Source organism: Arvicanthis niloticus, chromosome 3 (genome assembly GCF_011762505.2).
Source record: "Arvicanthis niloticus isolate mArvNil1 chromosome 3, mArvNil1.pat.X, whole genome shotgun sequence".
Taxonomy (NCBI): Eukaryota; Metazoa; Chordata; class Mammalia; order Rodentia; family Muridae; genus Arvicanthis; species Arvicanthis niloticus.
Window position 1 is genome coordinate 49,720,251 of NC_047660.1, and position 241,464 is coordinate 49,961,714.

Sequence of the window (241,464 nt, forward strand, 5' to 3'; positions counted from 1 at the left end):
GTTCCTGTTCTTTTGGGTAGGGATCTGAACCTAGCAATGGAAGGGGGCAGCATCCAACACTCCCCTCCCCACGTCACAGACTCAGTACCCGGCATCGCTGCATTCTTTAGATCTAGTTGTGAAAATTAACTAATGAGTTGAGTAAGTTTCACAGGGTGAAGGGTCAACTGGGGCCCCTATGCCTGTGGCCATCACGGGACATGCTTCTAAGAAGGTAATAACCTCATCCCTAGCTTCATCCTGCCCCTTTCATCTGGAGATCTCAAAGCACGATGTAGGTGAGTCACCAGTGCGGCTGTGTCTCCGCCACAGTCTCCATGTCTTTTTAAATTGTGGAGGGAAACTGATCTAGGGGCTCTTGAGAGGAGTAGAAAGGACTAGGGTGGAGGCAAAGCATCTGAGGAGCTCTGGTTTATACTGCACACGAGAGCAGCAGAGATGCATTTTCAGGGGGTCCTTGGGCAGCAAAGCAAGAAGCATACAAGGAAACCCAAGGACCTTAGATATGAAAACCCTTTCCCCACGTACACCAAGGAGCCTTCTCATAAATTTTTAAAAGCACACCTCTGATTATGATACCAGTCTTTCTCCAATCTCCAACTCTATTCTTTCTCCAATTCCTCATTCCATTAGTTGGTTTTTTTTTTTTTTTGTATAGATTCTATTAAAAATTATAGCGTGGTTAGTTATGAGGGCTGGCCTGGCCTTGGCCTACCTATCCAGCCAGTATTCATGCCTCATTCCAGCCCCTTTATTGGCCTTTCATTTTCAGGAAGATGCTACATTTGTTCCTGCCAGCAGCTCTAAGGAAGCTCTAAGGAAGGCTCTGCCTCTGTTGCTAGTCACTAATCTCTACCTCACATTCCAGCCTCAACTTTAAATACCGCTTCTTCCAAGAGGCCTTGCCTGTTACACTCCTGCCAGAAACCAGGGTCCCTTTACAGCTTCAGAACATGCATGACAGTTTGTTAAAGCTTGATTGTGCCTCTCTGATGATGAACACCCCCACCACAGACTGTTAAGGTCCACTGGAGTAGCACCCCTCTCTGTTTGCCCTGGGTCTGGTGTGGAACAGGTGCCAGCCGAACTCACTGAAGGAAGGTTGTTTGTTGGAGCTGTAAAGATCCATGGTCAAAAACCCAATTTCCACTACCATCCCTTCCTTCCTTCACTGCCATGGCTGGGGAGTGGGGCTTTGGGAGGAATGATTTGGCAGCCCTGGCCCTGGGCCCTGGTCTCCTGCCTGTCCATTCAGCTCCCAGGCTGACTTGCTTGCATTTGTAAGACATCCTCAATTCTAGGTCTAGACCTCAAATCTGGTCCATTCTTTTTTATTGCTTTTCTCTTCTCTCTTCTCCTCCTCTTTCTTTCTCTTCGTTCTGTGTGTGCATGTTCATGTGAGTGTGTTTGCATACACACGTGTTTGCACATGGAGACTGAGATCAGAGGAAACCCTTAATCATTGCTATTTTCAGGCACATTCAACATGTTGTTTAAGGCAGAGTATATGTCTCCCCGCCCTCCTTTCTCTTTCATTTTTTGAGACAGTTTTTTTTTTTTTTTTTTTTTTTTTTTTTTTTTTTTTTTTTTTTTTTTTTTTTTCCTGTGTAGTTGTGGCTGTCCTGGAACTCACTCTACACCAGACTGGCCTTGAACTCAGAGTTCTGCCTGCCTCTGCCTCTTAAGTGCTGGGATTAAAGGTGTGCACTGCCATTGCCTGGCTAAGACAGAGTTTCTTATTGGCCCAGTTGTTGAGGTAGCCTAGACCATTGGCTAATGGGCTTTGGAGATCTGCTTGCCTCTGATGTTCCTTTTCCCACAACTGGGCTTTTTACATGGGTTCTGGATGTCCTAACTCAGTTCCTAATGCTTGCAAGGCAAGCTCTCTATTGACGGAGCCATCTCCTCAGCCCGTCCCTTGCTGTCTTTCAAAGTAATATACAGGTTAGTACTAAGCCCTAGGTGAGTGGTTTTTTGTTTTTTGTTTTTATTGTTTTGTTTTATTTATTTATGTATTTATTTATTTTTATTTTTTTTTATTTGGAAGATGCCAAGAGGAGACTTCATCCCCAGACTATCTGTAGTGGATTACATGACATGAGCACACACCTGGAAGGTAAAAGTTTCAGCTCAGTGGACAGTTATTTTTGATCAAATTGCTCTTGGTAGTCGTTAATTCTACCATATTCTGGTGGAATTTCCCCATCATACTGAGTCATGAACTGGGTGCTTGTGTCAGGATCTTTCAGCCCGAACTGCTGCAGAAATCTTTCCAGATTCCAAGCACCTAGAAATCAGACAGACCACAGAGAAACAGTAAGAGATAACCATTGACATGAGATGCCCTAACAGGGAGAGCTCATCTCTGAGTGGGTGGAGTTATCCTTGATCATCAGGCTAGGCAGTATATCTGGCATGGGGAATCTTCTGGATCCTAGCTTTATGAAGGTCTGGATGCTTGGAGAGCCCCAACACATGACAAAGTTAGGTGGCTGCTTGCTAGAGGATGGTGGGACGTGGCTCAGTGAGTTAAAGACACCTTGGGCTTCTTTCCCCAGCATCTTTTAGTCAATATACATTATTGCCTTCTCACCCATGTGGGAAGCGTCATCAGATGGATGCTGACTCTTCCCATATCCTCTTCTTGAAGGTCTTCAGACTTCTGACATGATAGAGGCTTGGATACTTCCTCTCCTCACACCTGCTTACCTTAGCTGTTGGGGCTGACATTGGTGGGAGCCTATTGCTGTTCTTACAGTACCCCCCCCCCCCCCGCAGGGCCCCAAGCACCTCATGAAACATGAGTTCTCCTTGAGAGAAGGGAGAAGGGTTGCATTTAGATTCTTGATTGGGATCAAATTTGAGAGACATTTCCCCTGTCTAGTGTTGGAGAATCCTAGTCAGTGCCTAGGCCAGAGGGGTCTCTTCTTAGGGAGAAACAACCCAACAAGGTGTACCTTCTGTGATCAGAATGAATGGGTCTTGTGACAGGGAATTAAATGTATATGGTCCTAGGCACTGGAGAAAGTTGAAGGAAGCGGTTGGAGGTACATTCCCATGTCCCTTTCCGAAATCCCAAGCTTTGAGCACCCTGGGTAGAAGGTTGTCAGGAAAATTCAGGAAGAACTGGTAGGTCTGGATTTCAGATAACAAATAATTTGCTGTATACCTTCCCCACCTACTTTATGGAGTATACTTATACTAATTCTTTTCTTTTCCTGTTTATTTGAATAACTGTAATTCACATGTGTCCTGCGGTGTTTTATCCTTTTAGGGGTGGCTAACTCTAGCAATCTTCCTTGGGTGGGAGAACACCCGGGGAAGGCCTTGCCCAGAGCACAGAGAAGCAGTGGTCAATGTGCTATGGTTTGTGGAGACCAGTCATCACTGGGAGCCAGATGGAAGAATGCCAACATGAGGCTGGCAGCCTGGAAGTCTCAGCAGAGCCTTCCCTTAGAGTCATAGGCCACGGCTGCCCCCAGTTATAGCCACAACTGCTTTTATAATGAGGATGAAATGAAGTCTACCCACCCACATTTCTTTTTCAACTTACCTCCCCTCCTCACCACATAAGGCTTATGTTTCAGTGATTTTCTCAAGGATCAGACAATTTTTTTTTAATACCAGCTTCCAAAAGCTATAAGCATGATGTGGAACAGCGAAGGTACACCCCTGTAACACTTCCTAGCAGCCAGCGGTGGTCACAAGGGAGTTGTGTACATTACTTCATGTCACTTCTAATGTAGAGAATTTGTGGGACAGGGTCAGGGGTGGGATGCGGTACCCAGCTGGGGATACAAGGCATCTCTTCAACCTCATCTGACCCAGTAACCGCATGCCTCACCTAGTCTCAAGGGCTGTTGAGTTAGAACTTATGGGACTGTCTTGGGAAGGCTGCTGAGATACTGACCACTTGGCCCATAGATGGGTGCTGACTACACTAGGCAAGTCCATGGTGCAGCTTTGTGTCACTGTCCTTTTGTGGACATCGTGCTTAGCTAGAACCCCTGGGACCCAGGGGTCCAGGCTGGCTGAAAAGAAATGTTGGTAATCCAACCCTTGGAAAGCATATGCATATGTGTCCTCTGTATGTGTGTGCATACATGCCCTTACCCCCACCAGTGTGTGTGTGCACGTGTATATATGTGTGTGTGAATGAGTATGTGCCTGCCTGTGTGTTGTGTACGTGTGTGTGTGTGTGTGTGCACGTGCATGTGTGTCCGAGACAGGATCTTGGGTGAAGTAGTATATGGCAGGTATGAAGAGACAAAGTGACTTTCTCCTTTCCTCACTGAGTATGACAGGAAGGAACTTTGGTATCAATGAAGGAATTGAAACCCATCACGAGATCAGAGCAAGCTGGTGGAAAAAAAAATCCCCTATGTCCCGAGAGAGGCCTGCCTCCCCTTACGCAGGGCTGGCTGGCCACCCCCAACTCCTTTGTGTGAGCTCAAAGTGTCCTGAGGTACTTAGGCTCCTTCTGGCTACATTTCTAAAAACCCCATGGTTTCAGCAACTTGGGCAGCAGCTCCACAAAGCCAGGACCTGGGTTGGCTAGTCTCCTGCTACCTCTTCCTTTGGCTCAGCAGGGACTCCTTACACACCCCCACTTGTTTCCTGCCACAGAGGGCAGGAGGAACTGACCCAGAGCAAGCTCTAGAAGGAAGAGGAGTGAGTCAGGCCCTCAGGGCCATGTGGGGAGAAATGGAGAGCTGTGGCATCTGTGGTCGCTGCTAGGAGGAAAGTCCCTTCCTGTATGGCCCTGCTCTGTCCCTGCACTGCAGGAAGAGGGCGGGACCATGATTCTGGTAGCCATCAGGATGGAAGGAGGTATTTATACTCTGGTTTTTATACCTTGAACTCCCCGGAGGGAGCAACACAGAGGCTGGTGCTCCTGCAGCAGGGCCACACAGATCACATGCAGTCTGGTCTCCACACAACCTAGGGACACTCTTTTCATCCCACAGAAGCAGCTGAGGCAGCTTTGCCAAGAGACCACAGTTTCTGAGAGCTGATGGGGAAGAGGTTGGCCAAAGTGCTGATGTCAATCCAGGTGTGGAAGGACTTGAGGGGCACATGAGGAACACTACCTAAAAGCCTGGAGGAAATTGAACCACACTGTGTGCCCAACCCCACGTTAGGCACCAGGGCTGTGAAAGATGAAGGATCCCCTCTTTAGCATCCAGAAGAGGGACTACCTCTCTTGAGTTTCACTCCCTGCTAGTGTTGTGGCCAGCAGGTTTGGAATGGCCTTGGTGGTGGCTGCTGATGCTCACTTTTTCCATTCTGGGCCCCGAGTTCACGGGTGGGCTTTTGCAATTTGGAAGTGGCCGTTGTATGCATGCATATCATTTGCAGGCCTCAGACGGGGCGAGATGGACAGTTCCTCTCCTAGAATGTGTGCACCCTGAGCTTGAATGGATCTCTGTGCTCGTGCCTTTTATGTGACCCTGACAGGGCTTCCCTGGGCCTCTCGTAGGCACAACTGGTGGTAAGCTTCCTTTCTGACCTCAGTGAGTTTCTTATATTACCCAACTTACACTGGAAGAAAAATCCACTAGTGTTGGTCATGGGGAGCCTTGTCCAGTAACACAGCTTTGTTGCTGGCTCCTGACTGACGCTCACAGACCCTTCAGCGAGCTCACTTCCAGATTTCCAGACAACATAGTTTGGTGCTGCCTAGCCCTGCTCTGGTGAAAGGCAGTTTTCATGAGACTTTCCATTTGGTCCTTGGCGTAGGGATGTGGGGTCGGGAGACAAGTGCCATTCAGATAAGATGGAAAGTTCTTGGCTATTGACTTTGGCCTCCTGTCTGAGGCGGTCTGTGCAGGGACCTAGGCACCTGGCTCTTAGCTGCCTGAGCCTCAAGGCAAGGGACTTACTTGTATCTAAGCAAGGTATCCAGCCTCTTCCCTAGCCTTGGCCTTTTGGGAGAGCAGGGGTTGGTGGCTCTGAAGAAAACAACACAAATTCAAGTCCAACCTAATAACCACCCCATGGAGAGCCCAGCTCAGGTCTGTAATTTGTTTGGCTCACCAGGGCTGGATGAGGTGATAGAAACGCTGATGCCTCTCCACAGAGATTAATGATGTCCTGGCAGTGGTAGGCGGGAGGCCTGAGCCTTTTATTTTTTGTTCCATTAAATGACATCCAGAGACTTTCACTCAGGAGCTGAAAAGCCCTCGTTCCATCACATCCAATTACTTCTGGAGAGTATTTGCTGAGTGGCTGATCCTGCTGGCTTGAGAGGCTTTGGGACAGAGGGGCCACCGGGACCTGGGACTTTGGCCCAAATGGACAGGGTGGGAGACAGGCCCATAGTGATGAGGACCCAGGAGAGGTGGAGAACAAGAGGGGATTTCTAGTTCAGCCTGGGGTCACCGGGGCCTCCTTCCATCTTGTAACTGAGAACAGTGATGGAGAAGCCCTCTCCTGTTCCTGTATTTGGTAGTAGCAGTGGCTGGCTGGAACTTGGGAGTTATATGTGGGGAATGGTCCATGTTTAACCTGGCTGAGGCACACTTCTCCAAGAGACCTACCATCAACCTACAGACATTTCAGGTACTTCCTGGACAGGGTGCCTGACTGTGTGCTGCCTAGGAACTCCCTAGCTGCCTGCCAGGAACCCAGTGGTACCAAGTTCTGCCAGGCGGGTGGGGCTCTGTGGAGGCAAAAGAAAGCTCTCTGCCACAGGAGCCTACAGTGGGATGTGATCAGGGGCTAGGCCCTGGGGGATTCTGGGACCAGGCCAGATGAACCACTGTGGGAGGTCATGGGGGGTTGGGTTGAGCTGTTTTACAGAGGGCCCTGTGTGTGTTTGTGTCTGTCTGTGTGTATGTGCTGGAGGGTGATAGTTGGAGGGTGGGGCTGTTCTTCAGATAGGACCTCCTTTCTTTTTGAGCCGCTTCCCTGTACACTCCCCAACTTTCTCTGAGATTTAGCTTTTGCCCACAGGCCTATGGCGTCCCTCCCAGCCTTGTTCCTGAATCACACCACAGTTTTTGCTTTTGGGCTCTGTTGCTTTCATGCCTGTGGCCCCACAACGTCCCTGCCCCAATCACCCAGTGAGCCCTGCAGGTGTTCAGACCCATAAGCAAAACTTAGAAGCCATTGTATGGCAGGCCCATGCCTGTTCCTCCTCTCTGACCCTGGAATCCAGATATCTGTGTGCTGGGGAACGCTCTACAGTGGTCTAGCTTCAAACCCTCACCATCCCTCCTCCTTGCTATTTTCATCCTGTTTTGCAACAAGTAAACTTTCCCACTGAAGGAGGTGGTGACTGTCACAATGGCCCAATCCTGGACTTGTGGCCTTTGAGTGGTTTCTGGAGCAACTGGTGGCATGTCACCATCTGTCATCTCATAGGACATAGATCACGGAGAACTCACAGATATTCCACAAATCCCAGCAGCCATCGCTACTACCAAATAACAGCCAAATCCTTCCTCCTACTCTCTTCTGTCCCCCCACACAAGAGGAGTATGAGACTGGCTTGTGGCAAGTGACGGCCAATGGCTTAGATGCAGCATAGTGCAGACTATAGCTGTCTAGGAGCTTGAGGCTTAGACAAAGACAAGAAGGAGGTATTGCATAAGACAAGATACAGTGGCTTCTTGCCTGTCCCTACACCAGAACCCTGAAACCTGGTGGTCTGAAGGAGAAGTGTCAAGAGTGTTGGTTCCAGCATCAAGAGCGCTTTGCCAGGAGGTTGGTCTGCTGTTACCTGTGGGTCTCTGTTTTATCATGGTCTTCTGTTTCCTTCAGTCATGCAAGGGATATTAGTCACTGTCCTGCCTCCTGACATGGTGGGGCAAAGGAAAATACCATTGGGTACAGGGCAGCTGGCAGAGAGGGAGCCCTGCTGGCTTGGGGTTGGACAGGGACAATGTGGACATAGAGATTGTCATTTGAGGATGTAAGTAATCATAAAGGTGGCTGTCTCTTCAAGTGATGAAGGATGTTGACATGGTAGGTATGGGAACCTGGGGGTGTGAGAACTTGCAGATCTGTGTGTGAATGGTTTGCAAATGTGTGTTTGTGGGTGTATCACGTATATACACACTTGGTGACTGACAGGCCACAGTAGTCTGGGCACAGTGACAGATACTCAGAGGAAGGACCTCTTCTCTCATGGTCTCATGATTAGAAGCAGGGTGGATGTGAATGGAGCAGTATATATGAACACTGGAGAGACCCAGGCAGATGCCTGAGCACAACAGAACATTAAGAGAGCTGGGACAGTGGTGGGGACACTAACGGGAGCATGTGGGGGCAAGGCTGAGCTGAGGGGGGACAGCCTGGATGACTGTGAGGCACACTTGGGAACAGTCCAGACTGGGGGAAGGGAACAGTTGGCCCCTCTAGATTGTCAGACAGGGATGGGTAAATCAGTTGTTCTCTCTCTCTCTCTCTCTCTCTCTCTCTCTCTCTCTCTGTGTGTGTGTGTGTGTGTGTGCGTGCGCGCGCGCGCGCGCGCGCGTGTGGCGTAGGGTGGGGCTTCTATGGGGTCAGCTGTTTCCTCTAGAATATAGAAGTGGAAATGTCAAGATCAAGGCTGCTGCTAGGAAAAAGGTATAGAAAAACCATGGAGAATCACAGATTAGCTGAGGCTATGTCTCAGACTTCAGGTGCATGTGTGTGCACTTGTGTGTGTTTGTGTGTATGTGTAGCTAGGACAGGAGCAGTCTATTGGGAAGCAGAGAGTAAAAGTCCAGTACATCTTAGGCCAGAATCGCCTGTAGCTCCAAGTCTGGGCAAAACATGGCCTTTGGGATGATGTCTATAAACTATGACTGGCCCTTGTCAGAGGGAATGGCGTCAGGGGTCCTCGGGACACTTTGTACATTTGGATATCTTCTCCAAAGTAATCTGCGTGTTCTACTTCTCAGGCTCCAGCAGGATGACACACACATCCAAGGGAACAGAGACTGGCAGTTCTCTTTTGTCCCGTCAGCACTGGTCGTGGTGTTGAGCACAACTTAGCAGGTAGCATTGTCTCAGGGGGTGCAGAGTACATTAGAGATGTTATAAGAGAGGAAGGGGCTGTGGCACAGGAGTGGCTTCATGGTACCACAGGACTTCCCAACTAGATCAGGGTAGCTTGAATCCCTTTTGGTCCTCCCTGTGGAAACTCCCACTTAGAAATATCCAGGGTTGGCCCCTTCAGGCAAGCCCTGTCACTGCTCATTCGCATGGAGGAAATCAGGAAGGAAGAGTGAAGGAAGTGAATTTAGGAGCGTGTCACTCCAGCAGGGCATCCCACTGTAGAATAACTCATTCCATTTTGATGAGATAGAAGTCAAGGTGCCTGGTTGTGAGGTGGCTTGTCCAAGGTCACACAGTGATTGAGAGTGTGAATGTCAAGATGCGCTTATTCTCTGAGTACGTGTATTTATCCCGAGTCACGGGACAGAGCAGAATCCCGAGGAGGGTTTCACCCTCTTGGCTTTGAACAATGCCACCTGACACTCATTATCAGTCGTGGCAGCTTCAATGGCAATTCAGCCTGTTACATACACACGAGTCCCAAGGAGGATAAGGCCCTGGATAGGAGGTGCAATTGGACACAATTGGTTCTACATTATTATTATTATTTTAAACGGACTGTACCCTGTGTCACACTGGAGACCTTTAGATTACTTCAGTTTCAAAACTGCCTTGCAAACATTTCTTATAATTGTTTAGCTCATTGGCTCAGCCAGTTGTCTCTTTAGATGTCCCTTTGCCTAACTCCTGGAGCTTCACCTTTCCCCTTCAGCCTCTGGAAGCTGTCCTTGCCTGTTCACCCTGGGGGAATCCAGCACTGGTGCTAGCATTACCTGCATCTCTCATGGCTCTAATCCTGTGGACAGAAAACTAGATCACCGCAAGTCCTGGGGCTTGTGTTCATTGGCAGGGACCTGTGCCCTGACTGAGTGATGGTTTGGCCTAGGGCTCTGTGAGTTCCCAAGCACAGTGTACCAAAGCTCGCAACACTCTGAAGTTATGCAAGGGCTGTGGAAGTTTCTGCTTTTGCAATTGCCCTGGGTCAGTCTCTGCTGGCCTCTCACCGCCTCACACCATCACACCTCTGGCGGCCTTCTGCCCCGCTCTCTGAATGATTATTCAGATTGCTTGTCTCTAAGAAGCTGCTTTCATGGGCTGCCTCTCCTACAAACAATCTCTACTGGCTCCTTATTATGGTTTACCCACTAATGCCACGCTTCTGATGGGCCTTTGAGAATGCCGATAAGCTTTCTCTTCTGCTTATTCCCTTTCCTTTCTTTCTCTCTCTCTCTCTCTCTCTCTCTCTCTCCCTTCCTTCCTTTTTCTCCCTTTTCTCCTTTTTCTTTCCTTTCTTTCCTTCCTTTTCCTTCCCCCCTCCTCCCCCCATAGGATTTCTCTGTGCAGCCCTGGCTGTCCTGACATTTGCCCTGTAGACCAGACTAGCCTTGAATTCACAGGAGTCTGCCTGCCTCTGCCTCCTGAGTCCTGGGATTAAAGGTGTGCACTCCCACTACCCAGCTTGCTTTCTATTTTCTTACTTGAAAACAAACAAACAAACAAACAAACTTTGCATCTCTAGTTTCCAGAGCCAAGAGCCCACTCATTCAGGCATTCGGATTGTCTTCTGTAGGGCCTAATCTATACTCCACTCCTCCATGAAGCCCCTATGCCTGTAGGTTAGCTGCCAAACCTCATCTTTCTGGAGAGGAAACTGAGCACTGATCCCCACCCCCCCAAGAGAATTATCACCAGATAGAAAGTGGAAGCAAGATTTTCTAACCCTCAGAAAGACATTTTTGTTCTCTACTTGGATGAAGACGGGGTACTGACCTGGAGAGAAAGAGACCCCAGGAAATTAAGAGATATATCCCCTGTCCACTTGGTTCTATTGTGTTCTTGCAATCAGTACAACACAATTAAGGACTTAATTATAAGCTGGTCTTCACTGTTATTTAATCAGTTCTAAACTAGACTGTCAGCTCCTTGAGGGTAGGGAAAATCCCATGGACTCTGGGACCTGTCTCCTCTTAGCACAAGGCTGAGCACATGGAAGTTCAACCCGGTATGGCCAGAACCTTTGGCAGCAGAGAAAGCTACAGGAGTCTTCCTCTGCGCGGATGCACGCAAGGTGCACGAGTGAGTGTGTAAGGAATGATAGTTCTGGTGAAGATCCAAATTGATTAACAATGGTTCCAGGCCCCATGGTTCTGCAGTTTTCTTGCCTTGCCATCTGTCCTAGGAGGGGAGGCAGCCTTGGTTGAGTGCTTGAGCCAGTCAGTGTGCTTCCTGACTGGGAGGCTATGGTCCTGTATCAGGGACCCTGTCTCAGCAGAGAAAGGTGATGTCTTGAGCATACGCTGCCCCCTTCCTCTCCTGCCTGGTTGCTGTTCTTCCTGGCATTCTCTGATGCTCTCTTTCACTTCTATCCTGTCGTAAGAGAGCCAGCTTCTTAGCATGAGCCCATTTGGAGCATTTCCCTACTCAAGGCACTGGTGTTAGGATCCAGGGGTCTGAACTAGGGTGCCTTAGTCTACCAGCATCTCCTAGAATGGATGGGAACAACGCAGAAGGCTTCAGCTCCTGTTACCTGGCAGCTATTGAGCCTCGGCAACTTGCTGTCATTTTGATGAGATTGGTACCCAGGAAGCTAGGGAAACAGAACTCTTGTTTTGATCTGGTCAAGGTGCATTCTTTTTCCCTTTCTTCACACTTGATGTCCAGATTTAAAAGTGTGTCCTTGGCAGAGCTGTCTAAACAGACTTGTATGTTGGCAAAGTGCTGAAGGCACCTGGGAGGGCTCATGGGTGGAAAGGTGGCATTGTCTTGGCTCCAGGGGCTGAGTCTTTTGTGACGGATACATCCCCACCCCGACCCCCACCTTTGCTTGGCACACATCTAAAGGACACCACTGGCATGCCAAGCCTTTTCTGGGCTTCAGCTCCTTACCTCTGGAGCCTCAGGCACAGGGGATGTGACAATACCTGTGTTGGCTTCCCAGTGGGTGGAAGTTAGTTGGGGTCACTGGGGGAGAGAAAATGGCTGCTCATATTTGTCTTGCCACTCACCTTTGCACAGCCTGGGGCATATGTGTTTATGTACCCTTACACTGACACCTGTGACTTCTGTGGGACCTTCCCTTTCCAAACCTGAGAGGTGACAGAGTGCATAAGGACCGCTGTGTTCCCATTTTTTCGAAGAGAAATCTAAGGCTCACACAGTGAGTTACCTGCAGCCTGTCTGGGAGTCAGTCTCATCTGGCACCCCAGCCCTGCTGGTGTGATGACTGAGGCCAAGCAAGCTAGGTTAGCCATGAGAAGGCTGTGGAAATGTGTTCTCTCCAGTGTCTGAGGAGGAGTGCTCAGAGAAGCTGGGGGAGGGGCGTGGCTGGGGACATCTTTTGCTCCATCACTGAGATGGCAAGGCAGACCAAGCAATTAACCACCAATGAAGACAGACCAGCAGGGTGGCATTCCAGGGTACTCTTGCCCAGATTGGCCTCAATTATAGGGCACAATTACTTGCTGAGGTGTTGTAGGGTAGTTGCCTGTACATGCCATGCAAAGTTTTGGGGGTGCTCCTTGGCTGATGTGTTTACTTCTGGGAGACCACATCTGAAGCCAAAACCTCCTTTAGAACATTCATCCCAATCACTCACAAGAAATACTGCCCTTTGGCCTCAGCCTTGAAGGCTCCTGTGTGGAAGTCAAAGTTCTGATTTTTTCCGGTGAAGACACACAACTTTGGTCCAGCCCCAGAATCTACCCTAGCTTCAGTGTGAAGGTCTGGAAGGCCTCACCTCGGTCTTGACTTTCTCCGTCTGGGATAAAAATGTCTCTGTCTCCCTGAAGGTAGACGAAGAACTGATAGCGGTGTAGACCAGTGGTTGGCGGTGGGGTAGGAGGGTTGTACGCTGTAGGAAAAAAGACAAGAGACATGGGTGGGTTCACCACCATGCTTGCAGCATCTCCTGGCAGCTCTTTAAAACAATCACCTTTGTTTTTCCATCCCTGGTGACTGACCTTCCTAGGGTCATCCAAATGAAGTCACACCCACTGCTCCACTCCCTCCCCCATTAGGATGTATGCTTGCTGGGATCTCACTTTTGGTGTTTTATTTAAGGTGTATGTTTGGGATAAGTAGGGGTGTTATTGTTGGGAGTGGGGCTTCAGTTTGGCATAAAAGGTTGAGGCTCCCAGGCCTTTCTGGGCCAGTAGATGGGTGTTGGTGGTGTTCTGTTTTTGTTTTAATCTATCCAGATGGAGTCTCTGCCTCAAGAGAAAACCCATTTTCCCCTATGAGTGTGTTTGGCAGTGGGTTTTACTATCTTTTCAGCATTTCCTTATGAAGTCAATCCCTAAAGAGGCCAGTTTCTTGGCTGGTTTGGGAGGATCTGGAAGTGGTTACCAGGGTGGGTGGGACTGGGTTCAAAAGGTTTGATCATAGGCACTGTAGAAGCTGGGAATCTCAGGGCACTGAGGAGAAGACTCCCTCCCTTTCACTCTCCCTCTTGGAGGCTGACTGCTTTGGAGGGTAAAGTCATAGGGTGAAGATAGCCATCTTCTTTGCCCCATGCCCATGCAGCAACTGGAGACTTGGGTGTCCTGGCCTAGGTCTTCTAGGCTGGAACTTCTTTCAGTGTTGCTTTGCCCCTTCCCACTGTTCTTTCTCCATTTCCCTTCTCAAGGAGGTTACACAAGCTGGAGCCAAAGTCTTCCTGGGTTGAGGGTGGTGGTGGGCAGGGGATGGAAGGGAATCAATAGTTGCAAGGAGGATGCTAGTGGCTGGGAATGCTGGCTGATCATGACCCTCCTTCTCTTTTCCTCTCTTAACCCGTGAAACAAAAGAGGGAATGACCGTTTGGCACTGTTGGAAGTAATTCTCATAGAGTGCTTCCAGCCACTGGGCCACCAGCATACCGAGAGCCAGGGGATTTCCTGACTGTTCATCTTTCCCATCACAGATCAGATTGTGTGTGTGTGTGTGTGTGTGTGTACACTGAGGGAAAGAAAAAGGGTGTGCCAAGAGTCATGTGCATTTGTGTGGCTTGGGGTCTACAAGGGAACAGGTGACAGCATGCCAATATTCTGAGGTTATTTTGGAGCTTCTGAATTTTGGTAACTTAGGGATTCCTCACAAACACTTATAGGGCTAAGAAAGACTTCTGAGCATGGGTGTAAAAAGATTGTCCCTTCTTATAAATGGGTGTGTGGAAGGCAGATGAATCTGGTGGCTTCTGGCCAGGCTTGAGGGTTTGGGGTATATTCCTCATGGCTAAAGACAGGTGTCCAGAATTCTCAGTGGACAAGACTGAAATTAAGGATTTAATTCCAGGGGAGAAGAGGAATTTACCTCCTCTTGCTAGGGACTTTCCAAAATACCTCCCATTCAAACCCTCCAGAAATAAAGATTTGGGAGTAGGGATTGGGTACCCCACATGTTGGCTAGGAAGGACAACTTCCTTCCACCCAGGTCCATTTTTATGGTGACAAAGCTGAAATTGAAAAGTGAGACTGGGCCTATAGGAAGTGGAATTGGGATGGGCCTGCATGACACCAGCCCATGCTGCTTCCCAGACTGTGTGGGGCCATTTGTTTTCAGTCTTTTGTCTGTGGCCAACTCATCACCTGAGCATCCAGGGCACACCTTGGGGATGGGGACCTCAGAGGGAAGAGGACTGGGGTCTGGGGGGTCTGGGGAATTTGGTCATAAGTGCCCTACCCATGAGTGTACTACCCAAGGGTCTAGTGAGCTAGACCCTTGGCTGGACTCTTGTTTTCTCAGTTACATGATAAGGGGAAGCCCTCCCTCCACCCCTAACCCACACTTCAGCTTCTTTAGAATTAGACCCTGGGGCTGGAGGTATGGTTCAGTTGGTAGAGCACTTGCCTAGCATGCTTGAAGCCCTGGGTTCCATCACCTGATTGGCATAAACCAAGCATGATGGTGCATGCTTGCAACCCCAGAACTTAGAAGACAGAAACAGGAGGATCAGAAGTTCAGGATTATTCTTGAACTATGTCAAATTGGAGGCCAGCTTGGAATACATGAGACACTGAATGCAAAAAATTGCTATGACATCAGAAGCTACAGGGGACCTCTATAGCTGGTATTTGTACACACTGTGAATCAGTGTTATAGTTACTCTTTCTTACATCTGTTATTAATGTCCTGTCTAGAGAAGGGGAGCTGGAGGAACCCACTCACCTGTTATTGTATTGCCACGAATATTCCCACTTTTCATGTCAGCACCCTAAAAGGAGAGACAGGAAAGACCGTGGCTTACTTTCTGGGCAATGATGGTAAAGGCTGACTCTTGCTTCAGCAAGCCCTCTGGGTCCTTAGCCGCTGACCTTTCTTTGGGAGCAGGATGGAAGAGGGGTGTGGCTGCCTCTAGGAGAAGACTTTGGAGGTGGAAAATGGTGCTTCAGGGAGCCAGGGGGAGAGGAGACTGGATGTAGAGTGTCAAGGGGTGGGAGGTGTCCTGGAGGCAAAGAACAGATACCTGATCTCTGAGGGATCCTGCCTCAGGACCACCAGCTGCACCTGAGATTGGGTGCAGGATGTAACTGTGGGTGGGGCGCTTGGCCTGGCTGTCCTTAGCAGCTGGCTAGTTAACTGGGTTTTGTAGGAGGGAGGATTGTGCTCCCTCTGGACCTTTTAAGCCTATGAGGCAAGGAAGCAAAGGGAGGTCGGGGTGGGGGTGGGGAGAGAGTGGACTGCTTTAACTGGACCCAGCCACAGCTTTGGGCAGCCTTTCTAGCCTCAGTTTCTCTCTGCTTCCCTCTGCCCTCCTTCCTTCCACTCTGTGTCTGTGGGATAATGAGTTGCTCCCGGAGGCGGGTAACTAATTATTGTTTTTGCAGGACTGGTGGATGCTTAGATGAAAGAGACTGGAGCCAGGCCCCTGGGTCTGTGCCACAGCTCGGGGCCCCAGGCCATGCCAGGGAGCCCCGCGGGCCCCTAGGTGTGGGGTTTTATAGCCTTAATGATGGTGATTAGTGTGGTTCTTAATTGATTCTGCCAACACCTAACTGTGCCCTGGCCCCCTTTCCACCCAGTCGTTCCTGGGGCAGTCTATGCCTCTCATTCCCTGAAAGTGGAGGCAGGGTGGAGGGGTGGTTGGGGAGGGGAGGGTTGTACCCTGGTTAACTGAGTATCCATTCTAGGACCAAGAAGGGACACTGATGGAGGTGGGGTGGGAAGAGACTTAATGTCTTCTGCTTTAGGCTGTATTTGTCCACTGTTCACTGTGGGTCTCCTTGCCCATGCCCCTTCCTTAGGCTCGACTATAAGGGTCTAGGCCATCTTTAGTTGGGAGAAGGGGCAGCAGGCTAGAAGGACAGAATCCTCCACCATACGTCCCACTTCATCTTCCTTCTTCTCCTCCCTCCCTCTTTCCTTCCTTCTCTCCCTCCCTTATTCCTGCAGATTCTGATGCCCATGGGTAGCCTTGCATTGGTGCCCATGGCAGCCTGCCTGGGTGCTTCTCTCAGTGCAATCTCTTAGTTCCTCCACTTTGGGTTGGCATCAGACCCAGATGTGACCAGAAGCTGAGAGGCTGAGGTTGAGGTGGGAGAGGGTGAAGGTAGGAGGTTTGGAGCCTGGAGGCTTTTCTCTTCAATGCCTGGCCCTTCCAGAAGGGGAGGTCAGAACCCAACAGACGCCTAGAAGCACCCTCCTAAAATAGCTCTCTTGACTACCCATAACAAGGTGGGGAGGAGGCAGGGAAGCCCAGCCTTGCAGCCTGCTCTCTTTTCTCTGGCCTCCCCCTCATTCTGCTTCAAGGCAGCCCAGCTAGTAGTTTGTTTAAACCAAACAATAGCAACCTAGGCCAGGCCCGTTTCTTTTCAATTCCCTATGGGCTTGGGACCCACCCAGAGCAATAAACAGGCTTCGCTCCTCGGAGAGGGCAAAGAGGCAGTGAGGGTGGGGGCTGAGCCTTATGGGCCAGGAAGCTGCTGTTGTGGAATCAGAGCTGAGCCCAAGTGGAAAGTCTGACTTGAAGCCTTGCTCAGACCCTGGGAGTATCTTCTCACTAGCTAGACTTTCTTTGTAAAAACTGGATGCAAACCCTTGGGTTGGGCTTACAGAATCATGCCTTCCACCCTTCTTGCCTTCCTCCCTTGTTGCCTCTCTGTGCCTGTGTTGCTCTGGGTGTTAAGGACATTTAGCCTAAGTTGGTCCTGCAGACAGAAGCCACTCTTGCCGTCAGGAAGGGTAGAACATGATAGTGGAGAACCCATATTCAGTGAGTGGAGAGAGTGACTTACTTGAGTTGGGTGAGCATGGTTAAGCATCCTTAGGCTATAATCTCTCCTCAGGTTAGTCCTGAAGGGGCTGACATTCCTACCTTGGGGTCAATACCAGTAGGGGAAGCTAAACTCCAAACACTTAAGAAAATTGGAGCCCAGAGAGGCTAAACTAACAGTCCCAAGTCATCTGAGTAATGGGTGGGAGAACGCCAGTGTGATCGGGGACTAAGGGACCCTGGGACTCCCAAGGCTGACTAATCAAGGGCTCACTCCTTTTAGCCCATATTACTGCCTTGTGCCTTTTCATGATTTCTCGGCAATCCCATTGCCCCACTGGTAAGCACTGTTTTCCAGTCAGCCATTATTAGACACACAGTCATTGGATGAGGGTGTAGCCCAATAGAATAGGGTGCTTAGCATGTGTGGGGAGTTGGGCTAAATACTAACCTATAACCAAAGGGAACCAAAAGTATCTGGAGGCCTGGGGCTACAATGGAAATGTCTCCCAGCCCAGCCCAGCCCAGCCCAGCCCAGCCCAGCCCAGCCCAGCCCAGCCCAGCCCAGCCCAGCCCAGCTCAGCCCAGCCCAGCTTTCCTAAAATATCATGGTAGAAAATCATATCCATCCTGGAAAGCTGGAATGTTGGAGGATGGTCCAGACTTAGTAGGAGAATATGAGTGGGATGCTGAGAAAGGCCAGCTCTGCCCTAGAGGCTGGGCCAAGAAGGGACCCTGGTGGGGGTGGCACAGACACTACACTTGCAATATTGAAGAAGGACCTGCAAGAGGCCAGGGACCACTGAGAGCCACCAGCATCTTTATCCTCTTTCTGATGGCCCCAACCTGCTGGCTCCACCTGCTGTGGTAGCCCCCAGGTGTTCTTGGTCTTATTTGAGACCCAGCAAACCCAGCCTAGCTTCCTTTCCCTTTTTGTACCTGAAGACAGATTGAATTGTTTTACACGAACTTTTCTAAGTGCTTAGTTAAAAAAAATTATAGAAATTACAAAAATCATAGAAGCGGGTGGATTTCTGGCCCTCAGAAACAAGGGTCAGAAGCCAAGATGGGCTTTTCAGAGTGGCAGGACTAGGGTCCCTTTAGGTGAGTGTATGTCATATACTTGGGGGACATTCGGGAGGTCACCCAAGTGTCAAGAACAGATGGTGCAAGGAAGCAACTTCTTTTTTCAAGAATCAGTATCTTCCTTCCTAGGAAAGGAAATCTATTCTCTGTGGGTATCCAAGGTGTGAGGAGCTGTGGCAAACGTCTCTGTAGGGCAGACCCTATGTGTGCAGGATGTAAGAGCAGTGGTTGCTCTTGTGTGTATACATGTGCACATGCTTATGTAAATGCATACATGTGTATGCCATAGGATGCTGGGTACACACATAGGAATTCCAAGCACTCTACAACTGGGCAACACTTTGGCCCTAGCACAAATGATTCTGATTACAGAGAAGGGAGCACCTGGGTCTCTCTGTATCTGTAGATATGACGTTTCCTTTCACTGGCTCCCCTCTCTGTATCCACTGTTCCCCTGTTGAGCTAGCTTAGAACTTGGAGATATTTAGAGAAAGTTGGGGCTTGGCTGAGAGCCACGGGAACCAAGAAGACTTAAAACATCTTAAAATGCTTCTTCTGGATGATTTGTCTCAGGTTAAAGAGCATGGTGCTGGAAGCATCTGTCTGTCTGTCTATCTCTAGCCTCCAGAGCAGGGACTATCTCCTGCTTCAGCTTCAGATGCCCCCCCCCGCCCCCCCGTGATATCTTGCACACAGTAGGTGGGCAGGGATGTTGCTCCTCTGCCCTTTGCTACCCTAGTCAGGTCTACTTCTCATCCACACCCTCTATTTCCTCTCTTTATGGCGACACATGTGTGCTATCCTCTCTGAAACCTGCCACTTTACCCCACTCAGAAAGTCTACCAGATAAAGGCTCAGGCTCTCGATTTGATTTGGTTCTTGAATGGGTGGGTGTGGAAGGGGGCCTGGCTGTTGCAGTTCCCAGCAGGCTTGCTGTCCTGCTGGCCTCATTCTGCTGCAATTACCTACAGGCAACTAGCCACCCACTCAGGACCCCTTTCAGAGCTCCAGGTCCTCAGGCTACCTGACCTCCAGGGAAAGGGTCACACACATTTCCTCTAGCGCTCAGGAGATGGTTTAATCTCTTCACCCACCTATTCCCATTTACAAGGAGGATTCAATCACTTCTGCCTCACTAGGATTCTCTCTGGCAGAGAGAGAAGGTTTTTGGGTTTTTTTTTTGTTTTGTTTTTTTTTGTTTGTTTGTTTTGTTTTTTCCATTTCAGGGCGAGTGAAGGGCATCAAAAGAGGCCTAAATTTGAAATCGAAGGCACAGAGAGATAAAGAAGTGTAGTAGGAGAAACGGAATACTTGTGTAGAAAGTGAAGAAAGACAAACCCTCCAAACAAATAAACAAAACAAAAACAAACCCACAAAAAACAAAACAAACACACAAACAGATCCAAAACAAACAAACAAACAAAAAAACACCAAAAAAAAAAAAAAAAAACCCAACCAAACAAAAAAACACAACAAAACACCAGAAAAAGGGAAACTAGAAACAGAGTCCAGACTCCCTGACACTGGCACGGAATGAGAAAGCTCCTTGCTGTTTTGCACAGCTGCCTGCAAGCTGCCAAGTGGCAAAGGAGCCAGGAAAAGGCACAACACTGGAAAGTGCTACCCAGCAATCTGTGTATTCTGCAATTAACAAGGGCTAAGTGAGTGGAAGGCATTGACAGCTCCCAGGCTCTGAGATCCCCGGGGGCTGTGGCTGCCAGGCCACCAAATGGCAGCCTGGAGGAGACCCAGCTCTAGAGATGGTGCCTACTCTAAGGGAAAGCCTTCTAGTCAATTAACCCCATGGCCTGCTCTTGCCCTGGGGCTTGGTCACTGGGGCAGGTGGAATGAAGCCCATGGGAAATGGTAGCAGGCAGGCACACAGATCTGAGGCCTCCTGTCAACTGAGTGCTTCTAGACCCCAGGGTGTAAGATGGCCAATTATTTTGCACACCTGTTTCCTTCAACATACGTCAAGATCAAAGACTTGTCAGGTCTTTCCCCCCTGCCCTCATAGGCAGTAGAGACAGGAATGGCGAATACTGTATTTAGAGCAGACCAATGGACGGACAGCAGATCCTGGTACCTTGACACCAATTGACAATAGGACCCCTGGGTTTTGGCTCTGAGCTAGCTAGGTTTTAGATCTAGGTCTTCAGATACTATGGTAGGCTGGGTGGGGTGTAGCTGAAGGGGAATGGTTTACCTCTTCTAGGAAGTAGTAGCCAAGGATAAGGGAACATCACCCAAAGCGTAAGTACTCTTTATCACACTGGGTTAATGTGCAAAATTTCCAAGGCCAAGATCAAGGTTGTCTGTGGCTTGAAAAGATAGGTAGCCCCAGCACTGTGTTCCAGGCCATGGGAGGTGTAAGTGCTGTCTCAGCAAGACCTGCTCACTTGACACTGACTGTGCACAGAGTTGGGCTTGTGGGATGATGGCTGGGAAGATGGGGGAAAAAAAAATGAATGGATTGACGAGATGTTCTGTGTTGGGTACAAGACACAGACCCTGGTATTCTGGAGCCTGTGGTCCAGAGGAGCAGATAGACAAATTAACAAAGAAACGACCGTGGTGGTTGAGGCCTGGGGCAGTGCTCAGATGATAGAAGATACAAATGGTAGGGGAGAGCATGATCCGGGAAAGCTATGGTGAGGAGACTAGTCTTTGGGCACTGAAGGCTTCGTGGTAGTGTTTTGTCAGTGGCCAAAACAAGGGAGGAAAGGACAGCTCACGTTGAGAAATCTGCCTGCTATCTTTCAAATCTGCAGTGTCCCCCACAGGCTGTGTGCTTGAACATATGGTCCCTGGAGGGTGGTGTTCCTTTAGGAGTTTGTGGAGCCTTTGGGACATGGTACCTAGTTAGTGCCCATGGGCCATGCCTTGAAATTTCTATGTGCTTCACTTCTTGTCTGTTTTCTTTGCTTCTTAAGTCACCAAAATCTGAGGATCTGTAGCCTCATTTGGAGGTTCCCTAACCACCATGCCTCCCTACCACGGCGGACTACTCCCTCTGAAACCACCAGCTAAGACAAATCCTTCCCTCATGTTGTTTCTGTGAGAGAGATGGGAAGTTAGTAACAAACTACTTGAACGGTGTGGGAGCATGGAAGGGACAGGGAAGGTGGATTTAGACTGGGCCACTGGTTGGAGCCAGCCACTAGTATACAGGCTTGAAAGAGACTCAAGAGGAGACGGGACACGCAAGGGAGAGGCCAGGCTCTGATGGCAGGAAGTACGTCAGGTTGCAGAAGGTCAAAGGCATCAGCGTGCTGAACCTTGAGTTCACAGGTCCTAGGCAAAGCCTTTCTGTGTTCCAGAGACTCAGCTGCCATCTCAGGAGGGTTATCGGAGCTAGCTGGCTGAGCTGCCTCTCAGGTTAAGAGGGGATCTGGGTTAGGCTGGGTTTTGGTTTCCTGTCTTGCCAAAGGTCAAAAGGGAAGCAGCTGGATTCCATTATCAGTGGCTCTCCCTGCCCCCCAGCATGTGAGCTTGGGACCTGGGACCCCAAACACCTGTCTTCTACATACAGGAAATTTTTTGTTGTTGTTGAAGGCTACAAAGGTACTCAGCATTTATTTTATTTTAACTTTGTGCATATGTGTGTGCGCACACATGTGTGCATGTGTGTATGTGTGCATGCGCGTGCATGTGTGTGCGCGCGTGTGTGTGGTCGCTCGTGTGTGTATGTGAGCGCGTGCACATATGCTTGGTTGGCTATGTGTATGTGTATGCATGGAGGCCACGGGTCAGCCTCACAGGGGCAGACTCCTCATCAGGACTTTTGCATAAGTTAGTTCACTTCAGCTCCCACTTTGCAGGAACATCTCCCTGAAGTGCAATGAGGCTGGGAGAGCGCCCTCTTGGAGGGTAAAGACCTGCCACCCACCCAGCTTATGGAGCTATGTTTTCTGCTCTGGCTTCTGGAAGTCACAAGACGGAGAAAATGGAGACATCCAGTCGACAGGTGACTCAGGCATCCAACATGATGACAGGGCCAGCCAGACTTCTGCCCAATGTCATTACCAATTAGCTACATGACTTTTGAGGAGCCACTCAATTTTTCAAAGGTCTCAGTCTCTGTGCCTCTAAGTAGTGATGGTAATGTACAGCTGGGGCTTCTCACGGAGTTGCTGTGTAGCTGTAATTAGGAAATGAAGCCCCGAAGCCCCACAGTGCGGCCCAAGTGTAAGGGTCATTACCAAGCTTGCTCTCTGCTGAAGCTTCATGAAAGGCTAGTGGAGGGAGGGGGACGCTGTGGCTGCCTGCGCGCTCCTCGATTGTGACAGGCCCAAGAAGTGTCTGGGCCAGGTCAGGCTCACAAGCTAATGGCTGTGCCTAGGGCTCAGAGGTTACCCAACTGTGACTGTGGCCTGTCCCGCTGGGCCCGCGCTTCCCCCAGGCTTATGGAGCAAGCAGCATATGCTGTTTATTAATAGGTCTTGATGAGGGGCATTAGTATCTCTTAATGACACCATCTGAGCCTGGTCTCTCCTCTTCTCTTACTCCTTGATCCTTTGGCCCATGCCCAACCCCCATTCCACAGGGCTGCAGGTCTGGAGGAGGCTCATGCCAGAGGGACAAGGCAGGAGCCATTGTCTGAGGAAGAGAGGGCTTTGTTGTTGGGGGAGGTCCAGCTTCAGGGATTAGAGGGAGGGTCCCAGTAGGCAAAGTGGCAGAAATTTGGCCAGTAATGGCTCAGTGACTGAAGGGAAGTGGAACAGTGACAAGACTTTTAAAAGAGCCAGGAGAAATGGGTATGGCTGTGGGATAGTAGAGGCCACAGAGAGTGGGCTTCCTTTAAGGGAGCTGCTGAGGGTGAGGTGGGTGGGGGTAGGGCTGAGGGGACTAGGTCCGAGAGAGATAAGATGCTCACAATTCCCACGCTCAGCATATACCTATGTCACACATATGCACTCAGTCACAATGTGTTCTCATACTCAATACACTCACTATGTGCTCATATGCACTTACACACACCCATATATCCACATATACTGTATAGACACACAGTGTGCTCATACACATATGCATATGTGCTCACACATACACACATATGTGAACTCCATGTTCACATATGCACTCACTTTTACACACACACACACACATACACACACAAATACTTACCCAGCAGGCCCACTTACAACTTCCTAACATATTTAACATGCATATAACACTCATATGTAGTTACATGTTTGCACTGACTATACATATTCTTACACACACACACACACATAGACACACATACACATATATAGAGAGACAAATAATCACACTTATCCACTGATGCTCACCTCCTACATACTCACAAATATAATATTCAGAAACATGCGTTCTTAACATGCTCATTTCACACATATTAGTGAGGTGCACATATATATATATGCATATATATATACATATATACATGTTTATAGACTTGAACACAGCAAATACAATATGCTCACATGTATACTATGTTCACACATCCACAATATGTTCACACACGATCATGACACACAATCTTTCATACACTTGTCTCTAAATTTACATACATGTAGACACATGGACAGCCACATACCTATGTGCAAACACACTCACACATACACACACGCTCCATACACTAGCATGCTCATACTCAGACCCCTATGCTTCCATTCTTACTAGTACACAGATATGCGACCTTCACTCACATACACTCCTCTCCCAGGTAGCCTGTTATTATTGGTGGTACAGTAAGAGTTTTAGCATCATGGAAGGGGCTGGGCAGGCGTCTAGGCTACAGCATGGATGGTGGGAATAAGGAAAGTGGCAGGAGGTGTGAACAAACAGAGAACTCACTGATACAGAGGTCTGTGGGTAGCCCCAGAGATGGCCTGTTGCTCTGGGGTCTAAGGGCTGGTAAGCCTCAGTTGGGAGGTGCAGTGTGTGTATGTGTGTGTGTGTGTGTGTGTGTGTGTGTGTGTGTGTTGGGGGGGAGTGGTTTGCTGGGAGATGGGCCCATAAGTCTAGTCCTCATTGGCCTTCCTACTTGGATGCTTGCAGGAGGCTGCAGGGATACTGGTTCCTGCAGTAATTAGGAAAGGAGTGCAGTTAATCCCTAAACCAAACAGGGCTTGAGAAATGGCAGCCAGAAGGAGGGAGCTGCAGGACTCACTCTTCAGCCCTGACTCTTATCAGGCCTCATCTCTCACCTGTAGAACCCTGTCTTTCTGGCTGCTGACTGCACCTCATACCTGACACCCCTTCCCTGCCCTGAACTGTGTAGAGAGATGAGCTAAGAGGGCACTCATACCTTGGGAGGAGGTGACTCTACCAGACTTTTGCTTCCTATTTCATAGCAGACCCCTAGAGAGTGATAACCTAGCTGGTTTGATGTCTAGAATGCCAGGCCCCAACTTGGGAGGCTCCTGCAGCCATTGTGACTGCTTCCTGGGAGCTTACATCTGCGGAGCTTCTGACCCCATAGTCTCCCTCTGTCTGCATCCCGCTCATCTTCTGTCCTCCCTCACTTGGCTGAGGCTTTCTCCGTTCCTCATCCCAATCCAGCCATTCCCTTTCAGATGCCAGCCAGAAACTGGGCTACTGTGCCCTCCCCTTTCTCATCTAAGAGCTGAGGGGCCTGCTTGAAGTTGGGTCACATCAGGCTGGGCTAGGGTATAGAGCTGGGTGAGAAGCCTTACAGTCAAGAGCCGTCAACTGTGGCTTCAAGGATTAGGGATGGGGGAACCAGAGTAGTAGAAACCAGACTCTTGGGTTCCGGTCTCTGCTTTGTCTGCCTTCTTTGGCCCATTTGATGAGCCGTGCTCAGCATCTGTTTCCTAATAGACAGCAAATACGCGAGGGTAGAGGACCAGGTGACAAAAGGACCAGAAGCAGGACACACAGGACCAAGTACTGCTCTGTAACTCTGGTGGGAAGAGAAAGTGTATCTGGTCTTTTGAGTCTCTTCCTGTCAATGGAGCCAGGCCTGGGTCATGCTCTGTGAACAGAAAAGGAAGGAAAGAAGGAAGGAAGGAAGAAAGGAAGGAAGGGAGGGAGGGAGGGAGGGAGGAAGGAAGGAAGGAAGGAAGGAAGGAAGGAAGGAAGGAAGGAAAGAAGGTAGGAGAAGAGGAGCTCCAGGATGAAAGATCAAGAGCTTTTTTAAAAAGAAAATGTAGACAAGAGTTGGATGGAGGCTCTGAAAAAGGGATATTCACGAGAAAGTGTGACAGTAAGCAGAGACAGTCTAAGTCCCATTCAAGTCTCAGCTCTACTCATTCCCAAAGACTGACAGTGAGCCATCTCTAGCAGCCTACTTGGAATTGAGAGCTCTTTAGAAAATGCAGCATCTAGGGTTCCACTCTAGGCCTAGTAAATCCCAGAGCTTCTCTGAATAAGAACCCGAGGTGAGAGCTGGTCCCAGTGTCACAGGCTTGTAAACGCCACTGGCTGATGTTAGGAGGATCACAAGTTGAAGATTAGACTGAGTTCAGAGCCAGGCTGAACAACTTAGAGTGACTTGTTTCAAAAGATTTGAAAAGTGGAAAAAGTGGGGTGGGTTGCTATGGGTGTATGTGGCTCAGTGATAGAATGCTTGCCTGGTACAGGCAAGACCTTAGGCTCAATTTCCACTGTGGTCAAAAGCAACAGACAATTCTCCATCCCTCAACAACCTGAGTTAATTCTCATATACATGTGGGCCTGGGTTTTACCTGCCACAGAGTCCTGATTCCACAGTGTCCCTGGATGCAGGGAGAGGGGGCTGATTCTTCAGCAGGCATCTGGGGGCAGCAATGGGGACCCTCTATGTTCTTGTCCTGGATGGGTTCCACTTTCCTGTCTTTCCCGGGCTCTGGCCCCCTGAAAGCCTTTCCTTGATAGGCCCTGGCAGGCATTCAGGTCTTAAGGTGCCTGGCTTTCAAGAAAGGTGGTTTAAACAGGGTGGGAGAACCAGTAGAGGGTCAGTCACCTCACTTAGAAACACTGAGCTTGGGCTGGAGAGGTGGCTCAGTGGTTAAGAGCACTGACTGCTCTTTCAGAGGTCCTGAGTTCAATTCCCAGCAACCACATGGTGGCTCATAACCATCTGTAATGGGACCCAATGCCTTCTTCTGGTGTGTCTGAAGACAGCAACAGTGTACTCATATACATAAAAATTAATAAATAAATAAAAAAAAGAAACACTGAGCTTTTGGGTCTTTAAAGCCTTGAGGGTGAGGTGGTCACCCCATTTGGTAGGTACATGAAGGTATCTGTGGGCTTTTGATCCCCCTGGATAATCCTTCCCCAGATTGTACTCTCTACAACTCTATGTGATGGATGTGGGGTGTTTCTGTCCTCCAAGTGGGTAGGAACCTCAGAGACCAATGTGGGAGGGAAGCCATTGGAAAGTGGGGATCTATAGACTGGAGGAGCTGTAGGTGCAGGGGTTCAGGGAAGTGCTTGGCCTTGAGAACCATAATCCTCTTTGGGCTCTGGTAGCAATAGGAGGACTGTTGCCCCCTTCCTTGCTCAGTTCTCACTCCTTCCAGATGTCCAAGGAGCCATCCCTGACCAGATACCACAGTACCCTCCCATTCCCTGGCTGTGCTGGGACCTGTGTGGTGGGCCTTCAAGTCTCTGCCTGCCTGTGACAAACCAGATGTTTGTTAGACCCAGGGGATTATGAATGGGGCCCACCAGAGCCCAGCCAGGGGCTGGGGCCATGCAGTCTCCCGTCAGGCCCTGGGCTTGCTCTCACTCCATTGTGTCATCTCTTAACAGTGCCCAGCAGGCAAATGCCAACCTCAGGAGCTTGGCAATTACAATGAGAAAAACAACCCAGGCTAAGGTAGCAAACTCCACCCTGACCTCACGGTTGGTCCTGTAGGTCTCTGGAATGGTTGGGGACTGACATGACCTCAGGGAGAGGGGCAGTCCTGTGAGAACCTAGGGGGACACTTCTTAAGGGCCACTCAGTGTCAGTGGTCCCTGGGAAGGTTCATATGAAGAGGTCCCTGGCTGCTTCTTGGCAGGCCGAAGAGTAGGGGGCAGGGCGGCTTGTGGAGTTTGGCAACCAGCCCCTGTGTGGAGCATCTTCAGTCTCAATGTGTTGAAATGAATCTTTGCACAACTTTGAGGAGGGCCTGGCCTTCCCAGGTGATGGTGCCTAGGGGCATAAGGAGATGGGAGGAAAGGGGACCAGGTGACAGCAGAGAACTCCAAAGGGGGTCAAGGGACATCTGCTGGCTCCTTAACCTACCTCCTGCCAATCAAAGTCCATTGTAATTAGTCCAGGGCATGTTCCACCTCTGCAGAACAGCCTGAGAGTTTGGGTACCTAGGCCACATGGAAGTGAAACAAAAACCTCCGCAGTGACTGTCACATTGTCTAAGGCTGCTGTGCACAAAGGCAGAGGGGTCTTTAATGAATGCAAATGACAACCGATTAATCTGCTGGGCTCTTCTCTGTGGGCTGTGGCCATGTTCCATCCAGCTTAGATGACTTGTGCCAGTGGGGTGGGCTTCAGCTTGCTGTACTGGCTTACCATCTCTTCCAGTCCCTTAGAACAGAGGTGCTATGGTCTCTAGAAAGTGGGTCTTCACCAGATTTCCTTATCGGGTGTTCCCTTACAGGGGTATGGGTTCTGGTGCAAAGTTTCTGGGTTCAGTTGCAAAGGGAAGGCCAACTACCCACTCAACGGGACTTACAGAAAGGGGTTAAATTTAGCAGGTGAGCAGGGCACCTCCTAGGTTGGTCAGGCAGCTTGCTTTCAGCCACCTGCTACCTAAGGCCTTGAAAAGGCAGTCAGGCCACTAGACCTTTCTTGTGACAAAAGGCAGCAAGAGGAATTGGGGTTAGGACAGTATCCTCTTTCTGGCTAGGCCCACATGCTCTGTCTTGGCTCCTGGTTCATGACTAGCCAACTCTAAAGTACTGCTAGTGTCTGGTTGGAAATAGCTCACAGGGTAATAGGGACTTGAGGATACAGAGATGTAACTGTGCCCAGAGCTAAGAAGGGGACGTAGAGAGAACCTGGTGGGAATAAGGAAGCTTTCTGGGGGAGGAAGCCATGTAGGACAGCTCGTGGTGCCTGGTACATGAAGATGGACAGGATTGTACACTGGACCGGCAATGCTCTCTTGTGTCAGACTGTAGCTGTCACTTCTCAGCCCTCAACAGGACCCCACTACAAGCAGCCACAGGTCCTTCTGATGCCCTCTACATGCTCCTTGTCTTGGGCTGCAGAGTGACTGGATGTTGTCAAGTTGGAGGGGCATTAAGAGGCAGGCCTGAGACTGAGGTTTATAGCCCTCCCTTCCCCTTGGCTGGACATCTTCCTCAGAGGGAGAAGCGGTACTCCCTTTGGGGGAGAAACCCCCCTCAGTTTCTACTGCCATAAAGAATGGGCCAGAGCTCTCGCTGCGGCTTCTAATGATGGGGTTGGGGTGTAATGAATATTTCTGTTCTCATAAAACAGGCTAATGACGGCCCTCATTTCGTGGACCCCTTTTATCCTCACTGTTCCCAAACTAGAAGGGACTATCTGGGGTGGGGGGTGCTGAGAGGCCCTGAGCCTGATGGCAGCCACAGACCAAAGATAGAGTTGGGGGCTGAGGAGGACTGTTGGTCTGGGAGGTTGCCTGTCCCTCCTCCATCCCTTACCTGGTACAAACAGCCTGAGGAATTTGGGTCGATGGCTGAGAATGTTCAGCCTGAGGAACTGGGCAGGGATTATGAAAGGAGGACAGAACTTACACCCTGATTCCTAAGAACAGAACCCATGGACCCAACAGAGATCCAGAAAGCACATGAGTGCCCAGAGGCGGCACCACACCCCTTCCTCTGGCTGGGTACTGATAGGGGTTCACTGAATCATGCCAGTCTCCGTCCAACACCTGAGAAGAGCTAGACTCCAGGAGGGAGGGGCTGCCCTGCTGAATCACCAGCAACACCTGTGTTTTGCTTGGGAGGTCTCCTTCTCCTAGACCAGCCAAGCCTGACCCTGTTTGGCTTCCTGGAGTTTGGTGAGATCACAGCCTAGGGTGTTATGGCTCCAGGCCAGTGTGACCTGCTCTGCAGGGAGGATTTTTAAAGAGATACTTGCCTCTGTGTTCCCAGGACTAGTTCAATGAGAGAGAGAGAGAGAAAGAGAGAGAGAGAGAGAGAGAGAGAGAGAGAGAGAGAGAGAGAGAGAGAGAGAGAGAGAGGGGAGAGCGAGACGGGTGCGGGGGCGGGAGAGAGAGAAAGACACAGAGAGACACACAGAGAGAGACTCACAGAGAGAAACAGAGAGAGACAGATACACACACACACAGAGACAGAGAGGGAGAGAAAGACAGAGAGACAGAGAGACAGATACACACATACACACACACAGAGAGAAAGACAGAGAAAGACAGATACACACACATACACACACACACACACACACACACAGAGAGAGAGAGAGAGAGAGAGAGAGAGAGAGAGAGAGAGAGAGAGAGAGAGAGAGAGACTGATCTGTGAGTCGATGCCTCCATTAGGTAGTAGAAATTGGTCATTGAACATAAAATCTCCCAGAATGTACCATGAAATGGAAAGCCATCCCACCCACTTACAAGAGATAAATACCTAGGGCTGCACAGGGGATCTGGTAAGCCATAGCCCCTGCAGGAGATAGGATAGACATCATCAAAGCCACCATAGCCTCTGAGGACGGAAAGAAGATTCTGGGACTGCCTAACCGAGCTCTTCTGGTCACAGTCTGGAAAATGTCTACAGGCCACCATGGCAGAGTCCACAGCAAGTAATAAGGGTCATTTCTGACTTGGTCAGCAGTCTCAATGTGACCCTGCAGGCGCTGGCCTAGCCCTGCTTCCAGGTGACCTGCAGACAAATGGAGTCAGCAGAGGGCAGAGGATCCCAGGAACTCAAGTTTCCTGTGCCCTAAGCCAACCTTCCCTTTCTATGCCTTCTTTCTTCTAAAGTGGGACTGACAAAGCACCTGTAGGTCTCACTCGGTCTCTGCAGGGCACAGAGGCCCTCTACCCAAGGATTCCAGTCCCTGTGTGCCAACTCTGCCATATGTTCCCCTTCAGAAAGCTATTGACCGCAATTCGCAGCTGGCTCACAGTCCCAGTGGGCAGTGGAGCTAGGAGTGGGATCGAAGTATCCTGCTTATGTTTGCCTCCTGAGTCACAGCCCAAGGTGCTTCAGCTTCTGTCTTGGACCCTCCCCCTCCTCTGCCATTGGGAGGGTCTTTATTAAGAGAACCAGTTCTGAGAGGAGGCCTGGTTTCTCCTTTCTTTACTGGAATCTCTCTGGCAACCCTGGGAGGAAAGGTGGTTGGGTCAGAGCTTCCTACACCTCTCCTGCATCATGCCAGGCCCAGGGACAGAAAGGGTTTCCAGACAGAGAATGGTCACTTTTTTTTTTTCCCCAATGCTTGTTTAACTTAGGGGCCTCTCTCTGGTGCCATGGGCTGAGAGGGGGCAGGGATATACTGAATCAGCTGCTCTCTACCCTTGTAATTTGACTGGAGACAGAGTCCTGTGGAGCTATGGGTCAGACTTGGTGAGGGAATGGGGTAGGGTTCAGTGGCAGAGGTTTCTCCACACAAGCCTGAGTGAGCACCCTTTGACTTGACCAGGAACAGCTAATGAGTTACTGTTCGGCTTGGTGTGTGGGTTCTCTGGCTTGAGTGTCCTTTCTCTTTCCATTCCATACAGCTTCCTCTAGGAAGCCCTTCCTAAACTCTCTTTACCCTCCTTCACCCTCTGTGTTGGTCTCTACTGACAGACCCGGCTGTCCCTTCTTCTGCCTTTCTTCTATGGAAGACCTGCCAGGGCATCACCCTGTTGTCCATCTTCCACCTCTCGTGGAACACGTGGCCCTGAGGGCCTCCATCGGAGCCATTCATAATCATCACAGCCCTACTTACTAGTGAGGGAGGGTAAGGCCGGAGAGGACAGGGCCTGTCCAGGTCATTAGGTAGGAAACTGAGTGAGGCTAGGCATTTCTGATCACATGGGTGATGCTTTGTCCAGCCTAGTGGTGTCTTTCAAATGTTTGCTTAGACAGATACCAAAAGAAGTGACAAAATGAGCTGCTGGCATGTCCCTGTGATGGAGCCACGGTGCCCTCTGCTCTGGGAAGAGTAGTTACTTTGTAGCGGAAGATGCAGTTTTTTTGTTAAAAAAAAAAAAAAAAAAGTTTAAAGGCTTCACGCAAACACATACATTCTGTAGTCGGTGGGAGACAGTGTGAGCCACTCTGGGGCCAGGGCCAGTTGGTGCAGTCCTGGAAGGCAGCTCTTCAGAGTGGTCTCCTCAGCTCTTCCTGGTCTGTCTCCTCTCTCATTTCCCCCTACTCTGCCACCGTCTACTTCTCTTGGTCTTCCCTTTCTTCCCCTCTCTTCTGCCCCATCCTCTTGTCCTTCTTTTATGGAGCCCAGAGCCCGTCAGTGTCATTGCCCACAGCCTAGAACAGATCCTCGAGGCAACTAGGTTTCCCACTCACCTCCCTCCAGGTTGGCCTTGCCCTTTGTAGGGTTCTACCTACCATGGTGAAAATGTGTTCCTTTGTGCCCTCCTACAGAGCAGCCGTGGCCCCGTGTTCTCATCCAGCGCTATATAGGGAGCTAGTGCTACCCAGGAAGGGACTTAGAGCAACGATGACTTCATTTTACTTCATCTAAATGGAAGGAGTCACTTGGAGCCAGTGGTTACTACATTAGGCATCAGAGCTTGGGGTGTGTGTGTGTGTGTGTGTGTGTGTGTGTGTGTGTGTCCTGGTACCAAGCATTAGACTCCAGAGACATTCTGGGAGGGCCTTCTGCACTGTCCAGGCTATACCCTGCTCCAGTGACTTTGTCCAGCTCTCCCTCCAAACCCAGGACGCATGAGAGGGCACAGAAGTCTAGGTGCTAGCCTTGATAAGGGATGACCTTGCCTGAGTCACTTGATCTGTGTGTTTACATGTGGTTTTCTACCCAGGCCTGTCTCACCAAGCAGCATGAATCTAGGAAATGGACTGAAGTCTACAGAGCCAATGAGAGGGTTGTGACCTGACTCGGCTCCTGGCAGGCATCTGCAGGTTCCCTGGCCTGGGCCGTTTGCTTCACAGTGCTCAGACTTCCTCTCTAACCATAAATGTCTCCCGGAAAGCCTTCCCACAGAGGCCTCAGGGGCTTTCTCAGGGAATGTGTGAGTGTGTGCACACAGTCATTGAGCATGCCATCCCAAAGAGCCATGGCCTAGCACTAAGGGTGTGTGTGTGTGTGTGTGTGTGTGTGTGTGTGTGCGCACACACACATCCTAGTTTGGGTGAATGGTTCTGATATCTGGGGCCCTGGCTTTATGAAATACTTAAGTCCCAATTCAATTTGAACAACGGAGAACAAGCATACAGGAGAGCCTACAGATAGGCATGCACTTTATGTAGAGGTACAGGGAAGGGAGATTATCCTTTGCTATACAAAGCCTCTGCCCATTGGTTCTCCCAGATCCAGAAGAAGGATGGTGGTCCCTGACAGAGAGCTGCGGTCGGGCTGCTTGGGTGTGGGGCATGTTCCCAGTCTGGGGCTGAGGTCTGATGAGCCATTGAGGGGAGGGCCCCACGTTAGGGGAGAAAGGTCCAGAAATCAGTATTAGACGGAGCAGGGCCAAAGTCTGGACAGCAACAGAGGCTTCTCTCTTCCACCCAGAAATGGTGTTTAGCCCTCCGGTTCCCTGTGTCATAGAACCTGCCTGTCAGAGTGTTGCATCAGAGTGAAACTATGCTAGGATGCCTCAGGGGGGAAGGCAGTGAGGGCTTATGAGCCCAATTTTCCAACTTGGAGGTGCTCAGGGTTAAGCCCTTGGCCTCAGCCAGTTCTTCTCTGAACTCCCAACGATACTCCCCTAGATCTTACTTAGATGGAAGTGGTCTCTAGGGCCATGTGGAGAGTTGGGGTGTGAGTCAGAAGTGACCAGGCTTTCATCAGCCCTGAATCAGAGGGGAGGCAGGGGGGAAGGGTGGGAGTGGCGGTAGATAGTCTTGTGGTTCCCTAGGAACAAGAGCATCCTAAGGTCACTAAGGCCTTCTGGAAGGTCCAAGGTTCCTGATGTGCCCAGATATACAGGCCATTCCCACACACCCCAGAACAGGACAGGTCACCAAAAGCTTGAGTGGTTTGGGAGGAGGGTTGCTTGGGGGTAGGGAAAGGAGGGTAGGTCCCTCCGCCTCCTTGAACTTTCTGATTCTATGCATTGGCCTCACGGTATCAATGCTTCTTTGCCCTGTGGATTCAGACCTTCTGACTGAGAGTTGAGATGGTTTCTTGTGACTAGGGGAATAACAGGCTGTGGTCAGGAGACCAAGATGGGTAAGTGCATCTCTCAGAATCCTCTTACAGGGTCTTTATTTGCCCCATGTTTTTTTTTTTTTTTTTTCTTCCTTCTAAGTAGAAAGGCACAGGAAAGGTTTGGGGTTATGTAGGGTATTTATGAGAAAGCTATGGGGTGTGGCTCTTTTTTCAAAGCTAGCAGTCTTGATATCATCTGATACAGCGATGTTGAGGTCTGGCTGGATAGTACCTCCTTCTAGGTCTCTATAACCCCCTCTTTTGCGCTTTCTGTTTTCTACCCAAATTCAAGAAGTTCCCATCTGTGTCACGGTGGCACAAATATTACAGGTACTTGTTTGAACTGGAGAGCTTGTCTGCCACGGGCCTTAACTCTACCTGTCTCCCTGCCCAGAAGTGTCATCACCCAGGGTTACAGACATTCATCTACCATGGTGTGTAGATCAACTTTTCCAGGTGGTTTCTATTTATAGTCTGTCTGAACACTGCCTCCCCTCCCCTCCCCTTGAGTAGCCCCCTCCATCTAGGAAGTTTGCTGTAGGCAGTTGCGCAGGCATAGAGGAGCAGTGAACAACAGGCCTACGATGTTCTAGGGCCATAACTGATGATCTAGGACCACCCCTGTATTTAACAAAGGGACATATTCATGACCCAGGCATCTAAAGACCAGGGACCCATAGCAGAAAGATTCTAGAATCCAGATCTCTTAATCTCCCCCACTTGTTTGTTAATCTTTAATAAGACAATACTTTAAGTGGAATGTTGTCTTCTTCCAAAGCCACTGGGCACAGGGGTTGATGTTCAGTAAATGCTTGCCAATGGACTTGCATCTCTTGGGGGACTCCAGTGTCATCGTGGCTGTTCTCATCCTCGTTTCTGCCACTCTTGAGGTTAGTTGGCTAGAAATGAGGACAGCAGGCAAACCACTCCTCTATCTCTTGGGTCACAAACCCTGTCTTAGCTGCACTTGGTCCTGAGAACCTCTGAGCGAAGGAGTGGGTCTGCGTAGCATAGCCACCCTGACTAACTGTTGGAGGAAAAACCAAGATGCTATTGTGCCAAGAAGAGAGGAGTTACATCAAAAGCATCTCAGAAGGGAAGAAAGCCAATGTGTGTGTGTGTGTGTGTGTGTGTGTCTGCCTTATGTGAGATGCATGGATATGGGGAAGAGAGGGAAAAATGCCTGGGTAATTAACTTAATAGGTTTCTTAAAGAATGCCCTTGTGAGTGATGTTCAACACATTCAAGTGTTGACAAGAAGGCATTGAACTTAACGCCCACGCATCGGGCAGAAGCATGCTCTCGGCTCCGACACACCTTCATCTGAAACGTGTGGTAAACTCGGTGCTGAGTTGTGAAATTAGTCCCAGGGAATCCATGCTGTGGGGGCTCTGAGGCCAAGTTCCCTGTGCCCAGGTGGGTCAAGGTGGCCATCCTGGACTGAGATCCTATGAATAAGATAATAGAGGTGGAGAAACTTGACTCAGAAGCCTAGGGATGTCACTGTACCTGCTTGACTCTGTTCCGGGGTGGTGGTGGTGGTGGTGGTGGTGGTGGTGGTGGTGGTGGCCAGAACTGAAGCCCTGTCCCTGCCTTCCCAGTCCCAGTTGCCTTGAAATGCATGAGTCTGACACACAGGGACATTCTTGAGACCCTAGAACTTCCCTATCTTGAAGAATTATTAGAACAATCCAGGTGGATGTGTGCCTATAGATTTTCCTTTTCTATGAAATATAGAGCAGAGAGAGAGGCCATCAACTATTGGTGGGCTGGCAGAATAGAACTTGCCTTGGAAGAGGGGTGTGTGTGTGTGTGTGTGTGTGTGTGTGTGTGTGTGTGTGTAACAAACACTGGTTGATCTTAGTTGAAGCCATAGGAGGACCATAAGTCATCTGATCCCTCAAAATTGCCAGGCAGCCTACTTCCAAGGCTGTAGGTGAGGATGAGCCTGGGCCTACTTAGCGCCTGTCAGCTACCTTCCTGCTTGTCTGTCATCTGGCCCTTCTGTCATCTGTGATCACTCTTTCTGTGACAGGAGACTCCAACTTATCAGATTAAACTTTTCAGGCTGAGACCTGAGAGCCAAGGGATTCCATCACAATGATAGTGGCCAAATTTGTAAAGTAGGGAAAAGGTGACAAGAACACCCCTTGATAAAGAACTTTCCTTTTTCTCCTCTCTCCCCCTTCCGTTGTCCCTCCTTCTCTCTCTTCCTCTACCCTCCTTTCCCCTTCCGTCTCCTTCTTTCACAAGACAGGGTCTTCTATGGTTAGAATGCTTAAATTATTTGTGTAGGTGAGGATGGCTTTGAACTTCTAACTCTCCTCTACCGCATGCATGTTGGGATTACTGGCATGTCCCTGCCACCACAGCTGGTTTATGTGATGCTGGGAATTGAACCAAGGGCATTTGTGTATGGCATGCACACATTCTATTAACTGAGTCGTCACACCCCAGCCCCCAAGAACTTCTCTTTCTGATATACTTAAGAAAATGGTTTAAAACAAAACAAAACCCACCACTACATATGTCTCCAGTTGGCTGGTTGTTGAGAGGCAGTTCATATCAATGGCACCATTTAAAAACCCAAACTGAGTCCTGTGATTCATGTTTTTTGTGGCACCTGGCAGAAAGATCAGCAACTGCCTTCACCTAAAGTCACGTGCACCTCTGTAAGCTGGGAGAGTGGGGTGAATTGAACTTGTGCCTTATTTACAGAGAGTAGCTTAAGAGGTGAGCCCTGCCTTCTAACTGCAAAGTCTAAATTAGCTCTTTGCTTTGCTCCTAGACATCCACGCTTGATCTGGGGGTCATTCCTGCCTGGAGAAGCCAAATCTCATGCAGGTTATGTCCTTTCTCCAGAAACTGTAGGATTCTGGTCCTCCCACCCCCAACCCCAGACTCCTAATATACTTCTAGAAAAAGGAAATGACTACTCATCTTTCTGGTCACTCTTGGAACATTAGGCCATGGCATCAAAGAAAAGGCTGTGTCTTCGTAGGGGGCACAGTTAATCTCAGTCATCCCCCATGCCTTATCCACCATGGAGACTATGCTTGTGCCTCTCCTCCTGATTGCCTAATCTGGGTTTACCAAAGGCAAATCGTAAGGGGTTAATCAGATTCCCCATTTGCCTTTTGATTCTGATGGGTGCCAGAGAAGTGGGCTGGCATCCCAGTTCAGCTTGGTTCTTACTAAGCAAGCACCTTCTACATCTAGAGTCAAGGCTGGCTGTCGCAGGGTATACAGTCATAGGTCTCCAGGCCCTGGTCTTAAGGAGAGGTTATCATATGGACACTACAGAGCCTCCCAAACCATTCTGAAGTCCAGGGAACGAATGGCTTTCCATGCTCAGGAGCCAGCAGGGAGCTGTGGAAACCCTAGAAACAAGCTGGGTTCCAGAGATGCCACTTCCTTTTAGCCAAGCAGACCCTACCTCACAGTAGCAAGGGTAGAAGGTACCACATGGGTTCCTGCAGGAGTCATGACTGTGATGGGTGTTTTTGTGCACCAGCCACACATGTGTATTCAATAGTGTGCATGTATGTGGAGGTAGAGGGCAACCTTGGGTGTCATTCCATTTTAGTTTCTTTTAGAGTGTGAATGTGCATGCAGTCTGTGTCTCTCTCTGTGTGTTCACATGCGTGTGTAGATGTATGTCCATGTGTGCGCACCTGCATGTGTGGAAGTTGACATTTCTCTTCTACCTTGAGATCTCTTATTTATAGAGACAGAATCTCTCCTTGAACCCAGAGCTCACCAATTCTGGTGAGGATGGCTAGTCAGCTTGCCCCAGGGATCAGGGGATCCCTGCCTCCAGTACTGTAACTGCAAGCAGCCACTAGGCCTGCCTGCTTTTACCTGGGTTCTGGGGATCCAAACTCCAGTCCTCACACTTTACCAGCCGAGCCTTCTCCCCAGTTTCTATTTTGTGTTCTGAGGCAGGGTCTTTCACTAGGACCTGGAGCTTACTGGTTAGAGTAAGCTAGTTGACAAGAGAGCCCCAGGGATCTGCCTGTCACTGGCACCCACCCTCCACTCCCATGCAGGGACTACAGGGATATTCCATGACATTCAGATTGTATGTAAGGGCTGGGGAGTCAAAGGCAGGTCTTCACGCTTGTAAAATAAGCACTTTGCCAATGGACCCACCTCCCCAGTCCTTAAGCTTTTTGGGAAAGTAATGTTTACCCCTCTTAGGTGCCTGCCAGAAGCAGACTTCTTAGGCTTGAGAAAACAATGAAAGCCTATTAGTATCAATATTGGTGTGTTTCATGTGAACAAAGAATGCCGGGAGGGAGGACTTTAGAGCCAGGTAGGTCCTGAGCCTCTGTCTGGCTTTGAAGTTGAAGTTGAAGTTCAGGGAAGATGTAGACTTGCTGGGGTCTCCTAGGACATCGCTCCTCCTGGAGGCCCGGGGAGGGCAGGAACCAAGGCTCTCGGCTACACTGTGCTAGTGGCCACTTGACGGCTTTTGGATTGGGAAGAAGGAAATCTGGACTAGACTTTCCCACCCTGGCGTGGGAAGTGTGAGGGGCTGGAGCAGGGAGGCAGGAAGTGAGCACAGATGGACAGGCCTGGACAGCTGTGAAGGGAACAGAGCACATCTGTCTGGGAGTAAGTTTGGCAGGGCCCCTCCCACAGCCTCTGCTGAGTGTGGGCTGGGTTTGGGTCCCAGATGGGGAAAATGATGGGAGAGAAAAAGGCCAAGAGAGAGGCTGGAAGCTGGTGTGTGTGTGTGTGTGTGTGTGTGTGTGTGTGTGTGTGTGTGTGTGTCTTCAGATGGAAACTAAGAACGTTGCTGAGCAATGAGGAGAGAGAAGAGACAAGAGGCAAAGCAGAAGTTCGTTGAATGAATAAATGGTTTTGTGGCCTAAACTAGCATGAAATTTTCTCTAATTAGCTTCAAATACTGCCAGGAAGCTTATCCCAAACAGACACCTGGGAGAGATCTTTGAGAGATAGAAGCAGGATCAGACTTCTCCTGGGGAATTTACCCTCAGGCTTAGGGGGTAAGTTAGCAAAAAGTGCTATGTTCTCAGGAGCAGGGCAGGGAGGAAAGGCTCATTGTTCTAGAAACTGTACCTAGTGGCTTGTCATCATGGCCATCTGTGTGGCCTCTGTGGGGTAGTTGTCCGTTCTTCTGGTCAAAACTGTCGCCTGTCAGGTTTGAAGCTGGAGAGGCAAGGTGTCACACAGACCTCATCGGTCTTGGTAGCCGATAGATTACCCTGCATCTATCTATCTTCTGCCACCTCCTCTGGTTTGTACTGTGTGAATGAAACGAGATGGGAGCTTGCTCCCAGCCATGCTGGGGCCACTCCTGCTGGGCACTCACGTTTCTTTAAGCCTCAGCATTCTCATCTGTACAATGGGAGGCTGGACCAGTGGACCCTCCTCGGCCCCTCCAAACTCTTCCATCTTGGAATCTGGTAGGGTGGTTGGTGGGAATGAGGCCTTTAAAGGTTGTTACTGTCTCCTGTGTGTTTGGGCTGGGCACTTTGCCTTCACTCAGGCTTGAGAAAAAGGAGGAAGACACAAGAGGAGCTGACATCACTTGCCGAGTGCTCGACTCATCCACTTGTGCAACAGTGACTCCTCTTTCTAGACTGATGGAGCCTAGGCCTGTGTGGGGTCAGCAGGTCAGTATGATTCCTACAGTTTCTCAGACTCTTGCTTCGGGTTCTTGGTTGTCTAGCAAGTGCAACAGAAGCACCAATAGGCAGTCAGGAAGAGCTGAAGCCCCCAGGGCTTGGAGCTAAACAGGACACTCATACCCTGTTCTAATATCACCATAGTCATCACCTTCATCATCACCCATTATTAATATTGTTCAACATTTATTGTTCTTTATGCAGCCCTGTGCAGGGGATGAGTAAATCCACAAGGAGATCCAGTCACACACACCGGCCCCATCCTAGGCATCTCTTGGAAACCAGTGAACTTGACCTCTACCGAGAGGCCAAATCTCACTTCTGACAGCACATGGAGCCAGAGGCTTGAGCTCTTGTGCCTGCTAGATTTGTTCTTCTGGAGAAAATAAGCATCCAGAGTCCATGCTGTTGCTGTTGCTGTTGCTGCACAGGTGTGCCTTCCAGTGCCCCCCTACCTCTGCAGTCTCTCCACCAGGGTACAGCAAACAGTGCTGGCTCAGCACCGATTGGTATTAATTTTTGAAATGATGAATCATGATACATTTGGCAGGGGAAGGGGGCCTGGAATAACCCAGGGGCCTGGGAGCTTCTGGCAACTGAGAAATCTCTACCTCTTTGTTTGGGGCATCTTCCAGGCTAACACTTAGAGCCTGAGAGCTGCAGGTTGCAAGACTAGCGTGGGATTGCTTTGGAGGCAGGGTGGCAAGCTGCAGACAGGAGGTGAACTGCGGGCGCCTCCTTCTGGCCCTGCGGGGCTGGAGCAGGCCTGGGGAGGGTTCCTGCCTGAGCCTTAGCCCCTGGGCTCTGGTATGTGACCCTCCCTGGCCCTGAGTCCCATTTTGGCCAGAGGGAGAGAGTAGAGCCCTGGCTCTGGAGAGCCTTTTGGAGAGAGAGAGAGAGAGAGAGAGAGAGAGAGAGAGAGAGAGAGAGAGAGAAAGAAGCTGTTATGTAATCGGTTTACCTCCTCATCAAAACTGGTGACTAATTCAGACAGTCTCTGCCAGATTGGCTCTGCAGCCTTGTTGTTAGCTTCAGAGGGCTCAGCCAGTCTGTGACAGGTCCTCACACCCTCTGCTGGATATCCTCTCCACTGGTCTCAGCTCCCCAAATGTAAATGCTGTCTGGAAGTTACCTAGATCTAGGTAGTTAGGGAGGCAGGCCTTTCCTCTCTGCATCCAGCCCCACTCCCACTTGTGTGTGTTTTCCTGCATTCTATAAAGGAGGCCACAGAAAGAGAGGTCGCCTATCTGTCTGGAGACCCACTTGCCTACAAGCTCACTTAGGTCTGTCGTCTGTTCTTGAGTGACAGTGACCAAGAAAAGCAGGTGCCCAGGCTGAGAGCTTTGGCTTGCAAAGGTTGAGAGTTTTGGGTTCAGAACTCAGTGTCCAGTCTCACCATGACTTAGGGTGGAACAGGCACCCCAAGACTTCTGACCTTGGACTTCTGGCTGTGTAGGCTACAGGCTTCCTGGACTTATGCTCACCACCTTAGCTCTTTCTTGATCCAAAGCAGGTGTATGGAACACTTGGCCCCTTTCTACTGCAGAAGGCTGTCCTTCAGAAAACAGCGGGCATATATGTGGAGACAGCTCACAGAGAGACATACTGTGTCCCAGGGTACTTCCCACGGTTTGCCCTCTGTACCATTTAATTTACTCCTTTACCAAAGAACCATCTGGGGCTTGGGTTATTCTCATTTTATAGGTGAGGAAGCTGAGCCTGAAAGAGAATGTGGTTTCCCAAAGCTGTTAAGCGACTGAGCTGGGATTTGATCTTACATCTCGGAGCCCGGGAAAGCTGCATCTGGCACGACACACTACTTCTCTGTGGCATTCCCAGGACTGGTTCTGAGGCCCGTGAGACATTCCCCATCCCAGCAACTACACAGCGATTGCCCTGCCAACTCCAGAAGATAATGCAGCCTTGTGCTAGTCCTTCAACTTCCTTCCGTCAGGCGGCTCATAGACATGACCTCATTCGTTCTCTCAGATCCCTTAAGACCTGGGAGTGGTGGAGATTCTGACTTCTGATTCCCAGAGAATCAAAGGCAGAAACAGAGAGGCACAGAGACCCGCCCTCAGTCACACAGCTAGTCAGGACTGAAGTTGGTCTTTCCTGTCCTTTAGGACAGCCACTTAGCTAGATAGATAGGAATCAAAATCACCCTCAAGATCTTGAATATGGGGGGGGGGGATGTTCCTCCTGGTGTCAGGGGTGGGGGGGGGGAATGATTCAGAGGCTGAAACAACTCCAGGAGAGTTGGAGTGGTGTTGGAAAGGTAAATCTGAGATGCACAAAAATTCAAGTATTAATGGAAAGCAAGGGTGGCCTTGGGACCTTAGGCAGGTCACCTGTCTGTCTGTCGGCCCATGCTCCAGCTTCCCTCGCTGGAGCCCTGGGGGTCAGAGTAGCCTGGTGTGATGGACAGAAGCGGGTCTTTGGGTCATCAAATCCTGGTAGGATGATCTCTCAGTTACTCATTTTGTTCCTGCTTTTTCACACAGAGTGGGAATGTTAACTCACAAAGAAGACTGTGTGAACTGTTTCATCCTTAATCACAAAGCCCGCACAGAGGGACACAGCTGCTGTCCCCCCCTCCCCCAGGTCCCATTTCCTCTGCTGGACACTGTGTGTGTGTGTGTGTGTGTGTGTGTGTGTGTGTGTGTGTGTGTGTAAATGACTTTGAAGTGAGTGGGCTACTACTCAAGTTGATGCCTCAGGTCCCATGTCTGGCTTTTCCTCTGTGCCCTTTGTACTGTGTGTGTATATTGTACTCAGTGCCTGATTCTCAGTGTGTGAGCATCCTGGGGCAGCCTCCCAAATGGCAAACTGTCTAGAAAGGCCTAGGTAGAGTATGCCTAAGCCTTGGTGGGCTACACATGGTGCTGCTCACATCTTTTCTGTGTCTGTGCCTTTGCTTATCACCCCTTAAAAACACCAAAGCAATTAGCTCCCAGGCTTTGTGACAGCAGGCTGATGTGTCCTACGGGCTGCAGTTTAACTGGAGAAAAGGTAGGTGGGAAACCGGGAAGAGGAGACTCTGTTTAACCTCTTTGAGACGTAATGGTGCCGACCCCACTCCATGCTTTGCACTAATGTCCAAGTGGAACTTGTACTGAGCACCTTTCGGGCACCATGTGCTGTGTGAGGGCTGGGCTTACTTGGGCATCCTTCCTCCTAACCCGCCTGTACCGCACTGATGGACCGGGACCCCCAATTCGTGCCTTTGGGAGCTGACAGAGCAGGGGAAAGTTTCTGCTGCATTGCCTGGGGTCAGGGGAAAGCTTGAGGCTCTGGGAATTTTTGAGATTTTAAATCTTATATGCTCTCTCGGTCTCTCTGTCTCTCTGTCGCTCTCGCTCTCTCCCGCTCCCTCGCCCTCTCTCGCGCCTCCCTATCCCCTCCACTCTCTTCCTTCCCTCTCTTCCCCACCTTCTGTCAGAAATATAGGAAGAAATGGCTGCCTCTCTAGTCGTCAGGACACCTCAGCATTACTCAGCCTGTGACATCTCATGGCTCCTTCTGCAGGGTTTAGCTGGAACACACCTCCCAGGATGTCACTCACTAGTGTCCAAAAATCATGCTCATTTCTGCACCCCCTCGCCCTTGGGCCTGCTTTCCCCCTCCCCAGGCACTTTATTGTACTATCTCAGTAAATCCTTATAAACCTATGAGGCATATGTTCTCATTCCCATTACAGAGGCTAAAGGGCAGCCAAATACCTTGCCCAGAGTCACTTAACTGGTAAGTTGTCTAAAGTCTGAGTCCAGGCAGTTCAGTTCCAGTGCCCTTCCTCCTAGTTATAAAATTATATTGCCTCTCTTCATTACTTATAATTGCCCCAAACAGTAATTAGACATTTATGGGTCTGTAAGCATCTCATGAGCAGAGACTGCGACTTACGTGTTTCAGCTGCCCTAGAATGTAGTCCATAGAATAATGCACACAGTAGGTGCCTAGTGGATGTTTATGGAGTGAATGTTGAAACTGTAGGGCTGAGGCCATTGAGGAAGGTGACAAGTCTTGAACAAGCACGAGAGGCAGACATATGAATACAGTCCTGGCCTTCTGGATCCCTGCAGGGGAAGGAGGTGCTTGGGGAGTTCACATTATACACTCTTGCAATTGCCAACCTACGAAGGCTGCAGAACTGTGTCTTGACCACTACTTGGCAAACATCCCTGTCAAGATCTAGGATGCATGCACAGAGGTGCTCTAAATCCAGAATAAAGAAGAACTATTCGAATCCTTAGACAACACACACAGAAAGAGCCAGCACTCACCTTTGGAGGATGGACTTGGGCAAAAGCCCCCACTGAAGGTAAGGCCTAGATCATGTGACCTTAAACAAGGCTCTGAACATGGCTGTCATTCTTTGTGTTCATGGCAGCCAAGGAGGTTCCTGTGTGTAAATGCCCATGTGTATTATTCTCTCTCATTTAGAGTAGAGCAGAAAGATGCATATGAGACCTTTATTTTCTGTCTGGCCCTTGCCCATGAAGGGTGGGGCCTATCCCATTCAAAGCTTATAGAGCCTCCTAGCATGGTGAGATGGCCTGTGAGGTGGTCATGCACCCTGGGCTGTAAAAGCAGCTGTCTTATCTTGCAGGTGGGTCTGTTTAGGGAGGTGGTGTGTGTGTGTGTGTGTGTGAACACTTCAGTGTGGTGACTGGCAGTGCCCCCTGAAGTCAACTGGAAAGCACTTTGCTTGCCTGGAAGAGGCCCAAGGCGTGTGTGGTTGCAGGCGTGGCAAGGCAAGGCTATGGGGGAGGAGGGAGGCTGGCGAGTGAGAAGACACCCCCCTGCAACCCGCGTTCATACAAAATGCATTTCCCAACGTATCCCTCTGGCCTGTCGGGGCCCTTCTGCTCACTGCTCTGTTTATACATGATAGACAACTAATTAACAGCAGAACCTCTTGAAAGGTCTTTTCAGAGGTAATGTTCTGACAGATTATGTCAGCAAGGAGCACTGATTTGTCTAAGCATGGATCACATTGTTTCAGACTGAATGAGGTGAATATTAAATTGCTTTAAATGTACTCTTCATAAAGCACTAATTACACACTCCCAAGGGAGAACAGCCAAGGAATACTAAACAGCCGAGAAGTCAACAGAGGGGTCTTTTTATAGTATGTTGCTGGGCTCTGTGTTTTTCTGTCTCCTCTCTCTCTCTCTCTCTCTCTCTCTCTCTCTCTCTCTCTCTCTCCTTTTTTTACAGTAAAATCACAGCACGCTAAAGAATACACATTTATAGCACAATGCTTCTCATCTAATTATATGGCAATCATTAGTTTTATGCTGGATGCATTATATTTTCTTTGATATATTATGCCGGAGGCACAACTCTGTATTTATTGCCGCTACTGGCAGATTTTAGTCCCCTACCCCCTCCCTCAAAACCCCCAACTCTACTCTATCTACCACTCCTTAACAAATTATTTAACCCCTACTGTTAATTTACTTATTGTCTCAAAGGAGGAAAAAAAAAAATCTCCACAATTTAAATTGGCAAAGGAGGGGTGTACGTGGCAGATAACAATACAGCCCTGGTTAACTTAAAGAAAATAAAGAAAGGAAATCTCGTGTGTTCTGGGAGCTATGTGTTTGGTTTATTAACCAGGTGGTGTCCTGAATATACAATTTCTCTCCCCACCCCAGTAAAATTCCTTTGCAACAAATCTTACCAGATCATGTTGAATTCCCACTTGGCTGGGTTTCATTGTCCCTCAGGGGAAAAGATATTTGTGTGTGTGTGTGTGTGTGTGTGTGTGTGTGTGTGTCTGCAGAGCAACACAGAGGTGGAAAGCCATGGTGGTAGGGTTGTGGGGCAGGCCATTCCTTTAGAAACCCCTGTGCACAGATGCTGCCAGCACCCTGCTCCTGGAAGCTTTATTCCCTTGTTCATAGTTAGGGAGAAGCAGAGGCGAGGCTAAGGTGACCTGGGGTCTCAGAAGTCTCGAAGGGAGGAAAAGACCAAGTCCCACCAAGATGGATGGCCTGATGTTGCCTCTTCTTGACCAGACCTCCAGTGGCTAATGGTACTACAACTAAAAGAGACTGTGTGTATAGGAGGTAGATTTACTCAACCATTGAGTTGCTAAACCCCAAAATGCTTGTAAACCCAGAACTTGGGAGGTAGAGGCAGGAAGACCAGGAGTTCAAGGTTCTATTTGGTTCTATGGGGAACATGAAACCAGCCTAGGTCAGGCCTCAAACGACATCAACAAAGAAAACTCTCAGACTATATTTCTCTGGCTGTCCATTTGTGCTGCACCCTGAACCTTGCATCCAGCTAAAAAGGTTTAGAACTGCCTTTGCTCTTTGTTTTACATCTGGATGACCTTGGTGGAATGGCACAGGGCATGTCATTCACTAGCACACGGCCACACAGTTTGTTGCAGCTGGACCCGGAATAATCCACTTCAGAAAGAGTAGTTCCAAGCAACTGGTTTCAACAAGCTTGGCCAAGGGCAAAGGAATGAAGTGGCAGCTATTTTTCTGAGAGCTAGAAGTCATTGACCCCACCTCTCTTGATGCCGATGGACCATCTCTCCAGTATCCCCACCTACAAATGCATTCTTGGCTCTGGGTCTTCCCTTATGGTGCCCAGCTCAATGCTGTATAGCTCTGCTGCCTGGAAGGTGTTCAGGGGCAGTGACAGCTAGAGCTGCCATTCCTGCTTTCAAATCTTGCACGGCCACCTTCGACACAGTAGCTCTTGGGTAAGTAACAGTGTTTCCTTTTTTTTTTTTTTTTTTTGCTTCGTTCCGCCTTGCCTGTACACTGGTGATTGGAGTGCCTGCCTTGCAGGGTTTTGTGAAGAGGAAGATCATACATGTTACTTCCAGTCTGCTGGGCTAACTCAAGTTCACTATTAGTATTAGAAAGCTCAGCTGAGCACTGTCACTGTGAACAATGACTCGAAAGAACTCCATGGGCCTGGTGGTGTGGGCCTGTTAATCCCAGCTCCTTGGGAGGCTGATGCAGGGAGATTGGAAGTTCAGGTCCTGCCTGGGCTACAGAGTGTGTTCAAGTCTGATCCCCATTTCCGACCCCATCTCATAATCTAAAACTTTGTTGCAGCCGTTGTAAATCTAGTGCTCCTATGACAAGATGGTGGGCAGACACAGGAAAATCTCCTGGAAAGCTCAAGGGCCAGCTACGTATAGTACATGACACAATAGCAAACACAAGGGACCATGCTTGAAAACGTAGTTTTGGTGGGGACACAAATTAATACAGCCATTATGAAAATCAGCTTGGAGATTTCCCTGCTCCCCCCCCCCCCCCCGCCAAAAAAAAAATCTAAAAATAAAACTGCTACCTATTTTACTTCTGGGCAGATATCCAAAGAATTCCACATTCTACCTGAGAGATATCTGATCCCCAAGGGAGCTTTATTGCTGTTTTATTTACTATAGCAAGGAACTGGAACCAATGTAGTTGTGTAAGCAGATGAAGCTACAGTGAAATCTGGTACCAACACTAATTGGAATACTATTTAGCTCTAAAGAAAAATGAAATCACAAAACTTGCAAGAAAATAGATTTGGAAAAGATAATATTAAGCAAGGTCATGTCATCTCAGAATGAAAAAAGAAACCCTCACGTCCTCCCTCATATGGGGATCCCAGGCCCCATGTGTGTACGGATGTGTATGTGTGTGAAGAAGGTACGTAGGAATACGCTACAACATATAGAAAGGAGAACGGGAAAGGCTAAATGTTCGGTGACAAGGAAGAAATGCAGGTAAAGGACTCGAGTCGTAAAGGAGGAAATGTAATGAAGTGGTTTTCCAGTTTTAGCTCTGCCATTGATTTTTTCGATTTTTGTTGTTGTTTTTTTTTGTTTTGTTTTTGTTCCTGGTGAAATAAGCGCATGAAAATACAGTTGAGCGAAGGTGTAAGGTCCACTGTGAAGCACCACAGCTTCAGGTTGGCCATTCTAACTGCATAGAAGTTCATGGAGAAGGATAGACTTGGATCTGACTAATTCTGCTGTGTGTGTGTGTGGTTTTTTTGACAGTTCTTTACAATAAAATTTTAATCATCATCATCATCAACAACAACAACAACAACAATAAAGCAAGGAAGGTAAATTTTGACATAAGAGGTTATCCTGTGACCTCACACACTGTGCCATTCCTACACACACACACACACACACACACACACACACACACACACACACACACACACCAACAAAACCAAAATCTGTATCTTTCCAAGGACTACTTGGTTGATTCTACTTTTGGCCCCACGAACTGAGATCAACCTTCCTCCAATGGAGCTGCCTTTAAATATTTCATTAACTCACAAGCATAGCTTTAACCAGGTGACCCCTGACAGAAAGAGACACCTGATCTCTGCTTTCAAAGACCTCAAGCTCAGAGCCCGTCTTTCTCAGAAGGGCTCGTCAGAGCTCTGGCCTGCTGCTCTCTTGCCATGATGTCATAGCTGTCCTACCCTTTTTTCCTGGAGGGAGACCTCAAGGAAATAGAAATAGATCAAGAACGAAGAAAAGCAGCAGCAAATTTGAGCTTTTCTTCCCCAAACTGCCAAGTACTTGACACTCTTGGACACAGGGTGTTGCTTAGCTAGAGGGCCAGAGTCGTCTGTCTGTCTGTCTGTCTGTCTGTCTTTCTCTGTCACTCTCTCACACATCAGCTAAACTGAAGAGGGTGACTTTCTATCTGCCAGTTCTCTGGGAACATATATATATTTTCTGTCTCAAACCTTGTGATGAGCTGTCATTGGGTATGCTAGAAACTAGCTGATGATGATGGGTGAATCTTCTAAAAGCGCTGAGCTAGACAGATCCCAAAACCTGGCACCAGGACGTCTTCCTGTGAATATGACCAGTGTAGGCCCTTGACCTTAAAAGGACGGAACTCTCTGCTGTCCATGTCTTTGTGTTCCTAATGACTTCATTTTTGAAACTGGGTTGTGCATGAAGACCGATGGGACAGCACATGCTGGGGGTTTGGAGTCTCCCTGGCTGAAGTGTGCATTCACCCACTCCTATGACTGATTTCAGTAGGTCCCTGAGGAAGGTGCAGAGTGGAGATCAGGGACACCTTCTAATGTGTATTGGGTTGGGACAAAAAGTGGTCATCTTGGACCCTGCCAGGCAGCATTTGGTACCTCTTCCTTACCCCTAATCTGGATACCAACCAACTCATGGCATGGATGCTGCAATCCTCAGGGTTTGCCCTGGCAGTGGGAAAAGTCAGGTCAATGGGAAGAGAGGCCTGCCTATTTCCACTGAAGGCAGGCCCAACTTCCTTGATGTGTCAAGTTCTACAGTCATGTCATCACAACTTCCAGGGTTCTAGCTGGAGCCTCCCTCTGCATTCCAGTCCCTTCCAGTAGTCCCATCAAGTTCTCAGTTCTTAGGACTTGTTCCTTTCAGTCCAGCTCCACAGGAGCCCAGTTCAGGACTGCTGGGATCACCTGTGTGCAGCCCTCAGTTTCTGCTTTCTCATCTCCCATGGCTGAATCTGCAAAGCCGGCATCTGGAGAAGATGGGTTTCTTTTGGTTACTCTCCAGCTAAAGCCCTTTCTACCATGTTCTCTGTTGGATCTAGGATAGCATACGAACTCTTTGGCACACGGACACATGGAAGGACACACATGTCTATCGCCTTATGTATCACGATACATGCTGGGTGGGTTCCCTCCACAGCCCACTGATTGCCATGTTTTGTTTTTGTTTGTTTGTTTTGATTTTGATTTTTTTTTTTGAGACAGGGTTTCTCTGTGTAGTCCTACCCATCTTGAAACTCATTCTGTAGACCAGGATGGCTTCAAACTCACAAAGATCTGCCTGTCTCTGCCTCTTGCGTGCTGGGATTAAGTGTGTTATCACGACCCAGCTGGATTGGATTACCTCTTTCTTTCTTTCTTTCTTTCTTTCTTTCTTTCTTTCTTTCTTTCTTCCTTCCTTCCTTCCTTCCTTCCCTCCTTCCTTCCTTCCTTTTTTTGTTTTTTGAATTTTACTTTTGTTTATAGAACTAAAAGATATAACTGTGTTTGTCATCTCCCAGCCTAACTAAATTCTGGCATTGAGTGCATCTTGGATACAAATTTTGTAAATCATTCAACCATAATTCTTTACATGTTGGACCCCTAAGGAATAAATACACCTTGGTAGAATCAGGGGTGGTGAGGGTGCTGGCAGATCTGGTGCCAGCTCTCTGACCTACTTGGATGGACCCTGCTTCTCTAAAAAGCTCGTGGCTGCTTCCTCTCTCTCATATTGCATCTCTGGGCAGTTCTATTACAGTGAGGCCTTCTGGTGATGGGAACCTGGTGGCAAGGATGCTCTCTTCAGGGTCTGACACACCTGGTTATATGGGTTCACGTGACTTTGGGCTGTGAAGCCCACACAGTCGATGAGCACTTCGACAAGTCTCTGTAATGAAGTAGAGAGAGGCTGGTGGTCAGGTGACTGTCAAATCGGTCACTAGCTTCGCCTTCAGGAACTTATTTAGCTGTCTGAGTACAGACTTTCTCAGTTACAGAAGGAGCCCAGGAGGCCTGTTCCACAGGGTTACTATATTGGAGAGATTTGATGAGAGTAAATACTCCGTAAGGTTTTCATTCCTCTCTACCCCGGGAGTGTAGGCAGAAGCGGGCTCTTCTGGGACAGGGGCACCTGTGCACATATCTTTAAGGATGTAACTTGATATCTTGATAGATCCCTGTCCCTGGCCTTGATGGCAACCAAGAATGGGACAGGTGTTAGCAAACATGGAGGATGTCTATGCTTCTGGTGTAAAAGAAGCTTGCCTTGCTAATGTGCTACGAGGCATGAAGACGCTTCACCCCTGCCCCAAACCCTGAAGAAAACACTCTCCTTATGTCCTAAAGGTATCATTTCCCTCCTGGATGCAGGCTTCTTTGTTCTGGCTCACAGATGCCCAGGATCGTCTGTTCCACTCATGGCATATCAAAATACAAACTTTGGAAGAAACCAAACTGGGTTGAGATGATTGTCTACAGGCTGATAGTTGTGTCCGTGTCCATGCCTCATACCTCGGTTTCCTCTTGTGAGAAGTGCGGACAACAGTACTATCCTGCTTATCTTGTGGAGGGATGGAGAGAGTGACACATGAGTACGAGGGCCTAGCACATGGGCTTCTGGGTCCTCTGTAAGTCTCACTAAAGGATACCGTGGTCTTAATGGATTCTCTCCCCTCAGGAGTCCTCACACTTAAGAAGAGGATGCTGGGCTGTTTAACACAGTGCAATAGATCGACTGGGGCAAGACTTCAGGGGAAAGCAGTAGGGTGGAGACAGGAGATATTTTGGGGGCAGGAAGTGGCCTTCCTTTAACTTCTGAAATCACACCACTTAGACTAGCAGTTCTCAGCCTCAAAGCTGTGACACGCTGGTGTGGGGACCAGCAGTTGTGAGATGTATCGCAGACAAATACGTTACTAATAATAAAGTGTTGCAGTTTTCGAATAATTTCCCCCTGTTTTTTTCTTTTGTGTAAATTAGAGGGAATTCAAGGTTATCTCTCTCTTGTCATCAGACCCAACCTCATGCCCATATGAAGAGGGAGCACCTGGGAATTGGGCCTGGCTTTACAGGGATGTGTATACTTGGTCACTGCATCAGGAATGCCCTGGATGTCATGGGCTCGAGCCCCACTCAGCCTGGGAGACTGAGACGCTCAGACGTGAAAATCTTCGAGAAACAGAGACACACTAAGTATATGCCACACAGACAAGGAAACAAACACCTGCTGTCTGCATCTGCACAGGTGACACAAGCCACCAGCACCTGCCGCACGATGCCAATCAACAATGCTTAAATATATGCAGGTTGGTGGTGACAGCACAGAGTCTCCAAAAGCTGGGGAAAGTGAATGACAGAGAGGCAATGTGGCGGGCCTCTCAGAGTGCTAAAGAGAGTCTATGGTTTGGGTATGCTGGCAGACTCACAGCTAAAACAAACGCCCCAAAGGTGCTTCCTTAAGGTCTGCATCCTTGCGATGGGTCTGACGTGCATGCCTTCAATCCCAGCACTTGGGAGACAGAAGAAAACAGATCTCTGAGTTTGAGGCCAGCTTGGTCTGCACAGTGAGTTGTAGGACAGCCAGGACTACAACATCCCCTCCCTCAATAAAAGATCCGTGTCCTTGTCTTATGTGTTTGTACCTTCACAGGAAAATGTTTGCACATCTCCATGGAGTCTTAGTCACACACCTGCAAGAGGCTTTCCTAGAACACCTGCTGGGAGCTCCCTAAATGCTCTAAGTAAGGTCTTGGTAGGGGGACAGTGGAATGATCACATTACCTTGGGGGTTCTGGGAGCCTTTGGGTCTCCAGCAGGCCCATTCCCCTGTAGGTTCTGCCCATGGGCTGTGTTTACACCCCATCTACCTGCTCCATTTAGTAGCTTGGTGTCTGCTCTGAGCTACCTACCCCCGGGGAGAAGACTGGCCCTCCTTGCCTCATTAACACCAGTGCTTATACAGACGGATCTTCATCAGAGATCTAATTTCTGGTGACAGCTCTTCGGGCTCAGTGAGGCCCACAGCATGTTGGGAAGGGTTCTTTACCTGGGGTTTCCCTGACCAATCTCGATAAAAGGGGCTGGACAGACAGCCTCCGTCATATCTGAGGCTCCAGGATGCTGAGGTGCCTGTTTGCAGGCCACCCATTTTGGAGCTCATTTTATTTGCTTTGTGTGTTACTTTTCAACCCACCCCCTCAGTTGCCAAGGAAACAGTGATGCATCCCAGGGAGGGGCCTGAGCCGGTCAATAGAGTCTTCTGAGGCCACATTCAGGGAGGTGGGCCTGGGGCAGGTGTTGGTACTAAGAAGAATTGGAGCATTCTGAGATGAGGGGTGTCGGTGGTGGGCTGTTCAGCTGCCTGCAGATCCCAGCCCCACACAGTCTCTAGAGACGTATCCTTCAGCCTGCCACCAGCAGATACAAGGCAAATATAGGGCAGTGGGAACAGTTCGTCCTGCCTTGGTATTTATGAGGCTTTCCCAGGTCTAAAGCCTCTGCAGACTACAGCACAGTCAGGAGCCAGGGAGAACAGGATTTCTTGTCATGGACAGGTTGGGAGGGGGCCTGAGCTAGTACTTAACTCAGGCAGACCCTTCTCTGTGAAAAGCGTTCTCTGTATCTCCGAGAGGAACTTCTTGCCTTCCCACCTGCATCATCACCTTGCCTCATCACCTGCACCTTGCCTCATCACCTGCATAGGTACCAGGATCCTTGGACCTCGCAGCAGTGTTTGTCTCCCTACCCTGGGCCTCTTTGTACACCGTCCTGAATCCCCTTCCTCTAGGGCCACCCTTCGTTTTGTATTCTAACAACTCAGGCTGGGAAAATGGCCTGATCCTCAGGGGTCTTGTTCTGAGACAGGTATCCGGCACATCATTATGTTTGGGTCTTTCTTACAGCTCTGGCTTGTGTAAGGACATTCTGAATTCTGTCCTTAGCCCTAGGCTGTTCCTCCACCTGGTGGGCTGACAAAGAAGCCTCACAGGGTACCTGAAACCTCTTTTCCAAGATCCTCTCCTTCTGTGGTCTTGCCAACAGCTGGAAAAATCACACCTTGACATTGTGTCAATCTTGTCCCCGCTACAGAGCCCCCTCATCCACTCCCTGCTGGCCTGAATGCTGCGGTTTCCCCCCCCCCCCATCACTCAGTCTCAAAACCTATGAGTTATTTTTGATTCATCTGTCTCCTTTACCACCCTTATCTAGTCGCTTATCAAATTCCGTCAGTTCTTCCTTCAAAATGTCTCTAGCATATGTCCCTTCCTTCCTTAAAAATAAATTTTATTGTTTTTCTTTGTATAAAGGAGAAATATGTTCAGTGTGAAATGTTTAGAAAATACAGTACCCGTAACCAAAGAAGATGATAAATAATAAATAAATAAGAAAGGGGGAAAAAAAAAAGAAGAAAATCACCAACAGCTCTTGCTATGATGGCTAACTACGCCTATTGTTTGGCTATATGCCAAGTTTCCTGTCCCTGCTAATGCATCCATACCCTCCAACCTTGTCTTTCCTCCCACTGTTACCCATCCCTACTCCCACCCTCCCCTCAAGGTCTCAAGCTCTCCCACTTATCCCTCCTACTCTCTTCTGCTCTGGCCATCTGACCCTCCTCTGCTCTGGCCAGTCTAAGCTCCTCAAACACGTCTTCAAAACCATTGAAATCAGAGAAGCTGAGAGTCCACAGGAAGCAAGTTCCCTGCCCCGAGGAGACAGCTTGTCAAGCCTATGGCCAGTTCCTTCGAGGGAATTAGAAAGAGGCTTGCTTGCCTTACCTGGGGTGGAAGGTCATGCTATGTTTGAATGTATCCTCCCAAATCCATAAAGACTTTATCCCCACATTGATGTGCTGATGGTATTTGGCTTGGACGAGGCCGTGGCCAGATGATGTTAATGGTGAGAAGATGAAGAGAGACTCAGGTATGTATACTTGCCCTGCTTCCCACCGTGCGCGGCGGCTCACACACTGGCCGGATGCCAGGGCCATGCTCTTAGGCTTCTCTGCCTTCAGAGCTATGGCTGCCCACATCTCTGTTATTGTTCCCCACTTTTTTTCGTATATGTGTATGCATGTTCATGTGGAGGTGAGTGTGTGTGTGTGTGCTAGGCACACATGTGCAGAGAGGTCAGAGGACACCTTGGGTGGTTGTTCCTCAGGAATGTCATCTACTCTTTGAGCTAGGGATTCTCACTGGACCTGGGATTCACTAAATAGGCTAGGCAGATTGGCCACCAAGACCCAAAGATCCTCTTGTCTCTATTTCTCCAGTGCTAGGATTGCACGTGAGCATTAGGCACCTGGACGTTTTTAAACTGTGTATTCTGGGGATTGATCTCCGGTGCTTATGCTTACATAGCATCCACTTGACTGACTGAACCATCTCTTTAGTCCTAAGCCCCTGTTCTTTGTAAATCACCCATTTCTTAGCTACTCTGTTGTAGCAGTAGACACCAAGGGTGCGTGACCTGGTAGGTGGAGAACAAACTTCCTCATGGGAGCAGTGAACAGCTCTAGGAAGTGGCCCTGGTCAAATGTCCTCTGCCATGTGGTTGGCAAAGGCTTCCCGGCACTTATCATCCATACTTGAGCTGGGCTATATGCTGCTTCTCAAAAAACGTGTGTTCTGCCTTCCCCAGGCTCCTGCTGCAGCTCAACTCTTCTCTAGCATCCTCCTTCTCATTACTCTTCTGTACTCACTTCTGATTCAGGGCCAGCCCTCAAATGCCTACAGAGTCCAGTTTCCCTGAATGCATCAGTGGATAGGAAGGATGGGGCTCTGTCGTGAGGACCTGGGCCTACCAGATCTCTCTTTCTCCTATAAAAACAACCTCATAACTCCTCAGTGTTGCTGGCTAGAGATGCTTCTCAGTTATGACTGGGCATAACCCAGACTCAACAAATGGCTGTCGATGCATTTTACCCACCTAACTTGAGATATGCCACATATTAAAACACATCACACCTAAAGAGTTAGTTGTCTCCTCTTGTGCTTGTGGGACTGACTGGAAGTTGAGGCCCTTCCCAAAACTACAGGTTTCATAGTGTGTCTATTGCTAGCCTGGGGGGAGATCAAAATTCCAAGTCTGGGTGGGGGTGATGGCCAGAGCTGTAATCCCTGCATTTGGGAGGATCAGGTAGGAGGATCTCCAGGACTTTAACGCCAGTCTTAGCTATGTGGTGAGTTTCTGGCCAACCTAGGCACATTATAAGATTACATCTCAAAACAAAACAAACCCATCAAACCCATGTATGGTTTCTACTAAATGTACAATTATGTTCACATCCGATTAATGTTGAAAATTACAAGTTGAACCTTTGTTAACTTGAGACTGTTATCCAACCCTTTAAAGGCCTGGTACAGGTAGAATGAAGTGATCCAGCCCTCTATCAACTTAATTCTTCTATAAAGAGTTCTAGCCTTCTGCAACATCTCTTTGTGGATAACTCCACTGCTCAAGAAGAACCATACCCACCTTGGCAGGCCAGGCTGCCTGAGGCAACGGTGAACATTCCTGTCTATTCATCCACTTGACAAGGACACATTGAGTGTCCTTTGCAGATCTCACAGCCCTTGGATTTGGCTTCTGATCCCAGAACTTTCTGGAGTAGGTCACTTATACTCTTCAACCCTCACTTCCTGACCTGTGAAATGGGGATTAAAGCAACTCTCCACCCATTCACTTGTGCTTAAGAGAATCCTGTAAGTGAAAGCGCAAACCCTGTGGCACTCTGGGAAGTGCTGTCAGCCTCCCGTCTTCCTTTGTTCGAGGTGTGCTTGTCTCATGTTTCTGAGAGGTAGTGGCTGGGGCCCCCACACAGTCCTGAGGGTGGACTAGGCTTTTGATCACATATATGTGTTGATAGAATGTGTTCATAGCAGTACGTCTACCTCCTTCGACGGAGGATTTACATAGACTCCAACATGGCCAGGCACAGTGAAATAACAACATAACCACATTGGCAGTGACAAGTAGCCCTGACAGAGCTCCTAGTGCATGCTTGACCCCTGGCTAAGAGCCTTTCGATCGCTGCTTCGTATAATCTTCATAGTAAGTCCTCAAGAAAGGTACCATCGTTACCCTTCCTGTGGAGATGAGAAATTGTGCCATGTGGCTGGTGAGCGGTCCGCCATGGGGAGTGCGGAAGTCCAGGACATGATGAGCCACAAGATTTAAACCACCAGATATCACACTTACAAAGGCACCCAGAAGAGCCTCAGGCAAACTGCGGGCATGTAGTAACACATACACATTGCTGTTTGGTACCAGGCCTAGGGAGGTCTGGCTTTAATTTAAATCAGTCCTTAGAATAACCCTGTGAGGAAAGTATTTGTCCTAGTTTCTTTCTTTCTTTCTTTCTTTCTTTCTTTCTTTCTTTCTTTCTTTCTTTCTGTCTGTCTGTCTGTCTGTCTGTCTGTCTTTCTTTCTTTCTTTCTTTCTCTTCTGTTGCTGTGATCAAATGCCTTGGCAAAGGAAACATAAGGGAGAAAGGACAGCTCAAGGCACAGAGCATCATGATGGAGAAGTCAAGGCAAAAGTTGACCACCTCACATTCGGAATCAGGAAGCACAGAGGGAGTAACGCATGCTTGAGGCTGCTCATCACCTTCTTGCTACTTAGATACAATCCAGCCAGGAAATGGCATCACCCATCGTGGAGAGGTCTTTTTACCTCAGTTAGCTCAGTCAAGATAATCGCCCACAGACAGGTATGCCCAAAGGCCCATTTCCTAAGCATTTTTTACATCATCAGGTTGACAGTTAACACTATCTGAGCACTCTTGTTCATTTTACATGGGAGGAAAGAGCAACCACAGAGACCCAGTGCCTCTGCCAGGCCACACAGCTAGCAATAAGAGGCTGACTTGGGGCCCAGGCCTTACTGTCCATTTAGCTCTATCGGGGGTGGGGCTCCCAAGCCTTTTTCTAGACACATGAAAAGAAAGCTTACCATAACACTGTTGATAGTTCTCTGTAGGCCAGTTAGTGGGAAGGTCTGTTAAGGCCTTTAATGCCTCTTCCACCTGAACCCACCTGGCTCAGGAAAACCTTGCTGTCTTGGGATGCCCAAGGCTGGGCACTCATAGGCCCTCCGGGTAAACTTCAAGACAACAAAGACTTACAGTACCTATCTTGGCCTTCCCTGCCCCCTACCCATTTTCTCCCCCAAAGAAAAATGAAAGAATCTGATAATTACTTCTATCTACCACCCAACTGTACTAATTACCAACCTATTTCTTCACAGTGTGACAGACACCAGCTCTGGAAAACACATAGAGATAAATTAGCACTAATTGGTTTTCCTCTGGCTGTTTGAATTAGTATTTAAAGCTCCAATTACAAAGCAGAATAATTGCTATTAATGTCCTATCGCAGTACAAAAGGCAGTTCTCTCGAGAACCAGCCCAGGTGTATGATTACTCTGATTACAGCGTATTTAACCTGGCTCGTTAAGAGGGAGAGGAGCAGACAATTTCAATATGGCCGACAGGCCACTTCCTGCAGGGCTATGGCTGGAGGGAAGGAAAGGCAAGCAGAGAAGGTGGAGGGGGAGTCAAGGGTGCCAGGGTATAGGAGCTTGGGCCTGCTGCTGCTGCCAGTCAGCCAAGACCCTCTAGCAGAGTCTCTTGAAGCACCATCTGAAGGATGTCATAGGGGGATGTGGTAGTGTGGTCTCCATGTTAGTGCCAGACTTGGTACCAGCCAATAAGTGAGTCTTTGCCTTCACCCACACCGTCTTCTTCTTGACTGGGTCTTTGTTGACTGCATCAGGACCATAGCCTGGGCCTCACTGTATCTCCTTTGCCTGTTTCAAGCCTCCCACACAGTTTCTTACTGTCCCTCTTGTTTCTCTACCAGGGACCTTCTCTTCTCTGACGGGAGATGGGTGCTGAGAGAGATGGAGGGAGGCTGCTCTCTGAATGCGTGCTGGTGGCTCTACAGATGTGTGTCAAGTGTGGTCCTGGCTTTCCAGCTCCTTGGCTAGATTGACAAGCCCTCCAACCTCCACAAGCTTCAGTAGTTTCTTCATTTCTTAAATGAGGTACACAGTCTCCCCAGCCTGGTAGGATCAGATGAGGACAGATGTGTACCTGTGAGTCTGAGCACGCGGTGAATCTGAGCATCAATGAGGTTGGGTTTCTACATTCACTGTAAGACAGCCATGGCTCGGGCTGGACCCATTTCTTCTCTCTTTGGCCTTCTCTTCCTTTTCAATGAACTTCCTTCCTCTTCGTCTTTTCTGAAGCTTCCACTTCCTCCCTTCCTCTGGGCTGTCTCCCAGATCTCTAGTCTCCCCATTCACACCGGGATGCCGAGATCTCAATGAGTTCTCCTTTCCCGAAGCAGCTGCATTGGAGAAGGGAGGGCTATGTTTAACCCAAAGAAATGAGTCACTAATGGTGAACTTTCAGGCAAACCGAGATGATATTTTGTGGGGGAGCGAGGATGTCACAGTGCTCTTCAGAGCCCCCTAGGCAGCTGTCTACTCGCTGACACACACTGGTTTGGCGCGCGGGCCTGTGCCAGGCTGAGTCTGAGCCAGGGAGGGAAGAAAGAGGCCCATGAGGACAAGCGGCAAAATAGGAAACCCTCTGCAGGCATCTAGGCTGCAAAGCCAGCGGAGACTGTTGGTCTGAATGGTGAGGTCCCATGAGGCTTGGTGGTGGCAGGGTCCCGTTCTGGAGCTGCTAGCAGGGAGGAGCATCCCTCATCTGTTTGTTCCTGCTAAGATGTTCAGTTGTGTTTCTGGGCTGGATGTCCCTAAGGCTGTCCTGAGGAGTTTACCCTATCTCAAGTCTGTCATCTTATATCTTCTGGTGGCTTGCTTTGGGCCTCTAGACCTCCTGCCTTGTCCCATGGAAACTGACCACTATGACTTCCCTCTACAGGTCTGCTAGGGGCTCTTGTCCTTCTGAGACGTCTCATCTTTTCTTTGCTTTCCTTCATGATTCCCCACTCCTCTTCGACCCCCATGACTCTTTCTGTCTCTATGTGCCACTTCCCTCCTGCACTCTGGGAGAGACTTCACAAGGCAAGCACCCTGTAGCAGCACCCTGGGGTGGTGGTCAAGTTTCAGTCCAGTTCTGTATTGTTAGCCATGCAATACACTTTGTTTTGTCTCCTCAGCCTCAGTTTCCCACCTGTACCATGAGAGACTGCCTCCAAGGGCTGGCTATGCAGAGGGAATTTTCTAGCTTTGGAAGCTCTCCACGTTTGTCCTCCTCCCACCTGGTCTTGTATACCAAGCAGCCTGAATATCTGGGCAGCATCCGTCAGTGACTCTGGGGCCTTAAGAGCTTTGGTTAAGGGGGTCCTAAGGTTGGTAGTCAGAAGGCCGCTGGGGTCTGTCTATTGGAGAGAAGCTCCTGGGTGGTCTCTGTTGGGTGGGCCCGGCTGTAGCAGCCCAGGCAAGAAGCAGCTTTGCCAACCAATCCCTCCTTTACAACCATGCTGGGAGGGACTTGCAAGGGCCTGTGGGTGGTGTTCACGTATGGGGGGGGGATTTCTTTTTAAGAGACAAGGTGGGTGGAATGGGGGAAGCCAGCTGGCTGTGGGCTCTATTTCTACTGACAAGGCTTTACCCTGTAGGTGTGAGGAATTCCAATTAAATATGCAGCCTATTTGTCTGTGTGTGGGAGAGGGTTTGCTGGAGGGAGGGGGATGGAGGCAGCGTCTCTGCGGCATACCAGCAAACCAGAAATTAGCTCCGTTCATCACAGGCACACGGGGCTTCCCTCAACCCTCCTGTGCACTCGCAGGAGTCGCAAGAAGGAGACAGACAGAGGAAGCTAGAGAGAGGTTGGGGAGGCGGGTTCCCGGCTGGAAGGGCTTCCGGAATTTCTGAGTGGGCAGGAAGGATTGCCTGATTCCTTGGCTCTTAGGGGGGGTTTTCCGGATGCTGGCAGTGAGTTCCACTGGGGCATCTGTCCCCCACTAGGATGGCCAGGGGGGTCTGTGCTCACTCCTGGGAGGGTCTCTGATATACGTGGAGGAGAGTCTGCAGACATGGCAGCCACTTCTAGTCTAGACAACCTACCTCCTCCTACCTTTCTATTCTACAGAAGCATGTGGGGAGCCTCAGTTGGGGCAGTGATGTCTCTGTAAAAAAAGAAAAAACCCTAAGGTGCTGTTTTTGAGGGTCATGGAGAGGCACTTTGGGGTTACACAGGTCCCCAGAAACTGTTGCGAGCCTTTTTCCTGTCCCTCGATCCTCTTATCATAGATGAAATGGAGCAACAATGACCAATCTGTGTTGACTCAGATAGAGCCTGTCTTTTGATAGTAAGATCATGTGGCTCTGAGGAAGTTTGAATGAGGGCCCACATGTGAGACATTTGATGGTCAGTGAGCATAGCCACAGGGATGGTTGGCCAACCTGACCATTGTCTGCTTACTCTTAGCTAGCAAAACACTGGTCTTCTATTCAGACTGCTACCCCACCTCTTTATATCCATCTACCCATTTCTCCATTGGTCAGTCCCCTGTACTTCTCCCAATAAGGTTGCTTCTCTCCCTATTTGCTCCACCACCATCACCTCAAATTCACTCTGCTCGAGGATGAAAACACAACCCCTGGCCAAGTAACTGGGCTGATACAGAAAGGGGGGTGTGGGGGGAAAGGAGATTGTCAGATGGGTATTTTTCTGATCAAGGCACCCAAGATGTTGGTTGAGTCATCCCGTGCTAGCAAGCGCCTCCTCTTCCGAGCAGTCCCAGTGTGAAGCCTGCTGAATATGGAGGGGGTTGGCATGTGGCTTCATGCCTGCCTGAAGGGTGGCACGTGGGCACAACTGGGATAGCTGTAACGGGTACCATCGAAGCAAGCCTGGTAGAGCGATGGGATGAATGTTGGGCAGAATGGGGAATGGCACCATTGAAGTCTGGTCTAGAATAAGAAGGCTTACAGAGGAAGCCATTGTGCAGATTAGTGGGCTGGGCCAGAGGCACCAGTGGGTATCTGGGAAGGAAGTCTGGTTCTAGTCATCCAAGGAGGAATACAAATGACAGCCTCTGCCCTACCGTCTCTGTTTGTTCCCTTCTTTCTATTTCATCCCTGCTGCATTCTTCCTTTACCCCACCATTCTCTCCATACCCCAATCTATAGCATCCCGGACCACATTTATAAGGTAGAAACAGAGGTGTATGACTGCCTGAGAGGAGCCTCCTGGGGCAGAGAAGACAAGACCATCTCTGTAGATGTTCTGCCAGGGTCCTGAGTTCAATGCTCCCCAAAATAAGGAGCCTGGGTCACACAGAGGAGGAGGAGGACCTATAACGAGGCACTGCATCCTCTTTGTCCCTTGCCCCTCACTTGATAGGAAGGTGAAGTGTGGGTAGTGGCTTAGAGGAGAGGGCTAAAGTAGAGGCAGGAGAGCAAGTAGAGATGGATGGGACCAGAGGAGGCCAAGAACAGAGAATTTGGAGAGGGTGAGACAGGTCTACTTTGGGAATATTAAATTGGTAACATCGGGTTATATGAAATGATCTTTAAGAAGAGAGACAACCCTTCCTTCAGATCCGATGTTTATGGGATATGCTGGGGAGACAACACTGGGTTGTATCCAGACACAGGCCAAGGACCCTCAGAACTCAGCTGGAGTCCTCATCTGTGGTCCTCATCTGAGGAACACTCTGTGGGCTGTGAGGTGGAGGGACAGTGCTGTGACACTTCCTACTCTTCTTTTCCAGAGCACCTGTGACATGTGATGTTATGTGTTATATGGATTTCACAGATGACATCAGCACCCCCTCTGGGAACTTACCGATGAAGGAAAGCATCTCTGGGAGGGACACATACCTACTCATCACCTTCTGCTGCCCAGGCATGAGCGGAATATGGTCCATGCCCTTGTTTTAAGGGAGGAAGAATTTATTTTTGGCTCATACTTAAGAAGGTACAGCCCCATCATGGCAGGGAAGGCCTGCCAGTGGTAGGAGTCAGTGGGGTAGGTTTTTCACATCTTGGTGGATCAGGAAGCAGAGAACTCTGGCCTAAAACAATCTGTACCCAGGGGCCGCCCACATCTCCTACCCTAAAGGTTCCACAACCCCCACCCCAAACAAGTGTTCAAACAGGAGCTTGTGATCCATAATACCCCCCCCGACCCTCAGAACTAGAACAGATGAGCCTTCCACGATTGAGATTTTCTCTAAGCCCAGCCTCAAGCATGATAGAAGTGAGGCGGCAGGAGATGGTCCTGCCTCTCAGGAGCACTTTTCAGAGGGAAAGCCCTCTCTAGTCAGGGAGGTCGGAGACTAGCTGGGCTGGTGTTACATCGCTGAATGATTTCAGGAAGGACTGCAATCCTGGGTGGGAGTGGGTCCCTTAAGCACAGGTAGGGTTTGTGCTGGACTGGGGAATTGGTGGGTGGCGATTATGAGGATTCCTAGAGTCCAGGATGGACAGGGAGGAGGCTGGCTGACTGTACAGCCCCAAGACCCTCAGGGAGGATCACATCTTGAGGAAGATGGGCAGGCATCTGCTGAGTCTCCATCGGACAGGGTCTCCCTGTAACAGCCTGAAGACAACTGGGAAGCTCATCCTTTGGCTCCACTGTGTCCAGCCATGCTGCCTGCCCCCAGGTTCCTTCTACACTGCTGCTACAACATGCCTGTCACCCACCCTAGAGCCAGGGTTGGCTAGGCACAGAGGAAATATGAATGTCAGAGCTACTTGGAGCCCATAGCCTCCCTCTTGAGCAAGAGGAGAGAACCCGACCCACCGACTGTGAGGTATTTTCCACGAGCTAGGGATAACCTCGTAGGAGGAAGAGAGAATCCAATTAGACATGCGAGGCTGGGTGCTGTGTGGTGAGTGGGCAAAGCTTGCTTCTCGCTTTCTGGCTGGTCTTGGGTGGAATGTGACAGCTTGGCTCTGTCATGGCTTCCCTCATGTTCCATTTTCCTCACTGTGCTCTGACCACCACCCCATCTAACTTGGAGTAGGGCAGTCCCCACAAGGGAAGCCTTGAGTCAGCAGCACCTCAGACTCAGTGGAGCGGCCACCACTGTTCCCTTTCTCTTTAGCTGCCTCTAAATTTGGGTAGGGTGCTGCTTCCTGATCCCCTGAGAGTTGGGTACCCACCCTTCCCTTCTCCAGTTCTCCTGAGCATATCTGAACACTACAGCAAGCACCCAGTTCATCCTGCTCGACTGGGCCGTGGCACAAATAGTGACAAGTGATCTCGCTCCTTCTAGAGCCTTCATACCCAACTGTTCCTAGCAGCCAAATGAGGTAACCGCTGAGCCTAGGTGAGGTACTCTCTGAGCCTAGGTCTCCCTGCCTCCAAGGCGTCCAAGTTATCCTCATCAGGGGACATCTATGGGTGGACACCTAAGCAGATTTGTGGACAGTGGCTTACTGTGACCCTGTCAGACCCTGAACAGGCCCCTGACCTTCTCAAGCCTTCACCTGCTGCTCCCCACCCCATTTAAGCATCCTAGGAGGGGATGAGGCTGTTGCCGGTGAAGGTGGGCCTAGAGCTACCCTTTCTACTGAGATGGATGGGCCTGACTGGGAATGGCCCTCCCTCCTACCCTCTGGCCCCCTGGGTAGAAGGTTCTGGAAGTATCCTTTGGTTGTATGCTGAGTACCCAGGCCATTTTCAAATCTCTTGATGTTTTACCCTTCCCTTCCAGCCCTGCTATGCCCATTCGAAGGGAACACTTTTAGGGAAGGAGAGCTTCTTGGTCAACCTTAGCAACCCAGTGGTACCCCCACCCCCACCCCCAGTCAGAGCCTGCCACTGCCCAGGTGCCACCGATTCCTCTGCTGCTTCATTACAGGCTGTCCTTAGAGGTGTGAGGAACTCCAATTAAGCATTCAGCCAGTCTGCCTGTGTGGGGGCCTGAGTTGTGGGGGAGGCTCCTTGCGCTGGTGAGGTGACTAATCCTCACAACGCCAATTATGAGCCCCTAGGGAGGAGGTGTGGGAAGGTGAGGGGGGTGGGGGAGGCGTGGAGGTGGGAGGAGGGGATTTCCTCACCCACTTAGCTGCTGCTGGGCGAAGGGTGCCTCTGATGGTGGCCAGAGGAGAGGTGTGCAGTCCTCAGAAATCAGAGCCACAGGGACTCAGTCACCTCAGAGAAAGAACCATACACTGTGGTGGGGTCCAAGGCACCTCAAGTTTGAATTCACTTAGTACTTGCTGAGGAGCAGGTGCTCCTCCTTCTTGCAACTCCAAGGTGGCCTCAATTTACCAAATGAATAAAAATAAATAAATAAATAAATCTGAGCTATAGAGAAGAGACAGATCAAAAGTCCCTTAGCTAAGAGGTGACTAGGGTGGATGAATATGTGACTCTGAGGCCAGTGGGTTTCATGGTGTCACAGCAGCTGCAAGACAGGAGTTCTGAGGGTCTCAAGAGAAGACCTTAGAAGGCCTCTTGTCCCTCATTCTACAGAGAGACTAGATACTCAGGAGAGAGCTAGCTAGGGTGGGCCCCTAGATCCCCTCCAGATTCTGCTTGCCCTCTGATGAGGTAGAGTTCATGGGATTGTGGGCAGTGTCTCTACTGGAATGTTTACTTATTTTACTTAAACATCTGTGGATGGAGTAGGCTACATTCCCAGGCCTGGGCTTCACACCAGAGAGGGCCAGGAAAGCCAGATTCTCAAGAAAAGAGATCCACCCTGTACTTGAAGCTCAGTGCAAATCTAAGAGGTACTGAGGGGCCCAAAAGAAAACTGAATTGTCGAACCAGGCCTGGGAGAGGCTGGATTTGAACCCTCATCTGGAGCAGAGTAAAGAGAGATCTGTCCTTAGGGGAAGACACAATGTCAGGGAAGCCAGCTGGACTGAGGCTCTGTAAAACCAACTCAGCCCTTCTCCCTTGGTCTCTGTTGAGAGCTCAGGCCTTCATCCCAGGGCACCCTGTGAAGAGAGGACCCAAGAGAAGTGCAGGGGTGAGAACTTTAAAGCGCAGCAGAGAACTCAGGAAATGGGAGGTGGTGGCTCTCCAGACCTTCCTGATAATTTCCGTTCTGCATCTGTGGTTTGAAATGGAAAGTTGCTAGCTGCTTCCCTTCCCTAAGGAGGGCAAATGAGAGGGAGCAAGGCTTAAAGGAGCCCACAGGTGACAGGTACACGATGAGCCCTTAAACAACTCTGCTGGACACTGCTCTGGGGCAGATGTCCCCTGATGCGAGAGTTATTGGATCCCTAGGTCCCAGAGTCACAAACTTGTCTCTCTCTCTCTTTTTTTTAACCTGAAAGTAAGAAATAGATTATAGTCGCCTTCCTTGTGGTCAGGTTCACTGGGGCAGAAACCTTTGTTTTCCAGACTTTTCCTGTAGCTTTGTGAAGCGAAGGGTAACTCATGCCTCAAAATCCATTTGTCCAAGACTAGAAAGATGGCTCCATGCTCTTCTAGAAGAACCAGCGATTGATTTCCAGCACCCACATCAGGCAGTTTACAAACTGGCTGTAACTCTAGGCCTAAGGGGTCTGATAGCTTCAGTGTCCTGGAACATCTGCATCCATAGAAACATACCCCTTCCTCTAACCCCACATACACATGATCAAAAATAAAATAAATTTTAAGCAAAAATCTACTTGTCCAGAGGAGTCTGCCTCCATAAGATGACAAAATATATAGAATGGGGAACAGGGGCACTTTCGATCCTGCCTGAGCCCCAGGTGAGAGTTTTGGGGGGGCCTACATAACATTTCAGCAGCCTTTTAAAGTCTCACAATTCTCCTTAGATGCTGTTGAGAGGATCCCTTTGGGAAGTGAGGCAGCTCCCCAGGTTGGGAATTATTGATCCTGAAAGGCACAGGTCTACCCTGCTGTATGTCTACTGGGTGGTTGGGAACCTTCAGCTAGAGAAACACGGGTTCCAAGCAAGAGTCACATTTCCTGTGACTCTTCCACTGGCATGGAACAAGCGCCCCTCTCATGTTATGCTGCCCTTAAGTCTTCTTAGTGAGCTACCCTATTGGGTAGACATCTACCTATACCCCCAGGTAAAGGAACCTACCATCTCTGAGAACTAGCCACACACCCCTCCCCCTGCCCACGCAAAGTCTCACAGTTAGCAAACATGTTTGCTGGGGTTCAAATCTATTTCTCTTCTGAGTGGATGCCCTTGACCCCGGAATGGTAAATAAATAACCCCTTGCCCCTGTTGAGCTAACCTTGGGTGCTGTGAGGACTGGTGTTCTCAGAACCATCACTTGGGGGTGGGGGAGACAGAGGGACGGGTGTGACAATCCCTCTTCCGTTCTTTGCCTAGCCCACCGCGTTGTGTTACCCTCCGCAGGTAGGCGGCCTCCCTTGTCAGTTCTGTGGAGGAGTTGGGAGTTCCGGGAGAATAGGAGGGGGCTGGGGCTGGTGGAAACTCCCAGGCACGGGGCTGGGAGTGGGGAGGAGGGACACGGGGGTGGGTCCCAGGCTTTTCCCCACACTTCCTCAGGGATCGCTTTACATAACCAGGCCTGCTTAGTCACTGCTTTTTACTTTTTTTTTGGAAACAATTTTCTCAGCATCACAGCTCCTCGTCTCCATCCCTTACTAGTCACCGGTGCTAGGGAAGTCCCTTTTCTCCTGTTCCCTAGGCAACCCAGCACATTTGCCTTTCAAATGCTCCAAGGCCTGGGCGGGGGTAGGAGTTCCCTCCCCCTGTACCCAGGCCTCCCACACAGCCACTCCTGCCTCAGTTGTCATGTCAGGTGGCCCAGCTGCCAGAGACATCTGGGGAGACCAAACTCTTGTACCCGACCTCGGACCTCATTCTGGACCCTCTGGCTTAGGCCCACAGCCCCCAACCCATGTCTGGAGATGCCCATATGGGCTTTTGGGTTTGCTTGGCTCTCATCCTTCTTCTCTTGGGGAGAGAAAGCAGGCCAAGAATCCCAGTGAAGTGACAAAGCTGGGACTCTCTCAACAAGGCCCAGGGAACTTGAGGACTGTAGAGGCCATTCTGCTGCTATACCTCAGGTGAAGGGCCTGGCATCTTGGTTTCTTTCCTGTCAGTGTAGGGAGGGAGAGGATGTGTAGTGTAATCTACTTCTTTCCTTCTCTATGGTTCTCTTGAAACTGCTCATGGCAGCCTTGATTACACAGCAGTGCCCAGTGGCTTGGGAAAATTAGATTTGAGGTACCCCAGGTGGCAGTAGGTCTCTCTGGAGGTAAAAAAAAAAATTCTTGAGGACAGAGAATTCAGAAGGCTTGAACTTGTGTGCCTCCCCACTTCCTTATAAAAGGCTAGTCTTTTTTTGTGATTTGTTTTTGTTTTTAAAGTATCTCTCTGTCTCTGCTGCTGTCTCTTGTTCTCTCTCTCTCTCTCTCTCTCTCTCTTTCTCTCTCTCTCTCTCTGTGTGTGTGTGTGTGTGTCCAACTGCAGGCTCATGCATGTAACGGTGCGTATGTGGAGGTCAGAGCGCAGCTGTGGGAATTGGTTATCTCCTGTCACCTGGGTCCCAATCTTCGCTGGGCTTACTGGCAAGCACCTTTGCCCACTGAGCCATCTCACAGACCCTTTAATGCTGACTGTAATGGCACAAAGCACTTGGTGTTGTGAATTAAGGGCCGTTGTGCCAACTATACAACACAGTAGTGCAGCGTCACAGAACCCTTTTGCCTCCCCATTCAACACACATTTGTGGAATACCTACTCTGTGCTAAGTGTTGTCCACGTCCTTAACAACAGTGAGATCTAGACCTCACCCTCAAGAAATGTGAAACTGGCCAAGTTATCCATCGGAGAGTGTTCGAGAACAGCAGTGTTCACACAGAGCCTGTGAACCACATGGGGAAAGTCTCGCACACTCTCAGAGGGATGGTAATTAGGGGAAAGGTCTTGAGAATGTGTAGGAACCGTGAACAGATTTCAAAAGGTTGGCAGATGAGTAGGAATTAGAAAATTCTACACCTTTGAGGATGTTTGAATGTGTGTTTCTCTAGGGCAGTGGTTCTCAACCTTTGTAACGTTACACCCCTTAAATACAGTTTCTCATGTTGTGGTGACCCCCAAACCATAAATCATTTTTTTGCTTCTTCATAACCGTAATTTTGCTACTATTATGAATTGTGGTGTAAATATCTGTGTTTTCTGATGGTCTTAGCTGACCCCTGTGAAAGGGTCATTTGATCCCCAAAGGGGGCGTGACCCACAGGTTGAGAACCACTGCTCTAAGAAGCCACACCTGTTTCCAACTGGGAATGCTAACTTTATAGAAGGTTCTCTAGAGGCTGGCCCTAGTTTCAGAAGCAGCAATGCTTCAGGGTACCATAGGAGGGAAATGTACATCTGCACACATCTGGAGCTTAGCATCCACAGTGACAGCTTAGTAGCTAGCCTTCCAGACCTCTGCCAAGATCACGGGAAGGGCCTGTGGCAGTGAGAGTCCCAGGAGATGTCAGCTTTCTCAGGTCCAGCCTCTGTCAGGAGGTCGTGGCAGGCACAGCTTCATGTAGGGGCACACCTGGCTTCTCCACTGAAAAGGGCCCCACACACCATTGGAAGGCCAAGTGAGCTGGGCTCCCACTGCTCTGGAATTACGTTTGGGCAGCCAGAATCTCAGGTCCAAACCTCACTTCCTTTCCTTTTTATAGTTTGTTGTTTCCCAGTCCTTTCTTGAGAATAAGACGGCACATACAGCTATTTTCTTGTCGTTTCTTGTTATTTCTTTCATGTTGCTGTCCCTCTGAGGAAAGGTGGGTGTGGCTACCCTGTCAGGTTGGAAGGTATCTATGGCACAAACTTCCTTTGATTTCCACGTGGTCAGTTCTTCCTGGCTTATGGCTTCTGTCTGCACTTCCTCCCCACGTACTGACACTTAGTGTTACTCTGTTAACCCTCACAAAGGCCAGGGCCCCCAACAACAGCTTCTTAGATTTCCTCAGAGGCCCTCAGCAGCATTATTGGGGCTGGTGGTCAGGTGTTCAGTGAGAGGCCTCCAACTTCCAAAAGGAACCAGAATCTATGATTCACACTTCATTCAGCCAGGCTCATGTTCTTTAAGCAGGCTCTCAGCATGGCAAGCATTGGGTTAACAAACTAATAATGTCCATATAACAAGTGATGGTTTCCAAGTGCCTCTTGGAATCAGGGTTGTAGGGAAAGCCCAGAGTGACTCTCCCTGGCCCCGTGTAACCTCTCCAGGTCTCAGTCCCTACATTTGTAGCAGGTTGAGGACAGCATCAGTTCTAGGCTGTCATGAGGGTTACAGAGATAGTCTCTGTCATGCAGCAGTACCCTGTGTTGGTTAGTTCTCTTGTGTTGCTGGCACCTGTGTCCCCAGAACTGAACACATAGTGATGTTCAAGGGAGAGTGATGCCAGAGAGGGATGAGGGAACATAGGACAGCTTAGTGGGGGATGAGGAGATGCAGAAAAAGAACCACCATACTAAGCACAAACTACAACCTTGGGTAGGAGGATGGGCTCAGAAGCCAGAGTCGGAGAACGCACTAGAAAATAAGCAGGGGGAGGCAGTTTAGGTCTCTTGTGGCTGTTTAAAAAAAAAAAAAAAACATGGAACAGGCACCTTGATTTTAGGGAAACTGAGGCAGAAGAGTGGCCAGAACAGCTCTCCTCGGTTTGAATTTTGACCCTATTGCCAACGTCCCGACCTCCCATCCTGGGAGCAGTGCCAGGATTGGGTGCTGCCAGCCGGGAGCTTGATTTAGCACAAGCCTTGTTAAGAGAAGCTAATTAACAAACCTGCATTTAAATAAGCAGCTGCCTGGGTGTTTGTAACCACCGCCTTATTGAATTGTGACAAGTTATTAGCCCTTGCATGTTAAATGAAACAGAAGCATCCAGGAAAAACCCCTAAATCCAATATGCATAAAGCAGATTCCTGCGGAGAAAATGCCGGCGGTGGCAAAAAAAAAAAAAAAAACTGATTCACTCTGCTGCTTTGGGGAGAACTCCAGGCCTTCACTCTGGGTTACATAACCCTCTGTCAACAGTGAGGACACCAGGAGGAAGAGCATGGGCGCTGTGGAGGGGACCATCAGAGATGCTTCGGGCCCCATCCACATAATGCCTGCAGATGCTCCTTGAGCATGTGGCTGCCATTATGCCCATTCCTCCATACCATGGTGTCTCCACCTTTGCTACTTAGTTTGACTCTGCTTGCCCTAGATCTACAAGTTGCAGTGGGATTGCAGAGCAGCTGAGCATAAAGCCCAGGGCCTGGCCTCAGGTAACCTCACCTAGGAATGTCTCTGTATTTTCTTTTTTTAAGTGATGGGAGTGCGTGAGCAAAGGTCATCAAATTTAAGGCTACTCTTGTTTGTTGAGGCGGGGGTTGGGGGGAAGTCATTGGCTTTCAGTGGTCTCTAATCAAGGATACCAGTTCTTAAAGAAGAGGACTGGGGATTCCTTGTCCCTGTGAGACAACTTTGGGAATCTGGCCCAGGCCTTCCCTGTCCCCTGTCCAAAGCTGGGGTCAAAGCTCAGATCTTATCAAAATTCCAGACTGAAGATGATAGCTCCAGGGGAAGGTTGAAGGGGTGAGATATTTTGGAACATGTCTGTCTGGCCACAGATCCTGTTCTTTAGGGGAGGAGAGCCGAGAGGAATGCTAGGAAGTGGGGACAAGATGATCAGAAGTGGAGCTGACTCCGATGATCTGAACTCAGTCCCTTGGTAGAAGTATGACCCGAGAAACCCAGGTTGCCAGCTTCCTTCTTGAAAATAAAGACACTAGGTAGCAGGCAGGGTCCTGGGAGTTTGGCATGGAGGATGTTATCAGTGAGTGCTAACAGAGGAGAAGGAGGAGATGGGACCAATAGAGATTGGAGAACTGTTCCTGGGGCTTTGTGGATGGCTGGAGTCTGGAGGCAACGGCTGCACCAGAAAGAGGGCGGACACTGGACTCAAGAGAAGCTGGGTTTAAATCTCTGCCCCAGATCTTACCAGCCGTAAGACTCTGGATTAAGGAAGTGACTTCTCCAAACCATCGTTTTCCTGTGTGCAAGTGGAGCTTATGATGGTCTTAAACAATAGGTGTTTTAGGACGTGTCCAGTACAGAGTAGAAATGAAACCCACCCTCTCTCCCTGCCACGCCCCCTGGCACATTGATCTTTTTTTGTTCCCTAGCAAGAGAAGCGCTAACCTTCCATTCTGAGGGTTCTGGATTAGTGCTCCCAGGATGGGAGCCCCCAAAGACATTCTTGTATCCTGTGCATGTTTCCCCTAGAAAGAAGTTGGGGTGTACAAAGGGAAGAAAGGAGTCCCTTTGGATGGGATCCTGATACTTAAGAGCAAAATCTTCACTAGTGGTCCCCTCCGAGAACACCCTCAAGCTGCCTCTCTTGGAGGGTGATGAGAGTCACATTCGGGGTGAAGGAATGGTACTTTAGAAGAGTGATGAGATATAGTGAGAAGCGTTGAGAGCTGAGGGTCTGCTCTAGACATGGCAGTCAGGCTGTCTTGTAGTTTACACTGGAGAGGTGGGCAGGAGACAAGAATCAGAGCAGGTCTTAAATTTTAAACGGCCTTTCCTAATGGATGCTATTGTTCACGCCTGGGAAGTGATAGAAGTAGAGGAAGCAGGTGAGGGTACCAGCACTCTGCCAGATAAGCTTGGTTTCCGTGGTACCCGTACCCTCTCACTGAAGTCAGAAACAATTCTTGGTCTAGATTCCAGTTGGTTGGCAATGGCAGAGGGAAGAGGATTTAATAGGTCAGGATAACATTTGCTCTTCAGTCCTCAAACACACTCAAACACACGCAGAGAAGTTAAGTTCTCCAAGTTCTAGGCTTGAGTCTAGGTGGAGAGTCAGAGAAATAAACTGCTGTGACCTCTGAATGTGTTCTAAGGGTGTTTAGGCTGGAGGACTGCATACATTCTGTGAGGTGCCTGACGTCCTAAACGGAACAGATCCCAGGACTGCCTTAGAAGATGAGGTGTTTGTATTCAACCTTCAAGGATGCTCTAGGCAGGTGAGTGGGGGAGGTGTGGGCTGAGTCAGGCAACACTGAACTAATATTCTGTCTCATGCACTGTGAAAGCCCTTGCAGGGTGTACAGGGAGAAATAGGTCACAGGCCTAGCCAAGGAACCCTGGACAGAGGTGAGGGGTGTGTGGCTGAGGCCTTTGGGAGTAGAGCCATTTCTGCAGGATGCACCGTGGGGAGGGCACGCTGGGAAGACAATTAAGAGGGGGCAGTGGGAGGTACCTGGGAAGGATAATGAAGAGGCCAGGGGTGGGAGGAAAGCCCTGGCAGCTCATGGAGACAGCTTTTCAACAGGAAACATCTCCTCAACATCCTGGAGATGTCCCTGGAGATGGGATAAGAACCCATTCTTATTGAGGCACTGAGAGGGTCGAAGGAGGAACAGTTTACTGGGAGTGGGGATGGGGTGGGGTGGGGGTGGGGGTATGTGAGAAGTGGTGAAAGAGACCTTTTTGGGCCAGTAGGTCTCAGAGGCAGAGGAAGATTCCAGAAGCCTGAGTTATGGCAGTAACATCTGAGATGGGCAGGCTGGGCAGGTGGGTAACACAAACAGTCTGTTGCTTTCTAGCTGTGTTGTCTCACACACTTGTGAGGGGCGCCCAGGACAATTACTTGACCATATCTCCACCTGGCCTCAGTTTACCCATGTGTAGAATAGGGGTGAGGGGGTTAGACCCATAGTCTTGCTTTATTTCCCTTCAGCCCTCAAATATGGTTGGCAGAATTCTAAATAGATTAAAAATTCAAAATACTGGAGAGTATTTTGGAGACATGTACCATCGACCCTTGAACACACGAAGCTTCTGAACTCTGAGGTTCATCCTAGGAAAGTTACCACAGAGGTGAAGGAAGAGTTATCTTATCTGCTCACGTGTTTGTTGTAGCCTTGGTGATAATTATATATATTTGAGGGAAAAAAGAGACACAGCCTAATGTCCAACAGTAAAGGATTGGCTGAGGAAATTATAGTACACCCATATGGTAAACTACTTCTGCAGTAAAAATCATGGTTCCGAAGATTATGTGTTGACATAGGAAAATGTTAATGATATATTGCTAAGTAAAAAAGCCGACTACATTACGGAACGTACAGTATGATACATTCATTTTCAAAATTTTTGATTAGGACACAGACCAAATCTTTAATTAATGTCATTTTTTTTTCTTCTTCTCTTGGCAAGCAAGAGGAGTATTATCTGGAATAATGTAACCAGGAAAATGAAACAGAGAGACAGAGTCCCACACTAAGTGTGTCACGTGGATTCTGAAAATCGCTGGGATGGAGAATAGGCTGTTGGCAAGTCAAAAATGTGGAGAAGCTGAGAAACAGTGGGGCTTCAGACGTGGAAGCCACCCCGAGTTCAGGGGACTCAAACCCTTCACTTTGCAAACTATGCTAGGCTTGCCTAGATCTTCAGGGCAGCTCGTTAGAATGAAGGCAGATGCCATGGTAAGACTATAGTCACTCAGCTTCCAGTTTATGCCAATATGTTGCCCTCCCTCCCCAAGACTGTGCTGATATTTATGGAGGACCCTGTGTCTAAGCTTCCTGAAATAAGACTGTGCTTTCTTTATCCCTACCACTGGACATCTGTGCAGGTCAGAAGGTGGCAGGGTGGTGCCTGAGACCATAGGCCAGTTTTGGGGCGACTTCTCTAAGAATACTGAGTCCTCTGGAGCCAATCTTACACCCCAGGGGGAGACCAGTGTCCGGGTGTTCCTGAGCTGGGCGTCTCTGTTTTCCCAAAGAACATGCCTTCAGTTTGTCAGGCACTTGTTTGAAGTGATTCTCCTTCCTTAAAATGTGTTTCCTCTCCTGTCCCCAGCTGGCTAAACTTCCCAACTCAAGGTAACACAGCACGTCTGCTGAGCTTAGCTTCGAGACAAGGTACAACTGTAGCTGGCTTTGGCTCTTGTTAGCCTAGTGACTTGTGGCTTTCTTTCTCAGTCACCTGGACTATTACAGTGGTTCCTGACATCTTGCTTCTACATTGAGGCCTAAAGCAGTCAGAGGAATCCTGCTAGAACCTCTGTAAGTGTATCCTACATCTGCTTCCTGCCCCAGTAGCTCCTGACAGACTCACGGGAAGAACAGAGGCCTACCTGCAATCTCAACTCTCTCATCTCATATCCCCTTACCCTGGTCTGAGCCTGAAGTCACAGCCTCCTAGCTCCACATTGGACACCCAGGGATATTCTTGCCTTAAGCCCTTTGCGTTGGTTGGTTCTCCTCAGAGTCCTCCCAGATTTCTGTAAGCCTCCTCCCTCACCTCTTCTACATTTTTGCTCCAACATCGCCTTCTCAGAGAAGTGCTCCCTTGCACACACTGTAGATCTCACCTCACTCTGCAGCCCTGTTCCCCAGTACAGAATACCTGGTGATCCCCCATAGTTTGCATTGCTTTTTACTTTTAATTTTGGTCATGGTATTGGGAATTGGGCCTGGAGTCTTGTGCATGTCAGTCAAACATTCTGCTACTGAGCTTTGTCTTCAGCTCTCTGTACTTCTTATTTTGAAACAGGGTCTAATTAGGTTGTCTGGGTTGGCCTTGAACTCGGTCTGGAGGCCACATAGGCCTCTTCCTGTCTCAGCTTTCTGACTAACTGGAATTACAGGCCTGTGCCACTAGACCAGGCTGGATTGCTCTGTGTGTGTGTGTGTGTGTGTGTGTGTGTGTGTGTGTGTGTGTGTGTGTGATGTATGCATGTGTGTGCTCATGAGTGCACAGAGGGGCCAGGTGAGGACTATCTGTCCTGTCACCTTACTCCCTTGAGACAGGGTCTGTCACTAATCCTGAAACTTGCTACTTTGTGGCATTACTTCCAGGAGCTCTCTGTATAAGAGCAGCTATTCAAAAAAAAATATGTTTAATGATACAAAAAAAAAAAAAGATAAAAATTAAGAGCTTGGGAACCTTTCCCAATCAGGAGAGTATTTGGAGAGGGCTTAGGTCATGTTCAGTGTTCATGGGTAATTGTGACAATAGGAAGATAGGTACAAGTTCAGCTCCCATCTCTCTCTCTCAGCCCTAGAACCCCAGTCTTTGTTGCATACACCTCAAAGGCTTCTTTTGTTACTCTCCATTATGGTAAGTGCTGACTAATTCACCCACTCACCTTCTCCTGCATTTATTCGTCATAGCCGCTGGCCAGACCTAGACACAGTTTCTCCCTGAAAAGACCCCAGGTCAATAGAGCACAGAAGCCTTTGAGGCTGACCATGACCATAGCAAGTGGAAGGCCCTTCTGAGAGGCAGAAAGTACAGGAAGTCAGGGGAGAGGATAAGGGAAGAGGTAGACCAGAAGATATCATATGTCGGGAGGAGATATAAAAGGAAATACAAAGAATATTCTTGGGTTGCTATGCTGTTTGAGATTTTGGGGTACTTGGGGTTATAGAGGACATAGCTGAGCTGGAGCCTGTCTTTGGAGGGTCTCGAGCTATCTCTGCAGGCTTGCTGGTACAGTCCCCACTTTGTACATTTTACAGGCTTCTGGAGAAAGGGGGAGTTGGCTCCTCTCAGCAAACAGACGGGGTTTAATTGCTGTTACTGTCAGTGTAGTTGCAAATATCATATAAAAAGGGCTTTTTGGCTAATTGTTTTTAGGATAAAAATTCAAGAACTATGTATAGATATTATGCATCCAGGGTTCTTTAAAGATCAAACTGTTTTCTATTACCCTTAAATACAGTCTTTAGCATGAGACACTTAGATCTGCAAGTGCCTGGGACATGCAACGATCCCCCAGGGCTTTGAGATGCTGGATCACTGTGACAGAAATCACTTTCTTTTGCTGTGGTTGGGGGAGGACATAGAGACAGCCAGCACCCTTTGGTTGGCCAGAGGCCCAAAAGAGTTAAATCAGTTAAGCTGGTAATTCACAGGCACCCTTAGCCTCAGGCACTGGGTTCCTGCAGATTTCTGCTTCCCACCCCAGCCCATGCATGCCCAAAGAGAAGCTGAATTGTGCGGGCTTCTGGGTTGGGCTAGTGCAATGGGCTATAATGTCCACTGGGCTTCTGGACAGATCCACGAATGTAGGTTGCGACAGGAGGCAGCCTGAGCAGGCGAGCTTCCGGGGGCTCACTTGCCTCACCTCGGCTTTTCTTTCCTCTCCCTGAAATGGTACAGTGAGATTTTCATGCTGCACAAATAAAGCAAATTCATATCTATTCATTGCCACCCGTCCTCATGTTCAGGCCTCTCAAATTTTAATTTGGGAGCTTTTAGAAAGGCAAATTTATTTGTGACACCATCCAAAATCTATTTTATTGGAATTCTATTCTCAAAGGATGCAGTTGACTCCTGAGAAAGCTGTGGGCTTCTCCTTTTGATATTTTCCCAAATGGCACACGTGTGTGTGTGTGTGTGTGTGTGTGTGTGTGTGTGTGTATACGTACACATGTATGCACATCCACTTTTGGATTCTCTGCATATATTATGTACAAACACATAATGCATATTCACAAGGCTGCTACAGAACTGTGTATACATACATATGTATTCATCACATATACATGCAATACGGTGTGGACTCCTGTAAGCCAATATTTCAGCTCTATTTAATTTATATAACACACATTTAATAAGTACTTACAGTTCATTAAACACCATCCTAGGCCCTAGGCATAAAGCAGTGAGCGAGTCAGGAAAAAAAAAAAAAACAAAAACCTCAGTCTTGGAGAGCTGATGTTTAATTTTATGGGATTCTTAATAAATGATTGGCAACAAATGTAAGGAAATTCGCATTAAGGTCATTGAGTGAGCTGGCTGTGGGTGACATCACAGTCCAGTGGTCCCTATATACAGACTGGCCCTTCTGAGTACAACAGCAGTGTTAGGGTTCCTTGCCATCGACGGCCTTGCAAAGATGCTAGCTAGGGCTTGGTCCAGTTTTGATGAAAGAGCTGGGAGCAGGGTTGGTGGGATATTTCTATGGTGACCTGTGTTTTGTGCATGCATTTTTGTGTGTATGTATGTATGTATGTGTGTGTGTGTGTGTGTGTGTGTGTGTGTGTGTATGTATGTATGTATGTAAATATATATACATGCTTTTGTGTGTGTGTGCATGTGCGTGTGTATAGACCAGGAGACAATCTTGGGTACTGCTTCTCAGACAGTCCCCTCACTGGCCTGAAACTGTTAAGCTAGACTGCCTGGCCACAAGCCCCAGGGATCTGCACTACAATTATGAACGCGTGCTGTCACGCATAGCCTTTTAAACATGGATTCTGGGTTAAACTCGGTTCCTCACGCTTGTAAAACAAGGGCTTTACTGACTGAGCCGTCTCCCCCAGATCCCTTGGGGACCTTTCATTTTTTTAGCCCGACAATGATACTGGATTGTGACTTAGGTTCTAGCCCACCCATGCTGTCAGGCTTCCTGCTCTGTAAAGCCTTCCTTGCTCTTACCAGTTAGAACCAACATTTCTGACTTAGACGCTCCATGTCTGTGTGATTCATCCACTACCTGACATGCCTCGCCTTATTTAAGTATCAGTAACCCTTTCAAAGAGCAGACAGGATTTCAGGATTCTGGCTCTGCCTGTAGGGCACTCTTAGCCCACCCCACCTTCCAATCCTAGGGCAGACTTGCCACCTCCACCTGTAATTGCAAATGGAGTCCTGTTAGAGGGCAGAGGCATGCACAGGGAGAGAGGTGGGGGCAGGGAGGTGGGGGCAGGGTGCTCCCAGGGCCTCCGTGCCTCCTAAAGGCAGCCTCGGGGACCTTTCCTAGTTCTCCCCATCACCCCTGTAGCTGTGATGGTCATATGCTCTGCTCTGCAGTTTAATTTTTTTTAGACAGCACTTAAAATATGGTGATAAAAATACATATTATATAATATTTGGAAAAACATCTAAGCCCAAAGAAGAACATAAAAACCACTTCCAATTCTACAGCTGCTGCCTGGATTTGACTCTTAGGAACATGTTGGTGGGTATACCTTCCAGTTTCTTCTCTTGTACATATTTTCCCATGTACCCAAATGGGGTAGGTTCCATCTAATTATTTTTACTGAGCTGAAGTCACCCTGTGGGGCAGAAATAGTGTCCTTTATAAATGTACCTGTAGGCATTCCCTGAGTGCCCTTTGATTAATTATAGTTTGTTTCTTCCTTCCTTCCTTCCTTCCTGCCTGCCTGCCTGCCTGCCTGCCTGCCTGCCTGCCTGCCTTCCTTCCTGCCTTCCTTCCTGCCTTCCTTCCTGCCTTCCTTCCTGCCTTCCTTCCTGCCTTCCTGCCTTCCTGCCTTCCTGCCTTCCTTCCTTTTTTTCTTTCTTTCTTCCGATGGTGTTTAGCTATGTAGCACAAGCTAGACTTGAGTTTAGAATCCCCCTGTCTCAGCTTCCCACATGCTGGGATTACAGATACGCACAACTATGTCCAGCATCTGTCTAGTAACTTATATTGGTTTTGTTCTGAAGGTCAGACCTGAACATCCCTGACTGGCGTCTAACTTGCTACGCAGCTGATTATGACCCTGGAGTCTGATCCCTGTCTCCCTCTTCCCAGCATGGAGACCAGAGGCACACACTACCACATCAAGCTTAGGTCGCACTGGAAACAGAAACCAGGACTCTGTGTCTTCCTAAAGAGCTCTACCGTCTGAGCTGTACCCCAGCCCCCAAAGCTTAACAACTTCTAATCTGCTTTTTCATTTCACATAGAAATGTGACATAAATGCTTTGGCGAGGTCCTCTTTATATTGTTTATTTTAGTAGCTGCATACTATTCCACAAGCCACGCTTAGCTGCCAGTCCTCTCATTGAGTAAATAGGTCATGGCTAGTTTTTAACTTTTTTTTTTGTGGTATTGGGACATTCTACTTTGTAACCAGTATAAGCCACCTGGCAGTGAACTGTACTGGGGTGATACATGCCATTCACATCTTCTATAATTTACTGTACTTAACATGTCTGATTTTATTTTGATAGATATCACATTTTTTTTTTAAATATAATTTTTGTACAGGTTTCCAAAAGGAGCCTTGGGTCAAAGCCTGTATACACTGTAAAGGCATTTGGCATTTGCTGCACCTGACAGCATTACCCTGCAAGACAGTTCTTGGCAATTCATCCTCCATTCCCACTGGCGACGAATGAGAGGATCCTGGGTATTAATTGTAATACAGAGCCCCATTCAAGCTCTGCCAGTTCAGCGGCTATCGTCACTGTGGGCTGTGAAGGCAGGTGATCTCTTGTTTGGCCTGCGTTTCTCACTGTCTGTATAGAGATGTTTATTTCTCATAGCTTTATGAAGCTTTTCTTTAAACAGAAACGGCTGGATTATAGGTGTAGTTCGGCATCAGGGTGCCTGTGAAATATTCATAAGGCTCTGAGTTCTATCCCCATCCCCACCCAAGCTGTCCTATTTGTGGCCTTTGCTGATTTTTAAATCACATATTTTTCTATTAAGCGCTAACGTAGATTGATAACTGCTAAAATGTATTGAGTGCCTACTGTGCCAGACACTGTCCTGAGCACTTACCCTGCTGCTCGTCCTCCACCTTCCCACAGCTCTGCTAGGTCTGTGTGTTATTAACCCACTGTGATGGCTGTGTGTGTCCATGACAGTGACATTTTGTCATCGGTACATTGCGTTTTTCCAAAGTGCATTTTTTTTTTTAATCGGCCCTTGAAGGTTTTTTTTATATTTACCGTTTCAAGGTTTTATACAGCTGTGTAACAAGTGTCAGTACATTTTATTCTTTTATGATTTAACATTAAAAATTAATATCTACATATCTACTTTCACATAGTTAATTTTGAATTTATTGTGATTCCAGTTTGAGAAAGAACTTTAATACCCTTGTTGCTGCCCTGGGACGTGAACCCAGGGCCTTCCATACGCTGGGCCAGTGCTCCACCACCAAGCCACAGACATGGCTCCTCCTAAATGCTTTGTTTTGAAACAGTCCCAGTAAGTTGTCCAGAATGGCCTGAAGCTCATGATGTAGCCCAGGCTAGACTTGAATATGTCATTTTCCTGATTCAGCTTTCTGAGTGGCTGGGTAGGGGAACCTGTAAGTCCCTCTTCATGCTGGGATGAGTATTCTAGCTGGCTCTGGATCTTCCTGTTCCATCTCAAGGGCATCTGTGGTTCTTCCACCACAGCGACACTACATACTGTAGTTTCCAGTATGCATCAGTATCAGCCATGGCTCCATCTGACGCCCAGCTCCATGAGTCCTCTTTTACAAATTGTTTTTGAATAGTCCTTATGAGCCTTTTCCTTCTCCTCCTCCTCTTCTTCCTCCTCCCCCTCCCTCCTCTTCCTCCTTAATTTTCTTCTTCTTCTTCTTCTTCTTCTTCTTCTTCTTCTTCTTCTTCTTCTTCTTCTTCCTCCTCCTCCTCCTCCTCCTCCTCCTCCTCCTCCTCCTCCTCCTCCTCCTCCTCTTCCTCTTCTTCCTCCTTCTCCTTCATAATACTGAATACCTTAAGCTCCAATAAAAAACATTTTAATTTATTTTTATTGTATGTATGCAGGTGTTTTGCCTACACATATGTCTGTGCACCATGAGTATGTGGTGTCTATAGAGGCCAGAAAAGAGTGATAGGCTCCTTTGAACTGGAGTTACAGATGACTGTTAGCCACTAGGTGGGTACTGGGAATTAAACCTGGGTCCTCCGGAAGAACAGCTAATACTCTTAACTACTGAACTTTCTCTCCCGTCTATAAAAATTTATATTGTATTCCAATAAAATCAATGTATATCAAACAAATGAATTTAGAGATTATCAACTCTATCTATTTGCATATCTGTATCTACATATATATATATATATATATATATATATATATATATGTGTGTGTGTGTATGTGTGTGTGTGTGTGTGTGTGTGCATATCTATCTACCCACTTACATAATCATGTATCTAACGTCTATCTATTCCTTCAAGACTTTTATTTATTTTCTGAAACACTTCATAAAAATCTTCATATTAATTATATATTACTTCATTGCTGTTTCATAACCTTTTACTAGTATAATATATAAGTGAATCTACCATATTTTCTGGAGCAAGTATCAGTACAAACATGATGGTTTTTGTGTTTCTAAGTGTCAAGGACATACGTGCGTCTTAGATCTGGAGATGCAGTGATTTCAGAGCTGTTCTGTGGTTAAGAGGACCATGATACGGAATGTTTACAATGACAACAGCATCAGACATATCCCACCCAGTCCAATGTTTATAGCACAGTTCTTTCCTGGTGGTGGATACTGGGTTCCCATCTATGGCTTCATATGGTGTGTTGCCAGAGACCGAGAGTCAGATGTCAGCAGATCCAGAGGAGGGATTACAAGCAGCATCCTAGACTGGTGAGAGTACCAGGCCATTGGGCTACGGCATCATCTAGTTTCCTCAGCAATTCTCAGATGATATGCTGTGTTTGTGTATATATGCGTGTCTATGTTTATTTCATTTCTCCATGGGGTTTTGAGTTTCCTGAGGATATTTAGCACTAGCCTTCTACAGCTTCCTACAATGCCTAGCAGAGAGATGAGAAAGGAAGGGGTAGGGGATAGAGGTGTCTGCCTGGCCAGGCTTGGGTGGGATGGGTTATCTTTTACTACTGAAACTATCAACGGCATGGTCAATGGTACGGAATGGAAAGAAGTCTTTACCCAGCATATGGTGCTGGCTTTTGGGAGAGGGTATATCAGCAATCACAGTTCCTATATCTGCCCCTGTGCTATCTAAGGAGACATTCTTGTCTAGGCCAGGAAAGAGCTATATAGTAATTGTACTCCAGATGGTGATGCCCAAAGGGGTCTTGGTGGTCATATAGCCAACTCTTCATCCAAGCTGGCAGGATACTGAGGCCAGGAAGATGAGCAGTCTCAACAAAGGTCAATAAACTCATGGCAGGCAAATTCATGCTCTCTCTGGAAGACATCTTGTGGCCTGTGTCAGTTTGAAAACCACAGAGCACTTTGCTGTGGGAGAGAAGAAGGGAGAGGCCGTTTGATGTAGGGGAAGGCAGTGGAGGATGTTTGGAGGTGGGGGAGGGGCTTTGTGGATGGTGAGTAGTGGTCTGTGGTCAGAGCTGGAGGGTGTGTGGTTATTGGAGGAAGCTGTGAGAAGACCTCTGCTAGGCCTGTGCAAGCAGAAGGACCTAGGGAAGAGAGTAGTCAGAGGGACAATGCAGGTCATGATGTCAGCCTGGCTACCCATTCTAAATGTGTCAAAGGCAATGATCAGAAGTGGTACTCTAGACAGGATAAGCATTGATGCCAATGCACACGGTAGAGCTCAGGGTACAAGGTTGGACATGCACCAGTGCAGGAAGGAGGCGAGCAGAGCCTTCCCAGGGGGGCTGGGAAACTGGGGCAAGCACCCTGGAATGGCTAGGGAACAAGATAGCGTGGAATTGGGTGCTAAATTGTGCGGCACAGCTTGCGCTAAGTGGGAGGCAGTGGGTGGGGCAGGTCTTAGAGTCCCAAAGAAGGCACCTGAACAAGAGGATTTTGAATGATTTCAAAATGCAGTGTTCAGAGAGACAGGGTGCAGGATGGATTGCTCATGCTTTTTATCTTCTGTATTTTGTATTGATGTATCGATAACCTGAGGGGCGCTTGTTCTGGAAAGATGTCCCTGCCAAGGCTGCCTACTTCCTAGAGACTGCCTGCAAGCACACCTGTCACGTACACACTAACCAGCCCCAAGCCCATCTCTTCCATCACTTCCTTTCCCTCATCCTCTCATACCTAGCCAACATTCTATGTCCCACGCCACCCTAAGGCAGGTACCAGGCAGCTGGGACATACCCCGATCACCCCAGAGCCCACTAATATTATGCCAGCTCATCAGGGCTAAGCTTGCTAGGGCTTGCTTGCCCTCACTCTGCTCTTTTCCTGCAGAAACCACAGCGAAGGCTCCAGGCTACACTCTCCTCTGCCGCCTCTGCTTCCTGACACACCCCGGGACTTCCCCATGTGACCTTGTGTGGCACAGCTTGGCAGGTGTCCTTCTCTTGAAACTGAGTAATAAAAACTTCTCTCAATGGCATTGATCTCTTTATTCCATGCCTATAAATTATGACCTGGATGCACTTGGAAGAAAGGAAGGAAAGAAGGAAGGAAGGAAGGAAGGAAGGAAGGAAGGAAGGAAGGAAGGGAGGGAAGGAAGGAGGGAAGGAGGGAAGGAAGGGAGGAAGGAGGGAAGGAAGGGAGGAAGGGGGGAAGGAGGGAAGCTACCATTACTTCTAGAGGCCACGGTTATAGAGGAAGGAGAAGATTTTGCTGGGAGATATACTAGGGTGAAATTCTGCTCTTTGCTTTGTGGCCAGGGCCTCCAGATTTGCTCTTCTCTAAGTAGCTCATGGAATATTCCCATTTTGTCTATTGCCAAGTTGAGTCTGGGACTCGAGTTAGCTCATAGATTCTCTCTGTGAGTGGCCCTTGCAGCCAAGCCTTCAAATGCGTTGTTTTCATGTTACTAAGCAGCTCTAAAGCCAATGGGGAAGAATATTCCGGAGCTATAGATGAGTGGATTGGGAAAGGATATATATATATATATATATATATATATATATATATATATATATCCTTAAAGTTGCATCTCTTGCCTGGGGCCAAGTGAAACTCCTAAGTGCCATGTTTTGATTTCTTAATGGAGAGGAGGTGGGAGCTGAGCTGCCTGGAGTGAATCTCCCTTTTCTTCTCCATTAGTCAGACCCAAATGATGGGTCCCTTGGCACCCCTGGTGACCTAGCTAACTACCCACTAGCCTATGGTGGCTCACCGAACATGAGCTGGAGGATGGCTTCTCTCATTTCAGCAATGTTGGGTCACTAGAGACTAAACGCTAGGACCCTTCATTGTGGTCCACACTACACTTACAGATTGTGTGACCTTGGGTATCAGTATCTTCTTGGGTATGACCAAATGAGCCTGAGGCATCCAGTAGCTCTGGAGTTCTAGAAAACCATGAGGCAGGGAAGAGCCAATCTGTGGTGATAACTTTGTTTCAGTTTCAAGGCATGTGTTAGAGCTCTTTGTGCGTGAGTGCGTGTGTGTGTGTGTGTGTGTGTGTGTGTGTGTGTAGAGGTTAGTGTAGGGTGTCTTCCTCTACTCTCTACCTCATCTTTCGAGACGGTTTCTCACTGAACCTGGGACTTACCAATGAGCCAGTTTGTTAGCCTGCCTCCTTGTGCTGGGGATTCAACTCAGGTTGTGCCACAAACACTTGATCCACTGAGCTATACATATCCCCAACCCTGGGGCCCTTGACCCTTTGCAGCAAGGAAGGAAAAGATTTCCCGACTTCCCAGAGTCCTTGCAGATCATGCGGTCTCTGCTAACCTATCTCCCTGATAAACAAAACCGTGGACTACAGAGGATGTACAACGTTGTGTCAGAGTCCCTGAGGCAACAGTTGGATTTATACTAGGGAGGGGAGCCAGACTGGGGCAGGTGGCATGCTAGCTGAAGTAGTGGAGTGTCCTGCCCAAGGAGGGGCTGCAGAGGGCAGCAGATGTGTGTCTTGGAACCAAGCAGCTCAGGGATCCTGAGGGAGAAAGCCTATTTCTTAACACTAAGAGTGGAATGTATGGCCCCTTTCTCTCTGCCCATCTCAACTCTACCTCTTTTCAAAGCCCTACCCAAACTTACCTCTTCTAGGCCTACCTGTCTACCACAGCTTCTCTGAGGGCCAGGCTCTCTGTCCTGACCTTTCCTCTAGCCACACCCCCTCCCACTTCTGCTTCCAAAACACAGAATGGGGCAGACATCCCAGGCAAGTGTGTTGACTGATGAAACTGTACTGAGGAAATATTAATGTGAGAAAGGCCCCCCTTTTCTCCCCAGAAAGGAGGCAGGTCACAATGGGGAATGCTAAGGATACACATTCCATGTGAACTTAGGTGATCTCTTGGGATCCTGGCTTCAGCCCTACGAGGTGCCTGGTGAATCTGCCCTTTACAGATGGGGGCTCACTGAGGGACATAAGCAGTTAGTCATGGACCAGTTACTATGGACCCAAGTCTACTAGATGCCTGTATTCTCACTTGTGCTATTGAACTAAGCTGCCCCCTAAGGCAAAAAAAGGGCCCTTCTTCCTGGCTCTTCTCTCCAGAAGCACCTGTTTCTGATGGCCACAGGCCAGGGGACACGAGCAAGGTCTACACAAAAGCAGTTGAGAAGGAAGAGGGTCTGTGGCTGGAGCTCTGGGCACCTGTAGCCTTAAGGCCACTTTCTAAGAGAAAAAGGTTTCTTGGTAGAGGGAGGGGACTGGGGAGGATGCTTATTTCTTAGGGAAAGGGGGTGGGGCAAGACCTGAGCTTACCTCCTCCCAGAAGCAGTTTTGCACAACACATCTAGATGGGCACCCACATTCGAGGTGCACACACAAGCACACATACACAACACATGCCTCCCCACCCAGAGCGACATGGCTTCCCAGCCACCTCGACCCTCCCCCTACCAAACCCCGTCTCCCTCCTACCCTATATGTGCAATCTTGTGAAAACTCCACCACTCTTAAGGTTAATAAGCCTCATTTGCTTAAGATAGCACCTGTTTCTATGGTGACTCCTGCCACCCAGAATCTGTTCATCAACGGAGACAAGACAACAGTGACTTCCACCCTCTTTGAAAGGGAAGAGCTGGTTGTTACTGAAAGGCATGATAGGCCAGCAGCCCATAGAGCTCTGTGCATCTGTCCTTCCACCCCTGGAGGGGAGCGTCCATCGCGAGCCCCTCCCCACCACTCCAAAGATCTGCTGATTCCTCCCCAGGAATACTGAGGAGCTCTGGACTGGCCTCCTCCTTCTCTTCTTCATCTTCTTCCCCTCTTCCTCCCTGTCATCCTCTTTCTCCCCCTCCTCCTCTTCTTCCTCTTCTTCCTCTTCTTCCTCTTCTTCCTTCCTCCCACCCCCCCTCCTCTCTGAGAAACAAAAACCCCAGTGAATGAGGGCACTGAAGTCAGGGCCACTTGTTCTTTATTCTTTGACCTCCATCCTGGCTCCATTGGGTTTTGTTTTGTTTTTTGGTGGGGAGGTGAGGGGCATGTAACTGGTGAGTTTTAGCATGATCCTGGGTCTCTCTCCTCAGCGTCATTGTCACAATGTAAGCCTCTCACCTTAGCAACTGTAGATTCCTGTAGCTGCCTCCAGAATGTATCTCCTGGCTGGGACCTTATCCATCCCCGAAGTAGCCAGGATGCTGCTGGCCCACCACAACCTCCCCTACTTCTCCCAGATGAGAGATGTTCAGGCCCCACCCTTCTCTGTGGTCCACCCTGGTCTGCTGGTTACCAGTTGAGGTTTGCTGCACTGGCTGCCAGTAGGACCAATCACCAGTTGGGGATCACTGGGGAAGTAGGTTCTCAGGCAGACAGGTGTGACTAATCATAATGTTCCACTGAGGAGTGGCTCACCTTTTACAGTATGTGAGAGTGGCTTCCATGTTCTCCATCTAACAATGCCACTGTCCCTGGTATTTGAAAATACTCTGCAGTGGGGAGAGCAAGCATGTGGGAATTGCTTGGAACTTACAGCTTGCTTTGTGTGTTTGAGACCCAGGAGAGCAGGCTATGCGTACGTGCAGAAAGATTATGGGCTGCTTTGTAGAGGATCAGGTCCAGGGATCTTTATTATGAGAGCTTGGTACCAGCACCAAAGTCCACCTGCCTGTCTCAGTTTGTGAGGGGGGCATAGGAGATCCACCCAAGAGCAGAGTCTACAGTAATGTCACCCAACTGGCAAGTGGCCTGACAGAGAAGCCTTCTGAACACTGCTTCCCAAACTCTGAAGTACCACCCAGTACCCATCAAGACAGAGCTGACTTGTCATGGCTTCCAAGGCCCTGCATACCCCAGCCTCTCTGCCTGTTTCATCTCTTCTCTGAATGAACTCAGTTCCATTAATATAAGTTCCTGCTGAGTTCACACTTGACTGTCAATCAAACCCAACCTCCTCCCCAAGCCCTTCAAGGTAGCTTCTCCTTGGACATCTGCAAGGATAACTCACTTCCTCTCTCCAGGCAGCAGACCTGGCTGCAAGCACCCTGCATGCCTTGCTGTTCTAGGCTCTTGTCATGCTCTCATGGGACCTCAGATTTCTATGAATCTCCTAATTGACATCTCCGTAAGGAGATCCAAAAGGCCTTTCAGCAGAGCTTGTCTGAGTGTCTCCATCTTAGTAAATTGCATCCAAATCTAGGCGCTTCCCCTGGGCTATCCTTCATCCTCATTTCCCTATCCACCAGCAGGTCCTGATGGCTCCTGACCTCATGGAAGGTCCTGAAGCTGTCCCCTCCAACTCATCTACTCAGGGAAGACCACTGTCATCTCTCCTGAAAGAACAAAATTGTCTCCTGCTGGCATAGCAGACATAGAAAACTTTTAGACATACAAGCCGGGATTTTTATGATATTTATTTATTTAGTGATTGATCGATTGACTAAAGGTCTCGCTATGCTGCCTTGGCTGGTCTCAAACTCTGGCCTTAAATGATCTTCCTGACTCTTTTAGAGAGAACTGCAGATGTCTGTCTTTGCACCTAGCTCCCAGGCAGTTTCTTTCTTTCTAATTATATTTTTATTTATGTGTATGACTGTTTTGCTGGAATATTTATCTGTGTACCACGAGTGTGCCTGGTGCCCAAGGAGCTCAGAAGAGAATGTCTGATCCCCTGTAATTGGTGTTAGGGACCATTTGTGAGCTGTCATGTGGGTGCCAGGAATTGAACTCAGGTCCTCTATAAGAACAACAAGTTCTCTTAAGCATGGAGAACTTCCCTCCAGCCCCCTTGGGGGAGATTCTAATCTCTGGTCAAAGATCTGTAGTCCATGTGCTAAAATTCTTGCCCAGTCTTGGACAAGGCCCTGCATTGATGTTTCTCAATTCTGGTGCATTTATTTTTTTTTTTAATTCCTTTCCCTTTATTGTGGTAAGAACACTTTATATGAGTCTAGCCTCTTGAGTTCTGAGTGTTGAATACAGCATTGTTAACTAGGTATTGGAACTTAATCATCTTGCATAACTCATACTCGAGGGCTGTTCTATGACAATACTTCCCCCACCCACCCATCACCTCTCATGTACATTTACCTCACCTGGAGAGTCTTAAAAATAAGTGGATATCTAAGCTCTACTCTCCCCCACCCCCAGCTCCAAGATTGTGATGTAATTGGTTTGGGTGTGGTTTCCAGGGGGGTTCTAACAAGTGATAAGGGATATTAGAACCTCTGTTGTTCATGGCTTCTCTCATCAGCTCACTGACTCTGTCTCCTAAGCACTTGCCCTGGACCATGAGCTCCAGCCACAGTAACATTCTTCCTCTTCTACCTGGATAGTATTCTCTTTACCTGGTGATCTGGTGAGCGTCTGCTTGGCTCACAGGTCCAAACCTCTGGGGAGTCTGCTCCCAGCTCTCTTTTCTCATTCCTCAGGGTTCTCAAGACTCCACCCCAACACTTCCCACTCCACACCAGTCATTGTTTTTCTTCTGTGGTCTCTGTCGCCAGACATGAAGTTCTTTAAAAAGAAGGGCTCCGCCTGCATTAGCTTTCAGATGACTGAATGGAACCCATCGCCCAGGATGTGCTGAGCACATGCTGAATGAATGAATGAATGAATGAATGAACAGACATAGTTTGACCAGTTCAGAGAAAGACCAGTCATAAGCCTCTTCAATGATCTAAAGACTTTTCTTCTTATGATGCGGCCTAAGATTATTTTAACTGTCTTAATGCCTGCATTATGGCTTGATGTTCTATTATTATCTGAAAATTCAGATTTAAATTAGCTTAGGAATTAACAACAACTCTTCTTGATCGCTCTCTTCGTGAACCTCTGACATGCCAGATCTTCCCCATTCTGAACGAGCAAAACTGATTTGAATTTAAATATAGAACTTTACAGCAATCTCAATTAAATCCTTTTTTTTTTTTTTTTTTTTTTTTTTTTTTTTTTTTTTGCAATGAGGGCCCCTACTTCCTATTTGTCAAAAATCAACCGTTTTATGTCACTCACCATATTAACTACTTCTTGAAACTTTGTGCACCTACAAATACAGTGGCATCCCTAACAAAACACAGAACAAGACAAGGCTCATACCGAGACTGTATGGCTTACACCGGAGACCAATTTCACAGCCAATGCCTTTCAGAACAGGTTTGTCAGTGAGCCACAAACCCACATCATGCCACAGCCATTGAAGCTAAGTCTCAGCTCCTTTCCCACAGGCTCCAAAGATTGGTATGGTTTAAGCCTTCTACAGTCAAGATGTGTTATTCTTGCTTATGGCTCCCTTCTGTCCATGGGGCAGTGAAGACATCCGAGTTATCTGGAGTGACTGGTTTTTAGCAAACCTATGTGCATTCCTCTTGTTGAGTTTCTCCGACTGTTTGCTTGTTAAATACTTTTTGGATTTTGATGAGGATTTGCTAGAGTGACGGACGTCTCAGTGGGTAAGAAAAAGCACTTACTGTTTTCCTAGAGGAAGCTGAGTTCCGTTCTTAACACCCATACCAGGCAGCTCACAACCACCTATAATTCCAGTTCACAAAGCTTCACCCTTCTTTTGGTCCTCTCAAGGCACCTGGGCTCATGTGCCTTCATGAGGCACATATCCTCAGGAACACACATATATGTAAAATGAAGTAAATAGAGATGTTTTAAAAATTTCCAGGAAGATTGCTGTAACGGCAACTTGAGTGCAGGAGACCGTGCCGTCCTCTCCCGTTCCTGGAGAAGGTCTCATGATCACACATCTTAGCTCTTCCTGGACCCGAAAGGTGTAATCTGTCTGGAAGTCCTGATGAACTTAAAGCACCTTGTGTTTGTAGATCGCAGAAGAGCTTATAGGATGAAGGGACAAAGCAAGTGATGGTTCACAGAGGCTGTGACCACAGAAAGGCTTGGGGACACCATGGACAGATCAGCAGGAGGCTGTATAGTCTTTGGGAGCAGGCCCGGGCCTGGGGAGAGGGTAGAACAGGGCTTTTAGCAGGAGAGTAGTCTGGTCAAGTTTAGATTTTTTAGAAAGTTTTAGTGCCTGCCCCTGTCTCACAACCTAACCTCCTGCTACTGTGCATCTTGGAACTGTGTTCATCTTCTAAGTCACTGGCTCCTCCCTCTTACACAGGAGCATCTTCTTGCTTAATGATTGATGGAGGAGGGCCAGGCCCCCTGTAAGTGGTATCATCTCTGGGCCGGTGGTGCTGGGTGGTATAAGAAAGCAGGCTGAGCTGGCTCTGGTGAGCAAGCCAATAAGCTGCACTCATTCATGGTCTCTACTCTGCCCTGAACTCCCTTGATGATGGGACTGTAAGTTGAGTAGACCCTTTCCTTTCTTCACAAGTGGCTTTTGGTCATGGTCTTTATTACAGCAATTGAAAAGAAACTAGAACACATAGGCTCGGTGACTGAAGCCCAGGGGACAGGGACAAGCACAAGCCCCTTACATTAGCACAGAAATAGATTGGGACCGTGGGTAAATAGTTGGGTCCACTGCGTACATAGCTCTGTCCAAGAAGCAGAGCTGAGCCCCAGCCCTTCGGAACCACTGGAGCTGGAGAAGAGCAAGACTGTGCTATGCTGTGTGTGTGTGTGTGTGTGTGTGTGTGTGTGTGTGTGTGTGTGTGTGAGAGAGAGAGAGAGAGAGAGAGAGAGAGAGAGAGAGAGAGAGAATGTTTTCTGCCTGCTCCAGGAATTCTCCTGGATGGCAGAATTGGTTTCCATAACGACTTTCTGATATAAACATATTTGATAAAAATAAGTTAACAGTGGAGCTGTGGTAGAGCAGATTCTCGGAATGGAGAGAGAGAGAGAGAGAGAGAGAGAGAGAGAGAGAGAGAGAGAGATCCTTGAAGAACTAAAGAACAGCGTTTTGTCCCCCCCTCCCTCTCCTACTTACCATAAACCCACTGAAAACCTTTCTCATATTCCTAGGCACAAGCCCCCCATTCTCCCTATGTGCCTTGCTCTCTCTCTCTCTCTCTCTCTCTCTCCCTCCCTCTCTCTCTCACTCCCTCTCTTCCTTCTTCCCTCTCTCCCTCCTTCTCCTTAGTTACCTGAAGCACTGCAGTATGTATGGGATAATATGATAAATTCATTTTCAATTCATTGCATTATCCCTTGAATATTTTAATGACTCATTGAATGGAGTAAAAAAAGCTATTTCAAATGAACAATTATGCTGCATTAGTCTAAGGGCTGATTATATTTAAACACTGCTCACATGGATAGCAGGACACAGCGACCTCAGCATAGGAGAGCTAATTTGGCTCTTATCTCCAAATAATTTTACACCGCAAATTACCGTGAAAACCTAAAGGGCTTTAAAAACATTCATCAAAAGATAATATTCCACTTTGTAGCAACATTTTATTTAAATTATTTTGAATGGGACTGAAGGCATCTCTGGGGTAGGACAATGACAGCTGAGTGGGGGACTGTGAGTGATAAGAACCGGGCGAAGGGTTAAAAACAGAAGTGGAAAGTGTTGAGGAGGAAGGGCCAGGCAGCCTGGCCAAAGAACAGTAAGCCTAGGAAGCCTGACTAGGAAGCCTGAACTTTGCCCTAATGCTGGGGGTGGGAGAGGCCTCCTCAGGTCCAGAGTTCAGATGGCAATGGCCAGCTGTGTTGTAGGACTGCCTGCTCCCACACATGCATGGTGGCACATACAGTACCCTAACACTCTGGAGGCAGAGGTAGGAAAACTGCAATTGCAAGTTTGAGGGTAGCCTGGACTACAGAAAGAATCTCTCTCTCTCTCTCTCTCTCTCTCTCTCTCTCTCTCTCTCTCTCTCTCTGCCTCTCATACATATACACACACACAGAGACATGTGTATGCACACATGCACATGGCACACACACACACACAGACATGTGTACGCGCACATGCACATGGCACACACACACACAGTAATAATAAAACAACCCACAAAACATTAATAAACAAACAACAAAAAGGAACTACTTATCAATCCCATCTCTTCAATTTTCGCTCATCATCTCGATTGGTGGTCCTGATAAAGATAATTTATTCTGCTTTTTATTGTTAGCTAGGCTCTGGTTATAAAAAACAAAACAAAACACACTCCATAATTATTTATAGGTACATATGTAAATGTCTGCAGGGTCTGCTGCTTGGTGTATTAGGAACGGGAACAAAATGCTACTTTCTGTGGGGCTCTTTCTAGGAAGGCTTCTCTTTACATTCAGTCTCCTTATTCCTCACTCCTGTCCTGGGGAAGAATGCCCTGTGTCCATTTTCCAGTGGAGAAGCCAGATTCTCAGAAATGTCTGAGATCATTCACAAGCACACAGAAATATACATTTTTAAAATTTTATTTATCTGATATGTGCAGACATGCATGTGGAGGACAAAGGACAAGCCTGGCTGTCACTCTCAGATGCTCTCTTTGAAAAAGGTTTCTCATTGGCCTGGAATTTAACCAAGTAGGCTAGAAGAGCCCCAGGGATCTTTCTGTCTCTGCTTCCCCAGTGCTGGGTTCACAAGTATATGTCCAGGTTTTTCTTAAATCTGTTTATTTTTTCAAACATGGGTCCTGGGAATTGAACTCATGCCCTCATGTTTCTAAGGCAAATACTTTATCAACTGAGCTATCTCGCCAGCCCCAGTGTGGCTCACTCAAACACATGGTGACCACAGAGAGTCAAAATCAGGGAACGGTGCTAATCCTGGCTCTGTTTGTTGGGTTTTATACTCACCCTATTCATCAAACATACTTAGAGGTCCTTTAAACACACACACACACACACACACACACACACACACACACAAAACCTCTTATTACAGAAAAAATTCAACCCTATAGAAAAGTAGACAGAATAATGACCCCTTAGAGCTCCCTTTGATTCAAGTCAGAATTGGTTGCCATTTTATGGCTGCCAAAGGTTGAGGGCATGGAATGAAAGGGGAAGCATGAACTCGGCGGCTCCTTTTCTTTCTTAAAACAAAAAAGACATTCAGGACAAATTTTAGAATCATTGACTGTTTCTAGGAAGATTTTCTTTTTTGGAAGTGGAAAAAAAAAAAAGGGTACTCTTGTCTCCTTAATTATTCTTCATATTCTTTGTCACCAATCATGATAGTCTTTGTGGAAAAGCATTCGAGTACCATCTTCCCGTGTTTAATATTCCCATTAACAACAAAAAAGAAAGTCTAATGAAAATATCTGCATGAAAAGCCCCGAGTGCTAATTTCTGAGACAAATAAGACAAGGAGCCAATAAATTCTTCTCCTTTAGTGAGCGATGCAGGCTAATTGATGTCTCAATTGGGCTTCAGCAGAACTGAAAAACATCTGTAGAGAAACCTGAGGACATGCCACCGGGAGGAAGATGCCATCCCACTGTGTGCTGCTGGGACCAGCATTCTTTTGTTTGTGTTTTAAGAAAGCATCTCAGTACTCAGGCCACGCTAGCCTAGAACTCTGTCCAGGTCTTCCTGCTTCAGCTTCCGGAGTGCTGGGATCACAGGTGTGTGCCATTGAGTGTGGCTACAATTAGAAATCCCTTTTACTCAATGTGAGAGTTTCAGGGAGGAACCAAGGAGCACTCGGTGTGTGATGTCTGCATTCCTGAATTCCTTGGCATGACCAGGTTGGGGGGCTTCCACCTAGTTCTGTTGCTGAGCTGATGGGAACTGACAGGTAAAGGAATTGCTACCCAGGCCTGCCCCTGGACCCTCATAATTCCTCCCTTGTGCAGGACAGCACCTTCCTGGGTTTCGTTCCCGTTTGTGACACGAGAGGTAGTTGGCTTGGAGCTATGGCAGTAAGAGCATAGCTCCCCACTGTTTAAAGTTAGCTCCGTGCTGTGGGTTTTTACTTTAAGCATTTTACCTGGAATAACATATATAAATATCATTTCAACAGTGTGAGGCAGAGACTGTAAATATTTCCACTTTCCAGGTGAGTACATTGAGACCTAGAGAATCATACAGCCAAAAATGGTTGAGTGCAGATTCGGACTAGAGCAGACTGACTCTGGGGTCATTGCTCTTAGCCACTACACAAGGACTAATTCTGTTTCTGGACATCTTTCTGCTCCAGCTCTTTGTTTAAGCTGTCCACATGCCTAGAATCTTGTCCCACTCTATATAGACCTTGTGAGCCTATCTTTAGAGTGTGTGGGGGGAAGGAGGGCTACAGGTGTTCCCCATATTCCTAAGGACTGAGTTCTATACTATTCTAGTATGGGTAGCCCTTCAAAACGTTATCTCCACTGACTGGCTTCCATGGCCATGCGCTGGTCCCAATGTATGGTTATATCTGGCCAACTGATACCAAGTCGAGCCTAAATTCCTCCAGTTTTTTCTGTGTCCGTTGGGAACCACAGGGCCACTGTTGTTCTGTTTGCAGTGACTTTACCCCATGCCTTACTGGTGAGCGTGTTTGGGTGTCGTTGGGTAGGTGTTGGTAGGATGTAGGTTAAAATCCAGGCCAGATGTGTTTTATATACCAAAGCAGCAGTCCCTGGGCAGAGTGCCCTGGAAACCTCTATCCATCCAAGAGTGAGCTGGAATTGTGGGAAATGAGGCACAGAGATTGTTTTCATCTTACAGAGAGGACATGGTGGTCCCCGGACACAGTGGCACTGAGGGACATGATGGGACCCCACAATGGTGTAGCATGGTATGAATGGTATAGAGTCTGGGGCACACATCCAACACCTGCAGCTACAGTCTACTGCTGCTGCCAGTGGAGGGTGTCACTGAATCTCTCCAGCCCTGCTTTTTTTTTTTTTTTTTTTTTTTTTTTTTAAAGGGACAATGCTATTGCACACAGCAGTTGAGGTTTTCAACAGTATCCAAAGTGCTTTTACTTGAAAATGGCCCCTACAAATGGATGGTGTCAGTCAGCCATTCCAGCCTGGGGCACTGCAGGCTTCCCTACCCTGTGAATTACTCTGGACCACTTGGTCAAGGTGGAGACCCTGTTATCTGTGAGTCTGCAAAGCTCTTCCACAGCACAGCCAGGGAACCACATGTGGCTGACTTGATCTTTGCCCAAGAACTTCAACTTTGTCACGGCAGAGGCCTGGCCGCCTCTGTTCCCTTGAGCATCCCATTGCCAGGTAATGGGCCCCTCCCTACTGAAGTCTTTGGAGATCATAGATTTTGTGGGACCAAGAACGTACATTTCTCCAAGGTATCAACCTACCCTTCTGTGTGAACTCCATTGGAGAACAGGCTCCTAGGCTTGGCCAGAAGCCCCACTCTCGACCACTCTTCCTTTGACAGAGCTCTGGGACCTGAGACCTGAACCCACTTGGCTGATGGCATCTTTCTGGCTTATAGCACATGAGGGCAGGTGGCAGTAACTCCATGAGGGAAAGCCGCAGCTTCCTGCTGGGCACCCAGAAGAGGGAAAGTGGGTGGTGATGTGACTGAAACCTGAGCCTCCTCTGGGCGAAGGGGAAGTGAGGGCCATGCCCGGGGCAGGTGGCTTTGGTTAAGCTCTGTGGTTTAGCAGCCTTGCCTGACAGCTGCCACCTGTCACCTGCCACCTGCTGTGTCTCTAAGCAGGGTATCTGGGGCTAAATCCTTGTTCACAGCACAGAGCTGGTGTAAAGGCTATGTTCTGGATGAGCATCAGGGTGGCGGGGTGGGTGGGATGGAAGTGTCAGACATGAATGGAGGATGTGTCGCAGACCCAGGGCTCCTCACCTGGGAAACCGCTCTGCCCATGTGGCTTTCCCTCTGGCCTGAGAATCCCTACTGGAACCCTCTCACAGGGAAGAGAGAGAGAGAGAGAGAGAGAGAGAGAGAGAGAGAGAGAGAATGTTATAAGTGTATGCAGGGGTGGGGGTGGCTATGAATGTGACCTTCTGGCAAAAATCCTCTCTTGAGCTTCCACCCTAAGAACTTTACCCAAGTCCAGAAAACAACAATGCTCCAGAGGGAGGCAGGCCTGACAAGTGTCCCAGCTTTTGGTGTCCTCTGCTGTTGTCCCTGCCACATACCAGGACCCTCTCTCAGCCATACCTCTATGTTAATTGCTAAATTCTCCCACAGTCTGCTCGAGGAAAAGTGCTCCACTGCTGAAGAAGCCCCATCAGGGCTTCAGTTGGCGCTGCCTTCCCCCACCCCCCACCCCCAACCTTATTCCTACCAAGAGTCCTGATGCTGGGATATGGTTGGTTGCCAGGGTAATTCTCCCTTCCCCACCTGCTCTGGTATGAGAATCTTCCCATTGTCAGGAGTCAATAGCTAGTTTAAAATGATGTCCCTGCTTCTGCCCTGGGTTCTAGCAGTCAAGACACTAGCCTTTGCAACTGTGGTTTCACTACATTTTCTAGAGTTTTCTTCATGGGATCATCAGGATGGCCACAGAAAGTCAAAGTACAATTCACACATTGCAGAACAACAGTAGATGTCTGGTCTCTGAGCTGGGCAACAGCTCTTAACTCACATTCAAATTTCATTTCACTAGTTTCTATTATCTTATAGAGCAGAGGTCTTTCTACGGTCTTTGTAAAACCCTCTAGTAGGTTGTCTGGGCACAGAGCCTGAAGCCTATGGGCTAGCATGGATTTCTCCAAAGTACACTGCTGGGTCACTCATGAACACCAGATTCTAGAATTGAACACAATTGTGAAACACACTTAGATCATATACAGTTGGACCTCTTATCTGTGGGTTCCACATACTCAGATTCAGCCAAAGGCCGCTATAGATAGATAGATAGATAGATAGATAGATAGATAGATAGATGATAGAGAATTATATCTGTGAGCATGGGCAGGCATTGTTTCCCTGCCATCAATTCCCCAAACAATACAGTACAACAAGCTATTTCTGTAGCATTTACATTGTGTTAGATGTGACAATCATCTAGAGATGGTTTAGAATCTGTGAGAAGATGTGTATAGGCTCAATCCAAACACTATTTTATATAAGAGACTTTCAGGGGTTCCCTGAGGACATTGAAAGCTGACTGTAATGTCAATTTGGATAGCAATATCTTTAAAAGGCCACTTGATGAGACATGAGACCAAATGAGTTCAAACCAGAAGACCTAACGCTCGGGTGTTGATATAGTCTGCTCCTCAGACATACTCTGAAAAAGGCACGCTAGGCTTCTCTCCAGCTATCATGAAACAAACTTACAGGCAGCTGCTTATTTCTGTATAAAGAAGGCAACTCTCCTTTCGTCCTTTGTGGGAAGGCCCACCCACCACATGATCCTCCCCACAACACTAGAGACCCCCCCCCCGGCCCCCGGCAAATCCACAGTGATGTGCTTGTGGACTTCTAGAAGTTTTGTGGGTCAGTTCTTCAGTCACTGATACTTTGAGAATGGCATCGAAGAGGGGCACGCTATCACAAAGAACAGTGACCACACAGAAAACTGGAGTTTCCTGCTGCTCTCGCCCAGCCCACCACAGTTCACATTTAGATGTGTCTTTGAAGTTCTTAGAAACTTTGGGATTCTCACCCAGAAGGCTGCACTCACCCTCATCTCCAGCTCTCTTGGACGAGCACTAAGTAACCATACAGGGCAATGACCTCCCAGCTACAATTCCAAACAGTTCCAATCAAGTTTGAATTGAAAATACCCCTTGGCCTCCTTACTGTGATGTTGGACACTACCCAGTGTCTCCAGTATTTCATCTTGGGGCTAGACCTGCTGGGGGCATCTGGATCCACCATCACCAGCAGGTACTGTGCACCCTGTAACACATGCATCAAGAAGTAATGTAACACCGTGCCTGGCACTTGATAGGACAGTACCAAAGGAAAAGGCTTTAATCCCCGCTTCTAGCTGAGCACGCAACCAGTGCCTACTGCATCCTACCCGCCTTGTTCCTGTGCTCATGGGATTTTCCTCATGGCACATGCTTATTCTCAGAAAAATGAAGTCTATAGTCTATGAAATAGTCGATAGGACTCTTGGCCTTGTTGTAGAAATAAATTCAACAAGATTTTACTAAGTACCTGGGGTTAGGGTCGGGGTTGTGGGTGGTGAGAGTCCATGGTATCACGATAAGTAGCTGGGAGGAAACCGTGAAGCCTATGGCAGGGTGTCTGCCCTCCAGGAGCTTCCAGTACACTCTCAGGTACTGTTCACCCAACAAACCAGTGAGAGCTTGCTCCGGTGTTAGAGCCACTCGGGCACGTTCATCCCTTCAACAGGCATTTAGCTTTTCCTGTGTGCTGGGAACTACTCCAGGTGTAGGAAAATGGCATAGGAAAATCCACATGACCAGGAAACTTTTCTTTCAAGACACAGGTAATAAGAATAAATACATAAGAAAGGACACACCCAGTTGTGACCAGTGCTCTGTTGAAAGTGCAATAGGCAGGGGGAGAGAGGGAAGAGGGAGGGAGGGGGAAAAAGGGGGGCGGCTTTTCTTGGTGTATTTGTGGAAAGAACTCTGTGGCCCGACCAAGAGCAGATAAGGCGAGGAGTAGACATGTTGACTGGAAAGTGGTACTTGGGAGCCACAGAAGGTTTTCTAGGCATAGGTGAGGAGTGGATCACACAGGATAGTGCTATGCCTTGTTTTAGGTGTTTTGGGAGATCAGGTGGGCGCCAGGTAGAGGAATGGTAAGCAAGGGATACAAGAGGCAGCAGGAGCTAGGAAAGAATGATGGTACGTTGGATGACAATGGTAGAGGCAGAACCAGAAACCAAGAGGCGACTTAGAGAAGCAACTTCAGGTAGACTCAGCAGGGCTGGCTAATGGACTGGATAGTAGAACAGAGAGGAGGGCGAGGAGAGAGAAAATCAGGAGTGACTTCTCATTTTCAGCTTGAGCGCCTGGCTGTTTGTTTTGTTCTGTCTTTGAGACAGGGTCATGCTGTGTAGCCCAAGCTAGCTTTGAACTCACATTTCTCCTGCTCTTGCCACTGAGTTGTGGGATTACCTGCGTAGGCCGCCATGCTTGTCTGGCAGCTGGGCCAATGAACATAGCCATTAGGAGGGGAGAATGTTAGGAGGAGAGCATTGGCTTTCTGTTGCAGATCTGATAAGTGTGAAAGGTGGGCTAGAAGACAACCCAAGTCTGCATATCAGAAGCTGGCGTTCAAGGGTAATCACTGGGCCAGCTGTATCTGTACATCTTCAAGCCATAGATATGGAATCTGTAAGCATGGGACCTAACAAAAGAGCTAATGCAGGAGAAAGGAGGGCTCATGACTGAGCTTTGGACCACGCAAACACCAAGAGGGCAGAACCTGGCAAAGGAGACAGAGGTAGGTGAGGGAGGTGAAACCTGGAGAGCAGGTGTGTCCCAAGAAAGAGAGTGTGGGGCGTTTGGTAGAGTCCTTGCCAAGCATGCAGGAAGCCCTGGATATGACCCCAAGCAGCACAAAGGGGAGCATGGTATACACGTCTGTCATCCAACCAATCAAGAAGTGAAGGCAGAGGGATCAGAAGTTCAAGGGCATCCTCAGCTGCATAGGAAGCTAGAGACCCTGTCTAAACACACACACACACACACACACACACACACACACACACACACACTAAATAATAAATAAAGTCACCAAAAAGTAAAGAAGGAGGATGGGGGCCAACCCACATTGAATGCTTCTAGATTCAAGCAGTTCTCAGCCTTCCTAATGCTGTGACCCTTTAATACAGTTCCTTGTGTTGTGGTGACCCCCAGCCATCAAATTATTTTTGTTGCTACTTCATAACTACAATTTTGCTACTGTTGTGAATCACAACATAAACATCCGATATTTAGGACCAGTGATATTAGACTCCAATGAAAGACTCCAAATGGGGTCATGGCCCACTGGTTGAGAACAACTGTGTTCCAGAAGAGCAAGATGTGGACCCAGGAATGAGCAAATGAACTGACAACTTGGAGATAACTGTGATCTTGGTAAGACCTGTCTGGGTGGGGTTGGAAGGAGTGGGAGGGGCTGAGAAGAGGTGGGTCGTTTGGAAGTGGAGATGCAGTTAAAGATGGCGTGGAGCAAAGCTGAGACATAGAGTGGCTTCCACTAGGGACGAGAGACTCAAGAGATTTTATTTATTTATTTATTTGTTGGATAATACACGGGAATGCTTATAAACCAGTTGGGATCATCTAATAGGAAGGGGGTACAGATGGCAGGGAGGAAAATGGGGATCATTGTAAAAGCTAAGTCTCTGCTGAGTTGGAGGATCCAGAACAAAACCAGAAACTGGGTCTTTGTTATGAGCAGGGACAGACGCAGAAGTGGAAGATGCAACACTAACAAACCCTGACACTATCTTCTGATTGCCTATGGTTTTTTGTGATTAGAGGCAAGGTTATTAGAAGGAAGGAATTATGGGTAATTTGGGAATAGGAAGAAGAATAGGATTATATTCTCCATCAGCATGCTGGTTAACTGTGGCAATTAGGCTTAACTCAGATGGAGACTTAGGCTGGTGATCTCCTGGAAGAAAGGAGGAACAAGGTAAGGATGGGAGACAGGTACAGACATCTTGGTCCTCTTCTTGACCTGGACACACACATAAGTGTTCCACATTGTCCCAAGCATCCCAGCAGAGGAGCGTTTATGAAGCTCTAAGAGAATGTGGAGGATGGCAGCCTGAAGTTTTCTACCATAGGCATAGAGGATTGGGCTCCACCTCAAAGGATAAGCAGGTAAAGGGTCAGAAAAATCTATTTTCAGGCAACACAAATGGAGCGTGTGAAGACATGGGGCTGCTTGGAGAAGGAGACGCCCAGAGTGAATCCATAATTTTCTCCTGGGCAAGATAATGCTGAGCTGAGCTGGAAGACAATGAACCAGCAAGTTGGAAGACTGGCAGAAATGGCCTTTTCATGCATTTCCCAAGACTCAAAAAATTATCATGTATCTGGGGATCCTGAAGACCATCTAGGGATAACTTCTGGAGAATCAAAGGAAAAACCCAGGAACTCAAGCAAGTATAGAGACAAGATGGCAGAGAAGGGAGTTAGTTGAGAATTAGGGAGCTGCAGAGCCATGGACTCCAGGAGGATGAAGATGGGCCAAGGTGGCCCTGGGGAGATGTGGATCCACAGAGACCATGGAGGTGGCCTTGGGGGCTACTCGTTATTCTCTAAAGAAAGAGATAAAAACATGGTTTGCTGAGTGTTAAAACCCAAAAGGAACAGTGAGCCACATATTAGACACTATAGAAGCCTACATCTGAGAATTCAAGGATAAGCTCAAACAAGTCTCCAAGGACCCGGGAAGGAACGATGACAGGGGGGAATGTGTGATGCAGGTCCATGTGTGAGCCCTGAGGAGTTCCAGAAGGAGGAGCCTGCATGTTTGTTGCGTCCTAGAATTGGTTCTAGCTGAGCAGTAAGGAAAATAGACAGACAGACAAACCATAACAAACAAGGTACGACTACAGTGAAAGAAGAAAGTAAGCCCCTAAAACTTCCGTGCTCTCCTTTTTAGTTTCAAATGACATGACTGTCTATGTGAGAGTCCCTATTCAGAAACCCTGAAAACAACCAAGCCAATAGAAAAGTAAAGTGAGCTGATACTAAAAACACATAGAACTTTTCTACATACTAATAATACTAATGAAATGTACTTTTAAACCCCATTAAACCCCATTTACAGTTGTAACAAAAATCTAAACTGTCTCAGAATAAACATGATTAAAAACGTAAGACTTACTTAAAAAAAAAAAAACAACACAAAATTGACTAGCTGGAGAGACACATTCTGCTTTTAGGCTGAAATAAGTATTTTACAAAGACTTCAAGAAAAAGCCTTAATTAATTTAATTAATGTAAGCATAATTTTAACTAAAATCTTAAGTAAATAGTTTGCAAACTTCACACATGATTCTAAGACTTACAATTAAATTTAAGGAGCAAGCAATTAAAAGAAAAAATCATCAGAGGCAGCAGTGAAAATGATGAAATAGGGATAGCATTGACTTTGAAGACATGAAAATATGTTACAAAGCTAAAATAATTAGAACAGCATGGCACTGCAAGATAGGCACAGAAGACCCCATAGTGAGAAACTGGAGTTTCAATGTATATATATTTAATATACAATAGTGGCCTTTAATATTTGCTATTTAATATATGTGCTAAGTCAGAAAGGTAAGAGTGGGTGTTAATCATTAACGCTGTAGGGAATCAGATGTGGTGGTGCACACCTTCAATCAGAACAGATCTCTATGAGTTTAAGGCCAGCTTGGTCTTGGCCAAGGCTATATAACAAGACTTTGTCTCAGAAAAAAAATTAATTTATATAAACACTATGATAATGTCAAAGCTTTGCTTCTGTTGCTGTGATAAAATACCCCAACCAAAAGCAACATAAAGGACAAAGGGATTTATTTGCCTCTCAGGTGACAGTCCATCATTTTGGGGAACTCAGAGCTAAGGGACTCAAGCTTCTGACACATCATACCTACAGTCAAGGATGTAGGAAGAACACAGACACTCTTGCCTGTGGTCTCTGCCAAGACAGCTTCTCACTATCTTACACACTTCAGGGCCAGGTCATGGAAGGGCCAGGTCATGGAAGGGCATCGCCCACACTCAGACTGGGTCCTTCCTCCTCAGTTATCAATCAAGACAAACCCCCACAGACATGCCCACAGACCAGTGATTCCACAATGAAACTCTCTTCTTGGGTGGTTCTATGTTGTGTTAGGTTGACAGCTAAAATTAGCCAGCACAGGGTTAATTGGCTTGTTACATGGACTAGATAAATTGAGGTCTCTGTTTCTTTCAGGCACCAGAAAGCTGTCATATTTAAATATGAAAGTGAAAATGACTACCTCTAAAAGCTGGTTTAATAACAGAACATTGAATCTGTGGAACAGAACACACTATTGGAGTGAGATCTTTATATCACTAATGTGAAATAAGCAAGTTGCAGAGCAGTGTGCATGACATCTTAAATGTGCGGAAAACTTTATATATCTAGCTATATATATATATTTATAGATATATCTCCATATGCACAGAAAAATGTCTGGAGAAATACATACCAAACTGTTAACAGTAAATGGCATGAAAGAAAAGATTGATATCATCTGACTGGATATATTTTAAAGTCTTTTATATGGCAGAAAAAAATGTTAAATAACATTCAAAGACAACAAATTGAGGATAGTTACAAAATCTATGAAAAAGTACTTAATATATAAAGTACATTTTTGAATCAATAAGAAAAGGACTAGTAGCAGGTATGGTGGTGCATGCCTTTAAATTCAAGCACACAGGTGGCAGAGGCAGGTGGATGTTTGTGAAGTTGAGGCCAGCCTAGTCTACAAAGTGAGTTCCAGGACAGCCAAGGTTGTTACGCAGAGAAACTGTGTCTCAAGAAGAAAAAGAAAAGAAAAGAAAAGAAAAAAGAAAAGAAAAGAAAAGAAAAGAAAAGGGAAAGAAAAGAAAGAAAGGATTAGTAATCCAGTAGAAGAATAGGCAATTCTTCTAAGTCAACTTTCAAAATAAGAAACACAAGTGATCCATACCCGTAGGAACAATTTGTTGACTTTCACTAACAAGGAAATGCAAGAAAAATATAAAATCAAATGCTTTGTCTATAAATATGTATTTTTAATATTTTATCCCCAGAGTTTTAAAATGTGTAGGACTAAAGGATGAGTTAGAAAACCCAATGAACCCCGCAAGTTCGTTGTCTTCTTAAAGAGGAAGGAAGGCACAAACCATTTATCACAAACGCACACACCGTGTCTTTCGTTACCCTCTGTGTTGCTTTCCTGTCACTGTGACAAATGCCTCACAAAAGAGAGAGAGAGATAGAGAGAGAGAGAGAGAGAGAGAGAGAGAGAGAGAGAGAGAGAGAGAGAGAGAGAATGAATGAGAATTAAGGGAGGAAGGACTTATTTGAGATAGAATTTGAGGGGATACAGTCCACTGGGGCAAGCAGGAGCAGGAGGCAGCTGGTCACATAGCATTTCTTACTAGGAGTCAGTCACAAGAAGCTGGGCCAGGCTGTGAGCCCTCAGGGTGACCCTCTTCCTCCTCAGGGTTCCACAGCCTTCCAAAACAGCGCCACCAGCTGGGCACCAAGTGTTCAAACTTGTGAGATAATGAGTGGTATTTCACATGCAAGCCACCACACAATTCATGAAAGACTAGGAAACCAGGAAGTACATATGTATGTGACTGATTGACAGCTCTCTTAGGGGTGGAATAATTGGGAGTCTTTTTCATCTTTATGCTTTTCTATATTTTCTAGAGTTTCTGAGGAAAAAAAAAACATGTTTTTGTGCTTTAAATAATTAGGCCTGGGGGCAGGGAGGGGGGAATAAAGCCACTGTAAAAAAATCCCAGAATCTTCCATCTGATTCCGACAGCATCCAGGAACATTCTTGCCCACAGCGGGGTTCCCGTCAGTCCTCATCCCTGGCTCTCCTGGCAGCTCCTCCTGTTCCTCTGCAGCTCTTCTATGCTACTGTTGGCCTCTCTGCTTACTGCTCCAAGAGTCTTTTTAGGTGGGTCTGTGTTGCGTGGCCCTCTCGATAAGTACCCATCTGCTAGGGGTCTCCCCAGACAACTACTGCACTTTGAGTGATTCATCCCCCAAGACTTCCTGTGTTTCCATTTTGGTCCTCATTGTGTTAGTACTGTGGTTCATTAAAACTAAGGGCCATTCATTTTGGGGGGGAAGAGATGAATGTGAGTCTCATGAGATCCCAGTGAGTTCCCAGTTATTCTCTGGCTGCCTTCTTACCATGTGTCTTACTTAGGGATACCATTGCTGTGATGAGACACCATGACAAAAAGCAACTTGGCCGAGAAATGGTTTATTTCACTCACAGGTCCACAAAACCGTTCATCATCAAAGACCTGAAGGGCAGGAACTCAGGCAGGGAAGGGACGGCAGAAGCTGGTTAAGAAGCCATGGAGGGGTGCTGCTTCCTGGCTTGCTCTGCTTGCTTTTTATAGAACCCAGAGCTACCAGCCTAAGGATGACAACACTTACAATGGGCTGGGCCCTCCCCCATTAATCACTAATTAAGAAAATGGCCTACAGACTGACTTTATGAAGGCATTTTCTCAATCGAGGTTCCTTCCTTACAGATGATTCTAGCTTGTATCAAGTTGATATAAACCTAGGCAACACACCACGTGATCCTCGCATGTTCTCTGACATTGTGATGTCACCTCACCTACTAAAGGCTCTTCACCAGCACCAAGTATAAATTTTTGTGATGCCCTTGAATCTCTAGAATGCTGAACCAAATAATCCTCTCCTTTTTATAAACTGGCCCAACCTTGGATATTTTGTTAGACAAACATTGTCACCTCCCTGCTACCTCAGAGATGACCTTTTTAAGAATTCGGCAGAAAGGGAAGGGCTCTGTGGCAATGGGGTTGCAGAGCTCTTTCAAGGGACCTAAGTCACAATGTGTCATGGTGCTTTCCACAGCCCTGACTACCAACAGAAGCTCCTGGCAAATATTAGGTGTGTGTGTGTGTGTGTGTGTGTGTGTGTGTGTGTGTGTGTGTGCTGTTCACAGAGAAATAAGGAAACAAGCTATTCCATAGCTGGGTCAGGCAACCAGGGGGAGATCTGACTGCTCCTGGAGTGTACAGGCTGGTGTGGTAACAGAAAGAGGCCAGCCAGGCTTCTAGAAGAGGAAACTCTCTTCCAAGAATGGAGACTCAATCTGTAAGCATAGTGGAGGGAGAAGGATGTACAGTCAACACTAGAAACAGTCAGAGGCAGCTGTCCCTTGGAGGGGGCAGAAACCTTGTATGATGTGCTGACAGGTCTGGGGTCAACCTTCAGTGCTGCAGAAAGCCACCATTCCCTTCCTAGCCAAAATCGTCAGTGACAAACTGATAAGGAATGGAGCTGTCCTCAGAGCCATTTGAACTCACTACATGTGACCTGGCCCAGTCAGGGACTGCTAGAAACCACTTGGGGGTTGGGGTGGGGGGTGGGGGGCAGGATCACAGTGACCTAGTAAGATGCTTGTTACATAGTGACCTGGATCCAAGATCAGCCCTCTTTTTCTGGCTTCTTCCTAAAAAGACAAAGAGGCGGAGGGAGATGATCTTTGTTTGGATTCTAACATTTGAATCCTAAGATTTCTAGGCACTGGAAAGGTGAGCCTGGTTATATATACTTCAGCGATCCTGTTTCTGGGGTTCGTTCAAAGGAACTGGAATTGAGGTCTCTGAGAGATAAGTATACTCCCGTGTTCCCCCTAACACTGGTCACAGTAGCCAAGATACAGAGTCATCCAAATGTCCATAAAGAAACAATAGTATATGGAGACGTTCCTTAGCTTGTAATAGGGTTATATCACAATCAACCATGGCAAGTAGATCAGGCTAAAAATTGAACATCATATGTAACCTGCCAATCAAAATAGCTTAGGTGAAATGTGTTCAGAAAATGTACATTCACTTGTATTTGGGGATCACGAGATAGATTGGAGATGCTATTCCTAGTCTGGGAGAGATAAAAAGTCAGATTTCCATTCAACACGTATTATTTTCAAACCTCTGTAAAGCCAAAAAAAAAAAAAAAGTCCTCAATCAAGCCTTTGTAAGTCACCGGCCATCTATACACAGGACAGACTCTCTCAGTTTTTAAAAGGGAATGACTGTAATATGCATATTACATGAGTGAACGTTGAGGATGTTATCTTTCATAAAAGAAACCATCACGAAATGTCAAACAATATAGGATTCCATCTGTGTGTGGTAACAGAAACAAACAAACGGGCCACAGAGGAGAGAGCGGAGGTTGCTTGCTAGGGAGGGCTTGTGGGTAATTGCTGATCGATGCCTATAAACATAATAAACTTTTGCTGTAACTTAAACATGAGTTGAGGGTGAGTCATTGCAAAGGGGCTAAGGTATTAGTTACCCAGTGACATAGAATACAAAGAGGGTTGGGGAGACGGCTCAGCTGGTAGTGAGCTCGCTGTGTTATCCTGAAGACCTAAGTCAGGATCTCCGGCTTCTACACCTTCAAAGGAGTCAGTTGTAACAGTGTGTGCCTATAATCCCAGCACTGGGGAGGCAGACCCGGGTAGGAGGATCCTTGGAGCTCGCTGGCTATCCTGACTAGCCTAGTTGGTGACTTCGCGGTTTTTCGTGGGAAACCTGTCTCAAGACATAACGTGAAGAACACTTGATGAGGATGCTCAACATGGGCCCCTGAGCACCACACACATATGTGCACCCGTGCACTGCCCACGCACCCCACATGTGCCATGTCCTGTGAGTGCTTTGGGAAGGTCTCCAGGACAGATTAAGTGAGAAAAGCAAGATGAGGGGCTTTCATGTTAGACGATAAAGTATTTCTTCAAATGTGCTTGCATGCGTTCGAATTATCAGTGACTCTTCTGTTGTCATGACATGCCATGATCAAGACCACTTATAGAAGGCAGAGTTGATTTGGGTTTGTGGTTCCAGAGGGATAAGGGAGCATCATGGTTGTGGAGTCAGAGCAACTGGCATCAGGCATGGGGGCAAGAGCAGTCAAAAGTCTGCCCTAGTGACATACTTCCTCCAGCAAGGCTGTGCTCCATAAGTAATGTCATCGCCTGGGGATCAGGTGTTCAAATGCCCTAGGCTGTGGGGGACATTTCTCATTTACACACTGCAGGAACGTATTTGAAATGATCAACCAGGGGTGTGGATGGTGAGAGAGTGCTCGGGGTAGATGGGAGGGGGGGGGCGGCAGAGAGGCTTTTTTGAGCCCTATGAACACAGGCCCTACTAAAACCAGACTTTAATTATGACATAAGGTGGAAGATGGAGTGAGAGGCAGGCCTTCAGGCTTTTCCTCACTTGTGCAAAGAGTTTTCAAGAGATGGCCTCACGGCAGAGAGGTTGAGAAGTTTCTTTTGAATTGGAAAATAAACTTTATTTGTTCTAGGGAGTTGGCCAGAGTCCCCTCAGAACTTTTGAAACTGCTCATTGGTGGCTTGAGCATACAGAAATGAACGGTCTGTCACTAATCTATATATCTCTGAAACAGGGGGACAGGGGCACAGACATGTTCTTGTGATGCTACTCAAAGTTACTGTACCTTCAAATGTAAGGTACAATCTGATACAGAGATAGTCCCGGTGGATGGCAATAGTCCTTTGCATCTTCATCTTGGTCATGACACCAGACAGGATCTGACGTCAGATGAAGATGTTACCAGTGAAGGGGCATTTCTTGTCTATGAAGATGCCCTGGATGGCCTCCTTGGGCATCTTGAATCCTAGACCAACGTTTATCTAGTAACAAGAAAGTTTTTTCTTTCCAGTTTCTCCCAGCAAAACACACTCCTTGCTTTGAAAGTTGGGAGCTGCTTTTGGTGAGCATGCTCTGTCTGAGTGTCCACCGTCTTCCCAGCAGCCTGAGAAAGGGAGAGCTCTTGTACTCCATTTTTTTAAAGGATAAAATACTCGAGTCAAATCTTGTTACAAAACATGCACAAGGTACTGGAGGCTGGGCTTATGAAGCCTGGGGTCATGCTGATGACTTAGAAGCAGAATTAAGCATGAACTTGGCCAGATGTGCTTTTTGTTGTTGCTGTTTGATTGATTGATTGATCGATCAATTGATTGATTTTCTTGCTTCGATGCAGGGCCTCATTTACCCTATCTTGACCCCACACTTTCTATGCAGCTGGAGATAACCTTGAACTTCTGTTCCTCCTGCCTTTGCCTTCTGAGAGCTGAGATTACAGGCATGCCTTACCATACCCTGCTAGTACAGTGGCTGGAGACCAGCCCTGCATTAGTGCCAGGGCTTCGTGCATGCTAGGCAAACCCTTTATCCAATGAGCCACATCCCCAGCACCCAGAGGAATTCTTAAAATACAGCTATCCATTATAACTGACACATCACAAGCCCACCTCTTTCAACATATATTTCAGCAAGTTTCTTATAACAGAACAAGGTCTGTAGAGCTATCTATAAGCCACACTGAAAACATTTCTGTCTCCCAGATGACCTTGTGCCTATTTCCTTCCCCAGATCTATGCAATCACAAATCTGTTTTCTGCATTCCCAATCTCCTTTTGCCTTTTATGAGCATTCCATATGAATGGGATCATGTCACATGTGGTCTTGTGTGCGTAGCTTCTTTTCTTGGCATCATTCTCAGAAGTTCTTTCACATGGCACCACATATCAATATGTGTCAGTTTTCCTCTCTCTCTCTCTCTCTCTCTCTCTCTCTCTCTCTCTCTCTCTTAAAAAAGCATCTTACTTCATGTGAAGACATTGTGCTTGTCTGGTTAACGAAGACTTGGGTTGTTTTGTTTATATTAGTAATGCCGACATGAACACTTGTGCATGTCTTGGTGGACATGTTTGTCTTCATTTCTCTTGGGAATATGCCTAGAGAGGGATTTATGTGTAGGATGGTGTGATGGTTGTCTCTGCTAAACTTGACACAACCTAGAATCACTCAGGAATAGACTCTAAATGAGGGGCTGTCTGCACTAGGTGGTCTGTGGTTGATTGTCTTAAGTTGATTGATGTGGCAAGACCTAGCCCATTGTGGGCAGCACCATTCCCTAGGCAGAAGATTCTGGAGTATATAAGAGAGGAGAAACCAAGCTGAATACAAGCAAGCAAGTAAGCAAGTGATCATTCAGGCATCCATTTCTCTTGCTAATGGGATGTGACTAGCTGTTTGAAGTTTCTTCCTTGACTTTTCCACAGTGGTGGACTATAATCTGGAATTGTACGTTGAAATATAGTCCTTGCCTGGGGTGTGGTATGGATGAATCAAGATGACTTCATACCTGAAGCCCTAATCCACAATGGATTGGTATTTGGCTGTAATCAATTTTTATGAGGTGGTTAGTGGGTAAGGTAGGGTCCTGGTGGGGGAGATTATTATCCTTATATGAGGCACATAAAAGCTTACTCTTCAACCTTCCTTCTTTATCAAGAGAGAGCTCCCTATAAATCAGGAAGTGGGCCTTCTCCAAATGCTACCCAGATGATGGAATTATTGCTCTAGAAGCCTAGTCAGACTCATGTGTAGAACAATTAGACCCTAACTTGTGGCAATATTTTGGGAGGCTGTTGAGCCTATGAGAAGTGGGTCCAGGCTAGCAGAAGGGTGGGGCTTTGATGGTTATATCCCACCCTGGCTCTGACTTAATGCCTCTGTTTATCGATCTACGAAAATGCAAAGAGCCTCTGCCACATGCTGCCATCACCATGAATGGAGCCTCTCCGTTCTGCCCTCCCCAACATGGTGGACTGTAACTGTGAACCAACATAACCCTTTCCTCCCTTGGGTCACTTCTACCAGGTCTTTTGGTCACAGTGGCACAAAACGATAGTATACAGCCCAAGTTGACTAAGACAGATGCCAAGACTGAGTCAATGCTGTCCCAATGGATATGAACGTGAGAGTCTCCAAAGCTCTTGCTTTCACCTGGCCATTTATACAGTCCCTTTCCCCAGAGAGAAGAAGGGATGAAAAAATAATCTTAGGATAGATCATGACCACGGTTCAGAAGCCCTTAGGACAGTCACAATTCCTAGAAATACTGAAAAGACGAAGCCCGAATTAACCCTGTCTTTTATTTTTTTCTGGTGCTTTGGATGGCCTAAAGAGACAGCTTCTGCCAGAGCTGACCATTTCTCAAAGAGAGCACGGCGCGCTCTTCAAAGGCAAACTGACCTTGCTGGGGCTGGCAACCTCAACCACCTCTCTTAGAAGGCCGAGCCACTCTGCCCGACGGAATCATTGTTTTGGTTCGCATTTAGTTCCCATGATAAAAACCAGCCTGGGGAGGAAAGGATTTATGTGGTTTACAGGTTACTGTCTATCACTGAGGGGAGCTAAGGCAGAGACTCTTGAAGCTGAAAAATCGTGGAAGAACGCCGCTTATTGCCTTGCTCAGCTGCCTTTCTTCTGTAGCTCAGCTCCTCCTGCTGAGGCAGGACACCACCTACAGTGGGCTGGGTTATCAGTTACCAACTAAGAAAATACCTGCACGGGTGCTCACATGCCAATCTGATGGAGGCGATTCCTCCACTGAAATGCCCTCTTCCCAGGTTGTCTGTGTTTGTTTCCAGTTTACAAAGACAAACTGCGACAAGCATGGCAGAGGGGTGGGTTTGCCGGCATCTACCAGAACTGTTTAACCAGTTGTCTTAACCCTGTCCACATACTTGTCTTGCCCTCCCCTATCTGGAAAACAGTAATGGAGTGGGCTCTCTCAAATTTTGAGTGGTGGAAACTTGATGGAGTTTGGAGGTGGGGCCTGTGGATATAATAGGGTTAGATGAGACTGTGAGGGAAGGGCCTGTGTGATGACATTAATGGCTTTATAAAAATAGTGTCATGGTGTGACATGCTCTTACTGTGTTCTCAGCCTCCAGAACCACGAGCCAAAGAGATCTTTACCCTTCACAGCTACTGAGACTGTGGTGTTTGGTTATAGCGACAGCAAGTACACCAAGACTCAAGGCTTCTTCTGCCTTGTTCCCTCTGCTTCATGATCTGCCACCCGAGTCTTTGTGTGGCCCTTCCTGGTATGCAGTGCTCTGTGTCTTGAGATAAAAGCTTGTTCCTTGACCACACTCCTTTCTGTTTGTCTGTCTTGCCACTCTCAAGTAAAACAAACCTCATGTTCGTTTTTGAGCAGGGTTCTCGACTCTCATCTCCTGCCAGCTGTCTATGAAGTCCACTGGAGACTTACAGGGACATGGGGCATGTGATCCCATTTTCCAAGGACCATGGGTGTGGCTTGTTGCCTATAGCATTCCTTCAATGGAATCTGGGCTGACAGGGCCAGGTCGGGTCCACAGCCAAGCTTAGTGTGTGTGTGTGTGTATGTGTGTGTGTGTGTGTGTGTGTGTGTGTGTGTCTGTCTGTCTGTCTGTCTGTCTTTCTGTGTCTGTCTGTCTGTCTTTCTGTGTCTGTCTGTCTGTCTGTCTGTTTATGTACACAGCTATGGAATCCAGAGGTCAGTGATGAATCACTGTCTATTTTCTGAGACAAGGTCTCACATTGATCCTGGAGCCCACCAGTGGGCTAGACTGTTTCTTTAGTGAGCTCTAGGGATCCTGTTTTCACCTTGATGCACCAGGATTATAGATGCCACAACTAGCCATTTCAGTGGACACTGGGGATGGAAATTCAGGTCCTTATGCTTGCTAGGCAGATGCTTTACCCACTGAACCATGTCCTCAGCCCCTAAAGAGCCCTGTTCTCCAAGATGATGCTTAATCCTGCCTGCGCCTTAGTATCTCCCATGGTGATTTTCAGAGCACCAGGGCTAGGCTCCACTTCCCTGGCAGATGTTTGGATTTACAAACACCCAAGCATTGGCACTGAGTTGGCATCCTCCCAAGGGGGTTCTCATGCAGAGATAGGGACAAGAACCTTCACCCCAAAGTCTAATTCCCTCAAAGTCCTCACCAAGCCTCCCGTCATAACCACACAGGTTCCTTCCCTCACGTTCAGGGCACTTGGCCTGGGGCAGGGCGGAGTGCGGTTGGAAGGGTTTTGTGTCTTCTTCATAAGGAAGAGAGCCTTCCATGGACTCAGCTGTGGTCCTTGTGAAAGGACTTGAGCACCCATGGAACAGCTGAAGTACAAACACAGTCGCCCTGGGCTCCCACGGCTCGTGATGGTGATGGGTGGAACATAAATTTAGCCTGCAGTGGGTAGAGGCTTGAGCCGCCCCCACAGAGTTCTGCATGGGAAATCTAGTTAAGAACCTCCTTCCTGGGAGGCTGCAGTGAGCAGCTGATCCTCACCGGGAGGGTGAACCTAACAGGATACCAGCTGGGTCCTGCCCTGAAGCCCAAAACCTTTCATACCAGGACTGGCTCCTGGACCATTGGACCCTTTCTTTGCACAGTGCTGAGGAAGGAGTATCCACGATGGGTCGCTGGGAGAGACTCCACCCAGCATCTGGAACTCCCATCATGCTTTGTGGATTAATTGCTTCTCTTGTGGCAGTGACCAAATACAAGCAAGTTAATAGGTCTAGCACAGCTCATCGTCTGAGAGGATGTAGTCCATCGTGATGGGGAAGACATGGTGGGGGAGAGTGATGCAGAAGCGGAGAGCTAGGAATACCACTGCTCAGTTTGTTTGCTCCTTTTTATTCTGTCCAGGACCCCAGCCCGTGGAATGGGGCTGCTCATGTCCGAGGTGGGTCTCCTTCACAGTTAAACCCTTCTGGGAACATCCTCATAGATAAGCCCTGAAGTGGGTTCCCAATAGTGATTCTAAATCCCACCAAGTTGGTAAGGAATAGTAACCATCATGCTTTGACATGTTGGGAAGAGGTGCTGTGAGTGTCAGTGACCTTTTATGTCAACACGACCAGGTAAACCTCTGATAAAAACAACTGGTGGGAGGAAAGACTCATGTTGGCTCGTGGCTTCTGAGGCAAGGTGACATTCACCATGAAGGCATGTGAAATTCACAGCAGCAGGAGCCTGTAGTAGAGTCTCCTCGCTGGAGGCAGATAAATGGGGCTGGAACAGAGGGCCAGGCTCTAACCTTCAAAGGTGAAGGTGAGCCCCTTACGGACTGCCAACTAGACCCTGCCCACCTAGACATACATTCTCAGTCTCCAACAACAGTGCTACTCGCTAGGAACAAATGCAGAAAGCATGAGCCTATGGGATCCATATCAGATCCAAACCATCATACTCTGGATCAGCTGTTCCAGAGGCAGGGGGATGAACTATTAGGTTTCCTAGGACCTGTTATAATTTAGTAAGGCATCGTGTGGTTAAAATGCTGAAGAAAGTCTCTGGGGAGGAGGTCTTTCCCCAAATAAAAGGCAAAGTGACTAAGAGAAAATCCTTGGTGTCTCTCATTCCTTTACCCATCCTCCTTCCTTCTGGGATGCAGATGTGATATATGTGTGTGTGGCAACCATCCTGTAGCCAAGAGGGAACAAACACAAAGATGAAGTTCCTTGTACTGACAATAAAAAGCAAGAAGCCATGAAGAGCTTGAATCTATTCAAGGTGGCCAACCCCTAGAGCAGTGTGGTTCTCCAACTCCTTAATGCTGGGACCCTTTAAATGACAGTTCCTCATGTTGTGTTGACCCCCAACCATAAAATTATCTTGTTGCTGCTTCATAGCTGTGATTTTGCTACTGTTATGAATAGTAACGTAAATATTCTACATGCAGGATATCTGGTATGTGGCCCATGTGAAAGTGTCGTTCAATCCCCAAAGGGGATCACGACCCACAGGTTGAGAAATGTTGTCCTAGACTCTTAGAAATGAACTCTTCAGCTTGGGTTGTAGGGATTTACATATTCCTAGTGAAATATGTCACTTTCCCATGCTTGTTTAGGCAAGTAGGGACTGGAGTTGTTTGTCCGAAAGCCATGCTGATGTGCAGAGGTTGCCTGAGTCAATGCCAGAGGACCTGGCTTCTAACCCTGGTTCTTCATCAAAATGAAGGCCATTTACCCTTTCTGGGGTGTGTTCTACTAAGTTGAAAACTGATCATAGTGTCTGTATCCCACCACATGATTACTCTTGATGTAGAGTGAGTTATAGGCATAAAATATTTTTTTAGCAATGTGTAGGGGGCCAGGTTAGGTTCTCATGAACATGTGTCAGGGTACCTGATCTCAGAGGTTCCCAGAACACTGGTCGTCTTGATGTAACTTTCTCTAAATGTCTGGTTCTCAAAGCCCAAGTGTGGGGACACTAGTGAGCACAGAGTTGTGATATCCCACATACAGCTTCTGCTTTCCTCTCTCTCCATATCCCTAGGAGGACTAAGCGTTCTCAGAATGGATGGATTATAGTATCCTGGAGTGCTACAATGACTAGGGCTGTGTGTCTCCATGGGGAACCTGACAAGGACTGTCTAGCATCTCCCATAGCCTCTGGGCCTTGGAATGTCCCTCAGTGACCTAAGAATGTCACTTTGCTTGGGCGCTTCTCAGGTCCTTAGAAATTGCCATGTCTCACAGAGGCAATAAAAGCTTTCTGGAAACATATACATTCTTCAAGCATGATTGTAGAATAAGCTTCATCCTTCTCACACGCAGTAGCCTTAGACTCTCAGAGTCAACATGTCCTCCAACTACCTTCTGTTCAAGCACATGTTCCTAGTGTCTTTGATGGCTCCTTGTAGTCTATCTGATACTTGCTGTGGTGCTTTGAATAGGTATGGCCCCCATAGACTCATGTGTTTGAATGCTTGGCCCATAGGGAGTAGCAGCACTATTAGGGGGCTTTGTTGGAGGAAGGTGGGAGCAGGCTTTGAGGTCTCCTATGCTCAAGCTACACCCAATATGGCACACAGTCTCCTTGCTGCCTGCAGATCAAGATGTAGAATTCTCTCGGTTCTGTCTCTAGTAACATGTCTGCCTGGATGCTGCCATGCTTCCTGCCATGATGATAATGAGCTAAACCTCTGAACCTGTAAGCCAGCCCCAATTAAATGTTGTCCTTATAAGAGTTGCTGTGGTCATGATGTCTCTCCACAACAATAAAACCCTAACTAAGACACCTGCCCTGAGTGGTTCTCAAGCCATAGAGGAAGCAATGTGTCATCAGCCACAGTAGGAAGGGCCCACCAGATTCCAGTTTAAAAGGTGCAAATAAATGGGTGTGTGCCCAGGAGAAGGTGGAATGGAAGTATGAATCTTCATAGAAAAGGTGTGTGTGTGTGTTTGCAGTGCTGAGGATAGAGTCTAAGGATTCATAGACTAGACAAGCATTCTGTGACTGAGCTATAGTCCCGTATGAAAAGGTTCTCTCTGTCTCTCTGTCTCTCTCACTCTCTCTGTCTCTGTCTCTCTCTCTCTCTCTCTCTCTCTCTCTCTCTCTCTCTCTCTCTGTCTCTCTCTCTCTCTCTCTCTCTCTCTCTCTCTGTCTTTCTCTTTCTTTCTCTCTGGGTACTTCCTGAGAAGTAGTATGGGGAAAAATCAAGGGTTGGTGGTGGCAGGTAACACAGGGTCAGGTCAGTCAGGCAAGTTACCTGAACTCTCTGGGCACCATGTTTATTATCTACCAGGTGGGAGTCATAATAATTCTTTTCTCTTTAGTCATTCTGTATATTAAATGAGCTAACAAATGGCTTTGAATAGACCTGGTGCAGGTCACATGACCAAGAAAATTCCAGTCACAAGGACCAAATGACCTTCTCTGGAGTTCCAAACCAGGTCTCTGGTCTCTAAATTTCACCTTCTTCTGTAACACAGAGGGACAGACAGACACAGCATGGGGAGGGAGGGGCAGAGGGAGAGAGGGACAGATGGGCAGATTTGAGGATCTATTTTTTTGGACCAGAGCTATAATCCAGGGCCTCACCCATGATAGGCATGTGCACTGCCTTCAGGCCACACCCTAGCAATCAGAGTTGACTTCTACTCACAATATGAACCCCCCGAGGTATACTTGTTGGTAATGTGTTCTGGAGTCCCCACTTTTCAGCTGTGCTGCCCAATACTCTGGAGACACTGGTCTCTGCTTAAAGCATCTGTCTACTCAAGATGTCTAAGGGAAGGGATTTTTCCTCTAGGCTCATGTGGCTATATGCCCAAAGGCTGCTGGCATGCCTAGTGGTTGAGTTCAAATCCTGATCAGTTCACTGTCTTGTCTTTTTTTTTTTTTTTTTTTTTTTTTTTTTTTTACAGCCGGAGTGTTCAGACCCCTCTGGGACACTGCAATTTTTCTGTTAATAAAGCCAAGTGATCTATTTAAATGTCAATGTTTCATTAGCAGCTGAGCAGACTGCAACAATAACTACATGTTGACGGACAAATTGGGAAAGCATCCATACTGCCCAGGAGGCAGGAGCAGAGGAAAGCGGAGGCAAAAGAGAGTCCTTAAGGACAGAGATGGGCAGGACACTTCTAGGATTGAAGCAGCAATCGGGTCATGTCCAGCTGCACTGCCACATTTGTATCTCCACCCTGGCTCATTCCTCTTTGTCCTCTGCCTTTTCTTATGAACAACAATGTCACCATTAGTCACCAAGTGCTAATCTTTGGATTCTTCCTTCTGTAGACTTCTAAGGTCAGGAATTCACCCTGGATCCTCTCCATTCCTTCTGACACATCTGTGAGGTTTCGGGAAGCTCATGTCTCTGCCACTTCCTGATGGCCATCTTCCCTTTTTCCCACTCAAGTGGCCCTTGCTGGCTAGGGGAGTGGCCTAGTGGGATCTTGGTAAAGTTATTCTAGACAGTAAATGAATAAACCAACCCCGATTTACACTATAGCTCATTTACATGGGTAGATATCCACACTCTGGTGCCAACCCAGGGTCCACTAGACTTGAAAAGATGTCCAGGATTGGCTCTGACAAGGGCTGCCTGGGAATACCCTTAGAAAGCCACAGACCTCAGACTATGCACAGCTCTCACCCCGGAGTAGGAGACCTCGTTCAGCTCCTCCAGCTGTCTCTGACATCCTTCATATCACTTTCTCCCTGTGGAGTCTTCTGTGTCCCTTGATCCAGGGAAATGAAGCCCAATTGCATTCTGCTTGCCGGTTTGCTGGGCGTGTCCACATCTTGGGCTATACTTGTACCTATATAGGCATAGCGTTGTCCCAGGGTTACTTATTCTGGCTAAATATCTGACCAGAAGCTCCTCATGGAAGTAGAGCTTTTTCACTTTGATCTTAGGGGATACAATCCATGCTGGCAGGGAAGGGATGTTGGAGTGAATGCAGGGCAGCTGGTCTCATCGCCCCTGGAGAGAGGAGGCAGAGAGCAGAAAGTAAGTGGGGCCGGGCTCAAGACCTACCTCCAGACCCCGCTTCCTCCATTGAGATTCCACCCTCTGCAGGCTCCACAGCCTGCCCAAATCATAGTGCCACCAGCTAGGGACCAAATGTTCATGCACAGACGCCTGTGGGAGATGTTTCATGGTCAGAGTCCCTCTTCATAGGTGATGATTTTCTTCTATGCAGTAGGTGTTTAAAAAACGTTTCTGAAATAAATTTGCCTATGTCCCCTGTTGTGGGTAAGACTTTGTTTACCACATTTTAGTAAGGGTGAAGAGATGTTTCTGGATCCAGAACTAGATGAGGCCCTGCACTGGGCCATTCACTGGGGAGTTTCAGTGCCATGCTTTCTCCTAGTCCCCAGGAAGTCAAGAGCAGTTTGGGAGTCCCGTGCACCAAGTATCCATTGAAATCACTGACCCTTTGGCTCCTACTAGCACCGGCACACCAAGCATTTGACTGAAAACCATGCTGGTGACTCTGTCAGCACAGGATGCTTTGATTGCCTAAACCCGAGCCTGGGCTATCCCTTGAGGCCTGCGCTGAGCTGTGTGGCATGGCCTCCTCTGTGGCAGGCCTAAGCCGCTGCGGTCGCCAGGGCCCCTAATGTGAAGGAATTTGAGTTCTAACTTTAGGTGGCTACGTGGCTGATGTCTGTTTGTGAATATCTCATTCCTCCTTTGGGTGCCCAGCTGGTGGGAACAGAACGGTAGTCATGGGACTGTCATCGTGTGCTGTCCAGGTTAACATGTAGCGTTTCTATTACTATTAACAGACTTTCTGCTCTGCGCTCCATCTGTTCCTGAAATAATTGCAGTTGTACAGACCATGCCTTCGCTACAGGCAAGCTCTGGGGAAGAGGATAGTGCTTCTCTGAGGAGGAAAAAAAAAGTGTTAAAAAATAACAGCAAACATGAGAAGAGAGTGGGACTAGAGAGAGCAGCAGCTTTCCAATTTCTGTCGGATTCCGGCCTGCAAAGGCGGCGTTTTTCACACTCATCGGGGTGACCAAGCCCAGCTCCACGGGGTGAGTTGAGTAGCTGGGCTGGTGGTGGCTCAGCCTTTTGGAGACACAGTCATTTGCTGAATGATTGGACAGACTGAGGTGGGGACACTTCGGTCTGAGTGCCCAGCAGGAAGCACTAGGGAGGGCAGAACCCTCAGCAAGAAGCAAGGCATTGATTAGACACTGGCTGGCCTGCTCGTGGCTCTGGAAGGTAACACAACCAGGAGGGGATGACGGAGAACCAGGACAGGCTAGGGCAGGAGGGGGTTGTGAGCTTCAGAGCTGGCTCTGTCTGGGCATCTGTTCCTCCACACACAATCAATGAGGGGGACCCTTAGAGAGACATTAGGGCAATGGATAGGTTACTACAAAATACCCAGATTCTTCCAGGGGTGAGGGGAAACTAACACAAAGAACCTAGTGTGTGAAACACAGACTTTATTAAACACACATAGCAAATCTTGGCAGTGCCACATGCTTTGAGCGTGAACCTGGTATGGGGTTTTCTCCCCATGGAATGTAAAATTAGGTCTAACTGTGATTCCCAGTTAGGACTTGTTCTGACACCTTCTCTTTCTCTCCCCAGCCCCTAAATGTGAATGGCCCAACTCGTAGGGCTATCTCTCCTCTCCTGAGGCCAAAGACAGAGTGAATCCATGACCCCAGTCCCTCTTGGGAGGGTGGAGGAGGAGGCACCTCTGACTTCTTATAGAGGACGCAGCATATGGATGAAGCCAGCTGTATGCTTTCTAAGTCTCTTTCCAATGTCAAGAGAGTGTTTCCATTCAAAGAAACTCACAGAGTGTGATGAGACCATTGTAAATAAGACACTGTGTGTGTGTGTGTGTGTGTGTGTGTGCGTGTGCGTGTGCGTGTATGTGTGTGTTGGGGGGCAGGGGGCAGGGATAAGACATACTGTTCTGCTCTTCAAATCTATCAAAAGATTCAAACAGGGCCTATGAGATGGCCCAGCGGGCAACCACATGTGCTGTGCAGGCCTGGGAACCTGAGTTTGATTCTTCAAACCTGTGGTGGAAAGACAGAAAGCAGGAACTGACTCCCCAGAGTGGCCCTGAGGCCTACACACACATGGTGACACATGTGGCCCTGTATTCACCTCCCACGCAACAATAATAAGTAAAAAAAAAAAAAAAAAAAAAAAAAAAAAGCTTAAAAAATGGTTTAAATAACTGTTCTGGAAGGGTTCAGAGAACAGGTCAGAGAAGAGACGGGCTTACTGGTGCTTACCACATTGCCAAAAACTGCACAAAACCTTGAGACAGATTCTGTCTATTTCTCATCTGTTAAATGTGACCAGACTGCTCTTAGGCTTTATAACAGGCTCTGGGGACCACAGGGACTTTATTGGAGGTATGGTTGAAACCTGGACCCCATCAAGTGGTGGGGTCCCAGAACAACCTGCTTCTCTGAGTAAGGAGTTGGAAGTGGAGGACCTATCTCCTGCCTGGTGACACTTTGCCAAGAGTGGCAGGGTCTTAGGAAAGCCTGACTGCTCTTTTCACAGATCTGACTGAGGAGAAAGAGAATTGGTCCCTCGAGACAATGTCTACGTATGATATTTCTGCCATCAACAGACTGCTCATAGACATATATCTTAATGTTATAATGGGGCTGAAAAACTCCACCGGCGCTATTGCACTGTGGTGCATGCCTGTGATCTAGCACTTGGAGGCTGAGGTGGGGGGATATCAGGTTTGAGGTCAGCTTGGCTATAGAATAAGATCCTGTTTCAAAGGGAAAAAAAGTGTCTCATGTAACCAGTGCTCTCACTTTGGTAGTGTGCAAGCAAAGACGCTGCGTTATCACTTCTGTGTAGAATGTATAGACAACCGCCTACTGTCCCTAACGCTACTAAAGAATCCTGTTTCTTCTTTGCATATCCATTGTACTGTTCATTGTTATTTTCAGGTATAGTCCTCCTTACCAAAGAACAAAATAAAACAAAAAAACCAAACACAGACAACAACAACAACCAAAATTCAATGGAGCTAAGGAGGTGGCTCAGTCAGGGAAGTGCTTGTTACATAAACGTGAGAGGCTGAGTTCAACCCCCAGGCCCTGTAGGAAAAAATATGACTGGCGAACCCAGGGTTCCTCCAGCTGGAAGTTGGGCCCGGCTGCTCATTAACTAAAGGCCTCCCCACGGTTCCTCACGGTTCCTCACAGCGCGGCCCCAACACATGAGGAAGTCCTTGGGTTTCCAAAACCGGTTTATTGACATGGCGGATGGTGGATAGATAGGGATGCACACCACATAAAACCCAGGGTGGACCTGAGTTAAATAGGGAGGGGAGGAGGGGGGAGGGGCTGGGAGGAATGTTTAGTCGGCTCCACCCTCTGGCCTTCAGGTACCTTATTAATATGTAAATCTCTCTAGGGCCTAGATCACGCCCTCCACCTGTGTACATGACTGAAGGGTGAAGGTGGAATGGAGATTAGACCTCATGTTAGGCCCGACAAGGCCCCACATGTAAATGCCCATGTGGTGCCCATGCTTGTAATTTCAGCACTGAGAAGATGGCAACAGAAAAATCTCTTGGGTTGTTGGCCAGCCAGCTTAGCCTCTTTGGCAACCCCCAGATCAATAAGACACTCTTTCTCAAAGAACGAGGTAGACAGCATCCGAGGAATGACACCTAAAGTTGACTTCTGACCTCTGTCCATATGTTTGTGCATGTGCGTCCTCACTCACGAGTGCACCCACACACATATGCACCCCACACATACAATTGCAAACAGCACACCCTGTGAGGACATCAGTGGCCTCAGACAGCTCCTTCCTGTTTTCCTTCTCATGTTTGTTTGTTTGTTTGAATCAGGGTCTCATGTGTAGCCCTGGCTGCCCTGGAGCTTGCTATGTAGATCAGGCTGGCCCCAAACTTAATAAGATCCACCTGCCTTTGCCTCTCAAGTGCTGGGATTAAAGGAGCTCACACCACACCCAGCCCTTCTCTTGTCTCTTGATTTCGCGGAAAAGCCACAGGCTGTGTTTGCTTATACTAATGTAGTTTAGTGGCAGTACACTCTAGGATGGTCACACCATGATGGGGCTGCCTAAAGACCTATTCCTCAGAGCATGGCCCTGTTATTAAGTGACACATGGGTACTTCCACATAGTTCCTGATGCACATAAGGTGCAGAGTAAGCATGAAGGCTGAATGCAGGTATCAAACATGGAAGCTATAGAACAAATAGTACACACTGCCAAGAAGCTGACCGAAAAGGAAAAACTCTTCCATAGATAGTCAACTCTAAGCAGCCAATTGGGAAGGGGAGGAAGAAAGGTCGCCAAGTGAAAGCCAGCCTGGGCTGCAGAGCACCTGCCCTCAAAAAAAAAAGACGTTCAAACACTGGCATTATAGGTTGACACAATTAGTCATAAAAGATTCTTAGACATATAACAGGTACCATGTGCAGCTCAGCACTACCGTGCCCGTTTTAAAGCTAAGAGTGCTGCCTCCGAAGGAGGCTGCATAGCTTGTCTATGAGTGCATGGTCCCAAAGCAGAGGTAGGAAGCCAGCCACACTCTGCCTAAGGCTCTGGACACCTGGGGCCCCCCTCTGCTAACTCATGATGGGGGCGATGCAGGGTCTCTACCAACTTTCTCAACCTGTTGTGTTCTGTGGGAAGGGACACAGTCTTCAGTCTTACGAAGGCTTTTCACACGCTGACTTTTCAGTACTTTGTCACTGACAGAGAGCAGTTTAAAGATACCAACAAGCAAGTCTCCTCTGCATCTTTCTCTGAGTTCAACTCCCCTCTGTGTGCATGGTAAGGAAAGGAACCTCACGTCGGGCCACCAGGAAATCGGATGCTATGGAGTCCTTGGCCTGTGCAAATATCACCTTTTGTATGAGTATTAGTCTGGATTCACGGAGGGGTCAGAGAAGTTGGGTGGGTTAAAGTCAGGCCAACGCCATGTGGGAGTGGCCACAGACGGTTCCCAGGAAACAGTGCCCAAAGGTCTTCTACATCCCAGGAGGACAAGGGAAGGTTGAGATCCACTGGTAAGTCACCAGTGTGTCTCAGACCAGAATCTGAAGGCTCTGTGCTCATTTGGGGTTCTGGGCCATGGAGGGGGACATCTCCAAGGTCTTACAGAATGATACAAAGATGAAGAGAGACCCAGGCAATGAAGGTTGAGGTGTATCTGTGTCCCACATTACCAAAAGATAAAGGACACAGTCTTGGTCCCCGGGACTCTGGGAGGTGGAGATGGAAAGACTTAAAAAGAAGCAGCTAGCTGACAGATGAAAAAAAAAAAATGCTAACATACACTATGGGGGGCCAGTTTCTTTGACTGGTGAACCTCAGAAGTGAGACAGGTTGGAAACACAAATCCCTCCAAAAGGTTTTGGGGGAACCTGTGGGTGATTCAGTCAGGATGTGTTTAGGTGGTGACTTTTTTTTTGAGGAGGTTTACAAGGAATTTGCATACAGAGAAGAATGGTATCCATAAAATAGTCTCTGGGTCATGTTAGCCAGAGGCAGCACTCATAGACTTGACAGACCAAGCCTGACAGGGACCTAGGGTTCCAATCAGATGCTCTTGTCAGACTGGAGACAGAAAATATCCTGAGTGCATAAAATAATGTTAATACGAAGCAGTCTCTGGTCCTTAAAAACTCAGAAGCCCCACGTTTACGTGTTGTTAGAGAAAGCCCTTAAAAAAAAAAAAAAAGATTTAAAACATAACTGTGATAAAATGGAAGGCATATGCCTCTGTCACCAGGCCAGGAGCCCAGTCAGTCTACAGAGACAAATGAGAGCTGTGTGGGGCCACTCTGACCACCTCAGAAGCAGGACATGCCTCTCACGCACACAGCCTGTGCATCTTTGCAGAGCACGCCCACCCTACCCCCCCAAACACAGGCACAGAGTCCAGTACTTGTTTTAATGGTCTGTTATCTAGAAAACCTCAATCGGTTTTGAATGGGGGACTATTTTACAGTGAACCCCACAAATTACATAGCTAGTCCAGGTTGGGAGCTACGCATCTGGCACAATAATTGGGAGAAAGGGGGGGGGGTCAGAGAAAGGCTAAGGAAAAAGGCCAATCGAGGCAGCTGGATCCAAATGATACCAGGCAGCAAAGCATGTATAGAGGGACAGTTTCCTAGGTAACGGGTTGCTCCATCTAAGTGTCACACACATGCTTTGCTAAAAACAATTTCTAATAGCTGGGAATAAAACAGAGACCTAGCTCTAAGAACATGGAGATGGTGCTCAAGTACTGACTGTATGGCCAACCTGTGTATGGAACCATCTAGAAGAGAGAGGGACAGAGAAAGACAGGAAAGGGGGTGGGTCATTGCGCCCCATCTCAAGTAGATGTTTTAGGGCTTGTGAGTGGCAGCCTTTCTGCAGATAGTCACGGAATGCTTCTCAGAAAGGCCCCCAAGTGGTGGCCTGAGCTTATGACAGGGGCCACTCCTGAGGTCGCTGGGAGGCTTGAAGAGCTGCTATACAGGCCAGGCATGGTTTGAATGTGAAACTCCCGTTACCCATCCCCACCAGCTAGTGGGCTTGATACTTGGTCTTCAGAAAGTTGTGGAGGGGCTGGTCCTTTTGGAAGTATGTGATAAAGAGTTCGGCCCTGAGATCTCTACCCTACTCTGGTTCCCATCCAGTGCTCTGCTCTTTGATCTACCAAAATGTGTGTGGCACACCTTTAATCCCAGCATCCGGAGAGTAGGAGCAGGTGGATCTCTGTGTGCTACCCTAGCCTACATCGTGAGTTCCAGGTCAGCCAAGGGTAAATACAGTGAGACCCTATCTCAAACAAAATGTAAGGAGTCCCTGTTACATGTCCCTTCCCTTTGCCAGGAACCCCATCAAGCCCTCCCCACCGTGAGAAACTGTATCCCCTGAAACCCCTGAGCTAAAATAAGTCTTCCCTCTCCCAAGTTGCTTTGATCATGTATTTAGTCAGAGTATGAGGGAAGCAACTAAGACAAAGGTGACAGTGACTCTGTGAAAGGAGACATAACAAGAGAGATCCTCTCATCTCTCCCAGAACCACTTGGAAGCAATATTTGTTAAAAATCACTTGCTTTGGGGAGGGGCTGACTGTTCCATCTTCAGAGGTAGTGTTCTCAAAATGCCATTGGAAAGTGGTGGTGGTAGGGGCAGGGAGGGGGTGGGTACCATGGGAGTAGTTAACCGGATAGCTCCGGGGGGGCCTGGGAACACCTGCACAGGAAAACCCAAGGTGAGGCTTCACTTGGCATTTCTCTAGTCACCTATGCCATTACTGGCTGGTATTTGTCAACTGAGGGAAGAAGTTACTGTAAATCACGATGAGGGCATACCAGGAAGAAACTCTGGACCACAAAGCTTTGACTACTTTGATAATGGCAAGGAGCCAGGCCTGGTGGCAGAGGTCTGTTGTCTTAGTTACTTGGGAAGCTGAGGCAGGAGGATATAGTTGGCTATAGAGTGAGTTTAAGGCCAGACTGAGCAACTTTGTGAGCTATATTGAAATGAAAACGGATGACAATGATGATGAAGACCATGACAATGATGAGGATGATGCAGATGTGAAGTCCTGGGTTCAATCCCCAGTATCAACCAAACAAGATCAACTTCAAGTCTATTTCAAAAAAGGATTCCATGTGACTTCTTTCTATTTCACGTAACTGTATTGTCTCAAGAAGCCTGGTTTTGCTGAGACATATTGACTCTGGCTCTTTAGAGGAACTTGCTTTCTGCTGGGGCTCTAGAGGCAGGCAGAGGAACTGCCTCACTTTGGACAGGAGGCCAGCATGGTTGGGATATGACCCCCGTCTCCCTTTTTGCTTTCCTTTATTTTGGCATTTGGCCTGGGGCTGCCACTCTGGTGTTGAACCAGTCCTATCATAGCCCTTAGCACTTTGAACCAAGGTGAGGAAAAGACAGTAGAAATCAGGGTCCAGATCAGCCAAAGGCTGATGGTGCAGGCGAGACTCCTGAGGAGTCTTAAAAGACCCCAGGGTAAGCATGGCAGAAAACAGACTTCATTTCCAAGGGCCCTCTGAGCTCTGTAAGCCTTTCATTTCCTCTCTGGTCCTTGATGATGATGGAGGGAAGGGAAGACACAGGCTTCCCCATGAAAAGTAAAGAGAGAGCGATTTCAACCAGCCTGAGGTAGACCTTCCTGAGATTCTGTACCATGCATCCAATGGATTGCTGGAAACTGAAGAGGGGAGGGAAATCAACACATCATCACACTATGGGGAGATCATCAAAACTGGGGGCATCCTTCAGTGGGTGTGCTCTGTGCCCAGCTACATGGACTGTTTTGGGAAAAGCCTTTACCACCCAAGGCTGAGAAACTTACCCTGTGCCATATTTAATTCACCCAGATATATTCTGCCCCCAGGCTCTGTAAGGCATGCCTTAACTCTTTAAATTACTGGCAGGCATTCTCTCTCTCTCTCTCTCTCTCTCTCTCTCTCTCTCTCTCTCTCTCGTTCTCTCTCTCTCTTTCCGAATCTATCCTTGTACTAGTCCATGGCTTCTCTCTGGGCAGGCTGCTCCATGTTATCTCTAGGACTCACAGAAAGTTTGGGCAGGTAGAAGAGGATGCAAAAAATCCACAAATGAATAAATCCACCAGGCCCTGAGGTAGCGCCCCCCCCCCCCCCGCAGTCTCTGCTTTTACATCCCTTTTGGTTTAGATTGGGCATGTCTGAGATATATATAGCTTGGATGGCAGAGGCTACGATGGGACTGAGGACTTCTGGAAGGAGAGGAGAGGCTGGGAATGTGGCTCTGTGACAGAATGCTTGCTTAGGATACACAGAAAATTGTAGGTTTAATCCTCAGTGATAGGAAGGAAGGAAGGAAGGAAGGAAGGAAGGGAGGGAGGGAGGGAGGGAGGGAGGGAGAAGAGGAGAAAAAGGAACGAAGAGTTAGGTATGGCTACATACACCTATAATAGTAGCAAATGAGAGGCTGAGGCAGGGAGGTTGTTGTAAGTTTGAAGCCATCCTGAGCCACATATCCAGTTCCAGATGAACTAACACTGCAAGACTTTCTAAGAGTCCAAGCTAGACTCTTAGAAACAACTAGAGGAGTGAATGGGATAAAAATGATGGGTGGAGTCTTTCCATCTGAGGCTCAGTATGCTCCAAACGAAAGCCTACTTTGATTTGGCACTAGAGGACCCCATTCTCTTGACTGTGTCCTCAGAATGTCACCCCCTGCCTGAACACTTCCATGTGTGGATTGGGACGTCTGGCTCCCGTAGGCGTGGGAGGAGGCAACACATGCCAAGCAGAAGCAGATTGACACAGAGCTAGAGGCTAGGGAGCTTGGGAAATGCTGCAAGTCAGAATTTTGATCCTGTGTGACCAAGGCCAGCTCTGTAACCTGTCTGTGCCGTGTTTCAGAGGTGGTAAAATGAAATGGTATTCTTGAGAGTACAGGGCTGATGCTTGCGAAGAAAGCTCTGGCTGGGAGTTTGAGGCAGTGCAAGTATGCTCACCACCCCATGCCAAGAAACCTTCCGAGATTCTCCCAGTCTGCCTAACGATCTACCTTCTCGTCCAGATGTCTCATGCCCACTCTAGTGCCCACAGCCCTTTCTCCTCTCAGGGAGGAAAAGGCACAAGTGGCAGAGGGCCCAAGCCTACATCCTCTGAGCCAGGCAAGAATGTATAGTACTAATTTCAAACAACCCAACATGGTTCCCTTGGAAAATTGGTCTACTGAGCCTGGGTCTCCCATTTTCTGTCACTATTTGTGGTGGCCTATGGAAGACCATCTCGAACAGCTGCAGAAAGAGGATCGGATGAGATGTCACCGGGGACATGGAATCTCTCATCAGTTCTCACCTCAGGTTGAGGTTGAGCAGACACAGAGAGACAGGGAAAACCATAGCAGTGGCATGGGGAGAGATCTTTGAGAGCTGGACCACAAGAGAAAGTAATATCACTCAGGGTGAATGACGGTCACTTCTGCCTCCTTCCTCCAAGTCATTTCCCTTCATGTCTCCTTGACTACAAAGATGGCAGGGACAGGGTACCCTCTGAGGTAAAGAGAGGGCATGCAGAAAGTCGGGGAATCTGTTCAAAGGCATAATAGCCAAGAGTCAGAATTGGAATCCGAACTGTAGTCTCTCTCCTGTCACAAGGTAGGCCTCAACCCTTTATTTTAGATCAGAGCTTCTCAACCTTCCTAATGCTGGACCCTTTAATACTGTTCCTCATGTTGTGGTGAACTTTAACCATAAAATTATGTCTGTTATTGAGATATATATATATATATATGTATATATATATATATACGTATATATATATATGCTACTGTTATGAATCACAATGTAAATGTCTGTTTTCTGATGGTTTTAGGGGACCCCTGTAACAGGAGCATTTGGCCCACAAAGGGGTCAAGCCCCACAGGTTGAGAACACAGCTTTAGCATGTCCCTCTTGCCTTAGAGATCTCTGTGTTTAAAACCTAGCCTTAAGAGAATGCCTCCCCAGCCCCCAACTCCCAGTGTTCTGAGGGATTCTGTACACTTGGGCAGGCAGGAGGATTCCTTGAGAAAAGAGGCCGTTGCTCTGGCTTGGCTTTGTCACCAATGAGCTGGTGACCTTGGGTCTCCTCAGTGGATGCCAGGCTGAGTTCCCAACATTTTTGTTACAGGCTGTACTTCAAGCAGAAAACATGGAGGTTTTATGAGGTAGGAGCAGGAGCCAGCCCGGGACAGCATGTGTGCTGGGTAGGAAGCTGAGAACCCGTCTCTGTCTGCTGGGGGTGGGGCTGCCTTCCCAGGGCTGCTCATCTTAACTTCCCTAAGGGAAGACAGTGACAAGGGAACTGAGGGAGGCCCAAGTGCCTGTGACTCCGGCAGCAGTCCCACCAGCCCCTCCCTAGTCCTCAGTTCAGTGTAGGGTGACAGCAGCAGGACCTGAGGTGGCTGCCTGGGGAACTCACAACCAAAACCTGGCGCCCTCTGAGCTGTAATTGCTGAACTCTGTGAGCCGAACACCTCGAAAGAGCTAAAATGACTTTAAATGCCTAAACATTTTTAAAACAAACCGTACAACACGAGGCTTTTAATCCTTTTTCTCTCTCCTTTTTTTTTTTTTCCCCCTGTGCTAAAGCTCTTTCTGTCTCCGTGTGCTTTCTCTTTTGGGGGAAATTCAAAGGCAGCTTTCTGCCTCATTACCTGCACACTGTGAGTGATGTCTGTCGGTCCTTGGGCTGTAAATACCTTAAATCATGCTTCATTAAGAATATCTATGGTGCTATTAAAGAGCTATAATAGACAACGAGTTAACAGATGATTAAAGATGAATTCCATTTGTGTCAGTCAGCAGCCAGGAGGAGACGGGAGGCTGGAAGTTCTCAACTCATTATCCCCGCAGCTTCCCCGCTCCCCTCCAGCCCCCACCCCAGCACCAGGAGGCTAGAGATGTGATGGGGGTTTTCTGCTCAAGGGAGTGAGGTACAGGGCCACTGAGAGGTGGCAGCAGGACCTAGGACAGGTCATCAAGTAATCGATGTTGATTTATTATTTAAGGTTAGGGCAGGCTTCAGATTCATGGTAATACTCCAGCTATCACCCTACCCATCTGTATCCAGGAGCACCTTGAAAGAATCAGATCTTAAGTGTCAGAAACCGGGTGTGGGATCAGCCACAGGAAGCGAAGGAGAAAGAGGCCTGGTGGCTCAGAGAGAGGGAAGTGTGTGCATGTGTGTATATATGTATATGTGTTTGTGTGTTTGTGTGCTCACTCCTCCTGCATGTGTGTTTGGGACCTGCGTCTGTTGTCTGAGGCCACCATCCTGGCTATTTCTGTGCAGAGTCAAACTGCACTTGAAACCCTAAGAAAGGGCCAATGTTAGAGCTAGATGGTGGTGGCTCAGGCTGTAATCTCAGCACTTTGGAGGAGTAGACAGAAAAATCAAGAGTTTAAGACTAGCCTTGCCTATGTAATGAGTTCAAAGATAGCCTGGGCTGTACAAGATCCCATATCAAGACATCAAAAAGAAAAAGAAACTAAGTCAGTTATTAGTCTGATGCTATGCAATACATTTTTATAATCCTAGAATTTGGGAGGCAAATGGCTGGAGTATTACCATGAATCTGAGGCCCACCTTAACCTTAAAAAAGAAATCAACGTTGACACTTGATGACCCGAGGAAGAGTAACGTAGCAACGAGAAGACAGGTCCCAAGGTAAAGATGCTGCCTTACAGCAGTAGCTGTGGAAGTAAGAAACTCCAGACTCCAGTGTGTCTTCAGAGCGGGGACGGGAGAAAACGCTGTCACCAAGGGACAAGGAGTTCTGGCCAAAAAAGGTGGGCTTGCTAAGACAGTGAAGTTGTTTTCATCATCTGGGGAACCGTGATAAGTCCAGTACTTCACCTCTGGGTCAGGAGATGTCAAGATGAGCTGGGATCCCCACTCCTTCTCGTGACAGTGTAGGGCCTACCTCAGAGGGTGGCAGGTACCCTCATTCCTGGGACCAGAAGGGTCTCAGCAGGAAGAGACAGATAAGGTGACAGTCCAGTGAATGTAAACATTCACTGTTTCCAGTCCCCAAGGATGTTAACTTTTTCCCTCACTCTTGCCTTAAAAGACATGAACATTTCTCTTCCCCTTACAAGTGGAGAGAGCCGGGTACAGAATGAAAACACTGAGGAGGCTGTTGAGTCTGTGGGTGCTGTGTTGCATGGACCTCCAACCCGGGCTTCTGACACTTAAGGTCTGATTCTTTCAAGGTGCTCCAGGATACGAATGGGCAGGAAAATGGAAAGCCATGAGTGGGATCGGCGCGAGGGCAGGAAAACTGCTGAGGTGCGGCTCCTTGTGTTGGCAGCCTTGGCGGTGTCTGTGTGTTGCTTGAGCAAATGATAACACAGCAGCTTGCCTTGGATCTCCTGACCCGGACCGTGTTTCTGTGCCCACTGCCAACTTATCCTAGTTCTGCCGGCAACAGTGATGTGTGGCGTTATGCTATTCATGTCCCCGGTGCTACTGTCACATTCTCTGACATCCTGGATGTCACCTGCCATGCTGTCTTGAATGTGCTACTTGGCCTGGGGTGTTACTATACTCCTTGCTCTTCTATATCTGCTTCTTATGCAAAAAGGCAGAGAGAGAGAGAGAGAGAGAGAGAGAGAGAGAGAGAGAGAGAGAGAGAGAGAGAGAGAGAGAGAGAGAGAGAGAGAGAGAGAGAGAGAGAGAGACAGAGAGAGAGAGACAGAGACAGAGAGACAGAGACAGAAGATATTAAAATCCAGTGCTTCTTACTAAGGCCAACCCAAGACAGACAGGTATCCACAGTTTTATGTGTCTGGTTTTGTGTAGTTGTGGGGATCAAACTTAGGGCCTTGTGCATGCTAAGTGAACACTCTTGCCTAAGCCAGATTCTCCTAACAGGTCCATGGTTTCAGTCTGCTATCTATGGCCCTAGAATGCAACCAGTAGGTAAATGGATTGGGAGAGAGGATTTCAGCATAATTTAAAGAGAGAATGTCATGGACTGGGCATTTGATCAGTGTGTGGCATCAAAGAAATTGTTGCCTGGGGTGGGGTAGTGACACAGAGGGGCTTGGGTCCTACAATTCTCCACCCCTGAGAACTTTCTGGCTTCCTCCAAGAATTCAGTGAGGAAGGGGCTGCCATCAGACCCTTTAGAGACTGAGAATATAAAATTCCATGGCTCAAGAAGGCTGTGCCTGCCAATATTTTATCGTGAATGAGGGGGACTCTTGAGGACCCACTCCTCCCTAAGGATCTCTTGGGTTTGCTGGATAGCTAGGTTAACCAACAGGGAGCTTCAGGTTCAGGGAGAGAGGCTGTCTTAAAAAAAATAAGGTTGAGAGTGACTGAGGAAGATACAGAATGCCAACCCTGGTGTTCACAAGCAATGCACATGTGCATACACACTCAAACACATATAACCTGCCACCCCACACACAAAGGAGGGAATGGAGCACCCAAACCACTGGCCGGCATCTCTAATTGATTTGTCACATACAGTCAGAGCCTACAAGCAGCCACAGCCTCAGGACTTTTGGGAAGGGTAGGAGAAAAGCCTGTCGCTGCAGTGTTTGCTGAGTTTAGAAGGAAGTTGGAATAGACTTGGGTTCAGATTCAGCCGGCTTCATGCCACATTCTACTTCCAGGAAAGAAAGGGGAAAAAAGACTTTGTTAGAAAAAGCAAACAGACTCTTAGAGCATCTTGGGCATTCAACAGTTCTTAGGAAACAGCATTTGGGCAAACACCACTGAATCAGCAACACTTGGAATCAACTCCTGGTGACAGCCTTACAGACTGAGAGAGATTGAGAGACAGGGGGTTGGGGTCCTGAGAGGGCAACCCCTAAGGGCTGATGTCCAAATAGATCTTGGGTATATTCTCTCTCTAGTTCTCACCTCCCACCTACACCTAGTGTACTAGCTTCCTTGAAAGGGTTCTGTGATGCAGGACCTTATGGGAAATTCCTAATGAGGGGGGTCCACACCACCATGGAGAGAAGTCAATATGTCTGATGTATGTTACAGCCATCCCTGTCACTGGGGCCCTGAATGACCTTTGCTGTGACTTTGTGTTCAAGCTTCTTTGAAGCTGCACATTTAGAATGAATGCACTCTGTCAAGGAAGTGATTTTGGTCCCTCAGGATTTCCTCACTAGATGATGAACTCAGAGGTAATCTATTATAACTAAGTGTGTGTGTGTGTGTGTGTGTGTGTGTGTAGCACCTGCCAGAGGATACCCTCAGATGTCATCTCTTGGTACCATCTACCCTGTTTGTTTTGAGACAGGGTTTCTAATTAGCCTGGAGCTCATCAAGACTGGTGCTCCAGTGAAGCCTGGGGGTCTACCTGTCTCTGCCTCCACAGTGCTGGGATTATAAACACATACCATTACACACACACACACACACACACACACCACAGTTCTTGAGAACTTAACTAGGGTTTTCCTGTTTGTGTGACAAGCACGTTACCAACTAAGCTATCATCCCAGCCCTGCTATAACTTATTATTGAATGATGGGGGTTGGGAGGAGGGGAATTGAGGCTCAGAAAGGCTGAGTACCTTGCCCATGACCACATAGCTAGAATCAGCATCTTCTGATATTCTGGTACTTTTCAATGGTGTCAACCACCATCGAAATTACTCAATTCCTGACAATGAGGGAAGAAAAAAAAAAATCCCCTCTCTTTCTTACTTATAGAAATCCCATTACCCACAGTTACCGGGAGGAGAGAGGAAACTGAAGATTCCACTGGAGAGCACAGGTGAGTAAGGTAGGGAGGGGACATGCGTACGAGAGAGAGAGAGAGAGAGAGAGAGAGAGAGAGAGAGAGAGAGAGAGAGAACACCCATTGCCCCGATAATGGAATCTTGTTGTGGAGAGACAAAGGGACACACTGAAATTGAGTTGAGCAGAAAATGTGATTTCTGAATTGGTAGACGTCTTTTCGGCCCAAGGCCCCTATCATTTACTCCAGGTACCTGGTGGTCTCACGCATCTGACCCCAGAGCTCAGCTGAGGCAGTGGCCATCTGTGATCAGCTGCGTGGAGCAGGGAATGAAATTAATTTTCAATTCCCAGGGGCTGCAGTTGGTAGACCTGCAGCTAAAGGCTAGGCAGAGACAGGGACAACAGAGCATCCTTCCGTGAGAGCTATCGAGTTCCCAAGCAGCCTTGCAGATGGGGAAGAGGTGAGGGAGAGGCCGGTTGCATCAGTCTATATTGGCAATCCCATCACCAGACCTTAATGGACATTCCTTTCCTGAAGAGTTGGCCTCTTGCTGATTTCTCTCTCGAATATTTAATTTCAGACTCCTGCCCTCCACCTCCAAAGCATGAACCCCTGGAAATGAGAAGAGTCGGGTTGCTTTTTTTTTTTTTTTTTTTTTTTAATCTTTCTTTTTTTTTTTTCCTACCTGTTGTACTGAGGCTAGAGATTGCTTTGGCGAAATGGCCTTGCTCTGAATATAGAAACAAATCGTAGAGTCTCCCCTCACCCCCAACTCCTTAGAATGCAAACATCCCAATTTCTTGTCGCAATTTATTGAAAAAGACATAAGGCTTGGTCTACTGTCTCTCTGAACCCACCTTTTGCAGTAGCTGGGAAATGCACAACAGTTTAGAACAACACAGTGCCCAACCAGAAAGAACCCAGAAAAAAAAAAAATGTGTTTCTGAACAGGAGTTCAGTTCCAGAAGTCTTTGTGACTGTGAAGAAAATACGAGGTATATAGTTCCTGGCTATGTAAAGTCCTCACTGAATAGAAAAGGGAAGGGGAGATGAGGAAGAGAGAGAAGGCTGCTGCATCTGTTTCTCTCTCATGCTTGCTCACATGTTTAAATACATCCATGAGGCCTGGTTCTAAATTCACCAGGTCCTGAGCAACTAACTGCAGAGTAGAGGCCAGTGGGGACTGTAAAAGTGAGCAGCAGAGATGCTGAGTCGGGGGTTCAGTTGCACCTCATCCTTGTCAGTCAGGTTGGTCAGAGGATAGGGGGCGGCTTGCTTGCTTCCAAAAGGAAACCGAACATCATTAGCACATTTCAATCTCTCTCTTTCTGCCCAGAGCAATTACCATCCTGAAGGCTTCGGGCTGCAAGGTGTTTTCATTACAGGGGAGTTAGAGGTCACTCTCCCTGAGCCCCATCTTGGGCTAAAACAAGTGTTTTCTGCGCTAAAAATCATGGCTTCATTTAAATCCGTAATTGCTTTTATTTTGGTATGTATAGGACACGGTGAATTCATGACTAAGAATTGTATTCGTCAATAACTTTGCTGCTTTTATGAGTCATTAGCCAGCCCTCCTTTTTAGTCCTTTCCTGCAAGGAACTCAACTGGGTGGTAAGTTTCTTCCCCACCCCCACCCCGTCTGTGGGGAACCAGAGAAATCGTCCTTTGAGACCACCTGTTCCAGGGATAATTGGTTTCTACAGGTCACAGAGGTGGGATGGAGTCTGTGAATGCAAAAGGGGACCGTCCATCCTGTCTCTCTTCCATACGGAGGGAGGTCAGTGTGCACAATGGAGAGAGTATATTGACAAGTCCTTACACTTACTGGACGCTTTTAATGTAACAACTATTTAATGTCTATCAGTTGAGGACCAGTGAGGTGGGTGGGAAAGCACCCTTCTCCTTATAAAAGGGTTGCGAAGCTGCTGGCCTGGGATAAAGACACGTAAAGAGACCTGGGATTTCCCACCTCTGGTTCTGCATACTTTCAATTTGCCAGTTGACTCACAGTCAACTCTTCCCCTGGAAGAAATCCAGTATGGTGAACCATTGCTATGTCCCTTTGGGGATTCATAGCCAATACCTTGGACTCATCCCAGAGTCCAAGAGCTCCTTCTTTGGGGGGCGGGGGGAGGGGAAGCCTGGGTGACTAGATAGTTCTAATCAGGAATTTGCCGGGTAAAGATAAATACATGCTTCTACTTCCTGGTCTTAGAATGGATGAACTGGGACTCACAGACAACAACCTCAGGAGATGCAGCTCCACTGGGACAAAAATTGCACTGTTTAATATAGGGTTATGTGGGATTATGTAGGATTATGTAGCCCAGGCTAGTCACAAACTCACTATCCTCCTGCCTCAGCCTCCTGAGGGCAGGGATTACAGGTGGGCTCCAGCAGGCCTGGCATGGGTTTTGAGAAATAGGCAAAGAATTCTATAAGATAGCAAGAACAACAGTTGCCTATAATTGTAGCACTCAGAAGCTTGAGGCAGATGGATGGTGAATTCAAACTCAGCCCAAGCTACATATTAAGACCCTGTCTCAAACAGGAGTGCTTATTAAAAAAAACCAACCAAACAAAAAACAACAACAAAAAAAACCACCCCACAACAGCAACCCTCAACTTCAGAATCCAGAGTTCATGAGATCATATTTTAAAAAAGGATATATGGGGACTGGAGAGATGGCACAACAGTCGAGAGCACTGACTGCTCTTCCAGGGGCCCTGAATTCAATCCCCAGCAACCACATGGTGACTCACAACCATTTGTAATGGGATCTGATGCCCTCTTCTGAGGTGTCTGAAGACAGCGACAGTGCTCTCATATACATAAATCAAATAAACAAAATCTTTAAAAAAGAAAAATAAAAGGAAATGCATCCAACACAACCACTGTATATAATGCCACACACATCAGTGACATCAAAGTGCCATGGAGTAACCCCAGTGTGTGTGCCCAGGGGTTAGACAGTAGATGATGACCTGCTTTTAGAAACTGACCTAGCTGCAAAGTGTCTTTGTGACCAGCACCAGCCTGTGACTAAGAGACATGCTTCAGGGCGTTCCAGGTTAAGGACATGAACTTCCCAGCTGGTTTTCCCTCCACTATCTAGGATGGCTCTCTTTCTCAGGAATCTTCCAGATGCATATACTCACCACTTATTTGGATCTTGGTCACTCATTGAGTCTGATGTCCCTTCTTTTCACCCTGTCTGCAAACTTAGAACCTTAGAGAGGAAGTGACCAAAATAAGTAGGGTTCTCTAGCAGCCAAACTTACTGAAAAATTGTAGCTGTGTGTTGATGACATTGAAGACATATGCCACATCCCCAGACAGCCTAGAAGAGGTAGCGAGGATACCTGTGGTCTAGGCTATCAGGACACTGTGGAGTTAACCTTGTCTTGCCCCAACTTCACTTAGGGAATCTGAATTCTTGATCAAGTATTTGTCAGGATTGTTGTGTATTTACTGTAATTACAGAACATCAAATGTGCATTGATGTAATTACCATAAATATGTGTAAAGACATTATAACGTGTAATTATGTCATCTAATTCTTTAATAAAGCATGCAGGAGAAAAATTACTCTGCACATGCTCAGTTCTTTTTCTAGTTCTACCTAAGGTTTTATTTGCTCCCCTCACCTTTTCAAGTTCTAGAGATAGTTTCTTCTAGTTGGAAATAACTACCTGAATAGTGATGTTAGACTCTCTCTCTCTCTCTCTCTCTCTCTCTCTCTCTGTATGTATTTGTGTATGCATGTAGCAGATATATATGTGTGTACACATATATGCACACACACACACATGCATGCGTGCACATGCACCAAGAAAGAAAGGCATTTTCTGTCTCTGGAAGTGGCCTGTGATAATAATTTTTTGACTCAGGACCAGCCCCTTCTCTCCCCCTACACTCCTCCTACTTGTAATTGCCTGGGTATGGGGGCAACCTGTGCCCTGCAAGGGATACACTTGTCAGTGCACAGGCCATCCGTTTTGGTGACCCTGAGAATTCTCAGAAGAGATGCACAATATTCAGCAATATTCTAAAACCTAAAATTTCTGCAAAAAAAATTTCAACAAGAAGGCGGTTCTCTCAGGTAGGACTCACAGGCTCCAAGCAGAGATTGGGTTGGTTAATGAACCTTGGTGGTCTGTGCCTTGACCTGCATTATCATATTTTTACATTTTTACCTCACAGGTCTTTTGGAGAATGGCTTCCCTGAGTATGGTGTTTTGAATAAGAATGGCCTTCATATATTTAAATGCTTAGTCATGAAGGAGTGGTACTATTTGAGAAGGATTAGGAGGTGTGGCCTTCTTGGAGTGACTGTGGCTTTATTGGAAGAAGTGTGTCACTGGTGATGGATAGGGCTTCGAGATTTCAAAAGCCTAGGTTCACTCTCTGCCTATGGATCAGGATGTAGCTCTCAGCAGTGGCTCTAGTGCCTTGCTGCATGCCACCAATGCTTCCCACCATGATGATAATGGACTAACTCTCTGAAACCATAAGATAACTCCCAATTAATGTTTTCTTTCATAAGAAAACATTGGTCATGGTGTCTCTTTATAGCAATAGAACAGTGGCCAAGATACTGAGACACAGAATTCTGGAGACAAACAGCCTGGAATATTATTCTCTTATAAGAAAAGGTCCTCTGAATGGGAAGGCCTTCCAAATAATGATATCAAAATAGACAACATAAAGGGAGGAGCTGGGGAGATAGCTCAGTGGTTAAGAGCACTTGTTCTTGCAAAGAACACAGGTTCAAATCCTAGAACCCACATGGTGACTCACAACTATTTGTAACTCCAGTTTCAAGGGATCTAGCATCCTTTTTCGGCATCTATTGGTGCCAGGCATGTACAAGGTGCACATACACACATGTGCTACAAAACACACACACTAAATAAATAAATCTAAAAAGATTGTTATAAGAAACCACAAAGGGACAAGATTTGTGTAGTAGACTTCAAAAGAATGCATATAACTTCTCTACATTAAAAAAATATATAATGAATCAAACTGAGCAAAAGATTGAGGAGACATTTGTAACACATATGACAGAGATGTTAAACCCTGGGATTCATTATTAGAGAATCAGTGTTAATATGAACAACACACTAGAAAAAAACAGAAACCAAATACAAATGACCAAAAAGCATAGGAAGTAAACTAGCCTAATGCATGGTCAGTAGGAAAGATACCATGCTTCACCTATCACACTGGTAATTATTTTAATAAATTATACAGTATTGGTGAGGTGTAAAGAAATGGGTTTAAATCCTTAAAAACCAACTTAGCAATAAATGAATGAATATATATATGTCTCTCTCTATATATATATTCACACACACACATATATACACACATATACACATATACACATACACATATACATATGCAGCCTGAAAAGATATCTTTTGATTTACTAATTTCCTTTCTAGTATCTTACCCTAAAGAATGAAAAAATATAGTCAATGAATCAGATTCTAAGTTCTCCTGGATTTCAATTATATTTTAAGTGAAGGGGGAAAAAATTCCATGAGAGCAACTCAATACCCAAGGAAGAGGGACTGGTTAAACAATGTGCTGTTAGAGTGGTCACACGCTTGGAACACTAGTCAGACATTAAAAATGACAGGAGTGTTTGATAACATGCACTGATAAACTATGATGTGGGAAAATGAAAACTGTACAGAAACTATAAATCAGTCTGTAGAGGAATGTGTACCCAGGTATCACATCTAGTCATTGTTGTGGATGCAGGGGCATTTAATTTTCTTTCTTTTATTCTTAAAACTGTCTAGTTAGGCCAGGCCTGGTGGAATATGCATTTAATCCCAGCACTTGGGAAGCAGAGGAAGTGGATCTCTAAGTTCAAGGCCAGCCTGGTCTACAGAGTGAGCTCCAGGACAGCCAGAGCTACACAGAGAAACCCTGTCTTGAAAAATGAAACAACCAAGAAAAAAAAAAAAGTCTGGATAGATGGCTTTGTGGTTAAGAACACTTGTAGTTCTTCCAAAGGACCCAGGATCAATTCTCAGCAGCACATTGTGGTTCACAACAGTCTGTAATTCCAGTCCCAGTGTATCTGACTCCCTCTTGTGGCATTTGTGGACACCAGGAATGCACAGGATGCACAGAAATACACGTGGGCGAGACACCCATACACATAAAGATAAATAAGTAAACAAAAATACCTAGTTTGTCCAAACTACTTTTTGTCTACATTTAAGTTCCTCTTTAAAGTGATGTACACACACACACACACACACACACACACACACACACTTCGGTTTACTGCCTTAAAGCACTGAGAAACAATTCACATTTTGTAGAGAAAGCCCACCAAAGGCCACTCCTGTCTCTTGTTTCTAATCTTGCTTTACAGGAACATCATGGCCAGAGCCATGTTCTCTCTTTCCTTTCCCTCTCTTTGAGGCATCATCTAGAATCTCACATCGCCCAGTCTGGCCTGTAACTCACTATATAGTTGAAAAGGACTATGAACTTTTAATTCTGCAGCCTCCACCACCCAAGTGATAAGATTACATGTCTAGTTTATGCCGAGCTTGGGAGCAAATCGGCAGAGCTGCTTGTTTTTTAGGCAAGCTCTCTCTTGACTGAGCTGTATCCCCAGCCCCCCCCCCCCAGCCCAGTTTGTTGAAGGCTCACCAGAAGTTCAAGGGTAGATGGTTGATTTTATTTTGGCTTCCAAGTAGTGAGCAGGATTTTAAAGGCAGAGTTGGGAGACAGTATATAGCAAGCCAGAGTTAACTCGGTTGATGAGTTCCTTGAATCCAATACTGAAACAGGAATCTTTCAGGACAATGCCAAGTTGTGTCACCTCATGGCGCTGGCTATTACTACATGCAGAGTTCAGACTGTGGAGGAGGTAGAAGCATAGTAATGTGGTGGTTTGAATAAGAATGGCTCCTATAGGCTCATAAGGAGTGTCACTGTTAGGAGGTATGACCTCGTTAGAGGAAATGTGTCACTAGGGGGTGGCCTTTAAGTTCTCAGGAGCCCAAGCCAGGACTAGTGTCTCTTTCTGCTGCCTAAGGATCCAGATGTAGAACTGTCAGCTCCTCTCCAGAATCATGTCTGCCTGCATATTGTCATGCTTCTCACAATGATGACAATGGATTAACCCTTTGAAGCTGCAAGCAAGCCCCAGTTAAATATTTTCTTTTCTAAGAGTTGCCGTAGTCATAGAGTCTCTTCACAGCGATAGATCAGTGACCAAGACAGTCAGTAAACTGGAAGCCAGAAAACAGCACCAAATCATAAAGTATTCCTGATTTACCATTCTGCTGGTCTGTCCCACTTTGTATATATGTAAGACAACTTATGGAGCCAGGAATCTGTGAGCCAAAGAGATGAACAGGAAATGATGGATAGGTTACAAGAGAAGAGTTTCTGGTGAGAACTACCTGATATGGGAGGTAGCCATGGACTGACTTACAGATGTCTCCCAGTGCAGAGGGTAGTAGGCTATTTTTAATGAACCACGAATGGAGCAAACTCTTTGTTGCCATGCCAACCATCTCTTCTACCTTCTGTACAACATGGAGATCATATGGTAGAATTCTTTGAGGGGACTTGGAGGCATTTTTTTCCCTTACTGCTATTGTAACTAAGGACAGGGTCCTTTCCTCACCCCAGAGAGAACGGTAGGGAACTGGAGTTGTACCCACAGACTCAGCTGTTCAAAGGCTCAGAGAGGGAGGCAGAAGTGGGACAAGGAATAGGCAGGGTTGGTGTTTTCCCCCCTTGGGTATCAGGCAGCACAACCATAAAGACATCACAGGAATTTCGTTGTTTTGAGAAATGCTGCCAAAACGAAGAGAAGAGCTGATTTTTTTTTTTTTTTTTTTTTTTTTTTTTTTTTTTTTTTATGAATGGCCACTTCAGTGACTGTTCATCATCCATCTCAGAACAAGAATTTTTCCAGCAGGGGAAGCAGTGTATCTTTGTAACTCTAATCTCAATACCTGGGGAGGCAGAGACAGGTGGGATCTCTGTGAGTTTAAGACCAGCCTGGTCTACATCACCCTATCTCAAAAGGGCAGGAACAAGTAAAGAAACAAAGGAGCGTGTGTGTGTGTGTGTGTGTGTGTGTGTGTGTGTGTGTGTACACATGTGTGCAGTGTTCTCTCATATATGTCCACGTGCTAAGGGTAGATGCCAGTCTCAGGTGTTGTTCCTCAGGCCTTATCCACTGGGCTGTCTAGTTTAATGTCAACATAAGCTAGAGTTGTCTTAGAGAAGGGAACCTCAAACCTCAATTGAGAAAATGCTTCATAAGATCTGGCTTATAAGGCATTTTCTTAATTAGTAATTGATGTGGGAAGGAAAGCCCATTGTGGGTGGTGCCACCCTGGGTCATATAAGAAAGCAGGCTGAGCAGGCCTTGAGGGACAAGCCAGCAAGAAGAACCTCTTCAGCCTCTGCTCCAGCCCCTGCCTCCAGGTCCCTGCACCTCTGGAGTTCTTGCCCTGACTTCTTTCAATGACAGTGATGTGGAAGTGTAACCCTTTCCTCCCCAAGTTTCTTTCGGTCATGGTGTTTCATCATAGCAATAGAAACCCTAAGACATTCACCTTGTTTTTTGAAATGGGGTCTTTGCCTGGCTTGAAGCTCACTGAAGAGGCTAGGCTGGCTGGCTAAGCCCCAGGAATCCAGCATTCTCTGCCCTCCCTAGTGCTGGGATAACAAGCACGCAAGCCATCAGGTCTCGTTTGTTGTTGTCTGTTGCTGTTTCTTTTGTGCAGTTCTGGAGATTGAACTTATGCTTGCAGGGCAAGCACTTTACCGATTGAGCCATGGGTCAGGCCAGAATTCCCTTCTTTTGTTTCAAGCTGGGGCATCCACAATACTGCCAGTGTTGGGCGTGGGTATTATTATTATCTCATCTTGTTATTCAGAGTTCAAAATATGTCCTGTTTCTAATTCATTCATCATCTCAATATCCCTAGAAAGTCAGGAATAAATGACACACTCATTACAGAAAAAAAAAAAAAAAAAACCCCACCACAGACTTTTAGAAGAGAACAGAAGCCTGAAATTCTTGTGCTAAACACATGATGGATCTACACAGAGAGCCCTGTCTTGTGGCCATCTGGCTTCCAGTTTTATCGAGAGTCAACCTTGCATGGGTGTGCCCAGTATACCCAAACATGATAATAATATACATTGAATTCACAAATGTCCTCAGGCAAGTCTTTCTTACTGTCAACGGGCAAGTCTCCAGAGGCTCTTAGGCTAAACAAAGGTCAGTTCTTTGTGAACCAAGACAAGGTGGCACCCATGTGCCCGGAAGCCTCATCTCATGGACATCAGACTTCTCTGGGAGCTTGTCCCTACAGATAGCCAGAGAAGCCCAAGGAGCTGAAGCAGATCCAGGGACAGGCCTTGTGTTGAGGTCACAGCACTGAGGTGACTTGGGAATGCCCAGCTGGAAAACAGCCAGGTGAGTCAAGCAAACCTCACTTCTTCCCATCAGTCACTGGGGCTGGAACACTGAGGGGGGCTCCATCGAACCTAAGCCATGCGTAGAATATCTCAACATGCTTGCTCTCAGAGTACCCTCAACTCTACAGCCGCCAAGGTCGGAGAGGACTCTGAAAACCCTAAGCACACACAAATCTGGAGTTAAAACTTAAACCTCTGCAGTTTTTGGTCTGGCATTCGAGGCTTCTATGTGGCCTCGTCCTTCATCTGGCCCCTCTCTGTACTCTACGTTCAAACCCTTTCAATCACTAACCTTTCTCTGGTGCTGTCATGTCTCTCCGCTTTACCCACCACTCTTATTTTATTTTTGGTTTCGGTACGTTCTAGCACACTTCTAAGTTGCTTTTTTCTTGTTATGACAAAACTCGTAACAGGAACAATGTCTGGGAGGGGACGTTTGCTTGGCCTCCTGATTTCAGTGGATACATCACAGTGGGCATGGCCTAGGAGCTGGGCTGGCTCTGACTGCAGGAACCTATGGCATGGCTTATTCGAATCTTGGAGGACCGGAAACGGAGAGAGCTAGACTGCAACCAGGACCAGCCTGTACTCAGAAAGTCCTGCCTGTTAGTGACTCCCCTCCTCTAGCCGGGCCCTACCTCCAAAAAACGTTCAGAACCTCTCTAAACAGTGCCACCTGCAGGAGACCAAAATGTTCAAACACATGAGCCCGTGAGCGACATTTCAGAGCCAGGCTGTAACACCACATAACATACAATTTGCCATTTTAATTAACTATGTGTGTTTAAATGTATATGCACGTTTGAGTGTGTGAGGCCACACATTCCCTAGTGCTGGTTCTTAGGAACTGTCCACCTTACTTTCTTAGACAGAGTCTGTCACTTGGGCTCTGATTCAGCTCACTGGCTCGTCTCTGCCTTCCCAGTGTTGCGATTACAAATGTGTGCACCATGGCAGTGCTTGGCTTTTTATGTATGTGCTGGAGACTGAACTTAGGTCGTCAGTCTTGGGTCACTGTACTGACTGAGCCATCTCTGCAGCCTCCAACTTGACAGTTTGTTAAGTACACTGTTCACCATCACTGCAAACACACATTTATAATACATACATAATACATGTTATGAATATGCATGTGTTTTAGGGTTTCTATTGCTCTGATGAAACACCATGACCAAAAGCAATTTGGGCAGGAAAGGGTTTATTTGGCTTACACTTCCACATCACAGTTCATTGTCAAAGGAAGACAGGACAGGAACTTACACAGGACAGGAACCTGAAGGCAGGGACTGATGGAGAGGCCATGCAGGGGTGCTGCTTACTGGCTTGCTCCTTACGGCTTGGTCAACCTGCTTTCTTATAAAATCCAGGACCACCAACCCAGGGAGATGGCACAACCCACCATAAGCTGGCCCTCTCCTATCAATCACTAATTAAGAAAAATGCCCTACAGCTGCATCTTATGGAAGCATTTTTGCAGTTGAGGCTCCCTCCATTCTGATAACTCTAGCTTGTGTCAAATTGCCATAAAACTAGCCAGCACAGCATGTATATGTATTTTCGGTATATGCGTGTATATATAATGTATGTGTATGTAGGTATCATGTATATACATGCACGTGCAGCAAAGTGTACAATTTCCTAGTCTGAGTATACTCACACTGATATATAATCAATCTCTGAAATTCACGTTGCAAAACCAAACACTGCACTCATTTAAGAAACTTCCCGCTCCCCCTCCCCTCGAGCCCTGGCAACCACAGTTCTGCTTTCTCTCCAGGAATTTGACTATTCTGAGAACTTAATATAAGTCGAATAGGACAGTGTTTGTGTTTTCTGTGGTGAGCCTATTTCAGTCAGACTGATGTCCTCAGGGTTCAGGTGCTGCTGCATGGATCAGAACGCTCACTCCTTTCAAGGCTGACTAAGCTTCCCTTGTGTGGATAAATCCATCCCTCATGTGTTTCTTTGACCTCTCTACATCTGAGCATATTTTTCAGAGCTTAAAGCTTCCAGCTCCCCGAGACATTGTCCTCAAGGTCCTTTGCTGTAGTAGGTCACTGCTGTGCAAAGGTCTTCGGAGCCCCTAATCTGTGTCATGTGGTGGTGGGACATAGGGTTGAAAAACCAGCCTCTTCTTCATGCTCTGTCCAAGTCCAGCTTTCTGGACACACTTTGAGGTCTCCACTACAGCCCGACTGCCCATGCTGACAACACACCTGTGGCTGTGACGTCTACTTGGCTTTTCCCACATCACCTGTTCTACCTGTGTGGTGGTTTGAATAAAAATGGCCCCCATGGCAGTACTAGGAGGTGTGGCCTTGTTGGAGGAAGTGTGTCACTAGGGGTGAGCTTTGCAGTCTCAGATGTTCAAACTGGGCCCAGTGTCTCACAATCCTCCTGCTGTCTACAGATCCAAGTGTGGAAGTCTCAGCTACCTCTCCAGCACTCACACTTCCTGGCATGCTGATACAACTAAATCTCTAAACTGCAAGCCAGCCCCAATTAGATGTTTTCCTCTGCAAGACTTGTCATGGTTGTGGTATCTCTTCACAACAATAAAAACCCTAAGATAACTTGTAAGCAGTTTTGGACCTAAGTCACATCTCCTGTCAAGATCCCTGACCAGCACAATGTATTGGACCCAGCAGACACAAATAAACATTGCTTAACTAGAATTCGAATCAGGGCCCTGGAAATGCAAGGCTTCCTGGCTTCTCAGCCATTTACCAGTTGACTGAATGAGTGGGAACTCAGTGCCAGAGCTGACCCCAATACAGGTCCAGAGCATAAGCTTGGGCTCCTTTGCCCATGTTGGAAGGGAGAGGACACCTTACAAGAGTGGTGGAACCATGTGCACAAGGAGAACTGGAGGCTCAATTCGTCCAAGAGTGGGCTTCGAAAATTGTCATGATGCACCATGCTCTTCCACAGGCTGGGACTCCCAGGGCTTTCTGTAAACACACTAAGTCCTCTCAGTGAACCCAAGATGTGGGTATTTGTCACAGGTAAAATGAATGCTTGTACCATGCCTATTTCACAAGCAATGAAGCTGGGGCAGGAAGGTTAAACACACTTGAGACCACATCTCCAAAGGAAATTATATGGCAGGATGAAGATCCAGGCAGGCAAACTTTATAAACTTTATAAACTTTTATAATGATTCCTTTTATTTAATTATAATGTGTGTGTGTGTGTGTGTGTGTGTGTGTGTGTGTGTGACATGGGTAGAAGTCAGAATTAGTTTTTTCTTTCCCCCATGTGGGTCCTGGAGGTGGAACTCTGACTGTTGGACATGGCAGCATGCCCAACAGTCTGAGTTTTTATCTTTTGAGCCACATCTCGACAGCCCTAGGCTTTCTTCCATAACCCATGGACCATCATTTAAAGAGTAAGGGCAAGACAGAGGGGTTTTGGATTCAGCATGGCCCTGAGCTGTGAGAGGAAACAGTGGTAGTCAGTTTTATCTATCAACGTGGCCAGGGCTCATCTTGCCTGATGGGAGGGAGGAAGGTACACAGACCACCAGCTCCTCCTTACGATGCTGCCGGGGTGGCAAGTGGCCAAGAAAACCAGGGTTCTCTAAACAGCATGGCTGTCTTATTCTAAACGTACTTTTTGTTTTCACTATTAAACAGCAACCACTAATGCTTGCATGGCTGTGAGGTGAGGATAGTTTGTAGATGCGATTAGTATCTAATGACCAGGTAGGCTTCATTCTATGGAGGAAGAGCTGCCTAAGTTCCGTTTATAATCTTTTGAACTAAGGTCGGTTCCTGCCAGTGAGCTGCCAGCCTGCTCTTCCTCACTGCCTACTCCATGGACTGGAGGCTTGCCAGCCCCACAGCCATAAAAGCCAGGGCTTCATGGGTTTCCTGGAGGCTCTGCTTCTCTGGCTTACCCTCAGATGATACACAGGCAGTGGTGAAGGTTTAGGAACAGGTGTGTGTGTTTGGGGGGGGGTGGGTGGTGTTTGACTACAGTGCTGTAGGTGATGCTCCCATAGGTCTGTGCAGTGAAAGCTGACTAGAAGGTAGGTGGAGTCTATAGGTGTGACCTACCAAGAGGTCCTTGGGTACTGGGGATGTGACTTCAAAGCAGGTTGTCTACCCCACCCTTGCTCTTTCTCTTTGCTTCATGATGGTATGGTGAGCATTTTGGTCCACAACAAGCTCCCCATCTGCCCTCACCAGAGACCCACAGCTATGAGCCCCTCTGGTAGTGTACTGGAATATAAGAGCCAAACTCAACCTTTTTTCTTTGTAAGTATATTGTGTCAAGTGTTTTGTTAGAGGCTGAAGGCTGCCTAACACAAATGAGGAGAAGAGAAAGAAATGGCAAGAAAGGCTTGAGGTGGGCCAACTATGTGGGCTGGGGTCAAAGCCTGAGCTGACAGAGCAGTGTTGCTCAGAAAAGGACAAGAGTCAAGGCCTGGGTCCCAGCTCCAGCTCCCACTGGTCATGCAGGTGAGTTGGACCCTGGGTAGCAGAAGGACAGTTTGGATCAGGAGTTTGAGATCCCATTCAACAGCAACAAACAAACGAAACCAACAAACATTCTTGCCAGTTCTTTACAGGAATATTTCATCCCCCTCCAAAAGTTCCACCTTCAGGGCTGCAGAGACAGCTCGGCAGTCAGCAGCACACACTCTTTTTCCAGAGGACACAGCAGGCAACTCACATCTGCCAGTAACCTCCGGCTCTAAAGGAATCTGACATCCCTGGCCTCCCCTGGCTTATGCACTCATGTGCACAGGCACAAGATTAAAGACAAATCTTTAGGGGGGAAAAAAGGCCTTCCAACAAGATTTGGTGGCTCACTCTACTAATCCCAGCAGTTGGGAAGCTGAGGCAGGAGGATTTCTGGGAGCCTAAGACCTGAGCTGAGTTCTTGGCTAGCCTGGGCTACATTATAAGACTCTGACTCCACAACAAAGACAAAAGTATGGCTGTCCTAAAGGAAAAGTATATGCTCTTGTCCTCAGAGAGTACAAGACTGTGTACAGGACTGTGGTTTCTTTCTTAAGTCTCCAGGCCTTAAAGAGGAGGAAGCAAGGCTTCGGGACAATTGTGCTGGTCACGCTCACACAAGCACGATGACTCCGACAGTGTCAGGTTCAAAGCTCCCTTTTCCCCAAAATGTCAGTGCTGGTGATGTCATCCTAAACAGAATTGTCTGGCAGGGTAAACAGAAGGACTGTTGTCATGTGAACAAGTCTGAAGGCTTCTGTTGACTAGAAAAGCAGATCTCTTAAAGTAGTTTCTGTTTACCAGGGACGGACTGACTTTAACCCTCCAGGAACCTACCTTAACCTTTCCCAAACATCAGCTACCTCGGGCAAGGGCAGATCAATCCCACAGGCTATCGGTCCAGATGCCCTCTCTGCTCACTGTCTTTTTTTTTTTTTTTTTTTTTTTCTTACTCTTCTCTCTCCTGTCCTCAACTCCCAGAGATGGCCTTAGATGTTTGATCCCCAATAAGTCTTTTCTTTCTGCCCACGAGTCTTCTAGTTTGGAAGTTTTCTCTGTACCATTGCTTACAGACAGCATGGTCATTTATTCTAAGACCTACTATGAGCTAAGTGCTTAAATAGGTATCAGCCACCTTATGCTCCCCAAGAACTCTACTATATACCCAGTATACAGATGGAAAAACCAAGGTTTCCAAAGGTGGCTAAATCCCCTTAACTTCCTTCCCTAAGGTCACACAGCCAACAGGGGGGAGGAAACCAGGGTTTGAGCCTGGATCAGAACCCTGCCTGACCTCATCTTTCCCTGAAGAACTTTCAAGCAAAACATCCAAGTCTCAATCAGATCACCTGAGTCCACTTGCAGGAGATCATCGGGGCATATTGGTTACTCCTGCCTAAAAGCGGCTGGGTGGGTATGGGAACCCATTTCTGAGGTCCCAGCAATCTTCCTTGCCATCTGTATGCAATTTTGCCCTAATTACACTCTGCTCTGGTTTTAGAGGTCCAAGAGTATTTAAGTTAGAGAAAGTCAATTCAAGAGGGCTCTCTCTGTGTGACTATGGAGAAGACATCATTCATGCTTGGTGAAGACTTTACAGTGTGGCTGCTTTGGGTCAACAAAGCTCCTGCAAATACCCACTCCCCCACGCTCTGTAAGGAAACCCAGAGTGAACTGGGGTAGAATTAAAGTTTAGGTTGTCATTGGAGGAGGAGAGAAGACATTGTTTAAGAGTTCTCGCAATATTTGATCCTGGACAGATGACCAGGGAAACTATCCACGGGGCAAGAAGGCCTGAAATCTCCAGGCCGGATGCTGTCATTGTGAATGGAAAGACAAAGAGGGTCATTACCCAGCACCCCTGACACCCAGAAATGGAACTGCTGTTACTTGGAGATGCCGTGTGTTCTTGTGTTGTTCTCTCTGGGCATTTTAAGGAGCTGTCACCCAAGTTTGCCATCTGCACAGCCTTCTCCAAATCAGGATCTATGCTGAGTACTCGAAGAACAGCTCTGAATTTGGGGGTTGCAGGTAGGGGCCCTGAAATTAGTGAGGCTATTCCCGGTCACTGCATTTCCAGATCCACAGAAAAGGCCATGAAGGCTGGCCAGGGTACCCTGCTAGCTTCCTTTCCAAACTTGTGATCCACCCCACCATCCCACTCGGGATCCCACCATCCCCCTTGGCACCCCACTCTCAGTGCAGGCAGGATTCCCAACCCTTTGTTTATGCTCATCTGATCAAACCACCATTCATTCAACAAGCATTCAGAAACTCACAAGATATGCCTTGCCTCTCTGGTTGCCATGGCAGAGCCAGAAGGCAGGGCATCTACCTCCCTGGAACTCCAGGCATCCAGCTCAAAAGAAAGGCAATTCCTTCCACCTGTGTGAGGCCTGCCTGAGGTCGTAGGGAAAGCCTGTCTGACAGTAGGCCACAGGGGAAAGGGGGCTGTGCCACCACCAGCTCTAGCTAAGTGACTGTCAGATGCTTCTCAAAACACTTGTCTTCTCCAGGGTTCCTCTCCAGGATGCCTGGCCTGCACATTTATCACCTTCTGCCTACACTACTGCAAGAGCCTCCTAACCTACCAATAACATCCTCCTTCCAGCCACCACCGTGCTTACCAGACCCACTTCCGCTAGCCTTCGGCAGCCCGCCCTGGCTGCTGTCCTTGCCCCCATCTCCACACAAAGCACACTTGCAGCAGCAGCGGCGACTCCTTTTGTGTAAGGACTGACCTCATGCCCTCTGCCTCGTTCTTAAAACTTTCTCTCAAGAAAGTCTGGTGTCATTTTCTCCAGGAAGCCCAATGGGATTATAAGCAGGCCATAAACATTTCTGAACCCCGCCCCCACCGGTGTGATGGAGATGATCAGTTTCTGGGCTCATCTGTCCTAGGAATTTGGTTGGTCTCCCGAGGATATGTACTGCCTGGCCTGTGAACTTAACTCAGGACCTACAGGCGGAAGGCTGAACCCCTCAAAGGTGTAGGCAACTTGAGGTTTTCTGGGGGAGTACCTGGATCACATCTCCAAACCCTAATCCCATGCCTCAGTTTCCCCCACTACTACATAGTCTCGGAGGGTGAAGTACCTCCTCCAGCTCTGTCACCGGGAGGAACACTCCCATTCATTAGCATTTGTGAAGGGCTCTGAGCTGCAGATGGAGACTGCTCCTAGCAGGCAGCCTGCTGGGACTAAAAATAGAGTCGTGTGGCACCTTCTAACACCGAGCTGGGAAAGGGCAGAAGGGGTGAAGGAAAGGTAGTCAGAGGAGGAAGTGGCTGGCCCAAGTCCCCGAGGGGCAATGCATACTGGTGATCTACCCAGAGATACTGTGTGTCCTTTCCTGAGCACTGGGATTCTGCACTGACCCCGGACACCTGCCTTTTCTTTGGAAAAGCCAGAGGCAGGTAGCTTGTTGTGCCTGGGGGACAAGGGAAAGAGAAAAAGACTGTGGCCCACAGGACTTAGAGACTCCACAGCTTTTACAGCACTAGGAGTGGGATGTCATGAAGGTCAGGAAGAGCTGGCCCTGGGAAGTGGAAAGGTGGTTGAGGGTAGCCCATCCATCCAGGCTAGGTAGCCAGGAGGGAGCTTGTGAGTCCAGCCGGCTGCAGGGCTGTGGGTGGAGAGCTGGCCGCAGCTGGGGCAGAACCTCGGGAGAGGGCCAGGGCCCACATTCTCCTGTGACTCAGGTCTGACTCAATGCCATTTCTGAAACAGACTAGGGGGCGGGGTGGGGAGGGTGGAAGGTGTTTTTGCAAAATGACAAAGCAACTTGCTTAGGGCAGCCAGGCAAGAGGCGCAGTCGGCAGGGATGAGAATCACCTCAGGTCCACTCACAGGGAAGGCTGGGGTGACTGGTTGCCAAGGGACCCAGGATCCTGGGCTCTCCACACACACCCGCGCTGTCAGGGGCAGGGTAGGGAGAAGAGATGCGCTGTCCTCATAACAGATTGGTGGGCACTCCACCCCCACCACTAAGCTGAGAGGAAGGAGCCTCCCGAGAAAACTAAAAGGATGGAGCTGGCGAGCCCCGCCCCTTCTACCCACCCCACCCCACCCCCCAGCCACCTAGAGGGGATTCCTCCGCTTATTTAGAGTGTGGTCCCTGCCCCTCCTCCCACCGGTGCAATGTTGGGAGAAGCCCAGGATGGGATGCTGTCAGACTGCAGGGCAAGCGGAGATGACAGAAGAGGCAACTCTCCCCACCAACTATGTGGGCAAAAGGACACACTCTGCAGGACAAAAGGGACAGATGTGGCCGTGCTCTGAAAACCCAGCACGCGGTGGGAGTGCAGTCTGGCCACCATGAGGTCCTAGCTGGGAGTAAAGCGTCTCTATGCAGGAGCAGCAGAGGCACCTGGCCAGTTAGGATGCCTGGGGAGTCTAAGCCATGGTGATGACTGTCACTGAATAGGGTACCTGCCCGGAGTCCCCTAAATCAGGCCACTAAAAGTTCACTTGGAAAAGGCTGTTTCCTGAGCAAGTCCGCGAAGTCTTGCTTGTCTCAAGGTCCTCACTCAGTGACCAAAGGAAGAGGAGCATCGGCACACCTATTACTGTCCCCCTCTCGCCAAGCAGAGGGGAGAATAAGGTATCTCCTACCATAAATCTTGGGTTCCTCTCTCTGGGCATTGTTTCTGGGGGTATTATGCTGCCCTAGGGGATGGCTGTTTCTGCACCCAGGAAGACGCTTAGGATGGTAAAGATGATAGTGGGTATTACTGAATGCAGGAACAGGAACAGCCAGAAAGAAAAAAAAAAAACAACAAAATTATATTAAGGCTTGGTGACAATCACATATTCTAAACACAGAAATACCTAAAACCACTGTTCAGGTTTCTGGATTGTACATTTAAACTCAGCTAGACTCCAGCACTCAGCCACAACTAACTACTATGATAGCCAGCCTCTTTTGTGTTTATGTAACCTGAAGTGAGCCCCCTAGCCTCCCCTCTCCCCAGAAAGGGATAAATACAGTCTACTTTCAATTAAAATACACATCATAAACAGGAAGGGGAACAAGACTAGGAGAATATTTGTCCAAATAATGGGTGATTTTTTTTAGTTTTTTTTTTTAAATAAGCAACATATTTTCCATAAGGAATACGAAGCTTCTAAGGAGGACACCAATGCCATCAGTGTACAGTTTAAACACAAAGCTTTCCAAAGATGATATTTGAGTTTGTCTTCATGAGGGCAGAGGAGCGAATGGAGCGGGAGCTGGGAGAAGTCGTACAGAAGAGAGAAAGCTTTGTACACTCCTTTGTGGGTGGGACAAGAAATGGCAGGAAGTCGGCCTGCTGGGTGGAAGAAAAGCAAGGAAGGAAGTGGAGAGAGTAGAGGCCTCCCGTCACATTTCTAAGGAAGCCCCGGTAGCAGATTCCAAACCCCTGATATTACCCTGCATCCTGCCCTGCCTAGAATTCCCTTAGGGAACCCGAGAGAGTGGTCCAGAAGTGGGCTGAGATTCCTGAGGGTTATTACGTGATAAATCTTTTTTTCTGTCTTTGGAGGTGGGAAAGCTGGGTGTAGGACATTAGAAGCCGCCCGACATCAACATATTTGGGTCAGAAGGTGCCAAGTGCTGGGTGGAAATCAAGGCAGATGGAATGGGCTGTTCTGGATGCATTTTCATTAATCTGGTCCCATTTCATAACTCAGTTTTACTCGCTCTCAGATCGGAGTCTGCAGAGACATTCCATCAATAACCCCCACTTGGCCACTCTGGCCCATCTCTCTGAGGTCCTCTCAGGTCTAATATCAGCCTTGGCTTATTAAAGCACTAGATTTTCAGGTGGTGGATGGCAGGTCTTGTCCCTTATACCTACCCCAGGCTTGTCAAACTGCCCTGGTTCCCTTTTCCCTGTCTAGGAGCCTAGGACAAAGGCCAACTCATTGTTCTTCCCCTCCTGGTCCAGCCCCAAGAAGCTTCCCTGGCTCCTCCCACTCCCACCCCAGAGATGCAGCTTGGAGTGCAAGGAAAACAGCCTCGCTGCTCCAGGCTGGAAATAGAGGGGCCTTTGCTCACGTCATTGCATGAAATCCACCATCTGCCACTTAGCAAGAGAGTCAGGGACGTTTAATGTGAAAACTCTCGCTTGGGCAGTTGGCTGTATTCCAGGGTGAGGACACAGCTGGTATGTTAGACCAGGGACCCGGGCTACTGAAGTTAGGAATTCACCTAATACTGGGCTCGTGAATAGCGGAGCCACAGTCTTAGATCACTTCTCTTTACACGGCTACATTTCTGCACTCATAGACCGCAGGCAGCAGGGCCTGGGCCAGCATTGCCTGGCCTAAGGGGCAGGGATTCATCAGATTGGCCCAGGAGGTGGGTGGGTAGCCCTGCCTCCACAATCCCCACCCCGCAGACTTCCCCCACTTCTTTACCTGCCTACAGAGGTAAGCAGACTGGTTGTGATGATCTAAAACTCCAAAGTGTCTATTTCTTTGCCACTAGGGAAAGGAAACACATCGGTATTTCCTCCTCCTCTGTCTTTTTAGTTTTGAGCAGTCATGGCTGGAGCAAGGGGCGGGGAGAAGGAGACGAAGGGGGGGGGGAGCCGTCCTCTATCTGATCCTCTTAAATGTGGTTTTTGGCAGCTTGGATGGCTTTGCCTGCCTTAAACCTCAAGAGAGTCTGGAAGGAGCTGCTCTCTGCTGGGTGTGGCTGCTTTATGGTTTGATTTCCTAAAGTCTCTACACCTCCCCTGGAAGTCTCTTCAAAAGCTGGGCCAGGAGGAACAGGATTTGTAATCTTCTTATCCTCCAGAGCAACCAGCTGTATTTTGTACAGACAACCCTGGACTCCAAGCCCAGCTACCTGACGTCTCAAGGAAAGGCTTGACAGCATGAGCAGAGCGGGTCTCAAGGGTGACTTCTCATCTGTGTAGTGCCTGTCTCAGTCCCTCCGATCTCCCCAACACAGGTCATCCTCCTGGGGGTCAGGTGGAGCATCTTGGTGCTGTGTCTGATTCTTCTTGATCTCAGTGCTCCTCTAGCCCAGCTGAAATCCCACTGAGCATGAGGGGATCCAGTTGCATCTAACTGACACTACTTCCTTCCTCTGTCACTTCCTTCCTGGCTTGCTTTATTGGCCTTCCCTGTTCCCACCTAGGCCAGCCTTCAACATGGGAGAATTGTTGTCAAAAGCTAAGTGGAATTATGTAACTCCTCAGCTCAAATCCTCTCCTGTGACTCCCCTATTTTCTCCAAGTAAAAAGCCACAGACATTCAAGGACTGGGGAACCTATAGGACCAGCAAGGACCCCTGTACCATGCCGCCCTCCCTCTTTCTCCTTCTGTAATCATATCAGCCTCCTGAGACCACCAACACACCAGTCATTCTCCTGGTACTATCCCTCTCATTTCTCTGCCCTTGGGTTTCCTTTAACCTCTTTGCTTATATTAAATGCCTCTTTAGTGATGACGCCTACCCGGCTATCATAGTTAAACTGGGAAAGACTCCTTAGGGGAAGCTCTGAATGAAGTCCTGACTTAGTGTGTACTATTGATGTGGGCACGGGAGTGACAAGGACCCTGTCTCAGCTGCTGTTCTATGGCTTTGAAGAAACACCATGACCAAGGCAACTCTTATAAGGAAGCATTTAACTCAGGGCTTACCCAGGGTTTTATAAGTCTGTGATGATCACGGAGTGGAGAAGACAGGCCTGTTACTAGAGCATAGCTGAGAGCCTTATATCCTGATCCACAGGTAGCAGACCGAGAAGAAAGAGAGACAGAGACAGAGAGACAAAGAGTCTGGTGTGGGTTTTTGAAACCTCCCTTAAGGCCATATCTTTTAATCCTTTTTGAACAGTTTAGCAGCTGGGGACAAAGTATTCAAATATATGAGCCTATGGGGGCCATTCTCACCCAAAACTTCTCCTTAGGGTGAGGCTTAAAGAAATGGAAAAGCCTTTCTCTGGTCTGTGGGTAAATACTGATAGTATGTGTAGAAATGTACTCCCCTCTGGAGACTGTGCCTGCCAAGATTAGCAAAACCTGTCTCCTTGTACATAATAACCCCAACCTCTTGCTTAGCTGTATGCAATAGCCCAACCTCTCTGTTCAACTGTATATTCTAACAGGCTGAGCTGCTGCCATGCTGTGGCTTCTCCATGAGAGAGCCCAGCTTTTTTGTGACCATCTGTTGGTCTGTTCTTCATTTTCTTGATGTCCCAGTCCAGTCAAGTCCCCAGAGCTTTGCAAAGATTCAGCATCCCTTGTGTCAGCATCTCTAATTTGCTTGTTCTAGTCTTGTGTTGGGATCACATCTTGATATCATAGCATTTACCTACAGCTATTTTAAACATGGATCTCTTAATATATGGCCTCCTACTAGAAAGTGTGCTGTGAAAAGTTAGGGACTTTTGCTTTTTTTTTTTTTTTCAGGAGTGTCCCCAGGACTTGGTGCTTTGCCTACTGGAAGTGTTTAAGGAGTAGTTTATGGCACATGATGGTCACTCACCCACTCTCCCCACAGATCCATACCCTGAACGACTACTCTGGCTTCTTTTCATTCATCCAGCAGGCCTACTGGGCACGGCCAGATGGAGTCAAGAGGGAAGAAACAGGCTGGAAAAGATGAGGTTAATAAAAGTTGGGGATCTATGCTATAAAAGGACACTCAAACAGCGCAAACAAAGGAATGAGCCAGGGACGGTAGGATAACTCAGTGCCAGAATGCTTGCTTAGATGCCTTGGGTTCAAGTTCCAGCACCAGAAGAGAAGCAGGGCCAAAGCTTTGAGAACGCTGTCACCAAAGAAGACTGTCACTAACTCTCTCTCCTAAACTGGCAATTTTCAAAGTTTCAGTTATCCCAAATCAGCCACAGTCTACCAATGTCAAATGGGAAATTCCCAGAAGTAAGCAGCTCACAAGTTTTAAGTTCGATGCTACCTGGAGTCAGACTGGCGAACTGTAATGCCCTCTATTTCACCCTGCTGGGTAGGACCTGCTCCTTTGTCCCATGTGAACTGTAATGCCCTCTATTTCACCCTGCTGGGTAGGACCTGCTCCTTTGTCCCATGTGTAAGGTTTGTACATGCTACCTGGCTTGTGAGCCAGTGTGGGTTTCACCTTCTGTACAGCTACTACAGTGCTTGTGTGCGAGTCACCCTCTGTTTACTTCAGCACGGTCCCAAGGCACAAGGAGAGTAATACCAGCAACTTGGATATGCCAACAAGCATCCATAAATTTGTCATTTAGGTGATAAGGTGTAAGTTTTTGGCTTCAGAGAAAAAAAATCATGCACTGGGAGCTGGCTAAGATATACAGCAGGAATGGATCTATCCACAAGATTGTGAAGAAGAAAAGAATTTAAGACAGTTGCATTACTGCACTTCAGACTGCAGAAGTTACAGTCACAATGCCTAATAAATGCTTGGTGAAGACAGAACAGGTATTAAACCTATAGGCTTTGGTACCATCTGTGGTTTCAGGCATCCAGTGGGGGTTGGAAATGTATTTGCCATGAATAAGGGGGCACTACTATATTCAGGTGCTAAATACACACAGGGAAGGTGTTCTCCATTGCATGCTATCAAAGCATTACAAGCTAAGGTCACTACATCTTTTAGAATGGTCCAGATCCAGAATACTTACAACACCCAGTGCTCATGATGCATGGAGCAAGAGGGATGCTAGCCATGGCTGGTGGGGATGCAAAATAGTACAGGCACTTTGAGAGGCAGTTTGGCAGTCTCTAATAAAACAAAACATTCTTACTATGTAGTCAACAACCGTGCCCCTTGATATTTACCTGAGAGATTTGAAACCTTATGTCCACCTATGTTTATTCAGAATTGCTAAGACTCACAAGGAGCCAAGGTGTGGGTGAATGGACAAACACGGTACGGTGTGCTCATCTGATGGCATGTTTTCCATCACTTAAACGATAGATGAAGCCACAAAGCGATGTGGAGGAACCTTGAGCGCACTGTCACTACGTGAAATGGAGGTATGCTGCTGTCTGTTTCCAACTCTGTGGCATTCTGGGTAAGATGAAATTATGGAGACCTAGCCGGGCGGTGGTGGCGCACGCCTTTAATCCCAGCACTTGGGAGGCAGAGGCAGGTGGATTTCTGAGTTGGAGGCCAGCCTGGTCTACAGAGTGAGTTCCAGGACAGAAATGACAGATTTGGGCCGACAGCGATTCTTCTACAGGTTTACTGGATCTTGTGGAACCTGTGGAGATCTCTGCGTGGTGGGGTTGAGAGATGGGAGAGGCTGGAGGTGTTGTGTGAGAACTTTCTGTGTTTTTTACTTAATTTTGCTATAAATCCAAAACTGTCTTAAAGCAGAGTCTGTATTTGTTTTAAGTTGTACTGACGGTTGATCTTTTTAGTTTTGTGTTTAGTTTTTTCACAAGTTCATACACATATTTGATCTCTGCATATCTCCCTCTAATTCCCCACCACCACCACCACCACCACCACTCCTGCCAGACCTTCCCTCTTCCCAAGGAGTCTTCCTTCCTTCCTACTTAAGTCTCCTTTTCTTTTACTGCACCAGTGCATTTAACTAGGACGGCTTGGGTGAGCGTGGGGGCGGAGCCATTCTTTACTCTGGTTAAGGGCAGCTTAGCCACTGATCTTAAACTCTTAAAGTTTGAATATCTGCCTTGTTTCCAACTAAAGAAGCCCCTGGGTCTCTGTCTGGGATTGGGTTTCTTCTAGAACAATCTTCATCGCAAAATCCTCAGGATCCAAAAAGACTCAAGATTTAGGAGCAGAGAGAATCCTCTGCAGGTGCCTTTTCTGTTCAATTGGAGGATGACACAACAGACTTCTTATTGCTGCCCTCAGCCCCAGCCATGGCCATGCAAAGCAGGATCCTTGGAGTCACTGAAATGTCACCATTGCCCTGGGGTAGGGTGGAGAGAAACAGAGAAGCTGGCCTTGGTCTGGAAGTCAAGATCTAGCTGGTCCCTGATTTTTCTCTCTCACAGCAATTCTGTCCTGAGGACATTTCACAGCACAGTTTGTCACCACCACCACCCTCCCTCCCCATGTCTGTCATACTTTGAAGTGCAGTTTGTATTCAAACCCATGAGCAATGAGGACAAGAATGAATGAATGAATATAAAATCACTGTGGCTTCAGAGATTTGAATTGTGCTGAAAGAGTCACGCACATGATCTCAGTCTATACAATGATCTTATTACAAAAGTACAAGATTAAGTTTGGATCTCCGCTACTTAAAGCCAAAAGTGACCACGTATTGTCAGTATAGGCTGCCAGGCAAAGGGACAACTGAAATCCAGTGTCTGGGGCAGCTGCAGAGATAGCTGGTGTTGGGAGCATTGCCTGCTTTTGCAGAGGATCCAGGTTTGATTTCCTAACATCCGGATGGAAGCTCACAACTATCTGTAACTTCAGTCACAGTCTACCTGATACCCTCTTCTGGCCTCTGAGGGCACCATGCACGCATGAGATGATGCGTAGACATACACACAGGCAAAGCACATATACATATAACATAAATAAATAGAAAACAGTAAAGTAAATAAATAAAATTCAATGCCTGGCTACCTTGCCAAGTCACACAAGGGAAAAACTAGGCCAAAAGACAGTCCTCCGGTCCTGATGGGGATATCATTCGCTTCAAGAGCACCTACCTAGCATATTTGAGCCCCCAGCCCCCAACATGCCTGAGTGTAGAAGCCTACCTCCAAGGACATACCATTGACACAGAGGTAGACAAAAGAAAAAGAAAACAGACAAGCCTTCTGGGTGGTTTTGTTTTGTTTTGTGCCTGGAAAAATGAGGAAAGAAAAAATGATTATTCCCATTACTGCACGCCGTAGTTTAGCTGTGGTCAGTCTTCCAAGGGCTTGTGGGCTAGAGGCTGTGTTCTCAGGGTGCTGATGTGAAAGGTGGCAGAGCTTAGTGGGAGGTGGGGAGGTCACTGGGGACATTGCCCTCAGAGGCGATTAATGCTGGCCACTGAGAGGGGGCTGTTAGTAAAAAGAGCAAGGCTGGGCCTAAGAAGATGGTTCAGTAGGTGAAAAGGCTTTCTGTGCAAACCTGATGACCCGAGTTTGGGTCCCGAGAGCCCCCTGCCCCCCTACCCAAAAAAAGCTGATGTAGCTTCAATATTTGTATTCCTGGAGCACCCCTACTGACAGATGGGAGGTGGAGAATCAATCACCAGAGGCTCAGGTCAGCTAGCCTGATTAGGCAGTCAGGAAGACTCAATTTTAAACCAACACCTGAAGATAACATGCCCATCCTCAATACACGCACACACACACACACAAACATATGTGCACACACATGCACATGCACATATACTCATACACATGCTTGTGAGCACATATATGTACATTCATACACATGCCCACTCACACACTTGTACACAGATACACACATACACATATGTGTACATACATGCACATGTACATATACTTCTTCATTCATATGCTCACACATGCTTGTGAGCACACGTACGCACATTCATGCACATGCCCACTCACATACACAGATACACATATGCACATACACACACACAAACATATGTACACACAGGCACATGTACATTCACTTCACACATATACTCATACACACATATGCACATTCATACACATGCCCACTCACACACACTTAGATAGACACATGCACACTCACAGACATGCACACACACATACACACACAAGCACATCTGGTCTGTGGCTCCTTATCCTATGTGATTCCAACATGCACCACCTTGCCATTGTGAGGCCACCACAGCAGTGCTGTCATCACAACTAACCAGAAGTTGGTACCATGCCCTTGAACCTCCAGAACTGTGAGCTAAGTAAACCTCTTTTCTTTATAACCTAAACAGCCATGGGCATTTTGCTTTAGCCACAAGAAACAGAAGACTACACTACGAAAGCATTGCCTTTGTTGGCAATTTCCTCTCCAACCTCCTTGGTTTCCTGCCTGAGATTGTTTCTAAGCCTCAATTCCTGACTTCCAACTTTGTGTGTTTGTTTCTAGATTAGGGAAAATTGGACACAGAAAAGAAAGCCTTATTGCAGGTAAAGGTGAACAGCAGCTTAAACTGAGCAAGTTCCCCCTTAAAAATCCCTTGTTCCTGGTGAGGGCACACAGAGAGAGAACCAGCAATCTCCTGAAGCTGGCTGTATTTCCATTGTTCACCTTAAAGCCATCAGTCTTAAGTGACTTTTTTTCCCCTTCTTTCTCTTCACTGTCAGCCATGAAGAAAATGATGTCTTGAGAGACAACTTTACATTTTTTCAGTTCAAGTTAAGTTCACTAAGACAGCATTTAAAGTAACCCAGCTCACAGGAGCACAGATTCAGTACACTGCTCTTAGCAGTGTCGCGGCCCACGTCACTCAGGCCTCGCTTTTGTGTGTGGGAGATGGATGCAGCTCCTGATGATGTTCGTCTGTGGGGATGGTGATACTTGCGGAAGGCATGTGTGGGGTGGAAAGGTCTGCCCCAGGGAGAGACAAAGGGCTCGCCTAGTGTGAGAGCCAGGATTCCACCCCTTAGTGTTCCTCTGTAGCTTTCTCTTCTCCACAGCGTCTGGTCACCACAACTGTCCACGTGGGTCTAAGAAAATGAAGGTAAAAAGCCACACTGGGCGAGAATTGCAGGCCTTGCTTTCTCCATCCCCTCAGCCAGCTGTGTGCTTGGAGCCATCCTGTGGTTGTGAACTGGAAGGAGTGTGGAGAAGCACGCGGTGCCGCCTGCAGCTGGGGAGTGGAAAGCATTCGGCAATACATACATACAAATAAGAAGGTCGGGAGAGTGCAGAGGGAAGAGGGCAAAAGTCCCCCTCCCCCTTTTTTTTAAGTACTTGGGAAATTATTATTTCAATTATTATGAAAATGTATTTTATTAGAACATGGAAATTTATCATCGACACTCAAAAACCTGAAAAGCAATATCCAGCGCTGTAATATGCCGGGTCTTCACATAGCGGGAATGAGTTATTAAATCGCAAGAAGAAAGCTTGCAGTTCCGTTGACTGTGGCTGTTAGAGAAGAAAGAGTACTAAGCTGGTTGTGGATTCCCAATCCCTCTGCATCAAAGGCCTCTTGCCGCCCCCAACGCCCCCCTCCCCGTATCTTCAGGGATCTGGATCCTACAGCCCTTTCACGCTTTCTACCATCGTATAGAAGTCATCCTATGAAAATTCAGGTGTAAGAAAAAAAAAAACCCAGCAAATTAAATGCAAACCAGAGAGGGTTTTTTTTTATATTATTATTAAAAAAAAAAAGCAGTTGCATATAGTTCAATTGTTGGAAGCGTGAGGACGTAAATGCAGTGCATTCTTATGTATAACAGCTTTTCCTTCCGCTCCCATGGCAGCCTCAATAACTCTGTGCTTCTGTTCTGCATGAATAAATATGTATAAAACGTAATGCTGCAAAGAAATAAAATCCGATAACTGAAAGATACCATTTCTTAGATTCCGGGAGTAACACGAGGCACCCGCTTTCCTGATTCTTTAGTATTTATGTGAGGAGCCTTTCAAATGATAATGCAGAATTTATTTATTAATTTATTTTGGCAGAGGCAAGTCATTTCCAGCTGTTCTTGAGGGCTGTAAACCTCAGGCCGAGGGTCTGGTGGTCCACCTACCTTGGTGCTTTATAAAGGTGGTGGCTGGCTGGCTGCTTCCCCATACGGGGCCTTTTAGCCAGAGCTTCCAAAATCCTTCCACCGCTTTGGGAGCCAGCATCATTGTTGAAATGATAGATGGTCCCTGGAGTCTGCCTCAAGCAGCCTTTTCTAAAGTGGGTTTCTTGAGATTTCAAGTGCCGGATGAGAGATACTCTCCTGTGAGCAGACATGGGACCGAATTTCCCCCTTTTTCTCTAGAGTCGTGAGTTACAAGAAGTACTGATCTTCCATATGACCCAATTTGTTGTTGTTGTTTTTCTGTTTGTCTATTTTTGAGACAGGGGGTCTTGAACTTGTGGAAATTCTCTTGTCTCAGACTCCTGAGCGCTGGGATTATAGGCACGCATTGTCACACCTGGCAGGCAGCTGGGTTTGTTTGTTGGTTGGTTTGTTTTTTTGTTTTATTTTATTTTTTTTTTTAAGATTTATTTGTTTATTATATATGAATACACTGTAGCTGTCTTCAGACACACCAGAAGAGGGCGTCAGATCTCAATACAGATGGTTGTGAGCCACCATGTAGTTGCTGGGATTTGAACTCAGGACCTCTAGAAGTGCAGTCAGTGCTCTTAACCACTGAGCCATCTCTCCAGCCGTTTTTTTTTTTTTGTTGTTGTTGTTGTTGTTTGATAAAGGGTGATATTGTTTATAATGTTGGCATCTGTGTGTGGGCACACACTTGAAAGCACACGTTCATGTCATGACGCGTGTGTAGAGGTCAGGGGACAGATTCAGGGGTCAGTCCTCACCTTCTACCTTGTTTGAGACAAAGTCTTACACCCACCACACGCAGCAGCCTAGCTGGCCCTCAGGCTTCTAGGGATTTTCCTATCCACATGTCCACCTTCAGGAGGAATGAGGGGCTTGTAGATGTCCACACTGGGACATCAGCTTCACACTAAGTTCTTAAGATGCAAACCACGACTTCACGAGTGCAGCAAGCTCTTGCCTATTGAGCCATCTTCCTGGCCCACACTCTGTTACTATCAGTGATAAAATACTCAGAACCGGGCTCTGTCGTCTCTGAGGGCAGACACTGGGAGTTACAGGAGGAGTCTCTGATTCCATCACCCAAGGCTCTGGAAGGTTAACCCAGCCCATCCTTCCTGTTTGTCTCCCAGCGTTTCCAGTCACATGGTGTTGAAATCCAGCAGTTTGGGGCTACGCTCTGGAATCCATCCAACCTCACTAGATCTTCTCGCTTTTATCATTTCTTTCCTCCATGTGCCTGCTCCTTCTGGCCTCTCTAGCCTGGGTCTCCCTAGGTCTTAGAGGTTCAGCTCCAATACCACTTGTTCTGCCCTTGTTCCATCTACACACGTACACCTTTCTGGCCGTCCTGGCAAGCTTTCTATGGGGCAGACAACATGGCTTAGGACTTTCTGTATTATAGGTTCTTAGTGTTGTGTCGAATATACCCAGTGTCTATTGAAGTAAGAACTGGATGAATGAACTATGGAGAATCAGTGGTACCCACCATTCTCTATCCCTCTGCTATTCATCCTTCAGGATGGTCCCCACTCCAGGGGAAGGCTGGCGTGAGAGTATCTGGGGACACTTGAGAAACCAGAACCTGAAGAAAGGGGTTTCTCCACTGTGACAGAGGTACTGTGCTCCATCTCACAAGCAGGCTTCCTTCTGGATGATGTATGTTTACAGTGCTTGGCTTGTGTGACAAACAACCCTTGAAGCAGACAATAACAAGGAAGGGAATTGAGGAAGAGGTATTTTTTTTTTCCCTCAGTCAAAGCTACTTTCCAGATGGGTTACATGGATCCTGTGATGGCTGCTCTTGGTTGCCAGCTTGAGTACACATGAACTAAAGCTCCCAAATGGAAGGGCATTCCTGTGAGAGTTTCGCTTGATTTCATGTAGGAAGATCCACCTTTAATCCAAGCCAGGTCTTCTGCCAGCAATCTATAGAAAGAACATGGAAGAAGGAAGCTTTGCTCTTTGCCTGCTTGCTTTCTCCTCTTTAGCAAGTCCATTCCTTCACTGGCATTAGAGCCTGCTTCCTCAGGATTCCAGCATATACTAAAGACCAGCTGAGCCATCCAGCTTCAAAGATTGAACAACTACTGGAGTCTTGGACCCGCCATTCATTAGCGGCCATTTTTGGATTCGCTGGGCCACAGTGTGTAAGTCATTCTAATAAATCCCCTCTAGATATAGATATACAGAGATAGATAGATAGATAGATAGATAGATAGATAGATATTCATTCTATAGGTTCTGTTACTCTAGAGAACCCTGGCTAATACAGATTCCATTAGCTTCTCTGAGCAAAACCAAAATTAGATTTCGTGAGAAAAAGAAGAAAGTAAGCAAATTTATCTGGAAGTTATGGAAGTGAAGACGAGGGTTTGACAGAACTTTTCCCTTTGACTCTGTGTCATCTTGAGCTAATTAAGTGATATGCCTGGGCCTTACATGGTCGTGTATAAAATGAGAATAACCACAGTGTCTCCTTAAGACCAGGTGAGGATCTCAACACAAATCACACAGCCTGATTTCTGGAATAGAGATGCACTCTACACCTGTTCACCATTAGAATTATGGTCTGGACCTCGGGGATCTATTCTGCCCCTATAAACTCATCAAGTGGACTTCATGTCCACTACCTCTTCCAAACCAGCTTTCCTAGTGAGGCAGAAACAGCCCCTAAATAGCCAGACACTGAGGAGACTCCCTAGTACTCAGCCCTTTGGCTGCAGGCAGGCACTTCCCTGACCACTCACCTGAACTGACTAATCCTTTCCTGTCCTTGGCCTCCTGGAAGAAGTCAGCTGACTTCATAACCAAGCTGGTGCATAACCAAGGTGTTCTTGTTGTATCACTACGGATCAAACCCTCTACTTAGCTCCATGTGGAGAGACCAGTGCTTAGGAAAACTCTGAGAAGGAGCTGTGCTGGAGTCACTGCAGAAAGCTCCCATCTCTAGGTCACGCTTGCCTTTTTTTTCCCCATCAGGACCAGAGCCTCTGTGTCCTCTAACTGGGTAAATAGGCTCCTGAGACTTGAATGCTTACAAGGGGACAGCTTAGATGTCCTCCTAAGTCAGAGAATGTAGCCAATTACTGTGTCATTCCTGGGTACCGAAGATGAGAGCCAAGGAGGTATATAGTATAGTCCTATAGCCAATATATTAGAAAATACACTGGGAGGGATGGATAGAGGAGAAGATGCGATGATGTTGGTGGTTTGACCTTGTGTATGTGTATTGTGAGCAGGCGCAGCACCGCCAGGAGGCTCACAGGTCAGCCTGGTGCAAGCCTAGTACACCTGTGGGTGACTCACCTCCCTGGCTTGATCTGTAAAACCTGCCAGGACAACTGCACTCAAGGGTAACAAGGGCTTTCTACACAACATCGGCTTGATGTATCACGGCAGAGCTTGCTGATTGCATAAACACTGCCTGCGGGACACCCGCAGTGTTTGACAATAGGAGTCAGAGCAGCAGCGGAGGGAGGATGCTGGGAAAGGCACCTGGAGACCCAACAGCAGCCGAGAGATCAGTGGTCTGCCCCACTGGAGACTAGATGACTTCAACACTCATACATCACATCAGTCAACACACAGGATTATTACCTTCTCAGCTGAAACGGCCAGGCCCAAGCTGGCAGGCAGGAAGGCTGGCAGATCCAACCACCACTATATCCTCCAAACTAACCTGGCCGACACAGACAGCTTGAGACCCGTGCTGCTTCAGGCTGGATGTCTGCAGGTAAATGGAAGACAGGTGCGGTAGCGCTTGAGAGGGTGCAGGGGGAGGGGCTGAGGGTGACATCTGAAGAGGGCCAGAATTCCCTCAGATTTCAGATAACTGACACATGGGAGCCTCTACTTGTTGTTCTGCAGATCAGCTCAGTATGAACTCGTTGGGAGACACTGGATGCTCAGAACTCCCAGAAGGAGCTGTGCTGAGGCTGCAGGAGGCTCCCGTGTCTGGGTTGCACTCTCACACTTTTTTACACTTTTTTGCATCAGTTTACCTGACGCGCCAAGTCAGCTCAGAAGCTCACACATCACGCATCACTGCCAAGTACAGAGAGAGAAGAGGCCTTCTCTGTTAGGCCTGGGTCCTGGTCTCTTCCAAGCTCCTCACATGGGTTCTTCACTCCTGGCCAACCTGGAGTAGAACCCAGGATCTGCTGACCAGAGTGTACATTTCCTGAACTCAACAAAGAACCAAAGATAAGGAGAGAAAGTTTAGGCTGGAGCTCAGAGTGATGGGGAGATGGGCCTGACTGGTGACAGGACCCTCCTTTTCAAAGCACCCTTGCTCTTTCACTGCAATGATTACAATGAAGATACCATGGACAGACAGACTCCAGAGGCTGGAGGGCAAATAGGACAACACCAGCCTGGTCCCTGATGACAGAACAATGGAGAGAGAGGGGCAAGCACTGGGAACCTGCTCAGATACCTCCACCTCTTTTGTGGGAAAAAAAGAAAGAAAGAAAAGAAGGAAGGAAGAAAGAAAGACAGACAGAAAGAAAGAAAAGAGAAAAAAGGAAGGAAGGAAGGAAGGAAGGAAGGAAGAAAGGAAGGAAGGAGACAGGTTTTGCACATAGACAATACCGGCTTCCAGTCAAGCTTTGACATAATCTTCCTGTCTCAGACTCTACTCATAGCCAATGATACCATAAGACAGGCAGATAGGAAAATACCTCCAAATGATGAAAAGCCAGACACGCAGATACAAGGAACTTACCTAAGTTCACAAAGTAAAAGCATGTACCCTCTGGAAGGATCTTCAATGTATTTATTGTGATGTTGAAAGAAAGTACCCAGCATAGGAGCTAACTAACCCTGTTCGACCATCACTGGCTCTAGTTTTGCCTTTTTTTGAGTCAGGGTCTCCTGTAGCCTCCAGCCAGCCTTGCTATGTGGCTGAAGATGGTCATGAACGTTCTGTTCCTCCTGTCTCTACTTCCTGAGTGCTGAGATTAGAGGCATGTACACAATACCTGAGCATTTTGGTTTTGCCTTGTCTGTCTTTCATGTGGTGCTGTGGGTTGAACCCAGGGCTTCACACATGCGAGGCCATGGACTGAGCGAGCCACATAACTCCTTTGCTCCTGATTCACTTGGCCACCATGATCTCTGGAACGACTAGACTGATAGAAAGACATCTTTATGACGAGGTATTGAATGTACTCCCCACGCAACAGCAAGCCAAAAGGATGGACCAGACAGCTCCTTAAAGCAGAAAAGAAAACATCACAGCTCCCCACAAAGCCTTGGCAGAACCAGAGCTGAGGTAGCAGGCAGACCTACTGTGCATACCCCAGTCTGTTCCTTTGCTCCACTTTCCTAAGAAATCCCAGAGCCCATGTTCCTGGAGACCCTTTACATGTCCTTTGCAATTCAAGCATCTTGGTCAAGGCTCCTTTGCCTACGGCTCACTGATGCTCGCCTCCCTGGAACACTGGGATAGATGACTGAGCCTAGTCCACTGGGACTCTCAGAGCCTGGGATTTTGCCCTACAACTCCAATCACAATGTATCTGAAATATCACCAGCCTGGGAGCACACCGGAAGCAGGGCTAGCACCTAAGCCACTCATATTTCTAAGCCCTAGCCTTGCTACAAAAGAGACAGGTAATAAGCAGGTTGTACCCTAGTGATTCTTTAAGTACCAGAGACAAAATTTAACCTTCCAAGAAGAACCACAGAAGCAGTGAAATGTTATCTTCTGGGCTAGCCCAGTCAACTCAGTCTGGAACCCACAGCAGCTATGGTGCCTGCTTACCAAAGACTAGGCCTGCCAATCATGCGTCGGGGAGGAGCTTATCGGGTCCATCCCTCTAAGCTGAACTACGGGTTACTGAGGGATTCTGGGCAGAAGGTAGACTTTGTCATTGGCTGTGTACCCACTAAGGATCCCACCAAGCTTCAGAGAATTTCTAGTTTCAAACCTGTGGTCACACAGACGATCCTGGTTAAAATCGATGGATTTCAAACAACAATGACAAAAATAACAAAGCCATGAGTGCGGGGAGGGACTTGTAGGAGGGTAATAGAGGTAGGAGGGAGACTAGATGGACGAGTTAGTAGTATTTTAATAACCAGAATAGACATTGTACATTATGACATTACCAAAGAGTAAATGTTTTTTTTTTTTTTTTTAAATTAAAGAAAATAAAAAGACGTAAGCAAAAACAGAAGCAGGAAACAACGATGGGACAATCAGGTTCTCATTTCTCAGGTTACAGGACGCTAAAAAGGTGAGGCCATCTACCAAACCCCACATGGCCATTTTAAACAGGGACAGGACTGTTCCCCAGACATCCTTCACTACATCGTCCCACACTGTTGGGAGAGGACGGAGAAGCACATACACTGGAGAACTGAGCTGCATGATTCAGCCCACATCTGCAGCAGCAATGCAATTATCTCTGAGACCCAAGCGCTGGTGGCTGATGGGAGCTGTAATCATCAAAAAATCCCCTTAGCCTCTCTCCCTGAAAGAAGGAAACAAACGCACAAAATACAATGTGTCAAATGCTACTTCTAGGCGGTGGCAACTGTTTTACTTTTTGGTTTTGCTTTTTTCTGAGACAAGGTCACAATGTAGCTGGGCTGTCCTGGAACTCACTATGCAAATCAGGCTGGCCTCCAACTCTCAGAGATCCACTGCCTCTGCCTCCTGGGGGCTGACTTTAAAGGTGTGCACCACCACACCCTGCTGCAACTGGTTTTGAAAGTAGCTGAAAATGCTCTTTCTAAAAAGCAGGTGGCCACACCTTTTGAGTTTTGCTTCTAATCGGAATAGCTCCACCCAGCCAGGAATGGTGACATGCCTGGAATCCCAACACTTGGGGATGGAGGAAGGAAAATCAGTTCAAAGCCATAGGCTATATAGAGTGTTCAAGGTCAGCCTGGGCTACAGGAAATCTTGTCTCAAACAAACAAACAACTAACATTAAGAAGTGGGCCAGAATAAAGCAGATAATGGGATGGTGGTTAACAATGAGGAGTCTGGGTAATGGGCTTTCAAGACGTTTCTGCTAAGCAGAGAAGCCCTGAATGGTCTCTGGTCTCTGTCTACTAGGGGACTCTGGTATGGTTATTGCCACTTAATTTACTGTCCAGGCACATGACTCTCACAGGGCTCCTTTGTCAAGTGGCATACAAAGTCACTTGGAGACTCCGCTGGCATTATAAATGAAAGGCATTATCACAGCAAATGGAATAGATACGGGCTGTGGGTGGTCACCCTGCAATCTTAAAGGCCAATAGGTCCTGATCACTCCTATGGCATCTGGACTCTTTTTCATGTAGGGAAGGTGACTTTTCACTCATGAAAACCCCTGACCTACCAGAGGCTTTGCTATCCTTGAGGCATTTCTGTAAGATGAGGGAGCCTCAGCTCTCATGAAGAGCCACCCCTCCCGCTTCCCGCCCTGATACTCAGTAAGGGTAAGGTGACTGACTAAGTTTCACAGTATGCGTTCCCAAAACCTCCGGTAGCAACTGGATTTAGTCTAGGTTATGTCTGCCATCCAAGGGTGTTGCATAACAATTAAAGGGCAAAGGAAGAAAGCTAGGATGTTTCCATTTCTGCCTGTTGTCCCAGATAATGATCCTGTTCTCAGCCAGTGTCTGCTGGCCCCTGTCAGGGCTCACACAGGGATACCTGGGCTCAGGGAATCCAGAACTCCTCATCCTCACTCAGCCCCTCTGGCCTGAGGATGCTAACTGCTTCCAGTTGCTACTAATTTGGGATGGCCTCTCATCCTCCCTTCATGCCTCAGACTTCCCATCATCTCCAGAAGCAATCCTTACAACTACCCCAGAATAATTACCCCTTTCATTTTCAGTACTCAATGAAGATTTGGACAAAGATGAAAATTCCCAGCTGACCCAGACACCAAGGGCAAGCGCTGAAGAAGGGCTCACGCCTGCTCTGGTGATCAGAGACGGCCACCTGGCAAGGCCCTGCTACACAGAGGGCACTGACCTTCTCAGTTCCCACTTTCTAAGGTGTGTTGCTTAGTTGTCATCGTCAACTTAGGTCAATTTTGAATCACCTAATAGGGATGGTTAGGCACACTTCTGGGTGAGTCTGTGGGGATGGATGGTTTCAGGAAGGGTTAACCAAGGTGGAGGACCAGCTCTGGATGTGGACAATGTCATTCTCATGGGCTCCCCTATTCACAGAGGAGTAACAAAAGAAGGAGGAGGAGGAGGAAGAGGAGGAGGAGGGGGAGGAGGAAGAGGAGGAGGAGGGGGAGGAGGAAGAGGAGGAGGAAGAGAGCAGCACTCCTCTATGTCAGCCCAGTCAGGCTGCTGATATATGTATATGTATATGTATATGTATATGTATATGTATATGTATATATATCATGTATATATATATCATGTATATATATATCATGTATATATATATCATGTATATATATATCATGTATATGTGTATGTGTATATGTAAACCACCTCCCAGTAGCACTGCCATGAACTCCTCCTTGTCTTGTCCACTATGATGGACTGTCCCCTTTCGAACTGTAAGCCAAAAGAAACCCTTCTTTAAGTTTCTTCTACCAGGAAGTTTATCAGACAGAAGGGGGATAAGTAACTAATATCCTAAGGCTTTTGGGCTTCTTCATCTATCTTTCTCTCATCTGTCCCTCTCTCTGGCCAAATGCTTCCTGAATACAGGGACTTTGTCCCATTCAGAGTTGCCTCCAGAGCCTAAAGCCACACCAGACTTGTAGTGGGCACACAAGCTTTGTTGGAAGAAAAGCAATCCAGTGCCTTCTCCTTCTGAGCTGATGACTCTCCTTTGGAGTTTGACTTCCCCTCTGGAGTTTAAGCTCTCCTGCTTCCAAGCCCAGGCCATCTTGGAAGATAGAGTGAGACAATGGAATGTAGCAATTAGGGATGAGGCTGTGGGACCAAAACCCAGGATCAGTTAACTTATAACTTATGTGACCATAGAGGTGGGGGGTACCTGGCTTCATATCTCTAAACCTCAGTTTCTCCAGCCATAAAATGATGCTGACATTGACTGTCCTGGGATTATAAACATTAAACAAGATAAGACATGGAGAGTTCTGGCTTCCTCTTATGTGGCCTTATTGTGACCAATGCCATCTGCTCAGCATCTCAGCCCATTAGGATTGGTAAAGAAGACCTGATGGGACCTGGTAGCTTTTCCAGCATGACTGTCATCAACTGTCCATGTGGGCTGCAGGTCCAATCCACCTTCATCAAATAAGTTGTTGGAGTTGGGATCTTCTCTCTTTCTCTCTCCTCCACCCCTTCTCTCTCTCACCCCCTCTCTCTTTCCCCTCGAAAAATAACCTAGAAACTCAAGGCAACCTGGCCAAGGCCTTACAAATGGTTCTAGGCAGAGGGCAGAGGGCAGAGGGCAGAGGGCAGAGGGCAGAGGGCAGAGGGCAGAGGGCAGAGGGCAGAGGGCAGAGGGCAGAGTTTTGTGAGTCCCCTTAGGATGCCTGTACATTGTTAGTACCAGTGACATGACTGGCACTGTTCACTGGCGGTGAGTCTAACTGATGAAGGAATGTGACAGTCGTGCTTCCTGACCCCTCAAGGTATAGCAATAGTGACGTATGAGAATGTCCACCAGCACTGGGGATGTGAGGGGCGTGGCCCACGGCTGTGGTCTAGTGTATATTTGCTATTCGCACGCCCTCTTTCAATCATGGTTTAAAGTATCAGAAAGCAGACCATGACTCCAGACAGAAGCTGTAAGCACAAGGCTGTGAGCGCCTACTCATGGCTGCCTTCACTCTGCATGTTCAGTACTTTGTTATCTTGGGGCCTCATTGACCCTGGAGAGACTGTCCCCCTCAGGGAAAGCCAATTGTCAGAGAAAATGAACCAACCCCATATCGTGTGCATAGCGACCCTTTATCAGGCCCTAAAGCTGCAGGCCATTAGCTGCCTGCCTTGAGGACTCCAGTACCTCTGACAAGGACACCACTGGCACCCATAGTCTGCTGAATTATTCACACTAGCCAGCCCTGGCCCTGCTTGCCTTGCCTCACCTGCCCCCTCCCCCCTGTAGCTGCAATCCAGAGTCCTATGCATGCTTTGTCCTCAATTCTTGACTGGCCTCTGTGGTACCCCTGAGTACCACGACAGGCTTCCACTGTCTAAGGCTCTGTCTGTCAGGCCTCCTGTCTGTCATCTCCTTATTGTCTCTAACCATAACTGATTAAAACCAATCTCAAGTACCCTCAACATAACAGGGACGCCTGTACAAGGCAGGGATTATGTATAATGTTTGCTTAGAAGTTCAGAAAGCCCACCCTAGAAGGATCCCTGCTGCAATTACCCTTAATTATATCCTCGACCAAACCCCTTCTGGCAACTTGGAAGCGACAATAAAGAACCAGCACTGGAGTTAAGACCAACTGTTAAACCTAACTCTGCCTGGGTCTGGGGAGACAGCAGTTAAGAACACTTGTTGCTCCTGCAGAGGACCCAGATTCAATTCCTAACACCCACATGGTGGCTCACAACTATTTATAACTGCAGTTATAGGGGATCTGACAGGCATACATGCATACTTTATGCAAAACATTCATACATATAGAGTAATTAATCTTTAAGACAACAGGACTGACTGAAATAATATTCGTCACTATCACCAGGTATGGTGACCTGTACCCTTAATCCTAACACTTGGAGAGGCAGAAGCAGACAATTCTCAGTAAATTCAAGGCCAGCGTGGGCCACAAAGTGAGTTCTGGGCTAGCTAGTGCTACAGAGTGAACCCCTGTCACACAACAAACAAGCAAGCAAACAAACAAATTAGCTCTACCACCTCTGCTTTTTGTCTCATCCCTTGACACACCCAGACTACTACTCAATTCTGGCCACCCAGTCATGGACCCTGTGTCCCTTCCAAGCCCCAGGGGCTACAACGACCAGATCTTAAAACTCCTATGTTCCTCTCCAGGGAAGATTATACCTGCACACTCAATAAAATAAAATGTTTTTTTTTTAAAAAAAAAAAAAAAACAAAAAAAACCAAAGATGGCACAAAATTAGTTCCTTCAACAGACAAATTTGCTCCTGAAACACTCTGCCAACCCGCTAATGAAGCGTCTTGAACCCTGCTCAGTGTTACCTCTAATTTTACAGCCTGCTAGGATTTGAGTTCTGTGGACAGCCTCGAATTTGGTTTGGAATTATAGGCTGAGTCTCTCCTCACTCCTATTATTGAGCTGTCAATCCTGCATTAACACATTATACCACGGTACACTGAGTGCACCTGTTCCTTATACCGAGGGCCGCCATTGTCATTTGTTGAATCATTTTGTCTTATATGATTGTTAAGCAATTATTTCATCTTGGGGCGGCTTAAACTCCGATGACTGTATACTATTTATGGAGAACGGCAAGAAACGGGAGGAGACTTCTACCGTCAGCCCCAGCATTCACAAATATTTATGTCGAGGCAAAAAAAAAAAAAAAAAAAAAAAAAAAAAAAAAAAAAAAAAAAAACAAAAAAAACCCCACCTTCCTGAACCCTGGACGCATGCCCTTGAATCACCACAGAAGGGAGCCAGAAGAGAGGGTGGGCTAAAGAGTCTGCAAGTTTAGAGGCAACTGAAGAACCGCTTAGATGTCACTCTCTGTCACCATAGACATTTCTGCTGCTCCCTGTAGTACAGAGAGGGCTCCCACATGGACTGCAAGCACTTGGCCTCTTTAAAATGGATATTAAATGGACCTGGTTCTAGTAGCCAGCTAGACGCAGTTATAAAAGTTGAGCTGTTCCCTGAGATTTGTAGCCCATGTCAGTGAGATAGATTCTCCTAATTAGTAAGACAAGGAAGACTAGAAAGTTGCTAAAGCTACCTGGCAGGGCTTGGAGCCTGCTGTCACCACCGCGATGACAGTTCTGCCTTCTATGCTGAGCCTATTATGTTGTGCAGACATGGGATGGTGGACTGCTCCGGCTATCGTGCAGGAGCCTGCGCACCTCACAAGGATGGAGGAGATGCAAAGCAAGGAGAAACCTGTGGGAAAGACTTGCTTGGCTTGTGCCCCATTTTGGTTGTGAGGGGTGGGGAAACCTGTCAAATGCCAGTGTCCCTCCACAGCTAGATCCACCCCACCCACCCCCAACCCAAGGTGCTTTTCTTTTTTCTCTCCTTGCCTTTCCCATTTGTCCCCAGCCTTCCCAGGACCTGACCCAATCCTGGTCCTTCTCTATGTTCTCCCAAACGTCCCTGCCTCACTCTTTCTGCTTCCTCCAGTGCGAGCTTTTGCCTCTGAGGTCTTCAGCTTTTCCTGTCCTGTGTGCCCTGGCTGACAGTTCTTTCTCATCTCCCTCTGTTCTTTCAAGTCCCTCCCGACTCTCCCAGCTCACCTCTTCCGGGGGAGCGCCACCTTTGCATGCACCTTCATCTCAAATCACAGTGGCTTTCCGCAGGGTAACAGCTGTCCAGCTGCCTCAGACACAGAGCTCACCTCCCTCTCTCCACACACAGAGCATGTGCCTGCTGGAAGTAGCAATGAAGTAATATCTCTTCACACACAGTGGTCCACTCTGCAGCTAGTGGAGTTGCCATCATACTGAACACAGGTCTCAGACCCTGGGGTGTGCGCACCATCCTTGCTCGGCTGATTAATAAAGGGAACTTTTACTTGTTGAGTGCATGTGAGTGCTGAGAACTTTATGAGAGTCACGGCGCTCCGTTTCTCCAGTGATCCTCTGCACTCGTTTTCTGCTGTTTTAACATGGCTGGTTGATGTATAAATGTACGGGGCATACCATATATACACAAGAAGATTATATAGTTCCATTTGGAGACTCGAAGTCCAAGCTCAGGGTGCCCAGTATCTAGTGAGCCCCTCCTCCCCCAGCTGCTTTACAACATGGAGGATGGTAGGAGTGAGTGGGACAAGATCACATGATGAACAAGAACCTGAGCAATTTCAGGGACCAGGCTCGTTCTTTTGAAAACTACTTGCTGTCCTAAGAACAGGAACTGCCTTAATTTTACCTGAGGGTAGCACCTCAAATGACTTAGTAGATTTTCACTGGACACCCCACCACCACCTCTTTAAAGTTCTTTTAATTCCCAGCATGCTCACATGAACCATGTTCAAGCCTTGGCAACCTGTGAGGCATTGACCCACTCTAGTGGGCCATCAAAACCTCTGTTCCCTCACCCAGCAGCAACAAAGACAATGACAGAGATAAACAACAGTGTGGCCTGTCTAGGTAAGGCCCCGATACTAGACACATTATGCAGACAGCAGGGGCTCTTACGCAGGGGCAGAAATACTCTAACTGGTAACTACGAGCATCAGTTCACTTTCTGTTGCTGTAATAAAATACCCAAGACTAGATACACAGAGCAGAGGCTTTGGGGCTCACTATTTCAAGTCTGTAACACCTAACAGCACGGCACAAGAATTTGGAGAAGGCTTTCAGGCTCCATTACAACATGGGATAGGGAACCACATGGTACGACAGGTTTGGTGTGCCATTTCAAGCATGTCTTCCTTTTCATATAAAGCCACTAAATGCCACCTCAGTGAATCCATCTTCATGACCTTATCCAGCCCCAGTGACCTCCCAGACACCTCACCTCTAAATCCCCTTAACATAGAAATTTGGAAGTTGAGTTTCTAACATGTAAACTTGCTCTTGTGTGTGTGTTTGTGCATGTGTGATTGTATGCGGGCAGGTGTGCGTGTGCGCGTGCACATGTGTGTGGAGGTTGGCAGATAATCTCAAGTGTTGTTCCATGGGTGCCCTCCTATTCCTTCCATACTAATTCTTTTATGTTTGCTTCATATATTTTGGTATGGGTGTGAGAGAGGTGAGGGTGTGGGTGGTGCACGTACCACGCTGTGCAAGTGGAAATCACAAGACAATTCACATCTCCCCTTCTACTGTGTGGTTTCCAGGAATTACACCAAGACCATCAGGTATGGCAGGAAATACTCTTACCCACTGAGCCACCTCACTTCCTTCCCTTCCTTTCTTTGTTCTTTCCTTCCTTCTTTCCTTCTTTACTTCCCTCCCTCCTTTCCTTCCTTCCCTTCCTCCTTCCCTCCCTCCCTCCCTCCCTCCCTCCCTCCCTTCCTTCCTTCCTTCCTTCCTTCCTTCCTTCCTTCCTTCCTTCCTTCCTCTCTTCCCTTCTTTTTAGTATTTGCCCTAGATATCAAACTCAGGTCCTCATGCTTACAAGTACTTTATTAACTCAGCTATCTCTCATCACCAGCCCCCCAGCGAGTGGATTTTGCAGACACATTTAAACACTAGCAGTTCTCTAGTTCTCCCCACGGAGGCTCCCAGGCGTGTGACCCCCTGTACCTGCTCCTTTTCAAATGATTATGTGGAGTGTCACTATGCGATGACACAGACTTCCCATAGTATACCTAATTGGCCTCCCCAGCTGGATCAGGTATGTCCCCTAGGTGGCCCAGCTCATTTGCTAAGCCACTTCTGCATCGCCAGAGTGCTGTACTACCTGATAGACACTTGTCAGCCATCTTCTGCATTCTGCCACAGTGCTGAGTTACCTGCCAGGTACATCTTAACCCCCAATGAGACCTCGATTTGATTTGGACTCATAAGATCTAAGTTTGACTTTCTGGAGTCAACATCTACACAGATATAAAAGGAGGACTGTGCTCCCATCACACAGGACCATCAAAATCAGGGTTCAGGGGTCAGAGTGTCCTTACAGGGCTATCCAAAGCCACTGGAGTCCTCTCAATGCCCAGAGCCATAAAGAATGAGCTGAAGACTGGGAGGCATGTGGACGGACGCTGGGAGACAGGCCCATGGAGAGAAGATGCTGCTGGTTCTCCATTTTGCTCAAAGGCCCAAGAGAGCTCAGAGTTTAGGGAGATGGTAAGTGGGAGAGAAAATTAAAGGCAAGAGAAGTAAGTCTAAGGAAGTCATCAAAGCACAGCCAGATGAACAGAATCTTGAAAAAAAAAAAAAAAAGAAAAAGAAAGAAAGAGGCAAAAAGTAATGCCGTAAATTATAGCTTAAAAGCCTCGTTCTGGGCAAATTGCTTTTTAACAAGTAGACAAGCTCTATCAATAGCATCTACCGTATGTTTTTATAAAGTGCAGAAATATGTTTTTAAAAGGCCAGTAAATAAAGTTCCTATCGATTTGAACTCAAGTGTAATCTGTTTTTCTGTCTGCCACCAGCACGGGTAATAAAGCAGAATCATGTAATACGGTATTTCGGCTAATGTGACTATACATCACTGCAGGGACGCCCTGCACTGTGGCGATCTATCATTTTCTATTGGTATTGCTTAGCTGCAGAATTTATAAACTTGCTCCAAATTGATGCAATGTTCAATTTTCTTTTCCAATTTATTTTTGGTTGAGCCAAGCAATATTGAAGCCTCTGAGCAAGGCGTTGGGTACCACCAGATGTTACCTGTAAGACAGAGCCTCTTGGAAGGAGTAAGAAGAGTCCCAGCTAGATCTTACTGCTTTCTGCAGGCAGAGAGGGCCGAGAACCAGAAAACTGATGACTGTAGGAAAGACAAAAATCCTGCCCTAAGGATGCTGGATCTAGAGGTAAAGGCGATTTCCCCCATGGAAACATACTCTTGAAGAAGAGAGACAAAGGTTATCTCCTCCTTCCTGGTCTATATACAGTAGTCATATGACTGATGGGGTTTAAGCAACAGCAATCCAGGGCTGTCATCAAGTTCATGGTTATGGGGAGAGAGTCCTGGCATGAGAGACATCCAAACTCCATGTTGTCAAGTCTCGTCCATCACATCATGGGCATTGTCTTAGTTGGGATTTCTATTGCTGCTACAAAAACACCGAAAGTTGGGAAAGGGTTAATTTTGTTTGTACTTCCACATTGCTGCTCATCATCAGAGGAAGTCAGTTCAGGAACTCTAACTGGGCAGGGTCCTTTAGGCAGGACTTGATGCAGAGGCCATGGAAGGATGCTGTTTACTGGCTTGCTTCCTGGTGGCTTGCTTAGCCTACTTTCTTATAGAACCCAGAACTACCAGCCCAGGGGTGGCACCACCCACCATGGGCTGGACCCTCCCCCATCAGTCACTAATTAAGGAAATGCTTTACAGATGGATCTTTTGGGGTCTTTTCTCAACTAAGGTTTCCTTTCAGATAACTTAGTCACATTGATATAAGACTAGACAGCCCAGGGGTTTAGCGGCTTCCAGGTCACTGGGCCTGGGCTCCCTGATCTCCAGACTACAGAACTTGTAGTTTATGTGTCATGCTGATATAAGACTAGGCATCCCAGGGTCATTGGGCCTGGGCTCCCTAATCTCTGGACTATACATAGCTTGTAGCTTGCTGGTAAAGTGGACATGACCTCTCAGCTCCCTAGATTTCTTACTGTAGCAGGAAACTTAGCAAGCTTAGGTAGGCCAGTTCGGGTGGTTTTGCTCCTAGTGGAGTTTTTCTGGAGGCCCAAGCTACAGCCCATCACCCAGTTTTGAGGGTGCTTGGTTTCCTGCAGCAAGTTTCTGCTTAAAACAGCAGACCGTGTTTTCAGTCTTCTGCAAGCAAGTGTCACCAACTAACACTGCACTAGAAACCTGAAGAGGGTTCTGGTAACAACTCTTCCTATTGTGGGATGGTGATGGTGGTGGTGGCGGTATTAGTGCTAGCTCTTCCTATTGTGAAGGGGGGGGGTGCTAGCTTTTCCTACTGTGGTGTGTGGGGGTGTGTGTGTGTGTGTGTGTGTGTGTGTTAGCTTCTCTCCTATTGCGGGGTGGGGAGATAGTGTTAGCTCCTCCTATTGTGTGTTGGGGGGTGGGGGGGAGTTGCTGCTGCTTATTTGTTTGGTTGGGTTTCAGGATCTGAGACTCCAACCAGGATAAGTATCAGAGATAAGATTTACCTTACTCCCCAAGACCATGAAAAACCAGAGTAAAACGTGAGAAACAGTGTTTTTAAGACTGAATTTCAAACCACACATAAGAGTGAACCTTGGGGGAGGACAAACCAATGAGAGAAAAAGGGAATTCCAGAATTAGCAGAACATCCTCAGAACATTTGATTTGTTTTGTTTGGGGAGAGGGGAGGGTTTCCCTATTTATCTCTGTCTGGCCTGGAGTTCACTATGTAGACCAGACAGGCCTAGAGCTCACAGAGATTCTCCTGCCTCTGCCTCCTCTATGCTGAGATTAAAGGTGCATGCCCAGCTCCCCCAACTCCTCAGCAAAGAACTGAGCAGAACATGGGGTCCTATCTGAATGCAGATAAAGTGCTTCCCCCACCCCACTCCCACAAAACAAAGAGAACAATTTTAAGAACCGAGACTAGCTGATATTTACTGTGGTTTGACTGTGGAATATCCCTCAAAGGCTTACTTGTTTGACACTTGGTGCCCATCTGGTGGAGTCACTTTGGAAGGTTGTAGAATCCTGAGGAGGTTGAACCTGAGAAGTGGGTCACTGGGGCTGGACCTGAAGGTTTGACAGCTTGTCCCTACTTCCTGTCCTCCCTCTACTTCCTGACTGTTGGTCTGATACAATGTGAGCAGCCACCTTCATGCTCTTACCACACCTTCCCCACCACTGTTGGACTGTATCCCTTCACAAACTGTGAGCCAAAAGTAACCCTTCCTGTTTTCAGCAGCTTCTTGTTAGGTATTTGACCATAGCATCAGGAAAAGTAGATAATGTAGTGTTCCCACCAGACCCAGTAAAAAGCCTCCTAATTCATAGGCAGAAGGACACACACGTAGCAACAGGACCACAACAGCTCTAGGGGGAAAAATGGTTGCTGTGGTCTCACCTTCTAACACATAAATATCAAAGCCCAGAAAAAAAAAAAAAAAAAAAAAAAAAAAAACTCAACTGCTTTAATGAACCCAGCAACATGCTAGAACAAAGCTGAGGCACGTTTACAAGTTTACAATCACACTTCACACCTAACAAAGTAAAGATTCACAGGGTCTGGCACCTAAAAATTCTTACTAAGCATGCAAAGACGCAGGAAACTACACATCATAACCAGGACAAAACTCACTCAATGGGAATGGATCCAGAAATGGTTCAGATGATGAAAAGAGCACACACCAGCACATCAAAAAGTTATTATTGCCATATTCCCTATATCCAAGGGAATATAAGATTGCTTTGGCATCCCCGGAGAGATGGAAAGGATCTCCGAAAGGTGCCCCCATAGAATTTTAAGCAATGTGTCTCAGTGCCTATGAGGAAGAGTGAAATTAACGGGATGGGACAGAAGGCAAGCTATTCAGAAGAGGTAGAGCAACAGAAACCATCTGTAGGACGTGGGACATCTCCAGGTAACCAAGTATACCAGAAAATGAGGCCCTGAAGAAAGAGGCAAAGGAAGGGACCTGAGAGGAAACCACAGGAAAGGTTCCAAGTGTGGTTACAAACTACAAGTAGACTGGGAAGGTGGCTCCATTGGTAAGTGCTTGCCGTGCAAGCATGAGGACCCAATCAGACCTCCCCAGTGCTGGGGAGGTAGAGACAGACAGATCCCCAGGGCTTGCTGGCCAGCCAGCCAAAGCTAATTGGCAAGCTCCAGGCCCCAGTAAGACAAAGTGGGTGGCATCTAAGGAATGATACCTCAGGTTGTTCTTTAGCTTCCACACACACAGATGCACAGGTGTACACACACACACAAAAACAAGATCATTTTTTATTACATCTTGTAGAATGATGTAGATTTTAGACCCAAAGAATTAGCTATCCTATTTGGATGTGATCCTGTAAGACCAATATGTTATCTGACAATGGCTGAGCTATACTACATGAATACTACACAAGGCCAAAGTGACAGGAACCTCTTGATGTCATCTAGGAGGAACAGTCTAAATACTTACAGAGCTACAGGAATGTTGGAGGAAGTTTGGTTTCATACATGGTCACCCTTCACACCTCTCCAACTCTGTCCCCTGAGAACAGCTCCTTCATGGGCACGTAGAAATGCTTTGGGGAGGGGAAGGTTAGCTCTCTTTTTTTCCTTGGTTGCTTTAGAAGTCTTTCATTTTCAAAAGTTTGGTTATGATGCATGGATGATTAGAAAAATAAATCCCAATTCAAGTTCTCTGAGCTTAGTGGCTCTGTGGTTTGATGTCTTCAGTGCTTTTGGGGAAGTTGTTGGTCATCATTTCTCCAAACATTCCTTCTGACTTACTGTTTTAGTTGGAGTTTCTATTTCTATGAAGAGACACCATGACCCAGGCAGCTCTTATATAGGAGAGCTTCTAAGTGAGGCTGGCTTCATGGTTCAGAGGTTTAGTCCATTATTGTCATGGCGGGAAGCATGGTGGCATTGAGGCAGACATGGTGCTGGAGAAGCAGCTGAGAGTTCTATATCCAGAATGGCAGGCAGCAGGAAGAGAGAGTGACACTGGACCTGGCTTTTAGCTTCTGAAACCGCAAAGCCTGCCCCCAGTGACACACTCCTCCAACAAGCCATGCCTACCCCAACAAGGTCACATCTCCTAATAGTGCCACTCCCTGTGAGCCTATGTGGGCCATTTTCATTCAAATCACCACACCTATACTCTTTTTTTTTCCTAAATGGGCTCTTACTTATATGCATGATATTTATATGTGTGATACTTATATGTCTGATACTTATATGTATGTTAGGCTATTTCATGTTGCCTCACTGCTTGGATGTTCTGGCCTGTCTGTTGTATCTGTTTATTTGGATCATGCCCGCTTTTCTGTTTAAGTTCATTATTCTTTCATCTATGGTGTCCAGTTTGCTAATACACTCACCTTAAGTTTCTATCTCAGTAAGTTGTCTGATGTCTCAGGCTTGACTCAATTTTTACCATGTTCCCCAGGAGATGACATCTCCCACATCCATGGGGCTTTCTGCATGCTAGCCTGTCTGTCTGTTTGAGCTCTTGGTTACTGCCTCCTAGAGCTTCTTGCTCCCTGGTACCAGCAGGCATGATGTGCTGGTACCAGAATTTGGGATATGCTTCTGTAGAGTAAAAAATTATAAAGGCCATTTTATGAAATATGTGTAGATTTTTCGCCTTACAGAACTCGGAACTGAAAATAAGATTTCAGGCCTTCACATTCCAGGTGAAGGACACTTGCTGGATTACATTCCCCAAGCCTCGCCCAAGGCAGGAAGGCATTCCTGACTACAGATAAAGATGCTACCACCTAGGTGGGGCTATAGGCCTATAGCTGGAAAAAGTAAAGATAGTAATCTGAAATGGCAGGATAGGACACAATAGCATGGTGAAAACCACATTTTTGAGAAGAATGAGTGTGCAGAGTGATCTCACATGACTCTAGATCATTTGGGCTAGATTCTCTGAAATGTTCCACTGTTCTTGGTTACCCCTCCCTTGGTCTTCCCAGTGTTATGTTCAAAATTTGTAAAACAACCAATCATGTGTAAGCGCTCGAAAATGCCTTCCTCCCCCCACCCCATGCTATAAAAGACCCTTTAACCCACCACTGAGGCCAAACCCCTGCTCTTGGAGCTAAAGAGCTTGACGTTTTGACTGCCGGCTCCTCCCCTAATAAACCTCTGCTGATTGCATCCAGGTATGGTTTCTTGTGATTTTTGGGTGGCCGAAATGTCCTAAGACTTGAGGAAGGGTCTCCGGAGTTTGGAGCTCTTCACTTCCAGCGTATCACTTCTTGACATAGCATGGAATGAGGGCTACTAAAACATGGTGTGACATGGGAGCCCAGAGGAGGATGGAGGCTAATCCAAAGAACAGACAGAGAATAGAGCTCAGAGATCCATTGCCCCAGCCTCAGTGTGGGGATTATGATAATCTGACCTAGGGCGATAAATGGATTAGGGTTAACAGCCACTGATAACCAGTCATTGTTGACTTTTGTTTCTGTTGGCTCCTCCTTTCCAACTAGTAGCTTCTTTAACTGACAGTTGCAGGGCTTGGTAGGAACATTACAAGGAATCCATCCTGCTCACTGAAGCTAACACTCAGGCTAAGCAGGGTTTTCTCTGTCTCTACGGACCTCTCAGGGGGCTGAGCCAGGTACCTCTACCTCTCTTGTTCACAGAGCTTTTTGTGATAATGGATATTTCATTTCTCACCTCCCTTGACATCCTGTCCTTGGTCTGACTCTCACATTGTGCCAGTAGAGGCTAAGTAGTTTACTAGTGCTTCCCATGACCATTGGTGGAGCATCATGCCAGAGGGGAAAGCCACAGCATAGGCATCAGAATTTCACAATGCTGGTTGCCTCAGCATCTCTCTGCCTGGTACAAACGCAAGGCTGGGAATTCCACAATCAGTATCTCCTTCCTTTAATTCTAGATTTCCTAATTATGTTGATAAACGACAGCTCCTTTCCTCTCGCAAGTCACGTGTAACATGAAAAGTATAATACACAGATATACCGTGTGTGGTCTATTAATTATTTGTGTCTAGCTGCACTCAAAATACTGGACAGAAACAGTATAAAAAAGAAACTGCTTATCTTGTTTCACGGTTTCTGGGGTGTCTGTCTGTGGTAGGGATGGATAGAGGCGCATACTGCCAGGGCCTCGCTCTCTGCTTCCTGTTTTGCTGTGGGTAGTGGGAACAGCTGCTACCATAAACTCTCAACTCTATAAACCAGGCCGTGTGTTCCTCTATGCCTAACCCAGTGATGCACATGCACCAGCTAGGTTCCACAGCCTCCCCAAAGAGTAACACCAGCTGGGGATCAATGTTCCAAACAAGTTTATAGGGGACATTTGAGATTAAAACTGTAACATATAATGCATTTAAATATATATATGTGTACATATATGCAATATATTTAGATGTTATATATTTCTATATCAAATAAATAAAGTAGATAACATTGTTGTCTCTTACTATCTATCTAAGGGTATGGTTATCTAAGGATGTCACCTGTAGATACTAAATTTGTTCATCTCTTATATAAAATGATACCCTATATAATGTACTCTTAAATAAAAAGCTACACACATCCGCCCAGATTCTTTACTGCATATCTAGAGCTAATGCTGGGAAAGTAATCATTGTATCTCATTGCTTAAGACTGGCAGCAAGGGAAAAGTCTGTGTGTGTAAAGCTTAGAGGAAATGTGTTGGGGTGGTTCTAATGCTTTGAATTAATCCAGTCCCCCAAATCGGGAAACTGCGTGTCCAAACACTGAAGGTCCTTGTCCTCAGTTGGGTTTTGATCGATCAATAAAGAGTTAACGGCCAATGGCTGGGCGGGTAGACTGAGTCAGGACCTTGAAATTTGTGCAGGTTAGGAACTGGAAGAGATGAAGGAGGGAAATATCACCATGATTCAGAAGGCGACAGATCAGATTTAGACCTGCAGAAGGAAAATCATCTAAAATGTAGGTAAGAGGGAATGCGGTCCCTGGAAGGACTGCCCAGAAGTGTCTTGGGCAGCAAAGACTAGGGAGCCGGTCAGAAGGAGCCAGGGCAACAAAGATAAAATACAGAATTAGAGGGTGTTAAGCCAGGATTTCAGGACAGAAATGTGTGCTAGCCGTGTGGAGGTTTAGAACTGTCCAACTTTTGGGCTAGTCAAAGCATTTAAAAATTACTGGAGCGCGAGCGTCTCTCTCTCTCTCTCTCTCTCTCTCTCTCTCTCTCTGTGTGTGTGTGTGTGTGTGTGTGTGTCTTTTATTTGAGAATCCAGAGGGCTCTGGCAGGTAGCTAGGAGCGCTACCCTCTGGGAGTACAAAGTGGTTTAGCCAAAATTCACAGCTAAGAAATTATATATTTTTTCAATTAAGAATGTTTTTCAGAGCCGGGCAGTGGTGGCACATGCCTTTAATCCCAGCACTTGGGAGGCAGAGGCAGGCGGATTTCTGAGTTCAAGGCCAGCCTGGTCTACAGAGTGAGTTCCAGGACAGCCAGGGCTACACAGAGAAACCCTGTCTCGAAAAACCAAAAAAAAAAAAAAAAAAAAAAAAAAAAAAAAAAAAAAAGAATGTTTTTTTTTAGGGGCTGGGGAGATAGCTCAGTGGTTAAAAAACACTTGTTCTTACAGAGAACCTGTGTTCAGTTCCCAGTACCCACATGGGGACTCACTATCTATAACTCTAGTTCCAGAGGATGCAATGCCCTCTTTTGTTCTTCTTAGGCACCAGGCATGTATGTGCTACACATATAAATGTTCAGATAAAATGTTCATGGACATAACATAAAGCTTATTAAATTAAAAATAGTTTTTCATCTACAACTAGCTGGTGGAGAACCTAACAGATGTGGAGGACAAACTGTTTATCTGCATCAGTGCCTTTCTACGTGTGTTTGTATGTGTATGTACATCTGTGTACCTGTGTGTACATGTGTGTGAATCAAATACCCAAGTATACTATGTCTTTCTATTTGGTAGGTTGATTGATTTTTTGGAGACCAGGACTCACTATATAGTTCTTCCTATCCTTGGAACTCATTGTGTAGACCAGGCTGGCCTTGAACTCTCAAGAGATATGCCTACCTCTACCTTCCAAGCACTGGAATTAAAGGTGTGTGCTACTATACCTTAATATACTATATTAAGACTTATATAATAAGTCTTAATCTTGCTATTGATATGTGAGAAAGATTCAAGAGACATTTAGAAGAAACACTTAAAATGAGCAAAAATCTATTATTTTTCTTCTAATTGAGAAAATACTTCTTTCCTCCTCTTCCTTTTTCTTCTTCCTCACCCTCCTCTCTTCCCCCTCCTCTTCTTCCTCTTTCTCCTATTCCTAATCTTCCCTCTCCTCTTCCTCCTCCCCTAATTCTTCCTCCTCTTCCTCCTCATGCTCCCCTCCCCCCTTTCTTCCTTCTCCCGCTCTTCCTTTAAGCTAAGACTGTTCAGCCTCACATTATGCAGAGTCCCTTAAGATCCCATATAATGCTTCATGTTTCCATCCATCGCTACCCTGTGATGTGAGGTGCTGTGTTTCAGAAGAGTGTTGTACAGATGTAGACACCTGTGGTAGGGGGTACGGAGAAGGAAGGGATACTGCTGTAGCCACAGTGCAAGAGATGTGGGAAAGGATGAGACCTGTGGAGGGCTACCCAACGAAGGAGACCGGTTTCACCATTTCCCTGAATGCCTGTCACCACCATTTGACTCTTCACAGCCAGCCCTCCCACTCTTAGTATGCATACACATATTGCCAAGCAGTTTGTTTCCTTATTTGAAACGGATAACAACCCTGTGAGATGGGTATTATGAATCCTGTTTTGCAGTTGAGGAACTTGCCTCAGAGAGGTGGGTTTTGAATCCATTTCTATCTCCAGCCCATAGGATTCCCTTGAACACCAAACTCTTACACATAAAAACATTCTTCATGTACCTGTTTGGTAGCTGACAGCAGCTCAAATTCGCCATGCCCAGACCAGAGCCCTGGAGTTCCTGTGACTGCCTTCTAAAATTGCTGCTCCGTTTAGTCATTCCCTTCTGTGGCAGACTGAGTACTGCTGCCTAAACTCATAGTTCCTAATCCTCAGTGTGATGCCATTCTAGGTCTTAGGGAGGTGATCAGGTCATGGGGGCAGGCCCTCTTTTGAATGAGATTAACACCCTGATGAGGAAAGCCAGCACGGCTCAGATCCCTTTCACCAGGTGTTAGCACATAATGAGTTCCAACACAATTGAGAACAAGAATGGGCCTTGACATGACAAAGAGTCTGCCAGCACCTTGATTTGAAACTTGAGCCTCTTGAATTATGAGAATAAATGCTTATTACTTAAGCCTTGGAGCCACAATATTTTCTTGTGGCAAAGTGAAAGGTTTGCCCACTCTGTCTCAGAACGTGATGACCATCTTCCCAGTCAGCAACAGCTCAATCTAATGTGCTGGCTTTCAACCAAAGTGCTCTGTGCTCTAAGGCCTGCCTGTGCTGAAGATAAACGTAGCTGCTTTCCTTAGGGGGATGCTCTTCTCATAGCCTGCTCCCAGATAGACTGTTAGATAGACCATAGTCCTTCCCTCCTTGCTTTTTTTTTTTTTTTGCAACTAGTAAACCTTTCTCAGGAAGTCTAAGGTGTATGAGCGACCCTTTGTAGAGAAAATGCATGGTTGAAATTCTAGACACTTCAGATATACACTGTGGACCACATTTGTAGTCTCAGGACTAGGTGATGCTGAGGCAAGGAGATCAAGAGTTCAAGACCATAAAGAGGAAGGGGATAACAGGACACATGCAATCTCAAAGTGCAGGGGTGGGTACTGAGGATTAAAGGTTTAAGTGGAGATGGGGTTGTAGGAGTGAGGGTGGGTTGGCCAAAGCCAAAAGTATGCGAAAATCTACTTTATAAGCTAACTTAAAAATACAGTTTTTAAAAATGAAACTTGAACGCTGATACCCTAAATGGATGAATGATGCTTAACCCAGAAGACACAGATTATTAAACAAAAATCTCCATTCCAGGCATAAGATACTTCCCTCCAAATTTCTGGTCAGGAAGGTCCCAGAGCCTCCCACCCTAAACAACACAGATTATCGTCATTGTTCATATTTTAAAAAAATTTAATCCCAGCACTTGGGAGGCAGAGGCAGGCAGATTTCTGAGTTCGAGGCCAGCCTGGTCTACAGAGTGAGTTCCAGGACAGCCAGGCTATACAGAGAAACCCTGTCTCGAAAAAACAAAAAAACAAAAAATAAAAAAATAAAATAAATTAAATTAAAAAATAAAAAAATTTAAATCTATGTGTATGCATATGTGTCTTTGTGTATACGTGCCACATATGTGTGGGTGTCAATGGATGATGGCAAAAGAGGATATCTAGTCCCCTGGAGCTGGAGTTATGGTTGTGAGCTGCTTGGTGTGGGTACTAGGAAGTGAACTTGGATCCTCAAAGGACAGCAAGAACTTTTAACCAAGGGCCTGTCTTTCTAACACCTGCCATTGCTCTTTGATTACCCACCATATAGGTAAGACCCTACTGCTGAAGAAACAACACTCATGGATTGTAGAGCCTAGAGAAATCAAGCTGGAACTGACCTGAAAATTTCCTCCCTGCTGGCTAGTCTTCATAGTGCCAGGAGGTCTTATGCAGGCTGCTAGGGGAGAAAGTACATTGGCGGTCTTCCCCAGTACTGGACCACTAGACACTAAATGCTACAATTCTTCCAAGTACAATGTAGTCACTACTGCAATGATGGCGTGAAGGTTACAAGGGCAACCAATCACTTTGTGTTTTGATCTGAGTTCTCCTCCCTAAGCGGGAATTCATACTGGCATTATCAACCTGGTCAAAAACTCATGGTCTGGGAGGTCATAGGCCCTTGGGGGGTGGGGGGTGAGAGAGGGGAAACCTCTGGTGTTGTTTTGATAAGTGGACATGTTGCCAAACTGCCTTCCAGATATCCAGATATCCAGATATCTATATTTATAGCAATAGGTTTGTCTTGACCAGAGCAGGCTTTCTCTGTAGTGAGTAACAACACAAAACCTAAAAGCTAGTGCTACGGCATACGTGAGATGTCTATGTGTGTAGGAGGCATGTTGGTCCTTGCGCCCATGAATAGGCACGAGGGGAAACCAAGAGTGTTAAATACACGGGGTTATCTCTTCAAAGAGAGAGATGTATAACCGGTTTTCTGCCTAGAAGGCTGGGAGCGGATGTTGTTACTAGCCTGGTAACCTTTGTGTGTTATCCGTGAGGCCAAGCCACACCGGATCTTTCCACCCCCTAGACCCTTATTGTGAGCTGGTTTGTCTTGGTCAATCTATGGAGCTTATAGTTATGGAGGATGTCACTTGTACTTTACAAAGAGTGTTGACGCCATGTCCTAAGCTCTGTTGTGCTGTGTTTAAGTATGACTAAAATAAACTACTGAGGTCAGATTCTAGAAGTTTGAACCAACCGTGGCTATTGAGTGTTGTTGAACCAAATTGCCTTCTTGCCTCTGATGGATTGTTACTCTGCTGGCTGTGGCATTTGCAAAACAAACAAACAAACAAACAAAAAACAACCTCATATATCAACCCTTACGAAGCTTAGGGAAAACAGGTGAAGAGGAAGGAGACAAAGTGTGAGAGCCAGAAGAATGGGGAAGAATCCTACGAAATGCTATCTTCTTGGAGTTGGAGAGATGGCTCGGTGGTTACAGAGCAGTTCAGCTCCTAGAAACCACGTCAGGCAGCTCATAACCACCAAACACTCCATTTCTGGGGAATCCAGCATCTGATTCTGGCCTCGTCAGACACCTGCATCCATGTCCACATCTCCACACACAGACACATATTTACACACAATTTGAATTTTTAAAATATTTTTTAAAATGCAAAGAAATGCTGGCTGCTGGATATGACATGGCCGTTTTACTCATGAACCTGATGCAATTATGGTTACCTGCAGAATATCCATACAAGGTTAAGCCAGCCAACAGGATTAGTCGGCACTCCAGCAGGCAGCATTAGTTAAACTCATTGGGTTACAAAATAAACAAAATAAAGGCCATGAAGGTAGGAGGGGATGTATCGGGTATCTAGAGAGTGTGGGAGGGGCAGTTAAGGGTAGGTACGTACGTATCATCAAGTTGCATATCACACACGTATGTAATTGAATAAATTATAAACTTATTCAAAGAAAAATAAAGGATAGTCTTTGTAAACAAAAAGCTTAAGGCCACCCTAGGCTATGGGACAAACGGCAGGGCAGGCTAACAGTGTCTGGAAAGGACAGTAAGGGACTGGCCTCATCAAGAAAAATATACCAGACAGGAAACTGATCCCTGTTGTTGTAGAGGCTTTGTGGAACTGTGTCTTGGTTAATTAAAACCATTGTCCTCGATAGGCAGGTCAGCTTAGTAGTCAATAAATAGCCTCTAGAGGCACATCACTGGACTTTGGAGGCCAGTCCTGAGGCAGTAGTGGACTCATCCTGGTTCCCCATGGAGAATAATAGTAGGACCTGCCTGGAAGTCTTCTTGTTGGAAGACTACATGATGGCTGTGCAAAGAATGTAGATAGCTGGAGAGATACTTCAGTGAGCAAGAGTACTTCCTGTGCACGCACGAGGAACGTACCTCAGATACCTACCACCCACATCAAAGCCATGCATAGTCATATATGCAGCTGTGACCCCAGCACTGTGGGGAGTGGGGACAGGAGGATCACTGGACCTTGTTGTCCAGGCCACCCAAGTCCAGGTTCTGTGAGAGACTCTGTCTCAAAGGAATAAAGTGGAGATTGATAAAGTAGGTCATGCACACACACACCCATGTATAAACACACCTCTCTCTCTGTCTCTTACTGTGTCTGTGTCTGTGTCTGTGTCTGTGTCTGTGTCTGTGTCTGTGTCTGTGTCTGTGTCTGTGTCTGTCTGTCTGTCTGTCTGTCTCTCTCTCTCTCTCTCTCTCTCTCTCTCACACACACACACACACTTCGAGTAGTACCTGACTACTAATGGTAGTCATGTACCATTGTGCCCTGCTATCTGATCATGGACCTGCTCAAAGAAGCCTACAGGTAGACCTGGGCACAAGGGCTGATGGGAGCATTCAGCCTCCATCATCCTCGCCCAGCTCAATGGCTCTCTAGTTATATGCCATCTCCTCTCAGGGTAGCCTTGGAAGGTTACGGGCATGCTCAGTGTCTGAGGCCTTCCTGTCAGGGAGGTGGGAAAGGATCCAGCTTGCTTACATCAAGTAGTTAGGCTTTTGAAACAATTAACCCCCAATCCCAAGCTTGAGAAGGGACTTTCTTCAAGGAGCAGGGAAAAGTGTCTGCTTTGTATCCAGGAAGGCTCTTGGGAAGGTCTTTCTGTTATTGTTGATGCTGGGTTCCTGGTCTCTGGGGCTCACCTTGGTGTCTGTATTGTTGCTGCTGGATTGTGTTTTAGTGGTAGCACTTTTTCTTCCCTGAAAAGGAGCCTTGATTCCAAGCTGCTGTCTCCCTGGTCACAGTGGAGCGGGGAGGCCAAAAGATGTTGGGCATCTCATTTACTTAGAAATGTTAGAAAGAACTTCAAGCCTTGATGGCCTAGTGTGATAGCTCAGTGGGTAAAGGTGGCTTTCCACCAAACCTGATGACCTGAGTTAGATCCCTGAAACCCACATAGTAGGAGGGAACCAACTCCCCCCAATTGTCCTCTGATCTCCATAAGAACCCTGTGTTACATGCCCATCCCCCAAATAAATATATATAATTTAAATTTTTGTGAGTTGAAGAAAATCATAGGATCACTCATCAGTGGTGGTCAGGATTATTATTTTGCCTTTGAGACAGGGTCTCCCTGTGCAGCTCTGGCCAGCCTGGAACTCACTATGTAGACCAAACTGGTCTTGAACTCACAGAGATTCACTTGCCTCTGCCTCTCCAGTGCTGGGACTAAAGGTGTGAGGCACCATACTGAGCCTGACAGAATAAAGCAAGATTCTGGATTTCCTTCCTACCTGTGGACACTGGGTAAATTCTGACTGAAGCACAGTTTCTAGGCTCTGAGAAGTTTCTAGAAAAAGGGGGGGGGCTAGCTGGTAGCTGTGGGTCTATGGTTACCTGCCAGTGTGCCCTCTGGCAAGAGTCTCTGCAGGCTTTGGCTTGAGGATAGAAAACATGGAGACCTGCCACCCAACTCAGCAGGGCTGGTACATAGTCAGTAAGAGTGTGAAGGGGTGCAAAAGGGACAAGCCCTCTAAGAGGAAGATACAGGGAGACACAACTCCAGAGGGAGGCCACCATTCCCGCTAAGCATTGCTGAGCATGAGAAACCCTGGGGGAGTACAAGATGGCATTTAGTGGAACACCTGCTATGGAAAAGGCGCCAGGCCCTTGAGTATATTTTCCCTGTGGGTGTGTGTGTTTGAGCATGCACACAGGGGCCAGAGGGAAACACAGGTTGTCATTCCACACATGCCTTTTTTTTTTTTTTTTTTTTGAAACAGGCTTTCTCATTGGCCTGAACCTTACCAACTGGCCTAGGCTGACTGGCCAGTGAGCCCCAGGAATTCACCTGCCTCCACTCAGTGCTGAGGTGACAAGCGCATGCCAATACATCCAGCCTCTACAACCACCACCACCACATAGACTCCAGGGTTCTCCGGCTTCTACTGGTTTACCAACTGAGCTATCTCTTCAGCCCCTTTATACACTTCTATAGTTTAGGCCAAAAGACCTGGAAAGGTGAGTTTGCTAGCTAAATAAAGAATGGGGTGGGGACTGAACTCAGTCTTGCCTTGCTTAGCATACATGGATTGAACTCAGATGGCTCTCCGTATGGCCTTCTTGGTCCTCAGCAACATGGACGGGTCACACAAATGGGTCTTTCGTGTTTGGGACTCCGTAGGCTAGAATACAGGCCCTAGACTCACATCCGGGACTCCGTAGGCTAGAATACAAGCCCTAGACTCACATCCGAATTCCAAGCCTATTTACTCTTAGTTTAGACATAACTCTGACACTCTCTGTTATTAGGTTTCCCATCCTGTCAAGAATTAGAGGGACCATAAGGATACTAATCATCTTTTGACAGCGGCAAGAAGTGACAGATGACAGGGGAAGAATAAATTTTAAAACAATGTTAGCAGTCTTGGGTGGTTTCAGGGAAAAGCAAGAAACCCCACAAATTTCCTTGATCCCCAAGATACTGCTGAGCAGTCTGAGAAAGCTCCCATATTCCTTATACATGTGAATTAAAAATCTATATTTGCGGAGCAGACAAGGCTCCGAGAAAATTAATTTCGGCCTTGACTGGGGCAGCTGGATCTCTCCCAAGTTCTCGAGATCTTCTCTCCCCTTTCTGAGACTTCATCCTAGTGATGGGGTCCTGTGCTTGTCCTTAGCGCCCCAGCAATCAAGAGTTATAACATGGTCAGTATAGATGGGGAGCCCATAAAAGGGAAGCAATATGTAAAAGACATTAAACCAGATGGTTGTATGCCAAGTAGCCTTTGTGTTATCATTTCTGTAATAATGAGTAACGCTGGGACCCTGCTGTGTGCAATCTAGTCAGATTCTGGTGTACGGTTATAGCAATAGAAATAAAATCAAAACACCCCCCCCCCCCGTTATCATTCACTGAGGACAGGTCATTAGAACTCTGAAGGTAGGCTTAGTCATGTAGGACAGCAGATGAAAAGGTATTTAGAATGACATTGGCTGGGTGAAGACAGGCTGGACCACAAGAGGACTTGTCCCTCTCCAACCCCCTAAGTCAAAGAGGAACACAACAGACTCCCTATGAGAACACAGGCCTTTCTAAGGAGGTAGAAGGAGAGTTAGCCCACTTCATAACCAACCCCACTCCTGGAACTAGGGCTGGATGGCCACCCAGCAGGGCCCCAGCCCTACTCATCACTATGGAAACAATATAGCAAGAACTATTTCAAAAAAGAGGTTTCCTTAGGTCACGGTTGCTGCTGGAGGCTTAAGGTCCAGGCTTCCCTTTTGTGGCCCTCAATGAGGGGTCCCAAGGTGGGACCACAACACAACTAAGTGGGAGGGGGAGGAGGACATATGGAGAAAATAGAAGAGTCAGGGACCAGACTTGTCTCTTTTAATAACAACTTGCTTCAGTAAGAACTCACTTTCCAATAGCATTAATCCCTTCCAAAGGGGATTCCTTCAATGACCTAGCCTCTGTCCATACTTCCCAACAGTTCCATTGCTTTGCCTCAAACACAGGGAATCAAACCTCCAGCACATGACTGTTCGGAGCCACAGCACATCAGACCAGAGCCAGGGATGGCTTTTCCTCAGGGTGAGAATAACAAAAGGGGCGCAAAAGAAGAGAACAAAGTGAAACCAGGGGATCTGGAGCTAACTAGATATTGGCCCTTACTTGCATAATCATTTGCATAACTGGCGGATCACCCTGTGTGGGTGGGTCCAATCCAAGACCTGGGGACCTGGTCTTGAAACTCTCCTTCAAGCACTCACTACCCACCCTTGGATGTTCCTATGCTCCCTGGTGGTTGTGGCTTTAGCCAGGCAGAAGCAAACCCACGGAACCCTGTCAGAATATGCACTCAAAGAAACAAAAGGATCGGACTCCAGATAGAATATTGAAGTATGCCAGCTGTTTACAGGGATGTTATAAACATCCTTAGCAAAAGCCTAAGCATGTTCTTTAGACTCTACCTAATAAGACAAGGCTGTATGTAAATTATTTTAGAAATTCAATGAAAATAGGAATTTTGGGACCATAAATGATAAGATGGTGCTACCCAGAAGACGGACTTTGAACAGCTCCTTCAATCATACACGTAATAACTAAAATAATCCAAGTGTATCTCTTGACTCCAAGCCCATGTCACTTCAACGTAGACCTTGTCAAGCTCCCAAGTCTCCTTTAGTTATATCCTGAGGCAGATAGAGTAAATGTTCCCAGGCAGACTCATGACCTAGAAAAGATGCAACTAATCTCAAGTCCCTTCATTTAGGATCTGGTTCCTTCTTACGTTCTCCCCCACAGCCTGCGTGTCACCGGCTGCGGGTAGGGGTCAGTGAGTGCTGAGTCCTGGTCTCTTTCCTGTTCCTGTCACTTCAGATGTCACTAGAGTAATGAAGAGAGTGTCTCTGCTCAGGAAGAACTAGGGTTCCGATATTACACAGAGGATCGGAGTGAGAGGTTTTCATAAGCAGAGGCCGGAAGCTCCTGCTGGAGGGGAGCCACACACAGTTTTCTTACTAAAGCCTAAGTTCCAAACTCAGTTGCTGAGATCCTGGGTGGGGAGGGGAGGCGCAGGCCTTTGTGCATACTGTGGGTGGGGCACAGGTGAGCATTGGGCCCTCACAGGGGCCTTTCTCATAACACATTTGATGAGCAGGGCTTTACAAACTGGTGGGATTGAAAAGAGGGCTGTGACCTCTCAGGACTTGGGTTTCATGTCTCTCTGATGGTGCCTGATGCTCCTGATCTTTTAAGTGGGGGAAAAAATGAGCCCAGAAACATTAACAGTAGGATTTATTTACCTGTTACTCAAAACGTGGACATGATGCCGTGTTTAAGCGCACAGATTTGAGGAAGAGGCAGAACTAAGCAGCCAGCTTTCTGATCGAGATCTGGGCTTCATTACTCCCCAACTGTGTGGCCTTGGGCCAGTTACTTAGCTTCTCTAGACCTCAGTTTTTACATCTGTGAAACAGGGATAATAATGGTTCTGAAAAGTAGCTGCATTAATATTTCCAATGTGCTTGGAGCCATGTCTGGCACATGTCTGAGCCTGCTAAATAAAACAAAATAACCAGGCACAGGCGAGAGATAAAAGGGGAGGCATTCCCAAGCAGCATCTCTGAGTCTTAGATGCATGAGTTCTCTTTCATCCCCTCAACTCCTCACCCCAGAGGCAGCAGTTCCTGAATGGGTCTGCTGGGGAAGGAGCGCAATGAAGGGTTAAACCATGGAGTGCACAGAAAAACAAGTTCCATCTGGTCCCCGGGACAAAGCGACAGCCTGCAAAGCCCCCAGCCCGGGCTCCTGCTCAAAGGACACATTGCTTTTTAAAATTCCAACTTGTGGCTGCCTCAATCCGTTCTCTACACCCAAGAGCTCCCAACAGGATCTGCAAATGGCAGTGGCAAGCCATTCCATGGCCTGAGAATAGGCAGAGAAAAGTGCCTCCACAGCTCAGCCAGGATTACCTGGTACCCAGCCTCCACCTTTGGATTTGCTTCAAGGTGGACATTATCTCCCATGGCAGGAGAGGAAGGCAAGATCCGAGCAAAAGGGCAAGACCAGGCTTGAGCTGGCAGGACTTTCATTTACATACTGAAGTCTGCAAATGGTTGCTTTGCAATCCATAAACTTAGATGCTCATTGTGCAGTTACACAAATCAAGTTACTTGCTGTTTACCCCGTGCTGTGACTCAAACCCCATCTTTGGGTGCCAGACTATCAGAGGTACAAGAACCACCAAATGCTCCTCAGAGGCTTAGAAGAACCCAGATCAGAGGAGCAGGATTAGTTCTTGAGGCAGCTCTCACCCCAACACCTACTGTGGGAGCAAGGACCCTCCCTGTTTGGAAGAAGAAAGGAAACCAAGATGAAACCAGGACCCCCAGTTTCTATCTCTCCTACCCGGGCATGTGTCAGCCTGGAGAATACTGAATCCAGCTCCTGCTCTGAGCCCACAGAACAGGAAAGTAATTCACAAAAAGTTGGGCAATTCAAAGTTACGGTTTCCATAGCAACCAGCACTCAGACCATTTGGGTAGCCGAAGTCTTTTTTCTTAGCATTCACTCCCCCCACCCCATAGCATTTTTCTTTATTATTAAAATAATACTCATTCATTGGAGAACATATGGAAATTACAGACAAGTGTACAGGGGAAAATAAAATTTACCATGAATCCTACCATTCAAGATAATCCAGTGTCAACATTTTGATGTGTTCTCCATTTGTCAAGTTTTTTTTTTTTTTAATTTGCACTGACAAAAAGACATATTTTTTTTTAAAAAATTGTGGCTAGAGTGAAATTACTGTTTTATAATTTGGTTTTCTTTCACTTAAAATATATTGTGAGACTTTTCAATAGCCTTAAATATTCTTTGAGAAAGTGATTTTTTTTAATGGCTTACTTGTATTTTTTTTTCCATACGGATAGAGTACATTCTCTTTAGACTGCCTATTACTGAACGTTTAGATGGCTTTCATTTTTTTCCTGCTATTTTAAATAACACTACAATGAACACCCTTTACATAAATGTCCATCTGTTGCTGATTAAGTCATCTGATTAGGATAAATTCCTTGAACTAAAATTCCTGTCCATACATGATGAACATGCTAATAATTTTGGTACACTTTACCAAATCACCTTCCAGAGAGGCTGGGGCGATTTGTACTTTTGTCTATAACGTACTCTCCCCTTTAAGAGAGGGATACCAACGGCCATCTGGCTGGTTTTACATAAAGTCTATACCATTTCTGAATTTTATCTTAATGTGAGGCTGAGGACACAGCTCAATTGGTAGGGCGCTTGCCTGGCATGCTTGAAGCTCTGGGTTTGGTCCCATGTACTGGATAAAAACCAGGTGTGGTGGTGCATGCCTATAATCACAGCACTTGGGAGGAAGAAGCAGGAGCATAAGAGCTTCAAGGTCATCTTCAACTACAGACTGAGTTGTCTGGGGCCAGCCTGAGCTACAAAACTTTCTGTAAAAAAAAAAACCACAAAAACAAAAAACAAACAAACAAACAAACAAACAAAAAACCCAAAACCTAAAACTAAAAAACAAAAAACAAAACAAAACAAAAAAAAAACCACTGCATTTCTTAGCTTATATATTCAACTTCCCATATTTTTATGTAAAGATAAGATATGTTTGTGCCAGACTCAGCCCCAGAAGGCAGTTTTTGAAGGGCAATGGTTTTTACATCTTATACCACATCTGTCCTTGCCTTGATGGCCATCTTCTGACCTTCCTGTAGGCAGACCACTGCTTTGACACATAGATGTAACCTAAATGCTCTTCTGGTCAGTCTGTGTTGGGTTTGGTTTTTTCCCATCAACTACTCCAAGCCAGTTCAAGAGTACAGACTTCCCTGAAAGCTCTGAGGCAGGAACCTGGTCAGCTGGCTCCTGCCTGTCTAATAATCATGGCCTTGTGAGTGCCTTCCCTTAGCAGTCCTGGGATGCTGCTAATAACTGGAGGAGAAAGAAGCCATTCCAAGATCACACACCCAGCAAGGTATACTTTACATGGCCCCGGCTTCCCATCTGGGAGAATAGGGAGAGCCAGATGTGCAGAAAGCTCGAAAGCATGTTAAAAAATATGGAGATCCAATGCCAAACCTGAGATTAATCATTGCTGTACCTGCAAAATGAGCTGGGAGAGCCAGTTCTGCAGATACGGTGCATCATGAAGAAATGCTGGGTGCAGAGAGGACCTTGAATTTCTGCTCCCACAAATATGGTTCTTTTCTCCAGTCCAGCCCTACTCAAGGGGCCTTAGAGCCCCAGGCAGGTCCTGTGATTGTGAACAAAGGTGGTTCAGATGCCCCTACCCAGCCCCAGGAGATAATGCCTGCCACCCCTCCATACACCATTTCCACCTAGCAGACTTCACCAAAGATATCTCTCTGGGTGCTGATGTGGAAAGAGACTCCATCATTCACTTCTTGGGTTTCCTGGGTGTCTGCTGTCTGAATAACTGAGTCTGGCCTTTTTTATCTGCCTCACTTCGTATAAAGACATACTACTTCTCCTCTATCTCTTTTTGCCTTTATCTCCCAGCCAAGGAGTGGAGAGAGTGGAGAGAAGAAGAAGAGTAAATGACAGGCATACACAAGGTTCAGTCTCCAGCAATAGAGAAAGGAAACAGAGGGAAGGAGAGACAGAGAGACAGAGAGAACATGCAAAGGAGCTAGAGAAAGAGGAGGAGGTAAGAGAAAGGAAAACTTTTCACTCTCCTGTCAACTAAGCTTGGCCTTCCTTTGACAGTCAAGTTGTAACGCTGAACTGGTCACCTTGGTATCTGAGACTATGCACCACTTCATTAACTCCATCATCATCATCATCATCATCATCATCATCATCATCATCATCATCATCTATACAATGTCAGAGTCAGACAACACCAACAGACTTTGCATACAGGAACCAGTGAGACCCAGGTGTTGAAAGTTAATTTTAGCTCCAAGTCTATCATCATGCCACAATATGAATGCACTGAGTTATGCCATAAATCCTATGGATATTGTTTGAATTACCATGAGAAAGAAGAAAAATGCAGAAAATCAGGAGGCCATGAATGGTCAAAGAAGGAAAAGAAAAAGAGAAAGAAAGAAAGGAAGGAAGGAGATAGGCCTAAAAGCTAAGCTCTACCATAAACAGGGCCATACTGAGAAAATACAAATGAAAAAAACCATTAAGATTCGTGAAAGGAGAAACACCAACCAAAGCAATGATGAGAAGAGACCACAGGGAACAGAACCTGCCCATCTGCTGGACGGAGGGGGCAGGGCAGTGTAGAGCGGGAGATGGGGTGTAAGACATGAGTACTTTCCAACATGACTGCACAGACTCAAAGGAGAAAGAGGGAAAATGAGACCTCACTTTACCCAAAGTTCAGGCCCAAGGAGAAAGGGAAGGATTGGAAGTTATTCAAACAGAAACAGAAGAGAGGTGTGAAGAGGATGATGGTTCCTCGAGTCTACTTTGTTGGCCATGGCTTTACGAGAAACCCACCTATGTAAGAATCTATATTAACCAATGGGCCTATGTTTCAGAAAAGCCCATGCCACACATCCTGAGCTGAAAGCTACCTTTTGCCTGCCAATACTTGGTGTGAAAAAGAATCCAATATACCCACTGTGTATGGCCCTGAGTGTGATCCCCAAAGGAACAGCTGTTGACTGGAACGTGAGCCCGTTGGGCCTTATGACCCAAGGTTGGTTGGGGAAAGTATGTCCAACTTACCGGCCATCCTGAGAATGATGAGTGTGTAAGTGCGGTCTTGCTGTTTTGATAGGGATTTCCTATAACTCACTCTAAATCATTACTGAAGACTACAAACTGTCAGGAAACTACCATTGCTGGAATCTTTCTGAATACTACCAAGCAGCCTTACCAATGAGCCGTCATCAGAAGTAGTTATTAAACTGTAAAGAAAAATGAATGAATTGGAGATCTCTGTCGGGTCCTTCCCTTTGGAGCACAGGGAACCCTGTGGAAGATGGAGAGGAAGAGTTGTAGGAGCCAGAAGGGTCAGGGAAGCCACAAGAACACAGCCACAGACTCAACTCCACGTGAGCCACAGGGCTCAGAGACTGAAGTGGCAATGACAGACCTGCATGGGTCTATGCTAGGTCCCCTGCATATATGTTATGGTTGTGTAGCTTGGGGTTTCTATGGGAGTCCTAGCAGTGGGAGTGGAGACTGTCTCTAACTCTTCTGACTGCTCTTGGGACTCTTTTCTTTCTACTGGGTTGCCACATCCAGCCCTGGTAGGAGGGTTCGAGCCTGGTCTTATCGTATCTTGTTATGCTGTGTTGAGTTGATATTCCTGGGAGGTCTGCTCTTTTCTGAAGGGGAAAGAAGGAAGAGTGGATCTTGGGGAGGCCCTGGGAAAGAAAGAAGAGAAACTGCCCAGTTTTACAAAAGGAAGGGAGGAAGGAAGGGAGGGAGGGAGGAAGGGAGGAAGGGAGGAAGGAAGGGAGGAAGGAAGGAAGGAAGGAAGGAAGGAAGGAAGGAAGTCAATCTTCACCGACTCATATTCATTCAACAGATCTGTATTAAGAGCCTGTTGTGTGGCAGAGACTGTTCTCCATCTTAGGATGCAGCATTGGGTTAAACAGATGAAGAGTCCTGCCCTCACAGAGCTTACAGTCTAGTCGTGGGGTCGTAGTAGCAGCAGAAAGACAAACCAGCAAACCCCAGAATTCTTGATGGAGTTTCTTGTAGGTTGGAAGGTTGTGAATAAGATGAGCAACTGAGAGGGGGGTAAGGGGATTCTAGGAGGCCTCCCTGAGGAGGCGACCTTCAAGCAACAATCTGGAAGGGAGTGAGAGAGCCATGCAAGGAAGGTGGAAGGGGTGGGGTGGGGGTGTCAGAAGGTAGAGGTGACTCGCTGGTGCAAAGGACCCCAGGGATACTGGGAAACCAGTTAATTTAGGAGAGCTAAGTGCAGAGGAGCTGAGAGCAGACAGGATGTGAGGAACAGGTCAGATGCCAGGGCATCTGGCAGGCCCTGGTAGCAATGGGGCTTTTACTCAGGAAACTGACGGGGAAACATGACAAATTTTGAGCAAAGCCTTGAACTCATCTGACCCGCAGATTTAAGGGCTCCCTCTGATGGCCGAATTGAGAACAGCTTGGGCTTTGGGGACAAACAGGGTGCTTGGTGACAACTAGGCAAGAGACTATGGCAGCAATCTAGGTCCAGAGAGTGACAGTCACTGGCAAGGTAGGGACCCTGAGGAAAGGAGAGACAGCCAGCTTCTAGGCCTTTCCCTGGCGCCCTGGTAGCACATTGGGAGAGATAGAGACACCCCCTCCACTCCTCCAGCCCTCTCCCCAGTCCTGGATTAAAACTGAGGATAAAAGAGGTTTGGTAAGAGGTAAGGTGGGGACTGGATGCTTGGGGTTGGACATACCCCATATGAGGGACCACAGGACATCTCAGTGGTTATGTGACTTGAGATCATTGGTATGTGGATAAGGCCACCCAAGGGACAACTGGGGAGGGAACAGAGAAATGAACGAGAAAGAGCATGGGTCCTGGAAGCTACCTGTGTCTAGCAGGAGGGAGCCACCCACTGGGAGAAATGTCCCAGATGGGGCCTAAAGAATTCCACAGAGGACTGCCCTCTGGCTCCTTGAAAGGGGTACTCTTGAGACTCTAAGGGGGAACAGGGAATCTTAGAGGGCCAGGGAGTTTGCATGGGGTGGCAGAGCTCCAAGTAATAGCACCAAGGTTTAAGCCTTCCGAGAGTCCCTGGTTTCTTGTAAACTGAGGCAGGCAGTTGTCACAATTGGCAATTTCCACTCAGGAAGTCTGTGGGTTGGGGAACCTTGAGCACTTTTTCAAAATCTTTGTGACCTGAGGTAAGAAGTGGGAGGTACCCTTAATGTTCTTCCCATCACTCATCGGGAGTTAGGGGCAAATTAGAAATGAAAAGCCTTCCGCGTTTACTTCCTTGCTCTGTCATAACAGAGGTGCAGTTTCACTCTGGACTGGTGACAAGAGAGACCCAGCAGGGCTTGGGACCTAAAGCGTCACACCAGAGCCACATGGTGGACTCTCTGTGCCTTCATTCACGATCCTGCTCCACCAATTAGCAGAAGGCTATGTATTCCTGCCCCGGTGACCCCAGCAAAGCTTCCGGGGTTTGCGTTGTTTCGGGCAGGATGACGGTCACCTAGCTCCCCCTGGTGGTGACTCTTTCAGCCTTGGAGCGAGCAGAAGGCCTCTGTTTACACAAGCAGGCTAGGGAACTGGAACTCCCAAGCACCTTTGACTTCTCCTCCCTTGCCACGTCGTCGTCCTTCTGGGAGTCTGGGGCCCTACATTCCCCTGAGCATGGTTGGCCCAGTCCCTCTACATTCCCACAGCGATGGAAAGAACACAAACCTAGATACCCAAATGTCATTCTGTCCCTGAAGACCCAAAAAGCATCAAAGAATTGCAGGGTCCTCGATCTGTACATATATCCCCGCACCACACCTGGCCTACTCCACCCACACCTGTCCCTTGGTTAAGGAACTTGATATTTCTGGAATCATCCTATCCTGTATGTAAAAGGAAGTGCTTGTTTTCCTGTCCTGGCTTCTTCCCTGAACCTGGGAAGACACTTGGACACCTAGGCCTGTATTCTTTGCATTACTATGGGAAGGAACTGGACCATTCAGGTTCAGGGAAGTAGCACAGGGTGGAGGAGAGGCAGACTTACATGTCTCCATGTGGCCTCTCCTCTCTAGGAAGCAGCAAGGCTAGACATGAGCTCAGATCTGGACTCTCTTAGTCTAGCTGAGGCCTCTTCCTGTGCCTCGATCTCCAAGAATCTACTTGTCTGAGCCGACACCAGGGCTTAAGTGTGGTTATAGTCATGATGGGCTCTGCACAGAGCCTGGCACATGGAGAAGGGCCTGTAAATGCCTCCACATAAATGTCTGGGCACGGCGGGAACGGAAAGATATCAGGAACAGAGAATGATTTAGAAGCCAGGGCCTCAGAGCTTTGGCCTCTGTGTCACACAAAAATAATGTCTCCCAGCTTATGGTGAAATTTATGATGAGGCCTGAAGGCAGCGAGACAATGGGTACAAGGCTCTAGATCAAGGTGTGGCCTCTCTGATGGGGTTTTATGTAGTTCAGGCTGACCTTGAACTCGTTTAACTAAGGATGACTTGGCACTCATCCTTGTGCCTCCATTTCCAGAGTGCTGGGATTATAAACACACCACCATGCTTGGTTTTATTTAGTGCTGGGGGTCGGACCCAGGCCTTTGTGCATACTAGGCAAGAACTCTACCAACTGAGCAACACCCTTGCCCTCGCAGCCAACACTTGTCTTCTCTTGAGGGACCTGGGGAGACTCCCTCTGCTTCTCTAGACCTCAGATTCCCTGCCATAAACAGAGCCCCACCCCTGTCCAGCCTGTCTACAGGGACTGATGTGAGATAAGAAATGTGAAATTACAGTATGGTGGAGAACACACAGCAAAGACTGTCATAACAGGGAAAGTGCTTTGAAAATGGCGACGCTTACCCTGTTATTACCGAGGGACAAAACTCCCAGTGGCCTGCACTCTGCTTCGTATCACAGCATGAATCTCACCTCACCAGAACTACCTGTGATTGTTTCTTTCCCAGGCGTAGAGACATCTCTACCCTGGCTTGAGGAAGCTACCATGGGAGTTTAGACGCCTGATGGCGGCAGAGGCACTGCCCATCTGAAAAGATTATATGCCAAATGATTCCAGCTATGTTGCACTCTGGAAATGGCAAATTGGAAACAGTGAAAGGATCAGTCGTTGCCAGGAATGTTAGCGGGAGGAAGGATAAGCAGGAAGTGCACAAAGTGTCCCGTGGGCACTGAGCTTACCCTGTCTGGTTACTCTATAACAGTGGCTGCATGTCATCAGGAGTCCACAAAGCCACGGCATGGCAGATGCAACACCAGCTCTGGGCGACACAGATGAATATTGACAGTTGTGTGCAGAAAACAGGGGGATAGGAGTACAGGGAGCAGGGGGCAGGAGGACAGGGGGACGGGGGACAGGGGGACAGGGGGACAGGAGGATAGGGGATCAGGCAGACAGGGGGGCCTTTTGGTTTTCTGCTTTGTAGTACTGCAAATCTAAAACTGATCTAGAGTGTAAAGTCTACTAAGAAATCATTTTCCCGGAACTGTGCTTCCTCATTTGCAAAACAGAGGCCCCGAGACCTGTCCGGGCTGCTCATGGTGCCCACGAGGCTGTGATTAGGGTCATGCGGACTTCATGATGTTCAATGGGCTCCCCAAAGTGATGGGGGTACACTGGTCCCTGCAGTGTGAGCGGAATCTTTAAAGTCAGAGTAACAGCCAGCCATTCCCACTGCACTGCCTGCTGTTACTGTCCCACCTCCGCTCCTCTCCTTCCTCCCCCCCCCACACACCCTGCAGGTGTGAATAATAAATAACATACTGTAGCTCTTAAAAATCAGCAAAACCTTTCTCAAGACCCACTCCCTTCTCTCTCTCTGCTGAGAACAGGCAACAAGTCTCTGTGACATTGAAGATGCACATGCCCGGCCCTCTGAACAACAAGAGGTAAGAAGCCTTGGCTGGTGCTCAGCAGACCATTGTGAACGGATCCTGTCCAGTGACAGGCAGACAGACAGACATAGACAGACACACACATACACACGTTCCTGCCTTTTATTCTCAATCATATGCAAGCCCACTGAACTCTCCTCGCCAGGTCCCATGTGCCCTCCGTGCAGCAGCAGCCCACACAGTTGTTCAAAGAGACACTATTTGATCTGAAAACATCTGCAAGCGCTTCCTCAACCCTTGACTGGGAGCCTAGCTGAGCTCAGACATCAGATGGCCGTGTGCCTGAGCAAGCATCGGCCAGTACTTGCAGTGGCCAGCATTTTGGAGTCCCCTGGGGTCAAACTCAGGTCTGGCTGGAAGTCCTGCAAGCCCTAAAACACTGAGTTCATCAACAAGAAAGATGATGGAGGGGGGCGGAATTAAGAGAACTGTGTCAAAGGTCAAGACCTAGGAGCTTACCTAAGTTGCCACCCTGGAAGAACACCTGAGTCACTTAGCGTGCAATTTGTTTTATTTTAGTTTTTGTGACATGTTTGGCCTTTGAGGCTGGCCTCAGACTCTGTGTAGCTAGGGATGACCTTGAGTATTGCAGGGATGACAGAAATGTGCCATTATTTATACTTGGTTTATGGGAGCTATATTCCCAGCTCCACTGTGGTTGGTTTTTATGGCCTCCATTCAGCTTTCAGGGTTTAAAGCACACAATAGCAGTGACGGACATCCTTGCTACCCTGAGACATCTGGGCAGGGCCGGGGTCTGCTGTCTACATTACTCCTTGCTCCTGAGACAGCGCCTGGCAAGAGTTGCAAAGAGCAAACCCCCATCAAGGTTAGTTTCAATGGATGGATGGTTGGATAAACAGAGATGTGGAAGGATATGTGGATGGGATGAACGAATGAACGGCGGGTGTGCATGGACAGGTGCGTGAATCGATGAGTGAATGGTACCCTGAGTCTAGCATAAACCCTGGGGGTCGGTCTCAGGGTAGATTTCAGAGACAAGATTGTATATAAAAGATGAGTGGGCCTGTCTGCTGTCTGGGGTTTCTTATTCCACCTGTCGGCTTTGGGAATTTCTTGGCCCCCTTATCACCAACTGGCTCTGCTGTGTGCCCCCAGATGACCCTGTGGCCTATGTTGGAGTGGAACACAGACAGGCTGGACCACTCCAGCTAAGAAGCCAGTGACACCTGAGCAAGAGTCTTTTGGATGCATATCTCAATCTATGGCTGATGCTCTCTGCCCACTGGGGTTCAGCTCTGCCTGTCAGCACCCCTACATCTCCAGCCTCATCCTCGTGGGCTCCTATCTCTGACCTCCAATCACACAGGCACTCCGCAGTGTCTATGAGCTGTGCCTTTCTCCCAAATCCTTTGCCTTTCAGAAGACAAACTGCAAAGCACCCTATCCCTTCTTATAATAACACCCAATACAATTTGGTACCATGTATGAAGCTCCAGTTAGGTGCTAGTTAGCAAGTAAAGGTCATAGTTCCTCAGGTCTTCCTTAAAACATTGTTTGGTTCAGTAGTGGCCTTCCTGCTGGTGGTCCCCTCACCTTGTCATACATTTCCTTCTGCTCACGGGTTCTAGGCTGCTGGGATTGCCTCCCCTTCCTTCTGCTCACAGGTTCTAGGCTGCAGGGATTGCCTCCCTTATCTGGGGAAGGTAGGGGACACAGACACCATGACCTCTCCTCATGGCTACTGCTTCTCACCTTTGTCTCCTTCACCTTCCTTTCCTCTCTTGTCACACACAACATCACGAGGACCCCTCATGTTCTGTGCCCAGAGCCTTTCTGCTCATTTCCAGGATACGATCCCACATCATGTCTACACCCTGGAGTCGGGGGTCTGCTGGCTGAATTCCAACGCACAGGGCTCTCACTCCAGGCTGACAGCTACTCCACTCCTCCACTTCCTGGCTCTTTGGGAATTCCTGCTTCTGGTGGTCTGGTCAATTCCAAGGTTTTTGGAGCCAGTTGAAAGCCTCCTTGTTGACTGCCTCTTGCTATCTGTCTCTTTCCATGCAGGACCATGTTCCTTCTTTCTCCTCTGGTTTGGCATTGTCCTTCCTATTTATCTGCTCTGTCCCGTCAGATTAAAACACTCCTAGGGGTCTTTTTCTCTTGGCCAACTGTTAAGAGTAACTAGCCTACTCCAATGTCCACTTCTCATTCTCTCCCTAGTGCCCTCATGAAGGTCACCAAGGACTCCCTTGTGGGAGTCCAACACACATTTTCCACCATCTATCTAACCTAACACCTCTGGCCAGCACCCACTAAGTTTGCCGTATCCTTTACCTGAGTGAAAGGTGTCCTCTATAGATTCCCCTGGGCCCTGAAGACCACCTTCCGGGTGTCCAGCCCAGTCTTTCTGTCTGACATCAACCAGACAAGACAGACAAGTGTGTCTGTCTGCAGCTGCCCCGGTTCCACACACAAGGCCCTGGGATGCTGAACAACAGAACTTGCTGGTGCCAGGCACTGTCTCTGGCGAGCTAAGGCTTCCTTGTGTCTCCTGCTTGGTGAAGGTGCTGTTCTCAGGATCAGTGTGCACTGATGCAGGCTGGGACTGTGCCCGAGGAGACCACATCGAGGCATGATTATAAGCAATGCTGCCTCCATTCTCAAAGGGGATAAATCAGGTATTCAGCCTCACTGAAACCCACATGCCATGTCTCCCAGAAACCCAGGATTCAACCACTCCACCCTTCCCCTGATATCCCAACAGACACAGCACTCCATGAATCCCACCACCCTGACATGTCTTACACCATAGCCATGATATTCCTTTGGGTTCCCCTCCCCCACCTGCCCTTCCAAAGTTGCTTCCAGTCCTCAGCCTAAACATGAGATAGTGGCTTCAAGATAAACTTCCACATCAGGGCCTTGGGGCCTCCCACACCTCGCTTTCCCACTAGGCCAGCCTACATCCCTCTGCTTTGGGGCTGTCTGCTTCCTCCACTTGTCCAGGAAGCTCTATGATGGGTAACGTCTTCTATCTTTACATCAATAGAGTTTACATGGCGCTGGGAGTACAGACTGTGAATCTCCTTAGTTTGCTGACAGTGTGACTAGCCTGTGTGGTCACGGAGCCTTGAGCAAATGTCAGCAGCGCCCCCCAACCCCCAACCAGGAAGGCCTACTTCCGGGCCCCATAAATCTGTCCTTTCCACGAGAAGCCACTCTACCACGGATTATCTCAAGCCCTGTATGAACTCTTTTGTGGCTGTAGCAGGCCCCGTACTCACTCCTACTCTTCGTGGAAAGAGAAGGCTGGGGAAGGCCTGTGAGATCTGAGGGGCCCTGGAGGCAGTCTGTGGCTGCCTGGACCTTTGTGCCTGACTCCAGACTGTTAGAAAGCTGTCTCCACAATGTGGGCAAGGGGGTGGTCCCTAGGGCAATGGCAACACAGACATGCTACTGCAGACACGGGTGGCAGGAGGATGTGTCTGAGTGGCTCTGGAGAACGTTCAGGGTCTCTTGCTTTCAGGATCCTGATTGGCAACCGAAGGGACAGCAGGAAGGAGCACTGTGGCTTTTGTTCTATTCTTCTAGCGCAGCATAGTCCCCACTTAAGGGCAATTTGTTCCTTTCAAAAGGATTCCAGCTGGTTAAATTTAAGGTGAAGAATAAGCCTTAGTCAAGATGCTTCTTAGGGCTTTTCAGTTTTTGTTGGCTGCAGAATGGGGATAAATTTTCAAATGTTGGCCACTTAATGTTTGTCAGAAGGAACACCAGGGGAGGGAACCCGAGGGGAGAAAAGTACCCGCTAACCAGCCTGCTCTTGGCTCTCAGCTCTCCGTCACAGATGGCACGGGAGGCATCTTGTTTCCTAAATTCCTTTGCCTCTTCAAAGGCCCCTGACTTTCTCCACATTCTTTCCTACCTCCCTCTCCCACTCCTAGCCAGCTTCACCTGGGCAGAGAATACTTTCTTGAGCCCCTGGTCTCAGCAGCTTTCCCTCAGTGTCGAGGACAACACCAAACAGCTTAATGGACAAGCAGTGGGGCTTACTGTTCATCGTTCAGACACCATGAAACATTTTTCTACGTGTCATTCATTTTCATTCATCCATCCATCTATCCACCCACTCACTCACCCATCCATTCATCTGTACACTCATCCATCCACCCATCCATCATCCATCCTTCCACTTAACTCTGTCCATATATATCTATCCATACACTTGTATGTCTATCCATCCATTTATCCACCCACCTATCCATTTGGCTACCCATCCATTTATCTACCCACTCATCTATCCATCTGTCCATTCACCTAGTCACCATTCATTGATTGTTCCGTCCATCTGTCCATCCATCCATCCATCCATCCATCCATCCACTCTCATTTACTCTCTTCTTACCCAGTCAGCCAGCACAGAGTCTGCCGTGCCAATGGGGACTGCAAGTGATTCAGTGTTTATGAGGTGGTCACTGTGGTACAAGATATGAATGAGCAACAGAAGGAGTGCAAATGCTCTGTCTAGAAGGTAGGGGATGCTTAGCCAACTTGGAGTAAGACATTATCAGCAAGAATGGACAGTCGAGTTCAGAGCCAATAGTCGGGTAGGGCTTCCTAGCGGAGGAAGTGAAGCTCAAAGATGGGAGGAGCCTGTGCAGTTATGGAGAGGCAGGAAACCTCCTCCAAACAACACCCCCACGATGGGGCACCAGAGGTCTGCCCCATGCCTAAGGCACTCCTGCCCAGGCCTCAGAGCTTGCTTGGCAGGGTAGGGGTGGGGTTTCCCTGGGCAGGTCCTCTGACAGTTGCAACTCTGGTGACTTAAATTCAGCCACTTTGGAAATGAGGTGGTATTTCCACTAAACCGTGTGCCAACTCTTGCCTTTTCCCATCAACCCTGGGGACTCTGAGGAAATAACTTCCTCTTCTAGCTGCAGAGTCAAATCTTTCTTACCCATACCTGACTCTTGAGGTACCCTGTTCCAATATGGCACCTCTTCCTCTCCAGCTCCACCTGTTTCTACAGCTGTCTCTTCTCCGAAACTCTTCAAGGGAGCTCCAGCCGCCACCTTCTTTAAGGACAGTCCCTACTGTCCTTCCACCCTCCTTTCCATCTTCATCAGAGGAGTTTGCTTTCATCATCCCCTCCTCCAAATCCCCTCAGAGCCCATGGAAGTGATTGGCCACTGGAGCCCAGGGTTCTAGAGCTGGACAGACCTAGGTGTTGAGCCTGGCACTGCCACTGCCCAGCTCAGCACTGTCTAGATCCTTACACCCATCAGAACAGCCCTTGCTTTCCCCACAACCTCCACCCTTCTCCTCACAAGCAGTTCCTAATGTTCCTTTGGGGACCTAGCATAGAGGACTGGAGCCACTGTTTGGTCTGGGGACTAGCAGGATGCCATCCAGTAAGGATCCTGGTACTTACCACTAACCCCTTTACAAAGGCAAATATTTAGTTCATAGGCTTGATGAGAGAATTGAATGCACTCACAGTATAAATAGGACGCAGCAGGAAGAGCCACACGGTGCAAGCTTTACAGTACCCCTGGCTTGACCTTCTCCTGAGTCTGTTGTGTTTCTCAGAAAGCATTAGATCTGCATTAGCACAGAACTCCCTTTTCTTCCTGTTCTTGGCTTCCACCAAACCTTCCTTGGTGAGTCTGGATTCTCCTTGGTAGCATAAAGTCTCGTTTCTCTCAATTCTACCCTTCACCTCCAGGCTGAGACAGTAGATTTCAGGACTCAGCAGGCACACGCCCCCCTTCTCTGTTATGCATCCACACCCCAGGACACACTGAGTAAACACAAGGAAACCAGACTCCAACTGGCCTCCAGTTCCTCCCTCCAGATAGGTCAGGAACTTGGCAGTCTACACCTCCACCTAGTGGGCTCCTGCAGCAATAGCAACACAGAGCTGGAGACTCCCTTGGGATTGATGAACTAATAAATTACGGCGAAGCCAAAGGTCTCATCCTACAGGGATATGTTGGTTTCCATAGAATACGTTGGACCGGTGTGGGGGTGGGGGCTGGAATCTTGCCCAGTATGGCAGCAGTAGCTGCCCTTTCTCTGTTCCTCTTGACTCCCCATAGGCATGACATTGGCTGAGGTCTTCAGAGAGGAGGGTCAGAGGGAGAGGCAGGTATTGGTGCTCTGTCTCCTGGAGGGGATGCTGCACGCTGGAGAGGTTGCGTATTGTCACAATTGTACACAAGAAAGCTTAGCCAGCACAGCTTTGGATATCAGCCACATTAACTGTGAGACGTCACATTTGATCTCCAATAATGATCTCCGATAGTGACTTGGAGGGAGACAGACAAATTAGACCCAGCCACATGAGCAATCCTGGTGATGCTGCTGCCTAGGCTACCTGTTTTGCCAGGTCTGTCATGCCTCACCATGATCTGCCTGACCGGGGTGACGGGGGGGGGGGGTCTCTGGGGCTGCACAGGAGAGGAGAAAGAACCCTGTAGTCCCTTCCTGCCCTATTGCACAGAAGGGTCAGCACCTTCTGTCTACTCACTTGTGACTTGCCATGTCACAGCCATGTCACTTCTGGACACTGGTACCCCCACCTAGCAGAGAACAGGGCCAGATTCAGCCATTGATGCTCTGCAGACTCTGTCTGGGCCAGGAGACAACAAGAGAACAGCAATAACCAGAAGAAGGAAATAGGGACACCTCCTACTTCCCTATTTCCTGTTTGCAAGGCCTGTCCTAAGCTTTCTGGACCTTCAAACCCAAGGAAGTTTCCAGAATGGGTATTAACAATTATTTCCCAGGAAAAGAAATAGTTAGTCCCAGTTCCTAAAACACTCTGGTGTCTGTTTTTAGATAATTTCAAACACCAGAAGGACACATTTTATATTGCAGGAATCCAGAGCTTCAGTCATGGGTCCACTGGAGGAAAAACACAACCTCTAGGCCAGTGGTTCTCAACAAGTGGGTCATGACTCCTTTGGGGTGTGTTAAATGACCTTTTCACAGGGGTCACCTAAGACCATCTGCATATCAGATATTTACATTATGGCTAACAACAATAGTAAAAATTACAGTTACGAAGTAGCAATGAAAATAATTTATGGTTGGGAGTCACCACCACACGAGGGACTGTATAAAGAATTAGGATTAGAAAGGTTGAACACCACCGCTCCAGGCAATAGCAGCCTGACTACTGCAAACCTGGCCCTGGGGGGCTCTGCTTGACACTCCAAGTTCCCAAGAAAAGTGAGCTATTAGGCGAGCCAGGGACCCACGTTTTCTTTCACCCAACCCAGTTCACTCACATCCAGAGCCGCGTGGAACTTGACAATCGGCGACTGCCAGGTCATGATCTTCTGTCTGTATAGATTACACTTCGGAACAATTTTACAGCTGATGTTTCCCATCTCCATGTAGAAGACTTCAAGGTTCCTGTGAAAAGAGGGGCAGTCACTTCGTGCCAGGGTTTCAGAAAACCCTGGGGCTCCCAGGGCTACTGCAGTCCAGCACCACTAGGCAATGCAGAGTTGAGAGGAACTAAATTCTAAACCTGACAACCATCCAGCTGTGTGACCCGAGAGCTGTGTGACAGAGACCCAATGCTTTTGTCCTAGGTCTCCTTGCCCGAGACAGAGACAGTGCCTACCTCACGGGGTTGGCGTGAAGACACGGCACTAGTCAGTGGGTAGAACCAAGTCTGGCATGCTGTGAGTGGCCCAGGAAAAACAGAATCATCTTTAGTATGCTGGAGACCGGCTCACTCTCAGATGTTATGTAATTCCTCAAGAAAGTGGTATGGTGTCTGCATTAACACCACACACACACACACACACACACACACACACACACACCACTTCTGTAGTGTTTACAATGCATACAGCAAAATTGCTGTGCGGCAGTATCTTTTAGGAAATGAAGACAAAGGGTTGCACATGCTCAATACCTAAGCAATGTGTGTGTGCTTGTGCATGCGTGTATATCTATGTATGTGTCTATACATGTGTATAGGTCTTTATGTGTATACTGTTTATGTGTACGTGCATACACATTCATATGTATGTATGTGTGTATGCACATGTGCATGTGTGTTACCCAGGGATTTGGACATCCCAGGGAAGCACTCTACCACTGAGCTATACTCCCATAATCTGCCTTTTTTTTTTCTTTCTCTTTTTGAGATAGGAACTTTCTATACACCCCAGGCTGCTCCTGGTCTCTTGTGTTCATATACACGCTGAAATAGGAAACTGGGCTGTCCTCTGTGCCATTGTGACAGTGTCACTGCTTAGTGTTTGGCTTAAGAAATGCATGAGCAGGACTCAATCAGAGGTAGCCCCTTGACCCAAACATTTCTAATTCATGATTGGTTGAACCCACAGATGTGGAACCTGCCGATGGAATAGAAAATTGACAGGATTGGGCCTCCTATTAGGACGCCATGCCTGAGCTTGTCAGAACATTCTTATCACACAAAGACCAGGGGTTGTGCTCCCCAGCCTTTTCCAGTAGCCCAATACAGCTGGGCTACTCCCTAAATAGACAATGGCTATTTATAGCACCATGCTCTGCTGGGGTGATACCTGAAGGACACCCAGGGAGAATGTAATTTAAGAATCATATCTTCCGGAGAGTTTCTGTAGGTGCTAAGAGGAGGCCTTTTCCACCCCCCTGGTCCCCAGTACTTTCAGTAGCTCCAGAGGTTCAAATTTGGAGAAAAGCAGTTGGGTCCATAGCAGCTAGTAAACCACACATAGGGTGCTTCGGTGGGTGGGCACGCCCACCACCTAGACTTGCTCTCTGTGGTCCCGGAGAGTGGAAGAGGCAGTAGGAGTTGGCCAAACCAACACTTCAGGAGTATTATTTGTTTCTCTTAACTTTTTGCATGTGTGCAGTACTCTTTTGGGGTGACACTGTTTGGGCAGTTTCGAAGACATCTTTGGGAATAAGGTTTTTTTTTGTTTTTTTTTTTTGTTGTTTGTTTGTTTGTTTGTTTTTTGGTTTTTTTTTTTTTTTTTTTGGTTTTTTTGTTTTGTTTTAGTTTGTTTTTGAAACCGGGTTTCTCTGTGTAGTTCTGACTGTCTTGGAACTCACTCTGTAGACCAGGCTGGCCTCAAACTCACAAAGCTAAGCATGCCTCTGCCTGCTGAGTGCTGGGATTAAAGGCATGTGCCACCAACACCAGACAGGGATGGGTTTTTATCTACAGCAGCACTCTAAAGACTCTTCAGCTTTCTTCTGCCTCCGCTACTGTCCATTGAAGCTAACAAGATAGACAGAGCGGACTCTCTTACACAAAAGAGAGACAGTCTGCACATGGCAGGGACTTGGGGAAAACTGAAGGTCAGAAGGAGGTCAACTGAAGACAGAGGGGCCTCCCCATCCCATAGCAGGTCTCCCTGTTTATCCTAGTGGAACTGAAAGGAATAAGCAATCAATGCCAGAGACCTTGTTTAGTGAATAAGCTCAGAGCCCAGAGAAGCTGCTTGACCTGCCAGGGGCTCTGGGGAGTGGTTCTATGGTCTTGTTGCCTACCATTTTCCTCCAAAGGGCACTGCCAGCCTAGTGTGTAAAGGTAACATGTTGCTTCACATAAGAAGATACACCAAGGAGCATGGGTGGGTGACAAGGTATTTATAAACTTACACACCCATAATTTTTTTTTTTAATGAGAAAGAATTTGCAGTCGTCTTGTGCAGTTCCTTAAGCAAAATGTGGGGAAATGGGCTAAAGTTAAAGAAGATCCCTAGGCCTAGAGGTAAAGGGGGGGGGGGTGTGCTTTAAAGGGCTGACATTTTCATCATGGCTTTGGGAGATGCTTCCATCAGGGGGAAGGTCAGGGCTATCTGTGCATATTTGCTGCAGCCATGGGGGGGACCAAAGAAAGTCAGATGGGTAACCACAGCTCTTCTACTTCTGAGATTGAGCCTAGGTTCTGCCAGATGTAGGTAAGACCTTGCCCCCAAAAGTCTTTCTTAATGATAATTTATCTCCACTCAAAACAGAAGTAACATTTCTCCTTTGTGGATTCCTGCCTCTAAGTACTAAGGCCAACATTCCAGAATTCCCTGCAAAACTCCTCAAGAGGAACAGGCTCCCTAGTCAAGGCTAGAAGCTGAGTTAAGCAGGACTCCTCCTTGGGAGAGATCCAGTACGGAGGTATTGCTCTGTCTTCAGGGCTGATATATCCAGGCTGTGTCTTCATTTCCATGGCCACCTGTCACAAAGGTCTTGTGGTTTGAATGAGAAATGTCCCCTAGATATGGGCTCTTGCGTTTGAGCACTTGGTCCCTTGCTGGTGTTACTGTGTAGGAAGTGTCCTAGTTTTCGTTCAGTTACTGTGGTAAAGCACTGACCAGACCAACTTGGGAGAGGAAAGGATGGATTTCATCTTAAGCCTTTGCGGTCCACCATGGAGGAATCCAAGGCAGGAACCTAGAGACAGAGATTGGAGCAGAATCCAAGAAGGAACACTGCTTACTGCCTTGTTTACCAAGGCTTTCTCAGCTTGCTTCCTTATAAGATGTGCAGGACCACCTGCCTAGGGGTGGTGCTATCCACAGTGAGCATGGCTCTCCCGTGTTATTGGTTACTCAGACAACTGCTCACAGGCCAGTATGATGGTGGCAATTCCTCAACTAGCGTTTCTTCTTCCATGGTGATTCTAGTTTGCCTCAAGCTTTCCTCAGTCACCAACTTGGCAGGGCAATGGCAGAAAAGGGAAAGGGAAAAGGGGAAGCTCAGGGTGGCTCAGCAGACTGGCAAAGCAAATACTCTAGGTTTCTAACCTATATACTGTGAGGAGAGAGCATAATTCCGGGGACTGCCAACTGGTAACCATCCAGAGTGAGGGGAACTTGTGCCTTCCGAAGGAATGCAGGTAGTTCAGCTCCAGCTGGGACCACAATCCCTTGAGGGCTCCCTGGCAAAACACACACAGGCCTACTCTTGACAAATAACCTCTGACTCTGAGTACGTTCTTTCTTCTGCTTTTTTTTTTTTTTTTTTTTTTTTTTTCATGTTCAAATGCAGTTTTGTCTCAGAAGCCCCAGGGAGGGGGCTTTCTGGTGGGTTTGGATGATTAGCTATAAATCTATAGGATCTTCCACTCAACACTTGTTCTGTTGAGTTGATCTCCAGACTTCATGTCTGCTCTCACAAAAGCTGGCTAAGCCATGGGGGCCATTCTAGATTCACACTCCAGGAGGCCACCCCTTCCCACCCTACCTGCCCTGCTTACCTGCATAGTGAAACATCTTCTTTTGGCAATGGTGGGAGAAAACATCCTTTTCCTGCTCCTCCTCCTCCTCCTCCACCACCACCGCCACCACCACCACCGCCTCCACCACCGCCTCCACCACCGCCTCCACCACCGCCTCCTGCAGGTTTCCCTCCTCCTTCAACGGATGGGGACTGGGACTGGGACTCAGATGTCAATGAGAGGCCCACCCACAGGCCGGCAGCAAGGAGACTCAAGCAAAATGCTGCTGCAATCAGTTTCATTGTCACAGTTCTTGGCAACTAAAAGGAATGACAGAACAAAACAAACAAACAAACAAACAAAAAACCTGGAGTGATTCTGTGACTCTATGCAGGGACTCTCTTCTCTGCTTAGGCCCCTGCTCCAGGGATCCTCCTGGTAGCCAGAGCTCTGTCTGAGAAGCACAGCAGAAGGGTGCCAGCAGTCCGGGCTCCAGCCATGGTCCACTACCCAGCTCTATGTACCTTGGGAGGACTTGGACCTGTTCCAGGCTGGACTCTGTTTACTATCCTGGCTCAAGTCCCTAGCAGGACATAACTTTGTTGTCCCTCTTCAGGCTGCTAGCTCTGAAGAAGAGTGAAAAAAAAAAATGCTTGACAAATAAGTTTAGGGTCCAAGCTTTGGGCTTCAGGGCTGACTCCAGGCTGGAGAGGGCTCTGGGTTTAACTAAGATAGATAGATAGATAGATAGATAGATAGATAGATAGATAGATATACAGATACAGATACAGATATAGATATATATCTCCTTATCCTTCAACTGTTCTGCTTCATCTCCAGCTTCTCTGATACCTGTGTCCATAGCCTCTGGGCCACCAGAATGCTGAGATGGTTGGATAGAGCCACCCTAGGTAAGAGGGACTATTATGCAGGATGGGGCCCCTTACTCAGAGACCAGATCCAAAATGCCACCTGGGGATACACCTGGCTGTGCCTTGTGAGTGTGCTGAGGTCAGCACACTCCCAAAACAACAGCATCTGGGAAAGTGAGAGGGGTAGAGCTTGAAGGTGAGCAGGAAGAGTCTGTCCAAATCTGAGCAGGGAATAAATGTTCCAGGGCTGAAACACTGCTCCTCGTCAAAGTAGTCCTTCAGTGGGGCTTGAAGTGGGGAACTCTGATTGGTGTCCACAACACAGGCTGGGTAGTGTGATCCACACATGCTGTTGATCCCAGGGACTGGGGACTTTGGACTCCCACCTTTTGCTCTAGTAACTGACAAGCTGATAGGGGGGACTTTTCCTCACTGAGCTACATCACTAGAGCCCCCACACTAGAGCCAGTCAAAAGCCCCTGACACCCTCAGCCCTCACTTTCCAGAATAAGATGGGAGGGTGTGGTGCCTGATTCTGAGTGGAACTCTTATCTGCTCCTGCTTCCAGGACCCCAGACTCTAGCAGGGAAGCCTTCCTTCTGGTTCTACAAATTCAAAGAGCTTTTTAAGTCTCACACTCGGAAGCATGACAAGCATGGGTGACTCTCCACCCTAAGAACTTACTGTCAACACCACCTGAAGAAGAAAAGGATGTGTCAAGCATTGAAAAGGGAGACGGTCTTGCAGTAAGTGTTCATTTGGGGTAAGCTAACCACTCGTTAGATGCATCAATCCACCCACCCCTTATCTATCTATCTATCTATCTATCTATCTATCTATCTATCTATCATCCATTCATCCATCTACCTAATCATTCAACTATATCTATCTATCTACTTACACATGCATTCATCCACCCATTTACCCATCCATCCATCCATCCCTCTACCTAGTTATGTGTCAGGTTATGGCAGATGGGCCAACTGTGCCTGTTCTCACAAAGCTTATAGGTCATCCAGAGCCAGAGGATGGTATTGCCTGGGGAAGATGGCAGCTGAATTCCTGGTACCCTTTCTCAAACTGGAGAGGGCAGAATAAACTTTCCTTTCTGGAGATAGCCCACACGACTGTCATCTAACTCAAGCCTCAACTGAGGAAAGACACAACAGGGACTTTGGACCCATAGATACCCGGGACAAAGATGACAGATTGAAGTGTAGCTCAGAAGAAGCATCTGGGGATGAGCTGCTTTAGGAATGAAGATATTCAAAAGTATCTGTGTATAGAAGAGTTGAGAAATTCACATTCAGGTCTCTGCTTTCTTGTAGCCTTATTCCTAGGCTCAGATTGAGTCCCAAGCCCAGGCAAGAATGACAGCCTGGAGATGGGGAAGAGCTCACAATTTGAGTGAGCCAGGCACTTTGATCATTCAATCTTCATAAAATAGAAACTGGGCAGGCAGCATCACTCACTCACTCCTAAGATAAACCAAAAGAGACCTAGCCTGAGACATGTGTTTGAACAACTGAAAAACCAAAAAGACAAGAGAACTCCTTGAAAGAAGCAGGAAAAGATGTGATTTGTTCTGTACAGAATCCTCCATAAACATCGCCAGCCAACTCCTCATGGAGAATCTGGAAGGCCAGTCAGAAATGGGATAGTGTATTTCCAGTGCTAAAAACAAGCAATGAGAGAACAAACCAACAGTCAACCAAGAATTCTATAATCCAGCAAGACTATCCTCCGAATGGGAGGGAGAAATTAATTATGTAGCTAGGTAAACAGATGAAGAGAGCTAGGTAAATAGAGGAGGAGGGAATTCTTTGTTAGTGGAACCATATTGCAAGAGATGTGAACCAAATGTTCAGGTAGAAATTTTAAAAAAGTAAATTAAATGAAGAATAGATATGAAGCTACCCATCAGAGGCAAAAATAAAAAAAATAAAAGCTTGTTATTTCCATGTTAATGTCTAGCTTCCCTTTTAAATCCAAGCTTTAGCAGGGGATGTGGTGGCACACGCCTTTAATCCCAGCACTTGGGAGGCAGAGGCAGGCAGATTTCTGAGTTCGAGGCCAGCCTGGTCTACAGAGTGAGTTCCAGGACAGCCAGGGCTATACAGAGAAACCCTGTCTCCCCCCCCCCAAAAAAAAGAAAGAAAAGAAAAAAACAATAAATAAATAAATACAAGCTTTAAAGACAATAAATATGAGGAATCATAAATCTTTATCAGCAGCTAAACAGAACCTAAGGGTATAAATCATCAACAACATAAAAAATGGAGGACAACACAGAGCTCTATAGAAACATGTTTTTATAAGTAATTAAAGTTATATGCATCTATTCAAGTTGGATTGTGATAGCTTTTAAAGTCTTACATAATCCACATGATAACTTGGTCACATGGAAGAGTGGAAATGGGAAGGGGAAGCTTAAAACAAATGACAACGCAAGTCATTGACTATCAGTAACTACTTTAAATTTAAATCGCCCAAGTTTCCCAGTTAAAATTTGCAGGTAAAATTTATAGATTGGCAGGTTAAAGAGACCATGAGAACATGATTTTACTCTAGTGTGACGATATACAACTTGAAAGAGGCAGATCTTTGTGAGTTCAAAGCCATCTTAGTCTACATAGCCAGGCCAGGCCAGCCAGAGCTACACAGTGAGCCTATGTGTCAAAACAAACAACTCCCACCACCACCCATGGGCCTGGAGAGATGGCTCAGTGGTGAAGAGCACATGCTGCTTTTGCAGGAGTTTGGTTCTTAGTACCCACATGTGGCAGCTAACAACTGACTGCAACTCCAGTTACAGGTGATCCGGCACCCTCTTTAGATCTCCACAAGCACTGCATGCATGTGGTGCACAGACATACACTCAGATAAAATAGCCGTATACATAAAGAGTCGGTTCATCGGAAGATTGCTATCATCAGGTTATGTTTGGGTGTTAGAAGCTCAGTAGAAGAGACTGTCAGATCAAGCCTTGCTAAGGTCACTTGTGCTCTTTGCCCAGTCCCACAGCCTCAGCAATCGGAAACGTTCCAGTGCTCTTTATAGAGACGATTAGAGACGCGTTGAGGCTCAGAGACAAGCACTTAGAGATGCTACAACTGATGTATTCAAATCGCATGAAATTGGAGGGTTAGAAAATGCTATCCTTGACACTAATTTCTGTCAACTTTCTGCATCTCAGTCTTTCTGTTTTTTTTTACACTCTGGCTTGTGGAAAGTCCCTATACCACACCAAGAACCAAAAGTACTTCTTCACTTACCAGGCTTATGGCATTATTGCCGTCCTCTCCTTGGGAATCTTGATCCGTTTTGAAGCTGGCAGAGGTCCCTTCGGGGTACCTTCACGGTATTTGTCTAATAGGATGAAGATTAACTGGTATTGAGGACCTGTAATTCTTAGAGAATGTTTGCAGAGGGAGCACAGGACAGGGGAAGCAGTTGGCTGTTGGGGAGGCAGTTGGAGAAAGTTCCAGAGAAGTTCCAAGGACGTGCTTTTAGTTTAGATGGGAGAGGACAGGAAAAGAAGGGTGGGAGAGGTTGCCATCCTCCAAAGGATTCTAAGGCAGAGAGTGGGAACCTCAGGAACAATTCTTTCCCCATTCCTCTTATTTTTCAAGGGACACTACAGATGCAGGAGGAGAAAGCTGCAGATGGATGCAGAAGGTCAAAGAGCTGGATCCAGCATTTAGAGACAGATGAACAGCAACCAAGTGAGTGCAAATGGCAGGAAGGTTCAGACAGAAAACTTCCTTGGAGCTTTTTGCCTCCCCAACCTCTGTGACCTACAGAAATTTGAACAAAGGACTCACTTCCTGTCCGGTGCTGTTGTCCTAAAATCAGCGAGCTCAAGATAAAACAATAAGTCTTCCTGGACCAAGATTTCCTGCTGTGTTTGAATAAGCACACCTGGATTTACAATTTTAATTCCTTCTTGAGAATTCCTTCCAAGAAAATAAAGGAACCTAATGGATTTGAGAGCAGAGACACTGCAATCTTGATTACTAGGTAAACTGAGGCAAGAGAGACTTGCAAGATCAAGGCCAGGCTGAGCTACAGAGGGGGTTCAAATTTAGTCCCAGCAACTTAGTGACATCCTGTATTGAAATCAAGCATAAAAAGATAGGGGCTCGAGAGATGTGGTGGTACATGGCTTTAATCCCAGCGTTTGGGAGGCAGAGGCAGGAGGATGTCTATGAGTGCAAGGCCAGCCTGATCTACAGAGGAAGTTACAGGACAGTCAAGGTTTCTATACAGAGAAACTCTGTCTCAGAAAACAACAACAACAGCTACAAAAAGCTAAGTAACACAGCTCACTGCTAGAGCACTTGCCTAGTGCACATAAAACCCTGGGTTTGAGCATAGCATAGAGGTGTAGACCTGTAAATCGCTCAGGAGGCAGAAATAAGACGACCCAGAAGTTCACAGTCATCTTCCACTGCATAGTAAATTCAAGACCAGTCTGAAATATATAAACTCCTATTTCAAAAAAAAGGGGGGGGGCAGGCTTGGGGGTATAGTTCAGTTGTAAAGCACTTGCATAATATACCCAAGGCCCTACTTTTTAACCCCCTGAAAGGAGAGGAAGAGGAAGAGGAAAAAAGAGAAAAGAAGAGGAGGAGGAAGAGGAGGAGGAAGAAGGGTAGGCAGGCGGGAGGGAGGGAAGGAGGGAGAAGTCAATGGAAATCCATACACTAGTAGTTCATATTCAACCTTAGCTGTGCATTGGAGACCTGAAAATAGCAATGGCTACCATACTCCAGGAGAATTCTACCAGACTCTCTGAGAGCAAGACCCAGACATGGTTAGATGTTAGGAGAGCCTGATGAGCTGCCAGTTCCGAGTTCACAGTTCCGAGTGTGAAGCATCGGTGAGCGGCAGGCATTTATTTGGAAGGTCTGAAGGCAGGAAGACGCTGATCCTGCTGCTGCCTGGCTCAAAGCTTAGCTCGTTTCACCCAAACTGAAAGAAGAAGACTGGAATGGTAGAGTGTTGGCCTAGGATAAAAACAAGTCCCTGAGTTTGATCCTCGATACTGCAAACAGAACAAAGCAAAACTGGAAGATGGCAGCTCACGAGGTGCCAGTGAGTGCCAGTTCAGTAAAGGCGCCCCTTCCAGATAGTCCTTGTTGCCACCCAGGATCCCTTAGAGACAGATCTGCAAAGGAGCCATGAGGTCTTCACAGTTAGTGCCAGCCTCTATCACTTTTTGGAAGTGCCTCTGAAGGAAGCTTCAGGGCAGACATATCTAACTGTCCCTGCAGTTTCCTGAGCCTGTCTTGAAGGAAGAAACAACAGATAAACAGACTTTCCACCTCTGCTCTCTGCCTCCAGGTATCCTGCTCCACTAGATAACTCCGACATCGAGCCTCTTCCAAAGACAGTGATAGTGGTGTTGTTCACCGTGCTCTAAGCACCCTGAGAGCATGTCTGATTTGCACTGTTCTATTTAATCCAGCCCTGTGACCTAGGTCCCTGGTTTACAGCTGAACTTGGCTTTCTTATCAAAGGGTACACAATTAGTGAGTGGAAGAGTTGGATCCCAACCCAGATTCTTCTGTATCCGAAGCCTGTGTGTTTACTTACTCTTCCCCCTTGCTAAGGTATCCTTGGCTGCCTGCATTCTCTGTCTTCTCCCAAAAGCCCCGTGAACACAAATGTCCCTTCCTTGCAACAAGCTGTCACTTTGATTCACAGCTCCCCCAAACTGCAATGGCCACAGATCATTCGGGGTTCTGTTTCTTGGATGTGCCCCTGTGTCTTACCCTGCTTATTCACTTACTCAACCAACAGTTTCTGGGTCCTCTCCAGACTGGATGCTGCCAGTCTCTGGTCCTTGGCTATCTTTCTGTCATGCCAGTCTGGAATTAGAAAGGAGGACAAAATGGTCTCAGCCAGGTCTGGGATAGTGGCTTAGCTATTTTCTTCTGAGGAAGGTGAGTGTAGAACTCGTCAAATGCTAAATTTCTTCGGGCCCACCCAATGTGCAAAGTAGCTTTGCCTATTATTACCAGGCTGCACAAAGCAGCAGGTGTTTTAATGGGGAAAGACAAGTGGTTACTTAACCTGCTATAAAATATCAGAAACTGTGATGAGAAGCAACAAAGACTAAATAGCAGAGAACAAGTCTTGAGCTAAATAAAGTGCTGTCACGGCTTAAGGCTATGGTCTCATGGGACTAGAATTGTTCATTGCATAGTGCATTAGTGAGTCTTAGAGGCTGTGTTCTGTAAGTTCGTCCTCTGTTCTTTGATAAGGACTAGAACTCATGGATGGAGTCCTTAGTGCCTGACTTAGCCCCAAGCTCCCACATCTGATCATGTGATTGCTGTGCATAGCTATGTAGAGAGGATGGAACACAGTCACGTCATTAAAGCTAAAATGATTAGCTACAGCAAAGGTAACATGTTGAATGGAAGAGGCCCTGGCCCATGTGTCAGGTTACCCACAGATATCAGTCAAAAAGCAAATATCAGGCCAGAGGTGAGGCTGGGGCTTTGATTTTCACTTTGAGATCTCAGAGGAAAGCTGAGCATACCTTCTCACAATCCTTTTCCTGTTATGCCTACCTGGAGAGCAGGCTTGTCAAAGGATGCCTGCTAGGAAGGAGTCAGATCTTTATGCAGTTTATTCTGTCTTCCTTTAGAGGCAACCTTACCTGTGTGATAATTTCCCAAACAGTCCCAAGGCATGCAAGGAAAGAGAGAAGACTTGTCAGCTTCAGAGGAGAGAGGGATAGAGTGAGCTGGAGGCAGATTTCTCATACAAGAGTAGCAATCATTGGGAAGTCCTCCGCTGGGCTCTGTGTGGACTCACAGGGCCCCCTTTAGCAAAATATCCAGACAGGTCCTACCATGCCCAACCAGGGACACTGCAGAAAGGATTCCATTCTCAAGTAAAGGATGGATTTGAGGTTCTGGATTTTTAGCCTCTGCTCGATGGAGGAACTTCAGGAATCTTTGTGGATACGACGTGTGGAGGGGGAAAGCCAAATGGTTGGAACATGGTTCTCTTTTCTGCATTAGGGTTTTATGTTAGTTGGTTTTTATGTCACCGTGCCTGATAACCTGACAGAAATAAATTATGGGGAAAAAGATTTATTTTGGTTCAGGGTTTCAGAAGGTCCACTATAGTGAGGAAGACCTGGCAGAGTTACTCAATTCTGCTGGACCAAAGGCTTAGAGAAAGCAGAGAGCTAGAACCAGGGATCCTACAACCTTCAGAGGCTTACCCCTAGTGACTCACTTCTGCCAGCTAGGCTATATCTCTTAAAGACTCCATAGCTTCCTAAAATAGCACAGTAAGTTGAGGAATACACATTCAAAACACGAGTCTATAAAGGGCATTTTAGATCCAAATCATAACAGCTTCATAAATAATGAGGGAACTGGTAAGGTCTTATGACCAATTTAAAGGGTGGACCAAGGAATGAGAAAACTGATAGAAGATCAATATTGAAAGCAGAGTGCAAAAGGTGACATCCATGGCTTCTTCCATGGCGGATGCCATGACTGGTTTTATGTCAACTTGACATAAGCTAGAGTCATCTGAAAGAAAGCCTTCCATAATATCCAGCTGTAAGGCATTTTCTTAATTAGTGATTGATGAGGGAGGACCCAGCCCATTGTGGGTGGTGCCACCCCTGAGCTGGTAGGTCTAGGTTCTATAAGAAAGCAGGCTTTGTAAGCCATGGAGCAAGCCAGTAGGCAGCACCCCTCCATGGCCTCTGCATCAGCCCCTGCTCCCAGGTTCCTGCCCTGCTTTTCCTGTCTGGAGTTTCTTTGCTAATGAACAGTGATACCAAGTGTAAGGCAAATTAAACCCTTTCCTCCCTAAGTTGTTTTGGTCATGGTGTTTCATCACAGCAATAGTAACCCTAACTAGGACAGTGGGGGAGGCATCTTCAAAGAAACTTCTACCAAACAGAATTTTATCCTGTGCCTAAAGACAAAAATGACCATTTGTGACAACTAAGGTTCTTCATCCAGGCTCCAGAACAAGTTAACCCATATATCTCCTCATCAATAACACCCGTCAACTTCTTTGCCCCTCCTCTTCACCCTTGGTGATGTTCAGACTCACCATCCTTTCTACTCAGATCTTGGCATGTATAGGTAAAATCCAGCACCACCAGTCTGAGATACAGCACACTCTGGCTTCCCCTTCTGAGTGGTTTCCCACCATTCTGCCCTTCTGTCCACTCCTCAGAGCTCAGCCTAATGCTTTACCATCTCCCAGAAATGCTCCCCCTCGGCAACTGGCCATGCAAGCTTTCTAATGGCTTTGTTCTGGCTCTCCCAACCAGTCACTTCTTTACAACTATGTCTCAGTTATGTCCTTTCCTATTTACAAACCTTTAAAGACCCTCCCCTTCTTCGGTAAACCTCGCCCTACTCTCCTTCCTATTTTGCAGGGAAGAATAGGAGTTATTGACAAGAGCTTCTACAATTGCCCCATCATTCTCCCAACATAAAAACACCATCCTTCCAGGACTCTAAAGGCTTCAGGCCTCTGCCCCCTGCCAATCATTTATTCCTTTCCCTCCTCTGCATTTTTGATCCCCTCTCCCTTCATTCATTTTTATCTTAGGAGTACTTTCTTTTTTTTTTTGGTTTTTTGAGACAGGGTTTCTCTGTATAGCCTTGGCTGTCCTGGAACTCACTCGGTAGACCAGGCTGGCCTGGGCCACAGTAGCATCTGTTTTCAGAGCAGGCCTTATCCAATGACTGATAAGGAAGCCTTGGGGTTTTTGGTTTTTTGGGTTTTTGGGTTTTTTTGGGGGGGGTGGTTTTGTTTTTTGTTTGTTTGTTTGTTTGTTTTTCAAGACAGGGTTTCTCTGTGTAGCCCTGGCTGTCCTGGAACTCACTCTGTAGACCAGGCTGGCCTCGAACTCAGAAATCCGCCTGCCTCTGCCTCCCAAGTGCTAGGATTAAAGGTGTGCGCCACCACTGCCCGGCGCCTTGGGTTTATTTTATTAAGATTAGTAAGCCACACAGACACAGGCATGATTGTCCCAGCAGGAGAGTTTGAGTTTACACGTCCCTACATACACTAGTGAAAGTGCCTCAGAAGCTGAGCATGGAGCCCTGGGATCAAATCCCAGCACACTCAAAAAGAAGTGTCCCAAGGGCAGAAGGTACACTGCAGGGTCACTTGATGAAGCACGGTCACTTGGGAAACCAAATGGGGTTTTGTCCCAAAATGTGGCCAAAAACCTTTATTGTGACTTCTACTGAAAATATTAATAAATTGGCACAATGTTCTTTGGCTCCATTTGGCTAGTTTTGATGGCTTTAGGGTGTTCCTTTCTCCAGGTGACAGAACCTGCCCTGCCCTGCCCCAGTTAAGGCATGATTAGGTAATAGTGGGTAAGCCCAAATGAAATGAGTGGAAAGCCTATGGTTTGAATTGTAAATGTAAAAGCTGTACTTATGGGCTGGAGAGATTTGGCTGCTCTACTAGAGATCCTGAGTTCAATTCCCAGCAACCGCACGATGGCTCAGAGCTGTCTATAATGCAATCTGATGCCCTCTTCTGGCATGCAAGTGTATATGCAGACAGAGCATTTATGTACTAAATAAATCTTTTTTTTTTTTTTTTTTTTTTTTTTTTTATCTGTGTTGTGGGGTGGAGGGAGTGTCATTTTTCAGCTCTAAGAACCAATCGCCAGCCTGGAGAATGAGCCAGTCTCTCAAGGGTCAGCAACCCCACTCCATATCAAAGCATCAGAGACAAACAGAAATTAGAAAGACGTGATAGGTAGGTAGAGCAAGGCTCTCCCTTCTCATACTCCTGATGGAAGGATGACTAAAGGACCATTGCAGATCTGTAGCTCCAGCTAGCTCTGCAAAGCGCCTTATCTCTGCATCTCAGGCCCACTCCCCCAGTGGCTCCTTCCACGATGCTTCCCTGACTCAACTCTCCCTAAGAACTTCCTTGCCTGCAAACACTCGTCTTGGCATCTGTTTCCCAGGGAACCAATATAGACACTCACTACACCCCCATAACCCCACTAACCACCACCACCCCCCACCTCTCCTTTTTCCTGCAGCCAAACATCTTGGAGGAAAAACCCCTACTCCTGGGCTCCCTGTGTTCTGACCCACACCTCCATGGGTCAAGGTTAACACCACCTTGTATGTTGACATTTCAATGCAGAAGACATGCTTCACTGCCTACATGCTGAACTCTGTGTGGGCTGTCACTTGGCCACTGGACACTTCAAGTCTCTGGTTGTTACTATACCTTCCACCTTCTAGGTGATCCTTCTCCTCTCTTGTGCAGATAGCTATGCCCAGTTACTTTAGCAAGCCCTTACAGCCATGACTTACATATCTTTTTTTTTAAGTTTATTTATTTTATGTATATGAGTACACCATAGCTGTCTTCAGACCAGAAGAGGGCATCAGATCCCATTATAGATGGTTGTGAGCCACCATGTGGTTGCTGAGAATTGAACTCAGGACCTCTGGAAGAGCAGTCAATGTTCTTAACCACTGAACCATCTCTCCATCTCTCCAGCCCCATGACTTACACATCTGTGTTGGAACTCTTGCCCTGCTCACCTAACTGTGGCTTGGACAGTCCCACTTGAATATTCCTCAGGTATCTCATGAATGAACTTGAGTGAAACCAGCAGGATGGTCTCCTGTAAGTTTTCTCTTCCATTTTCCTTGGTCTTAGTGTCCACCCACCCAGCACCCTGATCCTACATTTGGAGTATCAACTGCAATGGCCCACCTTCTTCCCCTGCTCAATCAGTCAAAGGCTGGTCCTTTTGAGACTCTCATCTGAACATTATGGCTGACTTACCCACTAGGCACAGTGAGGAGGGCTCATGGTTCATACAGGGATCTGTACAACTGTTTTTATTTAAAAAAAAAATTAAAAAGTAACATGGCTTATCCTAGAGTATATCTATCTCTGTGCTAAATGTAGACATCAAATGTAAGTTTTAATTGTGTGTATACATGCGAATGTTTTCTGTGCAGGTGTACATGTGTGTAAATACATAGAGATCCAAACTTTCAGGTACCAAGGCTGTCCACTTCCACTGATGCCTGGCAAGGCCACCCTCAACTACCTATACAGGTGGAGCCATGAGTCCCTCCCTTTGTGTTCTCAGGCTGGAGATTTTAGAACGGCTACTCCAGCTTGTTTCTTAGGACCATTTGCTTGAAAAATTGTTTTCTAGCCTTTTACTCTAAGGTAGAGTCTGTCTTTGTCACTTAGGTGGGTTTCCTGTATGCAGCAAATTGCTGGGCCCTGTTTATGTATCCAGTCCATTAGCCTATGTCTTTTAATTGGGGGATTGAGTCTATTGATGTTAAGAGATATTAAGGAACAGTGATTGTTGCTTCCTGTTATTTTTGTTATTAGAGGTGAAATTATCTTTGTCTGGCTATCTTCTTTTGGATTTGTTGGTAGAGGATTACATTCTTGTTCTTTCTAGGATATAATTTCCCTCCTTGTATTGGAGCTTTCCTGCTATTATCCTTTGTAATGCTGGGTTTTTGGAAAGATATTGTGTAAATTTGATTTTGTTGTGGAATATCTTGGTTTCTCCATCTATGGTAATTGAGAGTTTTGCTGGGTATAGTAGCCTGGGCTGGCATTTGTGTTCTTTTAGGGTCTGTATGACATCAAAGGACAACCTTGGTAGCCTTTCTCAGGACTCATCAATCTTATCTTTCAGACACCATCCCTCTCTGGTCCTGGGCTCACCACTTGGGCAGTCTGACTGGCGACCAAGCCCCAGGGATCCACCTGCCTCCATCTTCCCAGTGCCAGGATTGCAAGTGAACACAATGGATTTTCATAGACTAAGGTCTTCAGGCTTGCAACGCAAGCATTTTTATCAACTAAACTACCCTCTAAGCCTCTCAACTCATTATGTAGACCAGGGTGCCACTGAGTTCACAGAGGTCCACTTGCCTTTGACTCCCAAGTGGTAGGATTAGCAGGTGTGCACTACTGCTTCTGGACAGTTTTAACTTTTGCTAATGAAGGAAGGCGTCCACTAATATCATGTTAGCTCACTAACACTTCCCCTAGGCAAGCCTCCCTAGCCTTGCCCTGTATCACACTGTGGTGGTCTGAATCAAAATAGTCCCCATAGACATATAGAGAGGATTATTATTGGAGGTGTGGCTTTGTTGGAGGCGGTGAATCATTGTGGGGTGGGCTTTGAGGTTTCAGAAGCTCAAGCACAGCCTAGTAGCCCACTTTCTCTTCCTGCTGCCTGCAGATCTAGACGTAGAACTCTCAGGTACCTCTCCAGCACCATGTCTGTCTGTATGTTACAGTGCTTCCCTTCATGACAATAATGGACTGAACCTCTGAACTGTAAGCCTGCCCCAGCTAAATGTTTTTCTTTATAAGAATTGCTGTGGTCAGGTGTCTCTTCACAGCAATAGGAACCCTAACTAAGAAACATACTATTTTGTCCTGTAACCAGGTATCATTCCAAGCTGCTCATGCCCTGGGCCTCAAACTTAGAACCTCCACCACTGAGCCCACAACCAGACAGAGACCTGGACTCACTATTCCACACACCCAGAGTTTCTGATGCAACAGATCTGAGGTAAGGCCAGAGATTTGCTTTGCTACCCAGGCTTTGAGAACCCTCTGCCTCAGCTGTCAGGTGGGAAAGCATACTGCCATGCAGAGTCCTGTGTTTCTGTGGGACATTTAATCACCCTCATCCTGCCTTTCAGAATCTATCTGCAATGGCTATAGTTTTTCGTGAAAGGCCCAGCGGCCGGATGGCATGCTTTCCATCCGGCCTCTGGGCCTTTGCACATTGGCCCCTGTCCTCTGTCTGAACAATCTATAACTATAATTCCTTCCCTTGAACTGACTACCACCTTTTAACCTCCCATAACTGCCCCCAAAATAGCCCTTGCACCCTCTCCTGAGGCCTTCACTGTTCTAGGCTCTAGCGATTTTAGCAGCACAGAGATGGTCTTTTTCACACCCGCTGAGATCCAGTCAGAAACACAAAGGACAATGACATTTAAAGGATGTCAGAGAAGGGACAGCATACACAAGAACCGAGGAGAACCAGCTGAGGAGGAAGAAAACCTGGCAAAGTATAAAGCAAGCCAAGGAGGGCCGCAGTCAGACCGGAAGTAGTGTCAGACAGGAAGTAGAGCTTCTTCCGGCAATGAAGGGACCCCCTGAAGGAATGAGAGGTGAGTGAAGGAGGAGGAGGCAGTTCTCTTGCATGATAGAGGTCTCCTCCTGGCTGAAGCAAGATGAAAAATGCTAAGCCAGAGGCTGTTCCAGATTCCAGAGAATGCTGGCCACGGGGCAGCCTCTGCTGCTGCTGCTTCCTCTGGCCATCTTGTTCCTCTCCACCCCTCCTGCCCCCACTTCTTTGGTCAGATGAAACCCACCCCAGGCACCAACCCTTGTGGGAGTCACCTGACTCCTCTGAGGCGCCTAGCCAGCTCAGGAAGTCATGTGACCACTTAGGCATGCATGACAGCCTCCCTGGGGATGCTTTGAGGGGTGACCTTGTGCCCAACTCCTTCCTTGCCTGTAAAGTGGGGCTGTCCCGTGGTCTAGGGGAGAGAGAGAAGGCCACTGAAGGAACAGGGCAAGCTTCCCTCTGCTGATTTAGGGCCCCAGTTTCCTAGCCTGGGTTATGTAACACCTGAGGAGAACTAGGCTCCCCTGTCACCTGCACATTTTCTCTTTCTGTAGAGTGCTTCCTAGCCGCAGCTGCCTCTCAGAGCAGCTCTATTTTTGGGAGCTGTTTTCGTTTGGCCTATATTAAGCACAGTCACAAGGCAGAGGCAAGGTGCGGGTGCAGGGTGGCCTGCGGGTTCTTTGTGTCTGTTTTAGTGTTAAGGGTGAGACAAATAGACAAGATGGAGCCTGCAGCCCTAGAGGGGAGACTCAAGTGGTATATAGGTCTCATGCAAGGGCCCAAATGACAACAGAAAGATAAGGTTTGGGTGGCCTCCCTTTAACTCCCACAGGCCCAGGCCTCTGCCCAATTTCATATTCTAATTTTTCTCCTCATGCCTTGCTAAAAGAGAATCCCATAGTCACTGCTGCATGGGTCAGAAAGAAGCTTTGGTTCTGTGAGGCCTGCAAGGCTCAGAGGCCAGGCTGGATTGGTGGTAACTTGTGAAATACAGCCAGCAGGGTAGTCACGGGCTATGCAACCCCCTGCTAGAAATCCCTTCCTGACCTCATAATTAAACCACATGACCAGTGGGAGCAGAGCAGGGACTGCTTGAAGTGGCTGGCCCAGGTTCTAGAAACAGAGCTAGGACTCAAGAGTTCCTCCTACTTTGAAGGCCTGTGAATAAAAGAGGCAAGGTCAAGAATTCATCTACTGTCAGTTAGGATTTTACTGCTGTGAAGAGACACCATGACCATGGCAACTCTTATAAAGAAAGACATTTATTTGGGGCTGGCTTCTAGTTTCAGAGATTTAGTTCATTATTGTCATGGCAGGAAACATGATGGCACGCAGGCAGGCGTGGTATTAGAGAAGGAGCTGAGAGTTCTACATCTTGATCCGAAGGCAGTAGAAGGAGACTGTGTGCTACAGTGGACATAGCTTGAGCATAGGAGACCTCAAAACCCACCTCCATAGTGATATACTTCCTCCAACAAGGTCACACCTCCTAATAGTGCCACTCCCTATAGCCAAGCATTCAAACACATGAATCTATGGGGCCTATTCCTTCCAAACCACCACACCTACTAAGTGTACAGTGTGTCCTTTTTCTATGCAGTTAAGTCACCTGAGCCACTTCCTGTTGTGTCTTTAGATGTACCTATCCCATTTCCAGGGACCCAGTGTGTAACCCCAGGCCGCTGACCCCAAAACCCCACATCTCATGTGCCTTCTCCCTCCCAAGTCAAGTCCTGCTATCCCCCTCACTGAAGCAACAAGCAACCTCCACACCCATCTTTCCAGGCCACCAGGTCCTACCATCAGCCTCCTACCCAATTTGTATCACAAAGGGGCCGAATGAAGACTTCCCTAACTCCTGGGGAGGATGCTGAGGTCACATTCAAGCTTTCGAGAAAAGATGAAAAAACTGCAGAGCTTGAGTTTGGCGTTGAGAGTGGCAGTTCTGAGCTGGGGGCAGAGGATGGCTAGAACCTTCTAGAACAGACACAGCTCAAAGCAGGACAGAGTAAAGCACATCACTAGTGCAGGTAGGACACTTAGAGAACAGTTTCTTTCTTTCTTTCTTTCTTTCTTTCTTTCTTTCTTTCTTTCTTTTTGGTTTTTCGAGACAGGGTTTCTCTGTGTAGCCCTGGCTGTTCTGGAACTCACTGTAGACCAGGCTGGCCTCGAACTCAGAAATCCGCCTGCCTCTGCCTCCCAAGTGCTGGGATTAAAGGCGTGCGCCACCACTGCCGGGTTGGAGAACAGTTTCTTATCCATGACTTTATGTACTCTGGGTTACTCTAGGTCAACGGCTGCCCAAGAGTATTCAATGGAAGATTCCAGGAAGAAATACTTCTCTCTTGTTTTATTTGTTTATTTTATATGTATGAGTACACCATTGCTCTCTTCAGACACACCGGAAGAGGGCATCAGATCCCATTACAGATGGTTGCGAGCCACCCTGTGGTTGCTGGGAATTGAACTCAGGACCTCTGGAAGAGCAGTCAGTGGGTGTTCTGAACCACTGAGCCATCTCTCTAGCCCCGAAAAAAACACTTTTGTTTTAAACTGTAGTTTTCTCAGAGCAGCATGTTGAAATCCTGCTTCATTTGGCCCTGTCTCAGCCAGGATTTACCACCACCACTCTTCTTTGCCCACTGTGTCCTCTGTGTATAGGCTACCTGCTCCCTCGTCACTTAGTAGTTTTCTTGGTTATCAGACAGGCTACACAAATTGTCCAACTGTTGCTGCTCAAGCTACCTCATATTTATTTTTAGATTTATTTTATGTGTAGGGCTGATTTTTTTTTTTGTCTGCATGTATGTGTGTGTACCATGTACATGCTTGGTGCCCATGAAGTTCAGCAGAGGGTATCAAGATCCCATGGGACTGGAGATACAGAAAGTTATAAGCCACCATGCAGGTGCTGGGAATTGAACCTAGGTGTTTATGGAAGAGCAGCAAGTGCTTTTAGGTGAATGCTAGGGAACCAAACTCAGGCCCATGCTTACACAGCAGGCAATTTACTAACTGAGCAATCTCTTTCCCAACTCTCTCCCTCTCTCTCTCTCTCTCTCTCTCTCTCTCTCTCTCCCTCTCCCTCTCCCTCTCCCTCTCCCTCTCCCTCTCCCTCTCCCTCTCCCTCCCCCTTTCCCTCTGTCTCTCTCTGTCTCTCTCTCTCTGTCTCTCTCTCTCTCTCTCTCTCTCTCTCTCTCTCTCTCTCTCTCTGTGTGTGTGTGTGTGTGTTGAGACAATGTCACCTTATATAACCCTGCCTGGCTTCCAACTCATTATGTAACTCAGGCTAGCCTTGAACTTGTGCTTCCCTTGCCTTAGCCTTCCAAATGGATTACAAATGCGAGCTTACTGCCTGACTAAACAAAGACTGTTTTGTGTTGGTTGGGTTTTACTATGTAGCCTTGTGATCCTCCTGTCTCATCTCCCAAATGCTAGGATGACAGGTGTGAGCAGCATGCCTGGCCAAGTCCCTCGTTCTTGCTATGATAACGCAAGTGTGTTTACTGCACTATACTTTATTACTATTTCAGAACGCACTCCTTCCACGCACAAAGCTGTCTGTGAAAAAGGGTGCCGTCTTCTGCCAGCAGCAACTTCACACATCTCAGGGTTTACCGCCCCCCCCCCAACCCCAGATTGCTATTTTCTCCTGTGCTTGATTCAGGCTTGCACTGTTTTCCTTAGTGCACGCTGCAGTAATGAACCCTAAACCATGATACATACTATGAGCCTGGGTATGAAGTAGGCCAGACCACCTGGGTTTGTTAGGTGCGTTCTATGACTGGGATACTTTCCCACCTGTGGTGGTTTGAATGGATATGGGCCCCATACACTCATGTGTTTGGATGCTGTCACATAGGGAGTAGCACTATTAGGAGGTATGGTCTTGTTGGAGTAGGTGTGGCCTTGTCGGAGGATGTGTGCCACCGTGGGAGCAGGCTTTGAGGTCTCCTGTGTTCAAGCTATGCCCAGTGTGGCACACACTCCTCCTTGCTGCCTGTGGATCAAAATGTAGAATTCTCAGCTCCTTCTCCAGTGCCACATCTGCCTGGATGCTGCCACACTTCCCACAAGGATGATAATGGACTAAACCTTTGAACTGTAACCCAGCCCCAATTAAATGTTGTCCTTTATAAGAGTTGCCATGAGCCTGATATAGCTGTCTCCTTAGAGGTCTGCCAGAGCCTGAAATATACAGAGGTGGATGCTCACAGCTAACCATTGAGCTGATCATGGGGTTTCCAATGGAGGAGTGAGAGAGAAGACTGAAGGAGCTGAAAGGGTTTGCGGCCCTATGAAGAGAGCAACAATACCAACCAACCAGAGCTCCCAGGGTCTAAACCACCAGCCTGGGAGCACATGGGGAAGGGCCCATGACTCCATCTTTATATGTAGGGGAGGATGACAGTGTTAGGTAGAGGTGGGTGAGGAAATCCTTGGTCCAATAAAGGCTGGATGCTCCCATGTGGAGGAAATCGTGGGTGGGGAGGTGAGAGTGGGAGGGTGGGTGGGGGCATATTTTCATAGAAGCAGGAGAAGGAGGGATGGGTTGGGGGTTCTTAGGTGAGTGGGGAGAATGGGGAAAGGGGATAACATCTGAAATGTAAATAAAATATCCAATAAAAATTTTTTTAAAAAGGCATAAAAAATAAGAGTTGCCATGGTTATGGCATCTCTTCACAGAAATAGAAACTTTAACTGAGACACACCCCAATTTAAAGTTAAATGTATCATATCAATCTGGAAAATATTTTTAAAATATACAGAAAAAAATAAAAATGTTAAGATATATAATTTTGACATGTCAAAATAACTTTATTACACTCTTCTGTAGTTTTCTTTGTGGGCAAATTTTTCCTTACTGCTTGAGAGTCCACTGACTAACAATCAACCACTATGTAGCCGGTGTACGTGTACACACACTAGGACATCCACTGCTACCCACATTCCATCTTCTGGACAGACATTCACTATTCATTTAAACTTTTCCCTTCGCACTGGTGGGGTTGTTTCCCATGGTGTTTGCTCCACCATTACTGATGTTGCTAAATATTTCTGGTCTGAGGTTATTTCCTTAGATTTCATTAGGCTTCCTTGGATCAAAGAAGATGAGAATGTTTTAAGCCTCCGAATATATATGAAAAGAAGCAACTGTTCTATCCTGTCATATTCAGTCCCTAGGCCTGTGAATGAAGTGGTAAAAGAGAGGTTAAAAAGAGCCGGAAGGGTTTATATGTGCACACATGGGAGTCAGTGGAAGAAGGAGCTGGGGACTAGAGAGGAGATTCACTCTAAGCTCTCTCAAAGGAGCAGGCACCTACATGGCAGCTTACAACTGTCTTGTAACTCCAGAAACAAAGGATCTGATGCCTTCTTCTAGGTTTTGAAGGATCTGCATTCACACAGTGCACAGATATCCATTCGGGTAAAACACCCATACACTAATAAAATAATGAAACTAAAAATAGAAGTAGCTGGTTCATAAAGTGGTTAAAGTCTTAAATAACCTTTATAGTAACTCTGAGGCCTTACATATATCAACTAAGTATTTTTCAGATAAAGTTTGCCAACTTATATTCCCACCAAGAGGAGGAAGTAGAGTATTATCATTTAAGAACATTTTAGCTTTCCTATGTCTGCACCATAACCAAGTACTTGGGAAACAGAGACAGGAAAATCAGGAGCTCAAGTCCAGCTTAGTCTGTATAGCAAAACCGTACTTTAGAAACAAACACATTCCTTAAAAAATGATTTATTTTGGGCTGGAGAGATGGCTCAGTGGTTAAGAACACTGACTATTCTTCCAAAGGTCCTAAGTTCAATTCCCAGTAACCACATGGTGGCTCACAACCATCTGTAATGGAATCTGATGCCCTGTTCTGGTTTGACTGAAGATAGCTACAGTGTACTTATATAAATGAAATGAATGTTTTAAAAAATATTTATCTTATTTAATTATGTGTATGTGCATATTTATGTGTGCAGATGCACATATGAGTACCCATGCCCTTGATTCCCCACCTTATGAGGGCTCTGGAAACTAAACCCAGTCCCCTACAACAGCAGCTTGTGCTCTTAAGCCCTGAGCTGTCTCTCCAGTTCCCACAAAAGGATTCACTATTCTTTCTCCATTTTTTCTTCTCTTTTCTTTTCTTTCTTTCTTTCTTTCTTTCTTTCTTTCTTTCTTTCTTTCTTCCCCTCTCTCTCTCTTTCCTTCTTTCTTTCTTTCCTTCTTAGTACTCCTTTCCTTTCCTTTCCTTTCCTTTCCTTTCCTTTCCTTTCCTTTCCTTTCCTTTCCTTTCCGTTTGAGACAGGGTTTCTCTGTGTACTTTGGGCTGTCCTGGAATTGCTCTGTAGACCCAGCTGGCTGTGAACTTACAGAGATCTGCCTGCCTCTGCCTCCCAAGTGCACTGCCACCTCCTTGCTGTCACAGCATTGTTATTTAGCATGCTGAGGTCCTGGGTTCAAGCTCTATCACTGAACGGTGGGATGGAGCGAGGTTCTTACTGGTTTGATAGTTTATCTGGGGCTGAACACTTTCTTCCTATGGACAAGGCACAGGGTAGTGGTCCCAGACTAGGAAGAGGAGGGGTTAATCTAATTTTCACTTCTGTTTTCAGTCCTGGAGATGCCTGGATCCTAGGGCCTCAGGCATGCTGCAGCCTACCATTGAGCTGTATCTCCCAGTCTTCTTTTTACTTTTGAGTTTGAAACAGGATCTTGTTAAGTTGCCCAAGCTGGCCTAAAATTCATCCTGTAACCTAGGCAACCCTTGGACTGGAGAGCTTCTCACCTCAACCTCCCAACGAGATAGGCTTGTCCCATAAGGCCCAATGTAAACCATTTAAAATGTTTCTATATTTAATTCCTTTCTAATGAATCATATTTGCATGTTCTTTGCCTATTTTTAATTTGCCTAAATAATTTACTAGTACATTAAATCCCCGGAGGTTTAAATGCTTAGTTGTCACATTAGAATATTTATAAGGTGAGACAGTTGAAAAACCTGGCTATTTTCTTACCAGTGTGAAGAGAAAAAAGAATTCATATAATCACCGAATTCCTTAATAATTTTGAAAAAACAGAGGATTTTTTACATTTAACCAGTACAATTTAGATTGTTATCCTAGCTGTCTTCAAAGTACAATGCTCCACCGATGTCCGGTGCCAAGTTTTTTCACCAAACAATCTCTGTAGATATTTGAATTTTTGGCTCTATATTCCAAGGAATCTAATCTCCCCACAGCTTTGTGTGACACCTACAAACACTTGAGTATCAAGTTACAACCTGGATGTTGCAACTTGATTACTGTTAAATCCACTCAGACCCTATACCCTGTCACCTCAAACCAATATTTTTAAAGTTTGCTCACATCTCCTATGTTTAACTTTCTCTTTTAGCTACAGCCAGTCAAAAGAAAACGCTAAATTGCTCTGGGCCAGCCTTTTTCTGGTATCATCTTTTATCTGTTTGAAAACTTAAAGCCAAAGCTTTTTTTTTTTTTTTTTTTTTTTTTTTTCCCTTACAGCGGTCTCATTTCCTTTTGTAAGCAAATCATTAATGCCTGGGCATAAGGAGTTCTGTACTTCTTAGGGACAGGAGTTTCTGCAAACACGGTTGCGAGGAATTGGCTCTTTCAGTTGAGCTGTGGTGACAAAAGCTGGGTTGTGGGAGTTAGGAGGAGCTGCACTCAGCTGATCCCAGTGTGGAATGGAACCCTCCGGAGCAGCGGGAAGCCCCTCTCACACTCCCATCCCCCCCCCCCCCAACCAATCCTTTCTTTGCTTATCTGGAGCTGACTAGGTAGGGCAGGCCCCTCGAGACTGTTCAAGTAGTCCGATTTTTAGAGTTGATTCTTTCGTCAACCACAGTCATTTGAAAAAGCCACCGGGTCCCTACCGGGAATCTGCAAGTAGTGGCCAGCTCAGGCCCCTTGGCCTCATTTGGGCAAGGCTAGAATAGATAGGCTGGGAGGGGCCGGTCTGAGAAGCCCACCCCCGAGTTCGCCCTGCAGAGCTTACGCTGCACAGCCGCCAGCTCACACCCGCCAGTGCCAGCTCCTGGTCTCAGCTTGGCCCCGAGCCGGGTTAGCTGAGTGCTAGCTGCAGCAGCCTGGCTGGCTGCTCTCGCCCGCCCCGAGCCTCAGTGTCTACACCACTTTCCGTCCAAGTGCGGCAGTCCTCTGCCTGAACCTCAGCCCCATGCCTCTTTATTGGGTTCTCAAAGTCGCACCCCCCCCCGCCCCCGCTCCCACCATGTATGAACAAGGTGATGGCTGTCTCCAGAGACGGAGAGCACTGGGTCGTGGGCAGTATTGCACAGGGAGGAAGGGAGGCGGGAGGGAGAGAGAGGTCGGTCCATGATGGGAAGTGCATGGGAAAGATCCCAATGCACCAGCAGATTTTGTCAAAGAGTTTTGGTTTCCTCTCACTAGAAACTCAATCCAGCTCCCTTTTCACTTAGCTACATCTCTGGCTCTCTTAAATTTTTATTTTGAAACCAAATTGCCCTGTCTGGCCTTGAATTTTTGCTTCAGCGATTGCACACCTGTGCTGCCAGTCCCGGCTTAGATGTCACACTCTGGCTGTGTGCTCAAGTAACTTGACAATAAGCCCCCTCCTCATTTTAGGGCACGAATCTTGCTTGGAAGAATGGGATCTTGTGACCTAACCATTTTTCTCAAGCTCTGTTACAGTTCAGATTATCTCCCCACCCCCATGATTCTATTTTTTATAAATGGGAGTCTGCACACCACATTATATGCCTTGTACCCCCAGAGGCCAGAAGAGAGCTTCAGATCCCCTGGAACTGGACTTAAGGACTACAGTGAGCTGCCATGTGGGTGCTGGGTATCAAACCCTGGTCCCTGGAAGAGCAGCTAGTGCTCTTAACTGATAAACCATCTCACCAGGCCCATACAGATAGTATTTCTACATAAGTATTTGAAGGACACCTCTAGACCCTAGCTGTACCAGGGCAGAATGTCGTGTCAACTCCAGCTCTGTGGTTGAGACACTGTTTGGATTGTCGGGCATCTCTGGCATCACTTTAGAAACCACAGGGACCTGGCAGATGGGTTCTGCCTGCTACTTCTGAGCCAGGATGGGGAAGGATAGAGTTTGTGTTGATGGACAGCCTGCCTGGTACCAATCCAATAAAATCGTGCAGGTACCACAGCTTGAAGTGTGTGTTAGTGGAGACAGGATGGAGCTGGAGAGATGTTCCCGTGGTAAACAGCGTCTACTGCTCTTGCAGAGGTCCCAAGGTCAGTTCCCAGAACCCACAGCTTATTCCTATAAGCTTACCTGTAACTCCAGCTCCAAAGGATTCCAGGCCCTCTCCTGGCCTCTCCTGGCCTCACCTGATCCCTCCTGGCACACTTCGAGAATGCAGTACACGCATCCACAAATATACATATAATTTTTAAAAGTGAGATAAATTTTTGAAAGGGACAAATTTTTTTGAGTCTGTTGGTTTAACTCTAGTTAAACATGAAGAAAACATTTGATAGGCACTGTAGACTATATATCATTATCTTCTGCCTGAAAGAGGGAAAGGATAGGGACCTGATTTTACTTTTTTTTTTTTTTTTTTTTTTTGAGACAGGGTTTCTCTGTATAGCTCTAGCTGTCCTAGAACTCACTCTGTAGACCAGGCTGGCCTCGAACTTAAAAGTCCACCTGCCTCTGCCTCCCAAGTGCTGGGATTAAAGGTGTGAGCCACCACTGCCCAGCTTCTGATTTTACTTCTAACAGGCAGTGCCAAGGATGGAAATGTATCTCAGTGGTAGAAACTTGCCCAGCACAGCAAGGCCCTGGGTTCTCTCCCTACCACCACCTAAAAAAATGACTGAATTCACATACTCTGGACACTCCCATTAAATATCCAACAGTATAATTCTTTTCCTGAAATTTGAGTCAGCTTCTTTGGAATTATGCTGGGCCAGGGAGGGTCCCCTAGAGATACACCTTGACAGTAGGAAACAGTCAGAAGTCTTTTCTTGACCATGACCATGGCTAGGGGGGTTTTTCAACTGGTATGGTATCTGTAATCTGGAATATTCTCCCTTCTTGCCAATGAAGAGCTTGGCTCCTAGGTAAGCGATGAGGATGTTGGAAGAAATATTTAACTTTCAGAGCTGTATGAAGCTTGTTAGCTTTTCTTCTATTTTCTAAATGTTTACTATGACATTTATGACTATGTTTATTATAGACTATGGATATTATATATGACTATGTTTATTAATGACTATGTTTATTATAGAATAAAAAGGAAATGAAGACAGTTCTATGCAGTGTCACCCCGGATATCCAGATTTCCAGTTTCTGTATCTACTGGCGATGATTGGCTCTGTAATATTTCTACTTTCCATGGCCCTTTCTTGGGGTCCTTTTCTTTCATTTATGTTTCTATGGAACCAGGAAAGTATTATTTCATTTAAAGTTATTGTTTCCCTTTTGGTAATGGAGATAGAATCCAGGGTCTTTTACTTGTGAAACACTGTAACACTGATTTATTTCTGGAGCACAGAAAAAAAAATAGTTTCTTTGTTTTTATCTTATTTTTGATTTATTGAGTTTAAGAGAAAGTATGTATGCACACATGTACCACGGCATCAGATGACTTTTCTTAGCCCATTGTTCTCTGCCTTGTTGAGACCAGGCCCTGTTTCTGTGGCTCTGCTGCTGCATTCTGTCCAGCTTAGAGCTTCCGGGAGATTCTCCTGTCTCAGCCAACTCAATAGAAGTGCTGGGATTACAAATGGGCAACACCACATCTGGTTTTGGGCTTTTGGAGTGAGTTCCAGGGATTAAACTCAGGCAGTCGGGCTTGCAAGGCAAATTCTGAGTAAACTTTACAGACCCAGAAAAGAAAAGAAAAAAAAAAAAACAAACCAAAAAACATTTTCACATAAAATACTATGTTTCTTAAGGACAAAAACAAAGAAGAAAACCCTCTCAATTTTTAAAAATTAAGCACAGAAAAGCTCTGAGAAGAAAAGCAGGACTTGGCACCCAAGGAGAAAATAGAGAAAACCTAATTAGTCACCTTGGGGTAAGGAAGGGCTTCTCAATTAAGACAGAAAAGCACTACCTTGAAAGGCTGTTTGATAAACTCAACTACAATTTAATTAAGGATTTCTGTTCTTCAAAAGACACAATGGGATAGTCATAAAACTCTCCACAGCACTGGTGAACATATTTGTCATGCTTATAATTGGAAAAGGTCAGTGGGTGTGGAGGCATAGGCCCTAATCCCAGCACCTTGTCAAGGAGACAAAGGCAGGCAGATCTCAGAGTTGAGACCAGTCTAATACATACCAAATTCCAGGCCAACCAGGGCTATAGAGTGAGACTCCATCTCAAAAAAAGGAGTGAGGTGAGGAGGAATGGAGGTGGGAGAGATGCTTCAGTGTTTAGGAATACTAGCTCCTTGCCAGGCAGTGGTGGTACTTTAATCCCAACACCCAGGAAGCAGAGGCAGGAGGGATCTCATGAGTTTGAGGGCAGCCTGGTCTACATAGTGAGTTCCAGGACAACCAGAGCTACACAGAGAAACCCCTGTCTCAAAATATGAGAGAAAGAGAGAGGGAGAGAGGGAGAGAGAGAGAGGGAGGGGGAGAGAGAGAAAGAGAGAGAGAGAGGGAGGGGGAGAGAGAGAAAGAGAGAGAGAGAGGGAGGGGGAGAGAGAGAAAGAGAGAGAGAGAGGGAGGGGGAGAGAGAGAAAGAGAGAGAGAGAAAGAGAGAGAGAGAGAGAGAGAGAGAGAGAGAGAGAGAGAGAGAGAACTAGCTCCTCTTGCAGTGGACCCAGGTTTGGTTTCTATGCAAAGCTACTGTGTGGTTTCTAAGATCCACACAGTAGCTCACAACCACCTGTAACTCCAAATCCAGAGAAACCAACACCCTTTGGTGGCCGATATAGGATCTTGTACATACATGATGCACAAACACTTAAAGGCTCACATACATATAAATTAAAAATGAGCAAAGAAGACCTGAGAATATACAAATAACTGCTATAAAAACAGAGAAGGAAATGATAGTGTCAAAAGGTGTGTGCGCGCACGCACACACTCTCACAAAGACAAAGATGGGCATCTCACAGACGAAGAAACACAATGTACCAAGACAGAGGGAAATATTTTCTCAGTCTTGTTAGTAATCAGAGAACCACAGATTGTACAACTGGGACACCATTATGAACCCCAAAAGAAAGGTCATATCTAAAAACCTATGTGGAGATGAGAACAGGAAGCAGCTGAAAATTTTATTTTTCATTTATTTATTTTTATTTTGGGGAGTTTGTTTGTATAGCCCAGTCTTCCTTAGAATTCGAACCCCTCCTGCCTCAGCATGTCAAGTACCAGAATTAAAGGCGCTCACTCTTGTGCTTGGCTGGGATCTTCTTAGAAACTACCTGGGAAGGTGCTTTCGTCTTCTCTTCTGGAGTTGAATGTGCGTATTCTCCATCACAGAGGAATTCCAAACCTAGTTGTTTTCCTCAATGAGGAAGGCTTGAATGTGTGCACATAGAGATAATTACAAGAATGTCCAAAGAAACTGAACAGCCTGGTCCTGCTATAGCAAAAATGAAGAGCACTAGATATGAACATAGGGTTGAAAGAATTAAAAAAAAAAAAAGTCTAACATGCTGTGTGAACAATAACCCAAAAATTATCAGCAAGTAGGTAGTCTGAGAATATAGCTCAATGGCAGAGCATGTGGTAAGCATGTATGGAGGCCCTGGGTTCCATCCCCATCACTCCTGATCCCCCACCCAAAAGATGAAGACAGAAATTAACACAAAGCAAGCACATTACATGTTATTTTGGGGCTCACACACAATATGGTGCAAGTGATTTAAAAATCATCCATGGAATGACAAACTCATATTACGTAACAAGAGTTTCTTTGTTGGAGAAGTTAGAGGTAGAAACAGAGGGAGGAGGGGAGACAGGGATGGGAAGACGGTGGAGCTATAGGAGAACCAAGAATAGTGTATAGCTTTTCTCATGAATTATACAGATTACATT

At 47.2% G+C, this 241,464-nt stretch overlaps 1 protein-coding gene across 1 annotated transcript; it reads right to left on the reverse strand.

The window, feature by feature from the left end:
• Positions 1 to 1,630: 1,630 nt before the first annotated feature.
• Positions 1,631 to 218,989, reverse strand: Pebp4 (phosphatidylethanolamine binding protein 4). Its single transcript, XM_076930789.1, has 7 exons — positions 218,537 to 218,989; positions 214,429 to 214,709; positions 210,497 to 210,623; positions 97,232 to 97,330; positions 15,190 to 15,235; positions 12,782 to 12,895; positions 1,631 to 2,287 (listed from the first exon to the last, which is right to left on the reverse strand). Exons 2-7 carry the CDS (start codon positions 214,689 to 214,691, stop codon positions 2,142 to 2,144), a joined length of 795 nt encoding a protein of 264 aa, XP_076786904.1. The 5' UTR covers positions 214,692 to 214,709; positions 218,537 to 218,989; the 3' UTR covers positions 1,631 to 2,141.
• Positions 218,990 to 241,464: the final 22,475 nt, after the last annotated feature.

Bases quoted from the DNA above. Each gene is read 5' to 3' on its own strand.
- Pebp4 (XM_076930789.1), bottom strand. From the start codon at position 214,691: ATGAAACTGATTGCAGCAGCATTTTGCTTGAGTCTCCTTGCTGCCGGC. The intron at 210,624-214,428 runs GTAAGCAGGGCA...CTCTTTTCACAG, and splicing joins GAAGATGTTTCACTATGCAG to GAACCTTGAAGTCTTCTACA. The intron at 15,236-97,231 runs GTAAGGAGGCCA...CTCTCCTTTTAG, and splicing joins GGGTAGTGTCCAACATCACA to GGTGCTGACATGAAAAGTGG.